We start from the raw sequence: 229,352 nt of genomic DNA, 5'->3' as shown, positions 1-229,352 counted from the left end.
GCGGTTCATATTTTTCATACGATGCCAAAGGGCGCAATATCACTTTGTCATGGTAACGTGACGTCATGAATAATGCCATGCGGCGACGGTGGATATCTGGGTATATTTTCCTCAATTTAACGACTTCTGCAATAAACAGAATATTATATTCGTGCCCGTGACATACCATGCTTATGAGACTCGTGCCCAAACGTCGGCATACCCCTCCCTTTCGCTCGGGAAATACAAACATTTAGGCACTCATGTCGTAAACATGTCGTATGACATGGACACTCATATAATATCCCCTATTTATCATATTTCTCATCCTTAGCATGCCCACTGAGCAAGGCAACACGCAGTAGATTGCGTGGGACTCAGCGAGTTCCAGTATGGCGTGAAATATACCGCTGTAACTATACAAACAGCTACTTGTATACTTACACTAACATCTCGACTATAACAATCTGAACTATCTTCATAAAACAGATTAAAAGGGAGTAAGAGACTTCCTTCATGTTTCACCCTGTACCTGTAGTAATCTTTGCTTACATGGACTGTACTGGGGAACTTTGGTTCCGGTTCTATATGACAGACGAGGTCACCTAATATCAAATTGTTGGTGTTAGCTGGTAGTAACAGTCAATTGTAGCCTCCTGTCTTTTTAACTGCTAGTTGCATCCAGCAGTTTCTTAAAAGGCAGTGTCGTAGGTAATATTTCGTGGATCCGGAGTAATTCTGAGACGAGGTACATCCCATCTTGAACAAAGATGTCACTGTAGTAGATTAAGTGAGTGTGTATTTGGCCATGCTTTTAGCAATAAGTTTTCGCACATTGTACCCATGTGGGGAATCGAACCCGGGTCTTTGGCGTGACGAGCGAACACTTTAACCACTAGGCTACCCCACCTCCTCTACTCACCATATTCTGGAAATAACTCCCTTGTAAAACTGCTGGATCTTTGTGATCAAACCTAGACATCGTCAAAAAGGAGAAGGTGCCATTACCCGTGCGGTTAAAGTGTTCGCTCGTCACGACAAGGACCCTAGTTCGATTCCCAAGTGGAAAGCCCTTTGTTGCATGGTGACTGTAGCCGTGATATGGATGGGATCTAGCTAAACAGCTGCGCAAAGCTGTATCCACTGACTCTGAAACTAAATCAACTAGCAAACTCAGATCGTCTGAGGGACCTGATATAATTTATGACTATGAGGCTGATGATTTTTATAGGAGGGGCTGGTATGTACAAAGTGAGTGCCCCCTCTTCCGCACGCACACACGCACACACACAAACACACACACATACGTACACATGATGCCATGTACAAATTTGCCGATTCCTCCTGCCTCCCCACAACAGAAAGGGTGACCCCCCTTAAATTCAACATCGCCGCCATACTGTTGGAATATTGCTGAGAGTGGCGTAAAACTAAACTCACTCACACAGTGCTAACAAATGTTCTTATACAGGCTGGGCCCTGGCAGTTTTGGCACTTTAGCAGTTGTGCAACATAACATTGAATATAGGAGGCTTCAGTTGATCGCCATGTATCCTGATCAGAAAACGAGTCGTTGCATTGCGTTCACTTTGATCTTCGAACATTGCTGTGTGAAAACAATGCCCACAATATGTCGACATCAGTAAATTGAAAGTGATTTCCCAAAGCTTATCAAATTAAAATATATTTAACTCAGCTTCCAACGTCTAAAACTTAAATACAACAAGGTTTTGGAGAGGATAGCTGATAAAAACAAACAAACAAACAAACTATAAAATCCCCAAAACAAGTAAAGGGACGCTACTCTATATAACTGTTATTACCTCCCCTAATTCACTCTCTATTCGCTAGGTACAGGTGGGAGGGGATTTCCAGGTTTTCGTGTCTTGTGACACTGATTCCAGTGATTTCAAAATGCAGAACATCATCAACTCCGTGAAGGGAACAGCCCTTGGAGTTGCCGAATATCTCACACCGGTTTTGAAGGTAACACGTCAGTCTATTCGAAAACTAATCATTGCGCAATTTTCACTCTCTCATGTGATGTTTTCTGTGTTTTGGTAATTTGCATTAGCTGTCACTTCTTTTGATCTGTCATATTGACTGAAATCGCCATGGGTGTGACTTCCTCCCGTATTCCCCTTCGATTCTGACGATGAGAAAATATGTGTTTGAGTGGCACTGTTAGAAGTTGGATATGTCTTTCAGTATGTTCAGATGCATTTAGAGAACATATTAAACTCATTCTTATCATCTGAGGAATATGTATTCACGTAATATGATTTGACCAGAATAAACATTGTGATACGGGTGAATACGGGCGGAAGCCGTTCTGCCCATCATACAGTGAACTTAGGAAGACACATCTAAAACCACTCTAAATTTACAAAGGCCAACTATGAACATACTTAAGGGCCTGTAACAATCAGCTACGCAAACTTACAGTATTTGTTTATTTTCTTCTAAAGTTGGACACGTTATCACAAAAAAGTCAGAATTTAAGCATGCTGTATATCTAATTCTAATATTTTGGCCCATGGCCACATACAGAAATAAAATCTGTCTGTCTGTATGTGTCTAAGTTGTAGCCCTGGTATATGTTAGTAAACCAGCATGATCCTTAAACCATATCTGAAGACAAAATGGTTCCCAGGATGACATCAGTTCTTAAATGCATCCTTGCATAGACTAAAGACATACATTCCACTATATGTGTATATACAGTTTTACGTAGACCTCACCTGTTGTGTGATAAATATGGTAAAAGCCCAGCATAGGAGTAAGCATTCGTCTTAAAGGGGCACTGATGCGGAGCGAATAATGTTTCTTGCCAACGGTCTAATTATGGAACCAAACTGCAAATTGGTCAGCGCCCGCTCCTTCGGCCCTGACGGACAAAGGAACTGGGCTTCTGTCCATATTAGCAGAATTTCTTCACCCAAAAGAGTCAGTGAGCCGGATGCCCATCATATGCCATTATTTAAAAATATCCATGGTATTCCTTGTCTGATCGTAACAAAATATCCCAGCAGTGTAGTTTTTTTCGGATGCTTGGATGGTATAGTTACTCAATTTGATCCTATTTCTGTGTTTTTAACCTCGATATTTAGTCATGTTACATGAAAATATGATGCTTGGATGGTATAGTTACTCAATTTGATCCTATTTCTCTTTTTTTAACCTCGATATCCAATCATGTTACATGAAAATATGATGTCTGCAGGCACGTAGCAAGCCATTTGTTTCACTCCGGAAGATTGCAAAGCTTCTGAGTGTTGGTTCAGCTGTGATAGCAAATATCATACGTAAAGTTTGGTAGCTACAATGGTTTATTATTTATGATAATAAAAACACACAGTTGATTTATTTGAATTCGTAAACAATAAACGATGACTTTGCCTTTGGTAGAAAAATCTGAAAATTTTCTTACGTAAAAAAAAAACCCTTATGTCACCTATTTACCCAAGTACACAGCAAATGCCTGTATGTATTGCTTATGTAACGAAATTCCGTTGGTATCCTCAAAACAGTTTCGGCCCATAAGTGTTTCCAGGCTGCATGCCACACAGAGATTACATCTTCCTTGCTGTAACTCGCGTTTGATGGTGTAAACCTACACGTGTTATTTGTCATCATTCTCTGGATGGTCAGTTAATGAATTTATAACAGGTATAATTAGTAGTAACACCATTCAGGTTACTCAACAAAGGTTCCCATTTGGCATTTCTCCTGTCTGGAGTAAATACTCAACATTATGAATTAAGGTCTGTAATGGCAAATGTATTGTATGTTATGTAATATGTGCATGTAAGTGATGCAAGAGGGTTTATCAGCTGAGTTAGAAAAACAAACATCGATCAAAGGATTAACCGATAACACGCTGATTAATTAATTACTTTTATCTTCTAGCGGATTTGTCAAAAGGCAGTGTGTGTAGATGACTACACCCTGTCGTAAAGAGTGAGTGCAAAAACAACATCCTCCCTTCAAAGAATTAACCACCCTTGCGTTGACTGATTGATTGCTCATTATTGGTTAACTAAATTACTTAGAATAGTTGACATCATACAATTAGTTGGTAGGTGTGCTATCTTGGGAGACCAATGAGAGGTTTATCTGGTTTTCACCAACGAAAGACGTGAAACGATGTGTTACTTTTTCGCAAACTGGACAGTTGTAAGACACGCGACACAGAGCAGGATTATTTACCAGCTGCAGATGAATGGAATACGATTTCTTTTACGTGGATATTGATGGATACATTCCTGAACAAGGTAGTAACCTGACATTGTTGCTATAAAATTAGTCTGTTTTACATTCATTATTTGCATTTTGTTTTAATTTATTTGTTGTAGCATTCAGCAGAATCTGTATGACAGAAAACACACACTAGATCGCGTATGTGTGTGAAATAGGATCCACATTGGCAATCTATACAATGTATAAATGTTGCTGCTATGTTAGAAATTTACTATGAGTATAAGCAGATCGTGTGTTTTATTTTATTAATTTTCAGAATAATACAAATATCACAATAAACTAATTAGGGTTATGAGACATATTATAGAGACGTACATTGGCTTCGTTATTTTTCCGTCCTAATAGTTTTTTACCATTTCTACCACTGGCAGATGATTAACCTTCAAAGTGTTTCATTTGTTTTCATAATACATTTGTAATGAAGTAAAAATGACTTCACCTAAGTTGATCTGTCTATAATTGAATGATCAATTGCGCTTACAGAATGCGCAGCAGAGGTCACGAACCAGTCACGAATTCTGGGATATCATCCGGGTACTCACGGGAGAAAAACAATAACAAAAGTTTACATCAGTCCACGGAAATTGCTCCGCATCAGTGCCCCTTTAATGTCTTCGAACATTGGAACTGTTTATCATTTTTGTAAAGAACCTGTCATTAAGTCATATTTGATCACAAGTTGAAAACAAGCATAAACACTGCTTTACTTTAATTCTACTATGTGCAGTATTCGCTCATCAAAAACAGTTATATTGGTTTGCAAAATATGGAGTCACCCTGCATTTTGGATACCTGATGCCATTTTTATTCTGATTTTCATCAGGGTACATTTCTAGAAGTATACTGAGAAGTACCTGGGGTATATATCTAGTAGTATCTTTAGTATTGACAACTCCTTCAGTGATATTTAGGAATGTTTCTAATTCAATATCTTGGGTCAGTAATTGATGATGGATATAATGATCATTTACGTCAGTTATAACTTATTTGATGAAATAACTTATGCTGTAGAATTTGCCTCTTTTTCCAGGAGTCAAAGTTTAAGGAAACAGGAGTGATCACACCAGAAGAGGTAGGTACTGTACGTGACTTAAGAGTAGTAATGATCAAGGCCAGCTTTTCAAAGTTCTCGCAGCGCTAAGATAGTTGTAAGTTAATGTTAAGGTATGGCACTTACGACTATCTTAGCGCTAAGAAAGCTTAAAAAATCTAGGTCCTTGAGTGGAATTGGTCTCCCACCAACCCATGTCTGTTGTAAGAAGGGATGGAAGGAAGGAAAGCTGGTCAGAGGCAATGGTATAAATGATGTATGACTGTACATTCCAGTTATGTAGATTGACATTCATGATTTCAGTCACTGAATTGTTTGGGCCAGATTTGATGACTTTAGATGTGTCATATGGCAGATCATATATGTGGTATGATCTGATTATTTCAGAGTGTGGCTTTGAACAACAAACAATTTGTGTTTTGATTTGCTGGCATATTATCCTTACTCTACAGCCTTGGACATTAATGATGCTGTCAGTTTTGTCACTTTGCATGGCTCAAAGACAGACTTTCTTATTTACATGTTGCTGTGATATAGCTGAATGGCCAAATGAACTCTGTGTATTCAAATTAATATGGAAACTGCAAATTTGTTTACCATCCCAGTCTACAAATATCCAAGCCTGTGTAAATCTGTCAAGTTCAGTGTATTAAACATGATGCTGTTTGGCAGACACAAACAATTTGGCAGAGACTACCATCATGATTTGTTTTGCATATATATTTCTCACTGCTCAGTTTATCAAACAGAGACGGCATAAACCATAGGTTATCACATTATCGATATCTCCAGGGTATGCGCTCCGATGAGTCTCCACTATACCCTGGGCCTATCTACGGGTCGGCTCGATAATTTTATTACCTCCCTTTGCTGGCTCTGCATTCTCACAGTAGCCAATCAGCTAGGCTGCCATTATAAGTGAGCTTGCCAGTGTCAACAAAGGTAGTGGTCACAAATGCGAAGGTTTGCTTTCAGTGCAACTCAGATTTGTGGGAAATCATACTGACAAATTTATAGGTCTGAAACTTTTAAAAAATAAATGCAAGAACTCCTTCTACCTCTTTCAGTAAACCTCTGCATGCTTGGTTTGTTTTGCCAAGTTTAATTGGTTAGATAATTTAAAAAGCAAAAGTGAGTTGTAATTGGTTCACTCAACTTCCCAGCGTAGACACCTACCTGATTGGATAAAAATCCAGCCAAGGGAGGTAATAAATTTATCAGGCTGAGCTGTATAGTGGAGACTTATCAGTCTCCAGGGTATAGTGGAGACTTATCTGAACATATTCCCTTGAGATATCGAGGATGGGGTTATCATGGCGACATGAAACCTGATCTCAGGCTGCCATTGTTTGTTTAGTTTATTGCAGCAGGAGATCATATCGTGCATCACTGTCCAACATGGCAGTGGGCGGTGGGAGATGAGGCTAAAATCAAACCATATCTTCCCAAAGACAAGCAGTTCCTCATCACCAGGAACGGTAAGCATATGTATACAGACATACAGTTTACAGACAATTTCATCGATACTGCCCGTCAAAAGTTAAGACTCACTATATGAGTTGTTCACTGGTCACAAAGAGAACATAGGTTGATGTAACCTCGACGTATATTTATGTTCCCTGAGCCCAGCATAAACAAGGGTACATTAATCCATGGGCTGCGAGTGACCACCAGTGAACAACGTATTTACCTTACCGAACACCTCAATGTTAATTTTGAACTGTTTGAAGCATGGGTATCAGATTGTACACTTCAGCCAACCTGAGTGAATCAAACGATTCAAATCTTGCATCTTGCTGTTTCTTCCACAGATATTGTCTTAGTCAATTCGCCGCAGTGTATCTCCCTTCTTAATATTTACAGGGAATACATTTGAATATTTTGTCAGTATATTTATTCTAATGCGAAGCAGATCTTTTTGTAGCCATCACTAGATTTTGCAGACGACACAGGGAAAACAAACTTAGAGTTGTCTCCTTTCCATTGAGCATTCGCAAAACATTGGTAATTTTCATCCATCTTGCATGATTCAATTTCAATGTTTTTGGAGATAAACAAGTACTACCATGAAGTACCGCATGAGTTGCCATCGGCAGTGGGGTACATTGCAATGTAAGGTGTAAGGTGGGTACTTTGAAAATAACAGGAGAGTGCTTACCCGATCAGAAAATGACATTTATGTGAGGTAGGTGAGGCCACTTACTTCAGTTAACTGTTCTAAACTAGATTTTGCACCATATTCTATATCCTTTAAAGGTACTGGTTACACATGAGCAGATGTATTGTAAAACAAATTCATAACACTGAAAAAATTATTGTCATGAGTTCAATGAATGATCAAACTCTTTGAAAATTTGCAGATTTTTCATGAAAATTAAGACCAAAACACAGCAGTTAAACATGCAGGTATTTGTAATGGCTTTTCAGCACTTTGAAGCATGATCCTCATGCAATTCATCTGCATTAGCTTTGCAGTTGGTTTCCTGAAGTTAGTGGAGAAATTCATCTTCCATGTACCCATCCGTATAAGCATAACATATAGTGAGTGCTTTAAGTGAGTGTAAGCTTTTGATGGGTAGGATAGGTTAGGTTGTCTGGCTTGGTACTCTGGCTCAGCCAGTATGTTTACATGCTGTAATGAATGCTTGAATATTGCTGACTGAGTTGTAGCAACAGGCACTCATTGCTTTGTAATTTGTCCGTGATCCAGTGCCCTGCTACAAGCGTGTGAAGCAGATGGATAACCACCAGGAGGACCAGGAGAAGGTCATCGAGGAGGACGATGAGGATGGCGGCTGGGTTGACACTCATCACTTCCCTGGTAACTCTCACTCACAACCCATGAGGCCCGTAAAGGTCCGGGGTAGAATAGGCCTTCAGCAACCCATGTTTGCCCATAAAAGGCAACTATGCTTGCCGTAAGAGGTGACAAACGGGATCGGGTGGTCATATCGGTTTGGATCTCACTGACTCGGTTGACACATTTCATTGGTTCCCAATTGCACAGATCAATGTTGTTGATCACTGGATTGTCATACTCAGTTATTTACAGACCGCCGCTATATAGATGGAATATGACTGAGTGCAGTGTAAAACTCACAACCCTTGAAGATCCGGGTTAGAACAGTTCTTCAGTAACTAATGCTTTTAATAAGAGCAGACAAATGGGATGGCAGTCAAGCTCGCTGACTTGGTTGACACATGTGATTTTATCCTAATTGTGTCGATAGCTGCTCATGATGTTGATCATTGGATTGTCTGCTCCAGACTGGATTTATTTAAGCCATCATGTAGTTGGAATATTGCTGAATGTTGCAAGAAACAACAAACAAATAATCTGACATTACCCATTGCCTCTTGAATTATACTGCCCCATATTGTTGAATACTGACTTTAGTTTACGCCACTTTTTGCAATATTCCAGCAATATCAGGGCAGAGGACACCAGGCAGGGCTTCACACATTGCACCCATGTGGGGAATCGATCTCGGGTCTTCAGCATGACAAGCAAAAGCTTTAACGTCTGGGCCCTCTAATGAATTAGGCATGCAGCGAGTAACATAATAAAATGCTTACCGCTCACATCATAAAACTGACATTTTGGTACTTGAAGAAATTCAATAATTTCATTTTCATAAATATGTCTATTCCTTACATTTTGATGGTGTTTGTTCCAGGTGAACAATCAGTGACTGCGGTCCAGGATGCTGTTGCGGAGATGACGCTAGACCCAAAGGTAATCTTCATATTCCAAGCTCTTCTGAAATCCTCGTAGTTTCTTCTAGTTCTGTGTAGTACTATGTACTACCATGCCGTACTCTATAGTTTTCATATTGTATCATTAGCTCCATATACTATAGTTTTGTGAAGTTCTGTGCAATTCTGCATAATTCTGCATAGTTCTGTGTAATGGTGCATACTAGTGTAGTTCTGTCTAATTCTGGACACATTTGTGTGGTTCCAAGTAGGTCTGTGTAATTCTGCACACTACTGTGTAGTTTTGAATGGGTCTGTGTAATTCTGCACACTATTGTGCTGTTCCAAGTAGTTCTGTGTCATTCACACCGAACACCCAGTTTCAATTCCTGACATGGGTACAATTTGTGAAGCCCATTTCGGGTGTCCCTTGCCGTCATATTGCTGGACTTGAAGCATTGTAAAACTTTTGTATTGTATCATGTATTTTCATGTAGTTCCATGTTGTGTAGTTCATTACAGTACTGTCAAATTCCAGTACTTCAATGAATGACTTTTTAGTACTTTTGTAAACCTGCCCTCAGGGGGGAAGCAAGGCCACAAATGCTGCTGCAGGTAACAATGATGACGATGATGATGATGATGATGGAGAGGCAGAAGACATGGAGGCGTTTGAGGAGAGTGGGATGCTGGAGGAGACTGATGAGGTACTTTTCATTACTGTTCAACCTCCCATTGATCGACACCATGATCCATGGTCCACAATCCATAATCCTTAATCCTTAATCCTTAATTCTAGCTTGACATGGTGTGGTACGTGATTCTGATCGGCTGAGAGCTCATCAAAACTGTACTTAAATGGCAGTTTAAGGGCCGCTAATTTAACTGATGTCTTCCAACATGTATGAATGCAACATGAGCATGAAACTGGTTGACTCTTTTATTTATAAACAAACATGTCCAACATTGGTAATTTCTACCTCGGCAGCATCTTTGATGTTTTCAAGCTAATCATTTGAAGAAGAATTTCTTGACTCTAATCCCACCGAAGAATCTTCAAAGCAGGAAAATTTGTGTTTGGTGTTTAATTTTCGCTTGGCGGTCTTTAATCAATGATAAAATTGAAAAACGAGTAGCTTTATGTTCTAATTCAATCAGTTCTGGTAAAGGTCCACATTGGAAATGGTTTCAGCAACCTGTGCTTGCCAACACAAGTAATGCTGGCTGATGCATAGAATTGTATCCAGATTGAGTAGATCAATGCCCAACTGTTAACACTCAGGTTCTGTGCTGTTTTTAGGCCTTAATTACTTAGCTCTGTATGTTCCATTTTCTGAGGTAACCTGTGTGTTTTACGTGGGAGATCACTATACAACAATATCTGTGATGTTGATATATGTTGTGTGAATGTACTTTCAGGGAACCCTTGACACACGGAAGTCAACAGTGTCAGAAAGTGAGGGTGCTGCTGGTGGAGAGAGCAGTATTGTAGCGACCCGCACATACGACCTTAATATTACCTACGATAAATATTACCAGACGCCTAGGTTATGGCTGTATGGCTATGATGAGGTCAGTACACGCGGCATTGAGGCGTATGTTGCTATTTAAATTTGTTATTATTTTCTGTTGTGTTTTCTCTAGTTTTACACATTTAGTTCTTCATGTCATATAAAGCATTTTCCTGAAGAAAGAGCTATGGAGGTCTTTAAATGCCCTGATGGTTTTATGGTTAGGATCTTAACAGAAAATGGATATGTAGTTATCATTATGTTAGCATAACCTTTCGATAAGCCATCCCCACGCTTTTATTGGTTCTCAGAATTCAGTTATCTGCATTCATACAGGGATACTCTACAACAAGGAAAGGTCACTTGCTTGCTTTCTTTACCATTTGTACTAATTAACATATGCCTCCTCAAGCTCCAGCACACACAGTGTCTTGGCTCGTTCCCAGCGCTACTTCAGCTGTGCTTAACAGAACTTCAGCCAGTTTATTGTATCAGTCGGAATTTTACAATGAATGAATGAATGTATGAATTATAGTAAGAATTAAGAGCAAGAATTATGTGAATGAATGAAAGAATAAATGATACATCGCTGCCGTACTATTTCAATGGCGGATCAGAGCAGATCGATGATAGGTCACTTTTTCCACACCCCTCAAATACACCCTAACATTCTTTGTAGATTATGAAACTATCACTATTACTTGCAAACACATTTCACCTAATAGTATATTTCCCTCAAAGGTGTATGTGAAAGATGTTTTTGAGGAAGTAACTAGGAATACTCAAACAACAGCGTATAGCATTTTAATGGTGTATCAGAACAGATTGGTGATATGTCATATTTTTCACACACGTCAAATACACCTATCATTCTTTCTTAGATCATGAAACTATCACTATTTCTTGCAAACATATTTCACCTGATAGTGTATTCCCCTCATATGAATTACAGGTGTATGTGAAAGATGTTTTTGAAGAAATAACAAGAAACACTCAAACGATGGTGTGTAGCATTTCTATGGCAGATGAGCTATAAAATACCAACTTGAAACTATACTATAAATCTACTGTCCTAATACGGACACTAATACCAATATTTGACTAAAACTAAAGTGACAAAATAGTTAACCTATCTTCTGCATGTATAATTTCAGTAGTTACAACACTCAGCAAACTTAATCAGCTGTTGAAAATAAACCAGGCTCAATCTTAAATACTACGCTGCCACCATATTGGCTACACTGGTTACTTAACGACCCGAGACATACTGTTCAGCAGCTTTTTGAGGAGTTTCTTCTCCCCCACCTATATAGGCTCCCTGATTCATATACGTTAGGCCACAATAAAAAGGAGGTGGTTTCATGTTGATACTTGGTCGAACCTTTTGTAAATTGAATGATGACATGGTGATCCTTGTGAGGTGGAATGGATGGAAAGGAGGTGGTTGTCTGGTAGTGAGGTGGGGCTTGTGGAAAAAGTGTGATGTGTGGTGTGGTGATAGGTAGTGAAGTGGGGCTTGTGGAAAAAGTGTGATGTGTGGTGTGGTGATAGGTAGTGAGGTGGGGCTTGTGGAAAAAGTGTGATGTGTGGTGTGATGATAGGTAGTGAGGAGGGGCTTGTGGAAAAAGTGTGATGTGTGGTGTGATGATAGGTAGTGAGGAGGGGCTTGTGGAAAAAGTGTGATGTGTGGTGTGGTGATAGGTAGTGAGGTGGGGCTTGTGGAAAAAGTGTGATGTGTGGTGTGGTGATAGGTAGTGAGGTGGGGCTTGTGGAAAAAGTGCGATGTGTGGTGTGGTGATAGGTAGTGAGGAGGGGCTTGTGGAAAAAGTGTGATGTGTGGTGTGATGATAGGTAGTGAGGAGGGGCTTGTGGAAAAAGTGTGATGTGTGGTGTGATGATAGGTAGTGAGGAGGGGCTTGTGGAAAAAGTGTGATGTGTGGTGTGGTGATGGGTAGTGAGGTGGGGCTTGTGGAAAAAGTGTGATGTGTGGTGTGATGATAGGTAGTGAGGAGGGGCTTGTGGAAAAAGTGTGATGTGTGGTGTGATGATAGGTAGTGAGGAGGGGCTTGTGGAAAAAGTGTGTGGTGTGGTGTGATGATAGGTAGTGAGGAGGGGCTTGTGGAAAAAGTGTGATGTGTGGTGTGATGATAGGTAGTGAAGTGGGGCTTGTGGAAAAAGTGTGATGTGTGGTGTGATGATAGGTAGTGAGGAGGGGCTTGTGGAAAAAGTGTGATGTGTGGTGTGATGATAGGTAGTGAGGAGGGGCTTGTGGAAAAAGTGTGATGTGTGGTGTGATGATAGGTAGTGAGGAGGGGCTTGTGGAAAAAGTGTGATGTGTGGTGTGATGATAGGTAGTGAGGTGGGGCTTGTGGAAAAAGTGTGATGTGTGGTGTGATGATAGGTAGTGAGGAGGGGCTTGTGGAAAAAGTGTGATGTGTGGTGTGGTGATAGGTAGTGAGGAGGGGCTTGTGGAAAAAGTGTGATGTGTGGTGTGATGATAGGTAGTGAGGTGGGGCTTGTGGAAAAAGTGTGATGTGTGGTGTGGTGATAGGTAGTGAGGAGGGGCTTGTGGAAAAAGTGTGATGTGTGGTGTGGTGATAGGTAGTGAGGTGGCTCTTGTGGAAAAAGTGTGATGTGTGGTGTGGTGATAGGTAGTGAGGTGGGGCTTTGTGGAAAAAGTGTGTGGTGTGGTGTGGTGATAGGTAGTGAAGTGGGGCTTGTGGAAAAAGTGTGAGGTGTGGTGTGGTGATAGGTAGTGAGGTGGGACTTTTGGAAAAGTGTGAGGTGTGGTGTGGTGATAGGTACATCCTCGATATCTCCAGGGTATATGTTCCGATAAGTCTCCACTATACCCTGGATGCATCTACGGCTCTGCCCGATAAATTTATTGCCTCCCTTTGCTGGCTCCGCCTTTTCACAGTAGCCAATCTGCTAGGCAGCCGTTATAACCGAGCTTGCCAGTGTCAACAAAGGTAGCGGTCGCAAAGGTTTGCTCGAAGTGCATCCTAGATTTTAGGGAAGTCATACAAACAAATTGACAGGTCCGAAACTTTAAAACAACATATGCAAGAACGCCTTCTACCTCTTCCAGAGAACCTCTGCATGGTTTCTGTTGCATAAGCATAATCGGTTAGACAATTCAAAAAACAAAAGTGAGTTGTGATTGGTTCGCTCAACTTCCCAGCGTAGACACCTGACTGGATCAAAAGACAGTCAAGGGAGGTAATAGATTTATCTGGCAGAGCCGTAGATGCGTCCAGGGTATAGTGGAGACTTATCGGAATGTATACCCTGGAGATATCAAGGATGTGATAGGTAGTGAAGTGGGGCTTTTGGAAAAAGTGTGTGGTGCGGTGTTAGGTAGTGAGCTGGGGGTGATTGGTTGTGGGGTGGTGTATTTGGTTATGGGGTGGTGTTTTGGTTGTGGAATGGTGTGTTTGGACAAGAGGTGGGCTTGTTTAGCATTGAGATGTGGTGTTTCATGGTTTGATGTGGTGTGTGGTTGTAGGGTGGTGTGCTTGGTAGTGAGGTGGGGTATTTTGAAAAAAGGTGGGTAGTTTGGCAGTGTGGTGAGATAATTGGGAAAGAGGAAGGTAGTTCATGGTGTGGTGAGGTGATTTGAAAAGAGGTGGGTAGTTTGGTAGTGTGGTGAGGTGTTTGGAAAAGATGTGGGTTGTTTGGTGGTGTGGTGAGGTGTTTGGAAAAGAGATAGGTAGTTTGGTTGTGTGGTGAGGTGTTTGGAAAAGATAGTGAGCGGGGGGTAGTTCATGGTGTGGTGATGTGTTTGTAAAAGAGGTAGGTAGTTTGGTGGTGTGGTGATGTGTTTGGAAAAGAGGTAGGTTGTTTGGTGGGGTGGTGAGGTGTTTGTAAAAGAGGTGGGTAGTTTGGTAGTGTTGTGAGGTGTTTGGAAAAGAGGTAGGTTGTTTGGTGGGGTGGTGAGGTGTTTGGAAAAGAGATAGGTAGTTTGGTGGTGTGGTGAGGTGTTTGGAAAAGGTGGTGAGCTGGGGGTAGTTTGGGAGTGTGGTGAGGTGTTTGAAAAAGAGGTGGGTTGTTTGGTGGTGTGGTGAGGTGTTTGGAAAAGAGGTGGGTTGTTTGGTGGTGTGGTGAGGTGTTTGGAAAAGAGGTGGGTAGTTTGGTGGTGTGGTGAAGTGTTTCGAAAAGAGGTGGGTTGTTTGGTAGTATGGTGAGGTGTTTGGAAAAGAGATGGGTAGTTTGGTAGTGTGGTGAGGTGTTTGGAAAAGAGGTGGGTTGTTTGATGGTGTGTTGAGATGTTTGGAAAAGAGGTGGGTTGTTTGGTGGTGTGGTGAGGTGTTTGGAAAAGATAGTGAGCGGGGGGTAGTTCATGGTGTGGTGATGTGTTTGTAAAAGAGGTAGGTAGTTTGGTGGTGTGGTGATGTGTTTGGAAAAGAGGTAGGTTGTTTGGTGGGGTGGTGAGGTGTTTGTAAAAGAGGTGGGTAGTTTGGTAGTGTTGTGAGGTGTTTGGAAAAGAGGTAGGTTGTTTGGTGGGGTGGTGAGGTGTTTGGAAAAGAGATAGGTAGTTTGGTGGTGTGGTGAGGTGTTTGGAAAAGGTGGTGAGCTGGGGGTAGTTTGGGAGTGTGGTGAGGTGTTTGAAAAAGAGGTGGGTTGTTTGGTGGTGTGGTGAGGTGTTTGGAAAAGAGGTGGGTTGTTTGGTGGTGTGGTGAGGTGTTTGGAAAAGAGGTGGGTAGTTTGGTGGTGTGGTGAAGTGTTTGGAAAAGAGATGGGTTGTTTGATGGTGTGTTGAGATGTTTGGAAAAGAGGTGGGTTGTTTGGTGGTGTGGTGAGGTGTTTGTTAGTGTTTAGTAGTGAAGTGGGGTGTTTGGTAGTGAGGTGGCTGTGCTTGTAATGTTAGATGGGGTGTGTGGAAGTGTGGTGGAGTGTATGGAAGTGTGGTGGGGTGTTTGGTAGGGATAAATGATGGGGATAAAAACCAGACCAACAAATCAATCTTGATTTGATGAATGTCTTGTGCTGCAGAACCGTAAACCACTGACAGTGGAGCAGATGTATGAAGACTTTAGTCAAGACCATGCTAAGAAAACTGTTACTATGGAGACACATCCAAATCTACCTGGACCTCCGATGGCATCTGTACATCCTTGCAGGTAGGGATATCATAGAGTAATAACATCAGTACATTGTTGCAGTGGGGGATATCACAGGGTTATAACATATGTACATTCTTTCAGGGAGGAACATCATAGAGATATAATATCAGTATATCCTTGCTGGATGGGATATCACAAGTCTGTTTGATTGACATTTTAGAAGTTGATGGATAATAGAAAAGTGTAATACTTTATGGATAACATATGTCTTTATTTCTGTAATGCGATATTTCAGTATAGCTTGTTATACCGTTTTCAAGCAAGAGTAAAGCAACATAGCACAGAACTGGCTTTTGTACATGTTATAACAGGGATCAAGTAAGACCATGTAAGGGAATGCATTAAAGGGATTAACACTAACAACAATGGGATAGGTAATAATACAAATTACAATAGCAAATGGAGGAGGTGAAACAAGGTATACATATCAGATGGAGTAGGGACATCACAGGGTTATAACATCAGTACATCCTTGCTGGGAGGGATATCACTAGGTGATAACATCAGTACATCCTTGCAGGGAGGGATATCAAAGGGTTGTAACATCAGTACATCCTTGCAGGGAGGGATATCAAAGGGTTGTAACATCAGTATATTCTTGTCGGGAGGGATTTCACTGGGTGATGACATCAGTACATCCTTCCAGGGAGGGATTTCACTGGGTGATGACATCAGTACATCCTTCCAGGGAGGGATTTCACTGGGTGATGACATCAGTACATCCTTCCAGGGAGGGATTTCACTGGGTGATGACATCAGTACATCCTTCCAGGGAGGGATTTCACTGGGTGATGACATCAGTACATCCTAACAGGGAGGATATCACTGTGTGATGACATCAGTACATGCTTGCAGGGAGGGATATCAGAGGGTTGTAACATCAGTACATCCTTGCAGTGAGGGATATCACTGGGTGATGACATCAGTACATTCTTGCAGGGAGGGATATCACTAGGTGATGACATCAGTGCATTCTTGCAGGGAGGGATATCAAAGGATTGTAACATCAGTTCACCCTTGCAGGGAGGGATATCAAAGGGTTGTAACATCAGTACATCTTTGCAGGGAGGGATATCAAAGGGTTGTAACATCAGTACATCTTTGCAGGGAGGGATTTCATCGGGTGATGACATCAGTACATTCTTGCCGGGAGGGATTTCACTGGTTTATAACATCAGTACATTCTTGACGGGAGGGATATCGGTACATATAATTCTTACAGTATACAAGCTTCATGATATATACTTGGCAAAATAATTTAGGAATATTGGTATTTGCATGATTGATAATTCATCAGATTGTCAGTGAATAAATAGATTATTCTTCATAATTTCAAAATTTACATATATGCCTAACTATTTTTGGCCAGTATATTTAGTGTGTTAATTCTACAGTAAGTATTGACCACTGATGTTTTCGTCTCCTTCCAGACACGCTGATGTGATGAAGAAGATAATCCAGACAGTAGCTGAGGGCGGTGGCGAGCTTGGTGTTCATATGTATCCTTTCACCTACAATGTCATCACAGTGAAATCAGACCTCAGTTTGACAGGAACTTTCTATCTTCATTCCAACCCGAATATGTACTGTCTTAAACTTTTGGGGCATTGGCGTGGCCTAGTGGTTTGTGTCGTCTAAGACAACAGGCATAGTCACATTTTATGGCAAGCATGGGTTGCTGAAGACCCGGATCTTCACGGGTCTGATATTACCGGAATATTGCTCCATCACTCATGGTACATGGATCTAGTCAACTTAATGCTTGTTGGTGCTGCGTACATGAAAAGACACTTCATAACATGTTTTAGAATCAATGACCTATTGAATGGTGATGGCTGTCTAATGATGTGGGCATTATGTATCTTCAAAACACATAACTATTTCAGGTAGAGTCAGTCTATTATTATCAGTCTACAGTCTTGTTAATCCAACCTACATTTATCCGACAATCGGCTTTATCCGACACTTTTGTTGGTAACAAATTGAATAAACATAACTTAGTCTCATTTATTTAGTCCAACGTCTTTGTTAATCCGACAGTTTGCTGTGCAGCGGACGATCTCGGATTAACGAGACTTTACTGTAGTCTTGATTAGGACTTTTATTTACAGGTATTGTCTAGAGTATGGGAGACAGACTATGTCTATATTATCATATAATATAAGGGAACTATTATTCAAAGGGATATAACTCATTTAATCTAAGTTGGAGTTGATCTTCCATACTTGTTGTAAGAGGTGACTAATGGGGTAAGTTGTTTAGGCTTGCTGTCTTTGTTGACAAAAGTCATTGGTTCCCAAATGTATAAATCAAATCTCATTATGTTGATCACTGGATTGTCTGGTCCAGACTCATTTATTTACATCATTTTCATCATCACGTACAGTCCATTCGAGTCCATTTGAGACTGATGAATTGCTCACTAACTAATCTAATAATTGCAACAAAACCAAATTTTGCACAGCCACATGAAATTGGCAGACCAACTCTGATGATGTGTTCCATAATTTGGGACACCTGAATAAAAAAGTTGTTAAACAAAAGATCATCATTTTCTTGTCACATTTCACTATTTTGCACGAGGAGGGCCTCTTGCTGGTAGAACAGCCAGGTGGGCAAGAGGCACGTGTGAAATTGACATTCGTGATTGCAGTACCTGAAACAATGAGATTATCACACAATGCTTTAATTATTTATTTGCAATTATTTGCAAAGTATTTAACTTTTTTAAAAACGATGGTGAAAGGGGTAGGCCTCAATATGCTTTGGCTAAGTATCGTTTACGAACTGCATGTGCTGTTGGGATGACGGATGGGGAGTTAAAAACTATCTTGAAAAACTGGACTGATTCAACCTGCACGGACACAACTGAGGGGACCATATCAAAACCCACACGATGTGAGAAAGTCGATTCATTTCAACAACAGCTGGTTAGAAACGCCATTAAGTCTTTGTATAAACAAAATACCTTTGTCTCTCTGTGTATTCTGAAAAAGCGTATGGAGACAAATCATTCTTTGGTCATTTCAAAATATCAGTTACGGAAGTTGCTTCACAAATTTGGTTTCCATTACAAAAAAGAAGAAAATGGACGTGCACTGTGCGAGAGGTCTGATATTGTTCGACTAAGAAACCAGTACTTATGCACAATTGAAAGAAACATACAAAGGGTTACGAGCATGTATGTTGGAATGAAACATGGGTAAATGCTTCCCATACCATAGGGACACAAAGTTTGCTAGCTCGTCTTCAGAGTCCTGTGCCAGAAAATTACCACTTGTGCAACTTATTGTGTGCCATGCTGGTTGCAAGAGTCGGGGATTCCTACCTGGCTGCTCCCTAGTCTTCAAGGCAAAATCTAAAGACAACTGAGACTATCAGACCGAAATGAACGGGATGATTTTCTTAGAATGGGTACAAAATCAATTGGTACCAGCAATGACCCCCCAAAAGTCTGATCGTCATGGATAACGCTCCATATCATGGCGTTCAAGTACCTAATACAAAGGCCTAACATCTAACAGTAAGAAGGGGGACATGATAGAATGGTTGCAAAACAAAGCAATATCGTATCCAGAAAAGCAACCCAACCTGTTCTGTCTGAGATCATGGAGTCAAATAAAACCACACCTGTCTTTAAGGTAGATGAGTACCTTACCGAACATGGTCATGTGCGATTTAAACCCAATAGAACTCATTTGGGATATCATGAAATCAGATGTTGGCAGGCAAAATGTAACATTCAAACTTCGGGATGTACAGACTATTGTTCAGTTGTCAATAGACACCATCACGCAGGAAACATGGCAAAAGTGAGCTGAGAAAGTTGAGAATGAAACAGAAAGACATTATTGGGAACAAAGTGGACTGGACCATGCCACCATCAAGCCAGTCGTCATCAGGGTAGACTCTGATTACAGCGACACAGATTCGGACAACAGCGTCTTCTGAAAGTGGCAACACTGACTCCCATTGAACATCTCAAGTGGTAACCAGATAACGGCTTATGAGATGACCCCATCTTCACAACACATGCTTGTTGAATACCTGGCTGAGAAAGGTGACAAGAAAATGATGATTGTTTGTTAAACAACTTTTGAATTTGGGTGTCCCAACTTATGAGACATATCCTCAGAGTTGGTCTGTCGATTTCAATTGCATGTGCAAAATTTGGTTTTGTTGCAATTATTAGAGTTTGTGTTAGTGAGCAATTCATCGGTCTCAAATGGACTCAAACGGACTGTAGGTGGAAAATTGCTGACTTTTGTGTTAGTAACTACAAAACAAACAAAACTCACTCACTCAATACAGTATTAAACTCAAAGAAAACTCATTAAACTCAATACTGACTTGTGGCATGTTTTCTTCCTTAACACAGTTACAGGTACCTCATGATATTCCTCAAGTTTGTGCAGGCAGTGATACCAACAATAGAATACGACTACACTCGACACTTCACCATGTAGTAACGCACACCTCGTTACCATGGAAACAGCATTCCTGTGTTCAATCATTTCATCAGTCAAAAGGAATTGTCTACCCCATGCCATGGATCACGTTGGGAGAGGTTTCTAGGAGACTGACTATGAATAAGGCGTTTTAGCAGTAACTGTGACCTATATAGCTATCAAATTTCTATGAAGAATCCGTTCAGGTACAGCATTTCACCACTGACATATTGTAAGAGAATGGGGTGATGCTCTGCCCGAAACTAATAATTATCTATCTCATCAGCATCATGTATTCTTTCATCGAGATAGATATATTTTGAAGAATAGAATATGACATGTGACATTGTGCAATGTTCTTGCATAGATTTGGAGAAAAAATACAGATGTTTCAAGAACTAGATTCTAAAAACATGAGTAAATGTAATACTACAGATGTCATGTACAAATAACTTACAGATGTATTTTGTAACTTTTTTGATGTAAAGAAAAGTGTACTATTTTAAAAAAAAGCCTTTGACTTTTCAGCAGAAATTGTTTCTCTTCGAAATTGTGCAGTTGGGATTGTTTTTACATGAAGCTTTACAGCGTCATGGCAGCCATCTTGGGTCCAGTTAGTTTGATCATTCAAGATCAGTATGTAAAGAATATCTGTGATTATCTTTGTGCTTTAGTTTTCTCTTTACAATGGCATTTGTAAATCTAATATCCGTAAGTACAGTTGCTGAGCTTTCTGAGCTTTCCGATATATTGTTGATTTTGATTACATCTTGTTAATATCAGATCTTTTACTCCAATGTTCTCAGTGTGAGGACCTAACAACATCTCCACTGCAGGTCACACATTCAGACAAGCAAACATGATTTCTCTGTCTGACCTTAAACAATGAGTTCCGCATCTAAATAATTTTCCCACATTGTGGTAGGTACTTCATGTAGCAAGTTTAAACTATGGGCTAGAACATCTACATCCAAGGCCTTGTGGTAACAAATGCATATTCTTGTATGTTCTGAACAATAGTACCTAATCCAAAGATTTTTCTTGGTTACATCTTCTTATTCTCGAGTACAGTGTTTCAGGGATTGTTCTGGTCCTATCATCAATTTTACCAACATGCAACCAAATTGTTTCTTAACTGACACATATTTGGCAGGGAAACCAATACATCCATATTACAGTTTGGTTAAGATTCTGTGGAGGTGTTGTTCGATCTTCCTGCAGACACAGATGTTGGTCAGATTTTAATGAGATGTATAGTCGAGTCTCGTTTATACGACAGTCGTCTTTATCCGTCGCTTTGTTGGTACAAATTGAATAAATGTAACTTAGTCTCATTCATAAAGTCCGATAGCCTCGTTAATCCGATAGTTTGCTGTGCAATGGACGATGTCAGATTAACGAGACTTGACGGTATGTTGTTTCTGGTTTCTCTATGCTTGTGATGGAACAGTCTGTTATATACTGAACAGCAAGAGAAACACATTTTGGGTTTTTTTTGTCAAGTTTTTAAACAGAAGACATAGACATGACTGCTTACGTTTATGAGACTTAATCGTTTTGAAAATTGTGTTTGTTTTTCTGTACAGTATATGAACAGTACCAAGATATTGAATCCAGTTGTAAGTAAGAAACTGTACAACTTTATAATAACTACTTCTGAAGCGACTGCAACCAGGTGATAACAGGTGCATGATGTACTGCAGTCGGCTGTGAATATTGAAGCCTGATGGACAGTAAGATGAAGAAGAAAAAAGATCTATAAGTTGTGACAGGCTGATTGGATATCAATTAAAATGTCAATATGTTGAATAGATCAATAAATTTGTTTGTTTTCCTGCTTGCACCGAATTTCAAGAATGCTGAACAGACAGTGATCATTTGCAAAAAATGGCCTAGAACAAAAGTGATGTGTTTGCTTGTCACTACCCAAATGAGCATTGTGTGCATTTCTGGTGTTAACTGCTGGGTATATATTGCTGGAATATTGCTAGAAGTAGCATAAAATAACACTCACTCACTTTTAGAGAAGAGTCAAGCTGTCTGTTCTCAGCAAGAAACCATTGACATTTGACAATTTTCAGCAATGATTTCTCGAATTACACAGCATATTTGTCATGTTTGTTGTTTGACACCACAGTCAGCAATATTGCAGCTATATCGCATGGCAGCAGTCTGTGAATTATCTGGTGTTTATCAGGCACAGTTCATCTAGTGATCAATGGCATGCACATCAATCTGCACAATTGGGATACAACGATGTGTCAACCATGTCAGCAGGTCTGACCCTCCAATCCCGTTACTCGCCTCCCATGAGGAGCATTTTTCAAGTTTATTTTTTCAAGTTAATTTTTTGTGAATAGTACTAGCAATTTAATTTTCCAAGTATACTTATAGGTGAAGCATTCAGTTTAACTGGTTTTTTTTTCAGTGATATTTTTGTTGTTTTTTTCATTCGCAAAGCCCATAACATCACATCATCAAATCAAACTGTGATGTGTGCAAGCTAATTTAAATCGATGGAGCTGTTGCAATTTTAGTTCGCCACGACAATAAACACTTGCAAAGAATAGCAAAAAATAACTGGAACTTTTAGGGACTTTACAAAGCTATTATGCAAGCACAAGAAGTTCTGCTGTTTTGTTACGTGCCTCTATGACATTGCTAAAACAATTGACACAGCGATCTGTAAGTAATCGAGTCTGGACCAGACAATCCAGTGATCAGCATGAGCATCAGTCTGCACAATAGGGAACCAATGACGTGTCAACCAAGTCAGTGAGCCTGACTAGCCCATAGTTGCTTCTTACGACAAGCAATGTCTCACATATCAGGTGGTAAGGTGAATAGTTTTGGTAACCAAACTGCAATATGGTGTGAAAGAATGCAAATGTAACATGAATTTTGCAGGCTTACTAAGAATTTTGAGAAAATACCGACTTTAAAACTTGCCAGTCTGACTTTTGGATGGTTATTCACTTATCCAGAGGATGAACAACATGGTGCTGAACTTGTCGACCCTTTCGTTTCTTGACCCCTGTGACATGAACACAATGTGAAACATAGAACATATTAAGTGGGAGCCACAATACTAATGTTTTTTGTATCCCCCTTTGGGGAAATGTTGGGTCAGTGGTTCTGTAAATTAAATGACCTGAAAACAAAGCTTGTAAAAGCTACACATTGTTAATACACTGTTTATTGACCTGAAACAAGCCTTGTGAATTTCATGTCTTTCTGGGCATAAACAGATCCAGAAGGAAAGCTTTGAAGACTCTCAGTATTGTTTGTGTGCAAAAGTTTTCTTAAATATCCAGGATACAGTCTGTGTAATGATTATATGGTGCTGACTTTGTAATGTTACTTAGGTCAGTAGATAAGTGTGCAGTCGATTTTCATTCTCAGCTTCTTGAGGACCATACTTCACAAGCCTGATTTCAAGGGATATTAGGAAAACAATTACAATATTTAATACAAGGTACCCATTGACTGCTAGGTAGACGTTTTTTACCTTCAATTGTCTGAGGAGACATCACATGAACTTTGTGTTGAAGATCAGTTGGACAGATTGGTTTCCACAGCTTGTCTTTCAACTTGGCTAATATTGGGGTCAGGTATGGAGTCTGGTGAATACAAATTACATGCTCTGCAGGATAACACTGTCATCGTTACAAGAGCTCCTTGATCCATGTTGACTATATCCATCACTGGTTTGAACAAGCGTATCGCATTTGGATGGATAAGTGCAGGGGAAGCTCAACATATATGTGACCATGGCAATTTTGTCATCATACTGTAACAGAATATAATTCTGACCATTATTTGTGCTGTCTACCACCAGTTACACATGGACTGTCAGATTTGCTGCTTCTTGTTTAGGTGTAGCATCATCCAGAAATGCTGGCAGGGAAAGAGTCTGGGCAATTTTGTCATACTGTGAAAAAATAAATTCTGACTATTGTTTGCACTGTCAACCACCAGTTTCACATGGTTAGTTGACTTCTTTAGGTATTACATCAGCCAGTCCAGCTGGCAGAGAAGAGTTAGTCGTGAGGTGTTGCTTGAGTTATGTCTTGCTTTGAGGCAGTTTAACTGAACCACTTATACCCGGTAGTTATGTGCAATGTTCAGCAAGCTACTTGTTGATCTCTCAGCTCATTCTGTTTTCGTGCTTACATTTCGTGTATGTGAATCTGTGTATATACTTCATTCTGTACATCAGAGTATTTGTACACTGGCTTTTTACTGATTAAATGTGGACGTTATGCTCAGTCAAATTCTCTTTCTAATTCAAGCTCACACAGATGTGGAACTAAATGACCTGACCACTGTTGCACATCAGGAGTAAATGAGTTCAGTTTCACTCAGTTCTAAGTAATATTTGAGCAACAAGGGATACCAGAAATGTAGCTCACACTTTGTAAACATGAACGGAATTGAACCCTGGTCATCATCCTAATGAACAGTTTAACAACTTGGTTGTAAGGTAAATACTGCACGCGTTAAATGTCCAATTCTTGACTTTATGAATAACACCTTCTTGTTAAAAACATGAAATAACATTTTGGTGTACATGCTTGCACTGTTAGCAAGCAATCTATACCACAACTAAACCAGCAGTTGTTATCTAGAGTATAGTATTCTTTGGTACTGACTCACAAACTTCTGTCATACCAAAGAACCAATCAGATCTGGAATGAACACGCCAATTCTAAGAAACGAATACAGGACCTGGCATAGCTACCATTATCAAAAAAAAAGCCAAGTCTTACACATGATTGTTGCTAAGGTTCTGCAAGCCATCAAAACTATTTAAATATAAAGCTTTTGCAACCTATTAGGCTTACACGAAAAAACATTGGCTTTCTATGCACCTGTGGAGCTGCTGAAAAACTCTCAGTTCTGATACAACCTGGCCCTGGTTGGAAATCTCAAACACTTACTGCCATAACCATGACAAATCACACTAAGGAAGAATTAGGATTGGCAGTTGATGAAGATCATAGACATCAATAGTTGTTAAATATATATTAATTGATTATTGTAACTTTAAGCAAAAAAGCTGAATATCTGAAAGGAATATCAGGGTGGCATGTTTATTGTTTTATATGAATTATCAACAAAACATTATCCTAGACATAATTACATGGCTTAGAAGCAGACTGTGGATAAAGTCCAGGGATTGGGAAAGACAACTTTGACAATGGGCCATTTTCAGGATTACTAGCCAATTCCAGAATTTAGAATGGGCCACTGCCTTTGTATCAACAGTATACTTCCAAATTTTAATGGGCCATTTTTAATTCTAATGTGCAAAATGGCCCATGGCCCCTGCTTTTCCCAGTCCCTGAAAGTCCTAAATTTGTATATTGTGTGAGAAAATTCACACATTTCTATCACAAATTGTTGTACGATATTATTTTTAACACAAATTTCATATTAATATCCACTGACATTTTTTTCATAAAATATTTCTATTTATCATTTTAGTCAACCCAGAAAGAAAGCAACACACAACAAACAAACAAACAAACAAACAAACAATGAGAATGAGATGTCAACTTTTATGACTACTCAAACAAAATGCATGTTTCTTGACAAGAGACCACACATTAATATCAATCTGAACCCAAGCATGGTACACTGATAGCACTAGGCTGAAGGACTTCTTGGAAGGGAGTAGATGAGTAAGCCTTATACAACTGATGTTCACCATCTGCAGGGTCAGGTGTAACAACTTCTCGTTTATTACACAGAGTGATGCTATGATGTATATAACACCAATATCAAGCTAAATAACAGGTAAAAATCTACACCAAAACATCACTCAGTGCAACAAACAAGTTAAAGTATACTTACAGTTGCATGCTTCGTTACTGACATACCAACTTTTACAATGCCAATCAAACAATCATTAAGAAGAAAGTAATGTTAAAAGCATCAATCTAATGCCCATCATCCCAGATCTTTATCATCCCGTAATCCTGTCTTTATCAAGGTGAATCGTCCCCTGTAGAGTCGACCTCCTGGGAGTCGTCTTCCTGCAGGTCGACCAAGCTCTCTGAAGCCACATACTCCTTCATGTCACTAAGTTGTTCCTTACAGTTGAAGTTTCCATCTCTCTCAATGAAGTACTGTACAGCATTTAACACCACCACATTGTCTACCATCTCAAACTGCTGGACCTCCAGCCTCTCAAACAATGATTCTAGATACAACTTCAACACATCAGGCTCATGGCCAATAACCAACACACAGTCATGGATATCCCTACTTGAAAAACCTTTACCCTTCAGATAATCAATGTTAGCTTTTAATATCGATTTGTCACGGGTGAAAACGAGATTCGAACGTGGTCCCAGATTTGAAAACACAGTTTTTGGCAAATCAAGCTGACGGGCTACAAAATTATGGTGTCTGGCTTTGCCTGGTTTGGGTGAGATTGTTCTATGCTGTAGGATGTTAATGAGAGACATTGCTGTGAATTTTGTCAGACCCACGCTGTGTGCTGTCTTGACAGTTCGTTGTAATGCAGAAAGACTGATCTGCATGAGGTAGAGATGGTTTAGAAGATCCTTCTTGTTAATGCCCTGGTCTAACAGGAAGATTATTTTCTGCAAAACTGTCTTCAGTGGGACTGCACAATACTTAACATCCAGCTGGGATATATCTACTTGTAACAATCGAGCAACGTGTTCGCATCTCTGTTGCTTCTTGTCAGTCTTTTCTCTTGAATAAAGAAGCAGCTTTTCTGTGTCAAGAAAAAGTTCTTTTGATTCTTTGTCAAATATTCCAACCTTGCCACACCGGATTTTCTGAATTCCGGATGCCACTTCTACAAGATCATCCAATTTCCTTTTAAGGATGAAGCAGTTTTCCCGTACTTCATCCACCGTTATTCCAGTTGACAGAAGATAATCAATCTTGGGTTCGAGTCGTTTTGCAGTTTCTGATTTCAGGAATGGGTACTGTTTCCCTAAGCCCTCACAGTCTTCTACCGAACACTGCAACAATTTTGCAATTTCATATCTCTGTTTCTTCTGGTGATCTTGGACAAGCTTCTGAAAAGCTCCTTTCGAACGCAGATGAGCAATCTTGACTCTTTCAACATTTACATCCAGATGCCGCTTTCGCAACTTCTGGACGGCCTTGAACACCTGAACCTCAGTGAGAAGAAGGACGTCGGGGCTGTTGTGGATGTCGTCAAGGGCACACCCAACGCTCTCCAGGGTCTCTAGACGACTCTGGATGCCATGACGGGCTTGGATATTGGCCGGCTTGCCATATAGTACATTGTTGATTTCATTCAGTATCTGAGGGTAGAAGTTATGAATGTTACCTTATATCACAAAAACTAACAGGACTATTTCACTGCCAGAATAATGTTTACCCCAGTCATATAATGGACAGCGATCGGATAAAAACTAACAGAATCAGTCTCCATCCAAGCCAATAGTTTTGTCACCATTTCAACTTTCCCAAACTCAGTTATATTGTGTGAATGATTTTCAAACATGTATGTTGGTTGGTTGCTTACAAGTAATTACAAATTGTATAAATATCACATAATATTTACGTTTGTCTGCTACGGAACTGCATCAGAACTTCATAGAAGTAAGCAGTACTAAGAAACAGCAATGCATATTTCATTATTTGTCATATAAAAACAAAAGTATCACAGATTTTGGATTTGGCCAGTCTGATGGCAAAGCTGTACTGCTCATGTGAAAGATGACCAATATAAAACATTTAGGCACCTTTCAATACAGAATGGGTTGGCATGGTTACTGGATACCTATTCCTGAGTTCCCAGTATATGATGCTCTGCAGATTTCATCTCAATAGTTGGCACCAACAGTTCATACACACTATCATTTCCAATGTTCAATGCAACAATCATTAATAATTCTTCCCATCGATGACATTTCTGATAACTGATTGTTTCATCTACCTCTGCTATCTGATCATTTTATCTATCCCTACATATGAGGAAGCAAAACTCACTTCATCCTTGTCGGCTGGGATGCCCTTAGGGAGCAGAGTGAAACTGTCCTGGCGTCTGTCTGCCCTGGCTGTCACCATATTGGTTCTCCCCTCCACAACGCTGGAACGTCTTCGACACCAGCATTGTCTCCACGTCAACCATGGTTCTTGTGACAGTCTCACTGTTGTTCTGTACTGAGGAACCACAATGCATCTGAGGAAATACCTAGCAGCCATTAGTCTGAAACAAAAATGAACTTATAATTTCTAAGGTATTCCACAACACCCCTAGATGCAGAATCAGTGTTGTGTTGATGCTACATATTTACTATCTGACATATAAAGGCCACAATAAATGCACCTGGGCATAGTGTATTGCATCTCTGCTCAAAAATTGCTTGTTCAATCTAGTTTGATGAATGTATATTTACTATTTAGGGTGATTTATGCATGGCAATTTGTAATTTTGGCTTTTGATTGGGAGGGGCTACGAGCGGAACTCTTACCAGGGCAAGAGTGAAAGACATCCGCCCGTATCGCCCCTTAAATTTCATCCTAGTCACATCATACCACATGAATATATATTCCTGATATGATAAGGATCAGTTTTACCATCTTTTCTTAATTGTATTTGAACATACTGAAACATATATCCTTCCGTTCCCCAATATTCCGTTTCCTCAGATTAACTTCCGTAAGATTAATTCAGATTACTTCCGTTCCGTCAGATTAACAAACGTAACACTGACTAAGAGGTTCAACCCAATACTGTACTTAATTTGTGGACTTCACATTGTTTTTGTGAGTAGTCGAGTAACAGTTGTGTTAGGTTTTGTTAACAATTCTAGTACACATAAATTAATGAATAGGGATGGATATTATTCGTTCGGGATTGGGGGAACGGGAGGATCTCTTACCCAACAACATCCGCCGCTCGCAACCTTTACGTTACTATAGATCTAGTATATGCCATGCGTACGGCAACGTGGGGCCGGGGACATTGAATGTCAGCCCAGACACAGGTCTGTCACGAAAACAAGTGACAGGTAGGACACAGATCACAACAGCCATTGGAGTATTGTTCACAAAAAAATATAACGTATATATCTTACAAATGAATCTTGACTCAACTTACCTAGCAAACACCCATTTTACGATATAGTTTCATAATTCACGGATCAAACGGCTGGCAAGGCCGCAAGGTCAAAGTTGATACATCCGGATCAGTTTAACCAGGTATTGCCTATACTACAGTATCAGTAAAATACGGACAAACGTTCATAAGCCGGACTTGACTTCTGTACGAATAGGTTCAAATATCGGACTCTCAATTTGTCCTATGTGAGTGCGTGAGTGCGTGTGCGCGCGCGTGTGTGTACATATACATTATGTTTGACAAAGAGTTGATCATTAGAAAAATGACATAGATTAAATATATAAAACACGCACAATTAATAATTGAAAACATAGAGCTGAGGCGAGTCAGCTTTGCCTATCATTCAAGATTCTGTACTCATTTTTTTTCTTTTTTTTTCCAATTTCAGTATTGCCTAAGTAACTTTAGGTCTGAGACAGACGGTCGAACATCTGCATTCAGTTTTATGAAAACCATGAAAGATTATGAAATGGTCAAGTCAGACTAACTATGATATAGAGAGGCAGACTAAACGAAAACACGGGAATGCATTGTGGCATGTAATATTGACTCGATTCATTGTTAGGTAAACCTGACATAATTTGGCAAAGGTCAAACTCCTGAACTCCGACCACTAACAATTCAACAGACACGCAATGCAAAATGAATCAATGCTGAATACTCTAAACACATTCAAGAGCTCTTCCACATATTCGGGAGCGGTGGGTTAGCACAGTGGTCAAGGTGTGCAGTCGCCCCGTCGAAGATCCAAATTCGATTCCCCACGAGGGTACATTGTGCGAAACCCGTGAAGGTCCGTGGTAGAAACGGAACTTCAGCAACCCATGCACGCCATAACAGGCGACTGCTTGTCGTAAGAGGCGACTAACGGGATCGGGTGGTCAGGCTCGCTGACGTGGTTGACACATGTTGTCGGTTCCCAGGTGCTCAGATCGATGCTCATGCTGTTGATCATTGGATTGTCTGGTCCAGGCTCGATTATTTACAGATCGTCGCCAATAGGTTTTATGCTGATTCATTCAATATTCCAGAATGTCACACAAAACAGTGGGCTCCGTACATTGTACCAGCAGCATTGATAATAGACCCAGCCTTCAAGGGGAACAGCGAGCGGTAAGCACAAGGTTAAATTACCAGCGCAAAATAAAGAAAGAATAAATAATATTTTTTGAATATTTAGAATAAATACTGGAGGAGTGGGAATTGGAAACCATATGCAACATTTTCTTCTTCTTTATGACATAAATTAAAGGAAGCTGCATTTGTGCAATATTTCTCATTTTTATCACCCAATGGATGGGAAGTGTTCATGTGTACTGTAAGTAGAAAACTTTCATGAAAACGTTGTTTTTGAACGGTTTTATGGGTATATGAAATTAACAAGCTATTTAAATACTGAATCACTCCTCACTACCAAGAATCAAGTCCTGGAAAGGCATTTAGAAGTTATGAACACATAACACGTTTTCATGGATAACTTCATTTTAGCTTTGTACGACGTTTCAGAGCCAATTCCAGCTCCTTCGGGCGAATGATTCATACCAACAACCAGTTTCCAGAAGACAATTAACTGATTTACACAACGTACTCTCGTTGACGGATGTTAACACACACAATGTCAGATCAAGTTTCAGATGTTGTATATTTCACGCAGTGGTTCGCCACCCTTGTCATGCCACGTGATGTTGTGTCTTCGTTGTCAACCAATCACAGCTCACTTCCGTTGCCCGAGTTTCACGTGCGCGTTATTCCAGATCCTGAACGGAAGCAGACGACGCTTTTATTCAAGAAATGTATCAGCGAATGCCCATTCAGTGTGGTTAGTATTTATTCAGAACCGAAATGAAAAACTAGAATACACTTGACTATTCATTTTTTGTAGACCCGCGTTACATTAGGTCGTTTTATGAATGTGCTTGAGTGAATATTTTCAAAGGTACTGCTTGGCCGACCGCGATGTTTAACTTTAGGGAATTTCGAAAACGACAAGGTACGTACTAGGTAAACGCGCAAGCATGTTTTGTTTTAACACTGCGCAAGCTCGTACGTGCGTCTGTTGCTTGTATCCCGTTTAGTGTGGGTTTAGTTTTAGTTGGGGCTCCTCCATGCATGCCGGATCATAGTGATGGTCCACCACAACTGGCACAAGATACCATGTCGCGGATTAAAGGACCTATCATAGTTTATGCTTGTGGGGTTTTGGGGGTTGGGTGTTACTGTTAGTGTGTGTTAGTGTGTGTGTGTGTGTTATTGTGTGTGTGTGTTAGCGTGTGTTAGTGTGTGTGTGTGCGCGCGCGTGTCCTTGAATGCCTGCGTGCGTGGGTTTTGGAGGGTGGTGGTTTTTTTTTGGTCTGGTCAGGTGGCAGGGAGGGTCATCCATTTTAAGAGGAGGGGTGGGGGCATCCATTTAGTTCTAATGACTTGGGAGTGGGGGTTAGGGATTCAACAATTTTGTACTCACGTACTCGGTGGGATTAGAGGTTTAACAATCTTGTACATAGAAGTATTTTTAAAACATGTGCTAAAACTTATGGGAGGAGGTTGAGAGGGCATTGGCTTTGTACATGACCTGCCTCCACAAAACCACCACCCTCAAGCCCCCACCCATAAATTATGAACGGCCTCTAAAACAGGATCATATTATTACCTACGAGGACGAAAGTATCGGGGTTCATATTTTTCATGTGATGCCCTAGGTAAAGTTTCACTTTCCCATAGTGACGTGACGTCATGAACAATGCTATGACGTTGCGTTCTACATGCGGCAGCGAATGGTAGCGCCAGCGTATGTTTGGAAGAGTGGATTTGGGTTTACATGCATTTTCCTCAATTTGACTTCGGTAATGAATACATTGAATAAACGCGTAATGAACATAATATTATATTCATGCCCACATCACCCTACGTTTACGACACTCGTGTCTAAATAAAGGTATATATCCCTAGCTCTAGCTCAGGAAATACCAACATTTAGGCACTCGTATAGCAAACATAGTATAACATTGAAACTCATATAGTATCCTCCATATATGGCCATCCTACTTAGATACATTATATTGAGGGCGGTAAGGTAGTGGTTAAAATGTTCGCCTGTGACGTTGAAGACGCGGGTGTAAATTTGTGGTGACCAGATTGTTGGAATATTGCTTAAAAACTGCGTAAAGCTATACTTACTCATACTGACTCAGTGTCGATCAGCCCACCACAATAGCGACCGTCACACAGGGTACTAAGTACCACCTTTGAATTTTCTTGGGACTAACATCCATCTGTTCTCCGACTATAGACGCTCCGAATAAATTTACAAAACCATAGAAACGGTAGAAGCAAACTGTACACACTATGTTCACCGAGTTTTTGACAGACACTTTAAGGCGAATGTATGACCACGAACAAGGTTACGGATAACAACTTATTTTATATGCATTACCTTCCAGTCTGCCGTTGCACGAAACAACCTGAGCTCGAAGACTACCTTAAGTCTATGTTAATGTATTGGGGTCACCTTGGCTCTATTAACAACCCCCTGTGGCTACTTTTTGTCCCTTTGTCGCTGTCTGCAAGCAAGGTATAGCCAACCGGGCCGAATAGAACCGATTAGCTTTTACCGAATCCTATTAGCACCGTCGATAAACACCAATAACAACGGAGGCATACTGAACAGGTTATGTCTTTTCTATAAACAATGGCTGTTAAAGTATCTTCACCATGCCGCCGTCGATAAATCCCCATAACCAGGAAATCATAACTAATGAGTGAGTTCAGTTTTACGCCGCACTCAGCAATATTCCAACCATATGGAGGCGGTCTGTAAATAATCGAGTCTGGACCAGACAATCCAGTGATCAACAACATGACCATCGATCTGCGCAACTGGGAACCGATGACCTGAGTCAACCAAGTCAGCGAGCCTGACCACCCTATCCCGTTAGTCGCCTCTTACGACAAGCACAGTCGCTTTTTAGCAAAGCATGTATTGCTGAAGGCCTATTCTACCCCGGAAATCTTTACTAACAGTTTATGTCAATCATATATATAGAATCATGATACCACCGTCGATAACAACGGAGTCATAATGCATGGCCGCCACTTAAATTGGTATTGTTTCGACAGTCACGGCGACTCCAGGTCTCTGTAGGTTATATCTGGACGACCGAGGTGCCTGGACATGGGTGTCACATTACAACTGTCCGTGGTCACGTGGGCTCCATTCCCAGAAAGCCATGCTATGCTGGACTTTCCCTGTGAAGAATGTGGTCAGTAGATATAGGGGGTGTATTTTGCTTGTCCAGATGTTCCGAGTAGCGGGGAAAGTATAACCCTCCGCATTCATGGTGAAGTGTAGGAATGAGTTGCGGGTGCTGTCCACGCCCAATGATACCCCGGTTACCGTAGAAAGGCAGTTGTAATGTCAGCTGAGGTTGTCTGGATGTCCGCCGTGATATTGCTTGGAAATATTGCTAAAAGTAGCGTAAAACTGAACTCACTCACACGTCTGGATGTCTGATCATATTTCTTCATATTCTTCATACGGATGCTGTTGGTAACTGATTGTCTGGTCCAGATTAGATTATTTACAGACCGCCTCCATATAACTGGTATATTGATGAGTGCAGGGTAAAACTAAAATCACTCATATAACGGCAGACACAAAATACGTTAGGTCTGAAGTATATCAACTGCGAGATTCAAATTCAAACATACCAAAATGATGAGTATTTCAGAACATTTTAAGCAATCTTGAGGAATCTCATTAATATGAGACCTTTTCATCCGTACCATGCCTCTTTTTGAGGAAATCTGGTGGCAGTGCCCTGAGTTCTGATTACAGTCCAATAAAAGGGTTTATTAATAATTTATCTAGGGTAAATACTTTAGTCTAAGCCGACCACCGTGGATGCAGGTGTTGCACAAGAAGTTGTGCTTGTTTAGTTACGTTGTAGAATGCTACAAAGTGGGATGCAGAAATTGTTTCGTCACTCGAGGTCTACGGGTTGCTCAGGCGAGTAGCTTTGCCTTGGTTTCTGTGCTTCAGTCCCTCGTGGATCAACAAGATTCCACTAGTCCGGACATTTCTCAGGAGTGGAGACTGTCGAGTTCCGAACCTTCTGAGTCCTTTCAGCTGTTTAAGGCCTATATTCACAACAAGCTGAGGACATTGAGTGAGTGAGTGAGTTTAGTTTTACGCCGCACTCAGCAATATTACAGCTATATGGCGGCGGTCTGTAAATAATCGAGTCTGGACCAGACAACATGAGCATCTATCTGCGCATTTGGGAACCGATGACATGTGCCAACCAAATCAGCGAGTCTGACCACCCGATCCCGTTAGTCGCCTCTTACGACAAGCTGAGTCGCCTTTTATGGCAAGCATGGGTTGCTGAAGGCCTATTCTACCCCGTGACCTTCACAGGGCCTGAGGACATTGAGGAGAGCTATCGTTGACGAGTGCGAGGAAAGGTCATCAGTGTATTCTAAAAGTGAGTAAATTTGACACAGCCAGTTTCACATACAAAGGGGACGAAACTCAATTTAAGTTCAACACTGACATTTCTGATAGACTCGATTCGGTCAAAAGACAGGAGGGATTTTTCCTAATGTCTAGAGCTGATAGATAGTATCCAATGTTCCCTTAACAAGAGGAATGAGTTTATCAGACCAGCAGATCGTTCCCGTCGGCATGGGGATTGCTATCAGAGGTAGAAGGGGACGATAAATGTTCCTTCTAATTCTGAGGAGGAGAGACGGTTTGAAAGGGCAGAAACCAAGGGCTTCGCAAGCATCAACGGCGTGAATCTTGCAGGCCACGAGGCAGGGGAGCTCAACCCATGCCCTTATCCTCAACCAACTTTGCTAGCAACATCTCAGCCTGCCAGTCAGCCTTTTCGTCAGTACTCCGGGCGTCCTGACCCAGTCTCCAGGCCATGTTTCTTCTGCGGGGACGTCGGACATTGGCGAGCTAGGTGTCCTGCAGCAGCAGCCGGTCAACCCAGCAGAACTCAATAGAGGGAAATTCCCTAACAGGACGCAAGAAGTACAGCGAGAGACAGTCTTGGAGAAAACTAATGTAGAGAGTTCCTCAAAAACCCTGGCTTCCAGGAATTTGCTTTCTTGTTCACCTACTGAGTTAGAAGGTATAGATCTTGAGGCTAATGCCTTATATCAATCTGCGTTTGAGTCTAGTTCTCGTGCTATAGTGAAAGGGAATCTGAATAAATATATTCCTTTCTGGAGAAACATTTCTGCTTGCAAGTTATAGAACATGGTTATGTTATAATATTCCATTTGTTGAAACCCCCCTTCCTCCTGTAGTCGTAACAATTGCTCTGCATTTAAACATAGCGCGGTTGTGACTAACGCAATTCTACAACTCTTTAAAAAATATAAATTTTTATTGTGCAAGTTCAGCAAAAACCTCATATTATAAGTCTATTGTCAGTGTCTGTTAAAAAATTTGGCAAGAAAAGGTTAATTTTAGACCTGAGGTTAGTAAATCGTTACGTTTGGAAGCAAATGACGTTAGTGCCAAATCATGTTTTGCACGTGCAGTCGATCATGTGATCTTTGCCTCGACGTTTTCTTCATTTGCACGTGTTTGCATTGGCCTCAAGAATTGAAAAAAAAGAAGTTTTAAACAACAGTTCTAACGGTACTTTAAATGCCACGATTGTCAAATGTGCAACGTGAACGTGCCGTTGGCATGTTGCAAGCGGGAAGATAAGTTATTGACGCAATAGGATGCAGCCGTCGTACTGTGTATGACTTGCGAGGTTGTCTACAACAAACTGGCACCATTTCTGATCACCTAAGGTCGGGTCGTCCACGAGTGACGTCACGAGCAGAAGGCTGTCAAATCTCCCTACGTCCCCTACGTGACAGATTTCTGCCGGCTACACGAACCAGGGCTGAGATGTTTAGAGTTCGACTGTCCTCACAGACCATTCGAAATCGGTTGCGGGCTGCCAATCTCCATGCCCGACGTCCAGGGTTACCCTCAGATTCGCGAACGGCAGGCATTGAGTCTGGAGACGGCGCCGTGAACGGTATGCCTAATGTTGTGTACAGGAAGTCGACATATTCGGGGCTGGAAGTTGCATGGTGTGGGGTGCTTTCTATCTTAACAACCGTTCCCGACATCTGGTCATCCGTGGAAACCTCACAGCTGCTGCTTACCGCGACCAGGTGCTCACCCCTGAACTCGTTCCTTTCATGGCGGCTCATGGCCCAGGTCTACAGTTCGAACATGATAATGCTCGACCGCATACAGCGATGTTGAAACGACATTTCCTTCAAAACGCTGGAATCAACGTCATGGACTGGCCATCCAGGTCCCCTGAACTTAATCCAATAGAGCACGTGTGGGATGCACTTGGGAGAAAGCTTCGTGGTCTTAGGAACCAACCTCAGAATTTGCAGGAACTTGGCACTGCCTTGCAAGAGCAATATGGCGCAGAATCCCCAACCACGTGGTCACCCAATCATCAGGCAGTCGATGAGGAGATGGTCTTTGGCAGCGGTGAATGCCCGGGCGGCCATACACAATATTGAACTGAGAATTTCGAATTTTCATTCTTGTGATTTGACATTCTGCATACCCATGTTTTGGAACGGCGTTGTAGCCAAATGGAACTGATTGTAGCACAGTCAGTGTATCGAGTACATCACACAGATCTCAGCAATGAAATAATAACAATTTAACCATCTTACCATGTCTTGTTCTTTTATAGTGTTCTTTAGATGTTTAGAGTCAAATAACACCAGTCTACAGTTCTGTTGGATTCCCAGGTCAGAGGAGTTCCAAGATTATGATGATGAATGGATCATATCGGATCATCGTGTTTTTCAGTTGTCGAATAACAGGCTGTGTCCTCACTCTGTGGACAGGTTTGCAAGCCATATCAGTACTAAACTAAACAGGTTTAACTCAAGGTTTTGGACTCCAGGTTCGGTGGCGGTCGATTCGTTCACTCAGGACTGGTCTAGAGATAATAACTGGGTTGTTCTACCCGTATCTTTAGTGACAAAATTATATCGTATTGGTCAACGTTGTTTGATAATTGTACAGTTCGCCCCTTAGTAAAGGACTTTATTCATTTAAGCGGTAGTTCTTCCTCTCAGGGAGGCAGCAGAAAGTCTGTTTTTGATCATTTTCAAGGGTATGCATTAGCTATTAGGATATAGATTGGTGCTTATGTCACTGGACATTTTCAGAGCTGTTTACCGCTGGCGTGTGGAGTGAGAGAAACAATCTAAAGGACGCGAGACTGCTGAGTTTAGCTGACAAGTTACCCAACAAGTTAGTGCTGAAATCAACGGTTATTTATGTTAAAGAATCAGCAGTGAGAATCAGTGTTAAACCTGTGGTTAAGTAAGATCCCAGTCTTCAACTGAAAACGGTGAATACGCCCGTTGTTTGGAGCCCAACAAAACAATGTCATCATCTACCAGAGGAGAGACGATCAGCGATGAGAAGCCATGCACATGCGCTGCAGCCAATCTAAAGCGTGGAGCCGTGAATCCATCTTTGAGGCTGTCGACTGCCACATGAAGAGATGACGCTTGCTATGTAATACAAGGCCAGCTCCAAAACGGGTACAGTGGTATATTAAAGACATTATTGCATTATCTCAAGATAAAATTGGACATGACAGAGAATATATACCTGCTTTAGAGTCCCAGCTGGTGTAATACTCTTGTTGGTTATAATGTAGGACAAAAGTGCAGTCATATATATATTGCCTTTAAAAGGTAAATAAAAAGCTACTGACAACGAAACACGTTTGTAAATGAATATAACAGAAATTTATTAAATGAACAATATATGTGACATCTTCATTAAGCTGAAAAAAACCAAAGCCATATAGAAAGACAAATGCCAGGGCTGTTTCGGGGTTGAGTCCATCTGGGATTCAAACCCACACCCCAAAGAGTCCCCACACAAAGTCAGCTGCTCAGCCACCGCAGCTAGTGGGAGAAATCTGGCTGCACAGATTGAGTTCTGCCGCCACCACCACACCTCAAAGGAGCATTTTTCAAAAACTTTGCCATCTCCTTATGTACGATGTCCTGGGTCATCTTGTAGGACTGTGTGATCGTATCTGAAAAAAAACAAAACAACTATTCCCTGGTTGAATATTTAGGTCTGTATCTCACACTACATTAAACCAAGTTTGACTTATCTGTTATGTTTTCGTAAGAGGTTTAACATTTAAAAGAAAACACTGAGAATCAGACATGTGTGTAAAACCTCGTTTACAAACCTGCAACAGTACGATGGACTACCACCAAATATGTAAAAAAACCCAAATATTTTGATTGATTCATTCAATAAGACGCGTTACAAGAAAGGCTTACCTACAAGAAGTGAGCACGGTTTTGTGCCCTTAAACCCAAACTTGTCCCCATGGCCTTCCATGTTCATTTTTGCCATTAGCCAGCCCATTTGTCATTTACCTTTAACAGAATGAAAAAACAAAATGACCTAAGTATGTAAATGACAACTCTTCAAATTTTAAATTAAGTCTTCAGAACACATATGGTAGCATGTATTAATACTTTCATGTTTACTATGCACTGTTTCATTATGATAAAACCAACAGTACTTACGTTTGTGAGGCTGAGAACAATTAGAAATCTTTATCTATTAATCTATATTTTAATGCAATCAGATTCATGATGAAACATTATCAAGTATGGCAAGGGAGATTTACGTACCTAGACATTCCCTTCTTCAGGTTGTCCTTGGCGTGTAGCCAATACCCAGTTCCGTTCAAATACGTTTAAACAGTACAACAAATAAATAAGAAATTAGTACACATGACGCTTACTGACTCAGTAGATGTACTGTTTTCAAAATAAACGGGACACTTACTTCACCTAATACACTGACCCAAAAAAGAAACGCATAGCTGAAATCTCATTTTTAAAGTAGATTTTTTCGGAAAATATGGAATGGAATGACAATTAATGTAAATATTAAGTGTTTTTATAGTCAATACAACCAAAACAGACAAACAAACACAACCTCTGGTGATTATTCGCCACACCACAGCACCTTGAAAACACTTTGTATAATCTGCACGTGGGAAAATCTGAAAGCATTATGCACGTGCAAATGCAGGATCTCAATCTTGATTATGATGGCTATAAAAGGGGACAGGTCCTGTTGCGATTCATTCTTCGAATTTCTTTCTATGCGACGCGAAAAATGCCAAGGTTAAATGAAGAAAACAGAAATAGAGCCATTGGACGTCTGGAAGCTGGGGAAAGTCAGTCATCAGTTGCCAGACGTATGAATGTGAGGCAGAGCACGATTTCCCGTCTCTGGCAACGATACACGCAACACAACTCGACCAGAGACCGTCCAAGGAGTGGGAGACCAAGGGTGACAACTCCAGCAGAAGACCGCTACATCCGGGTGCTTCATCTGCGTAATCGGGCCGTCACTGCTACGTATACCGCTGATCACGTTCCTGGGCTGCGTAGAGTCTCTCCACAAACCATCAGGAATCGCCTAAGAGAGCATGGAATTCGACCTATGCGACCTCATGCAGGACCTGTTCTGCATCCCCATCACCGTCGTGCACGTCTTCAGTGGTGCAGGAACGTTCGGGCATGGAACCTCTTGAATTGGAGGAGGATCTGGTTCAGCGATGAGTCACGTTTTCTGCTGTACAGACATGATCGAAGGATGCGTGTTTACAGACGTCGAAATGAGAGATATGCTCGACAGTGCGTTCGTGAGGTCAACAGACACGGTGGTGGAGGTGTAATGATGTGGGGAGGCATATCTATGAACGGCAGGACACAGTTGGTGCATGTGCAAGGGAATCTCAATGCTGTACGCTACCGGGATGAAATTCTGAACCGTCATGTTGTTCCTACAATTGACGCTAGAAGGGAAATTTTCCAGCACGACAATGCAAGACCGCACACAGCACGCATTACCACGGATTTCCTTGCCAACAACAACATTACAGTTCTTCCATGGCCCTCAAAATCGCCGGATTTGAACCCAATTGAACATTTATGGGACCAATTGGGTAAACGGTTACGACGTCGACAGCCGCAGCCACAGACACGTCTACAGTTGGTGAATGCGTTGCGAGATGAGTGGAGAAGAATCCCACAAAGGCGGATACGACGTCTTATACAGTCAATGCCCAGGCGATGCAGAGCAGTGATTGATGCCCGTGGTGGTCACACCAGATACTGACTTTCTCACTATGCCATGGAAAATAGAGACGCTTAATACCACTGTGAATGATTGTATATGTCTTGACACACATTTGTTAATACCCGTGTGAATTATCATTGCTCAAGTTCCATTACTTTTTGTGCAATTTAAGTTAATAAATCATCTCTCATAACATTGGATTTTCACCTATGCGTTTCTTTTTTGGGCCAGTGTATATCAGTTTGATAACTCTCTTGTCCCATCTTTGTTTCCAATGGAATTCATCCCTCTTTGGAATACATGTGTTTTGAAGAGAATTTCTGATGTCAGTTATAAGGAATAAAACTCTTCTCTGAAAACCTGAAACTTAAGTTTTGATAGTTAATATGTTAATTGGAAGATCGTATTTGACTACAAGTGATAAATAAAGCTCTGTGGTAATCCAATGCTTCACTTTCACTTGCTCATTATCATTTGTTAATCTGGACATGATTACAGATTTTTATAACTGATTACGGTGAAGATGATATGAATGTAACGATTTGAAAAAGAGTTAAACAGAATACAATGCAAACGTTAAATGGGCCTCTTTGCTAGAACAGTAGCATTTCAAAAAAAGAAATAAATATATTACATACGGGCCTCCGACATAGGAAAACCATAATGTTTGGATGAACTAGCAGTGGGTTTTACAGCGTTTACATTGAGGAGATGGGATGCCTTGGATGATGAGTGATTCCTGATTGCGATTCCTATCCCCGATAACTCACGGCTGGCACAGCGCCCTACACTTTCTTCCTGCCACTGTGATAGTCCCTTTGGCTGTTGTGGACTTGTGACTGTGTTATGGGAAGATGTTGGAGGCAAGGACGGAGAAGGAATCGAAGTGGATTCCATGGGTGAAACATGACGTTAATTCAGCATCATGGTTCAAACGTACCTCTCTCAAAACGTTTGTAAATTGTAAAGACGTGAATTATAGGGAAATTTTTTTGTAACCAACTTGTTTCATAGTCCTCCATGACATCTCATTCAAAACAAAGGCACAATTTATCAGTGAACTAGTCTCTATTGTCTGTTATCATTACAAAAATATTTTAAGTTCAATTATGACTTACCAACATGCCTTGCATTTGGCTGTACATTTTTTGGCACCGATGGAAGATGTGAAATCAGTCCTCAAAACAAATACTGAAAATAAGGTGGGAAATAGTGAGGGTTAACAAAATTCAAGATGCACAATAATGTTTCTAATAAACCACACGCATGCGCGCGCGCGCGCGCGCGCGCGCGCGCACACACACACACACACACACACACACACACACACACACACACACACACATACTCACACACTGCACATATTGACAATTGATTAGATAAGGAAATACACATACCACTTTTGCGGCGTTTGGCAGATCTCAGTTCTTCATTTGCATCATCAGCTTAATCCTGAACACAATAGTGATCTATAAGAAAGGTCAATCGTGAAGTACTTAATATTACAGCATACACATTTTAGATTCAGAATCTAAAATTATTATGTAAAGCAATTTTGATGTTGCTATTAACTTCATTAACTAACCCATTTTCTAAGTGTTGTGCACATGCAAAGTGCTCTAAATGTTCAAAACAAATGGATGCTGATTAGATAAATAATTATTTGATCTTTTCCACTAACTATTTTCACGTAATTCAATACAGCTACCTGTAGTGAAGTAAGAAAATAACCTCTTCTTTGGCATTTTTTTCCTTGGATGAAAGCAGGACAATCTGATTCAGAATCTGACACGTTTGTGCCAGTCTTATAACCATACTCTTCACACTCATCGTTATTATTTGAAAGGAAATAATGTAATTTTAATTCTATACCCACATAGGACAATAAGTGTTCAATGGAATACTTCATGAATAATTAGTATACCGGTGGCATATACAATAGCAGAATGGATTTGTTTGTAATTTTGCCTGAATGATGAATAATAGTGGCAACTGAAATACTTCATACAAAGTTAAAACGTGGGTCATGTATGAGTAACAGAACGTTTGAAATGCTCACTTACTTGACTAGTGTTTAACTTTAACCAGAGGAAACGACAGTCGATTTTCTCTTGGTTCCATGACGTTCTTCATGGCACGGATTGCATTTATGCCTTGAGGCCACCTGACTTGGTTTCCCTTGATCCAGCAACTGGGAATTACTCCCTCCTCCTCTTGTCTTTCCTCCAAACAGCCAGAGTCCATACTTTCTCTGTAGGTATAATTGGAATCTAGCAAATGCAGAATGTGACGGATTAACAGAAAACATAACTGACAGCAGCAAATGCATATGAGACATATATACACTCTTAAATATCTTATTACTTAACATACTTGACCTTTGATTGGCATGCTTATGAGTTAACATGTTATGGCCGTCTACTTCTTTTCCAAAAGTATTGATACCTTCTTACCCTATAATCTATTAACCTACATGTACTGGATGATTTGCTTACTAAACGCTACTGATATTAACATTTTAGTTTTAGATAATAAAATGTAAAACAAACCACAATAAACGTTGTTAGTATTAAACTGTCAGGTAGTAAGAAACCTCACCATGCTAAAACATATCGTAGTCCAAACGTCACTAACCATGATACATGCATCAGGTTATCTACTGGCTCTCAATTCCATGCAACATGGGTGTCAACAGATGACCTCCATCAAAAGGCAAGCGCACAACTTTCCTTTCCATGTCTTCAACACTGATCACATGTCTCTTTTCTCTCGTTGATCAGTTTAGAACGGACGGATTTTCTTAAAATAACTGCCTGGATTCTTCAACAATATACAACTGTCCTTCTTTGATGATAGTGAGACACTAAAATACTTTGGAAAAGGACGTGTTTTGGAGCGCTCCATCTCTGCAATTCTTTTTGCTACTTGAGATATGGGATTTCGAGCTTTTTCTGACACTCTTTAAGTTTATGGAGATAGTTTTTAAACTTTTCAATATAAATTGTCCTCCACACCGTCCATGGTCTCGACAAAACGGGGCGTTCCAAGAAGCGTCCGTGAGTCCTTTGGAACTCGATGTCCCTGTTTTCTAAATATGTGCAACAGTTCATTGACAGCAGATCTTGTACACTTGTGTTTAGAAGCCCAAGCAGCAATATCTTTCTCCAGAGTTGCATCATCATTGTTATTTGTCATTGCATTAGGACAAATAATTACGCCAATTATAAAACATATATTACTGGAAAATAAATAACAACAATATTCTGAGACACAGAATAACAAAAACCTGTATCAGTTTTTATAGGGCGTCCTCTATTTTCGCGCTAAACACATTTTCTGCCGAGATCGCAGACATACGAAAAGAGCTGTTTGTATTATTTTTCAGCTGATATCCGTTAATAACGTGTGGATTTGCTGCCGAGAAGTTGTATGTTGGAATGTCACAATGCGTCTTTTGACGGATTTCGATTGTATTTCCCCATGTCTATAAGTTGAAAATTTCTCAAAATATCTTAAAACTGCTTTCACTGTCGGTACACTGTGCAAGCTTAGTGCCTTTTGCCAAACGGGGCTGGTAAAGTGTTGCATTGTAATAGCGGCAGTAGTAGGAGAAATCAGAAAGTGCTATTCAGTCATTGGAAGAAATTAGGCTATTACATTATTCAACGCGATCGTCTCTTGACCCATCTCCTGTGGGAAAAACCTGCACTGCGAAACAGGTCAATTACCTTCAGGTTCGCTGCCTCATCTTCAAGGCCCATCTGCTTTGCCCAGAACAAGAGTTCTTCAAAGGTGGCATAGGAGTCAATGCTTTCTCAGTGAGTCGGTTAACAAAGCGATCCTTTTTAATAATAAAGCGATCATATAAACCCGTAAAGTGCTTCTCACTGTATATCAGGCCATCTCTTGTTTTCCTAGAATGACTGCATTTGAGGTTTTCGTTTGTACTAGAAAGACCTCTTCCCAGGTTTTACTTGTCATCAGTAAGACCAAGTTTTACTTTCTGCAATTGTTTTTCCTAACTCTGATATATGATCTGTATGAAATCACTTGAAAAATAAAGTTCAAGATTAAGCTCCAAGTGCAAATGTTTTCCCTTTGCAAGATTGGAACTGGAATTCTCAGATTTGTCGGCAGGTGCACGAACACATGGCCACCTGCCTGACAAAGGAAGTGGGGTTGAATTATCTATTTACAGTGACTGTCATTAAATTGATTTTACGTCCGCTTCAGTAATGGTCATGTAGCGTCATTCAATGATCATTTACATTGTAATAATCCATCACTGACGGTGTATATGTTAGAGAAAACACTTCTCCTTGGTTTTGGTAGACAATGTAAAACCATCGAGGTCCAGAAATCCCTCCCCCTCCTGTTTCACATTGTCTACTAATATCTGGGAGGCATGTTTTCTCCCATACATAATGCCAATATTTTAATGTGGACCTACAAAAGTCGTGATGCCATGTGTGTTTTGTACAATGGCACACTAGGAATAAGAGAGTGAGTAAGGATTTAAGCCTCATTTAGCAATATATCATGACAGGAACACTAGATATGGGCTCCACACTTTGTACCCATGTGTGGAATTGAACAACATGAATCTTCAGCATGACAAGTGCTTTAACCATTAGGTCCCCATGAACCACTGACCCTCCACACAACAGACTGAATGGATCAATGAGCACCTCACTGACTAAATATTGTTGAGAAATGCCTTCTACACTAATGACAACAATGACATTATGACTGTTATATAAATATAGCACCCTGTGTATGAGCCTGCTTGTATATGCATGCTTGTACTAGTCTAGGCTAATGGTGTAAGCCCACTGAGATACAATGCTACAGCCTAATGCTCTTTTGAACCATTGTGTAACCTTACTTAGCCTGACAATTTTACACAAATTCTCCACTCTCAAGACAGACTATAAATTACTAATGCTCATGTCTCATGTCTGCACAGTGAGATATGCATCACACATTCATGCCTGGAAGTTAAAACAAAAACTCAAATACATGACAAAGTGATAATGATTTATTTGAATAGATATACATGATAACAATGTCACTACTGTCTGACGGGTGTGATATATCTGGATAACAATAACAATCGTAGAAATATAATGAACAAATGTCGGGGAACTACAAGGATACAATATCACGTGATACTCCCTATGGTACATGGAACAGTCAGTACAGCATACAGACAGCTCTAAGTCAAACCAATTCCTGCTGCAGCCATCTGCTTCATGGGTCTTGATAGACAAAGCACGTAAATAATTACGACCTGTCATATCTCTCCACTAACTCTCCATATGGTTACATATGGCATCACGCTTTGAATGTTAAGTGAATCATGAGTGAGTGAGTAGGGTTTATCAATATTCCAGCAATATCACAGTTGAGGACACCAGAAATAGGTTTCACACATTGTACTCATGTGATGTATCCAACCCAGGTGTTCAGTGTGATGAGTGAATGCTTTAACCAATAGGCTACACCACCGCTCCTGTGAATCAGGAACGTGGGGACCCTGTCCTAAAAACCTTTACAGCATTCTGCCTTTTGTAACCCTATCATGAGGTGTAGAGTTACGAGAGTTTGTAGCACAAGGAACGCTTTCTGGGACCTTGGTTGATACCTACAGGGTTGGTATACAGGTGGGTACTTTTATCAATGAACTGTAGCTGTAACTGAAAAGCTGCCAAAAACATATTTGGGTCATGAGTTTGATATAGAGCTGCTTTCACCTATAGCTCAGTCCACCCCGGTGTGTCAACTTGGTGTGTAGAGTGAGCGAGCGAGTTTAGTTTTATGCCGCTCCCAGCAATATTCCAGCAATATCACTGCGGGGAACACCAGAAAATGTGCTTCACACATAGTACCCATGTGAGGAATCGAACCCAGGTCTTCGGTGTGACGAGTGAACACTTTAACCACTAGGCTACCCCATCGCCCTGGTGTGCAGAGAGCACATTCTGATGCAGATCTTAGACCCATCAGTATATAAATGATGTTGAACACTCAATGATCATTACTTTGGCAAATCTGAGATTTGAACCCAAGGCAAGCAGATCCTGCAGTTGTTCATGAATGTGACCACACTGATCTTAGTGACCTTATTGAAAACTTACTGAAAACATAAAAAACATGCATTTGACAGATTAAAATGCTCAGTACATATTAATTTTGTTATCTAAAGCCATACTCATTCAGAACCAGACTATACAGCGACTGGTATTGTATGTTAACTAGCATAATGTATCCCCAAACCGGATGTTTACATGCTTCCGATGGAGTGGCACATGACCAGATGCGTGAGAGTGAGCGCCATCTATTTTTTGCGGATGTATCTACTGTCGAGTGACAGCACATGGCGTGCAAACATGTATATTGTGTTGGCAAACTGGATACAACCAATTTACATTGTAACCAGCAAACTATCATGTTGAGGCAAAGTGGCAAAACAACAACCAAGTCACTGAGTTGCACCACTACATATAATATCAATGAAAACTTAGGCAAGACACTGCTTACTGATGTGTCCTTCAGTACACATAGACCATATTAATGTCAGTATCTTTTGTAGACTCTTCAACGATGTTGGGTTCAGTATATGATTGTTTTCATTTCTGATTTCAGTAAAAATAATGTCTGTGAAGTAGAAACACTAGGATGATGATGGTAGCATGACAGAGTTGGAAAACAATTAGCGGATGGTTTGGCTTACAAATATTTTCAAGAACAATGCATATGAATGTAAATATGCATATATGAATATTTAACAGAGGGTATGAATAATGATTTTTATGAGAAACTGGAAAAAAAAGATAAAAATACTTAACAGAAAGATATATAAGACTTAAAACTCAACACCTGTATTCATAAAAGTAAAAACTTCAAAGTAAACAAGAAAGAAATTTGAAACAAAGTAGTTGGCATGTCAAAACATTTGTGGTATTCCAAATGTAACTTTCGCAAAACAGACAGAAACATAAGACGACAAAATAATATTTCATTTCATTCATTTGTTAAATTCAAATGTGTCAATAAATCCAATGTCAACTCTATGCCTCTTACATCCACAAATGTTAAAACGTATTGATAATGAAGAAGTACAAAAATAAATAAAACTGTACACATTCCTTTCATGAATAATATGATATGCAAGATCACACAGATGATATTGATTTGTGACAAAAAGCACCTGTCAGTGCTGACCTTGGGATTATGTTACTGCAATGATGACCATCATTAAGTTTTCATATCATCCCAGCAACATTTTGTAACAATGCAAAACAAACAAGGACAATATTAATTCAGACTCTTCAATATCTTCAGACTCTCAACCAGTAAAATGCCAGCATATTAACAAATGTATACCTAGCTGATTAAAAGTTAAGTAAAGTCCAGTGATTGTTGCCACTTAAATCATGTACATACTCAATTTCAGGCAAATGAGGAACCACGACACTAGTTACTACTATTAGGGAGAACACTAAATGCAATATTTACTTGAGGCAGCCTCTTTTATTTTCGTTGTTCAAAGCCGCCATCAGTACCATTACAGCTATGAGATTGTGGTCTGTAAATACTCAAGTTTGGGCTAGAATATAAAGTGATTGATATTATAATCAAAGTTGGCACTACCATGGCACGAAGACATTTCTAACCATTCGGCCACATCAAAGAGCGCTACTGATTCTGTCGAGGTATCCCCCCATAGCACGCCTCTGTGTTAGGTCATAGGGAATGTTTGGTAGCTCTTTGTTAAAATTGACTGAACTAGGCCTTCCTTATCCTCACAGGCAGGCATAAGTTAAGAAACTTTAAGACTAACATGTTTATGTATGTCTACAATTACTGTTTCTTTGATCAGCATTTCAAAAGTTGCTAAGGTTGTTACAATATTTTAGATAGAAACAAAAGAAGAGGGACAAAGTCAGTCACTGTGACAAGAGTGAATGAGTGAGGGGGTACAATGTGTCATCAGCTTTAACCACTGGGCTGCCCAACCGCCCCCTCATTGTGCCAACATTGTACCAACAGTGCTTTGAGGTGTATGCTTTTGTACAAAAAGAACCAGTGTACATGTTATGAGTGTTTGGTTTCATGGCGAATCCTGTTTTCCAAAATTCATTTCTTTCAAAAGATAAAGCCTAGAAAAAGATCAGTTTCACAATCTCTGAATCTCGTACATGCATACCTATTTTTCTGAAAAAATATATGAAACAGAAATATTACAAAATGATGATAATAGTTATAGTAATGGCTACAGATTATTGCTAGTGTATACACAATGAGTATAGATTATATACAGACCGGGTTTACATTGTAAACTCTTGCTAAACCAATCTCATCTTATGAGCTGTTGTACAGGAGTTTAAATGCACTGATTAAACTTATCATAGCCATCAGTCACATATTACTAATATACTAAATATTTACCTTCGCAATTTATCTTTTCCCAATTTTTCAATTCAGAAAAATGTCTATTATTTGTTACATAGAGGTTGGTTGTGTAACAGAGTGATTTTGAATACCCAATGATGGCCAGTTTTTATGATGATGTTGCCTTTCAAGAGTTATTGAGATGTATTACAGGTGTTTGTGTGATTAACGAGTTTCAAAAACATCCGAAAACTCCAATATGAGAATATATAGGTAGCAACATCTTCACCAATAGCAAGATTTAGACTCAGCAATGCAAAAAATGTGCAATCATTTGGACCAGGGAATTGACAATTTACCACATTCAGAGAACTGTCCAATCAGCAGCCAGGATTCAAAGGCAACATCAAAATTTGACAAATATGCTGGTCCAGCAGACAAATATTAATCATCATCAAATAGCACCATTGGACAACTGAGATGATCTAACAAGTGCTGGTACGTCAGGTCTACAAGTTTGGAGATTGTCATGGCAAACAGCAAAAAAGTTGTGACAGGAAGTTGTCAAAATCAAGTGTTATTCTTTATTCAGTAATGGTCCACAAATTTCGACATGAGACCATCATGGCAAATAGTGAATTAGTCGTGACATAAAGCTGTCAAAACTTGGGTGTTATTCTTTGTTCTGTAATTGTCAATCAAATCCTCACTAGTATAGTAACTCAGCACTTGTGCCGACTGTGACTAAAAACAAATTTGTGGAACCATGACTTCACCACATTAGACCTCAATCGTCAGTCGTCTACATTCCTCCACTGAGTGCAAACATATTAAAAACAAACCCAAACTTTGTATGTGCTTGGCAGCAATACTGGAGATAAAAGGTATCACTTCCTGAAACATTTCATTATGTGGAAACTAATGAAGAAAGGTGTAGTGATTTCACAGAGATCATACATGACCAAACCGATTTGATTTCAAAGCCAGATGTTTGTATGGTACCTTTACTATACTTTGGTCAGATTAACAAGCAATAATGGATATATGTTATGATAAAAGCATTAATTTTAGAAACACGTTTGCAAGGAAATAAAACAAATTTCTGGAATAAAATCAAAGTAATGATGCGAAATGTTATTTACAAATCAGCTTTTGTGGTGTTACCAAGCTACCAGCGCCCAGCTGTGTTATACAATGTGTGGTGTTTAAAGCCAACATACATTATGCACCTGACCAACTCACATGAATTGGGAGCTTCTATCGTCTGTTCGACTTCTACATACCTTGGTTTCTACAGCCTCTACCTAACACCAATCTCATTCACATCAGATCTTGAACTCACGAGATCTCCACCAGGATATCAGACCTCCTCTGTAGGATCTCTGAGCACTATGTCAATATCTTAATGATAGATTTCTAAACAACTTGTACATTTGTAGGACAAACTTTCTGCAAAGTCCTCAGAGTTAGTTTGATGTTTTGATTAAGACCAGCGCTTCACTGAGTATTTTATGGTTAGTAGTTTTCAAGATAGACTGCAATTCATTTGTCCGCTTTTGAGTCAAACAGACCATAATGGAGAGTACACAATCTGATATCAGTGAGACTGTGCAGTCAATGCTACCTCCAACCCTGAAGAGGGACCGAAGTTCATAACACTGAGTCACAGGACAAAGTGGTTGACAAATTATTGGAACAAAGTGATCCAATGGTCCTTCTTTGGATAGGATTTTAAATTGCAATGTATTTTCTAAAACAGTCCACTAAAAACAATTCCTATGAATACAGATATAACTTGCATACAAACCTAGTGTTCACATTTATACAACAAAGGTACAAAAGTTCTGGTATATACATGGACTGCCAACATATCACCATGACTACTAATACAACAAACAAGAAACACATCTACAGCTGCTATGTCATCCTCGTATATACCGACAATATACCACACTGTAGCCTGTTCATGTGGGTTCTGGATGGCCAGAAATTGTTATTTGGCGGCAAGACATTTCATTTGGAGTGAGTTTAGTTTTACGCCGCACTCAGCAATATTCCAGCTATATGGTGGCAGTCTGTAAATAATCGAGTCTGGACCAGACAATCCAGTGATCAACAACATGAGCATCGATCTGTGCAAATGGGAACCGACGGCATGTACTTAAAAATAGCATTTTTGTCAATATTCACGGATGTCACCTTGCGGAAATATTAGCTAGTGGTAACTATATCACTAAAAAATCCCCAGCACATATACTGCAGGTCAAATTTATGTGTTCTATGTGGATTTTTGTTTGCTGAGAGATCAGTGTCAGTGGCTGGGGTATTTTTTATGTCCCACCAAACCATTAACAGTAGCCGCTGTCTCATTGGTCAAATCTGTTTGTCTGTCTTGCATTTGAATGGATGGGCCTAAAAGACCTGCCTGCCCCACTTGACTTCAAAGTGAATTCATAGAGGTTAAAAAGTGTGCAATATAATCTGGCTCTTCCCAGCATGTATCTCGAATACGCAATATTAACGTCTGCACAGCAAAATGTACAATACACATACTTGGCTCCTTTAGTTGACCTGCTTATTCTGGGGATAGAAGTGTATTTCTCACTAAACGTCTGATCAAAGGATAATTTTTGGATTTTTGACTGCAAGGGTTTATCACTGGCTTGGTCACCCATGCTGTTATCAATTGTAAACTATCAGAATATATTGGTAGGACTCGAGTATTGTTGATGACATTTATAAACAATATTGGAAGAACAGACAAGGGTGTTCTCAATGATGGTTAATACTAAAAGTTGAACTACAGTGTGGAATGAAACTAATTGTTATGAAGATAACTTGACTGGTGAACAGTCTGCTATGTGGGTGTATATAATTGTTTTTATAATGATAAAAAAGCATTTGAAATATAAAAATATACCAAAATAACGTAGGTCTGTCACAGGTTGCCCAAAGGACCTTCTACTTGGGCTTGTTGCAGTCACTACAGCACAAATAATACTGAGCATATGTTTACTTAGACTGTGAGACAAACGGACATGAGGACATGCATGATGTCACACGATTCCTGTAAGAACTGAAACCTAACTGTCAGCAACCAAATTTTTGCGATAAATACTGAAAAAATCCATACCAAAATTAATACGGTCTGGGATGGATAAAAAAATGAAGTTAAATTTCATCCAGTACATACTGAAAAAATGTCCACTAAACCTGGCATCAAATCTGTGTAATAAACATTGAAAAAATATATACCCCAAATTAACTGAAGCTATGGTGGCTCAGGTGGATAGGTGGTTGAGTTCATGTGCTGAGCGATGAGGTGCCTGACACTGATCCTAGATGAGAATCAACCCCCCAAAAGCACAAGAATCCGTAAAGACTGAGACAGTGTAATCCCAAAGATAATGTTTGTTATAAAGTCAGCAATGTTACAGCTATATCATGGAAGTCAATAAGATGGAATCTGCCAAACCGGAAGCTGAATTGCTTGAAAACCAGTCCAATTTATCAGGCCACATAAGACCATCAGGTTGTATGACTGAACACTTTAGCCTCATTAGGCACTTTCTGTAACAAGCATGGCATTCCTGACACCTCTCTAGTGGACAGAGTGATGGCAGTGTATCCATACATACGAGAGTGACATAGCACACCTAAGGTGAACATAACAGAAGCATGGCAGAAGGCACTACAGAATCATAATCCAGGATATCTCTGTTAAAAGGGTGTGACTGGGCTGACATGTCAACCACTGCATAGGTTATGAAGTAACTTGGTGAATCTACTAACAGACACTTTGCGTTTGCTTGTCAGCTGAAATCAGTAGTCCTTAACGTGGGATATATTGTCTATGATGCGCAGATTGAGATATATTATATACCACCTGCAGAGAAGAATATATGATAAATCATCTGCGGAGTGGGATATACTGTATATCACCTGCAGGGTAGAATAGTTGAATTTACTGAATTTACCAGATCATAGGGGATATGGTTTCTCTTTAAAATGAAAGGACTTCAGACATCAGTTCCCTACAGAGGAACCTCAACATAATATTCTACGGGGGTGATTTTTCTATACAAAAACATGCTTGGTCTACATTTCTGTAGTGGCCTCTTCAGCAGATGTATTTGGCACAGATGTGACTCCAGTCCCTGGAGAAGGTTTTACATCCTTCAATATATGAGTAGAAGATCTCTCTGATTAGATACAGATACAGTCAGATACACTGACTCTGCAGCATTGCTGGGAACATGCATCTATGAAAGCTTTTTCCTGGGACTTTGTATACATGGACTGTTTGCATAGAAGGCACTAGAGAGACACTTACAATTGATAGTCCTGGAAAGAGAGCACCTGTTTGGGGGCCTTCGAATTTCTGGAACAGTTTCAAGGCCTTCAACACATCCCCTGTCAAGTGATGTGGACTGAGAGGGAACACACTGAATCTTTGTGTAAAGTAGTGCAGAGGAAGCAAACAGTGGGAACACTTGTGATAGATACTTAATATGCATTTCTTGCTTGTTTGCTCATATCAGTTTGTCTGGGTTCAAATTGAGGCAGCCCCTATCCCACAATTCATTACAAACATGTCTGCTGTTCAGTTACTGGGTAAATATGTACTGTCAGTTACCTGTAATCTACCCCAAACTAGCAACCACAATCCATTTCATAATTTTTAGTATGGTTTAAAACATTTAGATCCCATGTTATTCAGGGATTATGTAACATATATATTTCAGGGGCGATAGCTTTGTAAGCTATTTGTCAAAATCTCCTGCCTAAAATATCTGTAAGAATTCGAACCATTTCTTTGCTGGAGATATTTGTCATCTTCTACTCTTACTGACAGTTCAACCCCACCCTACCCCATACTTCTACCCACAGCTATACCCAACTATTTAAACCCAAAACAACCTGACACCACTGCCCTATTGCGTTTTCCTGACCCAGCAACAACCTATATTATTCCAACTATTTACCCACACCTTCTAATAACAGACTTGTAGCTCACTGCCACAGCTCAGCTCATCCCTGTCAGCTCAATATTAGCCTTCCAGCCTCTCTCTGAACCCTTTTGGAATCCTAACAACCTCAACCAACTTCTCCACCGCATATTACTCTCTTCTCCAGCCACTTTTCAACAGATCCTGAATGCTGGCATATTCTGGGTCCTCATCAAAGTGTTTAGCCAGGTCCTTGAACTCTGGCCTATGTTCAGCCTTCCAAGACCAGCACTTGAGCATGATGTCATATGCTGTCTTTGGGCACTTGTCTGGTTTCAGCAGTCTCTTTCCGTGTTCGATGTACTGTACCACCTGGCAAAACAAGCACTTCATAAACTGATATACAGGGTCACCTGTGTGTCTTTTGATGTCAGATATATCAACATGAGGCTTGAATGAATGTACAGGCAAACTCACCTGTGGGCGTTTGATGTTTAATATATCAACATGAGCTGTTAACATGCATCACATGATATTGTTTGCCATGGTTGATATAAAAAAGACACTCAGATCAGAGTATTTTTCATCAGAAATAACCTCTAAACCTTTTCATTTTTGTCAATAAATTGCTGAAATACCTAGAACATGATCAGAGAGAATCACATGTATATATGTGGCTTGCCTTTGTGACAGCAACCTGAATTGCCTTCAGAAGCTAGTGTTCCCAATGCATGACCTGTTGATGGCTGAGTGTAGCACTAGGATGGCAGTATTAATATGTGCATCAGTCTGTCTCACAGTCTCAGAACCCACATTTTTTTCATAAATCCCTAGCCCTCCTTGCAATGCTAAAGCCCTAAATGAAGGAAGTCTAGATTCCCTCAGAATTTACCATCTAACTGGAACTTCTTTTCAATTTCAATGGGTTTATTTGAATACATTCAAAAACTAAGCAATAGACCCCCACAGCAATGGACCAGACAATCCTCGAGGCACGGAGCAAGTCTGATTGTCTGATACAGCAAGACACTTTATACAACCACAGGATTAGAGATGAATCTCATATAAACAGCATCTGTGGCTAAATCTGAGTTGTGTTTTGAGATGGACTCCGTAAACCCTTACCCCAATGAACTGGTCAGTATTTGTTGTCTGTCATGGGCCTGTTTATCTTTACCAGCTGTGGGTTCCCAGTCACCTCATAGTTTGAATTTTGTTAAATGTGACACTCAGCAATATTCCAGCTATATGGCAACAGTCTGCCAATGACTGAGTCTGGACTGGATAATCCAGTGATCAACAAGATGAATGCAAATGAAATGAAATATGACGACATGCATCAACCAAGTCGGCGAAACTGACCATGTGGTCCTGCTTAGTTGCGTCTTACGGCAAGCACAGGTGGCCGATGACAAATTCTAACCAGGATATTGACAGGTCTGAGGAATAAGTCTGTAGATACCAACCTCGATCCCCTTCATTTCTCCATATGGTGGTTCCCCAAACGTAAACATCTCCCACAGAGTGACTCCATAGCTCCACACATCACTTGCGTGAGAGAACTGGCCATAGTTAACACTCTCTGGGGCGTACCTGCAACAACGCACCTCTTGTACATTTCACGGTCACTCCCTTATCTTCATTGAGTGGCAGTTTTAAAAAGTTGGAGAGTCACATCAGGACAAACTTTCTGGACAAACAACTTCAACATTCATGCGACATTTAAATATGGATTCTTGTATCGCTGTCAACAAGAATCTGAACTGACATGTTGTATCACCTGAACAAAGAAGTTGTTTATTGATAAAGTTGGTCCTCGTATGAATCCCTTAGTGGAGACACAGGCCATTGTCAATCTCAGTGATAGACAGTGGACAAACAAACTTTACAGATGCGAATGATCTACCTCATGGTTCAAAAGACATTCACGTGTGTGAAGATGAGTGGAAAAGACTTTTCTTGATACACTCTAAATTCTAATAACAATGGGCACTCTGGTACATCATTTATGACTGTCCCTTGACATGCTTGAAATATACTACAATGCTGCTGTTACACGAACCATTTGATGGGCCATCTGCCGCCATGTGTAGCCTTGTAATAATCACTCTCTGTGCCTACAGCTCTTGACAGACCAAAGTCGCTGATTTTAATCTGAAAGTCAAGATAAGGAATAATTTTAAAAAAAGTTTTTTATCAATTATAATATATAGCAATCAGGAGAACCTTCAAAAAAATGAATATGGATTTGGTATTCAAAACTCTTAGTACACATAAGCAAAATATTGAGAGCAGCTTATTTGATAGTCTTATCTCTAAAGTGTTAAGAGTGGGATTCAAATGGAAACAACATCTGTGTCTTTCTCCTTTCACCAGAGATGAAAACCCCAAACTGATGTTGCTAAGAATCTGAGCTCCCTAATATAGAAAAAATAGGAATTTTGGAACTAGGCACTTCTGCTTTCAGTAGTCCAGACTTATACTGGTTTTAAATGTCCACTTAAATACCATGTTTCAGTTTTAAGAACCATGGAGAGTCCACTCAGACACAGTACACTCATTTGGAGAAAACTAGCCTGCATCTTATACCCCTAATGCAACAACAACCATCTTTGAACATCGTTGGAAGTGATGGTTGGGGATCGACATGTGGGCCTAATCTGTTTACAAACCTGCTTCATATCCTTCAACAGGATGTTCCTTGCAGCCAAATCTCGGTGAACAAGTCTTTGAGTCTCCAGGTACTTCATGCCGTTAGCTATCTGTGCTGCCCACAGGTACAGGTCTGTCTTCACATCAATCCGGTCCTCGTGGTCCAGCAGGAAGTCCAACATGGACCCCATCTGTACATACTCCTCAACCTGGTGGACACATAATGGATACAGGGTATAGTATGACAACATAAACCTGAAGTGTGCTTCTCACTATAAATAAAGTCATCTCTTGTTTTTCCAGAATAACTGCATTTGAGGTTTTTGTTTTGTTAGTAAGACCTCTTCCCAGGTTTCACTTTCAGTGGTTGTCGTTTCCTAACTCCATATGATTATCAACATTCAAATTACATATGTCAACAGAAAAATATCTTTCAAGATTAAGTTCATAGTGGAAATATTTTCCCAACAAGATTGGATCTTCAGCTTTTGCATTTATAAACAGATTCTCTATTTATAGTTACTGTCATTAAATTGATTTTTCTTGAGCTTTAGTTATTGTTATATAGCCACAATAAAATTAATGATCATCTACATTGCAATTACTGACAGTATATATGTTAGAGAAAACACTACTCCTCAGTTTTGGTAGAAAATGTAAATACATCAGGGCCTGGAAAGCCCTCCCTGTCTGATTTTACATTGTCTACCAAAACCTTGGAGGCATGTTTTCTCCTACACTTCAAACAGGTATCACCAGCATGTTACTTACAGCAGACATCAATCAATATGAGAGGTGGTACCTCACAGATACCCAGCAGATATAATCCACACATTGTTCCCAGTCCCTGTCCCTGACCAGCATGAGACGTGGTCCCTCAAACACCCAACAGACATCATCCACACATTGTTCCCAGTCCCTGTCCCTGTCCAGCATGAGAGGTGGTCCATCAAACACCCAACAGACATCACCCACACAATATCCCAGTCCCTGACACTGACCAGCATGAGAGGTGGTCCCTCAAACACCCAACAGACATCACCCATACAATATCCCAGTCCCTGACACTGACCAGCATGAGAGGTGGTCCCTCAAACACCCAACAGACATCACCCACACAATATCCCAGTCCCTGACACTGACCAGCATGAGAGGGGGTCCCTCACACACACCCAGCAGACTCAAGATACAGGGGTGGTCCAGGGACTGCATCACTCTGGCTTCAGCCAGAAAACTATTGGCATTCTCCACGGACCCATCATGGAACGTCTTCAGTGCCACATCTATCTGCAAGGAATATACATTCTCTTCGGTAAGCACAATCCCACTATTAAACAGGTACATTCTTATGCCTAAATTAAACTTGGGGATACCCTTTCACAATTTTGATAAGAATGAAGATTGACCCCTACTATCTGTCATGATGCAACTGAAAAATAGCCTGCCACATGATCCTGTTTGGAAGTTTACTTTCTGCCGACAGCATAAGTTTGACGAGATGTCATATGTTTTCTGGGCAAGAAATGCATCTTTAAAATTAAAAAAAAAGAATATTCAGTTGGCAAAATAGTGACTTTTTGTCATGGATTTGTGTTTTGTATCTAACTTACCACCTGAAGATTCACACGCCACATCATTACATTCGTGACAACCTGACAACTTGTAACCTGCATTCCGCCTTCCATGTATTATCGGTACACTTATGTGTTAAGATGATTCACTGTTATTACTACTGATTTATTGCTATATATATATGAAAAAAAATTCACATTTTGCTTTCACTTGATTTTCACGTTTTGCTTGTCTGATCCAGTTAACTGAACGTCTTCTTATTCATATTTGAGTGAAACCAACACACCTGGAAACCCAAGGTGGGTGGGTGAACAGTTGGACCCGGGTATCCATCACATAATCCATCCCCGCTTTTATCATGTGACTAATAAATGAAGAATTGATTGAATGTGTTTGTCTTTGTGTCTGATGCGACAGATTCAAAATATTACCAGATGCCAACCTTGATCTTGGATATTGACTGAGTTTAATAATTAGTGATATAATGGGTACTTCAGTCGAGTCAGGTAATCAGGGGTTGGGTACGCGGGTGGGAAATTTGGACGCATCATCACTCTAAAGGATTCTGAAGAAGAGAGCAGCAATGGACATGTTCATGGAAGGGGGTTCACATATCCAAATCAAAAAGTGACTCCATTGAGGTGCAGTTATCAGGGAACAGGGATCTACAGGACGCAAAGTCCCACATCCGATGCACAAAAAAATTAACAATGGACACAACAATATTTATTAGTGTCTTTACAAGGATGCAGAAAAATTCCAACCACTTTTTTGTAAAAATTTTCATCAAGTAACAATATGCTATCACCCAGTCTGTGAATAGCATGTTGTGGCAACATTTGCAATCTAATTGCTGTAACAATGTGATGATCATGATACACAATACAATAAAGTCTAAGCGGTACCATTTGCCAAAACTGTAAATGCAGTAGATATCCAGTGCCCATTCTGTAATCTATTGCAAGAGGATGAGTACCATGTACTATTTACAAGCCCACAATACTCAGAAATTAAAGCAAAATATCTGGCTTATTTCTTTTATAACCAACCGTCAAGACAAAAATTCTGCATGCTGCTCTGCACAGAAGATACGGTCCTATTGTTTAAGGTAGCTCTTGTGCTGTACCACATACTTAGGTTAAGAGAAAGTAATGTAAATTACAAATGAGTGTCTATGTATTTATCATGTAACTACAAAATATGTACTTACTGGTAGCACATATATGCATTGTTAGGATTCTTACAGATGTAATATTGACCTTAGGCCACATATGCAAATAGACAATCTGTCTGTCTGTCTGTCTGTCTGTCTGTCTGTCTGTCTGTCTGTCACAATACTGTAACAGTAACTGAATTACAACAATATTACAATGTAGAATTAACAATAATATTTAAGTGTCTGTGAAGCCAATTTTGCAGTCTAGGACCCCTGAAAATTATAAGAATGAGGCCCAGGTACCCTGAAATATAAGACTCAAGGTAACCCTGAGGTAAGGTCTGAATAACATGGTAATACACCCACAATCTGTATGTAAAAACAACATTCAAATCAACACAAGTAACTGCATAGTTTTGAAGAACAATCAGCTTTTTTTATCTTTGCTGGCTGAATGAAATCACTTACCTTCTCATTCCTGAACGTGCCCTTGTGTAGTATTAATGTGCCCTTCAACACAGAACCATACTCTCCTTGTCCAAGCTCCGAACCTGCGAATAATCAACTTAAGCTGTACATGTGACAGCGAGACATTGTTGTATAATGGTTTACGATATTCCACTTATACCACAGAGCTTCTGACAAAGGCAGTGGTTACAAACATGACTGTGAACCCAAGCTGAAAGGAAACACTGAGCAAAGTGACAATAGATATGACAGTGTCAAGACTCATTATCGTACCTCACACGTGCATGATGTTCTCTGATTGGCCAAATGCTCTTCTATTATTTTCAACAAATGGGTCCAGCTTACAAATAAGGCACATTTTCTATGTTACCTTTGGGGAATGCCAAACTTTGGGGTTTCAGTTGGTACATTGTGTTTGTAATTACTTATCTTGAATAACTGAGTAACGTATGATTCCAGATATTACTGATGTTAGTCGAATGCAAATCAGTGGAAGGGAGAAAACTCCAAATATGTTTTTCTTGTCTGTTTTTGGTATTTGCTAATTGCTTTACTCAGGTAGTCTTTGATATGATTAGGTATCTGTGCTTCAAAAAGTTCAAAATAAACAATGAGGTGTTCAGTAAGATAAATATGTTGTGCACAGGTCCCTTGGGGCCATGGGTTGACGTACAGCAACCCACGTCTCCATCGTCATCAGTAAACAGCTTGGACTGTATGCAAGCATGTGAATGTCAAGTGGCAGACAAGGACTGGAAGATTTTGTTGCCATGCTTGTCATCAGATACATTATAGTACCATACACAAAAAGTGAATGTTATGTGGTAGACAAGTTCTGGAAGACAACTGTTCATGCTTGATGATGACCTCTATCATTGATGACTGACCTATAGTCCACAGATCCACAAAAACTTTACACGAAAACCCATGAAATAGAAGAAAATGATAAAAAATTACCTTTTTTTATTTTGTTTAGCGGGATCATTGTTAAATCTTTTTGCTGTGGCTCTGCGTCTGCTGGCTTCCGATTGGGGATAGGCTAAAACACATATGGCTGAACATGAGTAATAGAAATAGTAATACTGCACATATATGACGCTGATATCATATTTTCTCATATTTTTTCATCTCATACAGCATTGGTGCAAAAAAGTCATAGTGACTGCAATAAAAATGTTTTTAGTTTATATGTTTTTGTTTGTATATCTGAAATTTGATCAATTTTCTTCAAACTTCATAGAATATCTAGTCCATTAGTATTGGTGTAGTTTCAGGCTAAAATCAATAGTGACTATGACAAAATCGTAGAGGTAAGCATCTCTGCATTATGTGCCTGTATAACAATGTGACCAAGGAGTGAGTGAGTGAGTGAGTTTAGTTTTACGACGCACTCAGCAATATTCCAGCTATATCGTGGCGGTCTGTAAAATCGAGTTTCTACAAGAACATCAAGAGTTTCTGATGAACAGCATGCCATCCATCTGCACAACTGGGAACCAATGACTTATGCTAGCCAACAGAAATGGTCAGTGAGCTTGACCACCTGATCCAGTTAGTCGCCTCTTATGACAAGCATAGTCCCTTTTTGTGGTAAGCATGGGTTGCTGAAGGACTATTCTATCCCGGACCTTCACAAGTCTCAGACCTAGGAGCGTGAGTGAAAGTGTACCAGTGAGACTCACCCCTGCAGGAACTGGCGGTGTGGCAGGGGGATTTGGAGCTGGGGTATTTTTGTTGGGTGCAGAGTACATTTCTTCAGATGTCGGTCGGGGTGGAAGACCGGGAGGATCTGAAAGATAAGTCAGTCATACAGTATTCATGTCTCTTTGTTTGTTTATAGACGTTGAAGAATGCAGAAGTGCTCATTCAGAAACAGATCTGAAGAAACTTGGATGTGCTTTTTCATACATCTAGAAGAATGCAGAAGTGTATGTTTGTTCAAGTACATGTACTTGAATGTTTGTTTACACGCCTGGAAGAATACAGATGTGCTTGTTTGTTTTAAAGCTGCATTGATCCTCAATACCCTCGATTTCTCCAGGGTATACATTCCGTTAAGTCTCCACTATACCCTGGATGCATCCACAGGTCGGTCCAATAATTTTATTACCTCCCTTTGCTGGCTCTGCATTCTCACAGTAGCCAATCAACTAGGCCGCCGTTACAACCAAGCTTGCCAGTGTCAACAAAGATTCGTGTGTATAGAGGTAACTTGAATTTGTTACTTGCTCACAGACCTGGAAGAATGTCGAAGTGTTTATTTGTTTCTAGACCTACAGGTTCATCATTTCTTTGTTAATATTAAGAGTGTATGAAAGAAACCATATATTTTTTTTATTTGCCATCTTTATTTCCACAATTTACATAGTGCAGTACAGTACATTCAATGAAATACAGGAATGAGTGTAAGTGTGTACATACGAAGTACACACTTAATTTACATGTATGTACTAGTATTCAAATAAGTATAAGAATAAGTGTGTAAGTACTCAATACACACTTAATACACACTTAATACACTTTATATAACCATATATTTAAATGTTGGAGAGTAGATAATTAATACAACTGTCTCTCAGCAAAAAAAATCAGCTGACAAAAGTAAAAAATAACATCTTGAAGTTCAAATCCACATCTAAATAATTCAACAATTAAAAACAATCATACATGTTAGAACAATAATTATTTCTGAGTGACACAGGATAAACACATAAAAGATGGCACTTACTTGGTTGTGATGCTGGTCGCAAGCTGCTGTTGTCCAGAACATGCGACCTTGGCACTATCACTTCAATTACTTTATTAGCTGGGAAGAAAAAAAGAAAACGGAATAAAAAATGCTGTTAATATTTGTTTTGGGTACTAAAAACTTCGTGGCTCTCCTGTAAATTTCTAGAATTTTTTCCACAAACATATCAAACATGTCAACGTGGATAAGTCAGCCTAGTGGTTGAAGTGTTTGTCAGTCATGCTGAAGCATTTAGTGGACAGGGTCCGAGTACATCAGGATGACGAGTCACCCCATTAGGCTACCCACGTGCCCTTACAGAGAATGTGAAGTCTCTACCTGAGTTGACGGAGGCACTGATCACACAAGGCAAACCGTCCATTTGACGGCTGTAGTGGTAAACCAGGTGTTCAAGGGACAGCAGGTAGGGGCCATCATCGATGTAGTGGACCAGACGTCCCTCATAGTCCTGCACAGATAACAGTAGAAATAAATTCATGAAACATTTTCATTTTATTTTAGTTTTTAGATTTCTTTTATACAAAATAATTTAAAAAAGAGTAAAGAAAATAAATTAAAAATTATGCAATGCAACTTTATTGCTCTAGTCAAGTTGCATCAAACAAAACCAGGTTGCCTTTTTGTTCCTTATATTTTTCAATATGAAACATGATCAGCTGCCAGTGTTAATGATGCAAGACTACTTAGAAGATAAACCTACTGTGTCTGGAAATCAGAGACACACTTTACTGAACAGATGGTGACTAAATATTTCATTTGGAACCTGACACTACACGTCAAAATCCATGGAGTTGTTGTTATGATCTGCCATCACTGTGGTCAAATGGAAGTATTTCTATCAATAACAGAGCTCCAGATAAGGCACATATTTCCGTATCTTACTCAATAAAGATCACATTTACTCAATTAATTACAAATTTGGGAGTACAGAAAATGCATAAGAATTACTTAAAACCCAACAGGTCTATAATACCTAGTACTTTACTCAATGAACAAAATTGGCTTGCATACGACAACTTGCCATGGAGCCCGAACACTACAAAAGCCTTAGCAAATGTTAAGTCATGCTGATATATACACACCCTTTAAGGTGGAATCACACCGTTCATTTAAACCATGTCACTGAATGAGTGGGCAGTATTTATTGACATTACAGCAAAAAGCATCAGCTCCTGGAACCTCAAAGCCCGGCTCTATCTGTGAAGCTGAGATTATGTCAGCGGCTATACCAGAGACTATGTTTGAATATGTAAATATGTTTAATATTATATCCTGAGATGTTTCCATTAGTGTACTCTCCGTCTTAATGGAGGGAATAAAGCAAATTCATTCATCCATACATTAATACTGTTATAGCCGTAGCCACTGTCAGGAGTTGACTGTAATAGTCACGTGACTTCCATGTTGTGTGTTCAAAAATGGCTGCCAACTATTTGGGAATATAAGAATTACTAAAAACGTAGATCTATTGAGAAGCATTTATATTGACTGATTTAGAAGTGTTAATTACCCAAAAAGGAAAAGACGTTCTGTGTAAAAGTACTCAATTCTTTAAACTATTGGGAGTATACAAAATACTACTTAGTCTTGACAAAGCAAGTACTTATAAATAAACAGACATAAGAGTAAATACCCAGTTACTTGAAAAATTATCTGGAGATAATAAGATTGGTTAATGTGCAGTGAAGCGGCCTTAAATTCAGATGAACACCAATCCAGAATTGATGTCGTCTGATTTTTCTGAATAACCAATCAAAATCTAGTTCTTTCTTGATCCACGGTAGAATCTGAAATACCTAGTTTAATGATGTCATGCAAAAGACAGTGTCGCAAACTGTTTTTGACACAAGAATGTGTAGTGTAGTATGAATGGAGAAAAAAAGACTTAAGAGGTACTGAGTGACCCTGTGGGTGAGGAATGTTTGTACTGAGTGACCCTGTGGGTGAGAAATGTTTGTGGTTTGTAAGAAACACTAGTGCTTGGTGCAAGCAAACAAATACATTTCACTGCATTTTTCAATAACATGTTGCATACCTAAAACAAGCCCCGAACAGACATGATGTATTTAGTTATTAGTAAAGATAATAAAAATAATAACAAACAATACTGCATTTCTGTGGCACTATATCCAACCACAAAGATACACAATGCATGGCAGTACCGTAGAAGGTTCACAAGTAGTCACATGACTTATCCCACCAGGTACCCATTTTCTGCTGGCTGAATGTTTTCCATGGTGTTTATCATTTTGTCTTCCATTGTAGAACTTTGTTTTGGTTGAAGAGAGAACAAATGATACTTTTAGAACCTAAAAATCATTACAAAACATTTGCTGGTGAAAACTATTCAGTTGTAAAGTCTGTTTTCAATGAAAGTACGACAGGGTAAGGTATGAACTTTATATAGTCTCTACATTATACGTTGTTCACTGGTCGCATGGGGGCCATGGGCTCATATTCCCTCGGGGTTTGTTTATGTTCCCCAAAAGACCAGTGAACAACATATTTATCTTACCGAACACCTGATTTTTAATTTTGAACTGTTTGAAGCACTTCTGTTGAATTCGAGGTGAACCGCCATTTGGCAGGTGACACAAGGCAAACAGATTTATCTCCCTTCCATCAATTTTCAATCACAAAACATTGGTAATTTACATGCTTGATGCGTGATACGATGTTATTTGAGGTAAAAAACAACTACCATGAAGCATCAGAAGAGTTCAGAATTCCCAGCGGTGTACATTGAAAATAATACATCGCCTGTAAGCGGGGTACATTGAAACTAATAGAATAGCGCTTAGCCAATCAGAAAGCATCATTCATGTAGTAGGCAAGATAAATTACAAGATTCAAAGGAACACACAAAGCACACGTGTCTGACGTCAGTGACCTACCTGGTTCCTGATCTCGTAGTTGAAGGCTGCCCGACTGTGACACAAACTGAGAACATGCCAGCCATAGCGTTTCTTGCTTGGTCGAATCAAAAACAGTCCTTCCCTCATTCCGTGCATCTCAAACATCTGCATCGCTCCCTGTGGTAGAGAATCAGCTCAGGATTGGTATCAAAGATCAATCTCACGGCTTTCCTGACATACTAATTTCAATCTCAAATATTCCTTATATGTACTCTAAAAAAGTAAATGAAACCGTACTTTCTATAGGAAGTTTTAATGTAAATATACTTTTCAAGGATAGACATGTTATGAACACGCCACCAGTTTTCTTTATCACCACCCCTAAACACAACACACACTGCAGTAGTCCCATACACATGCATGAGGTGTCATTCTTGATTTTGACAGTTTTCAAGAACGGTGACAAATCACTGTAGATCCACATAATTTTGACAATAATCCTGCATCAGATGATATGCTGCTGACAAAGCAAAACCAATGGTGGTACGTCTGGGCTGTAACAGTCTGGCAGTTCTCCAAGTCTACGAAACAGGCTTGGTTCTCACACACCAGTGCATCAATACCCAAAAAGGAACTGTCTGCTTGCACCATTTTTTTCAGAGAGCCATGGCCTTAGAACAAATTTCTTTTATCTCTTAATATGATAATATACTAAGTATCATTAGTGAAGGGGTACTTATATAACTTAATCTGACCAATCACAATTGATAGGACAGTGAACAAGTTTGGTCTGAAACATAACAGCTAATGTAAAAACTCCGGCTGCATCTAGGATGACAGATTAGAATCCCACAAATCATAGTTCCCACGAAACAGTTAACATCAATATCTGGTGTGACCACCATCAACATGCAAAGTTGTATCACGACGAGAACATATGTTCATAATGAGTTCATAAATAATTGTTGGGGTATTGCCTGCCATTTCCTGTGTAGTGCTAGATGGAGGTTAACAAGAGTCTGTAAATTCTCTGGCCTAACTCATCCCAAGCACGCTCAATTGGGTTAAGATCTGACTTACTGCTGCTGTATGAAACCATTCACAATTCGTCTTCTGTATGGTCTGGCACTGTCATCTTGAAACTGGGAAGCCCCAGGAAAATGACGAATAAATGGTACCACAAATGGAACAATCATTGATCTGTGAGATTCCCTTCCACACCATAAAGAAGAGTCCTTCCAGCAGCCGTTATCCCAGCCAATACCACCACTGAACCACCACCAAATCCGTCTTGGGATGCTACTGCTGCATCAGGAACACGTTCATTCTGACGTCATTAAAACCCATCTGTGACCATCATGGGAGGTTAAAAAGAACAGAAGACCACTGGGGCTGATTCCAAAGAATATGAGCACAACAGAATGCCACCTATACCTGATGAGGACATGGGGTCATTCCAGTTCCGACTGCTGGTCGCCCATCTCAAAGACCCACAGAGTGTAAACGATGGCGTATGGTGGACACATGAATCATTACTTTGTTGACGTTAAAGTATTCATGTTCATCATCTGTTGCAGTCATGAATCGATTATGGAGAACAACATTTCCAAGGTACCTGTCTTGACGTTGCATGATGAGGTTGACCTGGCCTTGGAGCAAATGCCATCCATAGTTCCTGTCTCATGCAATCACTGCCACAGTCTACTAATGACACTCTGAGATACATTCAAATGTCTGGCAACCTGTCATTGATTTAGTTCTGTTTTAAGCATTCCTTTAGCTAGGCCTTGTTGTTCAACACTTAGAAAACTCCTCACTTTTGAAAGCATGGTGTGAGCAAAGATACAGGATCTAAAGTGGAAAGACCAAAAACACTTGAAAACTTTCATTAAACACTTTCCATATGCACTGACACATCACTGGATGTGTTCATGTGAGCTGTTCTGAGGAATGTTTATAATACACCAAATTTCAGGAAATTTATCTTCATTCAAAGTTTATTTGGGGGATTTTGAAGTAACCAGCCATGGAGACACTAGTGTGAATGACAAAGTGACGTCTAGCGCAATGTTAGCAACATTGATGAAAACTGCTGTAAACTAAATCACCAAAATATATAGGTGACCATTCACTAATGACGTTTAGTATATTTGTTTATTACTCGCCCATTGAAGATACTGCAGTGTAATATTTTCACTTCAATATTACACTAGTGTAATACCGCTTGATGTATGACGTCAAAATGGTTCAAAGTTGTGACGTCACAGTGCTAATATTGATGTCCTGATTTTACTAGACTTTGCTTGACTGAGTAATCACCTGTAAAAACAAATTTCTATGAAAATGCATCCCAGCTCTGAAAAATGGGGCAAAGCACTTATCACGTCACAGTGTGTATGGCTTGATTTGTCCCTGATTACTGGATCACCATCAAGCACTAGTAAGGAATTAACTTGCCCAACCTGTGAATCAACTTGATATGGGCAACAGGCAATGGTAAACCATGCCAGTGTTACACCTACCTGTCGATCTAGTTCTGCATGGAACCAATCCGCCTGTTTGGTCTGCAAATCGTGAATCTCAACATGTTCTGAAAATTCAATAACATGAATAAATAGAGTCTCCAAAGACACTTGCCTGTTAATAATCAAGTCTGGACCACACAATCCCATGACTGACATCATTAGCATTGACTGAGGTAACTGAGATAGAACACACATCAAGTCTGACTCTCTGAACCTGCTCCCTGACAAGCATGGGTTTCAACTAAAGAGGGTAGTTCAACAAAATCATAACAATTTCTTTTTCTTAAAACACTTGGGGTGGTGGGGTAGTCCAGTGGTTCAAGCGTTTGTTCATCATGCCAAAGACCAAAGGCATACGATGTTTGAAGACCATTTCTTGTGTCCCCTATCATGATTTTGCAGGAATATTACCAAAAATAGCGTAAAACTAAACTCATTCACTCTTTAAAGGCTCAGTTGTAGAGAACACACTTCCTACTCTGATAATGGCTGTTCAGTGGGGTAGTTTTGAGGCTAAATAATTCATTTACCAAAATAGGTACAAAGTGTGAAAGCCATTTCTGGTTCCGCTGCAGCGATATTGCAGGAATATTGCTAAAACCGGCATAAAATCAAACTCAATCAGTCAGTCATACACTGATGAATTCAGAACTTTTAAGGCAATAGGTAACAGGTAATTAATTACCCTCTCTGTTCTGCAATTTCTGGTAAAACATCTGCTATATACAAGAAAATCTGGACTTTCATGCAGGTCTACTTTCTCAGAAAGGGTGTTCATAAATCATTCTGTATAAGTTAGTGAAGCAGCTGATATTTAACGGCGAGCTTTAACATGTCAGATATGGTATGTCAGTGTTTATCTTTACTCACTGAAATGATTAATGCATTCCCTCCTGCCATATGTCTGTGCCAAGTCCAGAGGTGTCTGCTTGTCGTCATTTCTTGGAAATGGAGTAGCATCATTTTCTAATAGCACCTGTTAAAAAAACCAAAACACTAATTTATAGTAATTAAGCAGCGGGAAAAACAGTAATAAAGACCTTCAATCAGGAGAAACACATTAAGTATGTCTTTTTTTTGTTGCTAGCATCTGGGTTCCCAAATCCGAAAGAGGATGAAATAAAGGGCTTAGATAGTAATGAAGAAATTCAGTCTGGTGACATAAATTCAGTTGGTTAACATGATAACTGGTGTAAATGATGTATGTTTAATGATATTTTCACATGATAACTGGTATAAATGATGTATAACACACCAACACTAACACTGAAATGCCTTACAGCATTTTCAAGAATAGTGAGTGAGTGGGTAGGGTTTTACGCCACTCCGAGTAATATTCCAACAATATCATGGTGGGGAACCAACAAATGGGCTTCACACTTTGTAAGGAAATTGAGCCTGGGCCTTTAGCATGACAAGCAAATGCTTTAACCCCTAGGCTACCTCATCATCCCTCTAAGAATAGTATTCTTAATCCATCAATATAAACACATGACGATGACTTATTTATAATGATCTTGGCTATGATACAAATAAAGACCAACATGCAACTAATAAAATTACTTCCTGTTAACATTTTAAAGCTTGATAAGCTTACCACTGGTGACCTTGAATGTGACTAGAGTAAAATTGAGTTTGTATTAGAACTTTTGAACATATATCATGTAAATATCCTTTAGTTGGGTCAAAAGACTTCATGAAAATAGAGAAAAGAATGGTTTTCATTAAAATCCTTGATACTCAGTGACCTTGACCGTCATCAAAAGCATGGTGGTAGTACTGACCTTGACACAATTGATGTGACCCCTCATGGCCGCTTCATGGAGTGGCACCCAACCTGTCTGAGAGCAGCGCTCTGAAGTGAGGCTGCGACCCTTCTTTATCAGCAGTTCCGCTACCCGCGGTTGGTTAGCCACGCAAGCCCTCTTTAAAAAAGGCATGTTGACAGTTTGATGTTTAAGGTGCACATACCCAGCAATATTCAAGATTTAACAATTCTGCTATAATCAAATATAATAAAATCTGGATGTGACAGTATAGTGATTGACTGCATGAGCATCAATCCATACTTGGTTCACTTTTGAGTTCAGAAGTTTCAACACTCATAGCCTTACTTAGAATACATCTGATTTAAGTAAGCTTAACACAAAAAGCCTCAACTCTGGCTGGCTTGTACAATATATTTGGCGTCAATTTGGGTTCACTTGTAGCTAAACAGATTTGAAATATTTGGCGTCAATTTGGGTTCACTTGTAGTTAAACAGATTTGAAATATTTGGCCTCAGTTTGGGTTCACTTGTAGTTAAACAGATTTGAAATATTTGGCGCCAATTTAGGTTCACTTGTAGTTAAACAGACTTGAAATATTTGGCGTCAGTTTGGGTTCACTTGTAGTTAAACAGACTTGAAATATTTGGCTTCAATTTGGGTTCACTTGTAGTTAAACAGACTTGAAATATTTGGCCTCGATTTGGGTTCACTTGTAGTTAAGCAGATTTGAAATATTTGGCCTCAATTTGGATTCACTTGTAGTTAAGCAGCCCTAAAATACATGAACAAACTTGCATTTCAAACTTGAAGACTCAACATACATGTAATGCGGTGTGTCCATTTGTGTCCTTTATCTTCACATCGGCCCCTCTGTCCAGCACCTGAGCCACAATCTCATAGTACCCATGAAAGGCGGCATCATGGAGAGCTAGAGAACCTGTAACAGTCATAGCAAACTGGGATTCAGTGCTTCTCAACACCAGGACCCGATTTCTTGAAATGTACTTTTCTAGTTTATACTCAACCATCAAACTGAGTGTGACAGTTTCAAGCAGATGAATTTTTTACTCACCTGCATTTTAAATAATAACAAAAGTGCCCAAACAACTTAAATTTATCCACAAAACTTAAATTGTTCACTATGTTTGAGTTTAATAACAATTTTCTCAAATTTGAGTAAACCTCTACTGGAAAATTGTTTAAAAAATCAGGGACAGGAAATATAATTTTCTGAATAAAATTTTTATTTTATACTTATCCTGAGTCATGCTTATTATGCTTATCTTCTCCCTCTATGCGAAGATTGTGGAAGACTTGAACTCCCTTTGAAGTTCCCTTCTATTTGAAGTGGGTGTAAAATATCACTCACCCACCGTAAGCCCCCTGTTTATCGCCAAATTGGTCACATGACCAGCCATGCTTGTGATTCTCTCCACCAAGTTACATATTTTACCTTATCCTGACTCATGCTTATTACGCTTACAGAATCTGATTGAATCAGTGGTAGGTCAGGCTACAGTGAATTCTGCTAGCAGTTCAGTACTTCTAAACTTGGGAACTATAATGGCAGATGTTCGGTCATGTTCTTCCAACATTCATTCATGAGGACCACACCCAGTCAGACTTCTCTTCTTGTGAAGCGACTGCTGACTTGATCGTGTGGATATATAGATCAGCTAATGTCATGCTAGTGTCTTACTTTACATCAAGACTTCTTATCGAGACAAGTTGCGACCCTTTGCGTGTACAAGTATCTTCATTACAAGTATGGGGTCGTAATGCTAGTCTCCTCAGAGCGTCTTGGTCTCTACAAGTCACTCGGTAGTACACTTGTTAAGAAATAAAGAGGAAGAAAAATAGAAATTTTGAAAGAGAGTTGTCACTTCCCCGCTCCCCAAAATAAAAACTGAGTATTATGGGAAGTTTAGATGGGAGGGTGAATTAAAGGTAAAAAATATGAAATCAGTAAAGAGTAATAGAGATTTGGAATTTATAAACAGATGTAGTATAAATAGAGGACACTAAATGACCTTCCGTGTAATACCATTATTATTAAATGAGTTAATGATTTGCTTTCACTCGTTTGATACTAAATCTTTAACGAGTTTGATAAAAATTATATTTCACTGAAGCGAGTTTAGTATTCTGCTCATTACTCGCCAACATAAATTGACAGAAACTGCAACGAAATTCCCTACAGTGTGAGGACTCTCAGCTTTCCACGAGTCAAGCAAGGTCTAGTAAAATTGCGACATCGGCATTAGCATTGTGACGTCACAGCTTTGAACCATTTTGACGTCATACGTAAAGTGGTATTACACTAGTGCAATATTGCCATAAAAATATTTCAATGCAGTGTCTTCAACGGGCGAGTAATAATATATCCTTATTGTTTATGTAATTGATTGAGGACAGGAACTTGTTTAATTTGATTGTAATTTGTTGGTGTGTTTAAAAACATATTTGTCAAGTGGATAATGAACATACAAAAAAGCTAAAAAATGAAGTTAATAAAGACAGAAAACTGATGCAATATCGAGTGGTGACGTTAATAATGTACTGAAACATTTCTTCAACCAAAATGTCAATGTGTATCAAGAATTTAGGAATTTCACAAGAAGAAGTGAGGGTAACAAATGCAGAAGTTATGTCAACAGCAAGTCTATTAAGATGTGGAGGGATGCTTCAAAACCCAGACTGACTACGTTTTGTACTTGGAAAGCATATCAAACCATTTCAATGTTGTACCCAGCATTTAATTGTGTGACAAGTACAATAAAATTATAGTACTAACCATATTCAATTGTTTTCTGTAGGGGTTATAATCTGTAGGGATAATTCTGGCCTAGTCCAGAATATACCCCAGATATAAACTAGGCTAGCACAGGTTATACCTGGGGTATAGTCTGGGCTAGCCCAGTTTAACCTCGGGTTTAGTCTGAGACAGGGGTATACTTTGGCCTGTTACACCAGTATCCAGTACTGGAGATACGAATGTTGGCATCTGTTTGTTGAGCCTCGTGGTATATAGATCTGTTTGCGGTGATCCGAATATCTGACTGATGAGTGAAAACACCTCTCGATGTAACGTCCATTCTGTTGGAGATGGTTGTGGAGGACACGACAGCCATGATGTTGCGTGCACCTGGGATGTGACATATCTTTATGTGGAGATTCATGACATTGATTTAACCTCTGATTTGGAGCAGACGACTCTTTCTTCCTCATCCGATGCAAGCTGGCAACGTGTATCCCTGTCTGACAAGTCATCTCCATCAGCAAATGTGCTTGCGAGTGGTCAGAACAGGTTCGGTGAACATCGTCCCTATGCACACATTGTCATGTCTGTGTGCATCCCTGCAGTGGGCGTTATTCTGCTAGTGTTTCCACACAGGCACAGTTGTTTGTCCTTAGCATGCCTTTGAACAGTATATAAATATAAACGAAATTCTGTATCAGAAAAGTTCTTACAAAGTTCACAGTGAGCAGTGGAAGACCAAATAACAGTGCATGAAGGACATTATAAGTGCGGATGAACCGCCAGCAGCCCTAGCTTGTACTGTGAGCATGATTCATCAGCTAAGAACCAAGTCTCAGATGAAAAATGTGTCCACTTACATCTTAATATGAAACATTCACATTGTAACAATAATTAATACAAACCAAAAGCCAAATATGACAAAATTTGGATAATAGGACCGAAATATAAAGAGAAATTAGTCGCCTTATAGAAACCCAAAATGCCTGCAACCATCCTTGTCGGGCGATGAATGAAAGTGACAAGCATGACTGGTCATGAGACTGATTCGGTGGGAAACAAGGAGGCTTCTGGTGGGTGAGAGATATCGTATATCTGCTTCAGATAGAAGGGAACATGAAACAGATATCAAGTGTTCCACTGTCTTCGCATAGAGGGAGGAGATAAGCATAATAAGCATGAGTCAGGAAAGGGAAAAATTATTTGTTACTTAATGCCACACTGAACAATATTACAGTTATAAGTTGCCAGCCTAGACCAGACAATCTACTGATCAATATCATTAGCATCAACCTACACAAAAGGGTATGATAACATGAGAATAAAAGGCAAGTCAGTTCCAAACAATCTTGTGCAAATATCATGCAGGACAATAAAATACCAAGTGTTCATTCAAATGTAGTGAAAAGTACAGCAGATGTCTTTCGTGTGAAATCTAATTGATTAATGTTTTCCATCCAGTCTGATCAACTGTCACATAGTTCAAATTCTATTTCTCACCTAGCAACATAGTGTGAAACCTGTACCCTGCCAAACAACTGTTTGAATATTCCCCAATAACCATAAAACTATACTTGCTCACTCTGATTTGTCTCAATATGTAAACTTTATGTGACAGATGATACACATATCTGTTGGTTGACTGTGACACTATAAAAATGACTGCGAGTTTGAAAGTCTTAATTTGTATTACCATGGTTACTCACCAATCTTATTTTTGGCATTAACATCTGGGCAGGTACTATATGCCAAAATTCTCTTAACAATATCTTTTTTACCTGCAAACAGAAAGTGGTATGATGTACATAAAACAATGTGGTGCATATATAAAATTAGAGCTAATTACCATGGAAGATTTAGAGATTCTCAATAAAATTATTCCACCCCACCCCACCCAAAAAAGGTATTTCTATTTGATAAAGTGGAGCTTGGGTAGCCCCATGGTCAAGGTGTTCGCTCCTCACATCGAGGACCTGGGTTTCATTCCACACAAGTACTTTATGTGAACTCACTGACTCACTTTGTTTGATAAAGCGCTTAAGAAATTCAGGGTCCTTCACAACAAGGAAGTATACTGATAATTTCACGTTTCAACAGTGTTTTCCTTTAGTATAAACAGCTGTCTCATCACCCATCTAGTCGTAGTTCCAATCATGATGTTGAACATCTACACTAAACCGATTCATTAAACTGGTTCAGAGATCACACAGATTAAATCTTAAAAATGTAGATTAAAATTCATAGAAAACTCAGTTTAACATGTAAACAACATGTAATTCAGGCAAAACACACCAGGAGGTAATACAAACTATCAAGTGACATTCCTTAACTATTGTGTTCTATTTGTAAACCTGTAGTAAAATTAATCAAACACCTACGTTTTTGTCTGCATGTTGAAATGTCACATATGATGATATATTAGTCTGCTGGTGCAAATGTTATGATGAATATTGATATATATTTTACTGCTTGCAGAGAAAACATTATTAAGTATAGAAATGTATATCTCTTCTTGTTAAAACATGATGAATAGCCATAGAACACTTAAAGCAGTTAAAAATTTATCCATGATGTAAGTATTTAATTCAAAGTCATTATTTTCTGCAAACTGATCAGCTTTTTTTTTAAATATTATGCCTAAACATGTCTCAGTATTACATGTCTCTGTTAAGGCTAGAGAAATTTTATTTCTTGCTCTATGGATCTGATGGTCCTGTTTCAACAAGAATAAGGAAAGGAAAGAAAAATTAAGTTTTCCCTCTCGAAAAATAAAATCCTAATGTACATGAAATTTAATCTCACTGCACATTGTTTTAGTTGATATAAACAAACTTAAAACGTTACCATGGAAACTCATGGGGTTTTGCTATGACTGGTGACTTTTTAAAGATTTTTTTTTCCTGCCTGCATTTTGGTTTTCTGAAGGCAAAAACCCCTCAAAACAAGAAATAAAATTGGTCTGATCTGAGAATGAATAACAAGAAAATCACCTGATATGATAAGGACAAACCATACACTGCAGACTCAACATGCTTAACAGATTGGTGCATGTCCACGTCTGTATTTTCATACTAATGTATTTTATACACACTAGGTAAACAGTTTCACATTTTGCTAGTTCAATATTTAACATATCATATTTGATATTCAATAAATGGTAAAGAAGTGACAATATTTTACTAAAACAGGCTGATCAAATACTCTGGGTGTAACATTATATTCAGTCAAACAAATGACAAAATGAAAATTCAAACAAGTATCATAAATGACACCTACCCTCTAGAACTGCCCGATGTAATAGATTGTTGGGTCCAAACTTCCGACACGTATTTGGTGGTATTGAACCTCGGCAAAAGCTACTGAGTTTGGTGGGAAGTCCATTTGCATTGCCGGTGTAGTGAGTGACCAGTTTGTCCAAACCTGGAGACAATTCAGTACAGCAGCTGAGGCAATATTTTTTTTAGTTTAACTATATCTATTGGCCAAAGGTGGAAATAAACATGAAAACTACAGTGGAAAGAATATTTTTTGTGAGTGAGTGAGTGAGTGAGTGAGTGAGTGAGTGAGTGAGTGAACATTTCATCATCCATTCTCAGTGTGAATATTTTAAAGCATCAGTGTCAATTATGATGTATTTACCTATTAAAATTTTACTATAAGCAAGACCATGTTTCTTCAGATGAACAAGTGTTCTTCCCTTGGAGAAGAATATGCTCACATTGCAAAAACCTTGTATGATTAATCTTGAGTGTCACAGAGCTACAGAAAAGCTGTGTATTTGCATATATGTCGCAATGCAAGTTAAAAATAGCTTGTCACATGATCATAAGTCATGTGATTACTTTCTGCAGACAGCATATGGTGGATGTGATGTCATATTTTTTTGCGGCATGTAAATTTAAAAGAAAAAAATATACATTTGGCAAAAAAGAGACTTTTTGTCATCGATTTTAGTTTTTCATCTAACTTACAACCTGATTATGTTTCAGACAACCTCACGAATGGTAACCTGCGTTCTGCCTTCCATGTATTATTGGTACACTTATATGTTTCGATGATTCACTGTTATTACTATTGACTGTTGATTTATTGATATATGTATGTGAAAATTATTTGCTTTCACTTAATTTTTCACGTTTTGCTTGTTTGATCCAGTTAACCGACCATTTTGATTTTCCAGTGAAACCAAAATGTCTGAATAAACAGGGTTCGACTGTAGATGCCCACTTGAAATTGGAAATACCAACTTAGTTTCAAAGGTATCAGTATTATACCTGCATGGCCATATCCGTTGCTCTGGAACTCTGAAGACATACTTAAGACAAGGACATGTATGATGTAGTCTGCATGGTACAATGGATTACATTCATTATGGAAACTGTTATTAAAGCTCTTATTTAAGCTCTTATTAAAGCTCTTATTAAAGCTCTTAGAGTACACTGTCTTAGTTCTGAAACAACCAGCAAGTGTGTTCGAGGTCACAATCAAGTCACACCTAACAGCTTCCAGATCTTAAATATCATCTGACATTACAGAACACTGCTTGATTAGTTCTGCTTACTCTAGACATATGTCTCTGCCTGTATCAAAGAGTAAGCAGGCTGATCAGATCCTTACCGTGGATGATGGGTCCATCGTCGATGCGGTAGAAGCACTCACACGTTTGCTGCACCTGGAAGTGGAATATCTTCCCCTTGCAAACCAGTGAAAGCGCGAAGTCATTGCTGGACACGGTGCTGTCTCGGATCAGGAACAGACCGCTCATATCACCTTGCTTCTGTAGTCCTGAAACCACCGGCAAGCTGGTTAGAGGTCACAATCAAGTCACACCTAGTTCCAGATCTTGAATATCATATGACATTACAGTACAATGCATCTTCAGTTCTGAAACCACCAGCAAGTCTGTTATAGGTCACAATCAAGTCACCCTTAACAGCTTCCAGATCTTGAGTATCATCTAACATTACAGTTCACAGCTTCTTTAGTTCTGAAACAACCAGCAAGTCTGCTAGAGGTCACAATCAATCACATACAAGGACTTCCAGATCTTAAATATCATCTGACATCGCATTTCACTATTTCTCTTTCACTGTAACCAACAGCATGTCAGTTCAACATCGCTATTGAATCATATCAAACATCCCCCAATTTATTAATTATTATTACTCGCCCGTTGAAGATACTGCAGTGTAATATTTTTACCACAATATTACACTAGTGTAATATCGCTTGACGTATGACGTCAAAATGGTTCAAAGTTGTGACGTCACAATGCTAATGTGGCTGTTGCAGCTTTACTTGACCTTGCTTGACTCGCTGAAAGCTGACAGTCCTCACACTGTAGGCAATTTTGTTGCAGTTTCTGTCAATTTATGTTGGCGAGTAATAAACAGAATACTAAACGACCTTCCGTGTTATACAATTTTTATTAAACGAGTTAATGATTTGGTATCAAACGAGTGAAAGCGAGTTTAAAACTAAATCTTTAATCAATTAATTAAATTGATTTTATTACTATAATTAATCATATACAATCTACTGAATCTAGTAATCAATTAATCTTTACTAATCAATATGAAATATCAATGAAAGCATAACATGCACCTGTAACTAAGACTTTTGTGAAAAAGCTCCATATGTAGGTATATTTTATATCCAGAAAGAGCACTGTGTATATAATGGACAAGACCCTTCATAAGCCTGTTAGATTAAATTAACGGATTTGTTCACTGTCGTTAAAAGTTTTATTGCAAAGCTTTGAAGTGTTTGCGCAAACGCATGTATCTGACACTAGAAACAGGCTTTTTGATCAATCAGTGTCCTGCCTACACAACATGGGCAAAGCTTTAGTAAGAGACTTTAAATTTACACTTTTAGCAATATTCCAGCATATCACAGCAGGGAACACTATAAATGGGTTTCACACATTGTATCCAGGTGGGGAGTCGAACCCGGGATTTGGGCATGAAGAGTGAACCCTACTGCCCTGGGTAAAGCTTGAATAGTGCCTGGGATTTGGGCATGAAGAGTGAACCCTACTGCCCTGGGTAAAGCTTGAATAGAACCCGGGATTTGGGCATGAAGAGTGAACCCTACAGCCCTGGGTAAAGCTTGAATAGAACCCGGGATTTGGGCATGAAGAGTGAACCCTACTGCCCTGGGTAAAGCTTGAATAGTGCCTGGGATTTGGGCATGAAGAGTGAACCCTACTGCCCTGGGTAAAGCTTGAATAGAACCCGGGATTAGGGCATGAAGAGTGAACCCTACTGCCCTGGGTAAAGCTTGAATAGAACCCGGGATTTGGGCATGAAGAGTGAACCCTACTGCCCTGGGTAAAGCTTGAATAGAACCCGGGATTAGGGCATGAAGAGTGAACCCTACTGCCCTGGGTAAAGCTTGAATAGAACCCGGGATTTGGGCATGAAGAGTGAACCCTACTGCCCTGGGTAAAGCTTGAATAGAACCCGGGATTTGGGCATGAAGAGTGAACCCTACTGCCCTGGGTAAAGCTTGAATAGTGCCTGGGATGATAATAGTAATGATCATAACTATTAGGTTTAATGATGTTTGGTAGAGTTTAGGAAACCTCTGATTGAGAATATGTTAATAGATTAGGCCAGACTGATTTTAGTCATTGCTTCACAGGAGGAGGAAAAAATCCTCAAAGTAGTCAAAGTAATGTTCCTTTTAAACACTAAAAGTATTTTACTTCTGGCAATTTATGATGTGGGCAAAGGAAATCTCAAAAATGTTTTCTTGTAAGTCACAAAACAAGAACGAAAACTGGTTTGGCTTTGACAATGCGTGATGAATAATTCAAGCATAATTTTGTCAAATGGATAACCAGAGCTCGCTATACTGATCCTTGTTCTAATATCTCTTCACACCATCTTTGTATTTCGTACTTCACACATGTAAAAAATAATATCCCACATAAAGTCATTAAAGAGATTGCAGTCTTTTATATTAAGACACATAACAATGTTCCATAAATGAAAAACTGAACTTTGCATGTTCAAAGCAAAAGGAATAGGTATAGCAAGTATAAAGTTTAGTCATCAGCGGGTAATTATGTTTAACATCCGTAAACACACTGATAGCATGCCCGATGATGTGACTACAATTTTCTGTGACAAAGCAGGCCAAAGTGGTAAAAATGATTATGATAATAAAGTCATATTCAAAGCACTTTAAAGCCCATAAATGTATTGCTAATGGATTGAGTTTAAGATCTGTCCATTTCATACACTTTTTTCTTTCCAAAATCACTCTTTTACTATCTTTGTCACACTTTTATGAAACATCTAATGTCTCTTTTGCACTATCATATGTACTTGACATTATGAACTTAACATGGTGAAGATTATATATAGAGGATACCAAACACCTCTCCATGTAGTACCATTTTTATTGCACAAGTTTCCGATTTAAGACTAAACCTTTCACAAATGTAATTAAAATTTCACTGTAGAGATTTTAGGTTTTTGTGTACTATTTTCCAACACAAATCAATAGAGACTGCAGCGAAATGTGTGATGACTCTCAGCTTTCCGCCAGTCAGGCAATGTCCAACACCATTGTGACAGGTATTAGCATTGTGACGTCATAGCTGTAAACTATTATAACGACAGATAAAAAAAACCCCTCAGTTCAAAATGATTCACTAATGTCACCTCTCTGCTTGGGTGAAGAGTGCTTTCAACAACTGTGTTGCGCACACCCATTAGGTTTGCGCAGTAATTAAATTTGTACGGCATGAACTAGGAAGGTGACACATGATGCGTACAAGGATTATCGCTATGGTCGACATTGGAGATCAAGAGATATTTCTTGTCATTACAAACATCTTGGGTCTGCAAGTAATAAAAATACACTGGTCCCATACTTGCTGCAGATTTACAAACCTAGTTTTCAAGAAAGGGTAGCATTAGAAATACTACTTTCATTGTTAAAAATTGTCCAGCTTGAAAACTAAAATGCTTTAATACATGTCTATGGAAACATAGAAAAATAAGTGGATTGTGATAAGCTGTCTCTATCACAGACAAAACTCAATGTCTGTTTTACTGACACCTATGTTTCTGCCTGCCTGTCTGCTCATGACAATATACAATACACAACTTCAATCATTGACCACATACAATTTGAACTTAACATCCATCAGGCTATACACCATAAACAAAATACATTGATTTTTGCCTTGTGCACCTGGGTTTTGTCTCTATCATATTATGTAATTTCACAGACAGGCAGGTGTGATACCTGTACACGTGACACGTTATTATGTCTGTGGCTTGCAAACAAACTGCATCCATTTTCCTCGGATGACTGGATTAGACGGAAACTAGTGCAAATTAACTCAGATTGTCAGTTTCAAGTTCTGCTTTGTACTTGGATGAACGACTGTTTCTAGCCATTTCTTCTATTATATATGATGCCATGTTTCAGTATGGATACTTATACCATTGTCACTCTTGCTTGACAATGGTATATGAATCCATACTGAAGCGTCGCATGATATACAATAAAAGAATTTGTAATCCATGAAGAATCATACTTTCTTATTACTCACCACACTTCTAGAATGCTAATCAAACAGATCATCTCTATATACACAACAATGAGCCCCCAGTGTATCGGCAAATGAACCTGTGCACACCCACCTGCTGTGACTGGGTTTGGTCTCTTGGCTGCTTCACTTTGTGGGAAGTCAACTCAAGCATGAAATACTGCACTTTTGATTTGCAATTGTACACTTATTATCTTGTTTATTTGGGTTTTTTTCACAATCTGCAGTGTATATTATATGTCATGAATAACTGATAATTGTGTTTTAATTAGGTTTGAGTTTTTTTTTGTTGCATGTGACCTTTCAGGAACCCCAAATACTACTTTTGAGTGTCCCTACAGGGCATTTCAGGGCATGGGATAGTAATGAAATAGTGAAGTGCATTGTGCTTTCAGATTAATGTTTCTGTGTAGGGCAGGAATTTCATATTTCTTTTCAAAATTTTTTGTGCATCATGTGGGACACAACACATAATTTTCCGCATCCATAATATAAGTTTGTACATACACTGACCACACAGTTCTGGGTCATGTAAAACTGGTTTTGCCATCCTTTTAAAATGTATAATCCTTATGGTTAGTTACGATAGGCATGGCTAATAGCTATTTTATTTTACAAACAAATGCATTGTAATATGAGGAAATCCACCAGATGGAAGACTCATAGAGAAAACAGCTTCTGGACATATGATATGGTTAACATGTACTGTGAGTGTGTTGCAAACAACCAATTGCTTGCAAGTAATGTACAGCGACTTGTCTGACAATGGGGCGCTAAATTTCTGCCACTTGCAATCACATAAATCACTGGATGAGGTCACTTTGTTCTCAAACCAATATGGAGGCTTAGGAAAATTTGAATTTAAAAGCTGCACAAACTTGTTCAGCTGTCAAATTGGCGAAAACACCCCAGCTTACATCCCAGCATTTTCAGTTTGTTCCACAGGTTCAATGTAGTCATCAACAATCATAAATTCATCGCTTGTCATTGCAACACTCATAATATGACGAGCATATGGTAATCGCTCTACCAGGTTTAGAAGAGCAATTATTGCTTCGAGCTGGTGAAGGCCTGGAATAAGCGATTCATTTGCTTACACTACCTGAATTTTGGCTTGCAAAGCACCCTATATATTTACAATAAGCTCCCTTGACCATGTGATACAGTGTTGACTCCTTGACCCAGATTGTGACCTCATGCTGTGAGTTTGATCCTCAATTCTGTGCTAAATGAAATTTGTAAATGCGCACCCTGCAATTGTAAAGTGCACAATCTCATGTGCCTGATGTACATAAATTCTTTTTTTTTTAAAAATTTCAAATAGAAACAATGCTTAACATGAATTGATTCTTGTGACCCAAATGTAGGAGATCAGGGTTCAAGCATCCTCGATATCTCCAGGGTATATGAGGAGATATCAAGGATGGGGTTCAAGTCGCCACGTGGGTACAATGTGTGAGGCCTATTTCTTGTGTCCCCCTGCCATGATGTTGTTGGAATATTGTTAGACTTATGCTTAGTCTCTGAAAATCTATAATTTTGATAGAAACAAACTAACCCATATAAATTGAAAAGAAGTCCAAGTAATACCAGAGATTAAGAACCTGAGGAAATCCAGATCTCTTCACATAAGGCTTCAGCACTGCAGAGAGGGCTTGGCAGTAGGACAAAATAATGTGGTATAGGGACTGTGAGACAGACTAGAATATTGTTAAAAGTGGCATAAAACCAAATGCACTCACTCACTTGTAATGATAATTTTAGCTTACCACGGTTTTAGCTAGCACTTCTGTAAACATTTGCTTATGAATGAGAAACTGTGCTGTCCATGTCCACAGTAAACTACTCGAAAGAAGTTAAGGGCAGACTTTTCTTTCATGTTGATATAGAATTTGAATTTGAATCATGGTATGGCAGATTAATCAATAGTTTATTAAACAATCAATTAATCGCTAATTTCTTTTGAGCAATGTCTTTGAACTGTATTTGGAAGAAGTACACATAAAAACAAAAAGACAAAGTCATCAATATCCCCTGCATTACCTCTAATTTCAATCGAAGTCTTGTTGCCACGGAAATGCGAAAAATATTTTATTAAGAATACCCACACTACCACAAGTCACTAATACACCACCAGATTTATCTATGTGCCAAGTTTGGTGAAGAAATATTGAACGGTTTTAAAGAATGAATAAACTCAATTTTTGGGTACTCTTTAAGTCACTTCATATGAAAAACTTCTGGTTAGTCATAAACGGAACACCATTTTTTTATTAAAAATAAATTGTGGTTAATTAATACCAAGTGCTTAAAAGTTGCTAAAAAGCCGTCTGCTTCTCTCTTGCCTGCAAACGAAACCACAGACAGGTTACATAGAGCCTTGCAGTGACGTCATAGAGGGAACGATTTTCAATTAGTTGTATAGAAAATATGTAGGAAGCTCGTCAGATTTTCACCGGACCCTGTCGTTTGTTCTTAAATTGGTTGTTTGTGTGTGCGAAGCGAGCGCTGTGAAAGCCTAAGATATATACTAAATCGGATGGTTCGCACCATACCACGCTTCCAGGAGTTCAAGTTCCATTGAGGTTATAAAATCAAGACTACACATTGCTGACCAAAAGGATTTTGCATGAACATAACACTTTCTTTCTCAGAAGTGATGTTGTGGTCGAAGTGACAATATTATCGTAAGTAATATTATATCAACCCCCGCCTCACTTCCAAGAGTGAAAATGTTATGTCATAAGCAAAGTCTGTTAGAATTATTGAGATTATGGTTTGTTTTCATCAAGTTAGAAAATCAAAACTACTTTCTACTAGTAGTTAAATATGTATTTGAATCATGGCCAAAAGGGTTTTGCATGACACAACTTGCAACATAAAGACTTCTTCCACGGAAGCAAGGTGGGGGTGGAAGTGACATTAATATTGCAAGTAATATTATATTGATGTCCACCTCGCGTCAAAGAATGAAATTGTTATGTTATAAGCAATGTCATGCAAAATCCTATTGTTCATCACTAAAATACATATTTCACTACCAGTAGAAAGTCAATTTGATTTTGTAAGTTGGTGAAAACAAACTTAAATAGCATTCATCCTCAGACAGGGTGCCGCCATTTTTGAAAATGGTGAAGTCACAGACTAAAGTCCTTTTGAATTAATGAGATTATGGTTTGTTTTCATCAAGTTAGAAAATCATAACTACTTTCTACAAGTAGTTAAATATATATTTGAATCATGACCAAAAGGAGTTTGCATGACACAACCTGTAACATAACATAAGCAAGGTCAGGGTCGAAGTGAAAATACTGCGCGATAAATTTCTTAACTTGCTAAATTTACTTGGTTTGTAAACTCACCAGTATGTAGACACTTGTCAATATACGTCTTTATACTTGGTCTCATAATCCTAATTACTTTATAATATTACCTGTATGCATTTTGAAAGTCTAAAAAAAGAAGCGATCTGCGAATGTATAACAGGAATGTAATATCTAGACATTTTATAGTTTGCCTATATGAATCATAATTCGCACACACACCCTAGTGTATGTCGTCTGCATCATTACACTTCACGACGAAAACAATGATTCTGTTGAAAGCTACAACTTAAAAAAGACAAAATGCAAATATTAACATTAAAATACATTAAAGATAAAGGAGCAATGTCAGGCTACTACCTTGTTCGAGGAATGTATCCATCAATATCCACAAAAACGAATGATGTATAATTCATCTGCAGATTTCCCAAATGATGTGTCTTTTAACAGTCTAATATATGAAAAAGTGATGTATCGTTTTAAGTTTTTCACATTACTGTATAGTTTCATTGGTCACCCAAGATAGCACACCTGGCAACTAACAGCATAATCACCTGATAATGTGCGTCATTCTTTGAAAAAGTAATTTAGTTAGCCAATAATGAGCAATCAATCAATCAATCAATCAATCAATGTATTGGCGGTCAATCCTTTGAAAGAAGGGTGTTGTTTTTACATAGACACAGACACGAAAGAGTGTATTCAGTATAGATTAGTTAATGTACAGTGAATAATACATAAACATACATAAACACTACCTTTTGACAAATCCCCATTTAAGTCGGCATAAAAGTAATTAATCAATCAGCGTGTTATCAGTTAATCCTTTGATCGATCCAGACACGATCAAATGTCGATCGTTATCGGGTAATCTATGTGACGTTACCACTAATTATACCTGTTATAAATTCATTAACTGAGCATCAAGTGAATGATAACAAATAACCTGTAGGTTTATACCACCTAACACGGATTACAACCTAGTGACACCAAGTGATTTTGGCAGAATCATCTATGAAAGCAAGGGTTGTAACTCGGAAACTGGACAAAGCAGGAGACAAAACTAAACGATAGTAGATTGTGAGAACATATAGCTTTCATTTTTCACAACAGCTGTCGCAATTTCAGGTTTGTACAATCCTGTAAATGAAATACTTTACCCCCTGATATGTAGATAAATTCTGCATAGATCCTCATATCTATACCTACTATTACGTCACGTAATTAAAGATCTAAATGAGCAGTTTCAATGACAGGGTTTCATTTATAACAATGTCAATGAGTGATTTATGCATTTGTACCCCCTAGAGTGTTTGTGATCTTTAAAGTTCTGCTCCGGAGAAGATAAATGTGCACATACAGATGGAGGGACGCACACATGGACGGACAGGGCACATTTGAATACCCCTCGCACTGCAGGGGATAATTAATGGAAGTCAGCTTCCTGTAAGATGAGACGCACAAGTATGTTCTAAGCAGCTTTCACAGTCACACAGCAAACTAAAGTTAGACAACACATTCAAGTAACTCGCCACACCAGCAATATCAGAAGTGCCAAAATGTTTCGAGAAATATAGTCAGTTTCTGTTTTGACCAACTTTTCCATCAAACTTTGGTGTTGTCAAACGTGAGTTTGACGTGAGGAGTGTTGTCAAACTAGTGCAGTTCAGAAACACTCAATGGCAGAAAGTAAACTTGTCATATGATGTTTTGGTTTCTTCATATTGCACAAGTTAACAATAACATCGATAAATATTCATTTAACTGTGTGTAGCATATTTTATTACCCATTGACAGTCAGGGGCGTGGCCGCCAAAAAACAACTGCACTGTGACACAGACTGTGGTGGAGAGCATATCTGTGAAGTGGAAGGCTGACTCACAAACATGCGCTTACGTCTGTTGTGTATGACTGAGATAAAACCTGAAGATACACACAGCAATGAACAAAGCCCTCGACACTGAAAACAACATGTGACAAACTACACACGCCTCAGATGGCAGGACTCAATGACATGCAACTCAATATATCCTTGAAAAGAGATCCACTTCCTCAATCGTGACTTCACAAACCAAGTATTTCCTTCTATGATGATAAACTACATATCTAGCTAGTCAGATGATACAAAGTCCTCGCAAGCTGGAGTTATATGATTTTTCATCATGCTTGTGTTTATTCCTGCTCATATAATTCAAGGCCACATTTTAACCTCCTTGTTTTGAAAAATGAATGGTGCATGACTGAAACATGATTTGAATGCATTTATCACTTGAGAGAAGAGCAAGCCTGGAAAGTGAAACTGTGTGAATCATAGAGCACTGACAGCTGATCTGACAGAAAACTGTTTTATATTAGCACTAATGGCCGTCATAATCAGAGTGAGTGAGTGAGTGAGTGAGTGAGTGAGTGAGTGAGTGAGTGAGTGAGTGAGTGAGTGAGTCCAGCATCTGCAGTTTACAAATTTATGTGAATGTGTCAAAGATTTTCATTGTAGGTTTCTACTTTTCATGTGGTAAATGTGACATTTAGAATGAATTCTTATTCATTCTCTAGGTGATTGATTACAACTGTTTATTTATACAACTACATCTTATGATTTACACAAATTACTGATTCACGAATGCAAATCGATGGAAGGGAGATAACTGTAAATCTGTCTGCAAAATCTAGCAATGGCCATAAAAAGATTTGTACCTGTGCTTCAAACAATTCAAAATTAACATTGAGGTATTGTGTTAGATAAATACATTGCTCACTTTCTTTGAAAGGCATGTTAGAAGTTCTGTCATCACTTGCTTGATAACGGTGTTAGTGCCTACAACGAGACGTCGCACCCACTGCAACAAAGAGGTTGATTGACAGTCCATAGAACTTGGCTTTCCTTCAAGCTGTCCACTCGTCCCTTGCCGTCCATGAGTTGATATAACTCTGTTGTTTGTCACCGTTGAGGGTACATCAACCCATGGGCCCCAGGGACCAGAGAACAACTTACAATGTACACATGGAATGATACAGTAATTTATCATCAGGGCATAGACGGTATTGTTTCCTCCTCTGTACTATTCGATCCAGCATCAGCATGCTTTTGATTGTCTGGTCAGGACTCGATTATTTACAGAATGCCGCCTTATTGCTAGAATATCGCTGCGAATGATGTTAAATGAAACTCACTATCTTCATGGGCATGCAAGGTAGCCATTTTCTCTGTGAGTCTTCCATCTTGATAAAATTGTATTGGATTTTCCTCATGACACAGTGGATTAAACTCACTTACTCACTCAGTCTTTTTCACTATTCAAATGGAAAAATTTGTTTCTATGAAATTGACATATGTTTGAAGAATAAGTGAGAGTCTAGTTGACTCATGCATCAGCTGATTGTCATGACAGCAGAGCAGACCAAGGTTTAACTTGGGCATTACATGTATTGAACATATGAGTGACTGACACACTCTGCGTAATTTAACTTTGATCTGTTTCGTTTAGTGTTTATCGCAACACCCAACGATATTCCAGTTATATGGCAGCAGTCGGTAAATGATTGAGTCTGGACCAGGCAATCCAGTGATCAATACCATAAGCATCGATCTGCACACTTGTGAACAGTCAGTGAGCTTGACCACCTGATCCTATTAGTCACCTCTTACAGCAAGCTTTCATCATAAGCATGGGTTGGTGTAGACTTATTCTACCCTGTATCGTCACGGGTTACTATTGGACAGAAGTAATAGGGTATTACGTTTAACATATGAGGACTACACCATCCTGAGGAAAGGTCCCAAACATTTTTAGCGATTTCTAAAAATATTTTTTCCTTTCAAGGTACAGATTACAGTTATCTTTTTTTCAAAAGTAAAGTAATACAATCATTAAGAAAGTACTGTACAAGTTATGTCTTTCTTTACGTGATTTTACATTCCACTGTTGAAATGGTCTGATTTGAATTCCTACAAATTGTCATGAAAATCATGGAAAAAATCAAACACTGGTAAATAAGACTTAACTCTAAGTCTAACTGACTAACAACTGTACTACGACTGCTTTAAGTTTACGTTCAAGTCTGGAGTTATGATGACCTTACTGCTAAGGTAGCCTTGTACAAGTTACAACAACTGCACCCAGAGTGTCAGATACAAAAATGGTCATTATACACGTTACTGTCATGATATCATTCACTACAGATTGAAAACTGCTTCCTCTAAGTGTTCGACATATATTTACAGCTTAGGTCCAGTCTGTTGGGTATTTTCACATCAGTGAGTGAACATTTTTCAAACATAATTCAATTCATAACACTGTTTCAGGTGATTTCTTGTTTGATATGTGATACCTATCTGTGTCCAGTAGACCACCGCGAAGGAACAGTTTTATGCTGCTCTCAGCAATATTAAAGCTATGTGGTGGTGGTCTGCAAACAATTAAGTCTGGACAAGACAATCCAGTGATCAACAGCACGAGCATCAATGGCATGTCAACCAAGTTAGCAAGCCTGACCATTAATCACCTCTTACCACGAACGTAGTTGCCTTTTGTGGCAAGCGTAGGTTGCTGAAGACTTACTCTATCTCGGATCTTCACGAGCACCAACAGTCCACAAGCACATAAATGTTGGATTAGGGAAGAAGGGAGTTATTTTAATGCGTTATACTAGCAACTAAAAGAAACTGGGTTAGGTCACATCTTTACTTTTTCACATTTTCATGCATGATAAAGCAAATAATATAAATTGGGTTCTTATGATAATATTGCTTTTTAATATCTTTATGCATGATGCAAGCAAATAACAGAAGTTGGGTTGTGGTGATAATATTCTTTACCTTTTCATGTTTTCAGGCACGATAGAAACAAATAACATAAAATGGGTTGTGGTGATACCATTGGATTTTATATATATGACCTCCCCCTCTCCCTTCCCCACCCCACCTCCAAACCCCGCTTTGCTTTTTGTTGTTATTATCATCTTGAGTGACACAGGCTATTAAACTAAATAGGGTTATCGTGACTTATTGTGAGTATTTTTATGAACATATTCTTATTTGGAGCTCTTGTGTCTGTGGTTGCCCATGTGGCAATGTCAAGTAGGCCTTGCTTGAAATATCACGCCGTCATGAGCGACTCCATCTCCTACATCCTGTCAGTAGGTCTATTACACAACATCATGTGCACGACAGCAGATTTTATGCCAATCCCAAATTGAGGCAACAAGGAACATTGGGGATAATTGGTGCTATCATTTATTAACCAGAGTAAAAGTAATCACCATCAACATTACTATGGGTGTAATACAACAATAGATTCCAACTGTAGCAAATTATAACATAAATTTGTCATAAAATGTTAACTTTCCACTACAAAATAAATAAATGGTAATAAATTGGTTGTCTATGTGACAATACCTGTAGAGACACACAGAGATTATTATAAAGGTTGTCTATGAAACAATACCTGTAGAGACACACACATATCATTATAAAGGTTGTCTATGTGACAACACCTGTATTGACACACACATCTTATTATATAGGTTGTCTAAGTCAGTATGTGACAATACCTGTAGAGACACACAGAGATTATTATAAAGGTTGTCTATGAAACAATACCTGTAGAGACACACATATATTATTATAAAGGTTGTCTATGTCAGTATGTGACAATACTTGTAGAGACACACATATAATTATAAAGGTTATCTACGTGACAATACCTGTCGAGACACACACATATCATTATAAAGGTTGTCTACGTGACAATACCTGTAGAGACGCACACATATTATTCTAAAGGTTGTCTACGTGACAATACCTGTATTGACACACACATATTATTATAAAGGTTGTCTATGAAACAATACCTGTAGAGACACACAAATATTATTATAAAGGTTGTCTATGTCAGTATGTGACAATACCTGTAGAGACACACACATATTATTATAAAGATTGTCTATGTGACGATACCTGTATCGACACACAAATATTATTATAAAGGTTGTCTATGTCACAGGGACTTGTATTGCTTAGAAACGGTGTTCGAAAGACACATAGCTGTATAGACCCTACCCTAGTACTATATAAAAGAAAGGGATGTAACGAAGAAACTACCCTTTCCTCGATCAAAGTTACATGTCACCATGTAAAATATTTTAAGGCTCTGTCGAGGCCAACGGATAGAAAGCGAGATGATTTCCCTGCAAAATGAGCTATAAACAGTCACAATCGGATCATTATTTCAAAACTTATATGCCACGAATCATCGGAAACAGCTACCTCTGCAATTTCATGCCAAAATCATGTTTGTGCAGATCTGCTCAAGCCACTTGAATGTCAAGGTCACTTATGGTCGACAACTGAGTAGGACTGCCGGCGATTTGGGTGAAAATGCTTGCTTACTGTCGAGAAAATGACATGTAGATCGATGTTGCAATAAGTTTTCTGACTCGCGGAATGCAGCAGCGGATTGAATCTAGCACAACGCTGGTGCTGTCAACGTGGCTGGAATTAATAAACGAACTGAAAATTTAAAAGGTGAGTTTTCGCCGTATTGGGTGATCCATGAATTTTTATTCATAGACTGGTTACAATATTACTTACCATAGTGATGAATAGTAAACCATGAACACGAAGCACATAGGTTTATGGCATCGAGTGTATGTCCATGGATATTCATCTAATTTAATGACTAGTTTACTTCATTCAAGTTTGTTATAATAAAACAACAAAATTCTGACAAATAAAAAATATGCTTTTTACAAACGATCATAATTATCATTAACCCTTTTGATCGATTTTTTATTATTCTAGATCATCTGAAGACCACTGCTGAGTCTGACCACCCAATCCACTTCATAGTTTGATGAGGACCAATTCCAACCACACATCCACACTGGTTCAGTTCTGAATAAAGCGACTATTAGCGAGGCATTTTAGAAGTTGTATGTAATAGGAATCATGAGTCTTTATGGATAATCAACTTCTTTATTGTGAGAGAGTGAGTTTACTTTTACACTGCACTCATCAATATTCGAGCTATATGGCAGCGGTCTGTAAATAAACGAGTCTGGACTAGACAATCCAGTGATCAAAAACATGAGCATTGATCTGCGCAGTGGGGAACCGATGACATGTGTCAACCAAGTCAGCTAGCCTGACCACTCAATCCCATTAGTTGCCTTTTGTGACAAGCACAGTTGCCTTTTATGGCAAGCATGGGTTCCTGAAGGCCTATTCTATCCTGAGACCTTCACTGGTCCTTTATTGTGTAATCACTATTGCACATCAAATAAGTTAGATCATTCATAAAGTCCTAAATGTAACCATAAATTAACAGTTTTCACTGCAGTTGTTAAAAATATCCTTTTTGGGGGTTTGTCAACAAAATTACATATCAGTATATGTAACAGAGCTCCAGGTAAGTTTTCAACACAAGGAGTATGTACGCCTCATTTTTTCTATATAAGAGTACTTGGAAAAGTTAAGAGTACATTTAGAGTACTGAATGCATGGAATTCAGTGGCATGTAAGTAATCTTGAGTTTCCTTTCATATATGCACCTCAACATTGCTATTCTTGTCAACAGGTCAATAAACAATAAAACATCTTCAGATAAATATGTCCGTAAATGATTCTAAGACCGTACACCTGTCGTTCTTTAACACAAGCGCTGTGCGAGTTTGCATGATAAACATTGCCAATGTGACAAGAGTCAGTATACGAAAGAACTATTTGTTATACGAGTAAATTAATTATAAATGGGATCTAACATACATGTGTAGGACTCAGATCTGTGCCGGGCCTCTAATCTATGAAAATGGAAACCACAGAAAATGATGGGAAAACTTATCTAACGGGTTTGCTTTACCACTTGCTTTACCAAACTGTGGATAAGTTTTAAATTCACGATTAATTATTCGACTAGGATTTTAGCCCTATATGAAATAAGTGTGCTAGATGTATCGACTTTTATCTTATGAACTATGAACTATGTCAACTATTTTTGTTCGACTACAATCTTAATCATGAGCTTGGTTCGACTACTTTGATTCATACTAAATATGAAAGATAACTTCTGATCTCTCATCCCACTGATATCAGTTACTGTATTATCTTTTACAGATGACAGTCCCATGGATGGAAGAAACCTTGCTGTTGTGCAAGTCAGTGAATGTTTGGCCTCTTGCAGGGACCAAAATCAGAACATCCATGTAAAACTAAAACTACCAAAAGACTAATTTAATCATTTTGAATTAGCGGAAGCTTCAGCAAGGACTAAACTGATTAGCCAGCCGCTAATGTGGAGGTATTAGCGATACAATCATAGTTAACAGCGATGTCTGAGGTCACAGACATGAACTGTCCATGTCAGTGGACTACACTCTGAGACATCCCACTGGAGCAGTTTCCAGACAAGCTCATGATGGAAGATGAGTTCTAGCCGTGGGATGGACAGGCAGTCTTTTTCAGATCAAATCCCACGATGAACAAGGGAACTGTCACCGCATGTAAGAATTCTAACTGTGTGCGAGTGTACAAGGTGATGGACACACAAACCTCCTATAGGTTCCAGTTGAAAAGACATCAGATCCATGTTGGACAGATTCAGATGTATAATAAATAAAATGTTTTCACACATTATTCACTCTTTTGTCCTTCTTTGTGTACTGTTAAATATTCAGAGGAAAGCAGATGTATTCAAAAAGCATGTCCTAAATTTTCAATGCTCTCTCAGTTCTATGATAGTCATAAAAACATTAGCAATATCAAAAGACGACCTTTGCGCTAAGACAGCATGGAAAAATTAGGCCCAGGAGTATCAGTAAGTTACACATAAATGAAATGCCATTGACTCCTATTCTACTAAGCTGAAACGGTCTAATGATGATGAGTAGGAAATCTGCCACAGGTAAAATTAGGTACGGCAACAAGCTATGTCTTTGAAAATCCACCATGAATTGGATGTCTGGCATGGATCAGAGTACTACACACATAAACATATTTTTTAATTCAGTAATTAGCATCATTACACAGGAAAGGAGTTAAGTTAGCATACTTTTTGGGATGTGGTAAGAATGCGTTACACTGGACACGTGAGCAGTTTTCTTGCTGCTTTGGTTAATAAGTTGTATTTAACTGTGTTATTTTGAGTTGCTTATTATCTAGGGTTAAGTTTTGGCTAAGGGACCTAATCCATTATCGCAGGTAGATGTCTGATGTACTGCTTTAGTGTGCCATTTGTTTGTATTACCTTTTGCAGCTTTTATACCCTTTTCCACAGAAAAATGTCCAAAGTACATAATGAAATGGTTAAATTTGCACTTGAGCCAGTTTCACATTTGCTTAGCAATGATTCGAAGGTGGACTCACTGGCATCACTCGACATGCTCCTGCCTCCCACAGTCCTTTAAAGTGTAATCCATAGTATTACTGTCCTGTTAAAGATATCACTGTTTAATAACTCTCCAATGAGAATACTAAATTCTCTTCCATGAAATACCATTTTTATAAAACTTTTATAAAGATTTTGTACCAAATTCATTTTCACTTGTTTCATACCAAATCATTAACTCGTTTAATAAAAATGGTATCATGTAGAAGATTGTTTAGTATCCTCCATTTATCCTTACACTACAGTGCTCTCAACAACACTTGTTACAAAATCACCTGATGTATTTTTATAAGCACTTCATTTCTGCATACCATGAACTTGACTTTTTATGTTAACAGTCATCATCACTAAAGTCAGTTTGCATATCTGCTCATTCCACACCACTCGGTATCTTGTAGATTATGGCATGGGACATGGGTACCAAAAGACATCGATCCGTACCATTCATCATTTGTGTGCATGATACACCATGTAAGTTCACCTGTAAACTTTTTTATTGTCTGAGGCACATCTTTCTGATGTTTATCATAACATCCCTGAAGTGACTAGATAAATTTACACAATTTGTAACAGTCGGTTAACTGTCATGCTAACAATCCTAAGGTCATTGGTTAACATCCAAAGAATTCTCACTCTGGATGCTTTTCTAAGTGACATGTGATCAACAGCAGAGATCGTCCTCATGAAACATTGCAGTGCTGTAGTATATTCTAAAGGCATGCCCATTTTGTAACAGAAGTTTGCATTGTCATGCATGTTTCTTGTAGGTAAATGTGGTTCCCCATATCACATGGATGAAGCTGATGGAATCATTCAGCACACATGATGGTACTTTTCACGTCTAAACAAACTCAAAAAGTTATATGTTCATAAACACTGCAAATTCTTGAAGAGATATACCAATTTATGACACGTTTTGCGTGACCATGAGATGACAGATGAACGACAGATCTTAATCAGCTTTGGTATAACATCACAATTAGAAGAACCTGTGGTAATTACCTTCCTGTAGTATACTCTCTGCTGACTCCCTGGATATTTTCTTGTGATACCAGACATTGTTTTCATCAGCTTTAGCGACTTCCTTTTGATCTTCTAAAAGAAGTTGCTCCAAGGATTTGCCCGACAATAATAATTTGCTAACGTTTGCAGTCTTCAAAATATCACTGTTAGCATAAACGGTGCCATCGTGAATCGCATCCCTTTCGTTCATATTGAATACCTACTTTGCATATGTAGAACAAAATGTTTTCACATCCTAAACGACAAAACAAAATTACACTTCCTGGTTTATGTACACTCTAATGCAGCGCGTGCCACATTCTACTGCCCTTCCGCTTAGACTGACAAAGTCGGAATGAGTGATCGCTGTTTGGAGTTGGGTCATGTGACCAAGTAGGCTCCACCGCAGCGCATTACACTTCTTTCTCCTCGATACAAGTGAAGCGGTTAAATGGCGTTGGTGGTTGTGGCGAGAGTGCAGGGAAGTCGGTATCGCTGTAAGGAGTGGAGTACATCACGTCAAGACCTAACATGGCTGACGAGATGGAAGTCGACAGAGACGCGGTAGAATCGGGACAAAAGCCAGAGAAAATGTTTACTCTAAAGAAGTGGAATTTGGTAGCGATGTGGAGCTGGGATGTTGAGTGTGATACATGTGCCATCTGTAGAGTTCAGGTTATGGGTAAGGATGAAAACATGTGATTCTCTTTAACCAAAGTCGTAGCAGTTTACACTGACAACCATATTTGTCCCACACGTCGTATTGCACCACTCTTAAACAGACGCATTACCCGTATGTTTGGGACACTATGTTTACACGCAGTATAATCGACACACCTTCGAAACCTACATAATGGTTATCGTTTTCATATGTTAGCATATAATAGGGGAGTGTGTTAATCATGTTAATTAAATAGGTCTATCTCGGCCTAATGCGAGTTCCTTCTTAACCCCCCTGGATGCTACAGGGACATACATATATGTCCCTCCTTTTCACCCCTCACTTTGAAGTCCAATGAAATTTTAAATGTACCATGCACATATATATACTTCACAGCTTTGAATTCTGCGGAAAATTCCCTGTTTCCTGATACCCTCCACTATTATCTCAGATCAAGCTTAAGTTCTTAAAATTGCCTTTCAAAATAGGCTTCATCGTAAATGTCACCATTTTTCACACTACACAAAATCGCGATTCAGAGTGTTATTTGCTGTCTGTTTTGAAATGTGAAAATCGGATAATTACTGGGAGTATTCAATTTCAAAAATAGCATATTAATGATCACTGATATCAACTTTTCATGTAACCAGTAATGATAATTCAGAAACGTTGCCGATGATCCCAGAATCGGCTAGGATGTTTTCGAAAATTCACTTACACGAACTCAGAAGCGTGCTTTCTGCCATATTGGATAGTGTTTGCAAAATCACGTTTTGAGAAGGCCGGTATTGAGATGCCTAGTATTACATCATGTATATTTCATAGTTAGCTGCGACAAATGCACCATTGAATTCCCCAAACATCTTAGAATCAAAGGACAAATGGTCTTTGTCACCAATACCAACTGTAAAGATAAAATGAAACGAAATATACTTGGTATGAAAACGAACACTGTGTTCAAAAGACAGCGCTTGTTTGAAATGTAAACAAAGAAAAATTCTGATTTTACACTGCGTAGCATTTTAGGAAATTTTCCAGCATCCAGCCGTGTAATTATTGCTTACAATGGCTCAATATTCTTAGAATATTCAGGGGAAGAATATTATAGCAAGAAATAGCAAATTGAAAATAGATGCAATGCAATCATTTGATAATTCATAAGAAACTGTCAAACTTTTAGTGCCGCGTGATGCCATGACTGACGCAAAATCACGCAGAACGACAACAGTACTTATCGACATTTCTGGCTTCTTCCGTCATTTACAATTTAAAACGATACAACAATACACAGATAGTCAGAATAATTCTGATTACTTAAATCTCACTTTTATGTACAAAAGATCCCTGAATCAAGGAAAGAGTCCTCACAAAGTCCTGTGTACCCATGTCAGCAAAGCCACCATTTTGAAAGAAATCTGTCATGGGTAGTGATGTCACACGTCAACATTGTTGCACATATTAGGCAATTTCTTTGAGGTGAAGGTCGGTTGAACAAGAGTAAACACAATGGCCATATCATTCCGATTACACATTCAGTATTGTGATGTATATTTTGCGTATTGTTCGGATGTTTTTTCATAAAACTGATTTCAGTATCTACATATATCCATGTTCAACATCATGTCATATGTGGATATAGGGTACCCGTTTTTATTCTTTTATAGCTTTTGATTGTTTGACTAATATTTACATGGGAAATTGACTCAGTAAGTGTACTATACCACATTTTGAGCCTCTACACAAGTGTTAGAAGATCACATGTAGCCATTACTGCAACATGTGCTTTAGTTCCTGTGATGTACAATATTCAATAAGTTGGGACAAATATCGCAGTTTCATATGAACAGGTTAATAAACAGCGATTTAATTCAATGAAAATGATTTGTACATTTTATGAAATGTAGGGGCACACATATTTTGTCATGCAAAATCTGATTGGTCATGATTAAAAAACTTATATAACTACAAGTAGGAAGTCGTTTTTATCTTTAACCTTTAGCCTGCTGAATTAATTTCAGCATAAGGCGCTGATAAGAGGGTGGGTGATTTCAAACAGTCGGTGCGTCACTAAATAAGGAACAGCTGAAAAAATATTCAGCTCATTAATACTAGATAGCAAAATAAACATTATTATCAAAAAATATCCAGATAATTTCAAACGTACAGATATTAATTACAAGACAAACATAAATAAAGTAAATTTTCCTGAATTTACCTGAATTACTCGATTGACAGCCGGGTGCGTTTTATATTCGGAACCGTATAAATTGTCCAATTATCGTAAACCGATTTCAATATTCTTGCTACTGATATTTCATAAGTATCTGACTTTAATTTTGTATATTTGTATCGGCAAATATCCGAGTGACGACAAATTGAAAAATAATTCTGAAAAAAAATAATCGAAAACGTTCGTCGTAAACAAATAATATTTTCGATGTCATGACAGGTCTTACTGAAATGGCACTATTACGTTTATTTAAACGTGTCATGTCATGAAAATAGCAGAATAAAATACATGATTTATAAGCATTCATGAGTACAAATTTCAAGTGTTATGGTTCATTAATTTTTGCACAAACCCACAAAAAGATGGTGTTAAATCGTGTTACGCATACGAAAAAACAAACATGGCAAGCTTCGTCCAACTCCTACATAAAATATAGCTTTTTTGGTCAGAAAGAAGATTACAGAACTCTTCTGTGTAAGACCTGGCGAAAGAGGGAGAATTTCTCATTCTACAAGTGTTCCATGTATCATTTTCCGTTTAGTATGACGAAACACAGGCGAAAATTAAGATCGTGAAATCTAACATGTTTTCTAGTAAGTGCTAAGGTCACCGGATGTGATGTCACAGACGGGGATTGCCTGATGAAATTCATTCGCTATTGAATATCAACAGAAAAGTTGGAGATATTTCGTCTGACACACCCAAATTTAGCACAACTAACTGTTTAAAATGATTAATCAGAGCTCATAGAATTTTCTTGGTGTATTTTTGACTATATAATTCGTACATAACCGAACCAGTTTGACCTTGTATGCTCCCGTGACCCGGAAACAGTAGTCGATCAACACTGCAGATGGAAGTTTTTCAGTATCATTTATTTGAATTTTTGTTCATATTAGGCACATTATTTTATTGTCCACTGAATATAAAGATAACAAAGATATAAATGTGATGCATGTTGATCCCAGCGTATTCTTTTTTTCACATGGTCCGACACAAAAACGTGTACAAACATCATTCTCAACAACAGGAGTAACAAAATAATTTCAATTTTGCTCCAAATTCGTGAACAAAAGATGTGATGTTTAGCTGTTTTAATGTCTAAAATAAATACTGATTCACAAAGACGATGACAGTTGTTTTCTAAGAAGTAATTAATTTTTATGAAATACATTTACTGTACGTTACATTCTCACACTAGCTCTGGTTTCGTTCGTTTCTGCAAAAGGAAAAATGATTTTTTTCATGACATCTTCAATTATCAAAATTGTACCTCTTGTGACGATATACATAGAAGAATATACTGTTATTGTTACGACACACTGACAATTTATATGTCTCCCCGTGTCAGAACATTCTTTAAAAAAAACAGACCGCGAAAATCATCGACTTCGGATTTGCTAAACTAAAGATCAACACATCGACGGCTAACTTCAGGAGAAATACTACAACACAAGCAACAAATGACAACTGCTATTGGACACAACTAACAGTAAATAACTGAGGATGACTGAAAGGTAATTCTGGTGTATAGTATGGATCTTACAGGAATTTGAATCAGTTTAGAAAATGTATCAATGGTCGTTTTCAAACTCGTTCACATTTTACTTCCATGAGTGCCATGCCGTGTACGTGCTTCCGGTTTCATCAAGGGTGGGTACAATTACAAATATTGTGATATTGTTTCATGATCTGCATTATATAGGTATTGAGTCGTTTTCATTTTCTTTCAATGTATATGTGTTCAGATTCTGCTTATGAACGCATATTTTCAAACATCCTTCGTATCTTGTCACTTAGAAAGACCGCGAGTTTGGCCACGCCCTTTCGGGTCACCTACGGCTGTCAACTTTGTGAATGTTGGAAGGTTTATCAAATCAAATCAAAATAAAATCGCTAAATCTGGTAATTTCGGTGCAGAGGCAATAACATTTGCCTATTCACACCGTGTAATTAATTCCAGATAAAATAGTTGGATATGTCTAAAGGATAAGAATGAAGACATAAATCTTCATTCTTATGTATTTTCACTTCTAAATGACATTCAAAGACTTGATGTCTAAAGGATGGCACATTTTCTTCGGCACCGCGGTACATGTGGAGTTGTTTGTTTACCTCCGTTGCCATGATCGTTCCTGTTCTTCCAATCGATGATATAACATTGTGATTGGTTTTGTTTATAATTATTTGAGCCGAAAGTTACTAATTTTTAGAAAATGGGAAACTTATGAGCTTTCTCTTCGTCAAGGAACAAAAAATATCGATTAAAATATAAAAAAATATTTCATTATGAAGAAAATATTAGACTGGGTACCACACGGCGTTATTTGGAGATGTCATTATCCTGCACTCCTGTCGAATGGGTTCGACGGTAGCATTGAGAGGATTAACCCCCTGGATGCCGAGTTTTTTTTCAGGCGCACATTTTCATAAGGTTTGAGATTTGCGCTCGCGTGGTCCTGGATCTGCGTACGGCTATGAAATTGCACAGACATGTAGAATATTTGATTTCCTATCCGTTGGTATAAATATAATTGTGACTACCTCAGGGGTTTGAGAAATAGACACTGCTAAAAGTTGTTCAAAACTTTTGTGTGTGTTCAAAAACAGTAAATTTCTCAGTTTTTTATCGTACACCAATAAAAGCACTCTGCTACGATTTTTTTAATTTGGCATCTTTACGGGAAGTGTCAGCGAAGAAAATACAGCTTGATATCTGAACGACATAAGTGTATATGAAATGGATGTATGTGCTAATGCATAACGTCATACTCACAAAATAAAAAATGACCCGCAATAAATGTCAAAAATCGATTTTCTACTATGACGTCAAACGTCGACAGAGAGGTCATGCACGTATAAAGATAAGGGGGCATAACTCAGCTATGGTTTACATTAGGTCAATGTAACTCCGATCACATGGAGAGAATTTGCTGTGGATATGGACAGTATATTTTCGTGATGTTTTGTTCACAGTGAACCAAACTATTCCAACACAAATTTCCCCAATGTGAGAGGATACCTTTTGGTAGTTTCACAATTTGCAAGAAAAGATGCAAGTGTACTACATCAAAAATCAGGCAATAGCGATTTGGATGTCCCTATCCGATACATATTTTAGTTCTTAGATTCCCATATTCTCCTGTTTGTGTATATGTATTTTTATTAATTTTCCATCATTATTAATGGAGTAACAGCAGCATTTTCAAACGTAATGAAATAACTGAAAATAATGCGACATTTTAGTTGACGTCACAGCATGTTTTGTGCATTTTGTGACGTCGGAAAAAGACTACTCTGGTTGCTGATTAGTATATATCTAACCTAATTTCCACTCCATGTGTAAAAGATTTCGGCTTCTGTGTCAGAATTCAACACTTTTCAGCCAAAATATAAAATGAATGGTATTATCACTGAAATAGTGTCCTGAATATATCAACAATTACACAGTTTTACTACATATCTTATTGTGAGCAACACGCGCACCTGCCTAGCATCAATTTAGCATAAATGAAAATTTCACAACACCTGAATATTCATTGAGTATTCATATAGGAAAAAGACTTTTCTTCTCATGATTATGAAATCAATTCCCTTCATAAGTATGCAATGAAAGGTACAAAGAGATCGATGTTTCAGTAAAGAAGTATTAGAAAATGGACGTAATGCTTGTCCAAATTAAGACTTGACCTGATGTATATATTTTTAACAATTTCCGTATAAATATTGTTTGAGTTAGACATTCTGCCATCAGATATATTTTAATTGCATTTGAATTGACTTTATTATCGAAAAACAATGATAATGAATCATGAAACGTTTTGATAAACTCGCACCTGGTCAGTTAATATTGATAATAGTTTTGTCTATAAAAACGACACGAACCAATACAATGAACAAGACAATTCCTTTAAATAGTAGTATGTGTGCCCTTACATTTGATAAAATGTACAAATCATTTTCATTAATATTATCCGTTTTACTTATAAGTTGGAATTAAATCGTTGTTTATTAACCTGTTCATATGAAACTGCAATATTTGTCCCAATGTACTGAATATTGCACATCATGGGAACTAAAGCACATGTTGCAGTAATGGCTACGTGTGATCTTCCAACACTTGTGTAGAGGCTTAAAATGTGGTATAATACACTTACTTAGACAGTTTCCCATGTAAATATTATTCAAACAATCAAAAGCTTTCAAAGAATAAAAACGGATACCTTATATCCACACATGATATGGTGTTGAACATGGATATACGTAGATACTGAAATCAGTTTCATGAAAAAATATCTGAACGATGCGTAAAATATACATCACAATACTAAAAGTGCAATCGGAATGGTATGGGCATTGTGTTTACTCTTGTTCAACCGACCTTCACCTCAAAGAAATTGCCTAATATGTGCAACAATGTTGACATATGACATCACTACCGATGACCGATTTCTTTCAAAATGCCGGCTTCGCTGAGAAAGGGTACTCAGGATTTTGCGACGACATTTTTCTTGATTCAGGGATCTTTTGTATATAAATGTGAGATGTAAGTAATCAGAATTATTCTGACTATCTGTGTATTGTGATATGTTCTTATCGTTTACATTGTAAATGACGGAAGAAGCCAGAAATGCCGATAAGTACCGTTGTCGTTCTGCGTGATTTTGCGTCAGTCATGGCGTCACGCTGCACTAAAAGTTTGACAGTTTCTTATGAATTACCAAATTATTTCATTGTATCTATTTTCAATTTGCTATTTTTTGCCACGATACTCTTCCCCTGAATATACTAAGCGTATTGAGCTATTGTAAACAATGATTAGAGGGCTGGATGTTAGGAAATTTCCGAAAATGCTACGCAGTGTAAAATTGGATTTTTTCTTTGTTTACATTTCAGTCAAGCGCTGTCTTTCGAGCACAGCGTTCGTTTTCATACAAAGTATATTTCGTTTCGATTTGTCTAGACAGTTGGTATTGGTGACAAAGACCATTTGTAATTTGATTCTAAGATATATGGGGAATTCAATGATGCATTTGTCGCAGCTAACTATGAAGTATACATGATGTAATAGGCTTCTCAATACCGGCCTTCTCGAAACGTGATTTAGTAAACACTATCCAATATGGCCGAAAGCGCACTTCGGCGTTCGTGTAAGTGTGTTTTCGAAAACATCCCAACCGATTCTGGGTACATCGGTGACGTTTCAGAATTATCATTCCGGGTTACATGAAAACTTGATATCAGTGATCATTAATATGCTATTTTTGAAATTCATTACTCCCAGTAATTATCCGATTTTCACATTTCAAAACATACTGCAAATAACGCTGTGAATCTCGATTTTGTACAGTTTGAAAAATGGCGACATTTACGAAGAAGCCTATTTTGAAAGGCGATTTTAAGCACTTTCGCTTGGTCTGAGATAATAGTGGATGGTATCAAGAAACTGGGAATTTTCCACAGAATTCAAAACTGTGAAGTATTTATATATGCGTGGTATATTTAGAATATTATTCGACTTCAAAGTGAGGGGTGAAGAGGAGGGACATATATGTCCCTGTGGCATCCAGGGGGTTAAAGGAATTGTCTTGTTCATTGCATTGGTTTGTGTCATTTTTGTAGACAAAACAATCTTGGAAATTGATTGACCAGGTGCGAGTTTGTCAAAAAACGTTTTATGATTCATTATCATTGTTTTCGATAATAAAGTCATTTCGAATTCGATTAAAGCATATTTTGATGGCAGAATATCTAACTCAAACAATATTTTTAGGGAAATTGTTTAAAAAAATATAAACCAGGTCATGTCTTAATTTGGAAAAACCTTACATCCATATTCTAATAATTCCATGCTACAGAAATGATCTCTTTGTACGTTTCATTACATACTATTGAAGTGAAATAATTTTAAATTACAAGAAGAAAGGTTTATATCCTAAATGAATATTCAATGAATATTCAGGTGTTATGAAATTTTCATTTACGCTAAATTGATGCCAGGTAGGTGCGCGTGTTGCTCACAATAAGATACATAGTAAAACCGTCTAATTGTTGATATACTGAGGACACTATTTCAGTGGTAAAACCATTAATTCTATGTTTTGTCTAAAAAGTGTTGAATTCTGACACAGAAGCCGAGACCTTGTAGACACTGAGTGGAAATTAGGTTAGATATATACTATTACAGATCAGCAAACCAGTGTCGCCTTTTTCCGACTTCACAAAAAGCACAAAACATGCCATGGCGTCAACTAAAATGTTGCATTATTTTGAGTTATTTCATTACATTTGAAGGTGTGTCTGTTACTCCGTTAATAATGGTGCAAAATTAGTCAAAATACATCCACACAAACAGGAGAATATGGGAATCTAAGAACTAAATCATGTATCGGATACGACCATCCAAATCGCTACTACCTGCTTTCTCTTATAGCACATTGGCATCTTTTCTTACAAAATGTGCAATTACCAAAAGGTATCCGCTCACAATGGGGTACTTTGTATTGGAATGGTTTGGTTCACTGTGAAGAAAACATGACGAAATTATACTGTCCGCATCCACAACAAATTCTCTCCATGTGATCTGAGTTACATTGACCTAATGTAAAGCATAGGAGACTTATTCCCCCGTATCTTTATACGTGCATGACCTCATTGTCGGCGTTTGACATCATAGTAGAAAATCGATTTTTGACATTTATTGCAGGTCATTTTTTATTTTGTGCATATGAAGTTATGCATTAGCACATAAATCCATTTCCTATACACTTATGTCGCTCAAATATCAAGCTGTATTTTCTTCGCTCATACTTTCCGTAAAGATGACAAATTAAAAAAATCGTAGCAGAGTGTTTTTATTGGTGCAGCATAAAAACGGAGAAATTTACTGTTTTTTTAATGCACACAAAAATATAGGACAACATTTAGCAGTGTCTATTTCTCAAACCCCTGAGGTAGTCGCAGTTATATTTATACCAACGGATAGGAAATGAAATTTTCTACAATTGTGTGTAATTTTATAGCCGTGTGCAGATCTAGGAATACACGAGTGCAATTCTCGCACAACGATCACTTTTCAAACCTTGCGAAAATGTGCGCCTGAAAAAACTCAGCATCCAGGGGGTTAGAGAGAAAGTTCTTCAGTCAGTAATTGGCATTAAAAATTGTTGTCTTCTTTAGTCTTTGAGTTAATTTTGTTTCTAAAACATTTTTTTCTTGTATGATATTTCAAGCTGGACTGTTTATGCAAAATATGCGACAACTCAAATAAGAAATTCTTTCTTTGCGTTTGTTCATGTTATCAGTGAGACTATATATAGAGGGAGTGGAAACTCCCCAAAAAGCTGCTGAACTTATGTCTTGGGTCGTTACGTAGCCAGTGTAGCCCATATGGCGGCAGCGTAGTATTTAAGATTGAGCCTGGTCTATTTTCAGCAGCTGATTCAGTTCTCTTAGCGTTTGAACAACTGAAATCCTACATGTAGAAAATAAGTTAACTATTTTGTCACTTCAGTTTAAGTAAAAAAATTGGTATTAGTGTCCGTGTTAGGACAGTAGGTTTGTAGTAAAGTTTCAAGTCGGTATGTTATAGCTCACTGGCTTCTATTCTCAATTCACTGTGAAGATAGACTATATTGTGCCGATAAAAACTTCTTTGACACATTCGTTTAATTTTTAGAGGGGAAACATACCTTTAGTTGAAAGGTGTTTGCAAGTGATAGTGATAGTTTTATGACTTGAAAAAATTGTTAAGGTGTAATTGAGATGTGTGAAAAATATGACATATCACCGATCTGTTCTGATCCACCACTGAAGTGCTACACGCCGTTGTTTGAGTGTTTCAAGTTATTACTTCAAAAACATCTTTCACATACACCTGTAATTCTTATGAGGGGAATATACTATCTGGTGAAATGTGTTTGCAAGTAATAGTGAGAGTTTCATAATCCAAAACAAAATGTTAGGGTGTATTTGAGGTGTGTGAAAAATATGACATGTTGCCGATCTGATCTGATCCGCCATTGATGCTTGTGATGCTTGAGGGTTATAGTTCCAGAACTTATTTCTTTCTCATTGATCTTATTATTTTACAAAACTGGAAAAGTGTTTAGGACGCTTTATGACAATTTTACACTTTTTTATTTTGAGGGGTGTGAGACAGTGTCAGTTAACATTTTGGTAGTGTCCATTCCCATTCCCTACATACAATAAGATATGTAAATAAATTATTAATGTAAAAAAAATTTTTAAAAATTTTAAAAAGGACAACTGGAGTTAACTCATGTCTTCTCGCGATACTTTTGCGTTCTTTAACATGTTTTTGGGAGGGAAGGTTGCGGTGTATCATTTATTCTTTCATTCATTCACATATGTACTTTCTTTTATCATGTTTCTTTCTTTCATTCATTCACATAATTCTTGCTCTTAATTCTTACTATAATTCATTCATTGTAAAATTTCGACTGATACAATAAACTGGCTGAAGTTTTGTTAAACACATGAAGTAGCACTGGGAATTAGCGAAGTCACTGTGTGCGTTGGAAGTTGGAACATGACGAGGCACACGTTAATTAGTACAAATGGTAAAGAAAGCAAGCGAGTGACCTATCCCTGTTGTAACTTATCCCTGATGTAATTGAAATGACAGTACCGATTGTGCAGACCCCTCAAATTACAATACAATTATGGGTAAGACTTTTGCCTTTATCCCCTTCGATCTTAACGGTAAGGAAATATATGCATGAGTGGCATTTTTAGAAGTTCATTTGTTTCAGTATGTTTAGACACAACTAAAGAAACAAGTTAAAACTCTTCCTTACCAAAACTCTTCCTTACCACATGAGAAATATATATTCAGATGATTTGATTTGACAGGAATGAACATGATGAAATTAAAGGGTGGATATGAGTGGAAAGACTGTCCCAATTTTGTAGCATAAAATTTGGTCAAGAAATCAACAATAAAATTTTAGCACGATTAAAGAGAGATACATTATAGTAAAATTAACAGATTATTGAAAGAACATTGAAATATGGGAATAAACATGATTAAGTGCCCAAACTAAAAAAAAAATATATTGTTTTTGTCATAAGCATCGAAGGTAGATGAATTGACACATTGTTTTAATATGTCACAATGTCAGTCAAAATGTGAGCCTGCTAATGTTAGATCAGTTCTGCCAACAGGGCCTTGTTTGATATTTTTATGTTTTTCTAAAAATATCATATATGCACCATTCATGACTACCCAAACGCACAATGAATGTTGAGAAATCAGTATAGATTAACATTGTATGTCTCTCCTTCTTTTCTAGATGCTTGTCTGCGGTGTCAGTCAGAAAACAAACAAGATGACTGTGTTGGTGAGTTTCATTACTGCAGGAAAAGGATAAAATGGACAGTGCAGAGATGTAGCACATGTTATATTAGGATTACACTCTCTCAGTAAAGTACAAATTCTAGTGCTTGATCTGTGGGAGTGGATTCGAATCCAGGATGGGACTCAACCCAACAAAAGTACTAGACTTTGTACTTTACTTTGAGTGAGTTTAGTGTTATGACACATACAGCAATATTCCAGCTATGTGGCGGTGGTCTGAAAATAATGGAGTCAGGACCACACAATCCAGTGATCAATAGCAAGAGCATTGATATGTGCAACTGGGAACTGATGACATGTCTCAACCAAGTCAGTGAGCCTGACCACCCGATCCTGTTAGTCACCTCTTTTGACAAGCTTGGGTTACTGAAGATCAATATTCTAACCTGGATCTTCACTGGAATTACTGTGAGAGTGTACTGCCATTTTTTACTCCCCGTTGAACACATCACTACTTTCGCTCATTTATGCCAAACCATTCACTCATTTCATAAACATGGTGTTACACGGGACTTTGTTTAGTACTCTCTATATATAACATGTCACAGCAGAATTCTGTTGTCCATGATGAGGCGGTCACTCATACAAAAGTCTCTTTCTCAGATCGTCACTTGCATGCCTAACCCGGACTACATCCTGACCTCATGTGATCTTGTTCCAGTGGTATGGGGAGAGTGTAACCATTCCTTCCACAACTGCTGCATGTCCCTGTGGGTGAAGCAGAACAACAGGTGCCCCTTGTGCCAGCAGGAGTGGGTGGTACAACGCATAGGGAAGTAGTCCTCGCCCACCCACAGTATAACCCAGCAGTACACGCAGATCACTCGACCTTCACCTTGTCACAGAGTCAACACAAGGCCATGTTTTGTGCTGGACTATCATGGCAGCAGTGTGAATCTCAGTTTTGGTTGCCTACCATGAAAAAAGTGTCAAAGTGCAGGATTTTGTGGCAAAAATGGATATCAGTTTCGTCTGATTAATATTATGGGAGTTTCTCTCAGCACCTCCAGAACAGATGCTCGATCACTTTTTGTCACTTGTGATTTGAATAATAAGAGTGTTTGAAATTAGTCTGTTCATGTCTAGTCTGAGTTCAAGAAGAATGAACACTGTCGCCTTGTGGAGTACCACTTTTACCAAAACATGGAGCAAATCTGTAGCAAATCATTTTTGTAGGCTTATGAACAATACTTTCTAACTATGGCTGGGATGAATGGATACAGTGTTGTACCCGGGTACCCATTATCCTGGGACTAGTAGATTAAACAATATAATATGTTATTATTTCATGATTAAACAGTTGTATAGTCTCTGAAGGTTTCTACATAATTCCTGTCACTTCTTTTTCAATAGAATGCATGGTTAAGGTATTGAAAAACTGAAACTTTGAGCCTCCAAGCTGAAAAGTATATTGCCATTTCTTACAAATTTGATGTCAGGAATTAACGTAACGAGTATCTAGATAAGGAAGGGTAATGGAGGTGAGATACCAACGAAGAGGACCCATCCCAGGTCTATTTCTGACCATGCCACTGTTAGACTGCTTCCAGCTGGTGTAAGTCGAGACAGAAACTGATAGAGTGAGATTTTTATTTTTCTCCCACAATAGGCAATTTTAGGACTTTATTCATGATCTGCTTATAGGTTATGTTCAGGACACTGTTTTGCTGATAATCCATGCAAAGACAGGTCACCAATCACCAGTGAAGTGAAATTAATTTCCTTCAGACAGTATTGCTCAAAGTTGTGTCTCTGATAGTTTTCAGTAATCGATCAATATTTCTTTAATGATTATCGATCTCTGTGAATGATCTATAGAGATAGAGATGTCTTATATGATACACAAATACCTTCTCATTGCCAAGTGTAGGCATTATTACCGAAAGATGTTTATTCATGGCCTGTGTAGCCTCAATGAGACGTACAAAACTATTTCATGAAATATTTTATTTATTGTGAGGTCTCACTTTGGTTTGAGCTTGTACGTGTGAGTTTGTCTGCTTGATATTCTGTATGAAGAAATCTGCTAAATGACCAAAATTTGTGTGTGACTGTGAGTGTGAATTTATGTCTTTGTTAGGCCAGGCCAATTTCATTTCTTGTTTTGACAGATTTTTGTCCTCAGAAAACCTAAAGGCAGGACTGAAAAAAAAACCAAATTACAATCACCAGTCAAGGTAATATTTCCTTAAAATATTAAAAATAATTTATTTCTGGCAAATTACTAGGTTTATATGGGGCTGGAAGAAATCAAAATATTTTTTGTGTGTTTTGGTAAGTTTACATTTTTGTACAATAAAAATCTGGAAATTTTATTTTTGAGGGGAAATTTTTTTATTAATTTTTTTTTTTTTTTCATGTTTTAAAAACAACAACCAACTGATCTGTAAAACAAGAAATAAAATTTGCCTGGCTTTTATAATCGATTAGCCTTGCAAGAAAAATCTGTTTGAGTATTTGTCTCTGTTTAAAATGTTGAGTTGCATCCCTTTGTTTCACAAGTAATAACAACAATCAGGTCACATGTATGGAGTTGAACTGCTTGCTGTGTGGGCTTGCTGTAAGATCAGTAACTAAATAGTTAAACTGATGTCAGTAATTAAAGAACAGATTGGTGTTTGGCCATGTTGATGCAGTCACAGAAGGAGAAGCTGAGAGGGCTTCTCTAACAGCATCAACCTGCTGGAACCTTCTGTCTTCAACATGATCTTCCTAGTGTTCGGAATCAGAAACCAAATCCACCATCAATTATTGGTGGACTTGTGATTATGATCAAAATATGATTTTTAATGTAGAGTTTTTCCCCAGTTCTTTTCTAATTAATGTTTTTTATACCTAGTACTGTCATGCAAGGAAAGTAAAGACATTGGAATTGAAATTAATCAATAAAACTAAAAGTGGTTAACGTTTTGTTATGCCCATAGCTTAAGCACATATTTGTTTGTGAATATTCGTCAAATTTAATGGTTAGCTTATTTCATTCAAGTGTGTTCCACTACAACAAATCCAAAATATGTTTTTCACAATTGATAATCACTTTTAATCCTTTGTTTGATTGATTTTCGATTATTTTTGATCATCAGAACACCACCAGTCCTTCCATTCATTGATCATCAAAGGTAGTAGTTGTTTTGATGCGACATGTCATGCTAAGTCCTGAAAAAGCATCAAGTGTTATCAAGCAGGTAGGATTTTAATGAAAAATTTAGGAAAAGCGACTCCTAGCTATCCACAAGGGCTCCTGACTCAAAAACAAACAAGCAGAATTACGTGTCATGTCATATTGACAAGCCACAGTTCACTTGTGTTTGGATTACTTAGTACCTGGTCCGGTACAAGTTAGAAATATAATATAGCTACTTACATCCCTGTGACGACTCAGATACATTCATTTCAGTCATGAAATCAGTAATGCTTTTCAGTAGTTTTCATATGTGCATATCATCAAAAGGGACTCATATAGCTCTAGGTTTGTCTACCAAGATTCATTCAACAATAGGGTTGGTGTAGTAGCCCAGTGGTTAAAGCGTTTCCTAATCCTGGGTTTGATTCCCCACAATGTGTGAAGCCCATTTCTGGTGCCCCCTGCCGTAATATTGTTGGAATATTGCTAAACGTGGCATGAAACCCAACTCACTCATCCAGAAATGAATGGTTTGGAAGTGTTACTTTTGAAAATGGAAAACAGATGGGAAGATAGAAAGTGAGCTGGTCATTGTAACAAATATTTACCACCATGTTGTCACTGACTGAATCAACTTGTGTCCGACACCAGAACCTTGATGTTTCCTGGCTGGTGTTACAATGTACTTGCCCATGTGGTATGTAACTTTTATGGTGGACATAAGTGAGGCAGATGTGTTTGTCATATTTTCAGTCAAATGATTTATCTTATTTAATGTCTTAATGCTGTAATAACATGGACATTTAGAGTATGTATATTCTGTGATGTGAATAAACTACTGGTTTGATTTTGAAACCAGATATCATTACTTTCTCTCGTGACATTTTATTCCCCTCTCATGGCTTTCATATCTATCAAATGGCTTTCATATCTCTCCCATATCCCTCTCATGGCTTTCATATCTATCAAATGGCTTTCATACTTCTCTCATAAGGTTCATGTCTATCCTATGGTTTTTCTTCCCATCTCAAGGCTTTCATATCTTTCCTTTGGCTTTCATATCTCTCCCATATCCCTCTCATGGTTTTCATATATCTTTCACATGTTTTTCATATCCCTCTCATGGTTTTCATATCCCACTCAAGGCTTTCATATCCATCTTCCATGTCCCGCTCTTGGTCTCAATGTGCCCCATTTGGCTTCCGTGTAACTCTCTTGGCCTCGGTGTACCCCTTTGAGCCTCTGTGTCCACCTCTTGACCTCAGTCCCTCCATCCAAATTTGTTAACTCTGTCCTTGAAGGTGGAGGCCAGGTTCACATCAGATCCTACTGTCCGCAGTACTACCTCCATAGCCAAATGGACAGAGTATCTGCCCTTGAGATAAAGGTTATATCAACATCATACCTGGAATCCTATATCTCCAGGTCTTGCATCTTTGTAAACCTTAAAGATAAGGCTGCCCACACTTGATCACAGGCGTCCTCAGCAAAAACAATGATCACCAGCATGTAAACCGTAAAACAGTTTATTTCAGATGGGTATACATTTGAAGCTGATACATACACATGGTCACCTGTGTAGAAACACCAGATCCTTCTCTCAACGAGCAGTACATAAGAAATATTTGAATAGAAAAAAATTAAGCCCATAAAAATAGACAAGATCTGTCTGCACTATGAGCTACCATTCTGACCTATTTACAAGATCTTAACAGAATTATTGCACATGATAAGAAACAAGACTACAAGACCACTTTTAAAAATCGTTGGGTGTAATGATCACTCTGGTCAAGATACTGATACACTTCTGGTCTTATACCATCTTCGATATCGCCAGGGTACACGTTCAATAAATCTCCACTATGCCCTGGATGCATTTATGGCCCAATAATTTTGTTACCTCCCTTTGCTGTCTCTGCATTCTCACGGTAGCCTGTCAGCCAAGCTGCCATTACAACGGGGGTAGCCAGTGTGAACAAAATAGCGGTTGCACCTATGAAGGTTTGTTTGCAGACTACAGTCAGAATTTTTTGGAAATCATACAGACTAATTATCAGCTCTGAAACTGACAATTATATATATGCTAGAACACTTTCTACCTCTGTCAAGAGTTCCTCTGCATGAATTGTGTTGCTAAGGTAAATCAGGTAGATAACTTAAAAAGCGTAAGTGAGTTGTGATTGGTACACACAGCTTCCCAGTGTAGACACCTGATTGGATAATAATGAAAAAAAAGGAGGCGATAATATTATCAGGCCAAGCTGTAGATGCATCCAGGGTATAGTTTAGATTTATCACAACATATACCCCTTCATATCGAGGATGGCCTTGCACCAACCTTAGCAAAATTCAGATCTGATGTAAATTGTGTCCTCAACATTGTTCATTTTAAATTTGTAATTGAATATTAACTCAAAATCAAAAGAAACAAATGATCAACAAACACTGGATCTTATGTATACCATTAAAAAAAGTGGGGGATATTAGATTTATAAAACTGATAAAATACAAATGATGAAGTCTGGAAGGAAACGTATGATGAAGAGAAACATGACAATTTATTCCATTCCTTAAATATTCCATATATATTACTTTTTCTCATATATATTGGCATTGGCTAGTGGTATGCTCGCAAAATGGAATATCTCCTACATTTTTCAACCGTGAAATTGACATTTTCTGACGAATTAGATTTACTACAGTACTGAGTACAGTATAACAGATTTATATATGATCACTGCACCATAAAATCACAACACTTACAGCAGGTTATGTGTTATTGTTAGTGTAGACAAATAACAGGAGTTCTTCACACAAACTGTAGCGTAACATTTCTTGTTACTTCAGGCATGGACACTTAAAAACGTACCTGTCTTACAGATGAATCAACATTTGATAAAATCACACTGGTTTTCACTGATGTCATGCACCTAACAAATTCTTGAAGACATATTTTTCCATTCTTAATGGGTAATGGTTATTATATAATTGATATTTCATAACTACCACCAGGTATCATGGTAAAGTAAAATGTAAGGTTGATGGTGTAATGTACAGCAGTCATCAATGGTTCATAAGTTTGTGCACCATTCTTCCATCATCTAAACTGACATCAGACTGTCTACTACTCACTGACGTCAAATGAGGTCCCACTACTGCCAGACAATATACCAACGTTTGTTTTTGCTCAGCACTCTGCAACGAGACATGTTTATATGACTCTCTCCAAATAAAATACAGAGGGCCATACTACAGATTAAGCATCCACTTGTAAGAAATTTTATTTTATTTTTTAAAAGATATTAACACATTATTATTTTAGAATTTGGCAAAGTGCATCTATGTCATTATGACTTTAAGAAAAAAGATTGTCATAGAAAAGAGTGAGTGAGTGAGTTTAGTTTTACGTCGTTTTCAGCAATATTCCAGCAATATCACGGCTGGGGACACCAGAAAATGGGCTTCACACATTGTACCCATGTGGGGAATCGAACCCGGGTTGTCGGCGTGACGAGCGAATGCTTTAACCACTAGGCTACCCCACCGCCCCTCCTAGAAAAGAATTGTAAAGAACTAAGTATTCACGTTAACTTGAAAAGCACTACAGGCCTGTGGCATGTATAGTACTGACTAAAGATTGAGAGACAGTTAATACAGTCTGAACCAGATGATCTAGTGATTGACATCATGAACATCTATCTCTGCAACTAAATATGATGAAATGCATCAACTACATCAGAGGAACCACATATCTCACAGGAATGGCAATTTTCCATGAATCCGTGGAAATCCATGGATTTAATTCCAAATCAATCAATCTTGACCTGCCCTGGACCCAGTTGGGGCCTCTGGCCCCTAAACCTCCAGCTGATTTTCAGATGAAACCACTTTCACATGTTGCCATCCATGATCTCAACAGTTGCCTCTTTTTGTGAGTGTGGGCAGCCTCAGGTTAATTATGTAAATGATGCATACGGTCAGCATTCACTGCCTCCCTTCGCCTGAACAAGCAACTGGCAGAAACTTGCAACTATAGTGAACAGCAAAAGAAACACAATTCTCAAAAACATGAAAACTCCTCAAGGAAAGTGTTCATGTATATGTCTTCTACTTAAAAACTTGACAAAAATCCCAGAGTTGCATTTCTTTTGCTGTTCAGTATATGTCTCCAAAATTTGTAATGACAGTGTAAACCTGTGAAGCACTGACAATCTCTATGACCTAATACACAGAAGTGCAGACAGCATAAAGTAGTGAATTAATTGAAACCATCATACACAGCAGGAACTTCAACAGACGGCGACAAGGACAGCCCACTTACAGGCACGACAAACGACAACTCCATGCATGCAATACTAACACATGCTGTTGCCTTATCAGCAACTGAAAACACATTGTGACTCTGAATCATCAGCATGTACTTCCTTAATTCATGTTTATCCTGAGTGTTTCAACATTTAAGGCACAAGCTCTTCAAACTTCAACACCACACCAAATTAATAGTTTCAAACATACTAAAAAATAATTTGTATCATAACAACTACAAAGCTACAATTTTGCTGTGATAGTTTATAAATACAAATAATTCCTTGCTTGGGAATCTTACAATCTTGATAAAAGGGCAAAGGTTGTGTGAAATATAGCAAATAAATACCTTAAACTCTTGACAAATTAATTAAGAACAGTTTATTGCTTAAAACTAGTTTTCAATGTGATAACCCTGTGTCTATACCTTCAAACAACATACAAACACCCTTCTGGAGCCACTTAAAGCAGAAATCATCAATATGTACATTGAGACAAAGGATCTCTGTTGCTAGGAAACCTAAGAAAATAGAATTCTATAGAGTACAGCAGTTGTAGTCAAAGCAAGCAGTTTCTAACACACTGAACACATCATTTTCTTTACATTACTTATCTGGAATCTAGAACAGAAACTGCTATTGATAATTCTACCATGACTGGATTGTGATTGGTTAATCAAAGTCATTCTTGTATATTATAATGTTATATACCTCTGATTTTCCAACAGTTTGTACTTTTTCAAATCAGAAAAACGCAGTTATGGTAGAATGGAGATAAATGTACTGTATTGGAAAATCAGAGCTATATAACAAAATTATGAACAAATAGCTCCACATTTTTATTTAAAACCTCACGCTATATGTTCAGTTTTAAATCATATTTACAGTTATTATAATTTTGTTGTATACCTCTGATATACCACAGTATGTTTATCTCCTAAATGTTAATATCACTGTTAACTCAACTGAGATGAAAAAAGATCAAAACATAACCACAAAATAAACCCCAGAGAAAAAAAAATCCTAGACCACAAATGTTAGAAATCAGAAAACAAATTCAAAGCTGTCTATGCCTCTTAGCATAGCAAGGTAAAATTAGTCTACACAGAGGTAAACAAGTACATCCATGCATATATGCCACCTACAAGACATGAACACAGGTTTTGTAGAAAATTTGGATGTATTCTGAGATTACAAGTCAAATGAATGAAATGAATTTGTGAACAATTTCTATTAATTGTTGTGTTATTGTTGGAGACATAACAAAATAATTTAGTTACAGTGTTGCTACATTCAACATGATCAGCCATGAAACGTGTTCCAGTTGGCATGTTAATGTGGTTAAAAACAGGGGTGCAGCCACCTGTATCTGTGCATGACGAAGTACATATAACAATCAGCACTCAACAATGTGATCTTAAAAAGTGATTGTGCTTATTATGCATAATTGAAGTTGAACAACATCTCAATACTGAAATAGCAGTCACCTGTTTTACCCTTGACACCGATAGTGCATCCTGGATAATCTCCAGGGTATTATGTTCCGATAAATCTAGTACCAGGGTAGTGGTAGGAGATTAATTTTTACGCTGGAGATTATCAAGGATGGCGATAATCTGATCAAAGCCAGTAACACCTGTCTCATGACACAGACACTTAAAACAATCAGTCTCAAAATAACGAAATCAATAACACCTATCTCATGAAACAGACATTTCTAACACCTGTTTCAAGACACATATGACATAAACAAAAGAACTTCTCCATGCTTAAAATGTGTATCACTTCATTATAAAAAAATGTAAAAAAAATGCTTTGAGCCTTTATAGAAAACAGCATGCTGAAAATAAAAAACATGCTAAAAAAACATGCAATATGTAACAATAAAACAGACATTGTTTCTTTTAAATGAGAGTATACCAATAATTTCTGCTGTTTAAACTCCAAACAATAAAATGATGCTACCTGGACCACCTGATGTGTACACTGATGTGTACACTGATGTGTACTACAGAAACCTGGTGGGATAACAAGAAGAAGGATGTACTTAGATCTTTGTTTACCATTCCAAATATTTATGTATAAGATTCACAGAGTGTGACATTTGGACCGAGATGTATTGGAGGACAAAACAACCAGCACATAGAAAATCCTGCTTCCCGTTGGATCTTGGTAAGACAGAATGTGGTGACCAAACAAAGAAATTATGACGAAATCAGTCATCTACAGTCTGTTTGAAACAAAATGATACTGATGAATTATTTTCGAACACAAAAAAAATAGATATAAATCACGGCCCTGATGTCACTAATGCACAAGCATTTTGGTTTTTGCACTGGGCTTTTACTTGGAATTGTGCACTTATAACAAACTTGAAAAATGCAAATATAAATGATGACAGTTTTTGAAACAACTTCAATTTATTTTTGTAACAAAAATTATGCAATTTGTCTGTTGCTTTTTTTGCATTCCACATTGGTTTGATTCTTTATGTCTATTTGATTTTGTGTTGTGCCATTGTAACCATTGTTCAATGCAGGTATGTTCTGACATTAGACTATGGAATTAATTTACTGCTGATAAAAAAGTTGCCCAAAGATGGATGAATTTCTCATCATAAAACTGACAGTAAACCATTGGTATAATGTTTATTTTAGGTACACAGCCCTAAAGGAAATATATCAGATGATCATGTGAATTTCAAACACTGATTTTTTTTTAACTTTTGAAAGGTTAGCCCAAAATATGTTCTGTGAATTTTCCCTAAGTATTGATGAAATAATTCAAGCATATCACATTGTATCTTGTGAAAGACATCAATCTACATGATATAGATGACTTGTCTTTGTGATGTCCTTGGTGCTCATCATTGTTTGACCTTAACATTGTGTGCCTTTACACTTTAGAGAAGTAACACAGAGGAAAATACAAACAAAAAAGAATTTTGCATCCCAAATCAAAGATCACTGAGAAATTATTGGAACTCCAGGATGTTTCTTCAAGGACAATTAAATTTAACATTGCCAGGAACATAGGAAATATAGGAAAATTTACTAATATACCGTACCTGAACACTCTCTGACTATCTCGCTTTGCTTAGGAGAGACCACTATTGTAGGGGTGGCCAAATACAAGTGACCATCTGTGGTGATGGTTTCATACTTCTGTCACCAAGCCTTTGATCAGAACGATTACTGACTTAATGTCCATTTTTTGTGTGACATAAAACAAATATAGTCATGCTTTTATGGACATCACCAGGGTATACGACCATATGGATGGTTTGATGTAAAATCTGCAGCCCTGACCAAACTTACCTGCCCACAAATATTCTAAAATACTTAGTATAATTAAATCAAGACTTACAATATACCGAAAAAAAAATAATGCAATTGCACGGAAAGAATTAACTGCTTATTTGAGATTTGTGAATGAATTAATAATGATTTTATCCTGAAATTGATGAATATCTTCATATACATGTCTAAATTTTAACCCAACCGTTGGGCAGGTGAATTTGAGAATCTGGCAGTCCGTGTTGAAAATAACCCATCACGAGCAGTCAGACAGGCAGGTATTTCTAACACTGACATAACATAACATACTTCCTGCCCGTCTCCCTCATCCCACAAATAGACTAATCTTATGCATATTCAGTAGGGTCAGTGGGTCACAGTGTATATGACTAAATATGGTAATATAGTTATACTACAAGAGGAAGACACATTTAGGCCTAATTTTGCACAATGCAAGTTTCTACAACCATATATGAATATTCATAATCATATTTTTATATTTGTCCTATTTTATGTATGATAATGATTACGACTTGATAACTGTAACACTTTCACAAAGAAGTGTTCAAAATACCTACAACCATGGTCACAAATAACTATGACTAATCACTCTTGAACTTTAATCATTCAAATAGGGAAATCATTTGAAGTTTCTCAGCAAAGGAAATTATTTTATTTACATGAAGTAATGCTATTTGTATGAACGAGTAAGTGAGTTTGTGTTAGTTTACTTTCAGCAATATTCAAGCAATAACACATCAGGGACACCAGAAACAGGCTTCACACATTATTCATGTTGGGGATCGAACCCGGATCTTCGGTGTGATGAGGAAACGCCTTAACCTCCTGGGTATCCAACTGCCCCTAATTTGCCAAAAAGTTTATCAGAGTAATTTTCCTGGCCATGCTTTTCGAACACTGAAGAGGCTAAACAAATGCATAAGAAATGTCTATGAGCTATGAATAACACTTCTTACAGTTAATAATATATTTTGTGGCTGTGCAATTTCATCCTCTTCATGCATCAGTATTCCAGCCTTATGATGGCAACCTGTATATGATCAAGTTTGGGCTACACATTGTATTGACTTGACAGCAGTCAACCAAGTTAGGCACTATGACCACCCAATCCACAAAGCCAGGGATTCTGTCCATTCTACATCACTGTGGACCTTTTTAAACTCAGAATATCCACAAGAGGAATGTAGGTAGGAAACTATTAGCCAGGCATCAGAAAATCAAGGACATGACAATGGGAGATAACTCTCATTTTTACTTCTCTAACTTGCTGACATGGGCCATGATTCTTGAAGCTCTCATAAGATAATTGTAAGTGCCATACATTAAACATTAATTTGCAACTATCTCAGCACTAAGAAAGGTCCAAAATATAGACATGGAGGATGGTGGTTCAGCTGGACCCAATTCACTTGGATCGCGTTCAGAAAAAGGCCCTGGGTGATTTCATTGGCCATTTATGACTATCAGAATCAAGTATTTGAATTTAGATAGGATTTTGAAACATGGGTACTTGTGTAGGAGTTTCTGTACACAAAGAGATCTAATTCATAATAAAATACAAACAGAAACCATGTCACGTAAACCAGTTAATCAAAAAAGCGCATTACAAAAATCAACAAAACCTGACTGAGGAATTGTACAAATCATGCCTTTAAATCTCCTGTACATCAGGAGTGAGCGAGTTTAGTTTTACTCCGCTTCTAGCTATATTCCAGCAATATCATGGTAGGGGACACCAGAAAATGGGCTTCACACATTGTACCCATATGGGGACTCGAAACTGGGATGCGGGAACGCTTTAACCACTAGGCTACCCCACCGCCCCTGTACACCAGGAACATATGTATGACACAACACATCCATCATGGTACAAAGTACCAGGATACAGAAGTACTTCAATGTATCATAGAAAGCCAAGTTGAGAAACACAAAGTCTACAACAGTTACTGCCAATACAGAAATCACTAGGTACATTTGGTTCTACGGTAGAAATATCTACTCTAAATATACAATAAATACATGTTTATAACAAAAATGAAAAATGAGTGATAAAATGTATATAATAAAGTGGGTACATAAAAGACAAAGTAAAACAGATCAAATGTAAATATTTTCATATCGTTACACACACTTTGGTAATATCAAACGTTAAAACATTACATCTTAATCCAGAGATGCCAACCTCTAAATGTTGCAAACAGTAGTTTCAAGGCTCAAAATCTTTAGTTTGACCATAAAATTAGTATTAAAAAAAAATACTTAAAATCATGATGCATTCTGAAAAAAGTAATATAACACTTGTCAAGACAGAACTCTTAATTTCACATACCTCCATCAGCAGATTTCCAAATTGTTACTTGCTATGATTCCACTTCAAATATCCCACTATATTTGATAAATGGAATGTTTTGTCTATACAGTGGAAGCTGTGAAAACCAGCATCTTTCTAATCCAGCAAGTTGTCATTACTGGCATAAAATCCAAGTCCCTTCTGTGGCTTGTACATTTATCATCAGCTCTCCAATCCAGCACATTGTTTAAAGCGGATTATTTCATCAGTTCCAGTGAGTGCTGGATTAGACAGCTTCCACTGTATATCCAAATTGTAATGAATTGTTGTAGAATTTCATTTTGGCCAAGCTCGAGGCTAACATTTGTAGTGACTGTGATAAAATCGCAGATGCTGGCATCTCTGTTAACCTTGTCAATTTGCCAATTTAAAAAGTGATTAATAAGGTAAAAATACAGAAGCCAGTATATCACAGGAAACAGCATAGACTGGTGGTACCTCTCACCATACAAAGAATTCTGTATGTACGACCAAGGGCATTCAGCCTCGGAACAGTAGCTGGCATAAATACACAATACCCATATAACTCCCATAGTATAATACCCCTGGTACAATGATGAGCATTTCATCAAGGTCAAGGAGAATAAGTGGCTTGGTTGGTCTGTGGAGTCAAGTGTGGTAATATGGAGTGGAGTGGAGTGGAGTGGAGTGGAGTGGAGTGGAGTGGTAGACTGGACAAATTTAAAGACACTTTAATTAAACAGTGGACTGAAGTGAAGCGGAGCAGAGTGGACTCATTTAAAACCACTTTCATTAAACAGTGCAGAGGAGTAGAGCGGAGTGGTATAGTGGACTGATTAAAAAGCTGCTGGAACAATATTCCAGCTACATCAAGACTTGCCAGCTTTGTTTTGGAGTAAAGTGATGACGGCCTGACAAGTGTTCGCTATAGTGACATCCAAGAGCATGACTATAGTGCTGACAACCCGAGGAGCATAATCAGGTCAACCTGGATTCACACCCACCATCAAAGTTTTCTTGGATTCCCAAGGGAGGCAAATCCCTACAACAAATGTCTGGCCCTTGGATGACTACGTCACCTCGTTCCTATATTTGAATGTGTACTGACAGAAATGCAAAATTAACATGCATGAAAATGAACTGTTATAACTTGTTTAACCCAATCCTTATCATAGGTGTCATGAAAGAACGACAACATCAGTAAATGATATATTGTGTGAAAATGACTGTCACATGCTGTTTCAACTTATCCTCATCAAAGGTTCATGTTTAATCAAGGAACACTAAAAATCCTGTTTATTAACATGCAGGGCCATTGCCGACAGCAACTAAACTCTTCTGTTGAACAGTCTGAGTCTAATGTAAGTGATCCACTTCCTTTTTGATATTCTTCTTGTCATTTTCAAAGTACATGTAATCCTGAAAGAAAATACAGATATAAAATATTTACAGTATGAACAACTATTTGTCATTTGTAACATCTGACATTTACAATACAGAAACAAATGTACATACAGTATGACCAGAAATTATTGAGGATTTTCGGAATATGTTTAACTGGGTTTCTAGTATTTAAACAAGTTGTATCAGCTATCAAGTGCTTCGTTTCATTCAAGAGAGACAACTCTGTTAATCGTTTCTCATTAGTTTGTGAAGAGTTATCCCCCTTTGTTTGGTTGATAGACGATCAATGATCATAAGCATGTATGATTTAGAGAAGAGGAAGTTGATTTTAGATCATTATAACAAAGGCATCAGATTGGCTAAAGTGATTTCAGGTAGAACAGGCAATCCTTTGTCCACGGTTTATTGTGTTTTGAAAAATAATGCCAATGGATATGGCACTTAGCACCAGTGAGGCGCTGGTAGGCCCAGAAAAATGACTGTCGGTGATAGGAGGTACTTGGTATTGTTATTTCAAAAACCAAACGAAGGAGTTTAGAAAACTGTATGCTGTCTGAAAGGAGACAATTAGGACTGAGGTGCATGCAATGGGTTGGCAGAAAAGTCGAGGAATTCCATCACCAATCATGTAACCTGAACAAAAGGAGCAACGGTTGAACTGGTGCTTACAACATTTTTAACTGGGACAATGTGATTTTCTCAGATAAGAATTCAGTGTGGTTGTTTCCCAATACACTGAAATTCTGAATCTGAAAAACCTTTGTATCAGCGGCCAAAGAACATGTGGGGTAGCATATCTCTGTTAGAGGCAATGGCCCTTTGTGTACTTGAAGTGAATATGAACAGTGAGCTGTACACATACTCATATTCTCGAGGAACATTTACTTCCATCTGCTCATATGACCCTATCAGATTGGCCAAGCAATAGCCTTGACCTAACTCCAATAGAAAATGCCTTGGGACTTATGAAGGACAAGCATAGTCGCCTTTTATGGCAAGCATGGGTTGCTGAAGGCCTATTCTACCCTGGGACCTTCACTGGTCTGCCCAAGGTGACTTGACAAAATACTAACTGTCTTTGAATCTGGAGCTATGTTCTGCTAATAAGACGAGTATATGGATGACAAATTCTTTTTATTGTCTAATGCGATGATTCTGGGCTACTTCTTGCCCCTTCTTCAGGTGATGACGTTTCTGGGCTACTTCTCATCACCTGAAGAAGGGGCAAGAAGTATCTCAGTGTTAGACAATAAAGAGACGTTGTCATCCATATAGTTGTCTTATTATATTCACCAACTTCTAAATGCCTCTCACGAATCTCACGTTCTGCTAATATTCTCATTCAATTCTTGAGTAATGAGTGAAAAAAATATAATAAATACTTACTATCTTTAAATTCTCAGTAATTTCTGGTCATAATATAGTCTTTCGAGATGTCTTTAATGATATCATGTCATTTTTAGTATAATGAATGTCAATATAAAACCTCATCTAGGATGTAAATTTATAAACAGCGTATAACGACACAGTCTGAGATAATCTCACACTTTCATACAGAATCTTCTGGCTTGCATGCTCATTTTACTTTGCTTGTTCTTCTGTCAACATCTTCCCTGGATGCTGCGATTTGTCAGTTTGTGGTTTAATGCTGCATCAGCACAATTTCAGCATCATAACTGAGTCTAGGCTTGGCATTCCAGTGATCAGCAGAATGGGCATTAAGATATGCAGCCAGGATGATGTGTGGACGAAAACAGTGCACATGATCACCTTGTCCCATTAGTAGCCTTTTATGACAAGCATGGGCTGCCTGACTTGCATACCAAATGTCACAAATGACCACAGACCGGCTATTATTCTGAATGTCTGTCTCAGTCTAAGAACGAATGAGTCTATCAAGTCACAATCCAGTCACGGATAATGACACTGACAGCAATTAATGAACAATCAGTTACATCAATGACACAATGATACATCGTCAACTAAAGTCAGCGAGTTTGGCCACCCAGTATTCTATGCTGTCAGTCTAAGTAAACTTAGTCTCACTGTATTTCGTTACACTCCACCACTGAGTCTAACTAAACCTAGTAGAAGATTGCGTCAGGTAAACTTTGAGCGACCAATGACCGTCCAATCAAGTGTGAGATTTAACCTACCAGACTATGGCTACTGTTTAGGGATCGGAGGGACTTTCAGAAATAATGTATTCAGGTCACCGACACAGATCTCTCCAAAAACAAAAATCCACACAAAACACAGTTATTTGACCTGCAGTATATATGCTTTGGGGTTTCTGTTAAATGGTTACCATTAGCTTATATCTCCGCAAGATAACATCCTTGAATATTGCCAAAAACACTATTTTCAGCGACTGTTTACTCACCATTGTCATGGTTGTACATACCCCCTGTGCATCACCGGGAAGCGAGCTTATGCTAAATAGCATTCGGAATCATTTGGGTACGAACTTTTTCAAGACAAAAAGTTCAAAAGGTATGTGCGAATGTGCACTTTCGCAATTTGGTAAGCTGTGTGTTCTGATTGGTCAATCACAAAGGTTACCTGATGCGACCTCCCATAAGGTTTTGTGGGAAGCGTACCGAAAAGTACTGAGGATATGTTTACTTAGACTGTCTATGCTGCAGGTCTATTTTAATCCAGAAATCCCACCTGGGTAAGCGAGTTTTCACAGCCTACTTACAATTAGGAAGATGGCTCCCAGCATAACAGCCTTCATTTTGACGTCCAAATCCATGGGGAAGGAGATCCCGAAGTTGTCAGCATCTGTGAAGACCTCCTTGGCCAGACCGGACCACTGCTTGGAGATCCTCCCCACCTCCGTACTGTGATCTGCAGAGGTAACCTAGAACCGCAGGGTTTAGGATTAAGGTATGGATATACGCTTGCAAAATATGAGATGTCATGAGTCAGATGTCTCAAGATAAGTACATGCTCTATGTAGAGTAGCAGTGTGCAGTGTGAGCGGTTGTAAGTCAGATGTCTCAAGATAAATATATACTGTGCGTAAACTAGGAATGAGCACAGTGATAAGTGTCGTAAGTCAGGTGTCTTACGGAAAGCATATATTCCATGAAAATGAGTGTTCAGAGTGACAGATCTTGTCAGGGGTAGGTACTACAGTTAGCAGATTGAGAAGTGTCTTCAGTTAGATGTCTCACAATAAATGTATTCTACATACACTGAGTGTGTTGAAGGAGCCAGATTTCAAGAGTCTGGTGTGAAACAATAGTTCTGTGTATAATCCCTCTAAACCAGGAATGTGTAGTCATATGTCTGGGAGTACTTACCTGTGGTATATTGTGTTTAATGACACACTCACCAAGATTCCAGCAATATGACAACAATTTGTAAGTAGTCATAACTGGACATACAGGAAATCAGACAATGTACAACAATCAGTTGATATCAGAATCGTTGTCTGACTGAGTGGATATTGTGACCTTCCAATCCACCTTTGAGACCACTTTCATGACATTCAGAGTATTTTCATAAACATTATTTTACCTTAAAATTCCGCAAATCAGGGAAGAAACTGTAAATCACAGTATGAGTAATGCAGCAAAATACCATCATGCTATAAAAAACAACCGAATTTTCGTTTTATTGACCTTTTTAAGCCTTTTCTAAAATGTCAAAAAATTTAATAATTTTGTCAAATGTATTTTCTTTTCTGCATTATGATCGTATGTCATATACCAAACCGAAACAGACCAAAACGGAGACCTAGTGTACCACAATACATACCGTACCATAGTAAGAGCACACTGTTTCATGCTTATGGCAAGTTGTACTTTAGAGACCAAAGGTAGTATTGCATTCTTTTACAAGGTCTACCTTAGACTTCTAATCGTTCTACTGTAGACTGAAAGCTGCCACTAATTCATTCATGTCTGACCAAGCTAGAAGATTAATGCATTGCTCACATCAAACTCAATGTCTCCGCAGATATTCCACTGGCAACATGGCCCCTTGATCCCCAGGATTGTCTGTTCATCTGCGTTCTGGATGTAAAACTTGGGCTTACACATATGCCAGCCCTGCTTCACGTAGCCAATCACAGTGCCGGGTGGTGCCTGTACCTCGATGACCTGCACAGCAAAATACACACACTTGTAATGCTGTTATCAACACTGTCGGCCTTGTTTTTGTTACAATCATGATCATGATGATGAAGATGATGATGATGACATTCAATAACTCTTATCACATTCATTGCAAATACCATTTTTAACATCATCATCATCATCATCACTTATCTGGGCCCGATTTCTCGAAACAAGCTTAAGTTTCAACTCAAATCTCAAACTGAGCTTGACAATTTGAAACAGCTGAATTTTTATCTCAACTGCATTTTTTAGACTAAAAAAGTCCAAACAACTAAAGTTATCTGTCCACCGAATCCTGATTGTCTACTATGTTTGAGCTGGAGACCAATTTCCTTTCTTTCTGGAGAATGCATTTTTTATTCCTGCATTTTCTCAAATTTGAGCAAAAACTTGAACTTAAGTCAAAACATGAGTCAGTGAGTTTAGTTTTACGCCACACTTAGCAATATTCCAGCTATAAGGCAGCGGTCTGTAATTAATCAAGTCTGGACCAGACAATCAAGTGATCAACAGCATAACCATTGATCTGCGCAATTGTGAACCAATGACAAATGTCAACCAAGTCAGCGAATCTCTATTGACTTTATGGAAGTCTCAAGCATATATGCATGTGGTGGAGCTGAATGTTACCTGTAGACAGCAAGGGCACCAACAAGTGTTACAGCGTAGCGGTCGTGACAAGTGCATCACTTCACGGTTCTGATTGTCTTTGATTTTCATATCAAAGGGTCTTACAGCTCCACAGCAGCACAGAACACAGCAGCAGTTGTCTGAAACACAGCACCTTGTGAGGATGAGGCTGTGTGATAACTCTCTGCACCTAACAGGCTGCAAGAGTTGAATATTCCCCAGGGAGTTGAGTTGGTTGAAAGAATGATAGGTGTCTCAACACTAACTCTTATTTCCAATACCATTTTCTTATCTCCATGGCGGTTATACAGCCTAACGGTTAAACTATTCACTCCTCATGCTACAGACCCAGGTTTGATTCCCCACATGGGTACAATGTGAAGCCCATTTCTGGTGTCCCCCACCATGATATTGCTGAAATATTGCTAATATTGATCTACAACTAAAGTCACAAAATTCTCTTACTTCCAAATACATTTCAAGGGGATAACAATAAAAATATTTCAGTAGGCTACCCCCTGGACTCCCAAACTGTCTATGCATCTGTTGCTTGACTGTTGCAAAACTGACTTATCTATTTTATTACTTTTTTATTTATATATATTTATATAGTACCAATATCCAGATCACCTGCTCAAAGGTGCTTTGTTTTCTCCTCAATCATTGGATGTTAGTCTCAAACATGATAAATATCAATCTCAACTCCCTGGGGATCATACTACTGTTGCAGCCACTGGGTGCATCAAGTTAATGAGGTTTTCCCATCCTCATGAGGTAAGATGGGTTGACAGGGACACACAGTCACTGCACTTCGTCCAAGTTTACAGCACACTGCTGTACACGCAACTTGGTGTTTGCACATATTATTCACGTAGCCACTATCTGGTCATATACCAATGGATTCATGGGTTGTGTACTGTATACTAGGGGTTGTGACAACACGGAAGGAGTCTGCATACAAAGTTGACTCCAAGGTTTTAACACCCATTAACAGGGGGGCTCGATCCCGTCACCTCAAGCTCATTGGATCAAAAGCCTAGCGCTGTAGCCATCTTGCCCATCATGCCCAAACAGCATGCCCACTTACATGAAGATCAATGTTATTACAGAATTGTGAATTGTGTATTGAATCGAATAAATATGGAATCCAACAGTAATTTTTATCATCTGTGGATGCATAAGAATAATAAGAGGTGTGATGTTTGGTAGACAGGTTGGTGGCTATGAAAATGTAACAAGTAATGCTATAAGAGATTAGTAAAATTCATTGTAATGAACTTATCATCTTTCTTTGATTTAAATATTTCATCATTATTTTCCATATTTGTGGTTTAATATTGCATCATTATTTTCCATATTTGTTGTTTAATGCTGCATTAGCCAAGCTACATATACTCATGGAAACAGTACAAGTGTTCTTTTGTTTATATCCAGTGTTTCACTCCCAGTGCAATACATACCTTGTGGAGAAACATGGAAAAGAATAAAGGAGCGCTTGTATGTTCATGTGTTCACTAATTAGTTTCCATGAGTATATCATGTGGTCTGTAAATAACAAAGTTTGGACCAGAAAATCCAGTGATTGTCTAACTGAGATCAATTACATGAATCAACCAAGTCAAGGAGCCTGACCACCATCCCGTTAATTCCCCTTACCACTAGGCTGTGTTTCTGAGACAAACCAAAATCTGGATCTTCTGAGGTTTTTTGTCCGCTAATGATTGATGCTGGACTTTGAGAGAACATCTCCTGTGATACGAACCTTCCTTGGCGCGGTACACCACTTGGCCGAGTGTGTTGCACACCTCGTATTTGTTGTTCCTCTCACACCCTGTCACGGCTGAAACAAAGACGGTTTACTACAGACATAATTATGGCAGTTCTACCACAACTAGGGAATAAATAACAACTTTGGGGACATTTCTGTTTCCTTCCAAAAATGAGTGTGTAATATTTACATAACAATAAACCATTCCAGCTTTATTGAGGACGAAACAATATCATTTTCATTCTAAAAACAATTTTCGCAATAAGTTCCGTCATTCTTTAGTACCAGCTGGTATTTATTATTATGCGTTAATCCTCAGTATTTATATCACGTTATCATCTTAGCATCATGTATACCATGTCACATTTTAGTGCTCTTATCTATTTATTAGATATCAGAGCTTACTGAAATGTGATATCTTGCTTTGTTTTGTCTCATGTGTTTTACAATGTAACCAAAATTTCCTTCAGGACAATAAAGTATTAACTTATCATATTTAATTTGCCAGTGCAAAAGCAAGTGTTGTATTTTCCTTCACCATTGCAAAAGCAAGTGTTGTATTTTCCTTCACCATTGCAAAAGCAAGTGTTGTATTTTCCTTCACCATTGCAAAAGCAAGTGTTGTATTTTCCTTCACCATTGCAAAAGCAAGTGTTGTATTTTCCTTCACCATTGCAAAAGCAAGTGTTGTATTTTCCTTCACCATTGCAAAGGCAAGTGTTGTATTTTCCTTCACCATTGCAAAAGCAAGTGTTGTATTTTCCTTCACCATTGCAAAGGCAAGTGTTGTATTTTCCTTCACCATTGCAAAAGCAAGTGTTGTATTTTCCTTCACCATTGCAAAGGCAAGTGTTGTATTTTCCTTCACCATTGCAAAGGCAAGTGTTGTATTTTCCTTCACCATTGCAAAGGCAAGTGTTGTATTTTCCTTCACCATTGCAAAAGCAAGTGTTGTATTTTCCTTCACCATTGCAAAAGCAAGTGTTGTATTTTCCTTCACCATTGCAAAGGCAAGTGTTGTATTTTCCTTCACCATTGCAAAAGCAAGTGTTGTATTTTCCTTCACCATTGCAAAGGCAAGTGTTGTATTTTCCTTCACCATTGCAAAAGCAAGTGTTGTATTTTCCTTCACCATTGCAAAAGCAAGTGTTGTATTTTCATTATCTAGTTCATGTTGCCACCAGTTTTTCTTAGTCATATCTTAGTTTTCTATGAAGAAATATATTTATAATAATTGCATTTTGGTTCCCCCTGACATTTCATTTAATGTAATACTAAAAGATAACTAGAGTTTATGACATTGCACACTACCATATACATCTAAAGTGTGCTTCTCACTATATGTGAGGTCATATCTTGTTTTCCCAAAATAACTGCATTTGAGGTTCTACGTAAGACCTTTTCAAGTGTTACGAGTGTGTATTTTCTGTATTTTTTGTCACGGTAAATTTTTAACCGTTACACAAGGGTTTTACTTTTTGTAATTATCGTTTCCTCATTCTGTATGAACATCAACATTTAAATGACACATGAGTGTTTGAAATCAATTGAAAAATATCATTCAAGATTAAGTTCAGAGTGCAAATGTCTTCTCAAGCAAGATTGGAACTGCAGCTCTCAGATTTGTAGGCAAACAATCTGCCACCCAACCACCTGGCCAACAGAAGTGGGGTTGAATTATCTATTTATAGTCAATGTCATTAAATTGATTTTATGTTCGCTTCAATTATTGTTATGTAGCTTCATTAAATGTTCATCTACATTGAAATTGCCTATCACTGATGTAACATATGTGTAATATGAAACAGGAAACACTTCTCCCCGGTTTTAGAAGACAGTGTTGGGAAATTTCCCTCCCCATCTGGTTTTACAATGTCTACCAAAACCTCAGAGGAGTGTTTTCTCCTATACACATAATGACAAGGGGTTTTGATAGCAACATGTCAGTCATCAGAGAGACAACCACAGTAGACATGAAACACATGGCAATGTGACAGATGTGACAAGAGTAAGCGTGTGGTACATTATTCAGTTACAAATAATCATTACACATTCAAAACTTTACAAAATCAATAAAAAGGAAAAAATCACTAAGATACTTGTGAATTGTCAATATCTCAGATTAAAAAACTGATGTGCAACTGTATGAATCCACATACAGTATCACCAGTAAAGGAATGTGTCCTCCGTAACCTACCTTCAAATACTTCTTTCTTCTGTTTGACAAGCAGCTGGTCTATGCTAACCAGGTACTCCAGCCCTGGGGGGCAGCCAACAGGTGCCTGTGCTGGCTGAGCCCAACCTCCTGGCCCTCCCACTGGTGGCACTGTAACATACAGACACACATATACATCAGGCTTACCTAAGAAACTCTCCCACTGGTGGCACTGTAACATACAGACACACATATACTGCAGGCTTACCTAAGAAACTCTCCCACTGGTGGCACTGTGACATACAGACACACATATACTGCAGGCTTACCTAAGAAACTCTCCCACTGGTGGCACTGTGACATACAGACACACACATACAGCAGGCTTACCTAAGAAACTCTCCCACTGGTGGCACTGTGACATACAGACACACACATACAGCAGGCTTACCTAAGAAACTCTCCCACTGGTGGCACTGTAACATACAGACACACACATGCAGCAGGCTTACCTAAGAAACTCTCCCACTGGTGGCACTGTAACATACAGACACACATATACTGCAGGCTTACCTAAGAAACTCTCCCACTGGTGGCACTGTGACATACAGACACACACATACAGCAGGCTTACCTAAGAAACTCTCCCACTGGTGGCACTGTAACATACAGACACACACATACAGCAGGCTTTCCTAAGAAACTCTCCCACTGGTGGCACTGTAACATACAGACACACATATACTGCAGGCTTTCCTAAGAAACTCTCCCACTGGTGGCACTGTGACATACAGACACACACATACAGCAGGCTTACCTAAGAAACTCTCCCACTGGTGGCACTGTAACATACAGACACACATATACTGCAGGCTTACCTAAGAAACTCTCCCACTGGTGGCACTGTGACATACAGACACACACATACAGCAGGCTTACCTAAGAAACTCTCCCACTGGTGGCACTGTGACATACTGACACACATATACAGCAGGCATGTATATTACGATCTACACTTCTGTCAAGTTTACTTACTGTGCAACATCATGACCCCTACACTGTAACATACAGACACACATATTCAGGCTAAGGTCAAGTGAAACTGGGTGTCACTCACTGTGCAACATTATCACCCTTACACTGTAGTGAGTGAGTGAGTGAGTGAGTGAGTTAATATTTAACGTCACATCGGCAATATTGCAGCCATATCGTGACGAGAACGAGTAGTTATGTAAATACAAATGAATTAATAGCACATACGTTGTAAAACCCTGTCGACAAAGGACAGTAAAACTAACTAGGATATCACAGAGTAGAATGTAAAACTAGTGAATAGACCTAAAACAATGTATCTATACAGGACAGTACAATATAAAAATGAGCTATAGGTTGCCAACAACTGAAGGTAGATCACCATACTAAGGACCATGGGGACTTACAGTACATTTGCTTCCTGCATGGACCCTAGTTGGATTTACATCATCCCTTCAGCTGTTAGCAATTTAGACAAATCTAGCCATAAACTAAAAACACACTGATTCTACGATTAAAAAGCTGGAAAACTTAAATTTACTACAAATGTTTTTGGACTTCTGTACCCTCTCAGGAGGACAATTATTTTACGGTACTTCAACCCCCTTCAAGGGTACAGCCACTAACGGTTTGAGTCACTAATTTAATCTTCCAATTATAAAATATTTATCTATTTACAGTTCAGTTAATAAATCTAATTCCTTTAAAAATGCAATAATTAAATGAGGGCTAACATTGCTAAAAAGATCCTTCATTGTTTGTGAATTAAAATACTGATCCCTTGTGATGGAATACTCAACACAGTCAAGCAAGACATGCTTGACTGTGATTCTTTCATCACAAGGGATGCAGAACGGAGGATCCTCACCTTTCAAAAGGTATTCATGAGTATATCTCGTATGGCCAATACGACATCGCCGCATAATGACCTCCTGAAATCTGGATTGACAACCCAAGTGGGTATAACCAATATAAGGTTTTATTTCATGTAATTTATTTACACCCACTTGGGTGTCCCACCTCTTTTGCATCAGATCTCGGATATACGATCCAATGGTAGCTTTATAATCAGAGTATGGGACAAGAAGTGGAGTCTCGGAGTTTTTGAGTGCTGCCTTGGCAGCAAGATCGGCCATTGTGTTGCCAGAAATGCCTACATGGCTGGGTAACCAACAAAAGACGATGTCGTATTGGCCAGTAGCAAGATTATGATACATTTCAATTATTTCTATTAAAAGTGGATGTTTACATGACATGTTTTTAATTGCCTGGAGGCAAGAAAGAGAATCAGAATAGATAATATACTGTTTATGTCTGGGATGTCTTTCAATATATTTAAGAGCAGTTAATATTGCGTTAGCTTCTGCTGTGAAAATAGAACTATTATCTGGTAATCTGAAAGATATTGTTCTGGATCCAATGACAGTGGCACAAGCCACTGCGCCACCATCCTTGGACCCATCTGTAAATAAAGATTTGTATGTATTATACTTACTTTTTAATTGATTTATATTGTAATTCATTTGTTTCTGATTTTTTAAAACTTGTCAGTGTTAGGTCAACTTCGGGTCTAACTAACTGCCAAGGTGGAGACGAAAGTAGACGGGAAGGAGATATATTGGCTAGCTCAATGCCGCAAGCAGACAGAAAAGGTTTCACTCTAAGTCCCAGAGGCGGAACAAGAGAAGACTTTTTATTGTACAGATCCTCATAAAGAGGATTAAAAACACAGTTAAATGCAGGGTTGGCTTCATTAGAATATAATTTTGTTATATACTGTAAGGAGAGTTTTATACGTCGTTGAGTAAGAGATGGCTCATCGGCCTCGACGTAAAGACTGTCAATAGGAGAAGTTCTAAATGACCCAAGACATAGTCTTAGACCTTGATGGTGGATAGAATCAAGTAGTTTGAGGTTGCTTTTACAGGCTCCACCATAAACGATGGAGCCGTAATCAAGTTTCGAACGGATGAGAGATCTGTATAAGTGGAGTAGGGTAGTTTGGTCTCCTCCCCACTTTGAATTGGAAACAACTTTTAACAGATCAAGTGCCTTCAGGCATTTAGTTTTAAGGGATTTAATGTGGGGTAGAAAAGTTAAATGTGAGTCGAAAATAAGACCCAAGAACTTGGCCTCCTTTACTACTTTGATGGGGGTGCCATTTAAAAATAGTTCTGGATCTTTATGCGGTTTGTACTTTCTGCAGAAATGCAAACAATTTGTTTTTGTTATAGAAAATTTAAACCCGTTTTCAAGTGACCATTTTTCAATTTTATTGAGACAAATTTGTAATTGCCTCTCTATTGTATGCATATTTCTACCTCTACAAGAAACATTAAAATCATCCACAAATAGTGATCCATCTACTGAATCACTTAAAACTTTAGAAAGACTATTGATTTTAATACTAAATAAAGTCACAGACAAAATACTGCCTTGTGGAACACCCTGATCTTGATGAAAATAATCTGAGAGGGTTGATCCCACACGTACTTGAAACTGTCTGTCATTTAAAAAATTGGATATAAACTGAGGCAAGCGACCTCTCAACCCAAAAGAATATAAATCTTTCAAAATACCATGCTTCCAAGTAGTATCATATGCTTTTTCGAGATCAAAAAAGATTGATACTGCATGTTGTTTTTTAATGAAAGAATTTTTTACAAATGGTTCCAACCGAACCAAGTGGTCAATTGTGCTTCGGTTTTTACGAAAACCACATTGTATATCAGTAATAAGATTGTTGGTTTCCAAAAACCAAACTAAGCGATTATTTACCATTCGCTCCATGGTTTTGCAAACACAGCTAGTTAAGGAAATAGGTCGGTAATTTGATGGATCTGTATGATCCCTCCCAGGCTTTGGAATAGGAACAACTACGGCCTTCCGCCATGAAGGGGGAAAATGTTGGGTTATCCAAATATGGTCAAAAATACCAAGTAACGTTTCGAGACATGATTCAGGCAAGTGTTTTAAGAGTTGGTAATGGATATCATCAGGTCCTGTTGCAGTATCGTGAGCCTGTGATAATGCAGTATGTAGTTCATGCAATGAAAATACCTCATTATAATCTTCACCATTATCAGATTTAAAAGTTACTGGTTTCTTCTCTTGGTGTGTTTGATAAGTCTGGAATTGTGGATGATAATTTGAGGAGGACGAATGTTTAGCCAAAGTTTCACCCAACTTGTTTGCAATATCAGACTTTTCAGTTAGTATGTTATTATCATTTTTGAGATGCTGAATCCTACTGGATTTGGAACCCTTGCCTTTAATTTTTTGGATCATATTCCATACCCTTGACATAGGAGTACGGGAATTTATTTTGGAAACGTAATTTTTCCAAGTATGACGTTTAATGTGTTTAAACGTTCGTCGAGCTTTAGCGTAACTGATTTTTACATTATTTAAGTTATGAACAGTGGGATGAAGACGAAAATATTTCTCTACTTTCTTCCTCTTTTTCCTAGCCTGTTTGCATTCATCATTAAACCATGGTTTACGGATGTGCGGATTTACAGAGGACTTAATTGGATCAGGGACATCCATGAAAAGGTTTGGTTTAAGTTCCATAAGGCAGGTGGCCTGAAATAATGGCCAATTGGCCTTTGAAAAATTCCATCTTGTTACAGGCGGATCATCGGAAGGGTTAATTGCTGTAAGTACTGTAGGAAAATGGTCACTACCACAAAGATCATTATGGACTGACCATTCAAACTCATTATAAACGTTTGAATCAGTGAGTGACAGATCTAAAGACGAATATGTTCCCGTTGCAGGATGCAAACACGTGTTAGAGCCATCATTGAGTATACATAAATTATTATCAGATATAAACTCTTCAAGAACTTTCCCTTTACTGTTGGTATCAGGACTTCCCCATAATGGGTTATGTCCATTGAGATCACCCATTATGATACAGGGTTTTGGTAATTGGTCATACAAATCTTGGAGATCATTCTGATGGAGAATGGAAGAAGGGGATATGTACAAGGAACAAAGAGTAAGAGTTATATGTAAAGTAAGACGAACAGCAACAGTCTGAAGATTGGTTTTAAGAGGAACAGGGCTATGAGTAGTACCATGTCTCACCAATATGGAAGATCCACCAGTGGCTTTGTCACCAGGGGGTGAAAAAGAATGATAAGAATGGTATGTACGCAATTCGAACTTATCAGTATGTTTCAAGTACGTTTCTTGAAAACTAAATGCTGATGGTTTATAATCCTGTGCTAGTAATTGTACTTCATTAAAATTGGTCCTAAGTCCTCTGCAATTCCATTGGATTAAGGAATTATTGTTCATTTAATAGCAGGTGGTAGTACTGGGGACCGACTTTTCCCCTTCCGAGGCGAACTGCTTCTATTTCGCGCACGGGGATGAGGAGAGACGTCCATGTCTTCTAAAAGTTGAAATTTGTTATAGACTTGTACAGGATCACGTGATCCCTTCTGTACTCGATCAGTTTTTTGTCTATAATCTACTTTATGACAAGGATTTTTCACTGCAGGAGATATTGTTTGTGATTCAGTCTGGCAAGCTGATGTGGCATGATTCTTATCACCAGCAGAATCTGTTGTACTTAAAGTTTGTTTGTCAGCTTTGACCCAGGTGATATCTGTCTGACATGAAACAGACAGCACAGATTTAGCATGAGGGCGAGCAACGACAGCAGAGTATGTTATACTTGATGACTGAGGCGAGGCTGCATTTACTAAACGTTTTGCCTCATGATAGGTGACATTCTTTTGAGTTTTGATTTTGATAATTTCATATTCACGTTTCCAGATTTCACATGACTTTGATGAAGACATATGGTCTCCCAGACAACTAACACATTTTGGAGAAGACAAACAGTCAGAACCTTCATGATCTTCTTCACCACATCTGTAGCATGTTGCACGATTCCTGCAAGATTGGGCACCGTGACCAAACTTTTGACACTTGTAACAACGAAGTGGATTTGGAATATATTGTTCCACTTCGATATTACAATATCCAGCTTTGATATACTTTGGATGTTTCGGTTGTGAAAAAGAAATCAAATAAGTATTTGTATTGAAAGTTTCTCCATTTTTCTTAAAAGTGAATCGTTTGACATGAGTGACTCCTTGATTTTGTAGTTCAGTGGCGATTTCTGTTTCACTCATGTGGGCAAGCCACCGGTCCCTGTCTCTCAAGATGCCTTTGCTGCTGTTCAAAGACTTATGGGGTGAAACAGATACTGCAGTATTTGCAAGCTGTTTTGTACCTATGAGGGTAGCTGATTGTTTCGCTGTTTTACACTCTATGAGGAGAACCCCAGATCTAATTTTTGTAACAGCTTGGACATCCCCAACAAGTCCATAAATTGCTTTTGATGTGGCAAATGGATTGAGTTTTAGAGGTTCACCGTCAGTAGAAGATACAACCAAAAATCTGCTCCATGTATCCGGTAATCTGTTTGTAGCACTGTCCTCATCCAAGGACAAACACTCATCTAGTGCTCGTTTGTGTTTTTTGGGTTGAGCCATGGTAAATAATATAAAGTTCACCATCCCAGCTCCCCACCCTCCACCGAGTATCACATGGACAATGCTATATACCAGTGGCTCTCCGACTGGCAGCACCAAGGATACTGGAATGGTATACTCCAGCAGAAGACTAATTCAAAATTAATCGATCCACCAGATTGGCCCATGAGCCACCGCCTTCTGGGCATAAGACTCTAGGCAAAGTTCATAACGTCAGTTTTCAAATCTAAAAGTTATATATGAATGAAAAAGCCAAGGCCAAAATTGAAACAGTACAAAATCAAATCTGTGCAATTACATAAATAATCCACACACAGGGCTTGGCATGACCAGCCGATTGGTCGAACCGGGCCCATTCGACCACCCGTCTAGGCGAAGTCAGGGCCAAAGTGGTGTATTGAGCAACAGGGACACGGTTACAGGTCCCTATTGCCCTCAACCACCAGGATCCCCTCCTCCGCCGACACAGGGCCGCAACCCACGGCAAACGGGTTGGTGGACCAAATATCCCCCCGGGTCCACTACGGGGGTGTCGACGAGCTCTTGGCGTTACCCAGCACCCACCACGAGGAGGTGGCTCGCCACAGGTGCCCCTTACACTGTAACATACAGACACACACATTCAGGCTGAGGTCAAGTGAAACTGGGTGCCACTCACTGTGCAACATCATCACCCTTACACTGTAACATACAGACACAGAGATACAGGTGAGGTGAAGTGAAACTGGGTTTCACTTGAAATTCTTCAAAGGCATTTAGAAGTTGGTGGGGTAATACAAGACACTATTATAGATGACAACTTCTTTAATTCTTTTAACACGACGTTTCAAGGCTAATTCTTGCCCCTTCGTCATCCACCTGACGAAGGGGCAAGAATTAGCCTTGAAACGTCGTGTTAAAAGAATTAAAGAAGTTGTCATCCATAATAGTGTCTCTTGTATGGGTTTCATTTAACGCTCAACATCATCAAACAGCCAATTGTGCCACTTGACCTCCCAGGTCATGCATATGTCCAGTAGTTAAGATGAAGCTGAACAACCTGTACATACGATGATAAGATAACAATGACAAAGGTTGGATTACATGCAACTTTCTTGGATGCTTTGTTATGTTTTGAAAATAAAGAAGTTGATCATTCATGAAGTTCAGTCATCTCTCTGCCATCTCTGGTAATCAAACTTCTGATTAATTGATTCAATATTTATCAACACGTGCCAATTCTGGTACATATACAAGATTGGCACTAACAGATCAAGTACAGGTAGTATTGAATATTATTAGGAAATGGTGACATCCTTACACCAGACACAGCAACCCTTACCTCCAGGAATTGGCTGCATCCCGATCACCTGGCCACCAGGCTGTGTTGGGTACCCTGGCTGCTGCTGGCCAGGCTGTTGAGCTGGGTAGCCAGGCTGCTGAGGGGGGTAGCCAGGCTGTTGTGGGGGGTAGCCAGGCTGCTGTTGAGGGTAGCCTGGCTGTTGAGGGGGGTAGCCAGGCTGAGGTTGAGGTTGTGGTTGTGGTTGTGGCATCGGTTCGCCTGGTTTGCCTTCTGGAACAATGATGTCGACCTGATGTGGGCCTGCGTTAGGATAGGGGGCAGACATCTTGGATCTTGGTACTGATGACTAGCTCCTGAAAATGAAAAAAAAGCCAATCCATACATGAATAACAGGCTTACCATGATTTTACCATAAGCAAAATGTTTAATGTACATAAAAAATGATAAATCCTCATCCATATAACAGCCTTAAACCTCATAAGTATGTAACATGATTCACAATACTCAAATAGCTCATGACATGCATTCAGTCATTTTTTCCCTTATAAACTGACCTATATTTATTCTAAAATTATTTCTTGTTTATTAGTCATGATTTGGCTGAAATACTGAAGGTGTGACTTTAAATCTAACTCATCCAGTATGACATACATCCACTTTTGTGACTTTAATATTAATTGTTTGGAGCCCTATATCTTATGTTTGTTTAATTGTTTGGAGCCCTATATCTTATGTTTGTTTAACTGTTTGTTTGTTTGCAGTATACCATTAAAATGACAGCACTTTCTAAATATTACAGTTTAGACAATACAAGTGTCAAAGCCCTGTCCATATTCATCTGAAATCTCTGCTAGAAGCAAAGTCAGCTGTATAATTTTTACCATATCATGAGTATACAGTGTATTTGTTTCACCAGTACTACAGGTGTCCAGTGTTGTTTGATAACAAATCAAGTCAGGACCAGACAATCCAGTGACTGTCAACATGTGATATGATGACAATGTTTATGAGTCACCAAGTGTTTGCAAAAAACTAAGTATCTGACACACCGGTGGCACCTTCCATAAACATCAGGCAAAGTTTAATCAATTGTTCACCTGAAACGATTCAAGTCAAAATAGGTAATTGAATTGGACATCATTTTTTTCACTGATGCATCAAAATGTTTTCCATGAAACTGTTTAAAAGCTTTACTGAGGCCTTGAATGTTGTAAACTTGATCAAACAGCTTCTGAGCAAGAGTGGTATAATGCTCTTTGAAATCTTGGTAAAAAGAGCTTGATTGATCATACTTCAAGACTTGTGAAATGTAATTTCAACACCAAAGCCTGGAGCTTTTGGCATATTGCTCGACATAAAAAGGAAGTAGACTATTGTAAAGTTGAAATCATACCTTTTATCGTGCAGTTCTTTGGACTTTTTTTAGGGGGGGTCTTTATGCATAGATCTAAACATGAAACAGCTGAGACGGTCTCACTTGTCTCCGTAATTTAAAGTTCAGGTAGGTAGATCAGTGGAAGGTGCTTGCTATTCGATTGTTATTGAAAGAAATAAAATTATCGATGTAACTGACGCTAAAGTTAATTAGTTTGCCAGCAAACAGAAGTTCTGATTCATATGTATAAATAATCTGATGCGTATGGAGAGAGAGCACAATCGGTGTCCATGGTATGTGTACACCTTGTTGAAATGACAAGACAATCCAGACATTGATACTATGAGAATTGATCACTGCAGTTGTATATGTTATATGCATTAAACATGTCTAAATCACCATAGTTACCTATATTGCAAAGCAGATTGTAGGAAAATGTGCATATAGTTGATCTTATTTTACAAGATACATGCCCATTGTAATCTTTGACTCATGATATGAAGTAAAAGTGTTTGACATGCAGATGAATCAACTAAATTTGTTATTTAAGGCATCTTGTGATATTTTATCACAAGTTTTACATTTTCATAGACCAACTTTCCTGTTTCTGTAATAAAAGTTAGATAACTTAATATGGAACAGGGAGCCATTTGTTTCAATAATTGCACTGATGACCGGTAGGGGCACATTTAACTTCAAGGTGCACTATGCACAAGCTGATACCAAAATGGAGTCATTCACCTATAACACAAACATTTTTAATAAATGTAGGAATAGTTTTCTTTATTAGTCCTTGATCGAACAAATTTGGCAATAGTGTTGGGAATTGGTTGAAATTTCATGATCAATCATTGGATTTTCAATATGATTGATCATCAGTTAATGACTGATCATAAAGCAAGTCTTGTCACTGGCTGTTTGCCAGTCACATGCAGCTGTGACTGTGTGAGAGCCAGTCTGAGAGCTCCTAGGCCTTGTAATGTCTTTATATGCTTGCCTTCTTTTTGAGATACTAGCTAACGTGACCCGATATGGATACACATGCAGTGATATAAGCATTAAGTGAGAGAAATTCACATTGAAAACAAAGTAAAGCTGGTTTACATTACACAGATATGTAGATGCATACTGACCAATCATGATCGATCACAGAAATTATGATTGATTCCTTGATTACCATTTTCTACGGATCAATCGCAGATGAAATCGAATAATCAGAACACCACTATTTGGCAACCAATTCATAAGACAATCCAGCGACTAATATTATGATCAACAATCTGCACCTGGATGACAGGCTACCAAGTCACCTGACCACTTGATCCCCAAGTCCCCTCCTACAACCAGAACACAATGCTGAGGAGCCATCCTTACCTAGATTCAGTTAGTGAATTTAGTGTTTTCATGCTTTTAGCAATATTGCAGCAGTATCATGGCTGGGACAGCAGAAATGGGTTTCACACATAGTACCCGTGAAGACTCAAATCTGGGTCTTTAGTGAGGAGAGCTAGTGCTTTAAACACAAGGCTACGCCACCACCCCTTGTCCACTTCACAGTGACCATTTTAGAGTCACAGAAAGCTGATGTACATTTCAACACTGCTTATACTGTGTTACATCTCACCATGATGACTGACAGCTCTTCCATAACACACATGACATGATGTTTCATTTACCTGTGTTACCCACATATCTTACTTTCACTGACAGCTCTTCCATAACACATATGACATAATGTTTCATTTACCTGTGTTACTCACATATCTTACTTTCACTGACAGCTCTTCCATAACACATATGACATGATGTTTCATTTACCTGTGTTACTCACATATCTTACTTTCACTGACTGCTCTTCCATAACACATATGACATAATGTTTCATTTACCTATGTTACCCACATATTTCACTTTCACTGACAGCTCTTCCATAACACACATGACATGATGTTTCATTTACCTATGTTACCCACATATTTTACTTTCACTGACAGCTCTTCCACAACACATATGACATGATGTTTCATTTACCTGTGTTACCCACATATTTTACTTTCACTGACTGCTCTTCCATAACACATATGACATAATGTTTCATTTACCTATGTTACCCACATATTTTACTTTCACTGACAGCTCTTCCATAACACATATGACATGATGTTTCATTTACCTATGTTACCCACATATCTTACTTTCACTGACTGCTCTTCCATAACACACATGACATGATGTTTCATTTACCTGTGTTACCCACATATTTTACTTTAACTGACAGCTCTTCCATAACACATATGACATAATGTTTCATTTACCTATGTTACCCACATATCTTACTTTCACTGACTGCTCTTCCATAACACACATGACATGATGTTTCATTTACCTGTGTTACCCACATATTTTACTTTCACTGACTGCTCTTCCATAACACATATGACATAATGTTTCATTTACCTATGTTACCCACATATTTTACTTTCACTGACAGCTCTTCCATAACACACATGACATGATGTTTCATTTACCTGTGTTACCCACATATTTTACTTTCACTGACTGCTCTTCCATAACACATATGACATAATGTTTCATTTACCTATGTTACCCACATATCTTACTTTCACTGACAGCTCTTCCATAACACATATGACATGATGTTTCACTTACCTATGTTACCCACATATTTTACTTTCACTGACAGCTCTTCCATAACACATATGACATGATGTTTCATTTACCTGTGTTACCCACATATCTTACTTTCACTGACTGCTCTTCCATAACACATATGACATAATGTTTCATTTACCTATGTTACCCACATATCTTACTTTCACTGACTGCTCTTCCATAACACACATGACATGATGTTTCATTTACCTGTGTTACCCACATATTTTACTTTCACTGACAGCTCTTCCATAACACATATGACATAATGTTTCATTTACCTATGTTACCCACATATCTTACTTTCACTGACTGCTCTTCCATAACACACATGACATGATGTTTCATTTACCTGTGTTACCCACATATTTTACTTTCACTGACAGCTCTTCCATAACACATATGACATAATGTTTCATTTACCTATGTTACCCACATATCTTACTTTCACTGACTGCTCTTCCATAACACACATGACATGATGTTTCATTTACCTGTGTTACCCACATATTTTACTTTCACTGACTGCTCTTCCATAACACATATGACATAATGTTTCATTTACCTATGTTACCCACATATTTTACTTTCACTGACAGCTCTTCCATAACACACATGACATGATGTTTCATTTACCTGTGTTACCCACATATCTTACTTTCACTGACTGCTCTTCCATAACACATATGACATAATGTTTCATTTACCTGTGTTACCCACATATTTTACTTTCACTGACAGCTCTTCCATAACACATATGACATAATGTTTCATTTACCTATGTTACCCACATATTTTACTTTCACTGACTGCTCTTCCATAACACATATGACATGATGTTTCATTTACCTGTGTTACCCACATATTTTACTTTCACTGACTGCTCTTCCATAACACATATGACATAATGTTTCATTTACCTATGTTACCCACATATTTTACTTTCACTGACTGCTCTTCCATAACACATATGACATGATGTTTCATTTACCTGTGTTACCCACATATTTTACTTTCACTGACTGCTCTTCCATAACACACATGACATGATGTTTCATTTACCTGTGTTACCCACATATTTTACTTTCACTGACTGCTCTTCCATAACACATATGACATAATGTTTCATTTACCTATGTTACCCACATATTTTACTTTCACTGACTGCTCTTCCATAACACATATGACATAATGTTTCATTTACCTATGTTACCCACATATTTTACTTTCACTGCTCTTCCATAACACATATGACATGATGTTTCATTTACCTGTGTTACCCACATATTTTACTTTCACTGACAGCTCTTCCATAACACATATGACATAATGTTTCATTTACCTGTGTTACCCACATATTTTACTTTCACAGCTCTTCCATAACATATATGACATAATGTTTCATTTACCTGTGTTACCCACATATTTTACTTTCACTGACAGCTCTTCCATAACACATATGACATGATGTTTCATTTACCTGTGTTACCCACATATTTTACTTTCACTGACAGCTCTTCCATAACACATATGACATAATGTTTCATTTACCTATGTTACCCACATATTTTACTTTCACTGACAGCTCTTCCATAACACATATGACATGATGTTTCATTTACCTGTGTTACCCACATATCTTCCTTTCACTGACTGCTCTTCCATAACACATATGACATGATGTTTCATTTACCTGTGTTACCCACATATTTTACTTTCACTGACAGCTCTTCCATAACACACATGACATGATGTTTCATTTACCTGTGTTACCCACATATCTTACTTTCACTGACTGCTCTTCCATAACACACATGACATGATGTTTCATTTACCTGTGTTACCCACATATTTTACTTTCACTGACTGCTCTTCCATAACACATATGACATAATGTTTCATTTACCTATGTTACCCACATATTTTACTTTCACTGACTGCTCTTCCATAACACATATGACATAATGTTTCATTTACCTATGTTACCCACATATTTTACTTTCACAGCTCTTCCATAACACATATGACATGATGTTTCATTTACCTATGTTACCCACATATTTTACTTTCACTGACAGCTCTTCCATAACACACATGACATGATGTTTCATTTACCTGTGTTACCCACATATCTTACTTTCACTGACAGCTCTTCCATAACACATATGACATAATGTTTCACTTACCTATGTTACCCACATATTTTACTTTCACTGACAGCTCTTCCATAACACATATGACATAATGTTTCATTTACCTGTGTTACCCACATATCTTACTTTCACTGACAGCTCTTCCATAACACATATGACATAATGTTTCATTTACTTGTGTTACTCACATATCTTATTTTCACTGACAGCTCTTCCATAACACATATGACATGATGTTTCACTTACCTATGTTACCCACATATTTTACTTTCACTGACAGCTCTTCCATAACACATATGACATAATGTTTCATTTACCTGTGTTACCCACATATCTTACTTTCACTGACAGCTCTTCCATAACACATATGACATAATGTTTCATTTACCTGTGTTACCCACATATTTTACTTTCACTGACTGCTCTTCCATAACACACATGACATGATGTTTCATTTACCTGTGTTACCCACATATCTTACTTTCACTGACTGCTCTTCCATAACACACATGACATGATGTTTCATTTACCTGTGTTACCCACATATTTTACTTTCACTGACTGCTCTTCCATAACACATATGACATAATGTTTCATTTACCTATGTTACCCACATATTTTACTTTCACTGACTGCTCTTCCATAACACATATGACATAATGTTTCATTTACCTATGTTACCCACATATTTTACTTTCACAGCTCTTCCATAACACATATGACATGATGTTTCATTTACCTATGTTACCCACATATTTTACTTTCACTGACAGCTCTTCCATAACACACATGACATGATGTTTCATTTACCTGTGTTACCCACATATCTTACTTTCACTGACAGCTCTTCCATAACACATATGACATAATGTTTCACTTACCTATGTTACCCACATATTTTACTTTCACTGACAGCTCTTCCATAACACATATGACATGATGTTTCATTTACCTGTGTTACTCACATATCTTACTTTCACTGACAGCTCTTCCATAACACATATGACATGATGTTTCATTTACCTGTGTTACCCACATATCTTACTTTCACTGACAGCTCTTCCATAACACACATGACATGATGTTTCACTTACCTATGTTACCCACATATCTTATTTTCAAACTGCATCATGTGTGCACATTTTCTTCTTAACCTTTACCTGACAAACATAGTTGACATAACAGTCTTGTCATCTCATACTAATTGCAACACCCATAAGCTGAAGTGTTAACATTCATGAAATTCATACATACCATTGTGGTGTATTGAGGGTTCAAGACAGTTGAGGTAATCCAGTTGAAAATGTTGTTTATCCCAACAGAAATACAAACTCGACAACTTCACAAAAGCTTCACACAGTAGATGCTTCTACAAGTCAAATAATCTGTTTCCAAATTTTCTTTTGCAATTTGACCTGAACTGTTTCCTTACATGTGATTAGCATCACACTATATGAAATCAACCAACCGGGTAAGCCCTTCAAGATCAATGGTAATCTTTAGATGCTGACATGTACAATATTAAACTGCAATACCTGATATTCAGTCAGATGACAGACTGTTATGTTGCTTAGATACAAAACAAGTGCTTAAACAGATAGATACAGCACTTTGTGTAAATAACAGCTTTTGAGGGATATTTGCGTTGTAAACTTTGTCTGATCCAGTGATGCTGTGCAGTAACTATTTGAACGAACATGTACATAAACACAAAGAGGAAAACACAATGTCGATTATAATAGTGAATGTCATCTTGCCTGAGTTCAGAAGAAAATCAACCAGCCTGTAGTGTATATGGTCTTAAATATTTGTGACATCATGGTGACATGGTTTAACCAGGTTTGTGGAAAGCTGGAATTTTCAAGGTAAATATGACCTTAGATTCATTATCTGAGCTTGATAGGGCAGCCATACATATCGGGGTAGTGGGGTAGCCTGGTGGTGGCAGTGTTTGTCCATCATGCTGAGGCAGATAAGAGAACTATAGTCATGGAAACACGTAAAGGAACACATGAAAGTTCAAGTGTTCCTTATAGCGGCCTTTACTTTGACAACACTAACTGTTCTCGAGAAATGGGATCAGTCTCTATTCTCATCAACTTTTCCATAAACGTGTCAGTGCTGTCAAACTCATGTTGCTCAGAAACGACCAGTTGCACTGAACGAAATTGTCACGTGACCACACCAATAGAGTGGTAGCGCTCAAATGACACAAACGTTTTTGGCGTGTGAAAGCGCGAGTTTGACACCTTGAGACATTTGTCAATCCTTAGTTTGTCATGTGAAGATGTTTTAATCTTTTTCGGTGAGTGAGTGAGTGAGTTTGGTTTTACGCCGCTTTTAGCATTATTCCTGCTATATCACGGTGGGGGACACCAGAAAATGGGCCTCACACATTGTACCCATGTGGGGAATCGAACCCGGGTCTTCGGCATGACGAGTGAATGCTTTAACCACTAGGCTACCCCACCGCCCCTTAATCTTTTTCAGATTCCTTGACAAAGTATTCATTATACTGTGAGTGAAATTCTGGCAATAAGTAAAGAACCACTCATGAGTTCCCTTATTCATTTCCCGGAGTATATTTTGAGTACTATATTTTCATGTAAATATTTGTAATGAATGTCACGTTTTACTATGCATGGCCTCAGTGCACAGTGGCAGGGTTCAAATTTCAAAAATGTCTAAAACTGAAACCAGCATGTGTGTTAACAGACTTCCATTACTGAATACTAGCATACATTTTTTTCAATTTTACAGATTGTTTAGAAGTATGCCTAAAGTAAGTAGTTTAATGGCAGTCTTGAAAATGAAAATAAAATTGTTGTAAATATTCAGACCTCAAATGAAAGGGAAAATAAAAAGATCATCTGATGGCTCTCAGAAAATATATATTTTTCATTAAAATATGAGCTGGGACAAAAATACACACTCACCACCTACAAATTGCATAAACTGAATACATTTTCAAATAGGTTCCACAAATACATGATGTCATGAGGTTGTACTACATTCCTCAATCATCAATGAATATGACAATGTGGGCAGTGTGCACCTAATCACCTGACACTGTCCAGCGTTCAGAATAACCACGGGTCCAGAGGCCCAGTGCCTGTTGTTATTGTATCAGCCAGCAGTTTCAAATATCTGCAGGCCCTTATGACCTTCAGTGCATTTTCTGTCTTTTTTTTTCAACTGGAATCTTTCCCATTTTTCCCTTTGTTAACGTTCCAGATCAATGATCCATCATGTTAAGATAACTTACAGTTTCACTTCCTAGTATTTCAGCGCTTTGCGTATAGGAATGTCAGCACCAGTCTATAACAAGCAACATCTCTCTCCGCCTTAGACTATGAAGATTTCATCCAGGGTTTGTAGATTTTAAAGCCTGCAGGTGGCAGCAGGCCCTGAAATATTACAAACAGTGATGCTGGTTTTCTACATTGCCTTACAGTCATGTAATGGCTGGGCTCATGCTGAGCCAATGGAGTGAATACAGCTCATCTGTCAGTCATGAATACATACGATCTCAGTTGAATAGTCCCTTCATTCATTTAATACACCACTCTCTTCTGCATAAGCTGTATCTATTCAAGGGGATGGACATTGAGCGTATTCCTGTAATCTACACATGTCCCATTGAAAATGCTCTAACCTAATTCTATATGGGGAAATATGTACATACATCCATGAAAGAATATATCTGTACACGGAAAAGCAATGTATAACAGTCTATGAACTCCATACACACCATACACAAGGAAATATAGCTGTAATGGTGTAAGTAAAACAGATGAAAATATCTGACAACATGAACTGTTCAATGGTCATGAGGTGGCCATGGGCTCATGTACCTTTGAGGTTTGTTTATGTTAACAAACCTCAAGGGTACATGAGCCCATGCACCCCAAGGGACCAGTGAACAATGTATTTATCTTGCCGAACACCTGAATTTTAATTTTGAACTGTTTGAAGCACTTCTGTTGAATGCGAGGTGAATCGCCATTTTACAGACACAAGGTAAACAGATTTAGAGTTATTTCCCTTCCAACAACTGTCAATCGCGAAACATCAGTAATTTCCGTGCTTCTTGCGTGATTCAATGGTATTCGAGGCAAAGAAGTACTACCATGAAGCACCAGAAGAGTTCAGAATTCCCAGTGGTGAAAATAATACATCGTCTGTAAGCAGGGTACATTGTCTGTAAGCTTAGCAAATCAGAAAGCGACATTCATGTGTGAGGTAAGGTAAGGGTTGTTGGATTAATTGGTGTGAAATATATATCCCATGTAGCTAAGTTGGTCTTGCATATACTGATAATACGAACACCATATTTGGTGTAACCTGTAATAAATGCCAGGGCATTAGAATGTCCACAATTGGGAAAAGATATAAAGCAAAACACACGTTAAAACAATTTGTTAATACAGAGACCAGCTGCAAGAGGACAAACTTACTCCAAATATCCCAAGACTTTAAACGATAGTTACAGGGAAAATATACATCCATAACACACTGCTGTTTTCTGTAAAAAGATATGTCTACGCACAAAAATCCACTGTCATTTTTGTAAGATTAATTCTGTCCAAAAGATTGGTAAAAATGTGGTCTTACAATTAATCATGTTAATACAACATTGGTAAAACAAATATGATAAATAATGATAAATAATAAAAAAATACTAACCATATGTCAGTTCTTCAATTTATTGAAGCAGTATTTTATCAAAGACCCCCCAGTCCTTATCTTGGATTGTTAGGTTTCACCAGAGTGTTCATTTGTTGTTTAATGACTCACTCAGCAATATTCCAGCTATATGCCGGCGGTCTGTAAATAATCAAGTCTGGACCAGACAATCCAGTGACCAACAACATGAGCATCATTCTACACAGCTGGGAACCAATTACATGTGTCAGCCAAGTCAGCGAGCCTGACCACCCGATCCCACTAGTCGCCTATTACAACAAGCATAGGTTACTGAAGATCAATTCTAACCCAGATCTTCATGGGTCAGTAACCCCAAAGCAGGAATGTCCCAGATCTACATCAATTATGGCTTTTCCCCCTTATCAAGACTCACCCACTCAAAATAATTACCTCCTTCTGTCAAGATCACAGGCGAGAAAGACTGGTCATTGCAAACTGCATCTTACTGTTGTATTTCTAAGTGTCTTAGTCAAATGCTATCCTATGTCAAGGAGGTATATACAGTGCCTCTCTACACATCAGTAGTCAGGAGTATATGTAACGACACAACAGGCAACAGTATAAATACCACATGTCCGGTCGCCATGCCACGGCTACTGCTGTTTAAACAGTGGGCATCTTATCTGATATACCTTTCTTTCCACTAAAATCACATGCTGAGTACAGTTAATGAGTTATTTACCATGTTAAAACAGTGGGCATCTTACCTAATGCACCATCTCTTTTTATTCAAATGACATGCCATGTCCAGTTATCTATGTTATTTATATTTGCTCAATCAATCTGATGTACAAGAATTATTTTTCTCCAAACATCACTTTGATTGAAAACCTGGTTTATAAACCTTGTTCAGAAAACTCTAATCAACAGGGCAACAATAACCCACTGTGAGCCAAAAATGCTACGTATCACAAATATTGGGTAACAAATACAATAATATGTCAACAGTGGATGTATACTGGACAAAGATAGTTAGGGATATATTTGTAAATTTTGAAATTATGAATAATGATGTATTTATTCATTGGCACACTAAAATATCAGTCACAAAAATATCAATATCCCTGACTTATTTTGTTCAGTATATTATTCACTCTATTCAGTGAAACAATATCAAAATAGGTATTTGTTTTATCACGACAATGACACGACAATGTGACCACATTAATCTCAAATTACATACATAAGAGTTAGGAATGCAACAATTTGGTTTGATTTATCGAAAATCTAATAGTGACAGCTTAATATTGATTTTCAACAACCACTACCACTACAACAATGCAATATTTGAATACCTATTTAAATTACTTCCACAGAAGACAGAACACAATTTAGACTCCAACATGAGCAGTGTCCATTGCTGGAAAAGAGGAAACATGATTGGTTGACACTGGGCTTATTTAATTATCAAATAAAGATAGTTGCTAGTAGACATCACCAGGTTGACGAAGGATTTCATGCTAAAAATGATGACTTGGAGAGTTCAATGATATCTGATGTCTTTACTTGTATGAAAAACTGGATAAAAAATGATTGAATGGGTCTAATATTGAAAACTGAATCAAATCAAGGACTGGGTGAATCGTTGCTACCCTAATATTAGTAATAAGAGTGTTGAAGAAACTGAAGAAAAATTACTTGGTTTTCATGAACATTCAAGTCAAGTGACTGCACAATTACTGAAAGTACATGCGTGCTAAAATAATTAATAAATATTTAAAGCAAATATTCGTATTTTAAAATAGGATTTATTATAGAATAGGAGTCTCTGACTTAGTCTGTCTTACAGTCCATGAACTGCAGTATTTCCCCTGCACCCGACCCGTGAAGGTCTCGGGGTAGAATAGGCCTTCAGCAACCCATGCTTGCCATGAAAGGTGACTATGTTTGTCGTAAGAGGTGACTAACGGGATCGAATGGTCAGACTAGGTGACTTGGTTGACACGTGTCATCGGTTCCCCATTGCGCAGATCGATGCTCATGTTGTTGATCACTTGATTGTCTGGTCCAGACTCGAATATTTACAGACTGTCGCCATATAGCTGGAATATTGCTAAGTGCGACGTAAAACTAAACTCACTCACTCCCCTGCACCCAGTCCTTTCTGCAATGTTTAACAAGTCTAAATGAATCAAGCTTAAATTTCCCCAGGTTGAGGGTCTCCCATCTTTCTGGGTATCCTTTTCAGTTTAAAAGGAAATATCTCTTTCTAATAGAATTACATATGTTCAAACGGTTAGTTTACATCAAAACAGGATGCTGTGTGCTTACATTTTGTAAGCAGGGGAGGCTGGTCACTTATCAGAGCAAATGGACTTGTTATTGAGTGACTTCCACGATCTGTCCCCAATCAGATGTGTTGGAGTTAGAGAACAAGAATTCACAAAAATAATAACTCATGTGTTCTTCAACATGCAGCCACGCTATAAAATTTCTAAGTCACGTGCTGGCATATGAATCACAGACCTTCTGATCTGAAGTTGGACACCTTGTCCATATGACCATTATAATTAACCCTATCATCACGCTTACAAGGATGACAACCCTATCATTAAGCAAGGTTGTCATCTATGAGATGACTCTACACCCTGCTACACACACAAACTTCATCCTCTTCTTGTCCTAATTTGATATGATTATGACCATATACAAATATTTACTCAAGGTGTACAAGTTTCATTCCCTTTATCAAAGCCAGTGCACTGTTCAAAATACCTGCCTGCCAGACCACCTGTGAACTTTCATTTTCAACATGGACTGCCACGTTCTCAAATTTACATCCCAGATGGCTGGATTAAAATTCTGACAGGTATATGAAGATATTCATCCTATTCAGGATAAAACATCATCAATAATAAATGACGAATTTCAACTGGATGATAAACTATGTCGCTTGTCAAACATAATAAATTATTTGCATGCAGCAAGTTTTGGTCAAGACGGTCATGTTTTACATTTAACCAGCCCTGTGGTCTGGATGAATGTTTAGGGAGTTGCTGACAGACAAAAATCTCCTCACTTGTATTTCACAATGACTGAGTCAGAGCAATACCAACACCAACTTTGTAACAGCCTGTTTACACGACTCTCGAGTCAGTTTAAGGGTCTTGTGATCACAATGCAGAGCATTCTTATGTACTTCATGCTATGAAATCTACTACAATCAATATGAGATACTACAAAGGAAGACTGTTATAGTCAGCTGTCCTCCAGATGGTGTAGCTGAGTGAGGGCAAAAGACGCAGATCAATGGGTATTTTGTATTTAGTAATTGTTGCCTATCAGCAGTAAACATCATGGTTGTAGTAAAATGTGCTCTCTATGGGATTACAATTTTTGTTTCAGTAAGGTACAGATTCTGGCACTGCAGTTGACAACTTTTTAAAATTGCATTATGTATTCACAGTGTTCGGCAAAAGGGTGAGGCACGGTCAGAAACAAAAGTAGGACAGGTTTGATAAGTTTGATGTTATGTCATAATCCATTTGGATGAAAAGCACAAAAAAATGGAGATCTTGATGCAATATGTGTAACATCTGGGCCTATGCCTTCTCAGAAAAGTACAGATTATATAAATATATAAAGTTTGGGGGCGTCCCATCTGTCATTATTCAAGCAAACACTCTCAGAATGAGGCACCATACTGCCAACTCTCTCAAAACTGTAATCGCAAGTATTATGTATGTTGCATTTGACCATTTTCTGAAAGGCATTGTGTATTGATAACTCTGACCATGGGAGTTTAGACTGCAATTTACACTTATCAACTGTTAAAACATTATGTGAAACAGACCATAAGTTGTCCCACTTCCAGTTTTGTGAGAACTGCGGTGGCTGGGTGGGTTCGACCTCGGACAATGTGCTGCTGATTAGATGCCACAGAGAGTATGGGTTTGAATTGGGGATGGCCCTGAACGCCAAAAAGTACTTGAATCTACATGCTACTGAGAAAATGTAACCCCTAAAATAACATGTTATAGGGATATTTGTGGGCTAAGTGCAGTTGACAAACAGACAAGTGGGGGCAAATGTAACATGGTGAAATTCTTTGTGTTTATGTTCATAAATTGAGGAGTATTTTGTGATCATTTTAAGAACTATAACCTATTTACGTAACACCCAATTCCACCTAACCTTCTCAAATTGCATGAATATGTCACTGAATGAAAACTGAAAATAAAATTCTTATCTTGTTTATTGCTCCTGCAATCAGTGTTATATTTATGACTGTCAATACTACAGTAATAATTCACTAGCATAGAGATTTTTATGATTATTAATCACCATAGTTTAGCCAGAAAATGTGGAAACAAAGTTTTAGATTTTGGAAATCTGCATCAGCCTCATTCGTAACACAGCAATAAATTGCAGGTCGACATTGGTATTCTCTTCTCCACTATTAATAACATATTAATATATATATATTAAATATATTAATATACAGAGATTCTTTTGTGTAAATTAATGAACCAAAGAAGTTTGTTGCGATGAAACATGGCATAAGGACAGTGTATGAAACAAGCTTAAAAACACGGCCAGACACCAAGGCTGGTAACTTGAAAATGTTACCAGCCCCAAATGGATCTAACCAGACCTGACACCAAGATATGATAAACCTACTCAGATGCATTGAACATCTAAAATTTTTGCCAGACCCATGGCATGGCTAGCTGTAAATTTAGACTGTCTGTCAGAACCCGTCTTGATCGGTCGAATGGGCCCTATTTCATACAGTGATCAAGCAAAGTATTGTTACCGACTGGGTCTTAGTGCTTGTAATGTAATAGGTACATAATGTGTATAAACAAGTTAACAGTTGTGAAGACCCAGAGAGTGGCAATATACACCTTGATGTCAGTTTTTTTGCATTACAACTATCTGTGATATGAACACTACCAAGCATCTGTGATATAAAACATCATGTACCTCATAATTAGAAAAAATCGGGGGTTTATAAAACCCCTTAAATGGGTGGTCTAGAGACAAAACCGATTACGTAAATGCACCATGCTTTGATGCTCACCGAGAAGCATGACTTTTCGCGTGCAGTCAGACCACAAGGATATGGTTGAAATGGTCAGTTGTGTACGGGTTTTGCTTGGGTTAAGGTCTGACTTGAGTTTAGACAATGACTAAGTTTAGTTTGAGCTAGGTGACAGCTTGTCATGATTATTAGCTTGTCCAAGTAGGACATAGATGGATAGTTAGAAACAAATAGGGGTGCAAAGTTGAAGTTACACATAATTATAAAGGGGCCCCCTAAAATGGGTTTCACACAGAGTGGCCTGCAGAACAAAGGTCTTGAGTGACATTAGTTTATCTAATCTATCTGCTCCAGATTTTCAGATTGCTTAAAATTCCAGGACAGTGGCTGGCTGTCAACCTAAACATGTTGAAGAGGCGTGCCATATTTGTAGAGATACAGGAACCACAATGAAAAGTTGATAAAATGATGAAAATGAGTCAACACCATTTGTTTCCAGCAATTTTACTGTTCCCCAACGGATCACAAGAAAATGATATGTACCATCTTACTAGGGTAATGAGTATTACTTTAACTTTTAACAAAAGGGCAACAATAAACTTATTTTTTGTTTAATGCAGTATTCCTTCAGTATGGCAGCAGTTTGTAATTAAGCAAGTCTGGACCAGACAATCCAGTGACCAACATCATGAACATTATTCTATGCAATTGAGATATGATGACATGTGACAAGTAGAAGACTGACACAAGAGAGGCAGGAGCAATGCTCCTTTAAAAACTACTTTCAATATGTCACAGTGACCCAGCTTTCTGTGGGATGAAAACTCAAAATGATCGCACAGCGAGACATTTACCTCTCAAGTGAATCATACAAGCCTGGGTATGATGCTGACAAACCAGCTAACATAACAAGGGAATGCCAGGATTCGAAACCAGAATCTAAGAGAGACAACTCTGCACAGTAAATGTGCTTCATCCCACAAGACAAAGCCATCCATACCATACAACAGTGATAGGAAGGCTTTCATGCATTATTCTGAACTCTGCAGCGTATCATTTTTCAGACAACAGTTGTGGAAATTGTTATACCAGTGTCACCAAACCTGATGAAAGTGAAACAGGACTGCACAGATAAAAAAACTTTTTTGTCAGAAAACATTTTAACAAGACATCATGAAACAGGCGAGCACTGGACCCTAATGCTGTTTCATGTTTCATCCAAGCAAATATTGCAAGATCATCTTTCTCATTTTCATTCTTTCTAACATTTTGCATAGATTGATTAAATGCAGTATTTCATTCATTTTTAGATTTTTGACTCTATCAAATATCTTCAAGCTTTATATATATCAAAAATACAGATCTGCAGTAACCATAAATGTTTTTCGGCTTGTTTCAAAGATTGGCTAAACAGTAGTATTTAATATGAATTGAATAAACAGCAAATATAAATATCACTACGTGGATGTGTGAGTGAGTACGGTTTTATGTCGCTTAGCAAGAGTAATGTCATGGTGGGGACAACAGGAATGGGCTTCATATATTGTACCCATGTAGGGAATCAAACCCAGGACTTCGGTGTGATGAGCAAATGCTTTAACCACTAGACTACCACACTGCACTGTACTGGAATTGTGCCTTTCTTGCTTTTACTTTTGCCTTAATTCACTGACAGTGGATATCAAAGTTGAGTTAACATGCACAAACAGGGGTTCAATTTTTTTTTAAAAAAGCCACTTGCTGCAGGGCAATTGACTTTAAGAGAGTAACATGTCCTGACTAATCTTTCACTTGCCCTGATTGTTATGACATAATCATGATGACGTAGTTATGAAAGAATATATCAACATGGTATTTAATGTGAATGTTTACTGGACTATTTATCGAAAAGTGATAATCAGCACAAAAAGATAACCCTACTTTATTATCATTGTGAAATTTGATAGGCATATTTTGAGCAGATATGAAATGAAATTATGTGCAGTTTGAAACCATACATGGAAATTATGTAGTGGACCATGGACAAGTAAGATACCATTATTTGATTGCCAGAAATGAAAACTGACTTGTCCTGGGCAATGGGATTTTTGATACCCTGTCAAAATATACAACCTTTCTCTTTGATAGGTCCTTTTATCAGTGAAATACAAGAGACCTTGATCCCAATGATCCCACTTAAGAAAGAAACAAAAAAAAACAAAAAAAAACAAAATAAATAAATATATTAAACTGTTTCTAGTATGTGGTATTTAACAGATATTAGGAAATAAATGTAAACTGTACCGCTGTTGTTGATTTCTGTAAAACAAGTCTTCAATGTCCTCAGTAAATAATAAAAGTAAAGGTTTTGGGAAGATTTCTGTATTGCTGACAGGTGCAATCGAATCGTAGTAGAGGTCAAACTGACCCTAAAAGCATAGAATACAGCTGTCTCCAAGTGATCAAACATGCATCCTTCACATCTGTTATTCATACAAATTAATTTCCTTCCTATCACTCATGTCACTTTCCTAAGGGCTGATCATTTATGACACGGGACCATGGGAAGAGGAAGGCTGGTAAGACTGAAAAGGACTGAGGTCATGACAACATGACCCAGAATCACTTTCATCATCATGCACTGCACCTGCACTAACCATCATCTGCTCTCCACTTTAGCAAACAAAATGGATTTGCTCATTGCCCTGCACTGCCTTCTTCTCATACATGTGTTCTCTGCATCAGTCCAACTTATCCTTGTTTGCCAGTAAGAGCTGCTAATTTGTTACAACATATGTCATATTTGGGATTTCACTTTCTTAGTAAAGTACAAAATCTAGTACTTTCTTGGTTAAGTCCCATCCGGAATTTGCCAGTACACAAAGTCAGTCGCCTAGCCTGCTCAGCCACTGCGACTTCCACAATTTGTGCTAATTTGTTGTTAGAAACCATGTTTACCATCTATTTTAAGATTGAAAAAAATTGCGTGTTGATAAAAGTTTCATGGTAATAATAAGAGTCATGTGACCACTCTCACTCTAACCTGTCAATAATAAGCTACGATGATCCACTTGCTCGACTCGATCTTCAGTCAAAATGACAATCGTAAGGGACTATTAAAGCATGAAAGTTAAAATCCTCATAGCACTACAATTGATTTACTCACTCTGGTCAACTGCTGTTTTTCCAAAAGAAATATAAAAAAAATGACGTAAACAACGTACAAGCTGAGGCAAGTTCCACTTTGGTAAGGGCATAATACTTGAATAATGCATAATATATGTGAACACTTCTGAAATGCTGTATCTGAATTCAAACACTGAATCACTGAAACTGACTGCTTGAAAAGCCTCCCACACTACTTTCCATTCTGACTTATGATAAACATAGAATGTATCAAGCAATTTGATGTCAAACTTAACACATAAATTCGATTGTATTGTAAGAACATATTCTGTAAAACCTGGTGGACATACTGTATATGAAACGAGCTAACACAACCTGTATTTACTATGACTGCCTTGACATTGTTTGTCGGTATAAGGTGCAACAATGTTGTTGATAGTTGCAACAGGTTACAAGACATATATGTACACAAGTTCATTGTGTATGGAGCTTTCCATAAATAGCGAGTTCAGCACACAGTTTATGAACGTTTTTTCTATGGGATATGATATTCAATGGAATGCAGAACACGCATCTGTCAGGATCTGCCTATGCATGCGGTCGCTGGTCTCACAAAACATGGCATACCCTGTACAATTATTCATGCGTGCGAAAAACCCCGTGAATCGTTCATCAAGATGCTGTCACATAATAAACCAATTAACCGATTTCACACTGTTTATAAACTCGGTAAACATATGAAAGGCTGTTCTGACGCGGAGCCACAAGATAGCTAAACCGGTGTCAAAACATTCAGCTCCGCAATGGCCTACATAGTCGTGCAGACGCTTCCATTACGATACTGTTGGCTGAATCCTAATGGCTCCAACTGTATCTGTGAACACTCACAAAGACCTTAAGATTGCATATGTTACTGCAGTTACCTTATTTCGTTCACGACCGAGCAGGATCGCTGGTTTAAGTTTGACAGTTATCCCGTGGGTGTGGCTACAGTCCGACTAGGAAACGTCTAAAGTTATTACGGGCAGGAAAGCTGTTGCAACCAGTTTGAGGTTAGCGGTAAGAGTTACCCGCCCTTGATGAGTTTACCACTGTTTCGCAAGGTTCCAACGGTATGTGCACAGCCACCTGATGTTGTGTCATGAAATTGGCGACGCCTATATCACGTATTTCCAAATATTTAACAAACTTGACTTTGAAGCTTCAGAGGCAAACAATTTATCCACAGCCGGTGCAGCATGTGACAAGTGGTAAAACCAAAGACCAGATATATCGGTATATATAGTCGCCGATAAAGCTTTATTTGTAACGACAGGGAACAAACCGTGCACAACCTCTGCAGCGTGGAAGACAATGTTGTGAGCACAGCAGCGTAGAAGTTAGACTATCGCTTTGTTTCAGAATAAATGTAATTTCGTTGGTAACAGACAAAACCGTTCAATTTCAATTGAAAAGGTGCACCAGGCAATCCAGAGATTAAGAGGAAACCTAGATTTGCTTCGTTTAGGGCTTCGCATTGTGCACAGGGACGATGTAAAATCATTGTTCAGGAACTCAAAGGCGGACTGTCCGCGCGTTTCTACATATACCCTGAAATTAACCTTTTTGTTCTACATTTTTTCATCATAAAAAGATGGTGTTAAGTAGTTTTATAGTCAAAACATCAGATACAGATATCTGAAGTTGCTAATTTATTTTTTATTTTATATCGATTCAACTTTTCCACATTAACCGAGACGTCATTGGTGCCCGACTGATTTATTGAGCCGTTTTCAAAAAATGCAGGAATTCTTGTCCCTGCTCAATAACATAGATGTTTCTTCTAATTTGTTGCAACTTTTCAGCTCAAGAAGGAAATAAAGGCATTATGCATGTATATCCATGGTTAATTGTTGACAAATGTATTTAGATTTTTTATTACAGTGCCTGAAAGGGCCAAAAATGAGCCGTTTTCATTGTCCCTCAGTCATGAAATTGTGTTTTTCATCTCTGTTGACACAAATTCACTAAATTAGCTGATTTCATGATGATTAAAAAATGTTTGACACCATATTTATTTAAATAACACATGTTTTGATAGCATGAAATTGAAAATAATGTATGATCCCTGATGCCAAGATCCCCTAACTTCTGCATGCGCTTTTGCACTTCCTGTGTTCTCACGATGACAGAAGTTCCAGATGTTCTAGTGACTGGGAGCTGCGCGGAAAGGACGTAAAATATTAGGACTTGGAGCATATATTTATTAAGCATCTTTCCTGTAGCAATACTGTTGCACTGACATGTACAATATTGCAAAATTTTGTTTCCATGAGTGCATTTGAACTATGAAACATTTGAAACTTGGAAAGTCCACTTTTTGTGAGGGGCATTAATTTTCTCATAATGTAATTGGTGTTGATGTACTTCTTTCGTGTAATTAACATTCTTTCCTGTAACGCTAAAAATTGTAACAGGTAAGAAAAATCAAACGTTTAAACAGGAACTATGTATAATATAAACTTGTATCTTAATATACTATTAGGTGTAAACCTGTCACACTTTGGGTTCAATATAAAATTTATTATGTTTATGCCATGTGACATAAACAGATGATAAATGATATTGTTTTCCTCCGATTGTTACAGAAGAGAATGGTAACTGTTACGGGCAAGAATATATCTGTCACTGTTATGATCATATTAAAGTTTCCACTAATATTTTACCCTAAGTAGGAGTAATCATTACATGAATATTATTCTCTACCGTATGTGTTTGCAATTAACAGTATTTGCTGGATGTACATACTGATTTAACTACAATGAATGCAACCGTTACAGTAAAGAATTTATTCTGATACAGTAAAGAACGTGTATGTTACGGCAAAGACATAAAAGACGAAGTTCACAGAGGATGTTTGTATAAAATATGCATTTGTCTTAATATATCCTTAGTGTAAACTCACACTTTTTGGTTCAATATACTGATGTTTATTTAATGTGAATAATAGATTGTTAAGCAACATTTTTTGTCTTTCCTGCAACAAGCGTATCTTTCCCGTAACAACAATATTTTTAAAATTTTTCTTAAGGTTTTAACAAATCATATTGATTTAAAAATACTGTATCAATAAGTATGAATGTTTTCATTACCATTAATGTAATAAAATGTTTGCTTAGGTGAGGTTTTGCTGAAAAAAAACAAAATGGAAACTTAGTTCTATGTGTGATTTTTAGAAAGTATAAATACAAATCTATTTGAGCAAAGAAATCCATACAAATTCAAACATTTATGTGGATATACATACAATCTACGCTTATCTTCATGTCTGTCACACAACATTGCTAGAAATATCATTTTTATAACATGTTACATAATCTAAAGTGGCGTTACGTGAAAGAAATGGAAATCTGGTGATTTGAGAAAACAACATATTTTTAAAAAAAAATAATTGCAATTGAGGCTGAGTTTTCTTATGTTTAGAAAGAGCAACAGCACATGATGCTATTTAAGAAATGAAAAAATAACTTTTCAATCATTTCATTTTGTCATTTCATGAGAACCAAATCTTGGGATATTTTGAAAACGACTCATAAACGAATGACGTCGTTGGAGCATGTTAGACCCATTTCACGTGGTGCAGGTATGTAGGTGTGGTTCTTGAGTATCGATGTGTATTGTTTTAATCCAACTGTTGCCTGACCGTCAGCTGGTCACGTGGTCAGTTCCACACTGTGATGACGTTGCAGTTGGAAGAAAACGTATACACATTGTACAAACATTGTTAGCACATAACCAAAAATCTTGCTAGTTTTGACACATTACTAAATCACTATTCATTACGTTTAGCATAATTTATAGCATGTCTTTATTCAAATGTAACCATTTATTGTATCAATTTCAGATGTATGAACTAGTAATCATTACTGATTTATAATAGTCAAATCTCTCATTTCAGGCTGCGTAAGATATTTAAGCAGTTGTAAGTAAAGTAATATCATTAAAGCTCATTTCTTTTGTTCACTTTTTTCACTGGGTAAGTCCACTTCAGTGTCGGGAAGCACAGCTAGCAATCAAAGTGTAAGCTTAGATATTTCAGTGACTGGTTAGTCTTGAATTTGGTGTCCTACATCCCAACCTTTTGTTTCCACATGTTTTTTCTTGTCACTTGCACTTGGATATTTGGATACAGACTCAGGACAAGGAAATAAAAAGGGTTGATACAAGATTTTGTTGGCCACATGTCAGGACAACACCCCCGTGGGAATCATAGGGGTGTCAGTTTGTCATCAGTTTGTCATCCGTATCAGTATTGTCAACGAATGAAGGAGTAAGCATTAACTCCGAAACGTTGTGTTCTCATATAAAGAAGTTGATATCCATAAAATCTTCATTCTTATGCATTTCACTTCTAAATGCCCTTCAAAGACGAATAAACAGTTCTCACACCCTAGCCTGTGTCATCGTGAATACCCTCACAAGACCATCTTAATGGCTGTTACATATATGGCGGCGGTCTGTAAATAATCGAGTCTTGAACAGACAGTACAGTGAATAACAGCACAAACATGAATCTACGGAATTGGGATGCGTTGACCTTTGTCAACGGAGGTCACCCGATCCCGTTAGTAGGTGTCACTGACGTGTCTAAACTTGAATTCATGACGAAGAATGAGGACAATTTTAAAGATATGCAACTTCTTCATACTCTATAAAGAATGTATAAATAAATCAAATTGCATATCCATAAAAACATCATCTCTTCAACTTCTAGGATGTCAATTGAAGAAGTTAACTTCATGATGTTTACCTGCCTTGAGTGACGTGAAAACCTGATCAAACAAAACACACTTCGATTTGAGAGTGAGTGACACCGATCTGCACAACTGGGAACCGATGACATGTGTCAGCCAAGTCAGTGAGTCTGACCACCCGATCCCGTTAGTCGCCTCTTACGACAAGCATTTACACCATCCCCTCAGCTGTTAGCGACTGTATGCAAGATTAGCCACAATTTAAAATGACACATATTCTGAGTGAATGAGTGAGTGAGTTAATATTTAACGTCACATTGGCAATATTGCAGCCATATCGTGACGAGAACATACGTGACATAAAAACGAAATTTATGTGCATATTACGAAGAACCTGTCTACAAAGGACAGTAAAACCACGAGACTATCACAGTTAGCATATAAAACTGGCGTGGAAACTTAAAATATAATAGTATCACCATTTGTCTTTTTGTAAAAACAGGCCAGAGATCGCCAACAACTGAAGGTAGATCACCATACTAGAGGCCATCGGGACATACGGTACTTCTGCTACCTGCATGGTCCCTAGCTGGATTTACACCATCTCCTCAGCTGCTGGCGACTGTATGCAAGATTAGCCACTAAAAAGAAGGAAGATTAAATTGGACTTCAAATGTTTTGGGACTTACGTACCCTCTCGGGAGGACAATAATTTTACGGTACTTCAACCCTCCAGCATACAGCCACTAACAATCTCAGTTACTAATGTAACTTCTAATCATAATATACCTATTTATTTACAAGTCACTCAACAAATATAATTATTTTAAAAATGCAATAATTAAATGAGAACTTACGTTACTAAAAAGGTCCTTCATAATTCGTGATTTGAAATAATTATCCCTTGTGATGGAATATTCGACACAGTCAAGCAAGACATGCTTGACCGTGATTATTTCATCACAAGGGATGCAGAACCTTTCAATAAGTATTCATGAGTATATCTTGTATGGCCAATACGACATCGCCGCATGATGACCTCTTCAAATCTGTACTGACAGCCCAAGTAGGTGTAACCAATATACGGCTTTATTTCATATAATTTATTTATACCTAATTGGGTGTCCCACTTCTTCTGCATCAGATCACGTATGTAAGTTCTAATGCTCGCTTTGTAATCAGTGTATGGAATAAGAAGTGGTGTAACAGATTTGTTGAGTGCTGCCTTGGCAGCAAGATCAGCCAGTGTATTCCCTGAAATGCCTAGATGGCTGGGTAACCAACAGAAGACGATGTCGTATTGGCCAGTAGCAAGATCATTATACAATTCAATTATTTCTATTAAAATAAATATTTTTAATAGCCTGAAGACAAGAAAGAGAATCGAAATAGATTATACACTGCTTATGTTTAGGGTGTCTTTCAATATATTTAAGAGCCGTTAGTATGGCGTTAGCTTCAGCTGTGAAAATAGAACCGTTGTCTGGTAATCTAGAAGATATTGTTCTGGAAGATACCCATCTGTAAATCAGGATTTATAATTGCTATACTTATGTTTTAATTGATTGTATTCTTGTTTGTATTGTAATTTATTAGTTTCTGATTTTTTAAATGTGGTCAATGTTAGGTCCACTTGGGGTCTGACTTACTGCCAAGGAGGAGAAGAAAGAAGACGGGAGGGAGCTATGTTTTCCAGCTCAATACCAACAGCAGCAATAACGGCTCTATTCTGAGCCCAAGAGATGGAACAAGAGAACACTTTCGCTATTTTGCATTTGCCGTTCAATAGTATGCAAATTTTTCCCACGACAAGAAATATTAAAATCATCCACAAATAACGATCCATCAATTGAATCGTTTAAAACTTTTGATGAACTTTATATGTTTATACAAAAAAAGTGTGACAGATAAAATACTACCTTGTTGAACACCCTGATCCCGATTGTAATGATCAGACAGGGTAGAACCCACACGGACTTGAGATTTAAAAAGTTGGCTATAAATTTAGGCAAACGGCGTCGCAAACCAAAGCCATGTAAATCTTTTAAAATGCGGAACTGCAGAGGACTTTGGTATACATTCATCAGCAATAGAATTTAGTTCGTCCAAAAAAACCCAAAAAAACCCCCCAACAAACAAAAAAAAAAAACAACAACCCAAAACAACATTTAATAGCATCAGGAACGTCAATAAAACGTTCCGGATTAAGTTTTTCAACACACAATGTTTCATATAAAGCCTAGTCAGCCCTTTTAAAATTCAGATGCAGTAACAGGATTTAGTATAGTAGGAAAATGGTCACTTCCACAGAGGTCATCGTGAACAGACCATTCGAATTCATTTAGCAGTTCTGAATTAGTGAGTGATATGTCGAGGGCAGAATAGGTTCCTGTTCCAGGATGTAAATATGTGCTGGAGCCATCATTATGAATACATAAATCATTATCTGAACAAAATCGATCCAGTACTTTACCATTTATAGTTGCCCTACTCCAGAGTGGGTTGCGTCCATTTAAATGTCGCATAATAATACAGGGTTTTGGGGAATTGATCATATGGAGCTTGAAGATCGAGTTTGCGAAACGTTGAAGACGGAGAAACATAGAGAGAACATAATGTAAACGCAACGAGCTAAGTGAATAGGCCCGGTGCAACCAATCTGGTGGTCATGTCAAGCCCTGTGCATGGATTTTGTGTAATTGCACAAAATTTGATTTGGAAATGTTTAAATTTCTGGTTTTGGCGCCCATGGTTCATAGAATATAGTTTGACTTGAATTTTGTTTACGTGAACTTTGCCTAGAGTCTTATGCCTAGTAGGCGATGGCTCATGGGCCACTCTGGTGGAAATATTAATCTTATTAATGTGTCTGCTGGAGTATATCATCCGGGTATCCTTGGTGCTCCAAGTTGGAGACCCACTTGTATTTAGCATTGTCCTTGTGATACTCCGTGGTGGGTGGGGAGCTCGGATGATGAACCATATAACCAACAAACATGGAATACCAAACTCCTTCCTGAAAAAAACAAAACGTCCACTGGATAATGAAGATGAGCAAAGACCATTAAAATCTGTAGAACATTGGCCACGATTTTTAGTGCTTGAGACAGTTGACAGAACACCTCTCAAACTTAACCCTTTTGCAATATCTAAGGGTATTCAAGGCATAGCCGGTGAGGTTAAAAACGTCAGACGATTATGATCAGGTTCTTTGCTGATAGAATGCAACAGGAAACAGCAGTCTACCAACCTTATGTCAACTGTTTCATTTGTCGGCATTCCTGTTTCAGTTACAGCACATAGAACGCTCAATACCAGTAAAGGCATTGTACGAGACAGGGATCAGTTGTTTGCTGACATAACTGAAGCTGACATAGTGTTTGAGATGAGAGATCAAGGCGTTATGTTTGTTAAACAGTTCTCAACACGAAAGAACTCACAACCAACAAATACGTACCTTTTTCCATTTTCAACGTCGATTTCCCCAACATCAATCAAAGCAGGTTACAGCAATATCAAAGTTGACACCTTTATTCCAAACCCATTAAGGTGTTTCAAATGTCAAAGATTTGGTCATGGCAGCAATACGTGCACAAGACCTGTCACATGTGCTCACTGCGGTGAGCAAACTCATACAACGGAAGATTGTGACAATGAGGCTAAAAAATTACCAACTGCTCCCGGAGTCACCCATCATACTCTGATGACTGTCCTGTCTGGAAACACCAAATGAAAATAAACAAAATTAAGTTTTTCTGAAGCAAAGAAACTTGTTCAGTCTGAGGAATGCACAGAAACGTATCCTCCAGACAACTCCTGAAATAACCACCAAAGTCACAACATTATCTGTTGACTGCCAGATGGACTTGACATGGTTGAACTCTGAAGCGCCTCAAGTATATTCAAGTGAACAATCAACTCAAACATCTGACTCACGCTCTGACATATACTCTGTCTCAAGGCCAATCATCATCTCTCACTCAGAAGAAGTCTCAAGCACAAAAGTGATCAGTAAGTGAGTGAGTTAAGACTTATCTTCACACTGGCAATATTTCAGCCATATCGTGATGAGGCACCCGTGGCGAGTCACCTCCTCGTGGTGGGTGCTGGGTCGCTAAGAGCTCGCCGACATCCCCGTTGTGGACCCGGGGGGATATTTGGTCCACTAACCCGTTTGGGTTGCGGCCCTGTCTTGGTGGAGGACGGGAGTCTGGGGCTTCAGGGCACTGGGGGCCTGTGACCGCATTCCCTTTGCTCAACACACCCCTTCGACCCTTACTAATTTGTGAGCTTATTAACACGTGAACACACTGGCACATGAACGTTTCGTGTTCATCTCCTTGAGATCTTTCCAATGATATAAAATATGTCTTTGTAGCTTGCTCCCTACTGTGTGTCAAGTTAGGACTCGCTGGCGATTCCTAAGTTGTCCCGCCCGGCCTTCCTTACACAACGTCGTATTGAATTATCTTTACAATACATTACTGAATTACACTCTATTGAATCTAACCCTGCACATAACTGGGTGTTCAATCCACTTTATGAGGATTTGTACGACAAGAAGTCTTCTCTTGTTCCACCTCTAGGGCACAGAATTAAACCCTTTCTTTCTTCTGCCGGCATTGAGCTGGAAAACATAGCTCCCTCCCGTCTTCTTTCTTCTCCTCCTTGGCAGTTGGTTAGGCCACACGTTGACCTAACATTAACTACATTTTAAAAATCAGAAACAAAACATCCACTTTTAACTGACATTATTGAATTGCATAATAATCTTGCTACTGGCCAATACGACATCGTCTTCTGTTGGTTACCCAGCCATCTAGGCATTTCTGGTAACACAATGGCCGATCTTGCGGCCAAGGCAGCACTCAACAAATCTGTGACACCACTTCTTATTCCATACTCAGATTACAAAGCGAACATTAGAACTTATATACGTGATCTGATGCTAAAGAAGTGGGACACCCAAGTAGGTATAAATAAATTACATGAAATAAAACCGTACATTGGTTACACCTACTTGGGCTGTCAGTCCAGATTTGAGGAGGTTAGTTTAAGACGATGTCGTATTGGCCATACCAGATATACTCATGCATACCTTTTAAAAGGCGAGGACCCTCCATTTTGGATCCCTTGTGATGAGAGAGTCACGTTCAAGCATATTCTGCTTGACTGTGTTGAATTCTCCATAACAAGGGATAAGTATTGTCCAGTTAAAACAATGAAGGATAGTTTTACCAACGTTAGTTCTCATTTAATTATTGTTGTTTTAAAAGAAATCGTTGTTTTGGTTGAATTTGGAATATTATGTTGTGTAAATAGAACTCTAGGGTGAAACAGTGACAAACCTTGGCCCCCATAAGATCATTACCGATCAACAAATCGACACCCGGAACTGGAAAAGAGTCAAGAACCCCAACTTTCACCTCACCTGAAATCAGATCTGAGGTCAAATTCACAAAATGGCGAGGAGCAGAAGAATTGCCACCTCTACGCTGAAGCAAAACATCTGCGTTGACTTGTCAAGGCCGTGGAGGTCCTCGATCTCGGACGGGAAGGCACATTTGCCGAGATAGCGTAAGGCAAGAGCACCTGTGACTACAGAAATGACCTATGAACATTGAGTATATCCCATCCGATTAATGGCTCAGCTTTTTCTACAAGAGCTTTAATAGCTTCTCGTGACAAACGGTAGCGAGAAATAATGTCGAAATCATTCAGTGTGTTCAGTTGACTCGTCCTGTCTCCAGAGACTCTCTGTTTTTCCACACTTCTCTCAATATCGTTGTATAAAATAAACGCATCCACCATATTCCCATCCCAACCTTAGAGGCGCTAGGGTTGGGTCGGACCAACCTTAGTTATCAGTCTTAACTTAAAGGTCACATGCAACCTAAAAAATCAAACATAATCAAAACACATTTATCACTTATTGATAGTACATAAAATGCATTGCTGATTAAGACAAAACAAATAAAGAAAATCATAAGCGTATAATCGCAAATGAAAAGTGCAATGTTTTGAAATTGGGTTTACCTCGCTCGAAACGAAGCAGCTACAATACCGAACCCAGTCAGAGCCGGTGGGTGTGCACTCAAGTGAAACGGACCTTTTTCATTGTCCACTGGTTCATTTGCCGATACACTTAGCCGGATCTTTGTTTATGGCTTATAGTGAGTGAGTGAGTGAGTTTAGTTTTACGCCACACTCAGCAATATTCCAGTTATATGGCGGCTGTCTGTAAATAATCGAGTCTAGACCAGACGATCCAGTGATCAACAACATGAGCATCAATCTACAACATTTGGGAACCGAAGACCTGTGTCAACCAAGTCAGCAAGCCTGACCACCCAATCCTGTTAGTCACCTCTTACGACAAGCTTAGTCGCCTTTTATGGCAAGCACGGGTTACTGAAGCCATATTCTACCTCGGGACCTTCACTGCTCGTGTATGGCTTATAAGCCCAGTAGGTGGTAATTGCATGTGGTCAATGATTGAAGTTGTGCATTGCATATTGCCACTAGCAGACAGGAAGGCATATATACATATAAGTGTCAATAAACCAGACATTGAGTTTTCTCTGTGAAAGAGTCTGCTTATCACAATCAACATAGTTCCTTGTATGTAACGAGTAGATTATTTACTTGTTTGTGTACACAACCAAGATTAGACTGCAACTCACGACCTCATACTCCGGGTAAGCATACTGTTTCAAGCTCAGCGAACCTATTCACTGCGCATGCGTTATAAGCGTAGCGCAGCATAGCTGTTTAAACCACTTTTTGACCCAGCGCTGGGGGAAATGTCTTGAAGCGTTTGAATTGCGATTTTTTACTGCAGGCTTTTTTACATCGCGATTTTTCAACAATGTAGCTTGAATTGGCAGTTTTGATGATTTGTTTCGGTAAGTGCATGCCGAAAGGTATCAGAATCTGCAAAGCTGTGTTATACGTTGCATGTGACAGATTTAAGGGAAATCATGCAGATACTTTGATGGCCGAGACTTTTATAAAATATGCAAGCACTCCTTCCACTTCTTCATAGTACCTTTGCATCATTTACAGTAATATTCATTTATAACGAACTCAAAGGGACTGTTGTTTTCAGTTCGTTGTAAGCGAAGTTCGTTCTAAGCGAATCGGGAATGTTCGTGAATGTTCGGAAATTACCAAGAATCGTCACCACGCCACTGATTTCAGACAAGATCATGTTCACACGGAAAATAAAATAAGACAAAACCAACGAACATATAATTGTCATGGATCATTCATTTCATCATCGATCATGTATTTTATTATGCATCTGTAACAAAATCGGTAATTTTAGTTTGAACACGAGCAGACATTTGAATAGATTCCAGAGCTTGCATACAATCATTAATGTTATCAAAGACGGACAACGGCACATTTGGTCTTGACAAGAAAAAGTCTCTTACATGTTTTAAACATGTTGCTGCCTCTGCTGTCGTCTTCACTTCCATTTCTGCCACTGTCTCACTGTCATCTTCATCACTATCAACTGTTTCATTGTCTTTCTTCACGGCCGTAACTATATCTTCATCTGTAAGTCGTTCTGTGGTCACAATGTTTTCATCTGCACTCAAGAAATCTTCGAGTGTCACCTCTGCCGGTACATTAGCAATGTCAGTCACTTCTCCCCACATTCCACGCAAGTTTGCAAGGGGTATGTCATCTTCATCCAATTCAGAATTATCCATGTCATTTTCCTCCGATAACTTGAACCCTCCCTTTCTAAAGCAGTTGACAATGCATTGAGAGGTCACGTGACACCAGGCTCGGTGGATATTAGTGACTGCAGACAGCAATGTCACTTCGTATTTCTCCTTCTTGTCGTAGGCACTAATCAGATCTGCCATCATCTGTTTCCTATAATTACTTTTAAGGGATGCAATGATCCCTTGATCAATTGGTTGAATTCTCGATGTCGTATTCGGCGGTAAATAGGCCACTGTCACATTCTTTAAATTAGGAACACGTGGGTGGGCGGGGCAGTTGTCAATCAACAGTAAAACTTTCCGATTCTGTCTCTTCATTGATTGGTCGAGCTTGTTCACCCATTCAGTGAACAAATCAGAGGTCATCCATGCTTTGCCGTTTGATCTGTAGTCCACTGGTAAACTTCGAACATTCTTGAAACACCGTGGCTTTTCTGACTTCCCTATGACTAACAGTTTCAGTTTTTCTGTACCACTCATGTTTGCTGCAGTTAGAACAGTAATGCGTTCTTTAGATTTCTTTCCTCCGTGGCATTTGTCCCCTTTCAAGTGAAACGTTCTCTGTGGTACAAGCTTATAAAAAAGTCCCGTTTCATCAGCGTTGAATATGTTTTCTGGCGAGTAAGTTTAATTGGTTAGATAATTTAAACAGCGAAAGCTAGTTGTGAATGGTTCGCTCAACTTCCAAGTGTAGACACCTGATTTCATAGGCCCGACACGTAGATGTATCGAGGATACCTCTCCCTAGGTCGCCTAGCATCGACTTTGGAGTTTCACCGTGGACAAGTTGTCTGCTGCTGTTTGCCGTTTCCCCTTGTTTTTGAACGGCTGGCAGCTGACACTTCCTCAGTAATTTGACATCGTCTTTTTCAGAAAACCTGACTTAAGTTTTCCGTCGTGCCGTACTGAAATATGATTTTTTTTCATCAAGAATCATGCCTGTAACACACTCTCACGAGTGAAAATTATGAAAATTAAAGATGCACGTGATATTAAAAATACACCCATTTGCTACGACGTGAACATGCCATGGTATTGGGGTTTGACCACCTACACACAAAAAAGCTCTGAGTAAATGAAAACTGTAAGATAACCAAAACTAATTTTATCACTTTACTCTCATTAATTGTAGACTACCCATCATTCTTCTAATTGTTAATTGCCGTCATTCTAAGTCAGATATCTAACCCACCCCACCGCTGCGGCTGCCTACAAAAGTGAAAGTGGGAAAGTAGTCACGACCCTTGATACAAGTGTAAATTGGCACAGCTCCCGCGCTCAGAAGCTTCGACTACACAGTACTAATTCGAAAGTGGTTAAATGCATATGTGTGCTGGCGATTATGAGCTTTGCTCTCAGAGTGTGGGGACCCATGAGGGTCCCGGGGTAGAATAGGCCTTCAGCAACCCATGCATCCAGAACAATAACTTTTAGACTGCCAGATAACAGCTCTATTTTTACTGCTGAAGCAAACGTCATATTAACGGCTTTTAAATTTATTCAAGGACACCCTAAACGAAAACAATATATAATCTATTCAGATTCTGTTTCTTGCTTCAGGCGATGTCTTGTAAACATCCACTTTCAATTGAAATTATCGAATTGTATAATAATCTTGCGACTGGCCAATAAGACATCGTCTTCTGTTGGTTACCCAGCCATGTAAGAATCTCTGGTAACACATTGGCTGACCTTGCTTCTAAAGCGACTCTCAACAAATCTGTGACACCACTTCATGATAAAGCTATCATTAGATCTTACATCTGTGATCTGATGCAGAAGAGTTGGGACACCCAAGTGGATAAAATCACGCATAAAATCCTACATTGGTTACACCTACTTGCGTTGTCAGTCCAGGTTTGAAGAGGTGATCATGCGACGATGTCCTATTGACCACACAAGATACACACATGAATATTTGTTTAAAGGTGACGGTCCTCCGTTTTGTATCCCTTGTGATGAAAGTATAACAGTCAAGCATCACCGCGGGGTCACGCGATCCAGATCCAGAGGTCACACATCTCGGGTTTTGATTTTGGCTTTGGAAATTTGACCCCCATTTTGATGATATCATTCTTCGAACTCGAATCACTCAAAGGCACGGTTGACAGTCGCCATTGTGTACAAACGTTTGACCTGTACCACGTGATCCGCCCCTAGATCACATGACTTGCGGAAATTCCACTATTGTGCAGATCGATTCTCATGGATAGAGTGTGTTCGACGCTGAGTATTTCATTATGTATTGCGTAATGTTGTTTTGGATATATTATAAGATGTATGAACGGAAATTGGCTTGATGTTATGTGTAAGAAAATGTATCTGGATTTATGTAGTGTGTGTCGTGTACATCGACGTGTGATGATTATGTACTTTGTATATGGGCCTGTAATGGTAATGTATGTTGGCAACTGATTACAGTGTCAATATGTTCTAATAATTAGTTGTACCCTATACTATTGTGACTAATTACGCGAAAATCATCCTGTGACTGTGGCATAATAAACTCCTTGTTTATTCACTCAGGTTCTCGTGTTGTGTGTGGGTTGGTATAGTTACACCTCCTACCTGTCAAGCGAGCTGATTCCCCAAACTCGCGACTTAACAGACCTCCATGAACAGAAGGCAGGTCACCATAAGAGGGCCCATGGGGACTTACAGTACCTTTGCTACCTGCATGGACCCTAGCTGGATTTACATCATCCCTTCAGCCATTGGCGATTATACTGAAATTTAGCTATTATTAAAACAACAAAGATACCACGATTAAAAGTTTGGCCGCACTAAATTTACATCGAATGTTTTGGGACTTACAGTACCTTTGCTACCTTCATGGACCCTAGTTGGATTTACATCATCCCCTCAACTGTTAGCAATTTAGTCACATTTAGCCAAAAAATAAAAATACACATATACTACGATTGAAAACGGTGGAAGTCTAAACGTACAGGAAATGTTTTGTGACTTACATACCCTCTCAAAAGGACAATAATTTTACAATACTTCAACCCCCTGTACAGCCACTAACAGTCTTAGTTAAAAGTCGAGACTATCAATAACAAAATATTTAATTATTTACAAGTCATTCAACAAATCATATTCTTTTAAAAATGCAATGATTAAATGAGAACTTACATTACTAAAAAGATCCTTCATAGTTCGTGATTAAAAATAATTATCCCTTGTGATGGAATATTCAACACAGTCAAGAAAAATGTGCTTGACTGTGATTCGTTCATCACAAGGGATGCAGAACGGAGGATCAACTCACTCAGCTCTCCCACTTATCTGAGACATTATTACGTGAGGCGATAGGATCTTCAACCCAAGACTTACATGAAATAAAGTGATAAATACAAGCCACAAAACCCTTTCCATCAACGTTAAACCTGTTGCTCGATTGGCATTAAGAAGCTGGTGGGTGACATGACAACAGATGGTATGGATTTTCAACGTCTTTAATGCTTACAACATGACGTTTCTGGGCTACATCTTGCCCCTTCATAAGGTGAATGACAATGTCGTGTTTTAAATATCAAAGAAGTTGTAAATCCATACCATCTGTTTGCAACGTGAAACCTGTGGTAAACTTTTAGACCGGTGCTAGGGATCATCCACAGGTACATAATAAGTTGCCAAGCGATTGGTCATAAGAAGTTTTCAGTATCTTAGATAAATACTTAATTTATGGTGGACATGAGTATGGAGTAATTACGTCCATCCGTACCTTCCGAATGAAAGATGGAAACAGGTACGCGTTTCAAACATCAGTACCCCATACGGTATTGGGGTTTGGTCGCCTACACAATAGAAGCTCTCACGTAATGAGGCCTGGTTAATGAGTGAGTGAAACCAGAACTAAAACTAATATTATGTATTCATTCTCCCAGTCAAGAAATACATATTACCATTACTTCACAAAACCACTGAATTTTACCCTCATTCCATCTGCACTACAACTCTGTCTTTCGTAATGCTGTTGTAATTCATTTGCAGTAATTTGAATTGATCTGAAAACCAAGTCTCTTTTCTGAGACAACTGTCAAACACCAGCACAAAAAGTCAGCCATCTAACCCAGTCAGCTTCCTCGGCTTTCACAAAAGTCAAAGTCGGACAACGGGCAATCTATACCACAGACATATTGTATCCAATTCACATGTGTAAATTGACACGGCTGCCAGGGGAGAAAGCTTTGACTACACAATGCTAATTAGAACGTGGTTAAATATAAATGTGGGCTAGGATCAATTATATGTACCGTAACACTTTGATCACTTTCTAAATCGCACTGTTTGGCCACAACTGACGAGTACAATTTATCTAGCCTCATGTAAGAATGTCGAGTTTTGATTGGTCCACGTGACTCTGATAAAATACCATGTACATCCATCACGATCCGCCAGTGGGAGTGTAAAAGTCGTATACTACCGCTACGAAAGTGATATCAACCCGCTACGCCTCGGTGACGACGCGAAGTGAGAAAAGCGTGCATCGACAAGCCTTTAGTAACGTGCGGTGCATTGAGGTCAAACAGTGGCATCTCACGTATATAAACACAAGTCGATTCGATGCGTGTTGTTTTGTTTTGACTTAGTGAAAACATTTAGCTAGATAAATGCGTCATCACATCGTGTCTGGGGATATACGGGGTTTTATCAGTCCGTCCTAAGGTTGTATTCCCCTCGCCTCCGGCCTCGCCCTCGACACAATGTGATAACTTAAAATGTATCAGAACTAGTGTAGTAGAGCAAAGATGATGTATTGGTCATTTTATTTTGCTTCATATCAGAATCGTATGGCGTGTTCCTGTCCATCACATCAAGCAGCACCGTAACTTAGTCCACCCGACTTTCTCAGACGGCCTCTGAAACCAGTGGACCTACGCGGGTGATGTGATAGTGATTTCTTGTTCCGTGGCCGTAGTCCTGAGTCCAGTGTGTGTTTTATGAAAATAGAAGAAATATGTTTTAGACAGTCTTTTGCAAGATTACTTACCGTGTGTCATCCAGATATAAAAACCAAATTACATAAAGACTGATTGTTATGTTTGTTTGCTGTTTAATTTCAGCAGTGGTCTGTAAATAATCGAGTCTGGACCTTACAGTCCTGTGATCAGCTGGGATGGAATGGTCAGCGAGTCTGACCACACAATCCGGTTAGTTGCCTCGTAGGACAAGCATGGTTTAGTGTAGATCAGTTCTAACGCGGTTTGAAGTCTTATAATGTAAACAATCGCATGTTAATTATGATACAATTTAAAAGTATTCAACAAACGGCTGAATCACCATAACTTAACATATTCACATTTCCTTATATAATCAGTTCAGTTTCTATATTGAGCATATTAGTGATGTTAAGAGTGGTTAAAAGAGGTTGACAAAGTCATATTCTATTACTTATGCATACAATTATTTGTTGACGACTGTACACATTTTTTAAGTCGGAGCGGAAAATAAACTATGGAGGAAATAGTGAGTGAGTGAGTTTATTTTTACACTGCACTCAGCAATATTCCAGCTACGGTCTGTAACTGATCGAATCTGGATCAGACGCATGAGACTCGATCTGCGCAATTGGGAGCCGATGACTTGTGTCGATCAAGTCAAAGAGTGTGACCGTCTCCTCTTACGACAAGTATGGGTTGGTGAAAACAGATATTCTAACCCGGACCTTCACGGATATATGCCATTATGATCACAGTGAATGTCGGAAATGTATTTCTTTGGATCAGACGCCCCCGTGCCAAAACTATACAAAATATCAGCTTGACCACTGTATACATCGGCGAGATGAATACTATCATCACTGTCTTTCATTGCTGCACTGTTTAAATAATATATATTGAAATTGTACTTTTTAGTGCATTCTGATTTGTACATGGACTGTTGTAAATACACTCTATTGGGGTTTCGTCCTTACCTCCACGATTGGGGGATTTCAGCCCATGTGCAGTGACACATTCTGCAGTCAGCACAATGACTGAAAAGGAACAAAATCTTGTTGAAGATCAATGCTGAAATTCAAGTTTGACTATCCACCTAAACGCATGTGTTACACTGGAGTCAGAAGAATGACACGCAGAAAAGAACAGTAGTACTTGTCCAAGTGTTTTTGTTTCCGGTGTAGGTAAGAAAATCCAAATTTTGATCGTTTATAGCGATGCTTGGGCGTTTACAATCAGATGATTGAACAGTATAAAATGACACTTCTATGTGATGTGTGAGTGCTTAGTTTAGCGCCTCAGTCAACAACATTCCAGTTATATGGAGGCGCACCTATATGTGGACTTCCGGTACGACGTTTCTGAAAAATAAATATGTACTATGATGCAACAAAGGGTAAATGTCTTGACTGTCTTACGCTGCAAAAGGTGAGGCAGTTATTCAAAACACAAACAAGTGCAGGTACATTCTACTGCTAGCACTGGTCTGGGCGTTATGCTATCTGAGCATGAACACGAGTATAAATACACATACCAAGAACCATGAGGAGAAACAGCTTCATGTTCGTGAGTGAGATGTCGCAACACAGCCTACAACAAGAATGCAAGTGATGTTCCTGGTCTCAGCTAGGACTTTAAATACGTTTCCATCCACTACAAATATTGCATATTGGCTGCAGCTGGAATTCAAATGGATAATAACTATCAACTGATTATTACACTACCATAATGACATAGCACTTCAGGTTTCATCATAAAACTTATTGGTGGTATCATAGGACCGCTCGTGAGGAAAAGCACTGCTTCTTCATAGCTCATAAGGGTTCTGTTTCAAGCACATTCCTGGTTTGCTGATAATTCTAATATTCGAAATGGCTCTTACAGGTCTTTTGCCGTTTGCTTCAAACGTGAACATCTGTAATTGTACACTAGTCAAAATCATAAATTCTAAACTGGACGGTTCTACTAAAATACATTTATGTGACGTTTTGACAATGCTAATATTGGCTTAATCTGAATGTCCCTGGTCACATTAACTATTGAATGACTATATCAGAAGTAAGAACGAGAATGTTAAATCCCGACGAAAGTGGGTGAGTGTGGTTTTACCCCGGGTTTAGCAATATCACGTATGTGGACACCAGAAATGCCTGATGAAAGTCAAAAGTGTTCAAAACGTGTTGGGAAATTAAACACTCACTAATGAAACGCTCACACATGAGCGAGCACGCACACAAACGCGCTCTCACACACGCACACAAACGCGCTCTCACACACGCACACAAACGCGCTCTCACACACGCACACAAACGCGCTCTCACACACGCACACAAACGCGCTCTCACACACGCACACTAACGCGCTCTCACACACGCACACAAACGCGCTCTCACACACGCACACAAACGCGCTCTCACACACGCACACTAACGCGCTCTCACACACGCACACACAAAATTGTGTTTGCATAAAACCAACAGAAATGTTTCCATCAAAACATGCATGGCTGATGTGAAACAAATAAGCTCCAAAATGACATACATCATCATGACATCATACATTGACACTTCATAAATCTGTGATTGTCTAATTTAGCATATGCATGATCTTAGGAAAAAATGATAGAATCATGCCTTTTGTCATATTTATTTAAGTTATTTGTGAGACATGCTGTAGAAAATTAACATGTTAATAGCCAATGAGATATTTTCCTTCCGACATCTGAGCAAACACTGATGGAAAGTTGATTGGATTGCCTAATATTTCGAAACCTCAATTACCAGACTGTATGAGAAGCAACTTCATAAAATGCATTCATATGCAGTTTATGCCATTCTGAATGATTACTATAGTAAAGATGGAAACGCCTTTTTTCTGGTGTCCCCCGCCGTGATATGGCTGGAATATTGCTAAAAGCGGCGTAAAACCAAACTCACTCACTCACTCACTGGAAACGCCCTACTCGTATACATTGAACGTACTTGTATGCAAGAAGAGAACGGGTAAAGAACTGCCATTTTGGTTTTGAAACATGGTTCTATTCACGGTACAACCCATAATGTGTAAAATGAATTATGGAGGATACTTATTTATAAATAGCTTCAGACCCATACAAGCGACAAACCTAGGCGTATGAAAGAGAAACCAGTATCAGGTTAAACTAAGGCACTGCATGAGGACACCACATAATATTCAGTGTAGGGTTCGTTTTAGCTTGGTTTGGTTTGTCTTGTTAACAGGAAAATTGCAACAATGAGGGGTACAATCCAGTGATCAACAGTGTCAGCATCAATATATATATAAACAAATATAAACAATATATATATAAACAAATGTTATGAGACTGAAGACGTGCAGTCCGGATGACTTAGGTGTTTCTAGGTAGCGCTGTAGCAGTTCTGTTACATGGACGTTGTTATTGGCTCGTGTGTGTCAGCGATGTTCATGTGTGAACAGACTGTTGTGCTCTTATAAAACTATGAATTAGCATGTGAAGAGCGAGTTTCAAAGGAGGCTCGAGGGGAGACAGTGGAAAGAAGCATCATGTGGGTTTCTGGATGGACCTGTGTGTGGGTGGGCCTGTGTGCTGTTATAATAACAATAAGAATATATGCATAAAAATGCGCCTCCATTCACGAAGTGAATGCTCAAAGCTCCCACCGGGTACCCATGTTTTCTGCTGGGTGAACAGAGGCAATTTTGAACAAACTCACTTGCCTAAGGTGAGACCACATGTACCATAAGTGCTTTCATTGCAGGACAGGACTGAAGTCCAAGAAACTGACAGGAGTCAAGCAGGTTGTTGTCACTCGTGGCAGTGTCAGGTCTAGCTGCTTAGATATATTTTGTGGTAATTACGATACTTTGGTAAATTATAGTGTTGTAGGAAGTGATTTCTGACGAGTAAGGTTAATTTTATGGTGTAAGTTTAATTTTAATTTTAATTTTAAGTGTAATTTTATGGTCATTCGCGTCCGTGAAACATATTGTTCCATGTGGGGTATAACGTCTTCTGTATATTAACTGGTTCTTGAGTTATTGATGAAACAAGTGTACATGTTTGTTGCTGTTTGCATTTCTTAGTTTCCTAGCCCATAGTTATTGTCCTGGGACACGTGGTAGTTACTTCATGAAACAACCTGGTTTCTTGTTAATGCACAGTATGGGTTGGGGCAAGTCCCGACGCTTAGACCCACTTTATTTACGTCGCTCTAACGGTCAGCAGCATTAAATGTGCGATTGGGCCACGATCGCATGTGTCAGTGAGTCTGATTGGGCTGCTCAAGAGCAATTCTAACGGATCTTCATCGGTAGGCAACCCTTAAGAGACAGGATACCGAACGTCATCCATCCGAAATATTCTGATCGACCGAGCTTGTTTTTTTTCTCCTGATTAATAGCTCTGAGTGATCATGATGTGCACATTACGGCGAGCCATCATCATCTTAGCGGAGGTAATTTTCACTAGTCATGTATACTCCTCGCACAAAATTAAGCAACTAGTATTTTCGGTGGAATAACTTTATCAATCTCGATAACGAGTTTTGTTACTGAAGGTAAATATTCAAAGTACACAGAACCTTTAGTGCCTGTTAAATTAACATTGACACCATCACCCGAACACCTCAGAAACAACATGGAAAATGTGGGGCATTAACATGCACCATTCCTCGCACGTGAAAGCTGATCTGTGTCCTAACCAAACTGACCCACCGGTAATCATTCCTCTGTCCAAGTTCATTATCATAGTTGATAATGCCCGAGGTAGAATAATTAATGTTGTTTGTTTAGATCAACAGCGTCACACATATGGACTGGTCTGCTTGGGGTTTCAATGGAAGTCGTGCTTACGGTCTTTACTACCAATTTGTGTTGTTTTACTTTTTGTGATGAGTATATTTGTCTCGTTGAATTACATATTTGCCTTCACGCATCGTCTAACCAACAGTCTTTCAATTGAAACCGTTTCTTAGGAAATCGTTTGTCAAATGAACTTACTATTTAATTCTGTCCCATTCCTTTATTTCTGCAGAGTGATAATATTTTGATCTCAGAAACACGTGGTCTAATTGTGGGAACGTCGTACACTAAGCAGACAAACTCGTTTGCTGTGGTAACTTCAGCGTAATGTTATGACAACGTCCTTGGTTTCTTGGCTCCTTGGAGCTACTGAGCTTCCATGATCTGTTCTTTGACGGGCGTCCAGAAGTTATGAGTTTAAGATTTAACAGTCGGAGAAAAGGCGGAGTGCTTGTCGTTTGTGCTACATCATTTCTGTCCTCTGATTGTATTTAACCTCCGACCTCTTGCAAAGATCAGACGAAGGATAAGGCAAAACGCCTGCAGAAGAGTGATTAGCAGAAGTTTAGTTCAGTAGAATGGAATTCGACGAGAAACCGTATTGGTAAAGCGGGGAAAATATATTTAACTATTTTGCAAAATGTAAAATTCAATTTCTGTAACATTTCATATTTGTATGTTTTTAACAAACTTCCGTCAGTAATAGGCCTTTAGCAACCCATGCTTGCCATATGAGGAGATTGCTTGTCTAAGAGGCGGCTAACGAGATTTCTCAAGCGATTGCGCATATTTCCCACTTTTTGTTGTTTTATTTCAGAAATCGACACTAAACAGAGCTGACATTTCATCACTGTACTGGTATGACTGACCATGAAGAGTTCACACATCTGTCTTCTGTTGCTGGTGGTTGGTGTTTTGGTCACTGAAGCTCACAAAAGGCGTATTCCATTTTTGAACTGTCCGTCATTTAGAATCAACACTGACATGGAGAGAATGAAACAGGCCCGGAGCAGGATCGAGTGTTCCTTGCTCTGCCTGAATTACCCGGACTGTCTGTCAGTCTCCTTTTGCAAGTCCAGTGATGGCTTTCGGTGTCAGCTCAGCGGGCTCTACACTGAGGTTGAGTGAGTGAGTGAGTTTAGTTTTACGCCGCACTCAGCAATATTCCAGCTATATGGCGGCGGTCTGTAAATAATCGAGTCTGGACCAGACAGTCCAGTGATCAACAACATGAGCATCGATTTGCGCAATTGGGAACCGATGACATGTGTCAACCAAGTCAGCGAGCCTGACCACTCGATCCCGTTAGTCACCTCTTACGACAAGCATAGTCGCCTTTTGTGGCAAGCATGGATTGCTGAAGGCCTATTCTACCCCGTCAGGGGACCTTCACGGGTCCTACTCTGAGGGAAACTGTTCTGGCCTTATTGGTGACGAGGACTGTACATACATTACAATAGTAAGCAGTGTTTGCTTTCTCAAACAACTCTCAAATAGTGCCTCTTTTAAAGAGTTCATATTAGGCATGTAATAGAGTGAGTGAATTTAGCTTCACTTTAGTTTTACACTTATCAATATTCCAGCTACAGGTCGGAGGTCTGTAAATAATCAAGTCCACATAAAGGTAGTGGTGATTAAAGGTAATCATACAGCAAATCACTCCATGGATCAAATCCTGCAACATCACCTCCTCTCACCTGTTCAGTAAACTTCCCAATGACGAACGGTCAACAGACTGCATCTTACACTACGTCACCAGTAACCGATTAGAATGCTGTGGCTCATTCTTCACAGGCAGATCCACGTGAACACGGGGGCACCTTCTTCCCACATAACAGGACCTGCTACTGCGCTGAGGGATATATCGGGCTTAGTGCCAACGACGTTACCGAGTTTGGTGCTCCTTGTTCACTGTTTTTTCATATCTCAACTGCTGCGTGTTAATTGTCAACTCGAAACAAAAAGTTAACCTGTACCTTGTCCGTACAGGGAATATGCGTGAAACCAACGAATGACCACAAAATATGATGTATTTAACACTTGCATTCACAAATAAATGCAAATCAGTAGAAATGTGTCACTATGGGTGTGATGACCCAGTTTCAAAGTTAATATAACACAATACCATCGAGCATAGTTATAAAGACAGACATGGCACTAACCACCCCTTAGAAACAATAATCCAAATTATAGAATAGACCTGGGAATATAATGATCGCACAGCCACGATGCTGGTCATTTGGTACTTGTGATGAAATGTGAGATGAGAGACATTATCGAATTCCTTTCCTATACCTAAGAAAAATATGCTCCAAATGTGTTACATTTGACCTGTAATTTACACTTGTGAAAGGCATACACAAAGTATGAACTACACAAAGGAATTAGAACTATTCTGACCAATACCTTATTTTTTAACAAACCTTCCCGAATTCAGCAGTATAATAAATTTTTTATTGTGTTCATTAAAATTCTGGCAATCTGATTGGTTAACTGGGAACATTTCTTTTGAGTTCATTTCCCAATGAATCTGAAAAAATAAGCCACGCCCACCGAACCGGACTACTTTCGGACCTGAGGAATGTCGGGGAATACCTTTACACAGCGAGGGAAGTCCCTTGCACTCGGGTACCTTAATGAACTTTGGGTAAACATTGAAGTGATACATTGTGGTTAACATAAACAAACAACTCAAAATTATTCGTGAACGTTAATTACGTTGCAGCGCCTCGACAAGAGCATGCGCACGTTGGAACATCAGTTCATCCCAGTCACATCACACCCTCTTTCTACTTGCGCAAATACTACAATCTCAGTTCCACTAACTTCATATCATCGGGCTTCATTTCCAATTCACACTTTTCAAACTGTCTCTTTCAGTTCGCAGGTAGTAATTCAAACGTTTGAACTTGAAACTTTGCCGATACCGGGACGCGTCACGTTGCGTTGTTCCACTCTGATTCGCCGACCGATGTTAGCTTGGTTGATTGACAGCTGTTGGGGGGTGCTCTATGCCGATTGGCCAATGGTTTGGTAGGCGTGTCATTTTATGTAAATGAGTCACCGGAGTCATGTCACACCATTACCGAATTCTTACACCGAAAATGTTAATCGGTGGTAACAAAGATATCTGTTTCGATGAATTTGATTACGTTTAAAGAAAATATTGTTGAAAGGGTATAGTATTTGTTGCTGAATTTAATTATAAGGATTGACTGTGTATTTCCGCTGCGCGGATTCACACTGTTTGCACATTGGTTTTTAGTTTCATACTTCAATGCAACGAAAGAAATACACAGGCAATCCTTAATTTTTCAAAGGATTAAGCTTCGTACTCAAAGTTTGCACTACACCTCTCCTTTGGACTACAAAAGTACTCAAAATCGAAATGTCAAAACCCAAGGTTTAGAAAGGTTTTTTTTAGAGACGACTTGATTTGGAATATTGTACCCCGTGATGGATAAATCAACGGTCAAGGAAAACATGCTTGCCTGTGTTTTCTTCATCTCAATGAATACTAAACGTAGGACGCGCCCCGCCCCACGCCCCGCCCAGCCCCGCCCCACGCCCACCTCTTTTTCGTATTTACTCATACGCATGTCTACTATGGACAACATGACGTTGTTCTAAAATGGCCTGAACCTATTGTCTTCAAAACTGAACTGTAACCTATTGGTGGTTTAGTGTGATGTAATTTGTTAATACCTAAATACCTGATTGTCCCACTTCTTCTGGAGTAGTCCTGTGATGTAACATCTAATAATAGGCCAGGAATATACCTCCTTCCTGGTTCCCCAAACCCGTGTCGCAAAAGGCACCTAACGGGATCGGATGGTTGACACATGTAAACCGAAGTAGGAATGTCACTGCTCATGTAGCTGGAATATTGTTGACTGCGACGTTAAACGACAAACAAATAACTTAAAACATTTTTGTCTAGATGTGGTGACTATATGTGTAGTTGCATCGCCATCTTCGAAATGAAAGAAATGTTATCTGAAGTTTGACTAAAGCATGATGTCAGACTGCTATGATAGTGAGTGAGTTTAGTTTTACGCCGCACTCGGGAATTTTCACGCTATATGGCGGCGGTCCGTAAATAATCGAGTCTGGACCAGACAATTCAATGAACAACTGCAGGAGCATCAATCTGCCCAATTATGATACGATCCTGTAAATTGCCTAATATGACAAACATGAGTTACTAAAGATCAATTTTGACCCTGTTCTTCGCGGTTCAACTCACGGTTGAACACGGGCAAATTGAAAGGAGCCATTCCAAAGAGTACAAACTAAAGTACTGGTTATAGCTACATAAGCGAGCTGCAGTGTCTTAAGTAAATGAACATTAACCAATCAAAATGTTTTTCTTAAAATTTAAATTAAACGCATACATTAACAAAAATATTTTTCAATCAGAAATATAATGAGTTCCCAACAGTCAAATGCACACAATGCAATATTTCCGACGTATATTTTTGCTCTGAAAATACGCCCGTATAAAAAAAAGACTGGACCGAAGCCACAAAGGGTTCTTCCTTATAAGTTCAGCCAGGATATGTCTTTGACCGGTATTATGGATGTCGGGAAGTACAATATTGACACAGTTCATCAATAACGGTTTCTTTATGTCGTGAGTGAGTGAGTGAGTTAATATTTAACGTCACATTGGCAATATCTCAGCCATATCGTAACGAGAACATTCAACAATGAAAAAGAGCATATATACATCATAAAAACCCGTCAACGAAGGACAGTAATACAACTAGAATATCACAATTTCAATTAAAACTAGCTTGGAAAGTTAAAACTAATAGCACTATTTAGACAATACAATATAAAAACAGACTATAGATCGCCAACAACAGAAGGTAGATCACCACACTAGGAACCATGGCTTTATGTCGTGAGAGACACTGGAATTATGAAGAACAATATAGACAAACTTTGGAAATTCACGAAATATCACGGGACTGATTATATCTTCACGGACAACTGAATTTAAGAAAACTATAAGTTACATTTTTCGTATTAGTGTAGTTTGTTGCTCCAGCTGCTGTGTTTTTCAACCATGTTTTATCAGGAATTGTACATGAACGATTTATTCTCAACAAAGTCCGGGTCAATATAGATACAGTATGATGTGTAAACCTGCATTTAAGGTAAGTCTCCTGCAGACATATTGCTGATGGCTAATAATCTTGTATCAATAAATGCAAATCTTTGACATTGGTCATAAGACCTCTGCAGTTGCACTGAATAACTGAACTAGAAACACTCATGTTAAAGGTGGTTGTACAGGGGATCTGTGTTTCCCTTTTCTAGGCGACTTACTGGTGTTGCGCCGATGAGGGAGAGGAGATACATCCATGTCCTCTAAGGTTTGAAAACGATTCTGTATCCGTACAGGGTCACCCTGACCCCTTGGAATACGATCAGAACGATTAGAATAGTCAGTTTTTTTGGTCGGTGTTTTCAAATCAGACGATGGTTTTGGTACCGACTGCAGGTTCACTATTGAAGTCATTGGCGAGGGTGAGACAACTGTAGATGGATCATCCGTTTGAGATGAAGAACTAGACGACTGTCGATGAGGTGTAGTCAGGATCGGAGTAGAGGATTCCCTCCATGTATAATCCGTTTGACAACAAACTGACTGATATGAAACCCGTCTAGAAGTCGAGGCGAGGCTGCAGTAGCTGCATAAGATGTGCCTGGTTTTTCAAGAGCTAGTTTCCTTGCTTCCAAAAAAGAGACATTACGTTCATGTTTTATTTTCGAAATTTTTGACTGGAGTTCCCATGTAGGGCATGTTCTGGACGACGAAGGATGATTTCCAGAGCAGCTTGCACACGCTGGAGGTTTATCACAGAGTTTGCCATCTTCACAGGTGCCTCCACATCAATGGCAAGCAGCCGGGCTGTGGCATAATTTAGAGCCATGGCCATATTTCTGACATCTGTAGCACCTCTGGGGATTGGGGATGTAAGCATTAACCCTTAAGTGACAATAACCAGCCTTCAATGATTCCGGATGTGTTGAAAGACCAAATGTAAATAAATAGGTATTGGTCTTTATGATGCCATTCTCTCTTTTGGAAGTGAACCGCTTAACAGCAGTTACACCTTGTGAACGCAGTTCTGAAATGATGTCACTCTCATCCATATCTGAAAGGTACATCACATCACGGACAATGCCTTTACAGCTATTGAGTGTCCTCAACACCTCCACAGGAACATTAGCCAGTGATTTGGTTGAAATTAGTATTTGTGACTGGCTTTTCTTTTTACACTCGATCAGAAGAGACCCAGAACGTAACTTCTTGATTTCCTTGACATCGCCAGCTAAACCTTCTTTACCCTTTGAAATGGCAAAAGGATTCAGTTTAAGTGGACCATCATTTGGTGTTGACATGACCAGAAAGCGTGACCAATGATCAGGATTTGGGAGAACTTCTTGAATTTCATCTTCAGAAGATCATCAGATTCATACGGCCGTTTTTTTCAGTGTGTGTGCCATGGTGGTATTGAATATGATTCACCTTCCTAGCTCCCCACCCACCACGGAGTGTCAACGGGGACAATGGCTACTGTATGCGGGTCTAAAGCACATGGCACCAAGGATACTAGGAGAGTATACTCAAGCAGGAAAATATCCAAAAAAAATAAATCCTACCAGATTGGCCCATGAGCCATCGCATTCTGGGCACATAGACTCTAGACAAATTTATATATGACATATTTCTACTCAAGTAATGTTTGACAAATAAAAAGAGTCGAAGTCTAAAAGTAACAGTTCATTCAGAACTGGTCACAAGTTGTGCAAATGCAAGTAATGCACAGGGCTCAACATGACCAGCCAGTTGGTTGAACCGGGCCCATTCAACCACCCGTCTAGGAGAAGTCAGGGCCAAAGTGGTGTATTAGGCTATAGGAACACGGTCGCGTGCCCGTATTGCCCTCAACCACCAGGATCCCCTCCTCCACCGACACAGGACTGCAACCCATGGGCAAACGGGTTGGTGGACCAAATATCCCCCCAGGTCCATAACGGATGTGAAAGGCTCTTGGCATTACCCAGCACCCACCACGAAGAGGTGGCCGTTCACGGGTGCCTGAAGTTACAGTTTGATTGATCATGAACTATACAGACATCATCTAGTTACCACAACTGTAATTTATTTTCGAAACATTTTCCGTTGTCAATCACATGGTCAAATACATACCCTTGGAAAACGCATTGGCCCACAGGGCTGGCTATAAAATAAAGTTGTAAGCAAGCCATGTAGGTCGCAAGCAGTTGGCCGCTGGGCAGACGTTATTTCATAGACTGCCGTAACAATACCAACCAGTTAATCACTTTAATGTTTCAAAATATCTATTACAACCGCTTTGCATGTTCTAGGAAGAAATGAACAACCAAACAGCCGAAATATTTTCAAGACAAGCCATGATAAAGCATTTACAAGGAGATCAGTTTTGGAATATCAAATCACCATATTGCTGAGATACTATCACAGTTACATTAGGTATTAATGCGTTCACTCCTTTACCATATAATATTAATGACTACTCTTGAAAATGTTCTACTAAATGAGCAGGAAATTGTTTGAGATCGCGTTAAACGGCCATTATGCATATTTATCAATACCAGTAAACATATTTTTAACTATGAAAAGAAAGCAAGAGCACTTATTTCGAACTCAAAACAAATTAAAGTAAAACATTTATGTGTTTCAGTGCTTAGGGATCAGTTACTGTCCTTTAACATACATCTATATACATATATTAAAGTATAATCTTCTTTCGGCTCGGTTCAGATGAAACGATTTCTGGTCCATGCGCATGCGCTTCTCATCCAATTGTCCATGCAGGAAGCAAATGTACTGTAAGTCTCCATGGTCCTTGGTATGGTGATCTACCTTCAGTTGTTGACAACCTATACTTCAGTTTTATATTGTACTGTCCTTTATAAATACATTGTTTTAGGTCTAATCACTAGTTTTACATTCTAATCTAGTTTTACGGTCCTTCGCTGACAGGGTTTTACAATGTATGTGCTATTAATTCATTTGTAATTTATATTAATCGTTCTCGTCACGATATGGCTGGGATATTGCCGATGTCACTCACTCTCATCCAATTTTTCATTTTCACTATTGACGACATCTATATTAAAAGCACGTATTTTTGAATCACAAGCAAAAGATGTGAAAACAGTCATGAACATTTTACTGAGGACTTGAAGGTTCTATTTTTGATCAAACAAGTCTCAATTCAAAGCTGTATGGTGCCTTGGTAGAAGAATATGCTTCTAATGTACCTTACGAGATGACTGATAGAGCGCATAAATGATCCCTTAAATTTAGGAATATGCAGCACATTTCTTCCAGGTTTTCAGACCATAAAAAATGGACAGGAGTAGTGGGTGATGTTTTTGGCGACTTTGTGCGGATTTAGGGTTCTCGAACACTTCAAAATACACAGAGTAGGATGTAGCTTAGCAGTAATAACATAAACACAACGTCCCTATTGGACACTGTGTCGGTAATACTTGAAACAATCAATCGGATGCTTCCGATGTTCAGATGTAAACAACTTCCATGGGTATGACTTGTGACGCTCTAAACAGTGATGATTTTATCCTAAAAAATCATTTATAGCTCCGACAACACCTCATACCTAAACACGGGTGGTCAAAGATGGATAATTCTGAAAATGAAACTAAAAACAAAACTCACCAAGACGGATGCTTCTTCCAGTGACGCCATGTTTTGATGTGTTACAGGACGCGACCGACAAATCACGGAACTGAGCCGAGACATCTCCGAAGATGACTGATTTTGTTTCAAGTATTACCGACATTGTTTCCGATAGGGACGCTGTGTTTAAGTTATTACCGCTAAACTACCGAGATTGCTGCAACTGTTTCGCGAGTGGGCTGCGTTTGTTTACATTTGAGATACAATTCCTTCAAATTTGTCGTAATTCCTTCCATTTCTTAGGGGGGGGGCCTGCTTTATGTTACAGGTCAATTTCCCTCAGGTAATTTAGGATCAGATGTCTGCTAACACGGAAAAAACAGATCTTTCAGATTTCTCGCAACATAATGAGACTTCCTTGCATTCGAAAGTCCAGTCAAGCAAAATATGCAAGAGACACACAGAGGAGGTCCATCGCCATCCGTTCAACAGATAGAAACACTGTTGTGGCCAATGTAGTGATTAGCGTGAGTGAGTTAATATATAACGTCACATCGGCAATATTGCAGCCACATCGTGACAAGAACATATAAGACAAAAAAAAGAAATCCATGTGCGTGTTTTGAAGAACCTGTCGGCGAAGAACAATAAAACCACTAGACTATCACAGTTAGTATTAAAACTAGTGTGGAAACTTATAAAAATGTAAAAGTATCACTATTTGGACAGTGCAATATAAAAACATTGCCAACAACAGAGGGTAGATCACCATACCAGGAACCATGGGGACTCACAGTTCCTCTGCTACCTACATGGTCCCTAACTTGATTTTCCCTCAACTGCTGGTTCAGTTGTTGACAATCTATAACCCGTTTGTGTTTTGTATTGTCCTCAGTAATTCAGCTGTTTTAGATATCATTCCTACTTTATAAATGAATGTCAGTGATATACTAGTGGTTAACAGTTTTTAGATTGTTTCAAATATTCTTCATATATATCATATATTTTCACTGTTTTCGTCACGATATGGCTGCGATATTGCCGATGTGACAGTGAGTGAGTGAGTTAATATTTAACGCAGCCATATTGCAGCCATATCGTGACGAGAACATACATGGCAAAAAAGAATAGATATGCATATTATGAAGACCCTGTCTACGAAGGACAGTAAAACCACTAGACTATCACAGTTAGTATTAAACTAGCGTGGGAACTTAAAACATTATAGTGTGACTATTTGGACAGTACAATATAAAAACAGGCCATGGATCCCCAACAACAGAGGGTAGATCACCATACCAGGGACCATGCGGACTTACAGTACCTCTGCTACCTGCATAGTCCCTGGTTGGATTTACACCATCTCCTCAGCTGTTGGCGACTGTATGCAAGATTAGCCACAAATTACAATAACACATATTATACGATTAAAAAAGTGGAAGATTAAATCTGACTTAAACCGTTTTGGGACTTAGGTACCCTCTCAGGAGGACAATAATTTTACGGTACTTCAACCCCTTTCGAGGATACAGCCACTAACAATCTTAGCTGCTAATTGAACTTCCAATCATAAAATACTTATTTATTTACATGTCAGGCAATAAATTCAATTCTTTTAATAATGCAATAACTAAATGAGAACTTATGTTACTTGAAAGGTCCTTCATAGTTCTTGATTTAAAATAATTGTCCCTTGTGATGGAATATTCAACACAGTCAAGCAAGACATGCTTGACCGTGATTATTTCATCACAAGGGATGCAGAACGGAGGAGCCTCACCTTTCAAAAGATATTCATGCGTATACCTAGTGTGGCCAATACGACATCGTCGTAGTATGACCTCTTCAAATCTGGACCGACATCCCAAGTACGTGTAACCAACAAATGGTTTTATTGCATGTAATTTATTGATACCTACTTGGGTGTCCCACTTCTTCTGCATCTGATGTAAGATCTAATGGTGGCTTTATAATCACTGTAAGGAATAAGAAGTGGTGATACAGATTTGTTGAGCGCTGCTTTAGCCGCAAGGTCAGCCAAAGTGTTACCTGAGATTCCAACATGGCTGGGTAACCAACAGAAGACGATGTCGTATTGGCCAGTCGCAAGATAGTTATAAAGTTCAATAATTTCTATTAAAAGTGGATGTTTACATGCTAGGTTTTTAATAGCCTGAAGGCACGAAAGAGAGCACGAAGAGATTATGTACTGTTTATGTTTAGGACGTCTTTGGATATATTTAAGAGCTGTTAATATGGCGTTAGTTTCTGGTGTAAAAATAGAACTATTATCTGGTAATCTAGAAGATATTGTTCTGGATCCAATGACAGTGGCACAAGCCACTGCGCCACCGTCCTCAGACCCATCTGTAAATAAGGATTTATAATAGCTATGTTTATGGTTCAACTGATTATATTCTTGTTTGTATTGTAAACCATTGGTTTCTGATTTTTTAAATGTAGTTAATGTTAGGTCCACTTGGGGTCTAATCAATTGCCAAGGAGGAGAAGAAAGAAGTCGGGAAGGAGCCATGTTTTCCAGCTCAATGCCGGCCGAAGAAAGAAAGGGTTTAATTCTGTGCCCAAGAGGTGGAACAAGAGAAGACTTTTTGTTGTACAAGTCCTCGTAGAGCGGATTGAATACACAGGTATAGGCAGGGTTAGATTCGTTAGAGTATAGCTTTGTTATATATTGTAAAGTTAAATTTTATACGGCGTTGTGTAAGAGATGGTTCATCGGCTTGAACATATAGACTGTCAACAGGAGAGGTTCTAAAGGACCCAAGACAAAGTCTTAGACCTTGATGATGAACAGGATCTAATAATTTTAAGTTGCTGTTGCAGGCTCCACCATATAAGATGGATCCATAATCAAGTTTAGAACGGACAAGTGATCGATATAGATGGAGGAGGGCAGTTTGATCACTTCCCCATTTAGAATTTGATACCACTTTCAACAAATCAAGTGCTTTCAGGTAATTAGTTTTCAGAGATTTGATATGAGGCAGAAACGTTAGCTGTGAGTCAAAAATTAATTCCAAGAACTTGGCTTCCTTGACAACTTTAATGGGAGTGCCATCTAGAGACAGTTCAGGGTCTTTATGTGGTTTGTACTTACGACAAAAATGTATGCAATTAACTTTCAATTTAGAAAATTTAAAGCCGTTTTCAAGACACCATTTATTTATTTTGTTTAAACACATCTGCAACTGTCGCTCTATGGTATGCATATTTTTACCACGACAAGAAATATTAAAATCATCCACAAATAACGATCCATCAATTGGATCGTTTAAAACTTTAGATAAACTGTTTATCTTTATACTGAAAAGTGTGACTGACAAAATACTGCCCTGTGGAACACCCTGATCCTGATTGTAATGATCAGACAGGGTAGAACCCTTATTTAAAAAGTTGCCTATGAAGTGGGGCAAACGACCACGCAAGCCGAAATCATGTAGATCTCTCAGAATGCCATACTTCCAGGTTGGTCATATGCCTTCTCAAGATCAAAAAAGATAAACACAGCATGTTGTTTATTAATCAGCGCCTTTTTCACAAATGATTCTAAACGCACTAAGTGATCGACGGTACTTCTGTTTTTCCGGAAACCACATTGTATATCTGTGATAAGGTTATTTGTTTCCAATTACCAAACAAATCGATTATTTATCATGCGGTTCATCTTGCAAACACAGCTAGTCAATGAAATCAGACGATAATTGGATGGATCCGTATGATCACGTCCAGGTTTAGGTATTGGTACTACTATGGCATCACGCCATGAAAAAGGAAATTTCCAAAAAATATCATCAAATATTGATAAGAGCGTCTCTAAACAGGATTCTGGTAAATGCTTCAGGAGTTGATAATGTATGTTATCAGCAGTAGCAGTATCATGAGCTTGATCAAGAGCAGTATGGAGTTCATGAATAGAAAACGTTTCATTATAATGTTCCCCATTATGAGAATTGAAATTAATAGTTTTCTTTTCTTGTTGTTTTTGATATTGCTGGAAGTTTGGTACATACTTTGAAGAGGACGAGTGTTTAGCAAGGGTTTCACCCAGTTTATTAGCAATGTCAGTGAGCAATTGATCTCCATGTTTAAGATGATGGACAGTAGATTTAGTACCTTTATCTTTGATTTTCTGGACCATGTTCCATACCTTGGACATAGGTGTCCGAGAATTTATTTTGGATACATAATTTTGCCAAGATTGGCGTTTGTTCTGTTCAAAGGTACACCGTGCTTTAGCATTTAAAATCTTAGAATTATTTAAATTATGCACCATAGGATGGCGACGGAGATAATGTTCTGCTTTTTTCCTTGCCTTCCTAGCTTGCTTGCACTCATCGTTGAACCATGGTTTTCTTATGTGTGGAACTACAGAGAACTTTGGCATACACTCATTAGCTATGGAATTCAGTTCCTCAGAAAAGCATTTAATAGCATCAGGAACGTCAAAAAAAACCGTTCAGGTTTACGTTTTTCAGAACACAGTGCTTTATATAAAGCCCAGTTAGCCTTTTTTAAAAATTCGTATCGGATGGAGTTACAGCTTTTAATACAGTAGGAAAATGGTCACTTCCACATAGGTCATCGTGGACTGACCATTCGAATTCATTTAGTAGTTCTGAATTTGTCAATGACAAGTCGAGAGCAGAATACTTCCCTGTACCAGGGTGTAAATATGTGTTTGAACCATCATTATAAATACATAAATCATTGTCAGAACACCACCCCAGAGTGGGTTGTGCCCATTTAAATCTCCCATTATACTACAGGGCTTCGGGAGTTGGCCATATAGAGCTTGAAGATCAGTTTTGGCAAACTTATAAAGAGAGCATGTAAACGCTACATGTAAAATAATTCTCACTGCAACAGCCTGCATATTAGTATTAAGTGAAACAGGGCTTTGAATAACGTTTTTTCTGACTAGAATGGATGATCCACCAGTGGCCCTATCACGCGGAGGTGCAAAACAATGATATGCATTAAACTGACGAAGGTCAAATGTATCTGTTTGTTTTAAATATGTGTCTTGGAGGCATAATGCTGAAGGTGTAAAATCTTGATCTAATAGCTGTAATTCGTGTATATTAGTCCTCAATCCTCTGCAGTTCCACTGTAGAATATTATTGGAATAAACTATCTTTTGGGGAGATTTATTGGGGATCTACCCCGCACTCTTTTGGAGGGCGAAAAACTATGTGCCCTTGTTTGGATGTTTTCAGAAACATCCATATCTTCTAAGGATCCGAACTTATTAAAAAGATGGATTTTGTTACTAGGCCCGTTTGAGGTTCTTCCACGTTGACCCTTTTGTGAAGTTTCAGATCTAGATTTAAGCTTGTTTTTTCCAGTTTCATTCATATGTGATTGAGACGTCCGTTTTGCATTTGTCTGAGATAATTTCTCATGTGAACAAGGTGCATCCTGTACACGTATGGGCTCCGGAAGTACGCCAGCAGTTTGTGTGGATGATTCAGGGAGCAAAGTCTGAGGAGTGTCAGTATTAACCCATGTTAGGTTGGTTTGGCAGCACACAGAAGGTGTGATTACATTCACGGTTGGCGAAGGCGATGTTCTGGTAACAGAAGCATACGTTTCTGTTAAGTCTGATCTTTGGGTAAGCTGTTTCGCATCTGCTGGACAGTCTTTTGAGAAGGACGAACGACCTCCGGCGCAGTTAACGCATTTTTTAAAGTTGGTACAATCTTCTGTTGTATGTGTCTGCTCACCACAGTGAGCACACGTGACAAACAATGTACAGCTATTCACTCCATGTCCAAATTTTTGGCACTTAAAACACCTTAATGGGTTAGGAACATAGGTATCAACTGCAATGTTACAGTATCCAGCTTTCACAGATTTTGGAGCAGTTGGCGATGAAAAAGAAAACAAATATGTGTTTGTTGGAACAGTTTCTTTATTTTTCCGGGTTGTAAACCTTTTGACATGCATGACACCTTGATCTTTCATCTCTGTCCCAATATCTAATTCCGTCATGTCCGCGAACAACTGATCACGATCTCGAATTATGCCTTTGCTAGTGTTTAGCGTCCTGTGAGCTGAGACTGACTCGGGGATTCCTGCCAACAATTCAGTTGCCATGAGGTTTGTAGCTTGCTGTCGTTTACTACATTCAATGAGAAGAGCTCCTGAAGGCAAGCGTCTAACAGTTTTGACATCACCCGCGATGCCTTGAATAACGTTCGATACTGCAAACGGGTTCAATATTCGTGGTGTCTTATCACGAGTCTCGATCACTACAAAGCGTGGCCAGTAGTCAATTGATTGGGTCGGTCTGTGTTCATTATCATCTTCATCAGTGTCTAGTGGACGTTTTGCTTTTTAATGGGGGTTTCGTAAGCCATAGTTGGTTTTAAATGGCTCATCATCCGAGCTCCCCACCCACCACGGAGTATCACAAGGACAATGCAAAAGCAAGCGGGCCTCCAGCTTGCAGCACCAAGGATACCCGGATGATATACTCCAGCAGAAGAAGAAGTAAAAGACCACCAGATTGGCCCATGAGCCACCGCCTTCTGGGCATACGACTCTAGGCAAAAACATTTATAAAATGAAACATTTCAAATTACAATCTCCAAAAAGCCAAGCATGAAAAATCAAATTATCAGTTCTATAAATTTTGAGCATGAAATAGTTATAGCTCAGGGCTTGGCGTGACCAGCCGATTGATAGAACTGGGCCAGTTCTACCACCCGCCTACGCGAAGTAAGGGCCAAAGTGGTGTGTTGAGGAATAACAGCAAAATGGTTCATTCTCCTACTGCCCTCAACCACCAGACTACCGTCCTCCACCGACACGGGACGTAACCCACGGCAAACAGGTTGCCCAATTTGGTCGCCTCTTACGACCAGCAATGGGTGCTGTGGACACATTCTGTCTCGGATCCACACGGGCCCGATGTGACGGTAAATATTAACTCACTCACTCACTCAACTGCTGGCGTCTGTATGCAAGATTAGCCACAAATTAAAATGACATATATTCTACTGCTAGAAAAGTCGAAGATTAAATCTTACTTCAACAGCTTTGGAGGGAGGACAACAATTTTACGGTACTTCAACCCACTTGGAGGATACAGCCGCTAGCAATCTTAGTTCCTAATGCAACTTCCAATCATAACATATTTATCTATTTACAAGTCATGTAACAGGTTCCTTTAAAAACGCAAGTGGTGTCACAGATTTGTTGAGTGCTGCTTTAGCAGCAAGGTCTGCCATTGTGTTACCAGAAATGCCTATCTATTTACATGTCATGTGTCAAGTCTTAACTCTTTTAAAAATGAAATGGTTAAATCCCTTGTGATGGAATGTTCAACACAGTCAAGCAAAACATGCTTGACTGTGATTCTTTCATCGCAAGGGATAGAAAAGGGAGGATCATCCTTAATCCTCATCCAGTCATGTGTCATCACCATTGGCTTCCATCCTTAATTCCCAATCATGTAGATCGTCCTTACCCTATCTGTGTTATGTAAACATATCTTACCATTGGCTTCCATCCTTGTCATCATAACTGTCGGCTCCCTATCAGTGCTTGTTTATACTGGCTTCCAGCTTTTGTTAACTCATTCCACTTGTTACTTTGTTATTGTTTACCTGTACATATAAATATAGGCCTGTACCCCATTCTCATTCACCTGATGAAGGCGTAAGCAGTAACTCCGAAACATTGTGTTCTCATAATAAACTTCATCCTTATGTATTTCACTTCTAAATGCCCTTCAAAGACTTGCTTTAAATAAGTCTGCTGCAGACAGACTGCTGACGGCGTACAATCCTGGACCAATAACTGTAACTCATTCTAATTATGCTTTAGTCCTCTGCAATTCTACTGTGCGATATTGTGGGAGTAAACTATCTTTTCGGGGGCTTTATTGGCGACCTACCCCGCATTTATTTGGTAGCCTCTTTTTCTGAAGCAAAGAAACTGGTGAAGAGATCTGACCTTCAAGAAAGTTATGCACCAATAGCAAAATCATCATCCGAATCCAGCTCTAAAATAACAAAATCATCAACAGGATGCCAAATTACCGTGAGTTGGGTCAGTACCGACTCCCCACAGGCTTTATACCCTCCTATATTACCCAAGACTGAGGAATCACTTCCTAACACATCAAAACTCTTCTGATCATAAATCATCTTCACAGTCACGCTCCGAGTGTCATTCAACCGCTAATAGATAGCAAATAGTTACAACTTAACCCAAACCTTAGTCTGGTGCTTCAAAGCAACAAAGTGGCAAAGCCCCCAAAATTCAGTTGTTAACAAATATGGATATCTTGAAGACATGGACGTATCTGAAAACGTTCCTTCTAGGGCACATAGCTTGTCGCCCTCCAAAAGAGTGCAGGGTAGATCCCCAATAAATCCACCCAAAAGATAGTTAATTCCAACAATATTGTACAGTGGAAATGCAGAGGATTCAAGACTAGTTTACATGAATTACAGCTATTAGTCCAAGACTTTACACCTTCTCCGATCTGTTTACAGGAGACTTATTTAAAAGAGGCAGATACTTTGGACCTTCGTCATTACAAAGCATATCACTGCTTTTCACCTCCATTCTAGTCAAAGAGAACATTATCAACATCCCCGTTTCACTTACTACTAATCTGCAGGCCGTTGCAGTACGACTAACTTTGAACGTTGCGTTTACATTATGCTCTCTCCAGATCTCTCTCCGTCACTGACGTTTCACAAAACTGATCTTCAAGCTCTCAATGACAATCTCCCAAAGCCCTGTATTATAGTGGGAGATCTGAATGGGCACAACCCACTCTTGGGAAGTGTAACTACAAACGCTAAAGGTATATTACTGGAGGACTTTTGTTCTGATAATGATTTATGTAATTATAATGATGGTCCAACACATATTTACACCCTGGTACAAGGACCTATTCTGCTCTCGACGTGTCACTCACAAATTCAGTGCACGATGACCTCTGTGGAAGTGACCATTTTCCTACTATACTAAAATCTGTACCTCCATCCGATGTTCCTCCATCATCAAGGCGGAATTTTAAAAGGGCTAACTGGGCTTTATATGAAACACTCTGTGCGGAGAAACTTAAACCTGAACGTTTTATTGACGGCCCGGTTGTAATAAATGTTTGTATGATGAACTGAATTCCAAGCTGATGAGTGTATACCAAAGTCTTCTGCAGTTCCACATATTCGAAAACACCGATGTTTCAGCGATGAATGCAAACAAGCCAGGAAAGGCAAGGAAAAAAGCAGAACATTATTTCCGTCGCCATCCTCTGGTCCACAATTTGAATAAATTTAAAATTCTAAATGCTAAAGCACGACGTACCTTCGTGCAAAGTAAACGCCATTCTTGGCGAATGTATGTATCAAAGATCAATGCACGTACGCCGATATCAAAGGTATGGAACATGATTCAGAAAATCAAAGGTAGGGCATTATGTCTAGCATTCACCACCTCCAAGATGGGGACCAACTACTGACTCATAAATCAGCAAATAAACTCGGAGAAACCCTGGCCAAACACTCATCGTCTTCAAATTATGTACCTGAATTTCAAAAATATAAAAATCAACATGAAAAGAAAGCTATAAATTTCAATTCTGATAATGGAGAAGATTATAATGAACTATTATCTATTCAGAAAGCTCCATACTGCTCTTGAGCAGGCTCATAATACTGCTACAGGAGCTGATGATATACATTATCAACGCCTGAAGCACTTACCAGAATGGTGTTTAGAAACCCTTTTAAATATTTATTTTTGATGACATTTGGACATCAGGAAAATTTCCATCGTCATGGCGAGAAGCTGTAGTAGTCCGAATACCTAAACCTGGACGTGATCATACCGATCCTTCAAATTACCGACCAATTTCTCTCATAAGCTGCGTTTGCAAAACCATGGAATGCATGATAAATAATCGACTTGTTTGGTACTTGGAAACCAATAACCTCATAACAGATATCCAGTGTGGTTTCCGAAAAAACAGAAGTTTCGTTGATCACTTGGTGCGTTTACAGTCATTTGTGAAGAACGCTCTAATTAATAAACAACATGCAGTGTCTATCTTTTTTGATCTGGAAAAGGCATACGACACCACATGGAAACGTGGTATCTTAAGAGATTTACATGATTTTGGTTTACGGGGTCGTTTGCCTCATTTTATATCTAACTTTTTAAACGACAGACACTTTCAAGTCCGAGTGGGTTCTACCCTGTCTGATCATTACAACCAAGATCAGGGTGTCCTGTCAAGATCACAGATGATTTCGTTTATATAATTAGTTTATGGTACTGTAAATAGATGTAGTATGGTATTGTTAGAGTGTGTTATATATTGTTGGGAGTTGTTGTTAGATTATGTTCGGTAATACTATGGGAACAGGGTTATGTTCAGGGAAGCGTGACCAGGTATGGCCAGAGAGCTGGGGTGTTAATTTGTAAACAATAGAGAGGTGTTGAGTAGCTTGGGTATGGGAGGTCAATATAAATAGTGAGGAAGGGTAGTAATCTGCACAGTCAGCCAGAATCACCACTGTGTTCACCTGTATGGGTTCAACTTTTGTATGGGATTGCATCTCACGCTGGCTGGCGTAAGTTTTTATTATCATTATTACTTTTGTATTTATTGATTGAGTAGATGTAGCAAGAAATTGTTTTACTGATGTAGTATTTCTAGATATATGTGCATATTGTAACACTATATAGCCACAAAGCCATTCAAAATTTGAATGTTATCGTTCCACAAAAACTGTTCCACTTTCAAATATGTAAATCGGAGTAAAGTACATGCATAAAGTATAAGACATTGACACATGTCTTACTGAGTAACTGTAGTTACTTATATTGTATTGTAGTGTCCCGGAACTGGCCGGTTATCCTTAAAGTAAGGAGAGGGGTATTATCTCCGCCTGTAAGGAGACAGACAAGAGTCTTCCCTGTTGTACAAGGAGCATGTATCTCCTAGTAATGTGAGATGTGGATGGCACAGCCATCAACCATTACACAGGCCCCTTAAACTCCGTGAGGGAAACCATCGCCTGGGTGTGAGGGATACCACACAAATACTATGACGTCACCAAGTGGAACCAAAGTGCACTGACATTCTGATTACATTGTAAAGAGAAAGTGTTCTCTCTGAGTGGAAAATTCCTTTATTGTTATTTAGTTCAATTGTTTAGTTTCTGATTGGGATTATATGTAATCATTATCTATATTAGTGAGGGTATTAGGATTTTAGTGTAGTTAGTAGTAGTAGTGTTATTATAACTTTAGCAATATAAGTGGTAGACAGAACTGTATATGTAGCTAGGTTAGGTAATTAGATTAGTTAGTTGTATTTGCACCTGTAGAATTAGTTTAGTATAGGTATTGGGGTTACTTATATCTTGAGGGGAGGAATAAAGTTTTGCAAAACAAACTATTCTTCTGTTGTGGTTACTTTGGTATGTGACATTTTGGTGGCAGCGGTGGGATAATTAGATTATTTGTCACTATCAAAGGGAACCCTAGTTGTGTTCTGTAGCGCATTTGATGTAGCGTTGTTGATTGTATATCGCTGCAGAATCTTTGTGTCCATAAAGAAGGGTTAGAACATACGGCACCACTTCTGCGTCCTTGAGTGTATGATTTGGAATTCAAGGGTGGAGGGTGTATTGTGGTTATTGGTCAGTTAAGGCCATTGGTTCGTCGTGAACATTTTGAACATTGGGATATATGGGAAATCACCTCCGGTTTTATTCTTGGTAGGATCCCTATTTATTCCAGACAGTTTGACTTTTTGTGTACCCTGCTTTGCCCTCATACAGACAATTATGGACATTGACAAACTTATCAAACTGGGTCAGAGTTTAGGGTATGAGAAAGATGATTTGAGAGTGTTTGTGAAAGAGCAAATGGAGTTGGAGAATGAGAAAGAAAAGGACAGGCTCGAACGGGAGGAAAGAGCTAGGGAGCGGGAGATTAAAAAGTTAGAACTGGAGGAAAGAAAGGAGAAAGAAAGGTTAGAATGGGAACGAGAGAGAGAACGATTAGAATTGGAGAAAGAAAAATGTAAAATACAGTCAAATGAAAGAATAGAACTAGCCAAGTTAGAAAAGAGTGCGGCAGGAAATCAAGAAGGGCAGGTAGGAGAGAATAGATCGGCAGCCATTCCCAAGATGCCTAAAATGCCTCCATTTGACGACCACAATGACAATATTGATGCATATCTGCAAAGGTTTGAACGTGTAGCTACAGCGCAAGGCTGGGACCCGTCCCATTGGGCAGCTTACCTGTGTACTCTGCTGAAAGGTAAGGCTTTAGAAGTATACTCCCGGTTAAATGCCTTTGAGGCTGAAAATTACAATGCAGTTAAAACTGCATTACTTAAACGCTATGAAATGACTGAGGATGGATTCCATCAGAAATTTAGGACTGCTAAAACTGAAACAGGTGAGATTTTCACACAATTTGTAGTTAGAATTGAGAACTATTTCAACAGATGGATTGAACTAAGTGGTACACAAAAGACGTTCGAAGGTGTGAGAGATTTGCTGCTGCGTGAACAGATTTTGAATGTGACTGGAAGGGATCTGGGTATATTCTTGAGAGAGAGAAAGCCAAAAGACGCGATGGAAATGGCTAGACTAGCAGAGCAATTTATAGAAGCTAGAGGTACGAGTCATGGAAGATACAATAGACCAGTTATTCCAGGTCAAACTGACAAGCAGGTTTCCAAAGGGAAAATAGTCGAGGGTAGCGCATCAGGTAAACATGGTACTTGTTCCAAACAATTTGTTCCTATTAAGGAAAGGACATGTTACAACTGCAATCAAACTGGGCATTTGGCAGCACAGTGCAAGAAACCCAAGTTTAAAGTGGCAAGTATCCAGGTGAGTGAAGACAACACAAACATGTCTCTAATACATCCAGATAACACAAAAGTAGAGCCCTGCATACATGAAGTTCTAGATGGTGATGCAACAACTTCAGAGGAGGTTACTAACGCAGATGTAGCCTCAGGGAGTGTGCTTACCAAAGATCACCGCATGCCATTTTATCAGGGAAAGGTAAACGACACTCCAGTAGATGTGCTTAGAGACACGGGATGTAACGGTGTAATAGTGAGGAGGTCAATGGTAAAAGATGCATGTTTGACTTCAGAAACACAATCTTGTAAATTAGCAGATAGCAGGATCTTGACACTTCCGGTAGCATGGATTACTGTAAATACGCCCTTTTACACGGGTATGGTGAGAGCAGCATGTATGGACACACCAATCTGTGACTTAATATTAGGCAATATTCCCGGAGTTAGAGAGCCAGGAGATCCAGACTTGATGTGGGATAAGCAGGACATTAAAACAGTAGGTGCTGTAGAGACAAGGAGCCAGAGAAGAGTACGCCAAGTAGGCATGGAACCCTTGAAGACATTGGAACCTGTTGGGTTGACACTGAGTCGAGGTGAGTTCGTATCCCTACAACATCAGGATTCAAGTCTGAACAAAATAAGAAAATTAGTGGAAGAAGGTAAGATTAGGGAGACCCGACATAGTACTTCCTCTTACTTTGTGGAGAATGATATGCTGTATAGGAAGCATACTTCCAATAAAATGGACAATGGTAAACAAGTTGTACAGGCAGTAGTACCGGTTGGATTGCGCACACAGGTAATGAAAGTATGTCATGAAGCACTGATGGGTGGACATCTTGGAATCAAGAAGACTCTAGATAGGGTAATCTCACAGTTTTATTGGCCAGGAGTAATTGGTGATGTCAGAAGACATGTTCAGTCTTGTGATATTTGTCAACGTACCATGCCGAAGGGAAAGGTAAGGAAAATACCACTGGGACAAATGCCATTAATTGAAGTGCCATTTGAGAGGGTAGCTGTTGATTTGATTGGTCCATTGTATCCTGTCACAGACAAGGGTAATAGGTATATACTGACGGTGGTTGATTATACAACACGATACCCAGAAGCAGTAGCTTTACCCAGAGTAGAGACGGAATATGTTGCCGAAGCTCTGTTCGAGATATTCAGTAGGGTTGGTATCCCCAAGGAGATATTAACAGACATGGGAGCCCAGTTCACGTCAGGCGTGATGAAGGAGGTAAGTAGACTATTGTCCATACATCAGCTTACTACTTCCCCTTATCATCCAATGTGCAATGGCCTAGTGGAGAAGTTCAATGGAACCTTGAAGACGATGCTGAAACGGATGTGTGCAGAACGACCAAATGACTGGGACAGGTATGTACCTGCTTTGTTATTTGCTCACCGAGAGGTACCTCAAGAGAGTTTGGGTTTTGCCCCATTTGAACTCTTATATGGACGCACTGTGAGAGGACCAGTACAGATTCTGAGGGAAATCTGGACAAGAGATATACCAAATCCAGAGGTAAGAACCACATATGAGTATGTGCTAGATCTTCAAAACCGTCTTGAGGAGACTATTCACGTAGCACAGCAAGAACTTCAAAAGAAAGCATGTAAATACAAAAAGTTCTTTGATGTGAAGTCCAAGCCAAGAAAAATGAAGGTTGGTGATAAAGTATTAATTCTGTTGCCCACTGATTCAAACAAACTGTTGCTGCAGTGGAAAGGGCCATATAAAATACTGGATACCTTTGGCATTGGCAATTACAGAATACAGGTTGGTAACAAGATTAAAACCTATCATGCCAATCTACTGAAAAGGTACATTGAGAGAGAGGAGGTCAAGGACACAGCTGTATGTGACGTCAGCATAGCTCAACTTGTGCATGTCAGTGCTGGTCTGGTGGATGTCAAGGCTGAAGAGGTGAGTATGTTAGACATAGCTTCACCTTCTTTAGTTTCTAAGGAAACGTATCAGGATGTAGACATTTCTGAAGATTTGACAGAGGAGCAACAAAATGAGGTGAAGGAGCTCATAAGTGAATTCAAAGATGTACTGAGTGATTTACCAGGGAAGGTAGATTGTATGGAATATAAGATCAAGCTGACATGTAATGAGCCTATACGATCCAAGCCCTATCCACTTCCTCATCATATGAGAGATGTTGTAGCTAAGGAGATACAGCTAATGTTAGACATGGGGGTGATAGAACCTTCTCAGTCACCATATGCATCCCCCATTGTACTTGTGAAGAAGCCTGACTCGACTTACAGATTTTGTACCGATTTTCGCAAACTGAATCAGGTGACCGTATTTGATGCCGAACCAATTCCATTAGCTGATTCCATCTTTGCACGGTTACGGAACTGTAAATATCTTACCAAAATTGATGTAAGCAAAGCATATTGGCAGATTCCAATGGAAGAGAGTAGCAAAGAACTGACAGCATTTATAACTCCTGATGGATTATACCAATGGAAGGTGATGCCATTTGGAGTAGTTAATGCACCTGCAGTATTTTCCCGACTGATGAGACAAGTATTGCACAACATACCAAATACAGACAACTTCATAGACGACATCATAGAAGGAACTGAGAACTGGTCACACCACATGGTAAGTCTGAGAGCAATATTTACGAGGTTAAGACAATTCCATCTTACAGCTCGACCTTCAAAGGTAAAAGTGGGATATAAACATCTGGACTTTTTAGGGCACAAGGTGGGTAGTGGTCTAATTCGACCAGAAGGTAAGAATGTAGAAAAGATCCTAAATGTGGAGCGACCTCAAACCAAGAAACAAGTGAGAGCGTTGTTGGGACTGACCGGGTACTACCGGAAATTTATCCCAAACTATGCAGCCATAGCAGTTCCGCTAACTGATCTCACAAAGAAAGGAAAGCCAAACAAGGTAATATGGACAGAAAGCCAGGAATTAGCTTTCACTACGTTAAGAACCCATATGTCAAGTTTTCCTATCTTGAAACTACCCGACTTGAAGAAACCATTCTTGGTAAGAACAGACGCTTCTGACGTTGGAATCGGAGCTGTACTGCTACAAGAACAGGAAGGTGAGCGATTTCCAATATTGTTTGTGAGTCTGAAGTTAGTAGATCGTGAGAGAGCGTATTCTACAATAGAAAAAGAGTGTTTGGCTATTGTGTGGGCAATACAGAAGTTAGAAAGATATCTGTATGGGAGAGAATTTATTTTGGAGACTGACCATCAGCCCTTAATATGGATGACCAAGGCAAAAATGACCAATGGACGAGTGATGAGGTGGGCCCTGACTTTGCAACCCTACAGATTTCTAATTCGTGCAATCAAAGGAAGTGAGAATGTTGGGGCTGATCTCTTGAGCCGGTGTTCACCCTAGTCATACTATGTGTATGGCAGTGTGTAAATAATGTACTCTCTGCATATCCAGATTATTTGTCAGCAGTTATTTCTTATGTATTACTGTGCTATTGATCTTGAGTGTAATATATAATTGTACTTGTGTACAATTACTTGAAGAGGGGAGTGATGTCAAGATCACAGATGATTTCGTTTATATAATTAGTTTATGGTACTGTAAATAGATGTAGTATGGTATTGTTAGAGTGTGTTATATATTGTTGGGAGTTGTTGTTAGATTATGTTCGGTAATACTATGGGAACAGGGTTATGTTCAGGGAAGCGTGACCAGGTATGGCCAGAGAGCTGGGGTGTTAATTTGTAAACAATAGAGAGGTGTTGAGTAGCTTGGGTATGGGAGGTCAATATAAATAGTGAGGAAGGGTAGTAATCTGCACAGTCAGCCAGAATCACCACTGTGTTCACCTGTATGGGTTCAACTTTTGTATGGGATTGCATCTCACGCTGGCTGGCGTAAGTTTTTATTATCATTATTACTTTTGTATTTATTGATTGAGTAGATGTAGCAAGAAATTGTTTTACTGATGTAGTATTTCTAGATATATGTGCATATTGTAACACTATATAGCCACAAAGCCATTCAAAATTTGAATGTTATCGTTCCACAAAAACTGTTCCACTTTCAAATATGTAAATCGGAGTAAAGTACATGCATAAAGTATAAGACATTGACACATGTCTTACTGAGTAACTGTAGTTACTTATATTGTATTGTAGTGTCCCGGAACTGGCCGGTTATCCTTAAAGTAAGGAGAGGGGTATTATCTCCGCCTGTAAGGAGACAGACAAGAGTCTTCCCTGTTGTACAAGGAGCATGTATCTCCTAGTAATGTGAGATGTGGATGGCACAGCCATCAACCATTACACAGGCCCCTTAAACTCCGTGAGGGAAACCATCGCCTGGGTGTGAGGGATACCACACAAATACTATGACGTCACCAAGTGGAACCAAAGTGCACTGACATTCTGATTACATTGTAAAGAGAAAGTGTTCTCTCTGAGTGGAAAATTCCTTTATTGTTATTTAGTTCAATTGTTTAGTTTCTGATTGGGATTATATGTAATCATTATCTATATTAGTGAGGGTATTAGGATTTTAGTGTAGTTAGTAGTAGTAGTGTTATTATAACTTTAGCAATATAAGTGGTAGACAGAACTGTATATGTAGCTAGGTTAGGTAATTAGATTAGTTAGTTGTATTTGCACCTGTAGAATTAGTTTAGTATAGGTATTGGGGTTACTTATATCTTGAGGGGAGGAATAAAGTTTTGCAAAACAAACTATTCTTCTGTTGTGGTTACTTTGGTATGTGACATGTCCCACAAGGCAGTATTTTATCTGTGACATTATTTAGTATTAAAATAGACAGTCTTTCAAAGGTTTTAGGTCATTCAGTTGATGGATCACTTTTCGTGGACGATTTTAATGTTTCTTGTCGTGGTAAAAATATGCATACAATAGAGAGGCAACTACAATTATGTCTCAATAAAATCCATACATGGTGTCTTGAAAACGGTTTTAAAACAAATTGTAGGAAATATAGACCACACAAAGACCCAGAACTATTTTTAAATGGCACTCCCATCAAGGTAGTAAAGGAGGCCAAGTTCTTTGGACTTATTTTTGACTCTCATCTGACTTCCTTACCACATATGAAATACCTGAAGCATAAATGCCTGAAGGCGCTTGACTTGTTGAAAGTCGTGTCTGGTTCAAAGTGGGGAGGAGATCAAGCTACCCTGCTACATCAGTGTCGATCACTCATCAGATCCAAACTTGATTATGGCTCCATCGTATATGGTGGAGCCTGCGAAAGCAATCTAAAACTATTGGATTCTGTCCACCACCAAGGTCTGAGGCTTTGTCTTGGGTCTTTCAGAACTTCTCCTGTTGACAGTCTCTATGTTGAAGCCAATGAGCCATCTCTTTCCCAACGACGTGTAAAATTAGCTTTACAATATGTTATGAAACTCCACGCTAACGGCACCCGTGGCGAGCCACCTCCTCGTGGTGGGTGCTGGGTAGCGCTAAGAGGTCGCCGACACCCCCATAGTGGACCCGGGGGGATATTTGGTCCACCAACCCGTTTGCCATGGGTAGCAGCCCTGTGTCGGCGGAGGATGGGATCCTGGTGGTTGAGGGCAATAGGAGCTTGCAACCGTGTTCCTGTTGCTCAATACACCACTTTGGCCCTGACTTCGCCTAGACGGGTGGTCGAATGGGCCCGGTTCGACCAATCGGCTGGTCATGCCAAGCCCTGTGCATGGATTTTGTGTAATTGCACAAAATGGGATTTGAAATTGTCTGTATTTCGGTCTTGGCGCCTTTGGATTATAGAATATTATTTAACTTGAATTTTGTATTCATGAACTTTGCCTAGAGTCTTATACCCAGAGGGCGGTGGCTCATGGGCCAATCTGGTGGAAGAATTAATGTTTTGGTTTTTCTGCTGGAGTATATCATCTGGGTATCCTTGGTGCTGCAAGTTGGAGACCCACTTGTGTTTAGCATCCTCTTCATGATACTCCGTGGTGGGTGGGGAGCTCGGATGATGAATCTTAAAACACTAAACATGGATTACGAAACTCCCCTAAAGAAAACAAAACGTCCTCTCGACACTGATCCTGATCACCATGACCACGACAGCCAAAATCAATTGACTACTGGCCACGTTTTTTAGTAAAGGAGACTAAAGATAACACACGATTGAAGTTAAATCCTTTTGCAGTGCAAAAAGGCATACAAGGCATAGCTGGTGATGTGAAAAATATTAGACTTTTGCGTTCAGGGTCATTGCTCATTGAGTGCAGCAAAAGGTAACAACCAACTAATTTGATGTCAACTGAAACGTTCGTCGGCATTCCGGTATCAGTCTCTCCTCACAGAACACTTAACACCAGCAAAGGAGTTGTTAGAGACAGAGATCGATTGTTCGCTGACATGTCCGAACTTGATATTGTTTCGGAAATGAAAAACCAAGAAGTCATTTACGTCAAGCGTTTTACAACACGCAAAGACCTCGAAACCGTTCTGACGAACACTCACCTGTTCTCATTTTCCTCTCCCAGGCAGAATATTGTAACATGACCGTTGACACCTACATACCAAATCCTTTGAGGTGTTTCAAATGCCAGATATTTGGTCATGGTGTTAGTACTTGTACATTGTCTATTGTATGTGCTCACTGTGGTGAGTAGACACTCCATTTTCTTTGATCTCGAAAAAGCTTATGATACCACCTGGAAGCATGGTATTTTGAAAGACTTGCATTATCTTGGTTTGAGGGGCCGTTTGATTCTTTTTAAAAGACAGGCAATTTCAAGTTCGAGTGAGTTCAACCGTGTCTGATCATTACAATCAGGATCAGGGTGTCCCTCAACACAGTATTTTGTCTGTCAAACTTTTTAGCATCAAGATCAATAGTTTATCCAAGGTTTTAAATGATTCTATTGATGGATCATTATTTGTGGATGATTTTAATATTTCTTTTCGTGGTAAAAATATGCATACAATTGAACGGCAACTGCAGCTATGTTTAAACAGAATAAATAAATGGTGTCTTGAAAACGGCTTTAAAGTTTCTAAATCCAAAACGAATTGTATACATTTTTGTAGACAATATAAGCCTCATAAGGACCCAGAATTATCTTTAAATGGCACACCTATCAAGGTTGTAAAGGAGGCCAAGTTCCTGGGTTTAATTTTCGACTCTCATTTAACATTCTTACCACACATTAAATCCCTTAAAACTAAATGCCTGAAGGCACTAGATTTGCTACCCTCCTTCACTTATACAGATCATTAATACGATCTAAACTTGATTATGGCTCCATCGTATATGGTGGAGCATGTAAAAGCAACCTGAAACTTCTTGATTCTGTCCATCACCAAGGTCTAAGACTTTGTCTTGGGGCCACCTCCTCGTGGTGGGTGCTGGGTAACGCGAAGAGCTCGCCGACAGCCCCGCTGTGGACCCGGGGGGATATTTGGTCCACCAACCCGTTTGCCGTGGGTTGCGGCCCTGTGTCGGTGGAGGACGGGAGTCTGGGGGTTGAAGGCACAGGGGGCCTGTAATCGTGTTCCCTTTGCCCAACATACCCCTTCGACCCTTACTTCACCTAGACGGGTGGTTGAATGGGCCCGGTTCAACCAATCGGCTGGTCATGCCAAGCCCTGTGTATGGACCATATATATGTCAATGCACACATTTTATTTGGAATTGTTTGATTTTCGGACTTGGCCTTATTATTACAGTGACATTATTTGGATTTTGCAATATGATAATTTGTAGTTGAATTTTGCCTAGAGTCTTATGCCCAGAAGGCGGTGGCTCATGGGCCAATCTGGTGGATTAGTTATTCATAATTCTTCCGCTACAGTATATCATCTGAGTATCCTTGGTGCTGTAAGTCGGAGACCCACTTGCGTTTAGCACTGTCCTTGTGATACTCCGTGGTGGGTGGGGAGCTCAGATGATGAAATCTAACTAACTAAACATGGCTTACGAAACCCCTCAAAAAAAGAGCAAACGTCAACTTGATACTGATCCCGTTGAAACTGACCACAGACTGCCCAACTCAATTGATTACTGGCCACTTTTTCTTGTTGTTGAGACTATTGACAAGACCCCTTTAAAGTTGAATCCTTTTGCCGTAGCTAAAGGTATACAAGGCATCGCTGATGATGTTAAAAACATTAGGCGATTACGTTCCGGTGCCCTACTGGTTGAGTGTGCAAAAAGACAGCAAGCCACTAATCTTATGAGTACTAAATCTTTTGTCGGCATTCCAGTTACGATCTCGGCTCACAAAACACTTAACACGAGCAAAGGAATTGTCAGGGACCGTGAACGTTTGTTTGCTGACATGTCAAAACTTGACATCGCCTCAGAGATGAAGGAGCAAGGTGTCCTTTTTGTCAAACGTTTTACAACCCGTAGAAATGATGCTACTGTCAACACAAACACATATTTGTTTTCTTTCTCTTCTCCAAATGTTCCAAAATCACTGAAAGCAGGATACTGTAACATCCAGGTTAAAATGTACATTCCAAACCCTCTTCGATGTTTCAAATGCCAAAAGTTCGGCCATGGGGTTAATAACTGCACATTGTCTGTTGTTTGTGCTCACTGTGGTGAAAAGACACATACAACAGAAGATTGTGACAGTAACGTTAAGCAATGTACAAACTGCACTGGTGCCCATTCATCCTTTTCTAAAGAATGTCCTGTCTGGAAGTTTCACATGGAGATCAACAAACTAAAATTCACCCGAAACATTAGTTTTGCAGATGCCAAAAAACTGGCCCAAAGTTCTGAACCTAAAGAAAGCTATGCTTCTATAACTAAAACACCCTCAGAAGCAAGGATTACAAAATCAACCACAAGCTGTCAAACTGACTTGACGTGGATTACATCAGAAGCTCCTCTGATTACTTCACCTACAATATCTACCCAAACGCCAGAGTCACATTCGTCCCAAATCCAATCAGTAGCATCCTCTGATCATGAGGCATCTTCTCAGTCAACTCCAAAATCTTCGGAAACCGTTAAAACTAAACCTAAAAGGCCAGATCCTTTGAAAAAACTAAGTGGCAGAGCCCCGAAAGGGTCACAAAACAAGATTCAGTTGTTTAATAAATATGGGTCACTTGAAGACATGGACGTTTCTGAAAACGTCCATTCTAGGGCACATAGCTTGTCGCCCTCCAAAAGAGTGCGGGGTAGATCCCCCATAAATCCCCCTAAAAGATAGTTTATTCCAATAATATTGTACAGTGGAACTGCAGAGGATTGAGGACTAATTTACATGAATTACAGCTATTAGTCCAAGATTTTACAGATGAGCATTGAATCTTTTGTGGGCATTCCGGTCACGGTCTCTGCTCACAAGACCTTGAACACAAGTAAAGGTATCGTCAGAGATCGTGATCGGTTGTTTGCTGACATGCCCGAACTTGATTTAGCATGCGAAATGAAGGATCAAGGCGTGCTGTATGTGAAGCGCTTTTCCACCCGAAAAAACAATGAAACATTCCAAACGAATACCTATCTGTTTTCGTTTTCATCGCCAAATGCTCCCAAATCAGTAAAGGCAGGTTACTGCAATATCCGAGTTGAAACCTACATCCCCAACCCGCTCAGGTGTTTTAAGTGCGAGAAATATGGACACGGTGTATCTACCTGCACATTGTCTGTTGTGTGTGCTCACTGTGGTGAGAAGACACACACAACAGAAGATTGTGACAGTGACTTTAAAAAATGCACTAACTGCTCAGGCGACTTTTCATCTTCGTCAAAACAGTGTCCAATATGGAAAGAGCAAATGGCGATTAACAAAATAAAGTTCACCCAAAATATCTCTTTTTCTGAGGCAAAGAAACTGGTGAAGAGATCTGACCTTCTAGAAAGTTATGCTACAGTAGCAAAATCATCATCTGAATCCAAGTCTAAAATAACAAAATCATCCACAGGATGCCAAACTACCTTGACTTGGGTCAGTTCCGACTCCCCACAGGTTTTATACCCTGCTATATCATCCCAGACTGAGGAATCACTTCCTACTACATCAAAGTCCTCTGATCATAAGTCATCTTCACAGTCACGCTCTGAGTCTCATTCAACAGCTGATAGACAACAAATTGTTAAAACTAAACCCAAACCTAAGTCTGATGCTTCAAAACAACAAAGTGGCAGAGCTCCTAAGGGGTCCCAAAATAAAATTCAACTGTTTAATAAATATGGGTCTCTTGAAGATATGGACGTTTCTGAAAACGTCCATTCTAGGGCACATAGCTTGTCGCCCTCCAAAAGAGTGCGGGGTAGATCCCCCATAAATCATCCTAAAAGATAGTTTATTCCAATAATATTGTACAGTGGAACTGCAGAGGATTGAGGACTAATTTACATGAATTACAGCTATTAGTCCAAGATTTTACACCTTCAGCGATATGTCTCCAAGAGACATATTTAAAACAAACAGATACATTTGACCTTCGTCATTTTAATGCATATCATTCTTTTTCACCTCCGGGTGATAGGGGCACTGGAGGATCATCCATTCTAGTGAGACAAAACGTTATTCAAAGCCCCGTTTCACTTAATACTAATATGCAGGCTGTTGCTGTGAGAATTACTTTACATGTAGCATTTACGCTATGCTCTCTTTATATTTCGCCGTCTTCGACGTTTGCTAAAACCGATCTCCAAGCTCTATATGACCAACTCCCGAAGCCCTGTATTATAATGGGAGATTTAAATGGCCACAACCCACTCTGGGGTGGTTTAAATACAAACACTAAAGGTAATTTGTTGAGGACTTTTGTTCCGACAATGACTTATGTATTTATAATGATGGTTCCAACACATATATACACCCTGGTTCAGGGACTTATTCTGCTCTCGACTTGTCATTGACAAATTCAGAACTATTAAATGAATTCGAATGGTCAGTCCACGATGACCTGTGTGGAAGTGACCATTTTCCTACTATATTAAAAGCTGTAACTCCATCTGATGTTCCTCCATCATCAAGGCGGAATTTTAAAAAGGCTAACTGGGCTTTATATGAAACACTGTGTTGTGAAAAACTTAAACCTGAACATTTCATTGACGTTCCTGATGCTATTAAATCTTTTTCTGATGAACTGAATTCCATAGCTGATGAGTGTATACCAAATTCCTCTGTAGTTCCACACATAAGAAAACCATGGTTCAACGATGAGTGCAAACAAGCTAGGAAGGCAAGGAAAAAAGCAGAACATTATTTCCGTCGCCATCCTATGGTGCATAATTTAAATAAATTTAAAATTTTAAATGCTAAAGCACGGCGTACTTTTAAACAAAACAAACGCCAATCTTGGCAAAATTATGTGTCCAAAATAAATTCTCGGACACCCATGTCCAAGGTATGGAACATGGTCCAGAAAATCAAAGGTAAAGGTACTAAATCTACTGTCCATCATCTTAAACATGGAGATCAATTGCTTACTGATAAATCAGATATTGCTAATAAACTGGGTGAAACCCTTGCTGAACACTCTTCCTCTTCAAAATTATGTTCCAAAATTCCAGCAAAATCAAAAACAAGAAGAAAAGAAAACTATTAATTTCAATTCTGATAATGGGGAAGATTATAATGAAACGTTTTCTATTCATGAACTCCATACTGCTCTTGATCAAGCTCATGACACTGCTACAGGAGCTGATAACATACATTATCAACTCCTGAAGCACTTACCGGAATCCTGCCTAGAAACTCTTCTCAATATTTTTGATGATATTTGGACATCGGGTAACTTTCTTCCATCATGGCGTGACGCCATACTAGTACCAATACCTAAACCTGGACGTGATGATACGGATCCGTCCAATTATCGACCTATTTCACTAACTAGCTGTGTTTGCAAGACCATGGAACGCATGATAAATAATCGGCTTGTTTGGTACTTAGAAACTAATAATCTTATCACAGATATACAGTGTGGTTTCCGTAAAAACAGAAGTACTGTCGATCATTTAGTGCGACTGGAATTATTTGTGAAAAAGGCACTAATTAATAAACAACATGCTGATGTCTATCTTTTTTGATCTTGAAAAAGCATATGACACAACCCGGAAACATGGTATTTTGAAGGATTTACATGACTTTGGTTTGCGATGTCGTTTGCCTCAATTTATTGCCAACTTTTTAAACGACAGATAATTCCAGGTCCGTGTGGGTTCTACCCTGTCTGATCATTACAATCAGGATCAGGGTGTTCCACAAGGCAGTATTTTGTCTGTCACTCTTTTTAGCATCAGGATCAACAGTTTATCAAAAGTTTTAAACGATTCAATTGATGGATCGTTATTTGTGGATGATTTTAATATTTCTTGTCGTGGTAAAAATATGAATACCATTGAACGACAACTACAGTTGTGTTTAAACAAGATTAATAAATGGTGTCTTGAAAACGGCTTTAAATTTTCCAAATCGAAAACTAATTGCATACATTTTCGTCGTAAATACAAACCCCATAAAGACCCTGAACTGTCTCTAGATGGGACGCCCATTAAAGTTGTGAAGGAAGCTAAGTTCTTGGGTCTAATCTTTGATTCACATTTAACCTTTTTACCACATATTAAATCACTTAAAACTAAATGCCTGAAAGCACTTGACTTGTTGAAAGTTGTTTCAAATTCAAAATGGGGAGGAGATCAAGCTACCCTTCTCCATCTCTATCGATCACTAGTTCGTTCTAAACTTGATTATGGCTCAATCGTTTACGGTGGAGCCTGCAAAAGCAATCTTAAACTTCTTGATCCTGTCCATCATCAAGGTCTGAGACTTTGTCTTGGGTCTTTTAGAACTTCACCTATTGACAGTCTCTATGTTGAGGCCGATGAACCTTCTCTTGAGCAGCGCCGTATAAAGTTAGCTTTACAATACATTACTAAATTATACTCTAATCATTCTAACCCTGCATATAACTGTGTTTTCAATCCCCTTTATGAGGATTTATACAACAAAGAGTCCTCTCTTGTCCCGCCTCTAGGACATAGAATGAAACCTTTTCTTTCTGCTGCTGGGATTCAGCTTGAAAACATAGCTCCCTCCCGTCTTCTTTCTTCTCCTCCTTGGCAATTGGTTAGGCCACAAGTTGACCTAACATTAACATCATTTTAAAAGTCAGAAACAAATGACTTACAATATAAACAAGAATATCATCAATTAAAACATAAATATAGCAATTACAAACCTTTATTTACAGATGGGTCCAAGGACGGTGGCGGAGTGGCTTGTGCCACTGTCAGTGGATCCAGAACAATATCTTCTCGATTACCAGATAATAGTTCTATTTTTACAGCAGAAGCTAATGCCATATTAACAGCTCTCAAATATATGCAAAGACACCCTAAACGTAAACAATACTGTAAAATCATTATAGTTCGCGGGGGTTTAATTTTCGCGCTTTTCGCGCAAAAAAGTATCCGCGAAAATAAAACGTCCGCGAATAATTATGATAAATTGTGGAAATAAAAACAAAGAGCTTTGAGTTTTAGTTTTGTATTGCTAGTAATTTGACTACAAGTACACGTCATTCATTCATGACTCAGTGAAACAAAAAAATGCATAAAAACAAATTAAATAGTTGATTCAGCACATGTCATTTTCAGTGTCTCTGATTGACACGATGCACACGACTTTACTAAATTAAAAATGTCAGGTCACCTGCTACTAGTGAATTAGTCCGAAAGTCCAGCTTGGCGAAATCCGCTATGGATTAAATCCTTCCTCTTGGATATGTTGTCGTAGGTTTGGATAATCCATTGCACATGTAGTAGTTTGACAATATACTGGTACACGTGCACAGAGCTTTCTGAGTAGCTGATTGGCCGAGCGCGTCAGGGGTCGAGGTCACATAGGTCAATGATTTCTTACGCAGATCTCAACATGGATTCTTCAGTGCTCCATTGCGTGTCTCAACGTAGCGGAAGGCCCATGTTTCCCCAGCTAATTAGGCAGGTGACAGGACGACAGCTAGGGTCAGTGTTTTCTTTACAGTTTACTGTTACCTGTGTTATACTCTCGTGATTTCTGTACTTTGACGATGCGCGAAAATTAAACCGCGCGATTTAGTCAATTTTTCTGTTTCCGCGAAAATTAACTCATTAAGCCCTGGAGCCGCTCCACTGCCCAACACCTGGGACCCCTCGGTGACTGCCTGATTGCTGCGACGAGGATAATTAGTGCTAATCATGCCTGATTTCCCTGGCAGGTCTCGGGTATGACAGGAAACTGTCTAGTCTCACAAACAAGTACTGATTATTTAATTGTGTCGTAAAGATGTAAATGGAAAAGAGGCAGATGTGAATACATATATTACAGCATTTCATGTAATTTATTACCTGTGTCTCTCATACCCCTTTGCCAGTGTGTGCTGTATTTTTATCAACACCTACGCGGTCTTTGTACGTACGAGATGAGCAAATATACAAATTCCTATTGTCTCTCTCATCGTATTGACTGAATTATAATCTATTGTTTATAATAGAGTTTAAAAAGAGGGGGGAACTTGCATTATAATCGTCTACATTCTTTTGCCAATACATTGGTCGTGCTTACTATTTCAAGGAAAGTATCAATAGGTGTGTAAGTAACATCGAGCATATAGAAATTTATAGTTGTCACTTTGTTCATCTTAACTTAACGCTGCAAACATACATCACTATTCATACACATACATACTGCATGATACATTTATCATTACTCGATGCTAAACAAAGCTTCCCGTCATGTGATGGGATAAAATGTCCCGAATGTAACGCATTATATCTCAGTTACTTATTATATTGGCTGACACTTTGACCAATCGTATCCTGAGAACCTGTCAAAAAGGAAGGGCAAGGTGATGGGGCGTGGCCTAAATTTCTGAAGGGCACGTTTGGTCACTCAAATTGGATACATTGATTTTTTATTGTATTGTTGACCAGTGGATATGTTGTGTTTTGGTTGTATATTCTAACTATCATGTAACAATTTGTGTATTGTCTGATATCGTATGGCCATCAAGGTTCACCAGACATTTGTGCATATACAGTACAGAGAATGAAGCGTACGTAGCACCATCAAATGGGTTGTCCGACAAAATAACAACACGTTTATTTTACGCATGTCCCGGGACAGTAATTTTAATAAGGGAGTAGGGGCGTGGCTACGTACAAATTCTACCGGAGACTGTTGTTTCAAGACCAAAAGTAGCGCTAAATAATCTTATTACTGTAGTCTGAATGATGATACGCAAGGGTATCAATACCATTATTAACATGCTATCCTGCTTTTACTGATGATGGATCAACGGAATATGATATATGTGATAATTACAGAGAAGTGTCAAGAAACTTTCAATAGCACATAAAGTAAGGGATTATGATAGTGTGTCTTTCTTCACACATGTTTGGATTCTTTGTATGTAAGACATATGTAAACCAAATGATGTCTCTCTCATATCATTGTGTGAGATTAAATTGTTCAAAACATCTATGTCAATGGCAGTACAGACGAATTTACGCACATGCATAATAATCTATGAAAGAAGTGTTTTCGCTGATACATTGCTAGTGTATACTGAATATTTTAAAGAAAGTACTAATAAGCTAGTCTGTGACTTACATGTAACAGATTCACAGTTTGTCACTTTGGTTCATCTAGATGTAACGCAGAAAATATACGTTATCGCACGAACATACATGCATACATATTGTATACTGCTATTCCTTGCACATACATACGACAAAGGGTAATGGGATGGGCGTCATTAAAGTTCCCGAATAGGTCGTTTTGTATCTTAACTGTTCAATATACTCCCTGATTTGTTATCTATGACCAATTGTATCATGAGATACCTGTCACATTGGAAATGACAGGTGATTGGGCGTGGGCTAAATTTCTGAAGAGTACGTTCGGTCACTAGACAGCTTGGATACTGATTGACTATTGGTTAGATGGTTGACCAATCGATATGCTAGATTTCGGCTTGATCAACTCTAGCTATCGTGAAAAGTTTGTGTATCGTGAACATATATAATCGTAAGGATGCCTGAAATGTACGAGTAGAACTAACAAGCACTTTGACGAGTTTATTTTTCTTTGAAGCGCTCAAAACGCTACAATCAGATTATATTTACCCCGTATAACCCAATCCAACCATTGAGTAGAGATGGTATTTATTTGCATATAGTTTTTGCGCACACTACTTGTACATCAAACATAATGGCTTGCTGAACATTTCAATATAATCGGCACATTGTTACGAATAAATATAATAATTCAAATACATGTATTATAGAATTAAAAAAGTAACACGATACTGATTTATTGTGATGTATACACTTGAAGTTGAATCTCCCCAAATATTTATGAAGATGGGCATACTTATATTTGTTTTGAAAGCAAACGAAGTTCAGAAGATTGACCATGGGCGTGACTCCACAAAACAGGTTGTCCAATGATGTAACAGCGCATTAGTTTGTCTTACACTTGTCACGGGACAAAAGTTTACCTGGACATGCATTCGGCCAGAGGCTGTTATTTTGAGGTTGAAAGAGGTGTTCACATATCTCATTTAGTGTTGTCTGATTGAATGATTATACGCATCAATTCCGTAACTGATATATTATCCTCCTTTTATTGACGATAGATCTGATACACGTGATCATTACACTAGATCAGATAATTACAGAGATCAAATACAAACGTTTCTTACACAATGTTTATGTAAATTGCATTGAAAAATCACGTTTAAAATAAGCATGAAACATCTTGAACAAAATACCCCAGTTACCTTTGTATGGTTTATGTGTACTATATATGTATATTATGAGTAGATGCAAGAGTTATCACTTCATATTCGATTATGTATTATTGTCAACTTTAAAAATCAATAGTCGCAAATGAATTAGGTCTAAATTAGTAACTTAGTTTATTTCAAATCTACACGAACATGAGTGTAATACAGTATTGCTATTTATGTCTACGATTCATTATATGAACTATTACAGCGGATGAATGATTTAATTTAGAAGAAGGTTTTGTAACCTTGTCACCGTTAATTCAATCAATGTGGAAACATAGTATCTTAGTATTCACTCCCAGTGATGAGTAACAAACACGTACCTCCTGTAACAACATCTCATAATCCCTTTTCTCGCAGACATGTGTTCATTTGCCTGTATACGCCCTCGACATTGCAAGCAGTTGTTACCAAAACACATTAATAGTTCTTCTGATTAACACAGAAAGTAACCTCCCTCGTAAGAAAGGCTAATCTTTGATCATTGCTGCTAAATTGATTGAAATTATAGGTACAGTACGAGTTTAAAATGTAAAACCCCCCAAAACGCGGCTCTCGCTGAATGAGAGGTGCTTTTCATAACCCCCAATATGCGGCTCTCGCTGAATAAGAGGTGCTTTTTATTACCCCCAATACGCGGCTCTCGCTGTGAGAAGCTAATTAATTTGCCGCATATATGCGGCTCTCGGCCTTAATGAGTTAAGCCGCGCGAAAATAAATGATTTTACAGCATACAATCTATTCCGATTCTCTTTCTTGCCTTCAGGCTATTAAAAATATTTCTTGCAAACATCCACTTTTAATAGAAATTATTGAATTGTATAATGATCTTGCTACTGGCCAATACGACATCGTCTTCTGTTGGTTACCCAGCCATGTAGGCATTTCTGGTAACACATTGGCTGGCCTTGCTGCTAAAGCAGCACTCAACAAATCTGTGACACCACTTCTTGTTCCTTATAGTGATTACAAAGCCACCATTAGATCTTATATCTGTGATCTGATGCAAAAGACGTGGGACACCCAAGTGGGTATCAATAAATTACATGAGATAAAACCTTACATTGGTTATACCCACTTGGGTTGTCAGTCCAGATTTGAAGAGGTTATTTTACGACGATGTCGTATTGGCCACGCTAGATATACTCATGTGTACCTTTTGAAAGGGGAGGATCCTCCGTTTGGTATCCCTTGTGATGAGAGAGTCACGGTCAAGCATATTCTGCTTGACTGTGTTGAATTCTCCATCACAAGGGATAAATTTTTCAATGTCAAAACTGTCAAGGACCTTTTTAACACTGTTAGTTGTCATTTAATCATTGTTTTTTTAAAAGAAATTGATTTTTTGGTGGAATTTTGAAAATTATGTTGTGTAAATAGATGCATTTTAATGATTGGTAGTTTGAATTAGTAACTTGAATTGTTGGTGGCTGTACCCTCAAAGGGGGTTGAAGTATTGTAAAATTATTGTCTTCCTGAGAGGGTACGTAAGTCCACAAACATTCACAGTAAATTTAAGTCTACCAGGATTTTAATCGTAGTATTCATGTGATTTTAATTTCGGTTAACTTTTCGTACAATCGCCAGCAGCTGAAGGAATGGTGTAAATCCAACTAGGAACCATGCAGGTAGCAAAGGTACTGTAAGTCCCCATGGTTCCTAGTGTGGTGATCTACCTTCTGTTGTTGGCGATCTATAGTCTGTTTTTATATTGTATTGTCTAAATAGTGCTATTAGTTTTAACTTTCCATGCTAGTTTTAATTGAATTTGTGATATTCTAGTCGTTTTACTGTCCTTCGTTGACAAGTTGTTACAATGTTTATATGCTCTTTTTCATTGTTGAATGTTCTCGTCGCGATATGGCTGAGATATTGCCGATGTGACGTTAAATATTAACTCACTCACTCACTCACTTTGTCTTGGGTCCTTCAGAACCTCACCTGTTGACAGTCTGTATGTTGAGGCTGATGAACCTTCTCTTACACAACGCCGTATAAAATTGTCTTTACAATATATCACAAAACTATACTCTAACGAATCTAACCCTACATATAACTGTGCCTTCAATCCTCTTTATGAGGATTTGTATAGCAAAAAGTCTTCTCTTGTTCCACCTCTTGGCCTCAGAATAAAGCCATTTATTGCTGCTGCTGGTATTGAGCTGGACAATGTAGCTCCTTTCCGTCTTCTGTCCTCTCCTCCTTGGCAGTTGGTTAGGCCACAGGTTGACCTAACATTAACATCTTTTAAAACATCAGAAACGAATGAATTACAATATAAACAAGAATATAATCAATTGAAACATACATTTAACAATTACAAATCCTTATTTACAGATGGGTCCAAGGACGGTGGCGCTGTGGCTTGTGCCACTGTCATTGGATCCAGAACAATATCTTCTAGATTACCAGATTGCAGCTCTATATTTACAGCTGAAGCTAACGCCATATTGACAGCTCTTAAATATATTCAAAGACACCCGAAACGTAAACAGTATATGCTATATTCCGACTCTCTTTCTTGCCTTCAGGCTATTAAAAATATTTCTTGTAAACATCCACCTTTAATTGAAATTATTGATCTTGATACTGGCCAATACGACATCGTCTTCTGTTGGTTACCCAGCCACGTAGGCATTTCAGGGAATAGGATGGCCGATCGTGCTGCCAAGTCTGTGACACCACTTCTTATTCCATACTCAGATTTTAAACCTACTATTTGATCTTATATACGTGATCTGATGCAAAAGAAGTGGGACACCCAAATGGGTATAAATAAATTACATGCAATAAAACCCTACATTGGTTACACCTACATGGGTTGTCAGTCCAGATTTGAAGAGGTCATTATGCGGCGATGTCGTATTGGCCACACCAGATTTTCGCATGAATACCTTTCGAAAGGTGAGGATCCTCCGTTCTGCATCCCTTGTGATGAAAGAATCACAGTCAAGCATATCTTGCTTGACTGTGTTGAGTATTCCATCTCAAGGGGTCAGTATTTTAATTGACAAACTGTGAAGGATCTTTTAAGAGTGTTAGTCCTCATTTAATTATTGCATTTTTAAAGGAATTAAATTTGTTAACTGAACTGTAAATAGATAAATATTTTATAATTGGAAGATTAAATTAGTGACTCAAACCGTTAGTGGCTGTACCCTTGAAGGGGGTTGAAGTACCGTAAAATAATTGTCCTCCTGAGAGGGTACGTAAGTCCAAAACCATTTGAAGTAAATTTCAGTTTTCCAGCTTTTTAATCGTAGAATAAGTGTGTTTTACTTTATGGCTAGATTTGTCTAAATTGCTAACAGCTGAAGGGGTGATGGAAGTCCCCATGGTCCTTAGTATGGTGATCTACCTTCAGTTGTTGGCAACCTATAGCTCATTTTTATATTGTACCTGTCCTCTTTGATACATTGGTTTAGGTCTATTCACTAGTTTTATAGTCTATTCTGTGATATTCTAGTTAGTTTTACTGTCCTTCGCTGACAGGGTTTTACAATGTCCGTGCTAGTAATTCATTTGTATTTTTATAATTAATCGTTCTCGTCACGATATGGCTGCAATAGTGACGTTAAATACTAACTCACTCACTCAGTCTACGCTAACGAAACAAATCCTGCATATAAATGTGTTTTTACTCCTCTCTATGCAGATTTGTACACAAAGAAACCTTCTCTTGTTCCGCCTCTTGGCATAAGAGTCACACCTTTCCTTTCTGCTGCAGGCATTGGACTAGATAATATAGCCCCTTTCTGCCTGCTTTCTTCTCCTCCTTGGCAATTTGTTAGGCCACAAGTTGACCTGACACTGACAGCATTAAAAAAATCAGAAACTAATGAATTACAATATAAACAAGAATTTATTTAGCTAAAAAGTAAATATAATACATACAAATCCTTATTTACAGATGGATCCAACGATGGTGGCACCGTAGCTTGTGCCACTGTCATTGGATCCAGAACAATATCTTCTCGATTACCTGATAATAGCTCTATTTTTACTGCAGAAGCAAACGCAATACTGACGGCTCTTAAGTATATTGATAGACACCCCAAATGTAAACGATACATAATCTTTTCTGACTCTCTTTTGTGCCTTCAGGCTATTAAGAATCTTTCTTGCAAACATCCACTTTTATTAGACATTATTGAATTGTATAATGCTCTTGCTACTGGCCAATGTGACATCGTCCTCTGTTGGTTACCCAGCCATGTTGGAATCTCTGGCAACTCGATGGCTGATCTTGCTGCTAAGGCAGCGCTGAAAAAATCTGTAACACCACTTTTGATTCCATACTCTGACTATAAAGCTGTTATTAGATCTTATATCCGTCATCTTATGCAAAAGAAGTGGGATACTCAAGTAGATATCAATAAATTACACCAAATCAAGCTAACTATCGGTTATACTTACATGGGTTGCCTGTCCAGATTTGAAGAGGTCATTATGCGACGATGTCGCGTTGGTCATACAAGATACACTCATGAGTATTTGTTAAAAGGCGAAGATCCTGCGTTTTGTATCCCTTGTGATGAGAGAAGCATGGTCAAGCATGTCTTGTTTGACTGTATTGATTTTTCTATCACAAGGGATAAATATTTCAGTGCCAAAACAATTGAGAATCTTTTTAATAAAGTAAATTATCATCTAATAATTGGTTTCTTAAAAGAAATAGAATTGTTGGATAAATTTTGAACAATATGTTTTGTATATATACATATGGAAATTAATTAAGCAACACCAAATTCAAAGACACATAAAAACTTAACAAAGTTTAACGAAGTAATTTTGATGATTGATTATTCAATTTTGATGTATTGACATACAGCATGAGCTTTTCATGGGTTGATATGACGCGCGTGAAGCTTGCACAGCGCACGTGCATTGCTTTAACCTCAACTTTCGAAAAATGCACTTTTTCCCTGGGGTGTTTACAAGCGCAGGTTGTCGATTGCATTCGGTTTTTCATTCATTTCAATGTCATGGCACGTAGGAAATTATCAGAGGCCACTCGTTGGCAAATAATCGGCATGAGGAATGCTGGTATGTCTCTAAGACAAATCGGGACTCAAATCGGACGACATCATTCCATAATTTCAAAACTTTTGAAAAAATACCGGGCCACTAATGAAGTTAAAGACCTGCCTAGACCAGGAAGACCCAGGAAGACCACAGTCCGGGAGGACAGAGCTTTACTGAGACTTGTACGGCGCAGGTCCTTCGACTCGAGCTCTCGGTTGAGACAGGAGTGGCTTCCAGGGAGACCCATCTCGAACAGGACTGTTCGGAATCGTCTGAAAGCTGCAGGATACCGGGCAAGGAGGCCAATCAAGCGACCCAGACTGTCTCCAGCCCATAAGGCAGCCCGACTGGCCTGGTGTAATGACCGTTTGCACTGGAACATTGCCTCTTGGAGGAAGGTCCATTTCTCAGATGAGAGCCGGTTCTTGCTGCACATGGTGGACGGTCGTACTCGGGTCTGGAGGCAGAGGAACACAGCAATGGCTCCACGGAACATCCAGGAGACTGTGGCCTTTGGGGGAGGTTCCGTTATGGTATGGGGGTGCATTTCCATGAACTGCAAGTTGGATATCATTACCATCCGTGGCAACCTTAACGGTGTTCGTTACCAACAGGAGGTTCTTGACAGGGCTGTGGTACCTCATTTTGAGAACCATCCTCTGGCAACGAGACCCATATTTATGGACGACAATGCTAGACCTCACAGGGCGCATGCTGTAAATGATTTTTTGCGGCAAAATGCAATTGACAGAATTCCATGGCCTGCCATGAGCCCTGACCTCAACCCCATTGAACATTTGTGGGACTTTATTGGCCGTCGTGTGAGGCAGAGAGACCCACCAGTCCATAATCTCAACGAATTGACGGCTGCCCTGCATGAGGAGTGGAACAGGATCCCCCAGAATCAGATCCGGAGACTCATCCAAGGAATGAGGAGGCGTCTGGAATCGGTGGTGCGTGCGCAGGGAGGACACACTAGATATTGATGAAAGTCGGTGTGCAGACTCTCAGATGACTGTTCGTTCTTTCCATGTGACATTTGTGTTAATACACCTGACAACAACGTCTGTGGATGAATAGTAAATTGTGTCCATTTTTTCATGAATTTAAGACAGTTTTAAGAATTTGGATTTCGTTGCAATAAAGCAAAGTCTTGATACTTTTTCCCTTTAAGTTGTTTGTCAGAGATCGTCTGTTGAATAAAAAAGTGTCAAACTATATCAACCCGGCATATTTTGATTGTCAGAACACTTCAAAGTTGCTCCAATAGAAAAAATTGGGGTGTTGCTTGATTAATTTCCAGGTGTATAGATAAATGTTATTTTATGACTGGTAGTGTAAATTGGCAAACTGGGATCGTTAGTGGCTGTGCCTTCAAAGGGGGTTAAAGTATCGTAAAATTATTGTCCCCCTGAGAAGGTACGTAAGTCCCAGTAACATTTTCACGTGCCAAGGTTTTAAACGTAGTATATTTGTTATTTTAAATTTTGGCTAAATTGTCTCACAGTCGCTGGCACCTGAGGAGATGATGTAAATCCAGCTAGGATCCATGCAGGTAGGAAAAGTAATGTAAGTCCCCATGGTCCCTAGTATGCTGATCTACCCTCAGTTGTTGGTGAGCTATAGCCCGTGTTTTATATTGTATTGTCTTCCCTGATTACAGTATTTTAGTTTTACATGCTAGTTCTATGTTCATATCTGTGATAGTCTTGTATTTTACTGTCCTTCGTTGGCAGGTTTTTATGTTCTAAATTTATTAATTCTAATCTTGATATAAATTAAATTGTTCTCGTCACGATATGGCTGCAGTATTGCCGATGTGACGCTAAATATTAACTCACTCACTCACTCCACATATTCGAAAACCATGGTTCAGCGATGAATGCAAACAAGCTAGGAAGGCAAGGAAAAAAAGCAGAACATTATTTCCGTCCTATGGTGCATAATTTAAATAAATTTAAAATTTTAAATGCTAAAGCACGGCGTACTTCCAATCTTAGCAAAATTATGTATCCAAAATAAATTCTCGGACACCCATGTCCAAGGTATGGAACATGGTCCAGAAAATCAAAGGTAAAGGTACTAAATCTACTGTCCATCATCTTAAACATGGAGATCAATTACTTACAGATAAATTAGATATTAGATAATAAACTGAGCGAAACTCTCGCTAAACACTCTTCCTCTTCGAATTATACACCTAAATTTCAGCAATATCAAAAACAACAAGAAAAGAAAACTATTAATTTCAATTCTGATAATGGGGAAGATTATAATGAAACGTTTTCTATTCATGAACTCGGTACTGCTCTTGATCACGCTCATGACACTGCTACAGGAGCTGATAACATCCATTATCAGCTCCTGAAGCACTTACCAGAATCCTGTTTAGAGACGCTCTTGTCAATTTTGGATGATTTTGATGACCTTATAACAGACATACATATGTGGTTTCCGTAAAAACTACGATTTGTATATAGATAAATGTTATTTTATTACTGGCAGTGTAAATTGGCAACCTGGGATCCGTAAAATGTGGTTTCCGTAAAAACAGAAGTACTGTCGATCACTTTGTGCGTTTAGAATCCTTTGTGAAAAACTTGACTTGTTGAAAGTGGTTTCAAATTCTAAAAGGGGAGGGGATCAAGCTAACCTTCTCCATCTATATTGATCTCTCTTGCGATCTAAACTTGATTATGGCTCCATTTTATACGGTGGAGCCTGGAAAAGCAACTTAAAACTATTAGATTCAGTCCATCATCTAAGACTTTGTCTTGGCTCCTTTAGAACTTCACCTGTTAACAGCCTGTATGTTGAGGTTGATGAACCATGTCTTGAGCAGCGACGTATAAAATTAGCTTTACAGTATGTAACAAAACTATCTTCAAATGAGTCAAACCCTGCCAACCCTGTACAAAACGGAGGATCCTCACCTTTTAACAGGTGCACATGAGTATATCTAGTATGGCCAATACGCCATCGTCTTTTGTTGGTTACCCAGCCACGTAGGCATTTCCGGTAACGCAATGGCCGATCTTGCTGCCAAAGCAGCTCTCAACAAATCTATGACACCACTTCTTATTCCATACTCTGATTATAAAGCTAGCATTAGAACTTACATCCGTGATCTGATGCAGAAGAAGTTGGACACCCAAGTAGGTATCAATAAATTACATGAAATAAAACCGTATATTGGTTACACCTACTTGGGTCGTCGGTCCAGATTTGAAGAGGTTATTTTAAGACGATGTCGCATTGGCCACACAAGATATACCCATAAATATTTGCTTAAAGGTGAGGATCCTCCATTTTGCATCCCTTGTGATGAGAGAATCACGGTCAAGCATATCCTGCTTGACTGTGTTGAATTCTCCATCACACGGGATAAATATTTTAATGTTAAAACAATGTCAGATCTTTTTAACACAGTTAGTGCTCATTTAATTATTGCACTTTTAAAAGAAATTGATTTCATGAATGAATTCTGATTATTATGTTCTGTAAATAGTTGCATTTTAATTATTGGTAGTTTAGATTAGTAACTTGAATTGTTGATGGCTGTACCCTTTAAAGGGGGTTGAAGTATTGTAAAATTATTGTCCTCCTGAGAGGGTACGTAAGTCCACAAACATTCACAGTAAATTTAAGTCTACCAGGTTTTTAATCGTAGTATTCATAATTTTGGCTAAATTTTCGTACAATCGCCAGCAGCTGAAGGGATGGTGTAAATCCAACCAGGGTCCATGTAGGAAGCAAAGGCACTGTAAGTCCCCATGGTCCCTAGTATGGTGATCTACCTTCTGTCGTTGGCGATCTATAGTCTGTTTTTTATATTGTATTGTCTAAATAGTGCTATTAGTTTTAACTTTCCATGCTAGTTTTAATTGAAATTGTGATATTCTAGTTGTTTTACTGTCCTTCGTTGACAGATTGTACCACATGCATATATTTCATGTAAATGTTCTCGTCACGATATGGCTGAGATAATGCCGATGTGACGTAAAATATTAACTCACTCACTCACTCACTCTTGAAAGGTTCATTCAGTATTTATTGTAGCTGAACTAATGTATTTGATGGAGGTATATTTTGACTCACGATGTTGGTTGTTGTCAATAATTTCACTTACAATTGATTCAGATTAATATATGAGTCCAATTGTACTTTTACTGTTCTGGTGAGAATTAGCATTTCCAAGCTAATTAAGACAAACATATTTTAGGTCCTTGGATCAGATGTATAATTTTGGTGCCTCACAACATGTAGACAGTTTGATGCCAGTTGTTCCATAGATGGTAAGACAATCTGATATTCCATTGTTTGGAATATGCCAAAAGTGTTCCATAATTGCACTTCTAAGAATCTCATTATGTAACTGAACCATTATTGTTTGTGATGTACATTTATTTGAGTACTTTTTATATGTTCGGTGATAGTGGAACCATTGTTATCTGAACAATGTGCAATAACTTGAATGTGATAAAAGGGTTATTTTACAGATTTATATATCCATGTACATTGTTTCAGACTTGTGTTATTAGTCAGCTACAGCAATAAATCCGAACTACAGCCTCAACAGAGCTTGGTTTTCTGTTGTCGAGCCATCGCCGTTACATATGCTCCAGGCACCACTGAATATCTAATCCTCTTTTAGTGTACGCTCATTACGTCCATAGTCCATGGATCCACTGACAACACGCTTTGTTCTATATGGGCATGTTTGGGGCTCAAAGTGAGACATATGATGTTTCTTACTTTATTTAGCATAACAGACACAGGGATAAGGTCTGGAGTGAGTGGAATTGGCTTTATACCACATTATTCCAGAAATACAACAGCGATGGACACCAGAATGGGAATGGAACTCGGGTGTTCATCCACAAGGCTACCCCATCACCCATCTATCTAGAATCCATACCCACCTACGTTTATCCGTCAACCAAATGATTCAGGTAGCTAGGCCTGGTGAACTGGTTAACTGATATCCTTGTAAACTAGCGGTTAGGTGTCACAACATCGATCATTTCTTTGCATCTCAAAATCGGAAAATCCTTGATAGAATTTATCTTCAGCAGCGTATGCTTGTGGTAGAAGACGGAGTATGACTTTGTTGAAGTATGTCATCACACCCGACTGCGTATATCGGACTCTTCAGCAGCGTATGCTTGTGGTAGAAGACGGAGTATGACTTTGTTGAAGTATGTCATCACACCCGACTGCGTATATCGGACTCTTCAGCAGCGTATGCTTGTGGTAGAAGACGGAGTATGACTTTGTTGAAGTATGTCATCACACCCGACTGCATATATCAGACTCTTCAGCAGCGTATGCTTGTGGTAGAAGACGGAGTATGACTTTGTTGAAGCATGTCATCACACCCGACTGCGTATATCGGACTCTTCAGCAGCGTATGCTTGTGGTACAAGATGGAGTATGACTTTGTTGAAGCATGTCATCACACCCGACTGCGTATATCGGACTCTTCAGCAGCGTATGCTTGTGGTAGAAGACGGAGTATGACTTTGTTGAAGTATGTCATCACACCCGACTGCGTATATCGGACTCTTCAGCAGCGTATGCTTGTGGTAGAAGACGGAGTATGACTTTGTTGAAGTATGTCATCACACCCGACTGCGTATATCGGACTCTTCAGCAACGTATGCTTGTGGTAGAAGACGGAGTATGACTTTGTTGAAGTATGTCATCACACCCGACTGCGTATATCGGACTCTTCAGCAGCGTATGCTTGTGGTAGAAGACGGAGTATGACTTTGTTGAAGTATGTCATCACACCCGACTGCGTATATCGGACTCTTCAGCAGCGTATGCTTGTGGTAGAAGACGGAGTATGACTTTGTTGAAGTATGTCATCACACCCGACTGCGTATATCGGACTCTTCAGCAGCGTATGCTTGTGGTAGAAGACGGAGTATGACTTTGTTGAAGTATGTCATCACACCCGATTGCGTATATCGATGCTAATGATGTTGATGACTAGATTGTCTGGTTCAGACTCAGGTTACTTACAGACAAACACAATGTACTTTGGATATTCCTGAGTGCAGCCAAACCAAAAAGAAGGAAAGCAGTCGAGATTAATAATAAACATAAACGTCCTTATTTAGCCTTCAAACATCTAAAATAAAGTATTGAGTGTGTGCATGTCTCAAAAACTAAAGCTTATCTTTTCAGATTGAGATTTTATTTTTGAATATTCAGTATTCTTCAAATAATGAGTTCGTATACTGATTCAAATCACTGCAATATGTAATTGCATTAAGAAATCGATTGGAAAAATACATGTGTTCATGTTTAATATCCTGTTGATACAAACTGCACGGCACAATGACAAGGCTTCTCGAATGGTAAGGTTGACTGTAAAACCTGAGCAAGGCACCATGTTCATCGTCCTGGTAGTTTGTTTATTTCATCCTTGCCTATCAAACCAACCAACGTTTGCAACCTGGAAGATTAAGTCGTCCGGCCCTGACAAAGACGAATTTGTGTATGAAGTAGGCAGTGACAAATGGCATTGTGAGGCGGATGGCTTTTCTATATCCTGTGTTCTTGTTCTTGACAAATATGGAGATGGTACGTCAATAGGTCATACATCAAGATATGATAAGCCAAGAGATGATACGCCAAGAGATGATACATCAGGACAAAGCACTTCGGACATACCACAAACGTGTTCATGCAACTTTCCAGGACAGGTTGAAAACAACGGAGGTGTCCTCTTCGTAGCATCAGATGATAATACAATGTATCATCTCAACCATGTCACAAACACGTTTACAAAAATGTACACATTACCACTTTGCGTCGATTGGTTAATAGATTCTGAGTCGTGTTCACTATTTACGTCTGGGGAGAACTTAAATAACGAACATGGGAACGAAATCAATCAACGCTGTCTAAGTAGTGGACAATTCATAAAAACACTTCTCCGATCGCCTGTTTTACCAATACACGTCATCCACTATGATAAAACAAGTAAATATCTTTATTACACTCAAAACGGACAAGTGCAAGCTTTCAGCATT

General features: G+C 38.7%; 6 protein-coding genes and 1 long non-coding RNA gene across 9 annotated transcripts; 2 read left to right on the top strand and 5 right to left on the bottom strand.

Annotated features, from left to right (window-relative positions):
- The first annotated feature begins 1,794 nt into the window (after positions 1-1,794).
- LOC137281794 (ubiquitin-like-conjugating enzyme ATG3) lies at positions 1,795-22,648 on the top strand. Its single transcript, XM_067813410.1, has 10 exons — positions 1,795-1,965; positions 5,270-5,311; positions 6,648-6,768; positions 8,001-8,111; positions 8,968-9,026; positions 9,571-9,693; positions 10,406-10,558; positions 15,493-15,620; positions 17,054-17,122; positions 20,008-22,648. Exons 1-10 carry the CDS (start codon positions 1,894-1,896, stop codon positions 20,087-20,089), a joined length of 960 nt encoding a protein of 319 aa, XP_067669511.1. The 5' UTR covers positions 1,795-1,893; the 3' UTR covers positions 20,090-22,648.
- A 2,964-nt stretch (positions 22,649-25,612) lies between these two features.
- Positions 25,613-30,918, bottom strand: LOC137281793 (uncharacterized). 3 transcript variants are annotated; one of them, XM_067813408.1, is made up of 3 exons: positions 30,796-30,918; positions 28,073-28,292; positions 25,613-27,381 (listed from the first exon to the last, which is right to left on the bottom strand). In XM_067813408.1, exons 2-3 carry the CDS (start codon positions 28,286-28,288, stop codon positions 26,062-26,064), a joined length of 1,536 nt encoding a protein of 511 aa, XP_067669509.1. In that variant the 5' UTR covers positions 28,289-28,292; positions 30,796-30,918; the 3' UTR covers positions 25,613-26,061. The 3 variants fall into 3 exon arrangements, with proteins under 3 accessions (XP_067669509.1, XP_067669507.1, XP_067669508.1); XM_067813406.1 differs by lacking the exon at positions 30,796-30,918 and adding an exon at positions 29,187-29,319; XM_067813407.1 differs by lacking the exon at positions 30,796-30,918 and adding an exon at positions 28,969-29,113.
- A 14,485-nt stretch (positions 30,919-45,403) lies between these two features.
- LOC137281797 (tyrosine-protein kinase HTK16-like) lies at positions 45,404-95,011 on the bottom strand. The gene is made up of 19 exons (XM_067813415.1): positions 94,506-95,011; positions 76,849-77,016; positions 75,508-75,651; positions 73,938-74,009; positions 70,295-70,410; positions 69,488-69,628; positions 68,574-68,679; positions 67,701-67,768; positions 65,218-65,355; positions 62,642-62,771; positions 62,303-62,380; positions 61,257-61,363; positions 60,532-60,613; positions 59,575-59,657; positions 57,522-57,665; positions 56,399-56,587; positions 55,789-55,880; positions 55,193-55,319; positions 45,404-54,098 (listed from the first exon to the last, which is right to left on the bottom strand). The coding sequence occupies exons 1-19, from the start codon at positions 94,714-94,716 to the stop codon at positions 53,898-53,900; spliced, it is 2,397 nt and encodes a 798-aa protein (XP_067669516.1). The 5' UTR covers positions 94,717-95,011; the 3' UTR covers positions 45,404-53,897.
- On the top strand, positions 94,958-110,765 carry LOC137281800 (RING-box protein 2-like). Its single transcript, XM_067813417.1, has 3 exons — positions 94,958-95,187; positions 106,711-106,758; positions 107,437-110,765. The coding sequence occupies exons 1-3, from the start codon at positions 95,037-95,039 to the stop codon at positions 107,553-107,555; spliced, it is 318 nt and encodes a 105-aa protein (XP_067669518.1). The 5' UTR covers positions 94,958-95,036; the 3' UTR covers positions 107,556-110,765.
- Positions 110,766-111,409: 644 nt separating this feature from the next.
- On the bottom strand, positions 111,410-157,806 carry LOC137281798 (phospholipid scramblase 2-like). Its single transcript, XM_067813416.1, has 8 exons — positions 157,663-157,806; positions 137,782-138,095; positions 129,958-130,086; positions 127,755-127,832; positions 125,993-126,132; positions 125,180-125,344; positions 123,937-124,098; positions 111,410-121,250 (listed from the first exon to the last, which is right to left on the bottom strand). Exons 2-8 carry the CDS (start codon positions 138,065-138,067, stop codon positions 121,188-121,190), a joined length of 1,023 nt encoding a protein of 340 aa, XP_067669517.1. The 5' UTR covers positions 138,068-138,095; positions 157,663-157,806; the 3' UTR covers positions 111,410-121,187.
- A 10,961-nt stretch (positions 157,807-168,767) lies between these two features.
- LOC137281120 (tigger transposable element-derived protein 6-like) lies at positions 168,768-169,688 on the bottom strand. The gene has a single exon (XM_067812249.1). It carries the CDS (start codon positions 169,686-169,688, stop codon positions 168,768-168,770), a length of 921 nt encoding a protein of 306 aa, XP_067668350.1.
- A 2,570-nt stretch (positions 169,689-172,258) lies between these two features.
- LOC137281795 (uncharacterized) lies at positions 172,259-175,830 on the bottom strand. The gene is made up of 3 exons (XR_010956767.1): positions 175,686-175,830; positions 175,129-175,188; positions 172,259-174,134 (listed from the first exon to the last, which is right to left on the bottom strand). It is a non-coding gene; the product is annotated as an uncharacterized lncRNA (long non-coding RNA).
- Positions 175,831-229,352: the final 53,522 nt, after the last annotated feature.

The sequence above is a fragment of the Haliotis asinina genome, chromosome 4 (assembly GCF_037392515.1).
Source record: "Haliotis asinina isolate JCU_RB_2024 chromosome 4, JCU_Hal_asi_v2, whole genome shotgun sequence".
In the NCBI taxonomy this organism is placed as follows: Eukaryota; Metazoa; Mollusca; class Gastropoda; order Lepetellida; family Haliotidae; genus Haliotis; species Haliotis asinina.
Note: the sequence above shows the minus strand (reverse complement) of the source record. Positions and strands in the feature narration are given on the sequence as shown.

Bases quoted from the DNA above. Each gene is read 5' to 3' on its own strand.
- LOC137281794 (XM_067813410.1), top strand. From the start codon at position 1,894: ATGCAGAACATCATCAACTCCGTGAAGGGAACAGCCCTTGGAGTTGCC. The intron at 1,966-5,269 runs GTAACACGTCAG...CTCTTTTTCCAG, and splicing joins ATCTCACACCGGTTTTGAAG to GAGTCAAAGTTTAAGGAAAC. The intron at 5,312-6,647 runs GTAGGTACTGTA...TTGTTTGTTTAG, and splicing joins GAGTGATCACACCAGAAGAG to TTTATTGCAGCAGGAGATCA.
- LOC137281793 (XM_067813408.1), bottom strand. From the start codon at position 28,288: ATGGCTGCTAGGTATTTCCTCAGATGCATTGTGGTTCCTCAGTACAGA. The intron at 27,382-28,072 runs GTGAGTTTTGCT...TTCTACCCTCAG, and splicing joins TCCCAGCCGACAAGGATGAA to ATACTGAATGAAATCAACAA.
- LOC137281797 (XM_067813415.1), bottom strand. From the start codon at position 94,716: ATGAACGAAAGGGATGCGATTCACGATGGCACCGTTTATGCTAACAGT. The intron at 62,772-65,217 runs GTAGGTCACTGA...TTATCTGTGCAG, and splicing joins ACTACGAGATCAGGAACCAG to GACTATGAGGGACGTCTGGT. The intron at 62,381-62,641 runs GTAGAGACTTCA...TTTTCTTCCCAG, and splicing joins CAGTGCCTCCGTCAACTCAG to CTAATAAAGTAATTGAAGTG.
- LOC137281800 (XM_067813417.1), top strand. From the start codon at position 95,037: ATGGCTGACGAGATGGAAGTCGACAGAGACGCGGTAGAATCGGGACAA. The intron at 95,188-106,710 runs GTAAGGATGAAA...CTTCTTTTCTAG, and splicing joins CTGTAGAGTTCAGGTTATGG to ATGCTTGTCTGCGGTGTCAG. The intron at 106,759-107,436 runs GTGAGTTTCATT...ATCTTGTTCCAG, and splicing joins CAAACAAGATGACTGTGTTG to TGGTATGGGGAGAGTGTAAC.
- LOC137281798 (XM_067813416.1), bottom strand. From the start codon at position 138,067: ATGTCTGCCCCCTATCCTAACGCAGGCCCACATCAGGTCGACATCATT. The intron at 126,133-127,754 runs GTTCGTATCACA...GCTGTGTTTCAG, and splicing joins GGTGTACCGCGCCAAGGAAG to ACAACTGCTGCTGTGTTCTG. The intron at 121,251-123,936 runs GTAAGTAGGCTG...ATTTTCTTTCAG, and splicing joins TGGGAGCCATCTTCCTAATT to GATTACATGTACTTTGAAAA.
- LOC137281120 (XM_067812249.1), bottom strand. From the start codon at position 169,688: ATGAGTGGTACAGAAAAACTGAAACTGTTAGTCATAGGGAAGTCAGAA.